Here is a 288,358-nt window from a genome sequence, read left to right on the forward strand (position 1 = left end):
GAATATGTGTTAAAGCATTACGTAAAAAATATTGTTGGTCTTTTTTTGTTTTTCTAGTGCAAAAAATAAAAACCGCAGAAATCTATATTTGTGGGGAAAAAAGGACCTCCATTTTATTTGTGTACAGCATCACACGACCGCGCAATAGTCAGTTAAAGTAACGCAGTGAACTCTATTGGCTGTAATGTCATTGCACATATTACCTGAATATATTACCAAAAGTAATCATTAGGAAAAAATGTAAGAAAAGCCTTTTTCTTAATTGTTTCTCTTTCAGCAGCTTAGTAGATGCCCCTTACTTATGCCTATGCGGTCTAGTGTTTGCAGATATTTCTTCTCATTTTCTGTTTCCTGGGACACAAAGTTAAGGGAAACCTCTCCAATGTAACACAGTAAAGAAAATGTCAACCATTTCAGATATACTTTGTTGACCACTTTCCCATATATATCTCAATAAATGTAAGGAGACTAGAGTTCACTTAGAAGTGCTCCATCAATAGCAGATTGATAAAGGTTAGTAATTACATTGAGGACAAGGCAGTTTTAGAAGAACTTGAAGCAGACGTTAAACTAATTAGAGAACAAATAGCCATCTCATTTTACAGTACGTGTCACCCAAATGGCTTTAATGGCACAAATGGTGTTTGTTTTCTTGGAGCCTTTAGCAGGTTTAAGTATCTAACAAGCTACTGTGAAAATGAATAAACAAGACTAGGTACTATACTAAGGTATGTGCTCGAAGGTGGATTTCCATTAGGGATGGCGGCTGTTCTGTAGCAATAAATCTGCCTAGCCTTCAAATGGGAAATCCATGGCACTGCACCACAGTATCTGTATTTGAAAGGCTCTGTGTTTAAGGCCGGATAATAGCCCAGAGGACTGCTTTGTGGCCTCTGACCTGAGCTCGAACTGTGCTGCAGACCCGATCAGCCATAACATTATGACCAGGCACACACATACACACCTAAGAAACACACCAGTAGAAAAGGCCCTGGTGTCAATAGGATTTAACATTGCACCATTATTGGTATTAGGCCCCTTTCACACACTCCGTCCATCGGACGGACTCCGTTTTTCTCAGCAGGGGATCAATCCGCCGATCCCCTGCGGAGCAGGAGGATGACAGCTTTGTCTCTGCGCTGTGTGCGGAGACAGAGCTGTCAGTTCCCCATGCATCTCTATGGGGAAAATCGGATGGGAACGGACCGTCGGTCCGTTCTCATTTGATCCGATCCGCAGGACGGATGGAAAATAGGGTTTCCATCCGTCCAGATTTGACAGATCGGATCGGATGTCAGCGGACATGTCTCCGCTGACATCCGATACCCCATAGGGATGCATGGGGGGACTGTTCAGATCCGCCAAAAAACACAAGCAGATTTGAACGGTCCGCCTGTGTGAAAGAGCCCTAAGTGGGAGGAATATTGCCCCATTGTTGGTTTTAGAGCAAGAAATAGTGCTCCATCATTAGTGTCAGGGGAAGGAATAGTGCTCCATCATTGGTGTCAGGGTAAGGAATAGTGCTCCATCATTGGTGTCAGGGTAAGGAATAGTGCCCCATCATAGGTATCAGGGGAAGGAATAGTGCTCCATCATTGGTGTCAGGGTAAGTAATAGTGCCCCATCATTGGTGTCAGGGGAAGGAATAGTGCTCGATCATTGGTGTCAGGGGAAGGAATAGTGCTCGATCATTGGTGTCAGGGGAAGGAATAGTGCTCCATCATTGGTGTCAGGGGAAGGAATAGTGCCCCATCATTGGTGTCAGTTTGAGAAATAGTGCTCCATCATTGGTGTCAGGGGAAGGAATAGTGCTCCATCATTGGTGTCAGGGTAAGGAATAGTGCCCCATCATAGGTATCAGGGAAAGGAATAGTGCTCCATCATTGGTGTCAGGGTAAGTAATAGTGCCCCATCATTGGTGTCAGGGGAAGGAATAGTGCTCGATCATTGGTGTCAGGGGAAGGAATAGTGCTTGATCATTGGTGTCAGGGGAAGGAATAGTGCTCCATCATTGGTGTCAGGGGAAGGAATAGTGCCCCATCATTGGTGTCAGTTTGAGAAATGGTGCTCGATCATTGGTGTCAGGGGAAGGAATAGTGCTCGATCATTGGTGTCAGGGGAAGGAATAGTGCTCCATCATTGGTGTCAGGGGAAGGAATAGTGCCCCATCATTGGTGTCAGTTTGAGAAATAGTGCTCGATCATTGGTGTCAGGGGAAGGAATAGTGCTCGATCATTGGTGTCAGGGGAAGGAATAGTGCTCGATCATTGGTGTCAGGGGAAGGAATAGTGCTCCATCATTGGTGTCAGGGTAAGGAATAGTGCCCCATCATTGGTGTCAGGGGAAGGAATAGTGCTCGATCATTGGTGTCAGGGGAAGGAATAGTGCTCCATCATTGGTGTCAGGGGAAGGAATAGTGCCCCATCATTGGTGTCAGTTTGAGAAATAGTGCTCGATCATTGGTGTCAGGGGAAGGAATAGTGCCCCGTCTTTGGTGTCAGGGGAAGGAATAGTGCCCCAACATTGGTGTCAGGGGAAGGAATAGTGCCCCAACATTGGTGTCAGGGGAAGGAATAGTGCCCCAACATTGGTGTCAGTGGGAAGAATAGTGCCCCGTGGTTTGGGACAGCGGTAGGAATAGTACCCTATTGGTATTAATGACAGGAATTATGCCCCATTGTTGGTGTCAGTTGGAGGAATAGTGCTCCAAGGGCTGAATAAATGCAAGCAAAGGGCCCCATCTGGCCCCCAAGCCACAGTTTGGAGATCACTGGTATAGTTTAGTACTTTCTGGTTCATTTTAGCCATCCTTACCATAACCTGCTGGTTTTAATTTCTTCAGAATTAAAATAAAGGACCCCTTTAACTAAGGTTGTGATTTGGGCATTGCTTCTCAGTTTTGGGTATCCACTGGTACAATTATATCTCTCGGTATATTTAGTTCCTTTCAGAAGACCAATGGCAAGTTTGTTCCTGAAGATTCTTTCTAGGCACAGCCATTGCCTTGTCTGCCCGCAATCCCTTAGGTATGCCAGGCACAATCTTGTTATTTTGCCAAAACCAAAAGACGTGCTGCTGTGCCTGATGGATATTTACTGGATTCTAACTGGAGTGTAGTCCTTCCAAGGGTGTCCCCTTCTAACTATTTAGCAGCTCAGCCAACTCTCCAATAATTAATGCTTAAACCTAACACAAGATACCTCCATTTGGATGGTGGCCTAAATGGACCCTCTTCTCCTTTTGAGGTGGCTCTTCTATAGCACTGGAACACATTATATACTTCTGTTGTTTGATCATACTGATATTATTTCATCTACATGGCTCTATGGTATTAGATTGAAACTATAGTGCAAAATGGAAAAGGATAGGAAGAGGGGCAGGCAATATAAATAGAGAGACAGCTGCGAGGCATGGTGTGGTCATAATCACTGTCATGTAGCTTGGACTCACCCTCTGTAGGAAGGAAGTTAAGAATCACAGGGACTATGGCAGACTGAAAGGAAATGATAAAGCAGGAAGCACAAGGTGAGCACAGAACATCCCCCCAGCCTCCCTGCAATCTGTTTCTATTTTTTACCAACTTACTGAGTACATCGCAAACTGAGTAATTCATTTCTAAATCATTTTCCCTTGCTGCGTTCAAAGCTTTGTAGCTGCTAATCATCTAATGTGAGTGCAGATGTTATCCTGGATGCTAGCAACACCTGCAACAACATAAACAGAAGAACAATGCCCGTCACACTCACAATACATGGAACATAATAGATGGAGGTTTGACATGATCTGATCGCTAAATGATTAGCTTTAATTTGGTAAGATGTTATCTGTTTTTTTTTTTTTTTTTAAGCTTTTAAGGCTTGTACACAAGCTTCTGCAGGAGTGCTTAGTACATCACTACTATGCCCCATGTGTACAAAAAGAGTGTTGAACCCTGTAGAGGCCTTTTTTTTTTTGCCAAAATGTGGACTGTAGTGTTGACCAGTGATAGCATTGTATTATTATTATTCAGGCACAAGGATCTATACATATATTCAATAGCACATGTTAACAAAAATTAGACTGAAAATGGTTACTATTTCAAAGTATTCAATATCATGTGTTCATTGTTTTATTTATTTATTTTTTTATTGTTTTCTAAGTGAGCCTCGATTGTCACATTATTTGTACCTATCTTATTTAAAAAATTGGCAATGAAGAAATCCATTGTTCTATAAGTTGCTAGTTTGCAGCTGTCATTGGCTTGGAACACCCATGTAGGGATTGCCTTTATCTGCTGAATGTTTGCTCTAGCTGCCAAAACTTATGGCAGAGTTACTTTACATGATCACATTGTCAGGTTGAAAAAAAAAAAGACACCTGCACATCAAATTAAACGAATAGACCAAAAAAAAAAAAAAAGATTTAAAACCTGCATCATCAGAACCGTAGACCCACAGTGTTGATCCAGAGGAAGGCAAGAACTCTTATAAAGCATGGCCCGGTTAGCTACAAGAGGTAATATATATTTATTTCCCATATTTGAATGACTTTAAAACACATTTGTGTCTGTAAATATATATATATATATATATATATATATATATATATATATATATATATATATATATAACCTTGATTTGAGAGCGTTTTGCAAGACGAGCAACATTTTTACAAAATGGTTGACTTGATAAACAAGCGATGTCTTGATATACAAGTAGCGTCATGTCACAACTGAGTATAAAAGAGAAGAGAAACGCCTCTAAGTGTAGCAATATGGTTACATTTAATGAAGGTACAATATTAAGCAGCTCACATGGTTGATGATTAAAGCAAGCACGACTAAGTATGCTGGCATCCGGGTTAAAGCTGTTTATATAGACCGCCCTCCGCACCGCCATCGACGTTATCGCTTTATTGCAGGGTAGTCTTCCCGGTCATGATTGCAGACTGCTAGCAGTGAGAACCAGGGGTGCGGAGGATGGTCTATGTGGACAGCTTTACCCCGGGTGCCTTCATACTTAGATGTGCCTGGATTAATCATCAACCATGTAAGTTTCTAAATGTTGTACCTTCATTAAATGTAACCATATTGCTACACTTATGCTGGCAATACACTATCCAAAAAATCATTCGAAAATCTGTCATTTAGTTCGTTCGTTCGTTTTTCGTCCAGTTAATGGGTCACAAATTGAAAATCAGTTTTAACTTTTCAGAGCTGAAAAATTGAAGGAACAGTTTGGAAAATTCTCCCGAATGATAAATTGAAAGGTTAATGTGTTTCTCGCCTGAACTGTTTGCACTAGGCATATGTGACAAAATAAACAAAAAACTGATTCATTTATGTCTATTGGACGATTTATCGATTAAAATTTGGTCATTACTTGAGGACACGATTGTCTGCTCTCACGGCCGAGTGTTCATTTTTTGAAAATGAGTTTGAACGATTGTTCGTATAGTGTATGGCCAGCATTAGAGGGGCCTCTCTTCTCTTTTATACTCTGTAGCTCCTGCTGGATTTTGCTTCTAATCCCCTTGTAGAGGCTTCCATTTGTGAATTGACATTCTATAGTTACACAACCCCACATTGCTATAATCTATTTAAATGGACTATAAACTGAAAGACTTCTGAATAAATGGTTGTGGAACAAATCATCTGAGTTTCCATTATTCTACTCTGATAAGAGCAAGGACTGTATATACCTACGCACATGCATACATACAAATATTCACATATACCCATCTGTATCAATTAGGGCAGATTATTAGAGCATAAATCATGAATTATGAAATGACTGCTGTTCCAGTAAAGGTCTCTTTCTTGCAGAGGTAATGATTTTCCCAGAGGGCATTATGGAATGTGGCCATCAGGGAGACACCATATGGTCAATGTAGGCATCCCCACAATGTCACTTGGCATTACACTCCAGATGGTTTGGAATGTTAAAGGACAGGTGAATGAAGTGCATATTGAAAAACCGCTCAATCCATAAAAAAAATAAGCAATACATCTGGACAAAAATCTAATTCAAATCTTAATATTGTTTGATTTTGTTACTGAAGGTTCCTAAAAAATGAAAATTACTGTTCCATCTCCAAAACTCTTACTGATGCTGGCTTTGTACCAACTTCATTTCCATAATGGTTCTTCAAAATAATCAATTTATTTTGCCCCATAACAGCCAGCACTAAAAATGATGGCAGTAAAGTTATAGGCTGAGATGTTGCTACCAGTGGCCATGATAACATGTAAGGTAAATGTAGATGAAATAGCCAGGAGGTTCCCCCATGACTTAAACACATGGACTGCTATTGCTGACATTGTTTTGAAAATGCTAGTTCCCTATCTGTCGTACTGACTCTCTCTATTAGCCCCCGTTCACACTGGGGCGACCTGTCAGGCGACCTGGTCGCCTGACAGGTCGCCGTAGGTCGCCTGGCATAGAGAAGCTGTGGACCCGTTCTAATAGGAGCGACACAAGTCGCTCCGACTTAGAAAAAGGGTCCGGAGCTTCTTTGGGGCGACCTGGAGCGACCTGCATTGACTTCAATGTTATGAAGTCCGTGCCGGCCGCTCCGAGGTCGCGGTGAGAGCAGCGCTCCGTGACCTGTGAGGTCGCCCAGGGAAGTCGGATCGCCCCAGTGTGAACGGAGCCTTAGACTTTCCCAGTCTGTGACGTTTGATGGTTTGAAAGATAGAGACAGCAAAGAAGTTACCTTTTTTTTTTTTTAGCAGGAATTTCTCCCATGACAGGTTTCAGTTAAAGGAGTTTTCCACTTTAAAGAAGAAAGCGTAAATCCTTTGCACATATCACCTCCTGCTGCTTAGCAGAGGTTGATTTCTTGGAGTCTCCGGTTCCCAGTGCAGATCTGAGGCTACCAGTTAAAAAACTGCTCGTCCTTCCTTAGCACCACGCAGCCCACTCTTACAGTGTGGTGCATTAAAACCTAACTAAGAGTTGTAAAGGCAGAAGGTTTTTTTATCTTTATGCATTCTATACATTAAGATAAGCCTTCTGTGTGCAGCAGCCTCCCCAGCACCTCTAATACTTACCTTTGCCCCCTCTCTGTCCAGAGATGTCCGCAAGTCCCTCAGCTGTCCAGGACTCTCCCTCCTGATTAGCCGAGAGACAACCGCGGCGCAGTTGGCTCACACGGCTGTCAATCAAAGTCAGTTAGCCAATCAGGAGAGAGAGGGGCAGAGCTGAACGACAGCTCTGTGTCTGAATGGACACATGGAGCTGCAGCTCGGCTCAGGTGCCCTCATAGCAAGCTGCTTGCTGTGGGGGAACTCGATAGAAGGGAGGTGACAGGAGCAGCAATGAGGGACCTGAGAAGAGGAGGATCCTGGCTGCTCTGTGCAAAACCAACTGCACAGAGGAGGGAAGTATAACATGTTTTTTTTTTTTGAACGTGACTTTACAATCACTTTAAAGTCGATTTAACTTTTGTTCATAATTCAGCCAATAATTTAATGTAGACTTTCAGAAATCTCTGAACAACAGGCTTGTGTTCATGCAGAACTGCTTTTCTCCCTATACATGTATATGGAAATACAAAATCCGTTTGAGGCAGGTCTAATACAGATCCGAAGGAGGTCAACTGCACCTGTCAGATTCTGAAAAGTCCTAAACTGATGTCAAGATCAAGCCCGTCATTACAGGCCCTAAAGTTGGCAGATCAACACAATTTACCAACAACTATGTGGCACAAAGTCAATTTAAAGCTGGCCATACACATCTCGATTTTCAGCCAATTTCTGTGAATCGGCTGAATTCCAAGCCATGTGTGGCCTCGCCGACACCATTTAGCTCAACAAACTTAAATTGAAAATCTGAAGGAGCCAGGAAAAAAGTACAATAGCAAGCAGCAGTAGAGTAATTTGTCCATGCTTTTGAGCGTGGCTGGGGGAGTCTTTGGATTCTTCATGTTGAGCCCAGAGAAATATTTATCCATATGGGTAACAGTAGTCTGAATTTTATTAGGCTGACCAATGTCTTTTTACTTTAGTAAAACCTGTCCCTTTTTTTTCAAAACCAGCTTTCATAAAGTGCAACCTGCCATGGGTTTACCCATCACAAGTAACTCCAGTAAATTGTAATTTCTTTTCTAAGCAGATTCCCGCACCCCCCCATGAAGCACCCAGAGTTACTCCCTGGGACATAAGAGGAACAGCCTTAAGCCCATATGTATAGCAGCTGATCCATTCGGTTGGCTTCTGACAGAAGTGCATGCAGGAAAACCAGCAGCCGACCGGCTCCTGATCAGCGCTCTCTGTCAATGGCTGAGAGCTCTGATAGGAGTGTTCTGGCTGAAGGGGGGGGGCGCGGCCCCCCTGTCAGAACCCAACAGCACAGCTGGGGCGATTGCTGTATTGTACTAACTTCGGATTGTTAGTACATCAGCTCCGACCGGAGCTGTCAGGTTTTTTTTTTAAATTTATTTCAACCTGCTAGTGTTTACTAGGCTTTACACTGCACAGTAGTTCATACATTTTATTGAACTAACAGATGAACCTCTGACTGTTACACCATTTCAGACATCTGCATTCACATGGAGGGACCTGAGGAATGTACTGTACTGGGCTTCTCTTTTGACACCACTGCATACAAAGCCTAAATGTACTGACGTCTGCAATGAACACTTGGATGGACATTGACAGGATCCTGTTTGAAAGGATCATATAGTACTTGGCGTAGTACTGCTGGCATACTCTATGAAAAACATTTAAAAGGAAAGAATGACTTAGCTGCAGATAGCACGTTAAAAGATTCCAGCTATCGTTTTCCTGGTTACGATGTGTAGGACAGTCACTTTTGCATTTTGGAATTTTAAATACATGTTGCCAAGTACTTATGGGTATTATAGAGATCAGTGCCCTCTGTGCATTGTGTACTGTAGGTATATGATATAAGGCCCCTTCCACACGGAGTGGACTCCGCCAGCTCAGCTGAGCAGGCGGATGGCTGTTTCATGTCCAATCTGCGTGCTCTCCTCTATGAGCAGACAAATGTAAACATTGCCGCCTCTCTGTTTTAGAGCCCATTCACACTAGCACGACTTGTGAGGTGACTTGTGTAGCCCCAGGTCACTTGACATAACAAAAGCAATGTAAATCAATCAGTGCCGTCTTAATTGGCACTACTGAAGTCACTCCGACTTCAGAAAAGGGTCCTGTACTACTTTGAGGCGACCTGTGATCCGACTGTCCCATAGACTTCAATGGGAGTCGCCTCCTTATCTTAATTGAAGCGACTTGTTATCAGACTTTCCAGGAAGAAGAAAGAGATTAGCCAGGCATTCCCCACAGACAAAGTCGCCTGTCTCTTCAAAGTAGTGCACAAGCCTCTTCCAAGTCTCTTCCAAGTCTCTTCCAAGTCTCTTCCAAGTCTCTAAAAGTCACGGGGCGACTTTCTGGTCGTGGTAGTGTGAACCGGCTCTTACACCCGAATGCCAGGATGTCGGCAGGTGTAAAGGACACATACTCCAAAAAAGATAAGTGCTGGACAGCACCCCCTTTCCTGCGCTCGGAACCTGGTCCTCAGGCTGTTTCAATCCTGGAACTCGTACTGGTATTAGGCATCCATGATGGCTAGGCTTTGCTGCCCCTTACGACCAGGGTGGTCGACCAGACACTGAAAATACAAAGCAAAAGAAGGGCGCACCAGCCTAGCGCATTATCCTCAGCAAGTTTATTTGGATAAAATTGTTTAAAATCAAATACTCACAAACAAACAAGAAGTTTCAGGCACATCAATTCCATACACCTGCCTCCTACCAGAGGATCAACGTCTTTACTGGAAGCAGAGGGCTGACGCGTTTCGAGGCTGTGCCTCTTCCTCAGAGCCTGGAGGCCATGGTCAAGTCCATAGTTTAAATATAATATGTAGGGCCAGGCCTCCACATGACCCCTGGGGGATGTGGGAGGAGATATCGCCCAAATGGGCGTAGCTACACAGCCAATTACCCAAAAGCTGTTGCAAGTCACAAATGTAGTTACATTTTAATTGGCGAGTCCCACGCGACCATTTATTCCATTGGTGAGCTATCCAAAAAACTTCCCAGCTCATCGTGGACTCCATTTCACAAAAAATAATAATAATAAGATTAAAACTGATATGGTAAACTGACCTGTACATGTCGTGGTCCTAAACCAAATAGGGCATCAAGCTGAGACCATCGTGTTGGTCGATAATCCACTATCTCATACTGGGCATATTGGGCATATTCGGCATATTCCCTGGTGGTCCAATGGTGTTCGCTGTAAAGACGGCTACCCGGATATTAAGGATGGTATACTGTAACAGCAGGGCGGCGGTGGAACGCACGCCGCTCATCCCGGAACTAGCGTGCGCACCACCGCATAGCGTCACTTCCGCCCATCCAGGTCGTGACGGCTTCCGGTTTCCGTATACATGGGCGGCGGGACAGCGGTGGAACGCACGCCGCTCGTCCCGGAACTGGCGTGCGCATCACCGCGTAACGTCACTTCCGCCCATCCAGGCAATGACAACTTCCGTCCCCGGCAAGCTGTTCCTATAGAAACCGCAAAAGGGAGGACACAAGTATGCCCCGCTGGTGTATCATATACACCGTACCATATGGACCAAATCCAGGGGAACTAAATTTAGATGCACCATACAGAATCGACTCTGGTGGGAGTTGATTGGAGAGCCCACCAAGATTGGAGAAAGGTGGTCGCACATATTTAAAATAGCAGTGAAGATATTATACATCAGATAAAACAACCTGAACCAATAAAGTTAAAATTAACATTAACATTAATAATATTAGATGATGGGTACCTGTGTACTAATAATGTAACTTGCTAAGCCTGAATAAGAATCACATGTATAAAAGAGTGGATCAATAGATAAAAAATTATTCAATATCCAATTAAATTATATAACTGTGAATAAAAAATATATATACATATATATAATAATTATACATACCATACACACATATGTAAATATGCATGTATATACAGATACAAACACCTATGTATACATGCTGAACCATAATGATTCATTATATAAAATCCATATTAAAACCATCTAAATATATGTGTGCATATAGTGTGACTCGTTAGATATGGCATGTAGAGCTTCAGACTCCAATTTACGCGTGCCATACCTCCTCTATAAACAAACCTTGGAGAGCTTGAAAAACTAAACTCGGTAAGCCAAATATAAAACTTTAGGTGTGGAACCTATACTAAGGAACTATACGCTTCAAAATAAATTGAGGGGAAAGGAAAAGGAAAAAGGAAAGGGAGGATGATGTAACGAGCAGTGTGTGTATATGTGCGTGCATTGGCTACGCACATACATATCCACACAATTGAGGAGACGGGGAGGGGGGAGGGGCACACACATGCACATACGTCAGCCTGAACATATACACCAGCGTATGCATGTAGACCCCAAAAAGGAAATAGAGAGTGGTGTGGTACTAGGATGGAACCATAGAAGGAACAATGATAACTGCAGCGGATGTCGGGGGGACAGAAACGCATAGGGGGGAAAAAACAGGAATGCACTGCGAGAAACTACAGTACACTCTGGATTTCGAGATCTTCATTCAAACCCCCAGGGGACATAGACCCTAGGGTGAAGATCCAATAAGACTCCCTTCTGCACAGCCTCTGAAATCTAGCCCCCTCATCAGGGTCCTTAGCTATTAGCTCAATGCCAAAGACCCGTAGGCCCGTTGGATCCCCATCATGATGCTGCTCAAAGTGGCGAGGTATGGAGTAGCTGTTGCGGTCCTTTGTTCCAGCCTTCGTTTTCCTGTTCAATATGCTGCACTTATGTTCACCAAACCTTACTCTAAGGGGCCGTATAGTGCGGCCTACATAGAGTAGGTTACACGGGCAGACTATACCGTAAACTACATAGTTGGTACCGCAATTGATAAACTGTTTGATACTCCTACTGCGGCCATCCAGCCCGAGGACCTCACTCTTTCTATGCCACATATATGAACAGGTTCCACAATTCCTCACTCCACACCTAAAGCTGCCCTTTTGATCAAACACAGTAAACCACGGGTTATTCGGGATGATACCACCGCACTCCTTAATTTTCCTAACTTTACTGGGGGCAATCTGACTCCTAAGGTCCCTAGGTTTTCTAAAGACCACCTCTGGGGCCGGGGGGAGGAGAGAGCCCAGGACTGGATCTTGTTTCAAGATGTTCCAATTACGTTTCAAAGTACGCTGTATGTTAAAGGCTTTGTTGTTATAAATAGTGCTAAACCTGGTGATCCTTGTTCCTGATGACTTAGCACACGGCTTCTTGGGCCTGGCCACCCGACATGTGTTCGTGGCTTGGATACCGCCGACATTGGTACCCTCTCCCTCATAGTGTTGTAAGTATTTGTTGAAGGCCTCGTCAATAAGACAAGCCTGATAACCCTTTTCCAAAAATCTATTTTTCAGTACCTGGCCCTGCTCTTCATAATCCGTGACCAAAGTACAAGTTCTTTGTAGTCTGCAGAATTGACCGAAAGGGACATTTCTAATCCACCTTGGGTGATGATTGCTCTCCGCGTGGAGGTAGGAGTTCCCTCCACTCGGTTTGAAGTGTGTTTTAGAAATTATGCCCCCTTCCTGAGTAGCTCGCAGTTCAAGGTCCAGGAACACCAGATGGTTATCACTTACAACGTGGGTGAAGGATATCTCAAAAGGATTGCTGCTGCAATGTGAGATAAACCCATCCAACTCCTCACTAGTACCGTCCCAGATAATCAATATGTCATCAATATATCTGGAATACAAGGCCAGATGGACTCTGTAGGGGTTATTATTCCAGATATACTGATCCTCCCAGTACCCCATAAACAAATTGGCATAGCTTGGGGCAAATCGAGCTCCCATGGCTGTGCCTCTGGTTTGTCTATAATATTCATCCAAATATACGAAGTAATTGTGATTCAATGTGTATTCTATACAGTCAACCAAAAACTTCGCTTGGGAGGGGTGAAGATTACTGGTTTTTAAATAATGTTCAACTGCTGCGAGGCCAAAGTCATGTCTAATAGACGTGTACAAGGATGATACATCTAGTGATACCCATTTATAATGTCTCAGCCATTGTATAGGTGCCAGGATATCAAGCATGTGTCCTGAATCTCTGACGTATGACGGTAATGCCATCACTAGATCTTGTAGGAAGGAGTCGATGTAGCTACCCAAGTTACTTGTCAAGCTGTCAATGCCAGCTATGATCGGTCTACCTGGGGGGTTGATCTCATTTTTATGTATCTTGGGAATATGGTAAAAGTGTGGGGTTCTGGGATGCGGGACATACAGGAAGTGATATTCACTCTTCGAGATGATGCTTTTGGACAGTGCATCGTCGAGAAGGACCTTGAGCGACCTTTTATAGTCGCACAAAGGGTCCTTTCGAAGCTTTTCATACGTTAATTCATCGCCTAATAGCCTGAAGGCTTCTGCTAAGTAAGCCGACCTATCCTGTATTACCAGGCTCCCCCCCTTATCAGCCTGCCTAATAATGACATCATCCCTGCCCTTCAATTCTTTGATCACATCCCCCACAGTAAGGCCTTCCTGGGTCAGGATATTGAGCCTGGAATTGGACTTGGTGTAGTCCTTTCTAGTACATAATTGTCTAAGTTCCCCAAGGACTACCTCATAAAAGACGGGAATGAAATTACCCTTAGCCCAGTGGGGAAAAAACGTTGACTTGGGCCTAAAATTGGTATGGATGATGTCCCCACCACTCTCAGATGTGGGAAGGTCTATCATAAAATCCTCGCACCCCCCTTCCTGAAATAGGTCCTCTAGAATAATGAGAGCTTCATCATCTGTCATGCAATTCTTAGGGGACTGGGTTGGTGCTCTAGCCATTTCATTGCTACAGGGTTCCACCGTATCCTTTTTCATAGCGTAATATCTTTGGACTGTTAGTCCACGAATAAACCTATTCAGGTCTACAAAGAGGTTGAAGAGGTTAGGCTGGCTGTCTGGCGCAAAATTCAGCCCCTTTCGTAACAGGTCTAGTTCAGTCTCCGAAAAAACCGAAGCAGACAGGTTATAGATCTTAATGGTTGACCTGCCAGCCATCACCTTCTTCCTCCCCTGGGCCTTCTTTCCTCCCCTCGTACCTCTCTTTCTCTTTCCCTTTGTTCCATCTTTCTCTGGGACTGTCTTAAAGGGAGCGAATTTTGATATTTCGCTGCTGTGGGCGTGAATCCCCCCACAGCTCCTCTCCCTAAAAAACAGGAATCTGGCTGCTGATCCCCAACTGGTAAGTGGCCAGACTGGCATACAGGACCGGGTCTATCACTGGTGTCTACCCAATTGACCTCCGAACCACCAAGGGGAGGCTCTGTGATCGTGCGATCAGAGACACCTCTATCTTCACAAGGGGCTGGGTCTGATGTATTCTCCATAGTACTCCTTTGGGGGGCCTGTTTACTGGACCTGTCACTGCCAACTTCTCTAATATCATTAGGGTAGCCATATCCCCTATTATAGACATTAATATGCTGTTGGTAGTGGCGTTTGTTCTTTTTCTTTTTCCTCTGGGATCTATTGGGCCTAAAGTGATTCACATTTTCACCTTCTCTGAGATCGTTAACAGGGGCCTTACTAGTAAATGAATCCCTTCTCCAGTTCAACTCTCTCCCCTCCTGATAGTCAAGTCTATCCCTCTCGAATTTTCCTGATTTGCGACTAATTAAGTCTGTTTCGAAATTGACAATCTGGTCATTTACCTTGCCATCCCAACTACTAAAGGATGGTAAATCTACGAAGGAGGCCAGTTCTTCTTGTGTGTTTTTCAGATCCTCACGGATATTATCCAGATTCCTCTTCCTTTGTGTCACAATAGATTCGAGGAGGATTTTATTGCACTCCCTCAACTTATTGAGCCAGTTGGTTTGTAGGTCCTCATCTAACCAGAAGCAAGTCTTAGTAAGTCTGAGGCCTCTAGGAATCCTATTAACCTCAAGGTACTTTTCTAATAGTAAGATGTCCCACCACTGCGTCATTTCCTTCTCCAAGGAATGTTTGAGTTTATAAAACAAGGACACCATAGTGTCTTCTCTGTCCACAACCGCTGGAGCTTCTTTATTCACCGTACTAGGTGCATGCTGCTTTTCGTAGGAATCGATGCTACTACTGAAACCTCTAGCTAGGGATTGCCTCCTGAGTTCCCTTTCTTCCATAGAAAGGACCATCTTGTAGAGTCCTTTTTTACAACACAGCCGATCCAATGAATCACTAGAGGGCCTAATCCTCAGCTGCAGGAATCCCACTTGTATATATTCCAAAAAAGATAAGTGCTGGACAGCACCCCCTTTCCTGCGCTCGGAACCTGGTCCTCAGGCTGTTTCAATCCTGGAACTCGTACTGGTATTAGGCATCCATGATGGCTAGGCTTTGCTGCCCCTTACGACCAGGGTGGTCAACCAGACACTGAAAATACAAAGCAAAAGAAGGGCGCACCAGCCTAGCGCATTATCCTCAGCAAGTTTATTTGGATAAAATTGTTTAAAATCAAATACTCACAAACAAACAAGAAGTTTCAGGCACATCAATTCCATACACCTGCCTCCTACCAGAGGATCAACGTCTTTACTGGAAGCAGAGGGCTGACGCGTTTCGAGGCTGTGCCTCTTCCTCAGAGCCTGGAGGCCATGGTCAAGTCCATAGTTTAAATATAATATGTAGGGCCAGGCCTCCACATGACCCCTGGGGGATGTGGGAGGAGATATCGCCCAAATGGGCGTAGCTACACAGCCAATTACCCAAAAGCTGTTGCAAGTCACAAATGTAGTTACATTTTAATTGGCGAGTCCCACGCGACCATTTATTCCATTGGTGAGCTATCCAAAAAACTTCCCAGCTCATCGTGGACTCCATTTCACAAAAAATAATAATAATAAGATTAAAACTGATATGGTAAACTGACCTGTACATGTCGTGGTCCTAAACCAAATAGGGCATCGAGCTGAGACCATCGTGTTGGTCGATAATCCACTATCTCATACTGGGCATATTGGGCATATTCGGCATATTCCCTGGTGGTCCAATGGTGTTCGCTGTAAAGACGGCTACCCGGATATTAAGGATGGTATACTGTAACAGCAGGGCGGCGGTGGAACGCACGCCGCTCATCCCGGAACTAGCGTGCGCACCACCGCATAGCGTCACTTCCGCCCATCCAGGTCGTGACGGCTTCCGGTTTCCGTATACATGGGCGGCGGGACAGCGGTGGAACGCACGCCGCTCGTCCCGGAACTGGCGTGCGCATCACCGCGTAACGTCACTTCCGCCCATCCAGGCAATGACAACTTCCGTCCCCGGCAAGCTGTTCCTATAGAAACCGCAAAAGGGAGGACACAAGTATGCCCCGCTGGTGTATCATATACACCGTACCATATGGACCAAATCCAGGGGAACTAAATTTAGATGCACCATACAGAATCGACTCTGGTGGGAGTTGATTGGAGAGCCCACCAAGATTGGAGAAAGGTGGTCGCACATATTTAAAATAGCAGTGAAGATATTATACATCAGATAAAACAACCTGAACCAATAAAGTTAAAATTAACATTAACATTAATAATATTAGATGATGGGTACCTGTGTACTAATAATGTAACTTGCTAAGCCTGAATAAGAATCACATGTATAAAAGAGTGGATCAATAGATAAAAAATTATTCAATATCCAATTAAATTATATAACTGTGAATAAAAAATATATATACATATATATAATAATTATACATACCATACACACCTATGTAAATATGCATGTATATACAGATACAAACACCTATGTATACATGCTGAACCATAATGATTCATTATATAAAATCCATATTAAAACCATCTAAATATATGTGTGCATATAGTGTGACTCGTTAGATATGGCATGTAGAGCTTCAGACTCCAATTTACGCGTGCCATACCTCCTCTATAAACAAACCTTGGAGAGCTTGAAAAACTAAACTCGGTAAGCCAAATATAAAACTTTTAGGTGTGGAACCTGGTGTAAAGGACACATACATTTATATCCACTTTTCAATAGAGGATAATGGCGGGTCCGATCAGTCCGCCTGTGTGAAAGGGGCCTAAGACACACACACACACACAATCAAGCCAATAGTGATGTAATGTAGGCAGTATGCGTAGGGTCTTGTGTATAAAATCAGGCAACAAAAGACAGTGATGGAAGGTAAAATTCCTTTTTTGGACTGTATTTGACTTATCCGATATGTAGTATTCATGCCCTGTTGGAATTAGTTTCACCTTGCAAAATTCATATGCGCCTGTCCGCTCTCATCCGATCCCATCTGATCCCCTGGACAGATGGAAAATAGGGTTTCCATCCTTCCAGATTTCACGGACAGGATCCGATGGGGGTGTAAGCGGACAGGTTTCCGCTGACATCCACTGCCTCCTAGTGATGCATGGAGGATCCGATCAGATCCGCCTAAAAAACTGACAGGCGGATCTGATAGGATCGCCCGTGTGAAAGGACCCTTATTCAACAAGCTGAAGTTAGAAGCTGATTGATAATAATGCACAGGTGCGCCAGATTCTGTGTGCACCAGTTTTAGTAAATCTCCGCCAGAGTGTTCAAATCAAGTTACAATTGAGAATGTAGATCTGCCTGCATAGCACAGAGAGCGTTAAATAGTGTTAAATACAGCTGCCCCCCCCCTCATTAAAAAAGAAAACTTTGTGGGCATTTCCTCCGAAGGGCCCAAAGTAGAGCGTCTGAAGGCGAGTTGCAAATTGTAATTTATTTTTAAGTTATGCTATGCGAATGGGGACAACCTAACAAATATAAAGTAGGTGGTAACCCAATTTGGCTGCAAAAGTGGAAATACACTTTAAATTATCCCAATCCTGTAAATTTCTGTTTTGGGGTTACCTACAAATATACACAAGCAAACAAACAAGGAAGCTGTGAAAAGATGTAAATATATTGTTTATGCTGAGCCTCTAATGCTGTTCCATCGTACTTTGCAGCACTAGGATAAACACCCATACAAATTCGTGGAACCTGAAGGGGCCCAGCTAACCACCATGCTGGAATACTGCTCAACAGATCCAGACACCTTAAGCTGGTCATACCAGTAGAATTGTGTTTTGAAAATTTTCATTTTCGGAACCAAAGATTAGGTTAGTAGGGTCACTCAGTCAGTCGGTTATTTTTGGCTGTAGTAAGGAAGAAATTCAATGGATCGGGATGGAAAAGTTTCTCAAAAGAATGAAAACTGTGAATGTAGTTTTCATGTTGTATAGGCACAAATAACCGGTTTAATATGGCTGGAATTCCATTTAGGAATAAAATTAGTTGACTTTACGATGGCAAGATCAAATACTCTGACAGACCTTTTTTTTAGAACAATGCATGAACAAACTTCTACTTATGTATGGCTAGCTTTACACTGTTTGTATGTGTTTCTAATGGATTGTTTTGCAGTACATTTGTCATAATTATATAATCGTTTGTAATTCATTGTTTTAAGAATTACTACCAAAACGGAGGCAGACAGACATTCCAAGTCTGGGTTTATTGTTATAAAAGACTTCTCTCACTTGCTTGTTTTGCCTGGGGTCCATCTTGTGATATTTGACCTTGCCGTAGAGGTGTAAGCAGAGAAGAATAATGCCTCTTGCCCTTGGTGCACACGGCAGGTGTTTGTTATCTGGGGTGTAGTGTTAAAGTAAGGCTGTGTGTAGCTCTCAGCTCGCTGTCATTGGCAGCACAGGTTTTCATTAGCACAAAGCAAGGCCCAGTGTCTAGTGTTTCCAAAAATGTGAGCTAGTCACGCAACGGCCTCTTGAACTCCTGGCAACAGGCAGAAGCAGAGTAACAAATAGCAGGGGTAAAGAAATCCCTAGTCAAAGCAGAAGTGAGGTCAGAAGAAGCTAGAAATCTGCAGACTTGAAAGGCGAGCAGGCAATGGGGGATTAGTGCCGGAGTGAGATGTACACGTTGGACTTGCAGAAAGCAGAATGTTTGGAGAAGGTTAAGAGCTGAAGAGATGATTCATCCTTTTAGAAGTGATAGAATGTGACTGAACTACTGTACAAGTTTAGTCTTTTGGAGGCAGGATTTAAAGTGTTAGCCAGATGGTGTATGTTACCGATACACATTTCTTCTTATTCATGGGATACAAATCCCAACTCTTTTTAGAAGTTACGGTGGTTTTTATGGTACCATACGACACGTGCTTGACCTGTCCTGGCAAGGTTTTGGCAAAATGTATGCAAGCAAATAACAAACCATAACAGGCCTAAACTTAGAAAGTAATCCCTAATCTCTCAACACAAACCCACTACTGCTTATACAAACTATGCCTTCTCAATCGTTTTATTTCATTTCTACTCTTGCTTGCCAAAATGGTACTAGCTGGATTCTGGATGGAACCCATGGCACATTTTAATCATCTGGCTAAAAAAAGTAATAGAATTCTGATACAATAAAAACAGTTTCTAATGGTCTTGGGATTCTGAGAAAGTGAACATATATATGGGAACCCATCTGTTATGTATGTGTTTGACACTGAAGCAATTCAGAAAGTATTTATTCTTTTATATTCTATATAAATGGGTGATAATGAGTGGCATAATATTATTGCATAATATTTCTAATGCAATAAACTGATAATTTAACCCTTTATCCCTTTATAGTTATGTGTGTTGCTATCTTTCTTTCTTTGGTAAGAAGGTAATCACAGATCAATGGGCCTAGTTTGAAAGTAAATATACATTTGAAGATACATATGATACCTTTTTTAGGTAAAGGATAACAATACACTCCCCAACATACGCAAAAGAGTGAGTAGATTTCAGCATCACTAGAGATATCCATGCCATGTAAGAGTTAATTGCAGGGAGATAAAAAGCATTTTCCATCATTACTAGTGCACATTATTCCATTCAAAGGTATCGCACAGAAGCATCTTGCACGCAATTTACAACTGCCACTCTTTTTCAGAAGTCTTGTCGCATGAAATTTTCCCAACAATTTGAGCAATCTTAGTGTGTGACAAATCACTTTAAATGTGTTTAGTGTTTGTTAAATCCTTTGGGATTGTTCTTAATGTCCTGGTCCTTAAACATGCTTTTTTTGGTGGCTGTTGTATCATATTGGGACTGGCAGAGTTATGGTCACAATTAACCTCTTTATTCTATATGAACACCTATATTTGTATAAATACTCACAAAGTAAGGCTAAATCTGTTGAAAACACTGGTCCGAACTTTTAGATTTAGACGCGTGTCAGATTTGCCTAATATGAAAGGGGGTTCTAAATTTGTATAAATTTTGGGTCTGAAAACAAACCTGTCTTATCAAGTAACACTAAAAGGGCATTTTCGGCCCGTGGCCTAAAAGGAGTTACTTATTAGCATGGTTGGATATTGAAGGTCATCTTTGACTATTTCTGACATGCCATCTATTTTTGATACATGGTTTTTGTACATGGGCCCTTTATTTCTTTTTTCTGTAGTCTAATACTGCTCAAGTGTTTGTGCACTATTGCTATCAGAGAGCTAAATCTCCTCTAAACACCCTCTGGTGCACATCTGAAAGCTGTAATTCTCACTAAATTAAAATAACTGTACCTAGACAATAATCAAGATTCTTCAATATCCTTCTTCCACTCCTCAGCCATGTGATCATTGTTAGAAATTCCATTATCCTCTCTGCCCTGGTTCTAATTAAGTCTATAGTGGAAAAAATATCTTCGCCATTGAATGGTAGAAGATGCAATTATATTGGTTTAGTCTGGAATACTAATGCAGCATTAACTAGCCAATTTATTGATTTTAGAGGTTGGAAATTATTTCTAATGAACCTGAAAATATATAATTCAATTAAGATCAATAGGAAAAACTGTGAAGAAGACTCCACCTCATAGCTTTTAGCAGCACTGGGGACCTTGTCCCTGGGTTTTGTACAGCCTTTTAGTTATCCTTTATTTTATTCTAATATTTTATTTTGGAGTATTCTAATTCACAAGAGTGTTAGGGTAATTTGTAGCATGCAGAGATTAGCTGAACATGGCTTTAGCATAGGCTGTTTTGGAAATTCTTAGGGGGATGTGCATGATTAATACTGAACAATGAGAAGTCTTTGGAGCAGGACTGTGCAAGGACCTCTTCTTTCAGTCCATCTCAAAGTAGTTAGGTGAAGCACTAGATCAGCACCTCAACTAGTAAAGGATAGAAGTGAGAAGGATGAGTTGATTGGAGCAAACTAATGCCCCGTACACACGTTCCGATAATCGTACGACAAAACTCGCTTTCGACCTGATCTCACGATAATCTGATCGTTAGTACACAGCTTTCGACAGCTGATCACGACAGTTGGTCCAACAAAATCTGAAGGGACAAACAGGAAAACTTCTGTCGTACGACATCTTCTCGAACCATAATCGTTTCGTCAGTACAGTATGCGTACGCTAAAAGTCGATCAACAAATACCACGCATGAATGGAAACTAAGGGTTCAGTTGGGAATTTAATTTGAATAATTTAAAATTCTCTTTTTTTGGGGGCCCTGAGACCCAGAAACATTGGTATTTTTGTTCATATTTATGGTACTTCTGAATGAAATTTAAAGTATATATAATGTCAAAATATTTTTAGAGGACATTTTTTCAAAGTAAAGGAAAATTTCCCCCTTAGCTGTCAACAGAGAAAGTGTTCCATTACGATATTTCCCCTATATTCCGGTTGCAGTGACAACTCAAAATTTTGGATTTATCCCCAGTTTCAGTTTTGGAGATGATGATCATCATCGTGGAAAATAAGCCTTCAGTAAAAAAACTGACAGGCTATAACCCTCCCCTACTCTAATCAAAACTAAAAGCGAAGTTTTGTATTTAGATACCCTTTAAGGGATGTGTCTATTCCAGAAGGCTTTACTGTACTATGCACTGATTTGGTTTGAAGTAGTTTTGATTGGTTTAGTCCCTTCTAACTATATCGTAAATAAAGATAATTGTTTTTTATGTGTAATACATATTTTGTTGAGATAATGCAAATTTGCCCTCTACTGTATCTCTTACTCTGCAACACTCAATAAATCTTTCTAGTCCAGATAGGTTTCTGTTCCGTTGTTTCCATTTATTTTGGCACAGCTGAGTAGTCCTATAATAATGATATATTTCTGGAAAACCGATTTTTCCTGTTTGGTTAAAAGATTTACTGGGATGGCAGGCTGCAGTTAAGATTCCTGTGAAATTATTGGTAACTTTTCAGAAACATTACTTGTAAGACTATTTTCTGAGCGATTAATGAAAAACTTGGCATTTACATTTTTTAAGAACCATAAAGCTGTTTAAAGGAGATCCCTATACTAGACTTGTTACAAATGACTCTCTTGAATGAACTAATTGCTCTTTAAAGCTGAAGTTCAGCTAAATTAAAACAAAAAAATGCCTTAGTCTTATCACTTACCAGTAATGAAGTATAGCCCATGTCATGCAGGCAAATGGATAATGAAGAAATCTTCATTGCAGGGATGCCTGTCCTCTTCCTGCCTGCACTGCAACCATTAACACTTATGGGTCTTCAGACAGAACTGCAGATGGACCGATGGAGACACACCTGCTCCTTCCTCCTTTATTGAGAAGTTATTTCTGGGAATGGGATAAAGAATCCTGTGATTGATCAGACTTTTCCTTATTCCCAGATCATGTCACAGGCAGTGTAATCAGTGAAAGAACTTTTCAGATATGTGATTGATAGAACTGGTTTCTGACAGCAGAGCCCTGATGTGGAGACCAGTGCTACCACTCACAACAGATCACATAGGTTGCAACGCTGTATGTCTATCTGAGGCTGCTTGTAAATACACAATGCTAGCAGATGGAGCACATAGCACTGCAGTACTGAGTGATTTTTAACAATCCTGAAAGAACAGTTTGGATTGTGTAATGCGTGGTGACGGCCCATACAGTGCTGAAAGTACATCCATTAAAAAAGGCCAGCAATGAGCAGCTATGTGATCTTCCTGCCGGAGCTGTGTATGTTTACAAGCAGCTGCAGATAACTTACACAACCCTGCAGTGCTAAATTATGTTTTACTATTATGAATGAGCAATCAGCGCTGCCTGTTCATTCACTATAGTAAAAGATCATTCAGCCTCCCTAGGGCTGTGTGAGCGAACTGCAGCTACTTATAAACAAAAACAACCCCAGCAGATAGAATACACAGCCTCGTGGTGCTAAGTGATCTTTTACTGTTATAAATAAATAAGCAGTGCTGAATGTTAAGAGTAAAAAGAACATTCAGAGGAGGCAGGGGCTCAGTGCTGGTTGTACCTTCCCTACAGGAATGGCCATAAAGTGGCCTTCAGGTTGGGGTGGAGCTACAGCCAGCAAAAATAAATGTTTGAATTCCGCAACGGGGCCACTAATGACATCTAGACCATGTGCTATATGCATTTGGTTCCCTGAACCAGGCCACTAATCCCATAGAGACCATGTGCATGATGCCCTTGGCTCTGTGGGGAACAAATAAAAGTTATACACATTTTTGTGAAATTTCTTCCTTCTGGGCACTCTGTAGGGAAGTTACAGCCAGCACTGACTTCCTCAGCTGACCTTTACTCTTATGAAAGAACAACGTACTACACCCCAACATATCACAATGTACATTTGTGAACAATTTGTGTTATACTGTGTTTAAAATAAAAGAAAAAGAAAGGTACAGGTGAATGAACCAAATTTGTAATGATGCGTTTGCTGCCTTACCACAACCCACAGTAATACACAACATAATGCACATTAACATGCAAAGGCCTGAATACATTCTTATGGTAGGCCATTGCATACTTCATTAGGCCTGAGGTAAAGATAGTCAGTGTCCTGGCCTCTATTACTGTAAGGATACATTCACACTGACGATTTAGGCCAGTGCAAATTGTAGCAGGAATCTTCTGATTCCTGATGGGGCTCTGAGTGGTTCGGCCGTCAGCCCTGTTCGCTATAATGACAGGTTAATGGCGGCTGCAGCCAATCGATGCTCTCTGCACAGCCATCGATTACCTGCGGTGATCACTGCTGGACACACTGTGTGTTATAGGGAACAAGGCCACACCTAGCCACTCAGAATCGCAGAATCAGAAGACTCCTGCTACTATAATTTGCACCAGCCTAAATTGCCGATGTGAATGTAGCCTAAGAGCAGATAGTAACCAATGGTCAAGTTGTAAGAATGTTAGACATGACAGATGCTAAAAGGCTTTGACTTTATCACGCTTTGCTAGATATAAATTTAGCAGCTAACATTAACTTTGGCATTTTCACATCCCTATTCACAAAAATATTTTCCCTAGAAACTTTATCACGGAAACTTTCTTCCAGATAAAATTCCATCAAATGTTTATCTTTTGATAAATTGTAGTTGCTCTCCCTCCAATAAAAGTAACTGGAACAAGGCCTATTATACCGCCATCCTGCCCAAATATATGTTGATTTGCGATTTTAAAAGTATTGAGAACATCTTAGTTTCAGTACTTTGATCTGTGACCTGGAAAATAAAAGGAAAATTCTGAACTCAGAAATCCACTGCGGAGAAGCAATGTCCAACCATATGAAACCATGGGGCATGGTATTAATAGAGACCTTTCTCTTTTAATCGGGTGTCATTTATGATTTTACAAAGTTATCCATGTACAAGTCCAGCTTATGTTCGCTGCAGATTTATATTGTGCTTGCTTTTTCTTTACTAGCTATACAAAGAACTCAAGCAGAGTTGTCAGTCCTGTCTGAGTTCTCCCATACTGGACTACAGAACTCATCCTTCTCTCATCTATGTAAAATAAAGGAGTGAATCCAGTCAGGGGTGACAACGCTGTTTAGGATTTCTGTGCAGCAGAGGCAGTGTTGTCAACTCACTACACATAGGAGCTTACTGCATTTCTATCAGGATCAGTTGTGTAGTTTCAGCATGGGGGATGCACATATTGCAGAGATGTACTGCATTTTTTTTTTTTAACCTTGATACACACAATGCTAGTTTTTTAACTAATTTTGTTTCTATTAAAACATGCCAGTTGTTCTTGTTGCTGTTAATATATGCATGTTTAGTTTAATGTTAAGTAGCACAGCTAAATGGATGCATTCATCACCACCTAATCCTGTCAATGCTTTGCTCAGACAAAAAGGTTTTTTTGAAACTTGTGGGCAAAACCCTTAAAAGCCTGTCTACAATGCAGTAAACTTACTGGATGAATTGTCATGTCTAATCTCCTCACAGTTGTCATTCAGCGAGGAGGTTGATTCCTTTGTCATTGACTGGTGCAACTCCCTGTGGCTTTGAATCATTGAAATAATGTTAGAAAAAATATAAAGCTAGTAATTAAATTTCCTTTTATTAAATGTAACCATTTTTTTTTTGTTTTTTTTTTTTGTTTTTTTTTTTTTTTTGTTTTTTTTTTTGTTTTTTTGTTTTTCCCTTTAGGTTGCTTATGTAGAGCTAAAACCTTCTATAAATTACAAGATGGCTGCAGTGCAGGCTCTTCCCCTGTCCATTGATCAGAACTCAGAGGTCATCATCCAGCAAAGCCCGCCTATCTCCAGGTCACCGCTGTCCGATAGCACCATGGGAAGTGTGAGCAGTCTTATCTCGGGAAGACCTTACCATGACAAACAGTGCAAGGCCTCCGAATTTAGCAGCAAGTGCCGCAAACCTTCCAGCATGCCAAACTTTTTTAAGCAGCAAGAAGGACTCCTAAAAAATAATTCTAACTCCCAGGATCCATTGTTTACTGGGCTTCCTACAAAGAAACCTTGTGCTTCTACTTCTGGCGGTAATGGAAACTATGCCTATGTCAATGATGTCTTAAAAGAGGAGTGGCTGGAAGCCAGAGCACCCAACAGCCCATGCAGTGATTTGGATGACATACGGGAAGAAAGGACTTTCAGTGGAAATATAAGGGGTCCTCCACCCAAACTCATCCCTGTTTCTGGAAAACTAGAAAAGGTAGGGGTATCATTTTTGTGATTTAAAATATGTATACTTTACACTAAATATAAAAAGTAACAAGACCCTACAATGTGAAGATAGCACTAGTCAGTTTTGAAATAACCCATGATTCACAGCTTTGATACATACAGTGCTACTACATAAGCATTTGGACCAGTTTCTATGGGACACTGTTACTTGGGTGATTATGTATACATTTGCCTCCTATGCGAATTTCAAGCACACACAGAAAATATACCCCAAATCTTTGCTTATGTAGTAGCTACTCAACTGGATAAATTGTAACACACATTCATAGTATTAAAGTGTAGTTAATTATCCCTAGAAATCTGGTGGGTAAATTCTAGTACCAATTCATGGAAATCAAGGGGGCCAATTATAAAGCTAATTCCTGGTATTCTTCAGGAGAAAGAGGGGGCGGCCTGGGCCAGGTCGGGGCTCCATCTGCGAATGGACATAGTGAGCTGTGACTCTGCTCAGGTGCCCCCATAGCAAGCTGCTTGCTGAGAGGGCACTGAACAGGATGGAGTTGGCAAGGATCACAGAAGAGGGATCCGAGAAGTGGAGGATCTGAGCTGCCCTGTGCAAAAACAACTGCACAGAGCAGGTTAGTATGACATGTTTGTTATTTTTATAGGAAACAAAACAAGACTTTACAATCCCTTTAAGTCCTGGGTTCCTTTGGCCTCAAATACAACATTGAATGTACAGAAAGCTGTCATTAAACAACCTCTTGTTCCCAGGTACCCTGAAGTAGCTTTACTAGAGAAGCTTATGAGCCCCTAAAACTGTCACAGAATACAGCAGGGACTATTTGCTTTTAGACTCCCTCTCTCTAATTGAAGGTCTGTACAGAGTTGTAGAGTACAGGTATAGCAGATGAGTCATTCTTCCTTCAGCTGTGTGTTGTGTTTGAATTTGGGGGATTGAGTTCTGTAAATATAAATTTTTCAGCAAAGGAGTTAAGTTTTAGTCAGATAATAATGAAAAAAAGTGTATTTTTTCTAACCTTTATTGAGTGACACAGCTGGATTCAGGAATCAGCGGTTTTATCCTAGCATCCTCCTCCTGAAAAAATATCTGGTTTCTAAATGCAGCTGTGTCCCTTTGAAACAAGAGAAGTGTAAAATGAGTAAAAAATGATATTTCCTCTATCATTCATTGATGCACACATCAGTGATTCTCCATTTCCACAGGGATCATCCAGGTATGGCATATACTCTACATACCTACATTATTCCAAGCTGGAAAAAAATACCAGGAATTCAGTTCTCCCCAGAATTACCTACAGTGTTCAACAAAAGGAGATTTCGCTTTAAGCCTTCCCCCCTTCCCCCTTCCCCTGCCACATTTGGCATTTCATTTGTTTTTGGTGGGGGAGCTGGTAATTCGTTTTGAAAGGTACCCACTCCCACTTCCGCTGGGATCGCCTACCAGGGGTGTCAAACTGGCGGCCCTCCAAGTGTTGCAGAACTACATCTCCCATCGTGCCTCTGCCTATGAGAGTCATACTTGTAACTGCAAAGCATCATGGGACTTGTAGTTCTGCAACAGCTGGAGGGCAGCCAGTGTGACACCTGTGGCCTAGGCAATCCGAGCAGAAGTTCTCCTCCCCCCCCTCCCTCCATGCAGTATTTTAGGACACATCACAGGTCCCAGAAGACTGCAGGGCCATTCAGCAGGCGCAGTGCACACCCGGCTATGAGAATGCAAGAAGGGGGGGAGAGGAAGACAAGTGACTGTTCAGGTGAGCCTAGCCTGGATCCTAGGACAGGTGAGTGCAAGGTTATTATAAGTCAGTACCTACACTTTTTGCAGCTGCTGACTTTTAATAAGCACAAAAACGACTGGAGCTCCTCTTTAAGGTCCACAGGTAAAAAAGGACAGATTGTGACCAAAAACACAATTCTTACATTTATTAGAGATAAAATTGAGGCTCATGTTCAAAAGCAGAATGCAGCTATTAACCTTGTACCGATTGTCATCAATAATTCTGAACTCTCTTACTCAACAACATTTAGGGATACCTTTCAGTTCTTGAGTTGGGAGTCCCAGCATGCCTTACCTAGCAAGGAACTCTTAGACTTTTTGCTCCTCTCTGAATATAGGGATGCTCTGTAGTCATGTTCCTCTTTCCATCCAATAATGATAGTGATATTGTAACCAAAAAACAGTTTTGCCTTTGTAGTGCAACAGTGTAACAAACATATGTATGAAGGTCTACATGGCCTATCGTAGAAACCGATATGGGTTTAAACTATACTTCTTCAAAAATTGACACACATTTGCTTTCTAAAGGCAGAGGTTTTTTTACCTTAATGCAATCTATGTATTATGGTACAAAAAAAAAAAACCTGGATTCAGCTCCCCCCAGCCACCCCTTGTACTAGAGCCCCATCTCAATCCAGCCATGTGTAGGAGAGCAGTTGCTCTCCCAAGTTTCTCCTTCCTCATTGTTTAACACAGCAGCAGGTTCCATTGGCTTGCACTGCTGTCAATTACAGCCAGTGAGCGAATGAGGAGAGAGCAGGGGGCAGGGCAGGGCAGGGCCAAGCCACGCTCTGTGTGTGAATGGACAATTTCCATTCACAGGAGAAAGGGTGCTTGAGTGCCCCCACAGCAAGAGGCTTGCTATTGGGAAACACTCAGCGGGGGGAGGAGCCAGGACCACCAGTTGGGGACCCAAAAAGAAGAGGTTTAGGGATGCTGTGAGCATAACCATTATATAGAGCATGTAAGTATAACATTTTTTTTTTTTTTAACCTTTTAGAATCACTTTATTTTGGCAGCTGTTTTCCCCTTTAGTGGTCATTATTGTGATATCTTGTCCCTGTTCTGGTCTCAAGATATTACTAGTACCCTGCTAGTTCTAATAGAATCAGCTGATGCTTAGATTACAGTCATTGCAATGTATCAGACCTGTTGGACTTTCCCTGCAAATTAATGTTTAGCTCCCTCAAGCTAGGTCTTTTCCAAGGTTGTCTGCCAATGCATGCATGCTTGTATGATAGATATGAACAAAACCGTAAAACTTTTAAGACTACTAACATTACATTACCTATACCAGGTCTGGTTTGTCCTATCAGTTGAATACTCACCCAGTGCTGAGCTACTGTCAGTAACAAGCAGTGATTGGGTTAGACTCTTTACACCAGAAACAATCACAGGTAAAATAAATAAAAGGATGTCACATCGTTTGATGGAAATAAAAATTATCAACCTACAGAGGGCTGAATTCAAAGACACCCCCAAAATCAAATAAAAAAAAAAAAAAAAAGATGCAGCAGGTTAGTCCATTTTGCTGAAATTTCATTGCAGCAACTCAAAATGGTACTCAGTAGTTTGTATGGCCCCCCACGTGCTTATATGCATGCCTGACAATGTCAGGGCTTACTCCTAATGAGATGACGGATGGTGTCCTGGGGTATTTCTGGCCAGATCTGTACCAGGGTATCACTGAGCTCCTGAACAGACTGGAGTGCAATCTGGCGGCGTCGGATGGACAGACACATAATATCCCAGAGGTGTTATATTGGATTTAGGTCAGGTGAGCATGGGGGCAATTCAATGGTATCCATTCCTTTATCCTCCAGTAACTGGCTGCATATTCTCACCACAAGAGGCCGGGCATTGTCGTGCACCAGGAGGAACCCAGGACCCACTGCACCAGCATAGGTTCGGACAATGTGTCCGAGGATTTCATCCGGATACCCAATGGCAGGGTGCCATTGTCTAGCCTGTAGAGGTCTGTGCACCCCTCCATGGAAATGCCCCCCCCCCCCCAGGCCTTATGCTACCAGTATTGACACTGACCCTAGCCAAATGCAAAACAAGAGAAAAACTGAAAAGATGAGTAGGGGGATAAAAAGTCAGTGGCCTCCACCTGTAAAACCATTCCTATTTTGGAGGTTGTCTCATTGTGGCCCATCTAGTGCACCTGTTAATTTCATTAACACCTAAGCAGCTGAAACTGATTAACAACCCCCTCTGCTAATTATCTGACCAGATCAACATCGCAGAAGTTTAATTGATTCTATACTCTGATTAAAAAGTGTGCCTTTAATTTTTTGAGCAGTGTATATATATATATACATATTTATTTATTTATTTTTTAGGATTTCCTTGCAGTATAAAGTTGAATGAACAGTACTATTGGAAAAAAAATTATTTAAATATAGATCCCTTCACTGAGGCTCTATAAATACTGGGATTGATACATTTTCTCTAATGGCTGCGTTTGCTTTCTGATAAATATATTCCTCACTTAGTGAAACTAACAGCAACTAACGACTTGCTAAAATTGACGCCAGCTGCATTGGTATATTGATTAGGAAAGTCTAGACAAGCGAGTAATTTTATATTTCTCTTTTTTTTTTTTCCCTGGCAGTTTTTCCAGCATCGCTCATTTAACGTAATTACTTCACAACAATTACCATGACACTGACTCATGCATTTTAAAGCATCTGGTAGAGGGCCTCTCAGTCTCATAGTGGACTCCTGTCACACTACGGCAAATGTATTAATTTGTGTCGGCCTGGGAAGTGGGGTCTGCAAGGGTTCAGTGATAAATGAACATCTGCTTTTCACTCCTACGGGTGACACATGCACTTAAAAGGAAAAGCTACTATAACTTTCAATGGGGACACTTTGTATAAATACTTAGGGTAACTTTCAATGGGGACACTTTGTATAAATACTTAGGGAAATCTTTCTAAAGCAGTTAATGTGACATTCACAAAAGATTCACTGCAGGTGTAATTCACAGTATTTTAAAACGTACACCAGGAAGATACACATGCGGTCAGTGCCGGGTCATCCAGCCCCCAGGGAGAAGATGCTGAACTGCGTCCCCATCTTCTGTTGCTAACGCATGAGTTATGTGGGCGTACCACCCTACGTTCTTTGGTGTGCCGGCTGTCCACCCTCCTGTGCCCTGGCTGTCCTTAGTAGGTTGCATGGCCATTTGATTAGTCTGTAACAGCTGGGGGTGGGTGGTTACATGCATATGGGGTTTTTGTTTGGGTGGATTGTAGGAACATGGTTTGACAGCAGTAGCTGTAGGAGCAGACAGAAAACCACGACCTAGTAGAAGGGAGGCCAAGGTTCACTATTTGCCCACCACTGATCTGGAGCATGCATTTACATTGGTCCCTAACGCATTAAAGACCTCAGTCCCTACTAAATACATGCACACGCTCAGGGCTGGCGACCTTAGCAGTTTTGTATTTTATTTTTATTTTTTTCTTGTATGTATTCTTTATGTTCATGGCATGAACTAAAAATCTATGTTTAAAAAAAATAAAATAAAAAATGTCAATGTTTTTTTATCCAGTTACTGGGAAATAATGCTGTTTGCCTTCTGCAGATGGAGCTTCATGTAAGAGTACTAGCTTTCTGAAAGCTTGGACAACAGCTGCTGTTGTAAAATAGACCTAAATAGCAGGGAGATCAGATTACACACACTGCTAAATAACTACACCTCCTCCTGTGTCATAGGAGTTGCATCTGGTGAACCCATTTTACTGATTCAGCTGGACACAGGCTGCTTCCATGCATGCAGGCCTTTCTAGGCTTGTTTATTAGAAAGCCCAGCATAGTTCCTGAATTGGTTATCAATCAATTTTGTTTTTTTTGCTAAATAGTGATTTCATATACTGTAAATTAAACAGTGATACAGTGCATCTCGAAAGTTTTCACAGCACTTCACTTTTTCCACATTTTGTTATTATTATTATACAGGATTTATATAGCGCCAACAGTTTGCGCAGTGCTTTACAATGTGAGGGAAGACAATACAGTTACAATACAATTCAAAACAGGAGGAACTAGATGACCCTGCTCGATGGGGCTTACAATCTAGAATAGAGGGTCAAGTGAAACAAAAGGCAGTAACCGTGGGGGATGGGTTGATGGAGAAAATGGAGGTAGAGTTGTTAGGTGTGGGTAGGATAGGCTTCTCTGAAGAGGAGGGTTTTCAGAGATCGCCTAAAAGCTAATAGAGTAGGAGATAATCGGACAGATAAGGGTAAGGAGTTCCATAGGATTGGAGAGGCTCTTGAAAAGTCCTGGAGGCGAGCATGGGAGGAGGTGACGAGGGAGCTAGAGAGCAGGAGGTTTTGAGGGGAACGATTAGGTTGGTATTTTGAGACTAGGCTAGTGATGTAGCTATGTTATGTTACAGCCTTATTTCTAAATAGATTAAATTCAATATTTTCCTCAAAATTCTACAAACAATAACCCATAATGACCATGTGAAAAAGGTTTATTTTTAAATGGAAAGCGTCATGTCTGGAGGAAACCAGGCACTGCTCATCGCCTGGCCAACACCATCCCTACAGTGAAGCATGGTGGTGGCAGCATCATGCTCTGGGGATGTTTTTTCAGCGGCTGGAACTGGGAGACTAGTCAGGATTGAGGGAAAGATGAGTGCAGCAATGTACAGAGACATCCTTGATGGAAACCTGCTCCAGAGCGCTCTGGACCTCAGACTGGAGTGAAGGGTCATCTTCCAACAGTAAGCACCTGTTGACCCTAAGCACACAGGCAAGATAACAAAGGATTAGCTATGGTCCTTGAGTGGCCCAGACTTAAACCCAATTGAACATCTCTAGAGAGATATGAAAATGGCTGTGCACCGACACTCCCCACCCAACTTGATGGAGCTTGAGTGGTCCTGCAAAAAAGAATGGGAGAAACTGCCCAAAAATAGGTGTGACAAGCTTGTAGCATCACATTCAAAAAGACTTGAGGCTGTAATTGGTGCCAAGGGTGCTTCAACAAAGTATTAAGCAAAGCCTGTGTATACTTATGCTCATTGATTTATTTCATTTTTTTATTTTTAATAAATTTGCGAAGATTTCAAACAAACTTCTTTCACACTGTCATTATGGGGTATTGTTTGTAGAATTTTAAAGAAAATAATGAATTGAATCCACTTTGGAATAAGGCTGTAACATAACAAAATGTGGAAAAATGTAAGTACTGTGAATACTTTCCGGATGCACTGTATAAAACTACAGTTTATGGACATGTAATCTTAAAAAAAAAATATCAAGAAACATGACAAAAAAGAATTGATTTGTGTCCTAAAGTCGAGACCTAAAATAGACCCAAATAGTAGTAAACTCAGATTACAAACCTTTCTAAATAAAAGCGCTCACACTCCTGTCCCCTCTTGTGTCCAAACAGAGTTTATTTCTCTAGCGCTCATCGACAGACGTAGTCCTCGGTGATACACCACCTTCGGGTTATGTTACCTCCGCAGGAGCAGGACTAGACAGGAAATTAAAAAGCTCTGGCCACACCCTAGGGGCAGTCCCAGAGGGTATATCCTCTCTCTCTCTGCCTCAGCAAATCAGTTATTTTCTGTCTAGTGAGGAGTAAGGACCTAGATACCTTGCTGGGATCTTAGGTCCTGGCAAGAAATTTTTTTCTAAAAGGATTTTTGGACAGCTTTTTTTCTCCAGTGTTCCTGTGAGATCTTCAAGCAAGAAAGCTGAACTGGGCGACGGGCTGGATGTTGAGATCCGGTGGTCACCCCAGTTCAGCCTACGAGCGCGTGCAGGCCATAGCTCCACGCTGAGTCGGCCGCGACAAAGTCCCATTAAAGGACTGAACCCGCGAGTTAAACGTCTCGCTGAAACGCCAAAGACCATGAGTCACGGCGTCTGTATCGGTCGACAGCCCTCCCGCCCCGGTGGAGAGGGGTACTGTCAGGAGTTGGTGCCCGCCTGGTTCCGGTATGGTGAGTAGTATGTTCCCCCTGTTTTCCCTGACGGGTTTTTGTGGTGAACGCGGGCCCCTCTCTGTATGGTAAGAAAGAGTTTCTTTCTATCCTATAACATGTCACAAATCCTCCTACTTTGAGTGTGATTTTATGTGTGCAAAAGCCAGGAGGCTTGGTTTGGGAGCTAACAATCTATTGTATACATGTTTTAAAGATGTAATCTGTGGCATTCTGGGAATCTTATGGGTTAAGTATAAGCTACCTACCAGTCAGAAGCCATGGACATGTAGACTGCCTTCCAAGTCAGATCTCCAGCTAATAGCAGGCCTCCCGAACGGCCATGCGGTCCGCCAGGGCCGGTACCGCCAAACACGCCATATCCCCATGCAGAGAGAGTGTTGTGTGCCTGCAGCACACCGCTAGTCAGCACAGGCCGCCGCCATTTTTTTTGCTGGATCGCACGAGCCGCCATTTTGGCGTAGCCTCGTGTCTCCAGCATGGGGGCGGCCATGTTTTAGGTGATTCTACACCTCGTGGAGCTTGGGGGAGGCGCCGGAAGGCGTACAGAGGGGCGGAGCCGCCTCCTTTCTTCCTGGGCAGCCAGCCAAAAGACTTCCTGTTTGTCTAAGACAGCGCTGTAAGCTGTTGCAGTTCAACTCTGAACATCAAGTGGTGAGCCTGGGGGTCTATCTCTCTCTCTCTCGATCGATAGGGATCCCTAGCAGGTAACACTAAGGGGTTTTTGTGGCGCTGAGGGTCAAAAAAAAAAAAAAAAAAAAAGAGAAAAAGTTTTTTTCTTTACTTTGAATTATATCATCCAGGAAGTAACTGGAGTTATTATGGACCCTGCCACACAGATTCCCCCACCTGTTTCCCTCGAGGGGGCCTCGGGACCCGCCGGTGTACAGAGTATAGAGTCATTTACAGCAATTTTGGAGTCTATGGTGGCTCGGGTGGAGGCGGCCTGTCAGGGACGGGGGTCAAGGAAGCGACCCCCGCCTACCCCTATACTATCTGACACCTCTGACTCTGATTCAGAGATGGTCACTGCAGTTGCAGGTTCCTCTGCAAGGGCTGCTATCCCAGGTAAAGCCCCCTCAGACAGTGAGGAGGACGCTTCTTCTCCTGCTATAATTCAGGAAGAAGCATTGGTGGACGCACTAGTTGTGGCAGTGCAAGAAACCTTAAAACTTGAGGCTTTACCGGCAGAGGCAACTGAAACAGAGAGGCCTTTTGGGACTAATAAGCCCATCAAGACGGCGAAGGCTTTTCCTGTACCTAAATGTTTTGGAAATCAGATTAAAGGAGAATGGGAACATTCTAAACGTACCTTTACTATTTCCAAGCGTATTGCTAGACGCTATCCGTTTGAGGAATCCATCATTAAGAAATGGACGGTACCACCAGTCGTGGATCCGCCTATTTCCAGGCTGAATAAAGCCACGGTTATTCCAGTGGAGGACACTTCGTCCTTTAAGGATCCGGTGGATCGAAAGATAGAAGCGGAGTCCCGCACTATCTTTTCTCTGATAGGGTCAGCATTTAGACCAGTAATTGTTATTGGTCTAGTTTCCCAGACACTTACAGAATGGGCGAAGATGGTACGCCAAGATCTTAGGGGAAAAGATATTCCCCAGGAGACATCTGATTTGATAGAACAGATCATACAAGGGCTACGGTTTATCTGTGACGCAGCCTTGGACACTACTCCCTTGTTAGGGCATGCATCTAAGTTAGCAGTGATCCTCAGACGTGTGCTGTGGTTAAAATGCTGGTCAGCTGACCTAGGTTCCAAAAAGACTTTGACCAATCTCCCTTTCCAGGGGAATCGTCTATTTGGAGCCAACCTAGATGAAATCATTAAGGATGCCACCGGGGGCAAGAGTACTTTTTTGCCACAGGCTGCAAAAGCTAAGGAACCTCGCAACAAGCGAGGACCTTTCTTTACCGCCCATAAAGGTCGCCCGGCTGGTACTTCCGGGAAAGGCAAGACTCCTCCAGGAGGGTTCAAGAAGGGCTGGTCGGACAAGCAGAGGACCAACCCAGCCAAACCCGAAGTAAAGGAGTACACAGCCTGAAGGTGCGCCCCCACCCAATTTCAGGGTGGGGGGACGTTTTCACCGGTATTCAGGACATTAGATCGAGCATCAACCACTACTACCGGTGCGATTCTTCCCTTCCAACATTTAAGTACAGGAAGCGGTAGTTACCGTTCCCTGTATAGATCTTTTCCTTTACCTTTTCCCAAGATTAGTCCCGATACCTCACAGGAATCGGATCTGATTGACCAGATAGGCCAAGTAGCCTCTAGTCGGGTGACTTCGGTCCCTGAGGTTCAACCAGAAAAGATCACCTTGCCTGATAACTATCAGGTATCTGATAAATGTGTGGGAACAGAAAACGACCAGACTTTCTCGGATGGTCGGGGCCAGATACCTCTAGGGACGCCTGGTTCAGATCCAATCAGCGCCAGTGGTCCTAGAAATTCTAGGCTGGCCTCTTCAAGCCGGCCTGGCCGACTTGGACAGGTTAGTCGCAGACGTTCCGTGGGAACTTCGTCTCAGGGAGTGTCTGTAGTCTCAAGGACCTATTTACCATCGTGCTTTACAGTCGCTGGTTTTAATGGCCTGGCCATTGAGACCCAAGTACTGAAGGACAGAGGTTTGTCTACTTCTGTCATTCCTACCCTTATTAAAGCAAGGAAAGCGACTTCCAGCAAAGTCTATTATCACACATGGAAGACTTATATTGCGTGGTGCGAATCTTTAGGATTTCCTCCACGTACCTATTCGGTGTCTCGAATATTGGCCTTTTTGCAACAAGGGGTTGAGCAGAAGCTAGCCTTGAGCACCATCAAGGGTCAAGTTTCAGCATTAGCAATCTTCTTTCAGAAACCTTTAGCTACCAAATCCTTGGTGCGGAATTTCATCCAGGGGGTGCGGCACCTGGCTCCTCCAGTCCGCGCGCCCTTACCGCCCTGGGATCTTAATTTGGTTTTGTCGGTTCTACAGAAACCTCCCTTTGAAAACATCAGGGAGATTCCCTTGCTTACTTTATCCCAGAAGGTGGTCTTCTTGGTGGCTATTACTTCTGCTCGCAGGGTGTCAGAACTGGCTGCATTATCATGCCAGTCCCCATACCTAGTGATTCATAGGGATAAGGTAGTACTTCATCCTAAGCCATCTTTTCTTCCTAAGGTGGTTTCAGATTTTCATCTGAATGAAGATATTGTACTACCTTCCTTGTGTCCTCAGCCCAAGCATCATCGGGAACATGCGTTGCATTCCTTGGATGTGGTTCGGGCAATCAGGGTATACCTGAAAGCTACGGAATCATTCCGTAAGACGGATTCACTTTTTGTGATCACGGATGGCCCCAGAAAGGGTTTGCCTGCATCTGCCGCGACCATTGCCAAATGGATTAGACAAACGGTGGTACAGGCTTATTCTATTAAGGGTCAGAGTCCTCCGTTCCCTGTTAGGGCGCACTCCACTCGAGCGCTCAGTACTTCCTGGGCCTTTCGCCATCAGGCGTCAGTGGTCCAGGTATGTAAGGCGGCCACTTGGTCGTCGGTACATACCTTTACTAAATTCTATAAAATTGATGTGACGGCATCGGCGGATGCCTCATTTGGCCGCAAGGTTTTGCAGGCCGCAATTTGAGGAGACCGGTGGTCTACCTCGAGGGTTTTTTTCTGTTTGAAAATTTTTTTGTTGAGTCTCATCATTAAGGATGAGCATTGTAAACTTCTAGTTGGCACCGGTTGGGCCTTCTAGATTGGGATTTGATTTCCATTTTCCCACCCCTCAGTCGGGATACTGCTCTGGGACGTCCCGAAGGTGGTGTATCACCGAGGACTACGTCTGTCGATGAGCGCTAGAGAAAAATGGATTTTTGTAAAATCTTACCGTAAAATCCTTTTCTCTTAGCTCATCGACAGACGTAGTCCCCGCCCCTCTGTTTTGGAGTTGGGTTGGGTTAAATTCTCTAAGCACTGCTTTTTCACATAACTGATTTGCTGAGGCAGAGAGAGAGAGGATATACCCTCTGGGACTGCCCCTAGGGTGTGGCCAGAGCTTTTTAATTTCCTGTCTAGTCCTGCTCCTGCGGAGGTAACATAACCCGAAGGTGGTGTATCACCGAGGACTACGTCTGTCGATGAGCTAAGAGAAAAGGATTTTACGGTAAGATTTTACAAAAATCCATTTTTAGTGGGCCCCTCTTACCAATATAGATGCACATACTGTAAATTGCTTACATCCATGCAGGTAGTGCCAGGCTTTCTTTTTGGAAAGCCCAGCATGCTTTGTGAATTATTATTGATATCGTGTTTAAAATTTTATTTGTTAAAAAAAAAATTATGTAAATTAAGCAACCATAAGCTGCAGTTTATGGGACATGTAATCTTTAAAATAACATTATAATAAACATGACCAAAAGGCATTATCCTGTGTCCTGAAGTAGAGGTTTGTTTTAATTGTACAAATGAGGGTTCTGCTTTCTGTTTCCTTAAATTCTGTTTTCTCGTTTTCAGAACATTGAAAAGACATTAATAAAACCTACAGCTTTTAAGCCAGTGGTGCCGAAAAAGCGCAACTCCTCCCTGCAGTTTCTTGTCCAGAGAAATGGAGCAGCCAACTTATCGGACAGTCAGGGAAGCCTAAATCTCCTTTTCAATGGGACCTCAGGAGGGACGAGTGAGAAGCACAGCTCATTCAGCTGCAGGAATAGTTCTGTCTCTGGGACCATGTCTGATTCTGGCAGGAATTCTCTTTCCAGTCTTCCCACCTACAGTACAAACTGCAGCCATCAAATGGAGCCAGTCAGTATGTCTATGAGTCACATCAACCTGGATAATCACACGAATATTAATGCATATTCTGAGCGGACCTCCAGGGCCAGGACTCGTCCATCGAACTCTGATAGCGGCCGCTCATCCTCTAGTAAAAGTACAGGGTCGTTAAGCAGAGGGGGCAACCAGTCATCAGATAGTGGCTCTTGTGACCGGTCTCCGATTAATGAGGAGATTCTAATCAGAGAACTGGAGGAGAAACTAAAGGACCGGGAACTGGAACTGCAGCATCTGAAGGAGAACCTGGATGAAAACGAAGCTGCAATTTGTCAGGCAAGAATACAAAATCCTTACTATTTTGGGGAATTTTGTCCAATGTTGATGTAAACTTTGGTTTGCTGAATTTTGGTCTAAAATGTATTCTCCTGTATAGGTAGAACTTCTGTATGTAGACCACAAGAAAGTTGTTGAAGCGGACCTTTAGTCAAGACAGTTTTTTGTTTCAATAGTCAGCCAACATTATTAAAGTTCTCAAAAGAAAAGTATATCCAAAGTCTCTTTAATAGAGTAGGCAATGGTTAAAAACTTGTCATTTTTTTCCTGTCTGTGCCCTATTGAGAATTATATTTGCACCCTGTCCCAAAGACCAACAAGAAGTAATGAAATCTCTCCAGAATAAGGAAATTTCCTTCTTGAACAGTTGTTAATGGAAAAAAAATTTCCCTTTTATTTCTTTTCTGGTGACTCTTTAAAATTTTAGATTTTTTCCTTCATTTTCAGTAACCTTACATATAATTAGATCTTTTGCTTCATGCAATGGAGAAAGTGTGTTACAACATTCAAGAAATTGCTGCCAGTACAAAGCCAGAAATTAATTACATTATATAAAAACTAGCTGCAGACAAGCAAAATCATTCTGTAGAGAAAAAAATGCCCTCATTTTAGAGATGCTGTCATATTGCCCAATCAGGGCGGTGACAATATCTTCTGACGACAATCACCCACTCCAAGTTTTCTTGCCACCTCCTCACTCAATGGAAGCCCTCAATCCATTGCTGAAGCAGGTCATCTGGAGTGGAAGGAATGTGACCACCTCCATGTGACAGTACTCAGTCCTCAGTTGCCAGGAGGTATGAACTTTGCCATTTTTTGTGGGCAGGGACGTCATCCACCCAGGTAAACTCCCAACACCGGATGTTTCCCAGGGTCAATGGGTAGACCCTGGGATTTTTGCTATCAGCAGACACTGTACAGCTTGCCATACAGTAGTAAAATTTCATTTGAAATTTATTGTTTTAAAAATGTTTGTTCAATTTTCCAATCATTGGGGTCAAATTGACGTTCATTTTCTACCACAGTGACAAGAACATTCGAAGGAGCAAGATAGAACATTATTTTTCAAACAACTTAATTTCTAGAAGTGAATGTGGCTTTTGTTCGGGAAAATCAATTTATCCCAAAAAAGCAAACAAAATTTTGAAGTACTTTCAAAAATGACATTCAAAGTTCCATATAATCTACTAGTATATGGCCAGTTCTAAGCCGGCCATACGTCAAGAAAAGGCCTCAATTTTCCCACACATTTGAGGTGATTGGGGGAATCCTCCCCACTGAGCTTTTGCACACAAGACGTTTATTAGATCAGCTTGTTTCTCCCATGGGATTTTATTGCAGCAATTAAAATTCAAACCAATTATGTATAAAAGTAGAAAAAGTTTATTTGTACAATAAAATAAAAATGATTGTATTCTGGTCTAAACAATCAAATTTCTAGTCTGATGTACACAAGAGTCTCTCACAATAAGCAGAGAAAACATGTACTTTTTTTATTGTGTAACCACCAATAATTCCAAGCGTGTTTCGACTAAAGCCTTCTTCAGGGGACAATAAGGTGGAAACAGACCTAGGTGACCTGATACAGAACCAAGACAAATTGCTATAGTGTGTCTCAAGGGTCTCAGTGTGGAGGTCCACTCCATGACTCACAGAGGATCAAATGTAGTCGAATGGAGGCAATCACAACAAGTTCCACCATGTATATAACCAGTTGTTAGTAGATAAACGTATGCAAAGATATGCTAGTCCACGGTGGGTAAGCATGTAGAGATGAATATATTGTATTTTAAAAATAAATACACCCCATAAGGTCCTCCAGGGAGACCATCCTGACAAATGACCCTGACACCTTCGACTACCTTTGATTCTCTGTGAGTCTGAGTCGACCTCCACACTGGAACCCTTGAGACGCACAACAGCCATTCTTCTTATTTCTGTATCAGGTCATTTATGAGGGTTCCCACTTTATTTTGTACCTGAGGAAGACTATATGTAGTCTAAAAGCATTTGAAAATTATTGGTGGTTACACAATAGATTAAGTACATGTTTTCTCTGCTTATTGTATGAGACGTTATTGTACATGAGACTAGAAATTGGACTGTATAGACCAGAATACTATTTTTTTTTTTATCTTATTGTACAAATAAACTTTTTCTACTTTTCTTACAAAAAACATAATTGCTTTGAATCTTAATTGCTGCAACAAAATCCCATAGGAGATACTCTTTTTTGTTCTCATTTGTTAAGGGATGGAGTAGCTACGTTACCCGGTGTTACACTCACTGCCTTTTTCTTGAAAAGTTCAACTTGTGTACAACCAGCCTGCCCATACATGGATTGAAATTTGGACAGTCCCTGCTGAACCTGCCAAGTTCCTTGTCTGGCCAACTTTACTGTGCCCTGATTAAGAAAAATGACAGTATCTATTTGTGTGAATCTGCTAGGAGGGAAAAATTAACTATGCTATTATTTGTTTTATAAGGGGCAGACTTGGCTGTCATGTTTCTTCTTCCGTCACTACTTTAGCAACTTACTAACATGGAATATGCAGGCTCTTTTTAAGAACCCCAACACTTTACTACATGCTGGATCTAGTTTAGAGACTCACCCAGTAGGAAGAAGAAAGATGACAGCCTCAACTTCAAAAACAAGTCCGCAACAGCAGGACCCTTATTTTTAGTCTTGACTCTTGACAGGTCCCTTTTTATTAGATTTTTTATGTAACTGTTGCTTTTTGGACTGAACTGAGCTTTCAGGAGTCCTCTGGGATGGGATGCTCCTGGTGGCCATTCTCCTGGTGGCCATTTTTGCTTGTGTTACCTTTCTCTGATCCTCCATCACTATCTCCTTATAGCATTGCTTGGAGGAAAAATAACATCTTTCTGAGCTTGCATAATTAGAATGGACAGTCTTGGCATGTGTATAATTATAATGTGTGCAGAGAGAGGTGGAGTTGGCTCTGCTTGACCTGCAGAATTATAGACACTGGGTTACTTGTTCTCAGGACAGGAGTCCCTGACAACAGCAGTACAGCCTGGTGTATCCAAGCAATGGCAGAAATAAAATACAAAAATCACAAGCAAGTATGCAGTCTCCCCTGCTAAATTGGCGTGACGAAGTGACCCTTTAAATGACTAAAGAATTTCTCATGACATATAAGGTCCTAGTGAACCATGACAACATCTTTAAGTTGCATTGCCTTGACAGTAATAACATTATCTGTAGCAGTAGATACATTTAAGACCTGGCTAGAAACCGGTTGATGTATATGGTTTCCCTCTGCAGGTCTATGAGGAAAAACAGAAGCGTTTTGAGCAGGAGATGGAGGACCTGCGTCAGAGCTGTGCCCTTAAAATGAAGCAGGCTTCCCAGAAGGCACAGAGGATGCAACAGGTTCTACAACTGCAAATCTTTCAGCTGCAGCAGGAGAAGAAGAAACTGCAGGAGGACTTTTCCCAACTTCTGCAGGAGAGGGAGCTCCTGGAGAAACGCTGTGCCTCGTTTGAGAGGGAACATACGGAACTCGGTCCACGACTGGAGGAAACAAAGTGGGAGGTACGTTAAAAAGATAATCCGTTTAAGGAATAGATAAAGCTGCTTGAGTTTTATTATTTAAGAGTCAATCGATAAGCTGCGCTATATACAAGCAGGGCATTGATATTTGTGAACTGATCCATTCACATCTAGTGCGCCTTTGATAAAGCATGTGGTAACACTGACTTTACCCCGTTGCACTACAACGCAATGTGTACAGTACTACAGCACACCGCAGCGCACCCCAAAACAGAATGTAGGTTGGGGTGCACTGTGGTGAAAAAAACATGGGATCTGTAAGTCACAGCTAAATCTGTGAGATATTTACATGTATTCCCAGAGAATTTGTATGATTTATGAGCTTCAATAAAGAATATGAATAGTCCGGTATTTACCTATAAAGTGCTAAGGAATATGCTGACTTGATATAAATACATAATTTAATGCTATTTTATCTGGCATGAGCAAACATAAACACTAAAGTGAATTGGTAGCCCAAGTGGAAACCAAGAATTGTTCCTTCTGTTACTTAAGGTGTCACTAAGCCCATATCATAAAAAACCTATCAATTACATGCTGTTCATACTCACACTCAGTCACTATGAAATTCGTTTTCTGTATTCTGCAAAAAAACGGGTTGATCCTGCTGCTCTCTATCTCCCCTTCTGTCCTTGTCCCCAATTTAGCTAAGGCTTTTGCAGCTGTGGTGACAACTCTGCACATGCTCAGTTTTCAGTGAGTTTCTATGCTGAGCATTTCCTCCCTATCACAGTTGAGCAGCCGATGTGACTATAGAGTCACAAATGTGGGCATATACACAGTGGTAAATGACAGCCTGCTCCCTCCCTCCTCCTTCATGCCAGTTAAACACAATGAAGGTGGGATATTACATGTAGATTAACCACTTTACCACCGGAGGATTTTGCTGTCTTCCGTCCAGGCCACTTTTTGCGATTCGGCGCTGTGCGACTTTAACTGACAATTGCGCGGTCGTGCAACGCCGTACCCAAACAAAATTTACGTCCTTTTTTCCCCACAAACAGAGCTTTCTTTTGGTGGTATTTGATCACCTGTGCGATTTTTACTTTTTGCGCTATAAACAAAAAAAAAGCGTTTATTTTGAAAAAATAACAATATTTTTCAAATTTTTTTATATGAAATTCCCCCCCAAAAAAATGTAAAAATCTAATTTTTTTTAAATTTTTGGCCAATTTGTTTTCTGCTACCTATGTTTAGTAAAAAAAATCGCAATAAGCGTATTTTGATTGGTTTGCGGAAAAGTTATTGCGTTTACTAACTAAGGGAAAGATTTCTGTAATTTTTGGTGTTTTTTTTTAACGCGTAATGGCGGTGATCTGCGATTTTTTTTTTTGCGGGACTGCGACATTGCGGCGGACAGATCGGACCCTTGACTGACATTTTTGACACTTTTGGGGGTACCAGTGACATTTCTACAGTAATCAGTGCTATATATATGCACTGTTACTGTAAAAATGACACTGGCAGGGAAGGGGTTAATTTTATTGGAGAGGGAGGGGTTAATGTATGCCTGGTGCTTACTGACGTGTGGGGGGGGAGGTGACTGTGTGACAGAAGGACAGATCGGATGTCCAGCTATGCTGAACACTCCGATCTGTCAGTTCCTGTCACTATGGAGATCCGCCCGCTGTGTTTACACACAGCGGGCGGATCTCCAGACTCGATCCCCGACGATCGGGGCAGAGCAGCGGCAATCGCCGCTGCTCCTCCCCTGGCCCGACTCCCGCTGTGAATGAACAAGGGGCGGAGTCCAGCGACGTAGGTCTACGTTGCTGGACGGGATCGCGGCACTTTGCCGCAGTAGCCTCCATGTGAGCGGAGGTAAAGTGGTTAATGGAGGCTTCACCTCCCTCTTGATCTAAGACAAAGGCTGGAGGGGCGTAACACAGCCTGTGACTGACAGAAATCCGCCCTCACCATGTTATTGCCTTATTATAAGCTTTCCTATAGGTAAAAATTAGAGATGAATGTTTACTTTAAACAGTGTGTGTTTAGTATCACTTAATGAGAGCTCTAAAAGAGAAACCCAAAACAGGGTATCGGGGTATTTGTATTGCGTCAACTTAAAGCCCAACTCCAGCCAAATCTTTTTATTTAGTTTTGTATAGAACAGGGAAGGATCAAAGCCTTTGGTAGGATTGTATTGACATCTGTATCCCTATTGTCAGAATTGGAAGGGATGGGAAATCTCTTCAACATGAACACAAGCAAAAAATTATTTTTTGTACAGGAAAGCTGGGTACACACTATGAGGTTCAACCAGCGGGCTGAATGAAAAAATCCTCATAGATTCCTGCATCCACACAAGCGATGTGGATTCATGGATCTGCCCTGCTGTAGTATTCTGACAACGGGGACTGCTCCTCTGTCAGAATATACTAATCAACGCTGCAGCAGCTGATCCAATGTTAATTTTCCATTAGCAATGTTCGACAGAAGCCACTCTTTTGTTGAACAGAGAAGGTTACACGTAGCTCAAAATTCAGCCAGTTTATTAGGATACGTGTATACCCACCTTAGGGTGTGGTAAAGTTAGAGCTTCTGGCATTGTTTTTATTGCGACCTATGCCTTGCACAGTGGTATGACAATGCTACCTAATGGGTTGAACTGAAAGAGGCAGATGTTGGCAAAGTCAACTAAAAGAATAAAAACATTTTTAAAAGAATATGTAAAATAAGTAGATGAAAAATATATTTTTTGAGTTTACAAACACATTAACTCGAAGTATGGAGTTTTTTTTTTTTTTTTTTTTTGTAAGAATCATTCTTGCCTAGCTGGATGCAGCATTGGTCCCCTGACTCTGGAAACTCAGCGATAAAACACCACCAACCGCTTGGTTCCCAGGGCTCCCTGAAAAGAGAGCCGGTGACTGTCAGGCATCAGCGGCTGGCTCTTAGTGGCTCACTGAGAGGCTGAGCTAGGGGCTGGGCATGTTGGCTGATCCTGGCTTCATTGTCACAGTCTTGCCCGAGCCTGGACTGGCTCTCAGATGTCAGGCAACAGTGGGCTCCAGCCCGCTGTCTGCTGAAAACGGGTCACAGGAGTGCAAAACACTCTTGTGACATACAAGAGAAGTACAGCCAAACCTGCTTTGGCTGTACTTCTCCCTTAAGTAAACCACACAACCCTGGCAGCATTATTGATCTCTAGCATGTTTCTTTAGAATGTTTCCCTTAGAATGTTTTTGTAGTTTGTCTAATGAATAGCAGAAATCATTTTTGCTTTATGATTTTCCTCATAGGTTTGTCAGAAATCTGGTGAAATATCTCTTCTTAAACAACAGCTGAAGGATTCCCAGGCTGAACTAAGTCAGAAATCCAATGAGATATTACTGCTTCGTTCCCAGCTGAGAGAGACTCGATCTGACCTCCAGGTCAGTGAGGAACAAGTGCAAGAGCTGCAGGACACGGTGCATACAAAGACACTGGAGCTAGAGGTGTGCGAGAACGAACTACAACGCAAAAAAAACGAAGCTGAACTTCTTCGGGAGAAGGCCAGTAAGTTGGACCAAGAGGTAACAAGCCTTAGAGAGGCGGCTATAGCCAACCTTCGACATGGGCTTTGCCATTGCCAGGAGAAAGAAGACCCATTCTTAGTTTATGAAAGCGATGAGGCCAAAGCGCAACGGCAAAACGAAGAAAACCTGCAGGGCTTAAAACAGTACATGGAGCGGCTCAGAGAGGCGTTGGTGAGCGAACGCAGGAGAAACCAAGAACAAATAGAAAGCTTTGAGGAAGAGCGGCGCATATGGCATGAGGAAAAGGAGAAGGTGATCCGATATCAAAAGCAGTTACAACACAACTACATTCAGATGTACCAACAGAACCGGGAGCTGGAGAGGGACATTAAACAGTTGACACTAGAACTCGAGGCAAGGGAGCTCGATGAATTTGACTTACATGGTGCAGAGATTCAGTTTGAGGAAATCACAGCCACAGAAATTTAATGCCAATAACACACCGCAAATGCCTTTTCTACGGATCTCTGGTTGGTGTTGCCAAAAAAGCAACTTATCCTTGGGAGTTGTTGAAATTATTGTGTAAATTGAACTTGCTTTTATATTCACAGGAAAATAGAAACCCTTAATAGAAATGGCATTGTGTTACTAGCTGTGTATAGGCAGATGTGAGATAAACCCTAATATCAGTCTAAGAAGCCATACACATACACTCAAGTACACGCGCACGTTTTTCTAGGCATGGCTAAAGGACCAAAGCAATGTCATTGGACAATGCATACAGAAAATGCACCTTTCTGTGTTGCAATATCCCTTCCGTTCTCAGGACAGCCATATTGTCTCCTAAACTTCATATCTCACAACAGGAGAGGATTCTGGGTAGTGACATAAAATGTGCTTCCATAGGACAAAAAGCTCATAGTTTTTTGCTTTGAGAACACCATAGACCTGTTCTATTGCTCTCTTTATTTTTTTGCTATTAATGATAGCCTAGCCATATTTTGAATGTTATCTGTCACATGTAATTGCCACCATTTTGTCTATGGTCACACATAATTAATGCAGAGACTTCTTTTATGTATGTGTTGTCTTGTAAATAATGTAAAATAAGAGTTTTTGTTTCCCAAAGCAAAATAACTGGTTTTGTACGAACAATGACTAGCACCTTCTCTCTCTGTTTGACAAGCATAGTCGCTTTCAATCTCAGGTAGGCAACTTGCTAGAGCACAATCATAACGTAAATGTCAAATAACACAATATGCAATAAAAAAGACTGTCTGTTTTCTTCGTTATAAGTGAGATGACAAGTTCATGGCGAGCCTCCCTGAAAACCAAGAGAATTGAATATGTTATACAGGCTTTTGGGGTCCCACTCATACTCTAATAACCTCATGTAATTGCAATTGTATTTTATGTATGCTGAATAAATGAATTCTGCAATACAAACTCTAGGTACACTATATGGTCAAGAGTTTGTGGACAATTTGATCACGCTTGATGAACATGCTATTCCAAAACAAAGGGCATTACCCAGAAGTTACTCTCCACCTTTGCAGCTACAGCAACCTCCACTCTCATTGGAAAGGATTTCCACATGATTTTGGAGGGTGTCTTTGGGAATTTCCGGCCTTTTGCCAACAGAGCATTTAGGAATTTAGCTACTGAAATTAAATAAAATGAACTGACTTGCAATTGGTGTTCTAATTCACCCCAGTGCTATTCAATAGGGTCGAGATCGGTCTATGCTGGTCACTAAAGTTCCTTCCTACCAAACCATATCCTTATGAAGCTGACTTTTTGCAATGCAAAACAGTTCTGCTGAAACAAAAAAAAGGCCTCCCCCCCCCCCCCCCCCCCATAATGTTCCCATAAGGATGCAAGCACACAGTTTTCTAAAATGTATTTGTATGCTGTAATGTTAATAGCACTCTTCATTGGAGACACCGGAACTCAAAAATTTAGAGGATTGTCCACACGCTTTGAGTCATAAAGTGTAGTTGTGATGGTCCGGTTTCCACAAACTTTTGGCCATATAGTATATTTGGTCAGTATTCTTTACAGTTTCTTAACTGATATGAATTGGTGAAATTACATTTTAAAAGTCAGCCAAGTGTTTTTGAATACACAGTTGAAGGAAAACTGGACTGCACAGCTCAAAAGCAGGTACTAGTATTGGTATAGGAAGACTGGTTTGAGAAGTTAGCATCATAGGGGCAATGCTGTTGCACTCTTTCACTAACACAGCTGCATTTGTGCTCTTCACACTACATTCTTTTTAAAAAAATGAAGGGGGATAAAGCAGACATTGTGACTTTCCCCGAACATTCTCTGTTGAATAATGAATCACTGTCCTTTAAAATGTGGACCAGGAAGATTCCTACCAAGTAAAGTTTAGTGAAAGTCACATTCGTTGCTGTATAAATAGACTCTTAATGGTATTTGCACTCGGACAGTTGTACTATGCTTGCATTGCATTGTGCCTGGGCACATACAGTATTTTGTGGTTCATTTTAGAGACGTCTATTATAGGTTGGGACGTACCGTAAAATACACACTACTGCAACATTTCCCAGCTTTAGTCCTCAAGGACCACTAACAGGTTAGTGTTACCCAGACTTCCAGCAATTTTCGAAGCTGTGTGGAGCAGTGATAGAGCCTTTCACACCAGGAGGCACACGCATTATGGGTCCTTTTTTTTTTATACATTTCAAATCAAGTCTATGCACAATGATGTGTTTGACACAGTGCCCAGTGCGTTGTGCTGTGTAACAAAGTGCAGCTGTTTTTACAGGATTTTCCCCCAGCAAACATGTAAGATGTGAACAGGGCACATAATACAAAACAACACGTTTTCTATGTGCCTTTGCATTGATCCTGTGTTGTTCAGTGCTGATCAACACAGTTCAATGAACTTGATATAAATGAGCCCTAGGAAAAGTACAGTGATGATTTGATTAATTTGTATTAAAAGACATAGTTTTGTGTATGTTAACCCAAAATTTGATATGGGTTTGGGAATTTTTTTTTTTTTTGTGCATTTGGCATCTTGTGTCATTCTAATTTTTTTTTTTTTTATGGATCTGTTGTAAAGCTTCTTACCTGAAGATCCTGCAAGTAAAAGCATGTTGCAGGCTGAGAGCAAAAGCACTGCCTTGCTGCAGCATTGTAGGCTTTCTGTTGAAGCTCCTTCAGTTGGCTGCTGTACTGTCTATCTGACGATATTTTTGGAATGCCCATTACAGATGGAGTGCAGGCAGTCTAGTTGTCATGTACATATCCTGAGGCTAGGTTCACACTGATGCGAGTTTGATGTGCATCCATTCCGGATGACAGGAGACTGACTCTCAATAGAGCCGGTTCACACATCTCCGGGGCAGCCGCGAAGTTCATTGCACAAGGGTCCTGTGCGTCTTTGGCTCCATTTCAGATCTGAACTCAGGCATAAATTTGGGCCTGATTCGTCACTGAGGAAGAGGGAACAGGGAAGAGGGATGCACTGGACCCCTGCTGTGAGCCGTGTCCGCACACAGTGTGAATCTAGCCTGAAACAGTAACTCCAGCCAAAGGGATGGGAATTAGATTGGGTTTTATTGTTCACTGTGGCCTTTTTGGGGGATCTATCCCCTCACTTCCAGTTCTGATGATAAAATTGTCATTATTACAAGAAGTAAAGAGAAATCTTCATTGGAGACCCAAACCGCAAAAAATGGCTAAATAAGTCATTCACTACTATCTTAAAGAGCAGAAAAGGCTGTTTTGTCCCTGTTGGTTCCTTCCCACTTTCTACACTGGTAACAACATCACTGGGGCATAAAGCTAGGAAAATCTCCCCCCTCCCTTCAACAGGACCACAGGTGGCCGTACAAATTTGAAAAGAGTTCTAACCCTTCCCCCCGCTTTTTTTTTTTTTTTTACAAAGCTAAAAAAAAAAAAAAAAACACTTTAAGCTACACTACTGACATTAACAGGAAGACTGCCTGCCGGGAAAATTGTGATTTACTATAAGTGTTTCATTAACTTTTCATTAACGTATTTGCGGATGATGCTAAACTAAGCATGCCAATATCTTCTATGCAAGATGTTAAAACCTTACAAGCGGACCTGAACAAAATAATGGGGTGGGCAACTACATGGCAGATGAGGTTTAATGTTGAAAACATGTAAAGTAATGCACTTGGGTGCCAGAAACCAAGCTACTCACTGGGGGTGGGGGGGGGGGCCTCTGGGGGAGTCTAGGATGGAAAAGGACCTGGGGGTAGACAACAGGCTTGGCAGTGGCATGCAATGCCAAGCCGCTGCAAGCAAAGCCAACAGAATACTGGGTTGTATAAAAAAGGGATTCACTCCAGAAATAAAGAGATTATTCTCCCTCTCTACAAGACTCTGGTTCGGCCACATCTGGAGTATACTGTCCAGTTCTGGGCACCGGTCCTCAGGAAGGATGTGCTGGAACTGGAGAAAGTCCAGAGAAGGGCAACAAAAATAATTAGGGGAATGGAGGGCATCAGCTATGAGGAAAGACTACAAGCACTGAACCTATTCTCTCTGGAGAAGAGACGATTGAGGGGGGATATGATATCAATGTACAAATACTGTACTGGCAACCCTAGCATATGGAAAAACCTATTCAGAGAAAGGGAATACAATAAGGCACGTGGCCGCTCGCTAAAACTAGAGGAAAGGCGGTTTAACCTTAAAATACGCAGGGGGTTCTTCACTGTAAGAGCAGTAAGGATGTGGAATTCTCTTCCGCAAACAGTCGTATCAGCAGGGAGCATTGATAGTTTCAAAAAACTATTAGATGCGCACCTTAAAGACCACAACATACAGGGGTACACAATGTACGGTTAACAGCAAACACACACACACATCATAGGTTGAACTGGATGGACTGATGTCTTTTTTCAACCTCACTAACTATGTAACTTGAATCAGCCGAACTTCCAAATATATTCTTTGGAAAGGGGAAAGATGGAACTGGGATTTGGACCTGGGGGGGCAGGTTTGTGATTGCTCCCTCAAAGAGGGATGTGCTGGTAGTCTATTGGACCACCCACAAATATGAGATAATTTCCAATTATGGTCAATAACAGCTGGATCCGTTTTCTGGTTCATGGGTACACCAACAGATTTGTATAATAAAGCAGTGCAAATTCTACATAGAGAATGGGCTAACCTATAATATCAGTCGGTCAGATTTCAGTTTGTTGTAGTCACATCATTTGAGATGATTTATACTTACTGCAACTTACTGCATATGATGCATAATTTATTGCATATTGCTGTTATTGTAGGGTAAGGCTTGTCATGCTAAATAAGCTGCTTAAATCCAAAGATCATATTTTATTGTGTATGTTTCTGTGAATTAAATACTTTTCTACAGCTACTGATGAGATGAACTTTCACGATTACAAGGTATGCTAATGCAGACAGCACAAAATGCTGTTGCAATCACATGCTAGAGGTTACCAACTGGGGAGAGTGGGTATTGTCCCTAAAAGGTATAATTCTCTTGTAAAGCCAATAAGTGTGACTTATCCCCATACACGCTATGGGTTATTAGCGAGTCTAATAAAAACCTGGTCCAACCCAGGACTGTATCAAACTTTGTCTGGTATGTTTATTATGTTTACTTTTATTTCCATCTCTAGAAAGATGAGCTGTTGATCAAAATTACCAGTCAATTTTTAGTCCACATTTTGTCCACAGCAGGATAGAAAAAGGAAGCTACAGTATCTCATAAAAGTGAGTACACCCCTCAAATTTTTGTAAATATTTTATTATATATTTTCATGTGACAACACTGAAGAAATTGCACTTTGCTACAATGTAAAGTAGTGAGTGTACAGCTTGTATAACAGTGTAAATTTGCTGTCCCCTCAAAATAACTCAACACACAGCCATTAATGTCTAAACCACTGGCAACAAAAGTGAGTACACCCCTAAGTCAAAATGTCCAAATTGGGCCCAAAGTGTCAATATTTTGTGTGGCCACCATTAGTTTTCAGCACTGCCTTAACCCTCTTGGGCATGGAGTTCACCAGAGCTTCACAGGTTGTCACTGGAGTCCTCTTCCACTCCTCCATGAGGACATCACAGAGCTGATGGATGTGAGAGACCTTGCGCTCCTCCACCTTTAATTTGAGTATGCCCCACAGATGCTTAATAGAGTTTAGGTCTGGAGACATGCTTGACCAGTCCATCACCTTTACCCTCAGCTTATTTAGCAAGGCAGTGGTCGTCTTGGAGGTGTGTTTGGGGTCATTATTATGTTGGAATATTGCCCTGCGGCCCAGTCTCTGAAGGGAGGGAATTGTGCTCTGCTTCAGTAAGTCAAAGTAAATGTTGGCATTCACGGTCCCTCAATGAACTGTAGCTCCCCAGTGCCAGCAGCACTCATGCAGCCCCAGACCATGACACTCCCACCACCATGCTTGACTGTAGGCAATACACACTTGTCTTTGTACTCATCACCTGGTTGCCGCCACACACACTTGACACCACCTGAACCAAATATGTTTATCTTGGTCTCATCAGACCACAGGACATGGTTCCAGTAATCCATGTCCTTAGTCTGCTTGTCTTCAGCAAACTGATTGCTGGCTTTCTTGTGCATCATCTTTAGAAGAGAAGAGGTTCCTTCTGGGATGACAGCCATGCAGACTAATGTGATACAGTGTGTAATGTATGGTCTGAGCACTGATAGGCTGACCCCCCACCCCTCAACCTCTGCAGCAATGCTGGCATGTGCCCTAGGCCATCTTCATGTAGAGCAACAATTTTTTTTTTCAGATCTTCAGAGAGTTCTTTGCCATGAGGTGCCATGTTGAACTTCCAGTGACCAGAATGAGAGAGTGAGAGCGATAACACCAAATTTAAAACACCTGCTCCCCATTCCCACCTGAGACCTTGTAACAATAATGAGTCAAATTACACCAGGGAGGGAAAATGGCTAATTGGGCCCTTTTGGGACATTGTTACTTGGGGTGTAATCACTTTTGTTGCCAGCGGGACAGCAAATTTGCACTGTTATACAAGCTGTACACTCACTACTTTACATTGAAGCAAAGTATACATTCTTCAGTGTTGCCGCATGAAAAGATATAATAAAATATTTACAAAAATGTAACTCACTTTTGTGAGATACTGTAAATCCCTTGTTGGTAGCATTGCCAACAACCATTTAAATTGTTTTTAATTATGAATGAAGCCTAGACTATTTGTGTGATATTAGTGTTTTTCCTCTCCTCATACTATATGGTACGTTATATTGGTAATCGACAATTACTGGGATCCTTGCAGTCCTAAATCCCATCTTAAAGGGGTTGTTCGCCTTTATAATAACATTTTTAGTGCAGTGAAGGGGCCCCAGTAGGTTAGAAATAATTGTGAATTCTACAGAAATGCAGCTTCCCTTAACCACTTAAGGACTAGAAGGTTTTTCCCCTTAATGACTAGGCCATTTTTGGCAATACGGCACTGCCTTATTTTAACTGACAATTGCGTGGTCGTGCAACGTTGTACCCAATAATAATATCAATGAACTGTTTTAAATTGACATGCAAATATATATTTGAATTAAAATATTTATTATTTTGAAGAAATAACAGGCTGTGTCACGCCTCTTCAGCCTGTGTCTTAGAATAAGTGAAGCCACCATTAATCTACATGTAATATCCCCCCGCCCCCATTATAATTAGCTGGTTAGTGGTCATGGAGGAGGAGGGAGGGAGTGGGCTGTCATTTACCACTGTGTATGCGCCACGTGTATGTTTGTCACATGAGTTGCTCAGATGTGATGGGGAGGAAATGCTCTGCATAGAAACCCACTGAAAACTAAGCATCTGCAGAGTTGCCACTGCAGTTGCAAAATCTCTAGCTGAATTGAGGACATGGACAGAAGGTGGAGATAGGAAGCAGCAGGATCAACCACTTTTTTTCTCTTTCGTTCATTGACGGACACAACTCCTGATATTCACAACCATTGGGTTATACTGCCCCCTAGAGGAGTAGGACACTCGGCAGATAAGAAATCTGGCTACACCCCTGGGCTGTCCCAGGGGGTATACTTCCTCTCTCTGCTATAGCCACTCAGTTTTTTTCTGCCTAGTCAGAAGTAAGGACCTTGCTGGGATCTCTGGTCCTTGCAGTTTTTTCTTTTTGGATAGAGTTTTTATTCTCCTAGATTTTTACTGTGAGATCTACAATCAACTGCCGGACTGGGTGATGGGCTGGATAATCTAGATACAGTGGTCATCCCAGTCTGGCCAGCGAGCGACATAGCCCCACTGGACGGGGGCTAAATTATGAGTTAAACGCCTCGAGAGGTCGCATATGACCGGGCTTCGGCCCGAGTCGCAGCGTTCCTCCTGGCCGACAGCTCCCCCATCTCAGTGGAGAGGGACTCTGTCTGGAGGGGTGCCCACCTGGTTCTTGGTAAGGTGAGTAGCTGTCCCCTCTCTCCCCCTGGGGTGGACGTGGGCCCCCTCCTTGGAACAGCCTGACCCCCGGGTTCCCCGCCTTCCCACAGGCACCCCCCCTTTCTGAGTCCTTCATCCTGCCCCCCTCCCTCCATGCCGGGGCTGTTTGGGTGGTCTGGCCACTTTCCTGGGATGGGGCAGGGTGCTAACTGGTGATGGGGGCCGGGGGGTGCACCACCGGTGAGCAGACGATCAATTGTGCAGGGGGGTGGGGGTTTGTACCTGGTCGGGCTCCTGCCAGGGCCTCCCATTCTGCCTGGATCTGTCCTTGAGGCCTGGTCTCCCTGTAAGCCTTGTGGTGCCGCGCTGGGCCCCCATTTTGTTGTAGCCTGTGTGTTTCTATACATGGCGGCCATGTTTGTATTGTCCGGTGGCCATTTTGTTTTGATTTGCCATTGGAAATAGTGGCGGCCATGACAGTGAAGCCCTGTGGGTGGAGATTTCGATGGTGGGAGCACCTCCTCATCCTCTGTTGCTGACTTCTGGATCATTTTACTTCCTGATCGCCGCACGTGTAGTGCAGATTCCCCTGGTGGCTGCAGGTGCCTGTTTCTGTGGGTGGTGAGTCTGGTGGGGTCCTCTCCCTCTCTGCTGAGGATCACTTGGTGCTTTGTGCCTGGGGACCGGGTGGTGCTGCCAGGGCTGTGGGGATTGTCCCTTAGCAGTGTTTTACACTTGTGGCACTGCCCCCTTGAGGTCTGCTGAATTCTTTACCTTTTTGGGTCCCTCTGGGTTACCATTAGCAACTGCATGCACAAACTTAACACTTTTCTTTCCGGCTCAGTCAATGATCAGTCTAGGGCTTGTGGTTGTTTTTGTGGTTTTATTTTAAATGGGGATGGGAGAAGGGAAAGAGTGGGATACTCCAGAATTGAACAATTCACAGTTGATGAGGAATCCTATGTGAAGATGCAGCCAAGCTGCAGATTCACCCTGCCACTAGATTAATTTAAGGTAAAGTCTCTGTAATGAAGACTTGATTGAGCAACTATCTTCAGGGTACTCGCTTAGCACCCCCTTTCATTCTACCAGCTGACAACCGTCCTCTGACTACTCTACTCTGGGGTGGCCCCCTCACAATTAAGGCCCCAAACACAATGCCCGGTACTCATGATACTGTTTTTCCAGGTTCTCCAGTGTCTCAGCCCCTCTAGTCAGCTCGCCTGGACCTGTGGGTTCAGCTCCTTCCTTCTCGTTCACCAGGCCAACTGCCTGTGACCACATGCCACCAATGCAAAGGAGGAGACAGCCATCACCCCCCTTGGGACTCTGCTCATCCAGCCAAAGACCCAGAGAACATGTGCTCCTGGCTTTTATATCACACCCCAGAATGCACCGAGACAACCAGTCTGTGCCAATCATTGAGGCTGTATCAAAGCCTGTGTACCAATTGGCCTAGTTTTCTCCACTATCCAATATGCCTCCCTATTGGACCAGTGTGGACAGTCTCTAGACCAGATGAATCACACACTGAGCACAATGAGCAGACCTAACTCACAGATCCTGCTCCCTGTTAAGCAGAAAGCAATATAGAATTTACCTGCTGCTCTTCTGATAGGCAGACAGAGCCATAACTATACTCACTCTCTAGCACCTACCTAGGAGGTTGCTACACACTTTTTGTGGGGTCCCCTGGTGACTTATGGAGTCTTTGGAGCATGTTTCCCCACTTGATCCCCTCTCTGAGGCTGCAGGGCCCTCCAGGTCCCAACCATCCATTCATGCACTGATGGCAGTCCTGGTGTCACGGGTGAAGGTGGCTTGCGGGCGACGGGCTAGCAAAAAGTGCCCCCCCCCCCGCCTTCCCCTGCCTCATCTGTCCCATCAAATCCTGAATCTGATTTGGCCGCCATGGACGTGGGTCACCCTGCTGGGTCTGCAACCCTGCGCCTGGAATCCTCTAATAGTGAGGATGACTCCTCCATGTCAGCGACTGCGCAGGAAAAGGTGCTGGTGGAGGCACTGATTGTATCTGTGCGTAAGACCCTGAAGATGGGGGACGCAGCTAAAGCTGCGATAAAGGCGCAGGTGCCCTTTGGCACTCACAAGCCATCCAAAACGACAAAGGTGTTTCCTTTCCCTGCCTATTTTGACAAAATTGTCGCTAAAGAGTGGGGACAACCAAAGCGTCCCCATGGGGTCCTTAAGCGCTTTACTAGGCATTACCCCTATGAGGAGTCCCTTATTAAGAAGTGGACTGTGCCACTGGTGGTGGACCCTCCGGTTTCCAGATTAAGCAAGGCAACCATGATTCTGGTTGAAGAGTCCCCAACCTTAAAGGATCTAACTGACCGGAAAGCGGAGGCTGTGGCTCGCACTATGTACAGTCTGGCTGGTTGAGCGAACAGCTCCCCCCTGCCTTTGCCAAGCTGGGGGACCAGCTGGTCCAGGCGCTGCAGTTTATCTGTGATGCCTCTTAGGATGCGGCTCGCCTCTCTGTTTTGTCAGTGGTCCTTCGGCGTGTCTTTTGGCTCAAGTACTGGCCTGCGGATCAGGTTTCAAAAAAGGCCTTGACTGATCTTCCTTTTCAAGGAGATTGCCTGTTTGAAGCTACCCTGGATGACATCATTAAAGGTCTCACGGGGGGGGGGGGGGGAGTGTACTTTTCTTCCACAGGCTACTAAGGGCAAGGAACCTCATCATAGACGTGGGCCTTCCTTCTCAGCTCATACATTTTTTTTTCATCCCTCAGGGTCGACTGATAAGGGCTCAAAGCCTTTCAGGGGCTCTCTTGGAGGATCCAAACGAACCTGGTCTGGTAAGCCAAGATCAGGCTTCTCCAGAACCGTGGACAAGGCTCCTTCTGCATGAAGGTGCGCCCTCACCCGTTTTGGAGGCAGAAGGAATTCCGGTCATCTCAGTGGCTCCGGACTGGCCTCGTCATGCTTGGTACGCTGATCTGGTGCGGCTGGTCACTGTCGTTCCTTGGCAGCTTCCTCTCAGGGAGGATCTGCTGTCCCAAGGACCAATCTTCCATCCTGCTTTACAGTCGCTGACTTTGACAGCTTGACTGTTGAACGCCAGGTGCTGAAGGATAGGGGTTTATCTCGCTCCTTCTCGGTGGCTCAGATCTTGACCTTCCTTCAACAGGGGGTTGAACAGAAGTTGGCCTTGAGTACCATCAAGGGCCAGGTGTCGGCTTTGGCGGTCTTCTTCCAATAACCTTTGGCCACACACTCCCTGGTGCGTACCTGTCTTCAGGGTGTCCGACATTTGGTTCCTCCGGTGCGGGGACCGTTGCCGCCTTAGGATCTTAATTTGGTGCTTTCAGCTCTACAGAAGCCTCCCTTTGAAAATATTCAGGAGAGTCCCCTGCTTACGCTGTCCCAGAAGGTGGCCTTTTCGGTGGCTGCCACCACTGTGTGCAGGGTGTCTGAACTGGTGGTGTTATCCTGTCGTTCACCTTACTTGGTGTTTCACAGGGATAAAGTTATTTGCCCCTGTCCGCCGTTAATTCCAAAAGTTGTCTCTGATTTTCATTTGAATGAAGACATTGTGTTGCCTTCCCTGTGTCCCAGGTCTAAACATCCAAAGGAAATTGCCCTGCATGCCTTGGATGTGGTCCGGGCAATTAGGGTGTACCTGGCAGCTACGCAGTCTTTCAGGAAGTCAGACACTCTTTGGATGGACCTCGAAAAGCATTGTCTTCTTCCTCTGCGACCATTTCCTGATGGATCAGTCAGACGGTGGTTCAGGCCATCAGGGGTCAGGTTCCACCATTCCCTGTAAAGGCGCTTCCTATTAGGGCACTTCGTGCCTCCTGGACTTTCCGTCATCAGGCGTCAGTGACACAGATTTGCAAGGTGGCCACCTGGTCGTTGGTGCACACTTTTATAAAGTTTTATAAAGTGGATGTGTTGGCATCTGCGGATGCTTCTTTTGGCCGCAAGGTTTTTCAGGCTGTTGTTTAAGAGAACCTGATCCTCTTTGAGGGTGTGTTGTTTCTTTCAGGTTTGCTCCAGTAATTTTTGTAATGTGGGTTTAGTGACACTTTAAGTTATATCAAAGCTGCAGTGGCCTATCAAGTCCTTAGGTGTGTTGACTTTATTTGTTTTTATTTTTTCTAGCTAAGAACATTTTCTGTAAAGGTAATACCTGTTGGTCCTGCCAGAAATACAGTGTCCTTGTAACTTCCTGTGAACTGAAATGAATCTCAAACAATTACATCAGCTTTCCTAGTTCTTCCATCTATTTCATGGAGATGAGGAAGGGAGGGAGTTGTTCTGAAGCCCTCGCAAAGCTGATCCTCTATAGATACAGTGCAGTTAACGAATGTTGTCACCTTTAGGACAAAAGGTGTATTTCAGGCAAGATCATCAGGTAAAATAAAGCCTGAAAAAGGTAAAACTAATGCAACCACCACATCCGTGAACACTTAACCAACCCTTACACTTAACTGTAAACTAAGCCCATGTTGTGTATATTCATCTTGTCCAGTGCTGAAAGTTTGTGCCCCCAACTCCTCAAAGCTCAGTTGCCAATTGAAGGTTCAGGAAAAAGAAGAAAATTAACTTTTTTTTACCTCTGAGTATTACAGCATTTTCTACGACGCAGATGTGCTGGACGAAGCTACTGTGGGTGCATTGAAGATTGAATGACGTAACGCCCCTTATCAGTGATTTATGTCTTCTGCAGCGTCTGTCTCACATCAAAGCCTTGATTATCCCCTAGGGATTCTTTAGTTACTGGGGTAAGCTTTTTTCACATTATGGAATTATTGATCTAAAGTTGCGCACACACACGCTGGCAGAGAATAAATGTGATGAGGTAATTGCAGTGAAGTTACCTGTCAGGAATCTTTGGTAAACATTGCAGGGAAGTGTCAGCCTTGCAGATTTGAGGATTACTATTACAGAGAGGAGCTGAAAGAAAATTCACCTTTCAGATACAGATCAACATTCACAAAACAGTTGGTGGGGGATATTAGGCAAGGTACTGAAAAAGTCAGGTACTCCTCATTTATGAATATATTTGCAATAGTTTTGTGTTTTTTCTGTGACCCCTGTGCCTGTAATTCTGGACAACTTTAGAATGTTAAAACATATCTATTGTCACGTACCTGTATGAGGAGCCCAAGATGACGAGAATGGTCTCTTGCACAATTCCCATCTGAGCACTCTTTGAGACATGAAAGGGTGATAGGACGACATACAGTGGGTATAGAAAATAATCTTGTTTTATCTAGCTGTATTTAGGAATTGATAAAGCCTTTGAAATGTTTTTGTATCCATCTCCTGACTTGTGCCTGTCCTCTGCTTTATTCTGGCGATCTTTTGACAGTGCCTTGCAACCCATAGTGGATTGTTTGCTCCAGTTGCACAACCAGGGACTGAAATGCTCCAGGAAACCATGCTGAGCTAATCAAAATGATCACAGTTCAAACTCAAGTGGCTTTCTGTACCATGGAGAAGATAAATAGCTACACCTGATTGAGTTTACAAGTCATTTTTAGGAGGGGGGGGGGGGGTGATCCTTTTTTCCAACTCAGTGATTCTTCTGTTTTTGATTTTTTTTTTTCACGTGGTTGTTGTAGGTTGCACTGATTAGATACAGCTGGATAAAACAAAATAGGTGTGTCTTCATCTCAGGCTGCAAAGTAACAAAATGTGATATTTTTAAAGAGGGGTGATTCTTCTCTATACCCACTGTAAGTGCCTAGGTGCAGGAATTGGCGATAGGAACTGAAGATGGATGGTATCGGATAAGCAGGAGAACAGCCAGCAGAACATTGTGGATCCATAGATCTCCAGTATGGGTAGAGTTGGATCACAGGCCAGGGCGGGTAATAGATAACTAAATCAGTGTTTCTCAACCTTTTTTCCCATCAAGGCTTTAAACCTTTAAAATTATGCAAATCTCGAGGCACCCCATTCTAAAATGTAAAACAAACTATTTTACATAATGTATCGATACACCTAAAACACCTAACATTAGAGATGGTTCATTTTATACACCTTTGCATACTGGCACTGACTAGTATCCCAGTGTTACATCTCTCCCTCATTCAGCTAATGTGACCCAAGTGCAGACAGAGAAGGGAAAACGACGACATCCTCAGGTGCTCAATGTCTTTCTTATTAGATTATGACATTTATTAGAATCCCAGCAGCGCTTCTCGGCCTTTTGGCTAAGATCAAGTGTAGTATCTGTTCTTATCAGTTGGTATGGACCCTGATGGTTAGTATCTGCAGGGGCTGAAATGAACCGGGGCGCTCCAGACGTCACTGGGGGACCGGGAAGTAGGCACTGTCAGAGAAAGCCGGATGGGTCCGCTGCCTTCTGATTTGAATGGGTCCGCCCCTACCAGTTTGAAGGGAGCGAGAAAACTGGATCTGCGGCCAGTTAGTACTGCTCCTGGATGTGATTGGTAAGGAACGGCGGTGGCGGTGGGGGAGCCTTTCCTCCTGGGTTGAATCTGGCCTTGCAAAAGGCTTGTCCCCAGTCGAAGGTAGGTTCTCCCTAAGCTGTCCAAAGTTCTGATGCCTCCTGGTAGGATAGGGCTACGCTTGGTCTGGCCTTTGGGCCGGGGTAGAAAAAGCCCGTAGTGTATGTGCCCCTGGGGTGGCAGCCCAGGGGTGCCTTAATTCTCACTGGTGAGGGGCAGCTCGCCTTGAGTTTTTCGGCACCATGGTCACTGCACCTACGCACACTTTTTTAAGCACCTGCCTCTTGGGCAAGGCCTTTTGGCTTCGACCAGAGGAATTTTTATTCCGGCCGGAAGGCCTGCCTTTGTATTTTCACAAGGGCACTAATTCACCTCTCCACTTCCCTTCCCCCACTTTTTTGTTTGTGTGTTTTTTTTTTCTTTGTGGTTTGTCACTTTTCTATCACCTTTTTTCACTTTGCACGACTTGTAGGGTGTGGGTCCTCGGGCCCTACCTTGAGTCTTGGGAGGGGGTGGATATGGCCTTTTGGCTTGGTCCGCCCTCTCTCATGGGGTCTCCCTTCGGGGGAGCCCCACTTAGTACTCGGTGGGGGCTGTTTCGGCAGTCCCCCTGAAGAACGGGGTCAGTCTGGTTCCGGCCAGACAGACCATGAGTACCTCAAATCCCTGTCAGGAGTCTTGCGCCCCGGGGGATCGAGGTTCGGGTCCTACCTCTTCGGAGGGAAGACCACTTTGTTCGCACACCCTGTGCACTTTTTGTGTTCCTCACGTTTGTGTGTGTGCACTTTTTTATGCACCGGGTGAAGTCTTTTGAGTGTGTTTCACACGCTACGGGCTTTAAAAAAAAAAAAAAAAAAAAAAAAAAAAAAAATTAGAATCCCAGCAGCTTGGGCGTCCAGAATTTCAGAGTCCTACTGCGTGAATTTTCAAAATGTTGATGGGGAGACTACTCTCTACCCAAGACCATTTCCCCTGGACAGTGGCTTCCTCCAGAACCGCTCCCCAGCCAGAGAGACTGGCATCTGTAATCACTACCTTCCAGGTAACTGGAAGAAAGGATTTCCCCCTTCTCCAGATTTCTGGTCAACAACCACCAATTCAGACTCTGTCGTACCCTTGGTAGCAGAGATATGGAGCAGTCCAAGGACTGAATTTTTAAGTTCCACGCAGACAGAATGTTGTTCAGCAAGGGTCTGGCATGGAATTGCGCATAGGGAATTGCCTCGAAAGTAGACACCATCTTCCCCAGTAACATCACGCAAAGACGTATAGACGGATATCTCAGCCTTACTATAGACCGAACCTGACCCTTCAGGTCTGAGACCCTTTTTGCTGGCAAGAATATTTTTGCCTGCACCATGTCAACAAGAAGCCCCAGGTATTCCAGACGCTGGACTGACTGTAATGCTGACTTTGCTAGGTTCAGTATCCAACCCAGACGTTCCAAAAAATATATTGTCTGAAGGATATTTTGTCTTAGAGCTGACTCTGATCGATCTATTAATAATAGATTGTTCAGATATCCTATTACAGAAATCCCTTGGGACCTTAGAACAGCCAATACTGGAGCTAGGATCTTTGTGAACACTCTTGGAGCTGTGGCCAACCCGAAGGGCAGGGCCACAAACTGGGAATGATGGTTTCCAATCACAAAACAAAGGAACCTTTGATGGGCCTGAAATATAGGCACGTGAAGATATGCATCCTTGGATGTCGTCTATGGATTCTAGAAATTCCCGTCCCTGCAGGGAGGCTATGACTGAATGAATTGATTCCATGCTGAAAGAACAAATGGTCAGAAACTGATTCAGCGCCTTGAGATCCAAAATAGGTCTCACACCCCCGTTTTGGTTTGGGAATTATGAATAGGTTTGAGTAAAAACTCTTTAACCTTCAATTTTCTGGAACCTCGGCTATCACCCTCTGAGCTCTCAGCTGGTCCAATGCCTGAAAGAGAGATCTTTCTTTTAGGGAATCTGTTGGTAAACTTGACCTCACAAACTGAGGATTCAGGAATACCCGAAATTTCAGCATGTATCCCTGTGAAATGGTGGAGACGACCCAGTTGTCCTGAATCGACTCTACCCATACCAGAACTGCATGAGCCTTTCTCCCACCCAGGCGCCCATTCACTAAGAGGGCTCCCGCAGGGGTGTCAAACTGGCGGCCCTCCAGCTGTTGCAGAACTACAAATCCCATCATGCCTCTGCCTATGGGTGTCTTACTTGTAACTGCAAAGCCTCATAGGATTTGTAGTTCCGCAACAGCTGGAGGGCCACTAGTTTGACACCTGTGGGCCTTAGAGGAAGACTTGGCTGATCTCTGGGCCCAGGGTTTTTTCTGACTTTGCCCCGAAGGCTTGGGTCTGGTTGCAGACGGTTGAGGCTGTCGCCACTGTCTGGAATTGGAAGCACTGGTATTATGAGTGCTGGGGATCTTAAAGGACGCCTGCTTTTCCTCTTTACAGGTAGCTGGCGGGGTTATCCTGTCATTCACCTTATGGTGCTTCACAAGGATAAGTTGGTGCTTTGTCTCTGTCCTTCATTCCTTCATAAGGTGGTCTCTGACTGTCACAAAGGGTTGTCCACTTCTTCTGTGACCATTTCTAGATGGATCAGACAGAAGGTGGTTCAGGACTATTGCATCAGGAGTCAGGTTCCATCTTTCCCTGTTTAGGTGCACTCTACTAGGGTGCTTAGCTTCTCCTGGGCTTTCTGTCTTCAAGCGTCAGTGAAGCAAGATTTGCAAGGTGGCCACCTGGTCGTGGGTGAATACTTATGCAAAGTTTTTTGTAAAGTGGTTATGTTGGCATCTGCGTATGCTTCTTATGGTGGCAAGGTTTTGCTGGCTACTGTTTAGAGGAACTGGTCCTATTTGAGGGTGTATTGTTTTTCAGGTGAGCTCCAGTTGTTTATGGTTGAGCTCTGTTACCTGGTTGGCTATGGTTAGCCTTGGGAATTTTTTTCTGATGTTTTCCCACCCCTCATGTTTACCACTGCTTTGAGACGTCCCAATAATTAAGAAGAATCAGGAGCTGTGTACGTCAATGAACGATAAGAGAAAATGGGATTTTTTACTTACCCATAGGAGTTGTCAAACTTTTTCCTACCTAGTGTCCTACTCCTGTAGAGGGCAGTAATAAGAAAAATCAGGAGTTGTGTCCGTCAATGAACATCAGAGAAATGGATTTTTGCTTCAGTAGTATTCCCCACCACCCCACATGAAAGTCCTGCGTGCTGCATATTGAAAACGATCTTCTCTGATGTTCAAATCTATTTACGTGAAAAAACAATGCAACATGCTTCAAAACATGGCATAGCCTTAATATTTAATTTTTTATCAGAGTGCGAGCCATCAATCACAAGTCTGTGGTCAACTGTTTCTTGAATTACATATTAGTACATTACTGTTTAGTTATAAGTAAACTAAAAGCATCACACATCGCAAACTCGGGTTTACAAACACCATATTGAGGTAATCTGAATTGAATCTCAGTCCTTTCTGTTCCTCCTGCTCATCTCCATAGAAAGTCCTTCATATCCTCATTACTGGAAAGCAAGCCAATTATACTCAGGGCCGTCTTACTGCATAGGCACGCTGGGCAGTTGCACGGGGGCCCCACCTGCCCAGCCCCAGCCAAGCATTAGTCCCGACTCCTGTGTGCATCCTGCCACCCAACTTAGCAGGTGGCAACAGACATCGCGCAAGTGGCATGCGATATCCCGGCTGTCTGTGTCAGCTGTCAGAACGGAGCCGATCTATCCTGTATAGTTTTGCCTTTGTCCTTTCACAGGCGGAGTGATATCAAATACACTCTGCCTGTGAGGAGATCGAGAGATACAGGAGGCATTGGCTCTGCATGCTTCCTCCAGCGCCGTTCCTCACACTCTCCACCAGCATTTCCTGCCAGCAGTACCCACCAGCAGTACTCGCCAGCAGTACCAGCCAGCTGTACCCATCATCCATACGTGCCAGCAGTACCAGCCAGCAGTACTCACCAGCAGTACCAGTCAGCAGCACTCGCTAGCAGTCCCAGCCATCAGTACCCACCATCAGTACCAGCCAGCAGTACCCATCAGCAGTACCAGCCAGCAGTAAGTAACATGTGCTAGGGGTGCAACTAGCCCCCAGCATATAATTGTAAATATTTCAACATGTGCAGTGCTTCTGACTCCTACCACCATGACCACTTCAAATCATGTCAAGTGGTTATGGTAGTTAGAGTGTTCCTTTATTATCTCTCAGAAGAAGTAAACCTCTGTACACTGATTGAATTTCATTTGATCATCCTCTAGTTGTGTTAAGTTGGTGGGGGGAGGGGGGTGTGCGGATTGCCACCTCCCTGAAATGAGTTTTTGCTGGTTGGGATGTCTGTGGCAAATGCCTGTTGGCCCTGCGCTACTGTCAGGCCACTTGGGCCATGGAAAGGGAAAACCCACAACTGTAGGAATGCCTGTCCGCCTCCGTGGAAACAGGCACACACAGGGCAGTCAAGTCTGATTCCTGTCCGTGTGTGTGTTCATGGAACCCAGCTGCCGAATTTGGAAGCTGTCATTAGCCTGGCACTGCTGTCAGGCTAATCAGGCCTTGGAGAGGTGCCCACAGCAGCAGGAGTGCCTGCCTGCTTCCAAGGTCCGCCGGGAGACAGGAACACAGCAGGACAGCCGCAGCGCAAGCCGCAAGGGCAGGGACACTGCTGTAGAAGCCCTAAAGGAAAGGAAAGAAAGACAGAAAGGGTAAGTACTAACTTTTTGTTATGTGCACAAATTAATATGGTCTTTGTATGTTCAGAAAGCCAAAACACCTCCATGTCACTTTCATTTTGCATACAATTGATGCCCAAATTAAAAGGGATATCAGTGCATTTTATTTTTTTGCTTTTTTAAAAATATTTATTTTTTTAGTCTTCTTTTTTTTAATTATTATTTTAATGTTTAAATTTTATTGCCTTATCGATAATTAGCATTTTTATTCTTGTGGGTGATTGTGTAGGCAGGGCCCCAGTGCACTGCATTGCCCAGGGGCCTATAATGCTCTTGGCACTGGTTGTACTACAGTTTTCAAAGCAACATAGGCCAGCTGATTGCTGAATCAAGCTGCATTACTGTCCCAGTATGAGTCCACCCCAGGACAACAGACTAATGATCCACTCCTACCAGAGTGCATTGTTCTTGCTTACCAGCTGCAAGATTAAACCGAGAGATGAACACAACTTCTCCGCCATGCCAAATTATCTACTGATATTTACAGTCGCTCATATAAGCCATGTGTTCTAGTACATAAAGGCCTTGTTTTTATCTGGCATGTGTCCTTTCATCTTGTTTTGTGGATGCTTTTATCTTGTTTTAGTCAGTGAATTATTCTTCAGTTATCTTACACATGCAGATATTGGCAATCCTTAGAAGTGTGAAGGATCTGGCTGCAGTTTTTGCACCAAATGCGAAAACCTATGTTCCCAAAAACAACATAGTTACAGGGGAGATTAAATATACAGTATCTCACAAAAGTAAGTACATCGCTCACATTTTTGTAAATATTTTATTATATCTTTTCGTGCAACAACACTGAAGAAATTACACTTTGCTACAATGTAAGGTAGTGAGTGTATAGCTTGTATAACAGTGTAAATGTACTGTCCCCTCAAAATAACGCAACACACAGCCATTAATGTCTAAACCACTGCCAACAAAAGTGAGTACACCCCTAAGATAAAATGTCCAAATTGAGCCCAAAGTGTCAATATTTTGTTTGGCCAGCATTATTTTCCAGCACTGGCTTAACCCTCTTGGGCATGGAGTTTACTAGAGCTTCACAGGTTGCCACTGGAGTTCTCTTCCACTCCTCCATGACGACATCACGGAGCTGGTGGATATGAGAGACCTTGCACTCCTCCACCTTCCGTTTGAGGATGCCTCAGAGATGCTCAATAGGGTTTGGATCTGGAGACATGCTTGGCCAGTCCATCACCTTTACCCTCAGCTTCTTTAGCAAGGCAGTGGTTGTCGTGGAGGTGTGTTTCGGGTCATTCTCCTGTTGGAATCCTGCCCTGCGGCCCAGTCTCCGAAGAGAGGGGATCATGCTCTGCTTCAGTATGTCACAGTACATGGTGGCATTCATGGTTCCCTCAATGAACTGTAGCTCCCCAGTGCTGGCAGAACTCATGCAGCCCCAGACCATGACACTCCCACCACTATGCTTGACTGTAGGCAAGACACACTTGTCTTTGTACTCCTCATCTGGTTGCCGCCCCACACGCTTGACACCAAATAAGTTTATCTGACCACAGGACATGGTTCCAGAAATCGATGTCCTTAGGGTCCTTTCACACGGGCAGTCCGTATGTCCGTTTTTCATCCCATTTTTTTGCAGATGAAAAACGGACATAATGCATGTCAATGGGATTGCGGATGTCAGCGGATGACTATCCGTTGACATCCGATTTCCGTTCTTTCCTATCAGTACCGTTTTTTGGAACGGAAGAGAACCCTATTTTTCTTCCGTTTTAAAAAAACAGAACCGACGCAAAAACGGATGTCAGCGGTGTCATCCGCTGACATCCTCAATCCCATTGACATATATTATGTCTGTTTATCATCCGCAAACGGATGGGATGATAAACGGACATACAGACTGGATAACAGTGTCATCTGTGTCTATAAAAAAAAAAAAAAAGTGCAGGAGCGGATCAAAAAACAGTCCGCCCTGTGTGAAAGGACCCTTAAGGCCCGTACACACGTACCGATTGTCGGCCGAAAATATTCGGCCGCCGAACGATCGGCCGATTTTCGGCTTGTTAGTATGATGCTTCCGACAGCGCACTTTCGGCCGAAAAGAATCTGTCGTGCAAGCATTACAATTTTTGTTGGCCAACACCAGAACGGCCGATTGTTCGTCAGTCAGTACAGAATTCGGCCGACAGACAGCAGATTTGCAAGACTGGGCATGCTCAGAAAAGAAAAAAGACCAGGAAAGTTAACCATCACATGACATCACTTCTGCAGTCGGCTGTTGTTGGCCGACAAAATTCGTGTGCAGTCTTTTGCAGTTTTCAACAGACATGACAGCCCTCGGACAAAAGACGGCCGATCGTTCGGCCGACGATCGGTACGTGTGTACGGGGTTTTAGTCTGCTTGTCCAGCCCGCAAACTGTTTGCGGGCTTTCTTATGTATCATCTTTAGAAGAGCTTCCTTCTGGGACGACAGCCATGCAGACCAATCTGATGTAGTGTGCGGCATATGGTCTGAGCACTGACAGGCTGACCCCCCCCAACCCCTTTAACCTCTGCAGCAATGCTGACAGCACTCATATGTCTGTTTCCCAAAGCCAACCTCTGGATATGACGCTAAGCGTGTGCTCTCAACTTCTTTGGTCGACCATGGCGAGGCCTGTTCTGAGGGGAACCTGTCCTGTTAAACAGCTGTATAGTCTTTGCCACCATGCTGCAGCTCAGTTTCAGGGTCTTGGCAATCTTCTTATAGCCTAGACCATCTTTATTTAGAGCAACAATTCTTTTTTCCAGATACTCGGAGAGTTCTTTGCCATGAGGTGCCATGCTGAACTTCCAGTGACCAGTATGAGACAGTGAGAGCGATAACACCAAATTTAACACACCTGCTTCCCATTCACACCTGAGACCTTGTAACACTAACGAGTCACATGACATCGGAGAGTGAAAACGGCTAATTGAACCCAATTTGGATATTTTAACATAGGGGTGTACTCACTTTTGTTGCCAGCGGTTTAGACATCAATGGCTATGTGTTGCGTTATTTTGAGGGGACAGCAAATTTACACTGTTATACAAGCTGTACACTCACTCCTTTACATTGTAGCAAAGTGTAATTTCTTCAGTGTTGTCACATTAAAAGATATAATAAAATATTTACGAAAATGTGAGGGGTGTACTCACTTTTGTGAGATACTGTACATACATTAACATATTTTTCCACAGTTAGCCTGTTTTTGGTTGTTGAGGAGTGACATTGATATGTTACTTGCAACCCATAACTGTGGCTGTTTTTTTTGCCCTGAATGGTGTTGTATCAGGTGTAGTTCTTGGGTTTTGTTTGTTATTTGATCTGATAGTAATTGTCAGGGAAACTCATACACTCATCGGCCACTTTATTAGGTACACCTTGCTAGTACCGGGTTGGACCCCCTTTTGCCTTCAGAAACGTTGGAAACATTCCTCAGAGATTTTGGTCCATATTGACATGATAGCATCACCCAACTGCTGCAGATTTGTCCATGATGCGAATCTCCTGTTCCACCCAATCCCAAGGGTGATCTACTGGAATGAGAGCTGGCGACTGTGGAGGCTATTGGAGTACAGTGAACTCATTGTCATGTTCAAGAACCCAGTTTGAGATGATTTGAGCTTTGTGACATGGTGCAGTATCCTGCTGGAAGGAGCCATCAGAAGATGGGTACCACTGTAGTCCTAAAGGCAGAGGTGTAACTAGAACCTTCAGGGCCCTGTTGCAAGAAACCATGATGGGCCCCCCGGACCCCTGGCCAGGGCCCTTCCCTTTAAGCCTGGGGCTCTTCCCACTGATCCTGTGGCCCTTTACTCTTGTTACGGGACCCTTTCAAGTTCTGCAGTGGGCCCCCTTCCTGCCATCTTGGGGCCTCCCCACAGTGGTGGAATGCCAGGGCCTGGTTGCAAGTGTGACCTTTTGCGATCCTGAAAGTTCACCCACTGGTGTCAGTATTTTTTTTTTTTTTTTGGTATTTTATTTGTATTTTTGTTATCATTTTATTAAATTTTTTTACAATGTCACTGACTATGGCTCTGTCCATTCAGAAAAGGAAGGCGCTGGTAAATTACATATTTTCTGACCCCTTCCTGGTTCTCTATTGTGACACATCCCCTGTAGCAGCCGACGGGAGAGGGAAGGGAGCACAGTGGGGGGAGGGGGGGGGACCAGGGGAGCACACAGGGACCCAGAGACAGCAGAACACAAGTGAACTGGATAGGAGGAGTGGTGGGGGCAGCATACAGAGGAACCAATCTCCTCCATTTTCCTCCTGCAGCTTAAGGATAGCGATTTCTCTACATGCTGCCCCTCCTATCCAGGTGTACAGGGGAGCCGCACAGGCCCCCTGGAGCATGGGGCCCAGTTGCAATTGCAACTCCTGCAACCCCTGTAGTTACGCCCCTGCATAAAGGGATGGGCATGGTCAACAACAATACTCAGGTGGGCCTGTGGCATTTAAACGATGCTCAATTGATATGAAGGGGCCTAAAGTGTGCCAAGAAAATATCCCCCACACCATTACACTACCAACACCAGCCTGAAACATTGATACAAGGCAGGATGGATCCATGCTTTCATGTTGTTTATGCCAAATTCTGACCCTACCATCTGAATGTCACAGCTGAAATCGAGACTCCTCAAACCACGCAACATTTTTCCAATCTTCTATTGTCCAATTTTGGTCAGCCTGTGCGAATTAAATCCTCCGTTTCCTGTTCTTAGCTGACAGGAGTGGCACCTGGTGTGGTCTTCTGCTGTTGTAGCGCATCTGCTTCAAGGTTTGATGTGTTGTGGGTTCAGAGATGGTATTCTGCATGCCTTGGTAGTAACAAGTGGTTATTTGAGTTACTGTTGCCTTTCTGTCATCTCGTCTGCACATTCTCCTCTGACATCAACAAGACACTTTTGTCCACACAACTTCCACTGCCTGGATATTTTTTATTTTTGGGACCATTCCCTGTAAACTCTAGAGATGGTTTTGCGTGAAAATCCCAGTAGATCAGCAGTTTTTAAAAAAGCCGATTGGCACCAACGACCATGCCGTGTTCAAAGTCACTTAAAGTGGAGTTCCACCCTAAATTTATACTTCCCTCCATCTTCTCGCTCCGGGTCACCTGAAAAACAAATGGATAATCGCAATTTTATTTTACTTACCTCGTAGAGAAAATATACTTACCTTACTTCCTTCTTCCTCCCCTCGGCGGCCACGGCGATTCGTCACTTCCTGGCTTTTGCAATGATTCCTGGGAGCTGAACGTCATCGCTCCCAGGAATCAATGCGCCTGCACCGGCCCCGACGTCAGTTCCGATGCGCGCGCGTCATTCCCTTCTAAACAGCTTCTGGGCATTCCCAGAAGCTGTGGAGGGATGACGCGCGCACCGGAAGTGACGGCGGGGCCGGTGCAGTGCATCGTGGGACCGAAGAAGACGGAAGAGGACGCAGAAGAGGATTGCGCTGGCTTCAAGCTGCCCACACCTGAAATGGCAGCTCTGGACAATACTTTTTCAAGGTAAGTATTTGTCCTAAAAGGTAAGTGCAACCCAGGACAGATCAGAGGCTAGCCCTGACTGTCCCGGGGGTATTTTTATTAAAAAAAATGTCCCAAAAAAAAATGTCCCAGGGTGGAACTCCGCTTTAAATCTCCTTCCCCATTGTGAGGCTCAGTTTGAACTTCAGCAAGTCGTCTTCACCATGTCCAAATTGCTAAATGCATTGAGTTGCTGCCATGTGATTGACTGATTAGCAGTTTATCTTACCAAAACAACTGAACAGGTGTACCTAATAAAGTGGCCAGTCAGTGTACTATATGTAAATAAATAACGGGCCAGGTATGAACAGATGACGTTTGCTGATGTGAACTGTTAAGAAACAAAAGTTGGGATAAAGCCGCCCCCAGACTCCAGGGCAGCCATTTTCAACCATGGTTCCTACAGAAGTTACTAGGGGTTCTTTGAACTGTGGATGGTACACCTCATTTTTTGGGGGTTTGCATAGTCCCAGGGGCCAATGACACTTGGCAAAGCCAGTTGCATGACACCAATAATCTTTGGGGGCATTCTTTCCTGATCAGCAAGAAAACTATGGGGTAAGGAGGCAGGGGAAGTTAAGAGGAGTTAGAAGACTCACTACTGTTGAAGAAACACAAAACCCTCTCTTCGTTCACTTGTTTGGTGGTCTGTACAAATAAAAGTTAGTTCTGCATACAACAAAAAGCTGCCTCCAATCACTCATTCTAGTAGTGCCTTTGCTGAAATATTAATTTTGGTGTGCCTGGGGCAGCATTTGATCGAAAATTGTTTATGAAATGTGCCTGTGTTGGTAACTTTTCACACAGGACAGTTTTTATTCAGTAGTGCACCCAGTGGTGTATTTAGGTTTTGGGCTGCCCTAGGCCTGACTAAACTTGTGCACCCCCTAATTTAAATATGATGCACCCCTTCCTGTAAAGGCCACACCTCTTCCTGTTTATGACCCGCCCTGTCATCTGTAAACCACAGACCACAACCAAAGTCTATCAGTGCCCATCAGTGTAGCTTCATCAGTTCCCATAAGGTCAGTCATCAGTGCCCATCATCATACCATACCATATCATACCAGGAGGTAACAGTGTGACCACTTTATGGGGATGCCAGACTGATTTGCCTCCCGGACCCTGCCCTCCAGTCCAATTCGCCCTGTAAGACTGGCACTATACTAAAAGTGTAGCGCAAGCCGGCAGGGACCCTTTTAAGTGCGGGAGGCGGAAGGAGGCTGGTTTTTTTTCTTGTGCGTGGTGCAGCTTTTTTGCTGCCCCCCTGCAAAGTGCTGCCCTAGGCCTGGGCCTTGTTGGCCTAGGCCAAGATACAGTGCTGAGTGCACCCCCTGAATACAGATTTGCACTGATCCCTGACTCCCTATTACTTCAAAGTTAAGAAAGTTATATTCTTCCCGACATTATCTCTAAAAATATACAGCTTTAAAGAAAGCAAGCAAATTGTATTGATTGCTTCAATGCATCCTTAGTCTGTATTTAAATATCAGCTGGTGTGTAAAACCACAATCCATGTCCTGTTGCTGTATAATTTGACCCTGGAACCGTTGAGTAAGTGTATTTTCCAGAAGTAGCTTGTCTCCTGTGACTGGAGCTCCTCACCAAAGATTTATCCAAGCTGCTCCGTCTCTGGGCTGATGGAACCTTCAATGGAAACTCTCTAGGACGTATGCTTATTGGAATGTATGTGTGTCCCGTGGAAAGTTCCTTTATTCATTTTGCTACGGTAGCGAATGCAAAGGAAATATAGCCCTGCACACAGTGATGGAAGCTGAGTAAGTAAACCCATTTAAGTAAATTACGTAAATTTTTACAGACGCCTATGAACTCTTCAGTGCTTTTAATAGAGCTGGTGGTGCGGTTATATAAACGTTCTCACTCTGCTTATTTTTCAGAGAGACACTGAGTCTGCATTCTGCACTGAGAGCTGATCGCTGTACAAATGATCAAACGATGCCCAGTGAAAGAATGCTTCATCTCTCATTCTGTAGAACTGCATTTTCTAGGTTTAAGTGGGTATAGAGGTGTGAAGACCATGGATAGTGTGAGTTTGTTATACATTTTCCTTTCTTTCTTATATTGAAGGGTCCGGCACAGACCACCTTTTGTTTTTTTTGGTAGATCTTACCGAGTTTGGTCACACCCAGGATATAAACCAGGTGAGGATGGCTTTGGATTTGAGTTTCCTGTTGAACCTACATCCGGCAGCTAATATGAGGATGCCTCTATTTAACTGCTGGAAAAGTGAAACCCACAGCATACAGGGTGGAACTAGAAGCCCCAGCAGGACATTCTTACCTCTAGAGTCCCTAGAGTAGTGTTAAACCCTTACTCTATTTTAGCTTAACATATTGGACGAACTGGTCAAATCTTATCATTTCGTTTGTCCTCCTGCAAACTGTGAACAGCTCGGGTTTGCGTCAAATGATTGGTTGACATGAACCTTAAAGCTTATCTCTACTTTCCGCCATCTCCTTCCTTAGGCGAGCACTAATGCAGAATGCACATACAGCTAAAGAGGCTGCACATTAACCTAGCTTTACACCTTTAGATATGAGTCCATCCACGCTGGTATTCATGGCTGCTAAATACCCAAACAGTGACTGCATTGCGGGGTCGCATACAACCGAGTCTCGGCCCGAATCGCAGCGTTCCTCCTGACCGACAGCCTCCCCATTTTGATAGAGAAGAGGAGGTTCTGTCTGGAGTGGTGCCCACCTGATTCCTGGTATGGTGAGTAGCTGCCCCCCCTCTCCCTCTGCAGAGTAGGCCCCTCCTTGGAATGGTCAGACCCCCGGGTTACCCTTCTTTCCGTCAGGCACCCCCCTCATCTGGCCCCTGGGGCTGTGTGGGTGGTCTGGTCCACCTACTGGGGAGGGGGCAGGGCGCTATGCTGCCGATGGGGGCCAGGGGGTGCGCCGCTGGCGACCGGATTATCGGCTGTGCCGGGAGGATGTACCTGGTGGGGGCTCCTGCCAGGGCCCCCCGTCCTGCCTGGGCCTGTCCTTAAGGCATAGGGATCCCTCCTAGGTCCCTGGGAGCCTCATGGTGCCACCATTTTGCAGTAGCCTATGTGTTTCTATGCACTGCGGTCTTGTTTGTGTAGTCCAGCGGCCATTTTGCAGTGGTTTGCCATTGAAAATAGCGGAGCCCTGTGGGCGGCGATTTCAGCGGTGGGAGCCCCTCCTCAACCCCTGGTGCAGAGTCCTGGATCTTTTCACTTCCTGATCACCGCACCTGGAGTGCAGATTATCCTGGAGGCTGCAGGTGCCTGTTTCTGCTGGGTGATGAGTCTGGTGGGGTTCTCTCCCTCTCTGGCCTTGGGCATTGCCTGTTTGGGGCTACCCAGGATGACATTAAAAGTCTCACAGGGGGAAAGAGTACTTTTCTTTCACAGGCTACTAGGGGCAAGGACCCTCATCGTAGACGTGGGCCCTCCATCTCGGCTCATACAATGTTTTTTTTTGTCCCTCAGGGTCAACTGACAAGGGCTCGAAGCCTTTCAGGGCCTCCTCTGGAGGATCCAAATGAACCTGGTCTGGCAAGACGAGAGCGGGCTTCTCCAGACCCGTATACAAGGCTCCTTCAACATGAAGGTGCGCCCTCACCCTTATCGGGGGTGAGGGGATGTCTTCGCTGGTTTCCGAACCCGTGGAATTCCCTAGTAAGAGACAAGTGGGTCCACGAAGTCATTCGGTCCGGCTACAAGATCAAGTTTCGCTCTTGTTCCCGGTAAGGTTCTTTCCTTCCAACTTGCGTCTGTCCCCGGACCGCTTACAGGGTCTGTTTGGGGCAGTACAAGACCTGTTGCTATAAGGGGTGATTGTCCCAGTTCCGCCTTCGGAACGTTTTTAGGGTTTTTACTCAAACCTGTTTACAATTCCGAGGAAGGAAGGCAAGGTGCGTCCAATCCTTGACCTCAAGGCGCTGAACTGCTTTGTGCGGGTGCAGAAGTTCAGGATGGAGTCCATTCGCATGATTGTCGTATCCCTGTTTCGTGGGGATTTTCTTGCCTCTATCAACATCAGGAAGCATACCTTCACATTCCAATATGTGCCGGTTACTGGCCCTTCCTCCACTTTGCCATGGGAGAGGAGCATTATCAGTTTGTGGAGTTACCCTTTGGTCTCACCTCTGCTCCTCAGGTCTTCACAAAAGTGTTAGCTCCGGTGTTAGCATTGTTACGCCAACGGGGATCTCGGTACTGAGCTACTTGGATGACCTCCTTCTGCGAGTGGAGATTCCTACTGCTCTGGTGGAAAACCTGGAAATCACCATATGAACTCTGAGGGAGTTTGGCTGGATTCTGAATTTTCTGAAGTCTGCTCTGGTTCCATCCATAAATCTGGACTATCTGGGCCTGACTCTGGACTCTTAGCCAGAGTGCTCCTTCCTCTGGACAAACTCCAGAAACTGCAGGCTGCAAATCGTCTCCTGCCGTCTAGCAGATGGTCATCCCTCTGGACTTGCATGCGTGTGCTGGGCCTGACGGTGTCTACCTCCGAGGCGGTTCCGTTTGCACAGTTCCAAGCGAGGTCCCTGCAAAGGGAGATTCTGACCAAATGGGACAAGTCTCCGCAGTCTCTGGAAAATTAGATCCGGCTGAGCCTGGGAACGAAGGAGTCCCTGACATGGTGGCTTCGCTCTCTCGCGCTTTGGCTGGGCAAATCCTTCCTCCCCTTGTAGTGGACAGTGGTCACCATGAATGCCAGCCTGTTTGGCATGGGAGGCATCCTCTGCAAAATTCCTGCTCAGGGAATCTGGACACTGGAAGAGTCCAGACTACGGAACAATGTCTTGGAACTCCGAGCGATCAGACTGTGCCTGGACCATTGGATGGATCGTCTTCAGGGATGTCCAGTGCGCATTCCATCGGACAATACCACTTATGTCAATCACCAAGGGGGCACAAAAAGTGTTCTGGTGGCTCTGGAGGTAGCCGGCATTCTAAGGTGGGGAGAAAAGTTGGTTCCAGCCCTCTCCACCGTACACATTCCCGGGTTGGAAAACTGGTAGGCGGATTACCTCAGTCTGCAGGCGTTGGACCAAGGGGAGTGGTCCCTTCATCCGCAGGAGTTTCATCAGTTGTGTTTCCAGTGGGGCATCTCTGAGGTGAAGCTGTTGGCATCTCGGCTCAACAGAAAGGTGCAGAGCTTTGTGGCTCAGTCACGGGAACCTCTGGCTGATGCCGCAGATGCGCTTGGTGGCCCTGTGGGGTCTGATTTACGCCTTCCCTCCTCTCAAGCTTCTGCCATGATTTCTATGCAGGATCAAGGCAGAAGGGATTCCGGTCATCTTACTGGCTCCAGACAGGCCTCGCCAGACTTGGTTAGCCTGTTTGGGTGCGGCTGGTCGCCGAAGTTCCCTGGAAGCCTCCTCTCAGGGAGGATCTGCTGTCCCAAGGACTAATCTTCCATCCTGCTTTACAGTCGCTGGCATTGACACCTTGGCTTTTAAACGCCAGGTGCTGATGAATATAGGTTTATCTAAGTCGGTGATTCCAATACTGTTAAAAGCTATGAAATCTACTTCTAGGAAGATCTACCATCGTACGTGGAAGACGTACATTGCGTGGTGTGAGTCTCTTGAGGTTCATCCTCACTCTTTCTTGGTGGTTTGGAGCTTGACCTTCCTTCAATGGGGAGGGGGGGTTTGAACAAAAATCGGCCTTGAGTACCATCAAGGGCCAGGTGTCGGCTTTGGCAGTCTTCTTCCAACAACCCTTGGCCACACACTCCCTGGAGCGTACCTTTCTTCAGGGGGTCCGACATCTGGTTCCTCCAGTGCAGGCTCAGTTGCCACCTTAGGACCTCAATTTGGTGCTTTCAGTCCTCCAGAAGCCTCCCTTTGAGAAACTTTGGGACATCCCTTGCTTATGCCCTCTCAGAAGGTGACTATCACCTCTGCTCGCAGGGTGTCGGAACTGGCGGCGTTATCCTGTCGTTCTCCTTACTTGGTGATTCACAGAGATAAGGTGGTTCTTCGCCCCTGTCCATCGTTCCTCCTAAAGGTTGTCTCTGATTTTCATTTTAATGAAGACATTGTGTTGCCTTCCCTGTGTCCCAGGCCAAAACATTCAAAGGAAATTGCCTTGCATGCCTTGAATGTGGTCTGGGCAATTAGGGTGTACCTGGCAGCTACGGAGTCTTTTAGGAAGTCAGACTTACTATTTATGCTCACGGATGGGCCTCGGAAAGGGTTGTCCGCTTCCTCAGTGACGATTTCCAGATGGATCAGACAGATGGTAATGCAGGCCTATTCCATCAGGGATCAGGTTCCTATTTTCCCTGTCAAGGCGCACTCTACTCGGGCACTTAGTGCCTCCTGCGCCTTCCGTCATCAGGCGTCAGTGACACAAGAAGTTTTAAGGTGCAAAGCACCAGTTCCCTGCGCTCAGAGAGGTGTAGCTTCTAGTCCACCTCATTAAGGTCTTTCCACTGTTTCTGGAGCTGTGGATGCGACAACCCAGGAAAAAATGCTGCGGCCTTGCTGCCCTTTACACGACCAGGGAAGTCTGGAAATACTGTAAACAACAAACAAACACAGGGGCGCACAGGCCTAGTGCATTATCCTTTGGTTGGTTTATTTAAAAGTAAGAAGATTAAAAATACTCACAAACGAGTTTCTTGGTTAAAAGCATATCATGTAAGGAACGCAGTCATTAGTAGTATGATCCGAGGATAAGTTATCCCTTGAGTTAGTAGTGGCTAATGCATTTCGAGGCTTAGCCTCTTCCTCAGAGCCTAAAAAAAGCATGTCTAAGCCCTTGCTTAAATACTTTACAATGACATTTGAAACAAAGACACAGATTGGGGTCAGACCCTCCTCCTGTGGGGCGTGTGCAAAAGGCGCCCGCCCACCTCATCAATGGACAATGTGGAAGTCATGTGCATTGTGGGGGGTGCCTACCCCTAGAGACATTTTAGGTCAGAACAGAAAGAAAAAAAAAAAAAAGGTCTATAGACTTAGATTTTGGATGCAGACAGTTGCAGTCGTGGGAGAAAGTGTGTGGTCATGGGGGTTCACTCTCTAAGGTTCATTGATGCAAACAGATGCAGTCTGAGACATATACAGCCACAGAGGTCTTACATTCTTACATTCTAGATGCAAATGCAGGAACGCCTTTATGAGCAACAGGCAGGCTCTGTTCCCACATTCGGCACTTGACTGTGGCCACGCCCCTCCCGGGCGGACAGATCGCTTAATCCCTCTGGCCTGAAGTACTGCTGGAACGCAGGAGATGCGTTCCACGCCTCTGTGTGGGTCTCCACACACACAGACAGCCAGCGAGCACCAGCCCCGCCCATATGGGCGGGCTTGATGAGGAAAGACACTCGACGATAGGCCACAAGGAGTTAGAGGTGGAACGCACACATGCTTCCGAGGTGTATAGCGTGCGTTCCACCCTGTAGCAACCCGCAGCAAGCAGACATTGGGACGATCTACCCTTAAGTGTGGCCCCCACCCAGAGACCTACAATCCACCTGAGACGCAAACAAGGTACTGGACCTATTATATGTATACACACTAGGAGTTGGATTCCCCACCCCCTCTACACCCAGAAGACTAGCTTCAATAGGTGGGGATCTAAAAATCTTCTCAAGATTTGCTTAGCACACATACACTGCCGGATCCACATATCCTATGGCCAGCATGCTGCAGACATTGTGTTCTGCACACTATGCCCACGGTTCCCCCCCCCCCTTTTTAACAGTAAACACTCAGTGCACTGGCAAGCTAATTTTGCTTACTGTTTTCTGGCCACTGTCCTGAGTGTGGCAACTCTGATGCACTGTTCAGAGAAACAATATCAAAAAATCCCCCCTGCAGGGTACATCCCCTCTCCATCCTTGACTGTATGCATCTATTTGCATCTAGAATGTAAGAATGTAAGAACTCTGTGGCTGTATATGTCTCCGACTGCATCTGTTTGCATCAATGAACCTTAGAGAGTGAACCCCCATGACCACACACTTTCTCCCACGACTGCAACTGTCTGCATCCAAAATCTAAGTCTATAGACCTTTTTTTTTTATTTTTTTTTTTTTTTTTCTGTTCTGACCTAAAATGTCTCTAGGGGTAGGCACCCCCCACAATGCACATGACTTCCACATTGTCCATTGATGAGGTGGGCGGGCGCCTTTTGCACACGCCCCACAGGAGGAGGGTCTGACCCCAATCTGTGTCTTTGTTTCAAATGTCATTGTATAGTATTTAAGCAAGGGCTTAGACATGCTTTTTTTAGGCTCTGAGGAAGAGGCTAAGCCTCGAAACGCGTTAGCCACTACTAACTCAAGGGATAACTTATCCTCGGATCATACTACTGAGGACTGCGTTCCTTACATGATATGCTTTTAACCAAGAAACTCGTTTGTGAGTATTTTTAATCTTCTTACTTTTAAATAAACCAACCAAAGGATAATGCACTAGGCCTGTGCGCCCCTGTGTTTGTTTGTTGTTTACAATATTGTTGTCAGTGACACAAGGCCGCCACCTGGTCATCGGTGCACACTTTCACAAAGTTTTATAAAGTGGATGTGCAACCCACAGTTTGCTTTTTGGCCGAGGAGCACTGTATGGCCAGGTTTACTGTGCTCACTGCTTATCAGCTTATGTACAGTATAGGAAGCTTATTAAAAATTAGACCGCAGCCTTTTTGTTCAAAAGAACGAGAACCCATTGAGAAACAGGAGTGTCAAAAGATTAGAAGTCATGCTCCTTCTAGATTGTAAGCTTTAACTATCAGGGCCCTCTAATTCCTCCTGTATTGAATTGTTTTGTAACTGTATTGTCTTACCTCACATTGTAAAGCGCTGCGCAAACTGTTGGCGCTATATAAATCCTGTATAATAATAATAATTCTGGGTTACCAGAATGCAAGGAAAACACTTATTCGAAAACCATGGGGCGCCTACCTTTATACAACATATTACAATTTGTATATATGTGACCTGTAGTCTATTCACCAAACTGGGACCACAGAGTGTAGTGGATAATGTCACAGAACCAAACCTCTTCCTGAAACCTAGAATCAGGGGTTGAACTGGCATTTTAAGGGCCCATCATAGCAACAAAATGCTTTTGTTTTTATCTACAAATAGTAATAGGAGTAAGGTGTGCAGTCCTACATGATTCAGTATGACGTGAATTTATGAGAAAAGCTGGTCAAGCCTTAAGAATTTTCTAAATGATTCACTACAAAAAAATATGATTTTTATCTAAGCCATGTTGAGAAACAACACACCAAACTTTTACATTGTCAGTGCTTTGTTGCACAAATAGTTTAAACAGTAAGGCTTTTGATGTTAAAAATGATTTAACTAGTGCTTTTCTTCCATATGCATCAATGTGTACATTTACCAAAGCTTTACCTTTTGTTCCATCTATCCATAGTGCTGTGGAAGATTTATGTGGACCTCAGAAAAGTTGAAATGAACATTTTTTCGACCAATAATTTTCTTCATATCTATATATAATACTACTCTTGTTTTACTCAGAAGTAAAAGTGCAAAAGAGATCCTAAACAACACCCACTAGTGATGAGAGGTAACAAGGCACCACATTTCTGCCATTTACAAACAGCCTCAATTTAGACCAGTGTATTCAACCACTGTTCCTCCAGAGGTTGTTAGAGGTTCCTTAAACTGTGGTTGACTGACTTCCCATCTGATGGTGCCTGCATAATTTTCATTGCCAATGCAACTTGACAAAGCCAGCAGCATGATGCCATCTTATTTTAGCTGTCTGTGACGGTGGCACATTCCTTCTACTGGCAACCAATGTATGGGGCATTTTTCCTACTGACCACCAAAAAAAATGGTTCCTCCAGACCTGAAAATTATTTCAGGGGTTCCTCTGTGGTGAAAAGATTGAGAAAGGCTGCTTTAGACAGATGAAGACTAGTGCTTTGAAAATCCTTTGGGTCCCTTTCCAGTGTCCTATGCTGTGGATACTATTATCTTCTGGTCCCCTACAATCTCTTGATCAGACTATAGTGCATATCAATTCAGAATGCTTTCTATGTAGAAATCCAGAAAAAGGGTTCACAATTTTCTCCCCACAAATGTATTGTGTAAATGTGAGCCAGAATCAGTACATTGTAAAGAAACAACTTTATCCGTGCATATTTGCAGCATGTACAGAATATATCAGGCTTTTTTCAGAAAGTTCGCGAAAGTTTAATTTTTCTGTGTCGCAGGGGATAATGAAAGTCGAAGAAAAAAAATGTTCTATATATGTGTATATATATATATATAAGGACCAGTCTCCTCCATAATGCTCCTATATAGTAACCCCCCCCCCCCCAAAAAAAAAAAAATTAGGAGGATTGACTGTTTGTTTAGAGATCTTATCTGGAAAGGTAGGCGGCCTAGGATTAAATTTGAGGTGCTACAACTCCCCAAGGATGGTGGAGAGTTGGCGGTTCCTAACTCCAATTTTGTCCTCTTAGGCTCAGTATTTTACCATATGGGGAGAGTTGGCATTGCAAGACCCTGTACAAAGGGTATTGCTATCTCCAATACCTCAAGACCCGCTGGTCTCTTATTGGAGGCCAGACATTTACTCTACAGCAATTTCCCACCTTTTTGCTGACCCACAAGACTTGGAAAACTATTCAAACAGTATATTCCTATGCGGGACAATCCTGGATATCCTGAATTGGCAACATTAGAATACTTTAGCTGTTGGAAGCAGGCAGGTGTAAAATATCTGTCAGTTATTTGGCAAAAATACGCTGTCATGCTATACTAATGCTATACTATAATACTAACCCCACTGGTGTATATCCCTTCCGCCATCCTGGGTATGTGGCAAGAGCTTGTAAATACTTCTGCTCTTTGACTGCTGTTGGTCTCATTCCAGCATCCCGGTTTAGGCTTTGATGCATCCCTGTCTGTCCACCTGCAAGGTGATTAATGTGGCCAGTCTCTGGGTAAAGACCAAATCTGATTTAAGCCAGCCAACCCCACAGTCTCATGCTTGTGATAGCATGTGTAATACGTGTTCCAAGTTCCCTGTTTGTCTGCCTTGCTCTGCTAGATTGGATTCCCTCATTTACAACCTTGGATCAGATATCAACTATTCTTTGAACTTTGCCTGCCTTTTGATTAAGGATTGACCTGACTTTTCTGAACCTTGCCTGCCTTGTACCTGGACTGTCATTGAACCAATCTGCCATCCGCAAGTACCCGTTTGCTTTGCTGAGTTTGCGCATGCCCAGGCTTGATGGCCAGGCACTATAGCATTGTGTATAAGACCTGGGGGCAACCGAGTATTGGTAAGCCTGCTTGCCTAATAGGAAAGGGGGCTGCTATAGGTGAAGAACACAGAAGCTAGCTATAGTGTCTAACCACCTGCGTTACGGGAAAGCGTGACAGTATGGTAGTTTTTCCAAATGTTGCCGAAACAGGCCTAATCAGAGATACATTTTTCATTCTTATTTTGGCTGCTTCTTCTTAGGTGCATCTGCATTGTGGAGAGAGATGGAGGCAAGACATAGATACATTGGGTACTGCTTCTAGTGCCACTGTCCATTGATCATCATCAAATTCTCCTATCTCCTCATCCCAGAAATTGACTCAACTTTTATGTCATAAAGAGTCTCTTCTACCCCCCAAAAATTACATTCATTAGGTAGAATTGATTCACCTTGCTATCTGAGATGCTCCAGCCCTTACAGCTCTTTAAAACAGATAGTTTAGGACAGTGTTTCTCAACCTTTTTCCAGTTGAGGTACCCTTGAAAAGTATTTTCAGTCTTGAGGTACCCCTGTCCAAGGCTTGGTTCACGTTACTGTGTGTCACGTAACACGTGCAAAATCACGCTCGTTCCTGAAACACAGACAAATGCTCTGCTCCTTAGGGGTGCCATTAACTCTTAATGGTACCCCACAGATTGGCAAACATGGGGTGCGTTTGCAGGGCCGTAGATAAGGGGGGGTTTGGGGGTGCTCAAACCCCCCCTCCCCGGAGCATCCTGCCAAAACTGAAAAGCGTCTCTGCCCTGCTGCCACTCACGGTGCCAGCGCCCCTACAACAGGCAGCACAGCAGTCGGTATGGTGAGCGGAGTGGATGCAGCAGGTCGGGACCGGTGTAAAATGAAAAGCGGCTCTGCCCTGCTGCCTCTCATGGCGCCAGTGCCACTACAACAGGCAGCATAGTAGTCGGTATGGTGAGTGGAGTGGATGCAGCAGGTCGGGACCGGTGTAAAATGAAAAGCGGCTCTGCCCTGCTGCCTCTCATGGCACCAGCGCCACTACAACAGGCAGCACAGCAGTCAGAATGGCTAGTGGAGTGGATGCAGCAGGCCGGGACCGATGTAAGGCACACTGGCACAGGCACTCATGTCACTATGTTATGGCCAGGCTGTGCTGGGTTCCTGGCTGAAAGATCATAGGCACAGTAAGAGCAGGCGGCGCCTGTAGTCCCACCCACCGTGACCGACTGCCTCTACACTTTGTAATTCCCGCCTTGGACTTGTCTTCAGAGGAGCATGGAGCGGAGAACACGCAAGGTAGCAGTGCTGCTGCTGAGAAACTGAGCCTCCGTTTCCCTTGCAGCTTGCCTGAAAAACTGACATCACATACCACTTACCGCTGCTGTGCTGCCATAGGACAACTGGCAAAGTTTTTTTTACTAAACACTGGGATAGTGGGTTACCATTTACCACTGCTAGTTTGGTACTGACAGTTTAGCCTGGCTCTGTCAGCCATGTTGTGGTGCTGACTGCAGAGCTAGAGGCCTGAGGGTTTACTAGGCACAACATGGCTGCCAGAGCCAGGCTGGACTATTTGCTAGCCTCAGTGCCCTGGCCATTTTTTGATTGTGTTATAAAGGCATTAATATCCCTCGGTTCACACTAGGATGTAATGCAGAAAACCTGCAACGTGTGTCCTGCACAAGGCTGCCTTTAACGCAGGGCAAAAGGGATAGCTGTCCTGGACTCGGCCCCAGTCCTTGTTGTGAGGATCGAAGCACTTGCCCTTTGAGCCTGCACTGCTTGTAAAAAAGATGACAGCCAAATGCTAATGGGGCAGAGTTGGACTTGAGCTGTCTGGGGGCAGGGCAGGCCTGGGAGGATGCGTGTCTGGCTCTCTCTAACCTCATCTTAAATCTCCCGGCTTGGTGCTCCGTCATCTCTCCTAAGTCCCAACCAACCACTGACATGTCCTCCTTATCCGCCTAACAAAGGCTCACTGCGCCCCCTAACAACCAGAACTGTGATCAGTGGGGAGAAGAGGGAGGGACCGCTCCTCCCTCTTCTGTACAGCCCATGCTGAAAGTCTGGGACCTGTCTTCATTGTCCGTGTCACACATTAAGTAAATGATGTGTGGTGTGGGGGCACTGACAGCACCTTTTATGGTGATCAGGAAGGATCATTGTGAGTGTTCAGGTGATAATGTACAGGGATAGGAGATCAGACAGTACATGGAGCAGTGCAGTCTCTGACCATCTCCTGTAGTATGTCTGCAGTCTTTGACCATCTCCTGTACTATGCCTGCAGTCTCTGACCATCTCCTGTACTATGTCTGCAGTCTCTGACCAACTCCTGCAGTCCGTCTGCAGTCTCTGACCCTCTCTCACAGTATGTCTGCAGTCTCTGACCATCTCCTGTAGTACGCCTGCAGTCTCTGACCATCTCCTGTAGTATGTCTGCAGTCTCTGACCATCTCCTGCAGTATGTCTGCAGTCTCTGACCATCTGCAGTCTCTGACCATCTCTTGTACTATGTCTTCAGTCTTTGACCATCTCCTGTACTATGTCTGCAGTCTCTGACCATCTCCTGTTGTAGTACGTCTGCAGTCTCTGACCATCTCCTGTAGTATGTCTGCAGTCTCTGACCATCTCCTGTAGTACATCTGCAGTCTCTGACCATCTCTTGTACTATGTCTTCAGTCTTTGACCATCTCCTGTAGTATGTCTGCAGTCTCTGACCTTTTTTCAGTCAAGGCACCCTTTAAAAATTATGGACAGTCTTGAGGCACCCCATTCTAAAAATGTAAAAACTATTCTAATTATTTTACATAAGGTAGCAACATCCACACATAGGACACCTACATTAGAGGTATTTTATTCTTTAAAAGCAAATACACTTTTGCAAACTGGTACTGACTAGTATTCCAGTGTTTCTCTTCTCCTTCAGTTTTTCTCCATCACACAGCTAATGTGACCCCCTATGCCGATGGAGAGGGGCACGGGAGGGCCAAACAAGGATGCTATGCAGGCAACGGACATCCTCCTTATGATGCCAATGGTCGTTAGGACGCCGGCAGCTAGAAGGTTGTAAGGTTGCACAGTGAAAACTTGTGGCTTTGTGTAGCTAAAAGGAAGGCTTTACCCATATGCCGGCTCCCCCCCCCCTTTTCACCACTTGGTACCTGATGCTGAACCCCCCCCCAGGACAAAAAATGATCTACAGCCCTGTGCTTTTGGTGTGGCGCAATTTGAAAAATTGTCGGGGACTCCTTTCCCTGCATTTCTACGGGTAGGGAAGCCCATTGAAATGAATGGGCTGCCCTACACACAGCATGCAGTCACATAGATGTGAACCAAGGGCTTGTTCACATGTCACATGCAGAGGCAGCAGTTGAGGTGGGTACACATGCTGTGGTTTTAGCTAGAGGTATATCCAGGGGAAAAGGGGCTACACTGCAATCACCCCACAACTGTGCATTGCACGGTTGTGGTGTGGTAATGCTGCATTTATGGGCTTAAAACAGGTGGTGAGGAGGCAACATATTGCCTACACCTGTTAAACGCCTCTGATAAGCTGATAATGGATTGCTTTTCAGAGGAGCAGCAGTCCTTGGTGCTTTCACAAACAAGTCCTACAAAAGCAGTTCTGATGGCACACACACACATACAGACACCAACCAACTCATGCACACACACAAACACATGCAAACACACATACACAGACACGCACACAAACACATGTATAAAGCTCTTTAAAACATTGTAGCACAGTACCTTTCCTTTTTTATCCAGATACTGCACTGTAGGGGGAAGCAGAGAGCACAGCATACTCCTCTTCTCTTTACTTTTACTTTTGAGGCTGATAGAGCTGACTCACAGTGCCGATGTACAATTTCGGCAGGGGATCAGGAGATCGGGCTCATCTGAAAGCCCTTCTCTCCCATAATCCCGCGGCATACTGGTTGAGAAAGGCTGGTTTAGGAGATATGTACTGTACCTACAGGTAAGCCTTATCATAGGCTTATCTGTAGGTACAAGTAAACAAGTTGGGCTTTACTACCACTTGAATTCTAAAGCCTTTGGGGATTCCAGCAGCAAGAATATGCTGCCGTATTTCTAGACTCTCTGTTCACCCTCCTTCGTGTTTTGGGTGCTGTTTCCTATCTGGAATAAGAACAGTTTTGGGACTTTAAATGAGGCACAAGCCGGGTAAGGCTCAGCGTCTCCATCCCTGTATATGGTTAATGAGGAGAAAGGTTTGGGACTTAAAATGAGGTGCGTGAGCACAACCGGCCGTTAATAAAATATACTCACCGACCAGTCTGCTTACAAACCTAATTCACCTGTTTAACAATATATGTTAAAAACAGGGGTTTAGTTAACACACATTTGCAAATGCATGTGTAAGCTGCAAGGCTCCTTCACAGCACCCTGTATTACTGGAGGTAGTCCAAAGCTCCCCTAAGTGGCCCCTGCCCCCATCTATAACTGGCCTTCAATGTATATTGCAACATCACCTGTAATAATCTAATAGCTATGTAATAGCCATAGGGTCAAAACTAAAATGACCAGCTGAGGAGCACGCACCTCCATCCCTAATTATATGTGGAATAAGAGCATTTTTTGGGACTTTAAATGAGGCACAAGCTGGGTAAGGCTCAGCGTCTCCATCCCCGTATATGGTTAATGAGGAAAAAGGTTTGGGACTTTAAATGAGGTGCGTGAGAACAACGGGCCCTTAATAAAATATACTCATTGACCAGTCTGCTTACAAACCAAAATTCACCTGTCTAACAATATACGGGATAAACAGGGATTTAGTTAACACACATTTGCAAACATTACAAGATATGATTATGTCTTTTGGATTATGTTGAGTAATTTCAACCATTCCCGGACTTCCGGTCCTTTGGTCACCGACTCTATGGTGGAGTTGTTTACCTCTATCCGGATATCCGGTTGATCGGACTATAAGAGATGGCGTCAGCACGCCGTCCGTACCTTTGATAACGTCTCCTCGGACGAAACGCCGTTAGGTCACGGCGTGCTGACGTCATCTCCGGAAGCTTATCGAGGGAACGGATGCGCCTTGCCGTCCGGCCGGCGGCTCTACATCCTTCGCTAATTTTCTTCTATGTTTGTAAGTACACTACCTATGTAAATAAATCTGTTGGAAGTTTTTTACACTATTGGCGCCTTCTCTTTCCTTTATCGGCTGGTCTGGCGTTGCAACCCTGAGAAACACAGTGGCTCAGCTTGTGGCATAGGGGGTCTGAGAGGCCGCCTAGGCACATTAAGCGGTACATCGTGGTACTTATCAGTGATTTGCCCGGATTGTCATTGGGACCTTGAAGTTACCTCTCCATTGGGAAAATATACCAAGTGTTATCGAGCATTTTTCTTGTGGTCTGGTAAGAGGCTTTATGCGCTCTTGGGTGGCTTGCTGATATTGGTGCATGTGGATTCAATGTTCTGCTGGCTTTTCATTTCCATCTGGTAAGAGGCCTTATGTCTGGTGGTGGTTCACCTTTTCTATACTTGGATAGAACACATCTATAAAGATCTATCTGGTAAGAGGCTCTACGTCTGGTGGCGGTCCTTTCTTTTGATTTGATTACATGCCTTTTCACTAGTCATTTGGTAAGCGGCTGCACAATTGGTGAAGGATTCACAGTATTTGTAGTCCTACACAGTTATATTATTGACAATTCTTTACGGTATCACGCTATGGATTATTATTTTTCCTTCACATGATACACGACCACAATATTGGGAGTTCCTTGCGCTAGAATTCCATTGGATCACCTGGGCTCGTGAACTCATCTCATCACATGAATTCTGCAATTTAAAATTGCCGTTCTGGTAAGCACAATTCCTACGGGATCTTTTGGAAGCAGCACAAGATTTCATACATCACCAGTCACTTTATGTTATTTGGGACTGTAAACAGTTGGACATTCATTTGTTTATTTTTCAATTTAGCGCGACTTATACAATACATTATATAATTTTTAAGGGTGTGGTCACACTTGAAGTCGCAGCTCACTATTTGTTGCCTTTAGCGCGGTTATAACCTTCTTTCTATTTACACATTTGCAAACGCATGTGTAAGCTGCAAGGCCCCTTCACGGCACCCTGTGTCCCAAACCTTTCACCTGTCTCCTATCTGTGGATGTTCCCACTCTTTATGTTATATTTGCAATAACTTAAAAATGAATAAACCTAAAAGAGGGTATAAAAATGGCCATAGCTGGGAAATCAAGTCTAACTTAACTAGTCTAATTGCTAGAACTCTAAATAAGAATCTGCTTTAACTTTTCAACATCTGCAAACAAAGGAAATATTTATTAGTTTTGGGTGTACTAATGTGTTAATTATGAGACTCTGTCAGAATCTGGACATGGAATCTAGCATAACTGTGATCATTAATCTCTACAGTGTTCAGCGCTGTCAGTATTTATTAACCCCATTCCAAAGGCTGAATTCACCTGAGACACTACCCTGATGTGATTGTACAGTTCAGAGATGTCTAAATTTGTCTGTGTTTCTCTGTGCTATATTTGTACTCTAGTAGAATGTGTGGGTTTGCTATTCTAAAAAGAAAAAAATGCAAATGTTTGCTGTGCCAAATAGCAAGTTCTATTTATACAAGTTTTTCCTGACATGGTCATTTATTTGTGGGAAGAAAGAAGCCTAAAATCTAATGAAGCAATGCAGTCAGACAAGCTGCCCTCCAGCTGCCAAGGCGCTACATATGTGTGAAACTGTGGGGGTGTTATAATATTTTTTAGTCCTGGACATGTTAAAGAATATTACAATTTTCATATGAAGCAAGTGCTGGTGTTATTTCATCAAGTTTATGTCTATTTTTTCTGCTTTTCTGAAAGAAGCCTTTTTGTTAAAATTTACAGACAAAAAGGAAAGAGTCAGAGCAGTGACTCCTCCCCACACTACTCCTGTTTCCAGTTTGCTCATTCAAGTGGAGTTCCAGCCTATTTTGCAACTTTAGTGATCCCTGGAGTGCTCGCTATGCTGATCAACAATTGGGCATTGTCAATTTTTTTCGGGGATCCCTCACCTTATTTTCAGGGCATTTTTGATTGTACTTCCTCCTTCTCCCCCCTCTGTGGCCACGGCCACCGACATCACTTCCGCCTTTGCATTGCATCCTGGGAGCTGTTTGTCATCACTCCCAGGAGGCTGGAATCAGGAAGAACTCCCAGAACACTCCCTGGAATCAGGAATAAGGACACAGCAGATTACACTGCGGCTTCAGATGCCCACATCCAAGATGGCCGCGCCCAGACAGCGTTTTTAAAAGTAAGATTTTGACTAAAATCCAATACTGTACACCTTGTAAGTATGAGAATAGCGGTTCTGTAAAGGGCGATTGATTAGTATTATAGGGGTATTTTTAGTTAAAAAAGGTATTTGAGGCCGGAACTCCGCTTTCAGGAGGTTTCAATTAGAGAAAGGGAGATAAACATTATCTGCGCTTGCTCTCTTTGGAAAACCAATAGTGGTCTTTAATACTTGTGTCTTCTAAATAAAGAGTTAAAGCAGGGAATACATCTATTATACACATAGTAAAAATAAGATTTAAAATATCAATTTAAAAACATATAACTGACCCAAAACCAACATAGTTTCCCTTCAAAGTACAGTATATATATATATATATATATATATATATATAGTACTCATAAAAAGCGCACGGTACTGTGTGGTTTGACAAAATGATGGGGACAGAAACATCTGTACATGAAATACGGTAATAAATCTATGATCGATAATAAGGGTGATATGAATTGCTTGGACATTTTAATTTTTCCTTCAGTGCAAAGTGATGGGGGCCTTTGAAAAGTCCACTCACTCATTTTCACTTTACCAGCATTCCCCCACTGTTCCTGTGTCCATCACAGCCAGTGTCAACACCCAATGCTTTTGAGCATGTGACTTCTTTCCCAGTTACAGTACTTAACATTAGCAGTCATTGGCTATGTTTGAGCGTTGTCACATGATCAAGGGAGTGAAATCATCGCTCTCCTTAGCTTCTAACAACAGACAGCACTGTACCTGCCATAATACTGCCAACTGTGATGGAGGCAGGAGCAGCATGGGAGCACTGGCAAGGTAAGTATTAGGGGATCAGGTTGGGGTCTTTATAAAGACACTGTCACCAGGACAAAGGTGTAGTGTCCCCATAAGGCTGCAGTAGTAACTCAAAATTGATACCCAGAAAATGCATAATTATTTAAGATAAGCTATATTCTTACTTTCAACATCTCATTTTGAGTTGTTATGCTCAAAGTTTGTTTGAGAGGAAGTCACATAATTGCATTTTAGTGCAATAAAAACTTTATTGTTACAGTCTAAAAAAGAACATTACATTATATACATAGGTAACAAAAATAAAAGAATGGACTTTTTTTATATACATGTGATCAAGCGTAGCTTAGTTCAGACTGCCAGGAAGCACAAGGAAGACGGAGAGAGTTTTATTAGGCACTTGCAGTGATAAAATACAGCACTGATATCAGGAGTGGACCGAATAATTGGTAAGTCTTCATTCTTACATTCATGGAGTGCAAGTGGCAGAGCAGTATGACAAATACAACGTTATTGTTTCTTGCTTTTCTTTGGAATTTTAACAACAAGCTCCATTGGCTCCTTCTGTTTGTTGCTGTAGGACTGACGAATGACGTCCACTGCCCGCTGGTGTGTTACGCTTTGCACGGTTTCCCCATCCACAGAGACCAGCTCATAGCCTGCCTATATATATATATGTATAAATATAAAAAAAAAAACTGGTGTTAATCCTTTTTTTTTTTTTTTTCAAAGGTAAAGTTTATTGAATTTGAAATACAAAAGGTAGGTTTAGCACTTACACTATACAGGTAAGTGTATACTATTTCCATGTTTGCAGTGCATACACAAATCCAGGAAAAAAAGAAAAGTGCAGTGACAATGAATCTATTTGGATAACTACATACAATGTACAAGAGCACACAGTTCAGCTATACATTTTGTTTGACCATATACAGTATATAGACAATGACCATATACAGTATATAGACAATGGCATAAATACTTTATAATTACAGTATGTCTAAAGTTTATAATCAATACCTCAAAAAGGATAGGAGAGAAAAGAACAGCAGAGAGGAGGAGTAGAGGAGGATAATGGAAGGGGGGAATGTCGGAAGCAAGGGGATGAGAATAGATAGACACTTGGACCATTCAAAGATGCTTTTGGAGGGGTTGCATCTATAGCCTTAAAGGTGGGATGTAACTTGATCACAAGTGTTAATACTTTAATGTAACCCCTTAGATTGGTGGTAAAATGCCTTGGTATATTTAATATAATTTTTCTGCTACCTATTACATTGTCAATTTTTAATTACTCAACTATTGGTTGCTGTGCTGCTCATTTTGACAGTAACGTCTATGGAGGCATTATATTTCCAAGGCAGACATGCACACTTAAAACCACCTTTCACCTCCATGTTATTTAGAATACAACATAATACAGTATACCATATATTATGCCCTTAGCATCATGGCAGCAGATTTTGGTCATTTTTCAACCAATTTTTACTTGCATTTAGTGCAAATGAATGTTTGTCAACACTGGTAGATCTTGCAAGCAGGACCCTAAGGGTCCATTCACACTAGCGCGACTTGTCAGGCGACTTGGTCGCCTGACAAGTCGCGGTAGGTCGCTCGCCATTGATTAGCACAGGACCCGTTCTAATAGGAGCGACATAAATCGCTCCGACTTAGAAAAAGGGTCCTGTACTACTTTGGGGCGACCTGGAGGCGACTTGCATTGACTTCAATTATATGAAGTCCGTGCATGTCGCGCCGAGGTCGCGGTGCACGCTGTACACCACGACTTCACAGGTCGCCCAAGCAAGTCGTGTCGCCCCTGTCTGAATGGGCTCATCATCTTGCATTGAACTGTATTCTAACTGTACTGCTGAACAAACTGTTGGCACTATATTAAACCTAATAATAATGAACAGAGATAGTTATGTGACATTTATGTACTATCAGATCAGCATTATATAAAAGACATCTTTCAACTTGGAAGACCAAATAGCCTTGGTGGTAGGCATCTAGGAAGCAAGGTATAACACGGCACAAGAAACACAGATAGCACTATTTTTTTAACAGAAGACTGTCAACTGCAAATGTCTGTGCTGGCACTAAACAGTCACCATGGCCTTGTAAATTGATGTGCAGATTGGTGGTAACTGCAGAGTATCCTACCAACCACCAATATAACAGGGCACTTTAAAGCAAGCTGATGTCAATGGTTACTAGATGACCACTGGACCCATGCCACTATCTCTGGCAGTGATGGCCATGCTGGAACTAAGCACTTATTTCCAAGCATCTGCAGAACTATATATTCACCAATGGCACATTATGACTGCTTCGTTCTGGTGTAAAGATCACTGCCAGAGCCTTGGGTGCGGGACAAGCTGTACTTAGTCAATGGAAAATCAATGCTGGTTGCATAATATAGCAAGTAATGTTCTGCAATAAAAGGTTATATCTGTTTGGGTGCAATGTTGTTCACTTTTTTTAAGGGTAAAGTCAAAAATAATACCTGGAGTTCACCGCTGAGAAAGGCTGCTCCTCCGGGAAAGATCTTTTCAATTTTCACCATTGGTTGTATTTTGGATTCAATTCCTCCAGATATGCTGATTCCTGAAATAAATTGTATCATGTGGAAAATAATTTCATAGGTCAATGAATGCTTTATCGCTAACTTGCCAGATGAGTACCTAATTGCTGCATTTGTGTTAGTTGATGGCATGCACTAACAAATAATTCCTGACCTGATTCTAGTTCAGTTGCTATGAGTTTCCTTGCACCACTGACTATTGTGCTGTTGGTAAATGACAATAAATGTTTAACGTAACAAATACTGATAGTTTATTTTAATTTCTCTAGCGCTCATCGACAGACGTAGTCCTCGGTGATACACCACCTTCGGGTTATGTTACCTCCGCAGGAGCAGGACTAGACAGGAAATTAAAAAGCTCTGGCCACACCCTAGGGGCAGTCCCAGAGGGTATATCCTCTCTCTCTCTGCCTCAGCAAATCAGTTATTTTCTGTCTAGTTAGGAGTAAGGACCTAGATACCTTGCTGGGATCTTAGGTCCTGGCAAGAAATTTTTTTCTAAAAGGATTTTTGGACAGCTTTTTTTCTCCAGTGTTCCTGTGAGATCTTCAAGCAAGAAAGCTGAACTGGGCGACGGGCTGGATGTTGAGATCCGGTGGTCACCCCAGTTCAGCCTACGAGCGCGTGCAGGCCATAGCTCCGCGCTGAGTCGGCCGCGACAAAGTCCCATTAAAGGACTGAACCCGCGAGTTAAACGTCTCGCTGAAACGCCAAAGACCATGAGTCACGGCGTCTGTATCGGTCGACAGCCCTCCCGCCCCGGTGGAGAGGGGTACTGTCAGGAGTTGGTGCCCGCCTGGTTCCGGTATGGTGAGTAGTATGTTCCCCCTGTTTTCCCTGACGGGTTTTTGTGGTGAACGCGGGCCCCTCTCTGTATGGTAAGAAAGAGTTTCTTTCTATCCTATAACATGTCACAAATCCTCCTACTTTGAGTGTGATTTTATGTGTGCAAAAGCCAGGAGGCTTGGTTTGGGAGCTAACAATCTATTGTATACATGTTTTAAAGATGTAATCTGTGGCATTCTGGGAATCTTATGGGTTAAGTATAAGCTACCTACCAGTCAGAAGCCATGGACATGTAGACTGCCTTCCAAGTCAGATCTCCAGCTAATAGCAGGCCTCCCGAACGGCCATGCGGTCCGCCAGGGCCGGTACCGCCAAACACGCCATATCCCCATGCAGAGAGAGTGTTGTGTGCCTGCAGCACACCGCTAGTCAGCACAGGCCGCCGCCATTTTTTTTGCTGGATCGCACGAGCCGCCATTTTGGCGTAGCCTCGTGTCTCCAGCATGGGGGCGGCCATGTTTTAGGTGATTCTACACCTCGTGGAGCTTGGGGGAGGCGCCGGAAGGCGTACAGAGGGGCGGAGCCGCCTCCTTTCTTCCTGGGCAGCCAGCCAAAAGACTTCCTGTTTGTCTAAGACAGCGCTGTAAGCTGTTGCAGTTCAACTCTGAACATCAAGTGGTGAGCCTGGGGGTCTATCTCTCTCTCTCTCGATCGATAGGGATCCCTAGCAGGTAACACTAAGGGGTTTTTTGTGGCGCTGAGGGTCAAAAAAAAAAAAGTTTTTTCTTTACTTTGAATTATATCATCCAGGAAGTAACTGGAGTTATTATGGACCCTGCCACACAGATTCCCCCACCTGTTTCCCTCGAGGGGGCCTCGGGACCCGCCGGTGTACAGAGTATAGAGTCATTTACAGCAATTTTGGAGTCTATGGTGGCTCGGGTGGAGGCGGCCTGTCAGGGACGGGGGTCAAGGAAGCGACCCCCGCCTACCCCTATACTATCTGACACCTCTGACTCTGATTCAGAGATGGTCACTGCAGTTGCAGGTTCCTCTGCAAGGGTTGCTATCCCAGGTAAAGCCCCCTCAGACAGTGAGGAGGACGCTTCTTCTCCTGCTATAATTCAGGAAGAAGCATTGGTGGACGCACTAGTTGTGGCAGTGCAAGAAACCTTAAAACTTGAGGCTTTACCGGCAGAGGCAACTGAAACAGAGAGGCCTTTTGGGACTAATAAGCCCATCAAGACGGCGAAGGCTTTTCCTGTACCTAAATGTTTTGGAAATCAGATTAAAGGAGAATGGGAACATTCTAAACGTACCTTTACTATTTCCAAGCGTATTGCTAGACGCTATCCGTTTGAGGAATCCATCATTAAGAAATGGACGGTACCACCAGTCGTGGATCCGCCTATTTCCAGGCTGAATAAAGCCACGGTTATTCCAGTGGAGGACACTTCGTCCTTTAAGGATCCGGTGGATCGAAAGATAGAAGCGGAGTCCCGCACTATCTTTTCTCTGATAGGGTCAGCATTTAGACCAGTAATTGTTATTGGTCTAGTTTCCCAGACACTTACAGTATGGGCGAAGATGGTACGCCAAGATCTTAGGGGAAAAGATATTCCCCAGGAGACATCTGATTTGATAGAACAGATCATACAAGGGCTACGGTTTATCTGTGACGCAGCCTTGGACACTACTCCCTTGTTAGGGCATGCATCTAAGTTAGCAGTGATCCTCAGACGTGTGCTGTGGTTAAAATGCTGGTCAGCTGACCTAGGTTCCAAAAAGACTTTGACCAATCTCCCTTTCCAGGGGAATCGTCTATTTGGAGCCAACCTAGATGAAATCATTAAGGATGCCACCGGGGGCAAGAGTACTTTTTTGCCACAGGCTGCAAAAGCTAAGGAACCTCGCAATAAGCGAGGACCTTTCTTTACCGCCCATAAAGGACGCCCGGCTGGTACTTCCGGGAAAGGCAAGACTCCTCCAGGAGGGTTCAAGAAGGGCTGGTCGGACAAGCAGAGGACCAACCCAGCCAAACCCGAAGTAAAGGAGTACACAGCCTGAAGGTGCGCCCCCACCCAATTTCAGGGTGGGGGGACGTTTTCACCGGTATTCAGGACATTAGATCGAGCATCAACCACTACTACCGGTGCGATTCTTCCCTTCCAACATTTAAGTACAGAAAGCGGTAGTTACCGTTCCCTGTATAGATCTTTTCCTTTACCTTTTCCTAAGATTAGTCCCGATACCTCACAGGAATCGGATCTGATTGACCAGATAGGCCAAGTAGCCTCTAGTCGGGTGACTTCGGTCCCTGAGGTTCAACCAGAAAAGATCACCTTGCCTGATAACTATCAGGTATCTGATAAATGTGTGGGAACAGAAAACGACCAGACTTTCTCGGATGGTCGGGGCCAGATACCTCTAGGGACGCCTGGTTCAGATCCTATCAGCGCCAGTGGTCCTAGAAATTCTAGGCTGGCCTCTTCAAGCCGGCCTGGCCGACTTGGACAGGTTAGTCGCAGACGTTCCGTGGGAACTTCGTCTCAGGGAGTGTCTGTAGTCTCAAGGACCTATTTACCTTCGTGCTTTACAGTCGCTGGTTTTAATGGCCTGGCCATTGAGACCCAAGTACTGAAGGACAGAGGTTTGTCTACTTCTGTCATTCCTACCCTTATTAAAGCAAGGAAAGCGACTTCCAGCAAAGTCTATTATCACACATGGAAGACTTATATTGCGTGGTACGAATCTTTAGGATTTCCTCCACGTACCTATTCGGTGTCTCGAATATTGGCCTTTTTGCAACAAGGGGTTGAGCAGAAGCTAGCCTTGAGCACCATCAAGGGTCAAGTTTCAGCATTAGCAATCTTCTTTCAGAAACCTTTAGCTACCAAATCCTTGGTGCGGAATTTCATCCAGGGGGTGCGGCACCTGGCTCCTCCAGTCCGCGCGCCCTTACCGCCCTGGGATCTTAATTTGGTTTTGTCGGTTCTACAGAAACCTCCCTTTGAAAACATCAGGGAGATTCCCTTGCTTACTTTATCCCAGAAGGTGGTCTTCTTGGTGGCTATTACTTCTGCTCGCAGGGTGTCAGAACTGGCTGCATTATCATGCCAGTCCCCATACCTAGTGATTCATAGGGATAAGGTAGTACTTCATCCTAAGCCATCTTTTCTTCCTAAGGTGGTTTCAGATTTTCATCTGAATGAAGATATTGTACTACCTTCCTTGTGTCCTCAGCCCAAGCATCATCGGGAACATGCGTTGCATTCCTTGGATGTGGTTCGGGCAATCAGGGTATACCTGAAAGCTACGGAATCATTCCGTAAGACGGATTCACTTTTTGTGATCACGGATGGCCCCAGAAAGGGTTTGCCTGCATCTGCCGCGACCATTGCCAAATGGATTAGACAAACGGTGGTACAGGCTTATTCTATTAAGGGTCAGAGTCCTCCGTTCCCTGTTAGGGCGCACTCCACTCGAGCGCTCAGTACTTCCTGGGCCTTTCGCCATCAGGCGTCAGTGGTCAGGGTATGTAAGGCGGCCACTTGGTCGTCGGTACATACCTTTACTAAATTCTATAAAATTGATGTGACGGCATCGGCGGATGCCTCATTTGGCCGCAAGGTTTTGCAGGCCGCAATTTGAGGAGACCGGTGGTCTACCTCGAGGGTTTTTTTCTGTTTGAAAAAATTTTTTTGTTGAGTCTCATCATTTAGGATGAGCATTGTAAACTTCTAGTTGGCACCGGTTGGGCCTTCTAGATTGGGATTTGATTTCCATTTTCCCACCCCTCAGTTGTGATACTGCTCTGGGACGTCCCGAAGGTGGTGTATCACCGAGGACTACGTCTGTCGATGAGCGCTAGAGAAAAATGGATTTTTGTAAAATCTTACCGTAAAATCCTTTTCTCTTAGCTCATCGACAGACGTAGTCCCCGCCCCTCTGTTTTGGAGTTGGGTTGGGTTAAATTCTCTAAGCACTGCTTTTTCACATAACTGATTTGCTGAGGCAGAGAGAGAGAGGATATACCCTCTGGGACTGCCCCTAGGGTGTGGCCAGAGCTTTTTAATTTCCTGTCTAGTCCTGCTCCTGCGGAGGTAACATAACCCGAAGGTGGTGTATCACCGAGGACTACGTCTGTCGATGAGCTAAGAGAAAAGGATTTTACGGTAAGATTTTACAAAAATCCATTTTTTTGTTACTGTCACTTCTGCCAAACAGCTTGCACTGCATGTACAGTTTGTTGAAAAAAAAGCCATAAAAAATGTGAAAATAAAAAAAAAAAAAAAAATGAAGCAGCACTCGACTCCAAATCTTTTATTTTAGATAGCATAAAAAAAGGGTTAGAACTCCTTTCTGTGATCTCAGTGTACTCAAAAGCAAATTTCACTTTCTGTCAATCACCTGGACATCTCCCACACGCGTCGAAAATTGGCAGGGAATTTTCGGCCAACGTCCGATCTGCCGATTTTCGGCTTGTTAGTATAATGCTTCCGACAACCAACTGCGACTTTTCGGCCGAAAAAAATCTGGTGTGCAGACTATAAAATTTTTTGTTGGCCGTCAACACAACGTCCGATTTTCGTGCAGTCAGTACAGATTTCGACAGGGAAAAATCTGATGAGCAAGACTGGGCATGCTCAGAGAAGAAAGAACACAAAGAAAGCAAACCAACACATGACATAACTTCTGAAGTAGAATTTTGTTGGCACATTCAAACCAACAAAACACAACTTGAACAAAAGTCGGACGATCGGTCGGCCGATAATCGTTGCGTGTGTACGAGGCTTAACAGAGGATCTACACCTTGCTCATTCTACTAGTAAATGTATTTGATTGTTGTCCATGTCTTCTCTCACTTCCTGCTTTGTACGGAATCCCTTAAAAATAGGAAGTAGGGAGATTTTAGCTCACTTCCTGCTTTGTTTGACACTCTTTAAATAGGAAGAGGAAGAATCTTCTAACAGGGACACAAAAAAAAAATAACATATGTACAGTGAGGAAAAAAAAGTATTTGATTACCTGCTGATTATGTATGTTTGCCCACTGACAAAAAAATGGTCTGTCTATATTTTTAACCACTTACCCACCAGGCCTATTTTTGACACTAAAATCATTTTTTTTTTTGCTATAAAACTTCTTAGAACCCCCAAACATTATATATATATATATATATATATATATATATATATTTTTTTTTTTTTTTTTTTTTTTTTCAGAGACCCTAAAGAATAAAATGGAGATTGTTGCAATATTTTTATCACACCGTATTTGTGCAGCGGTCTTCCAAACGCAATTTTTTTGGGAAAAACTGAATTTTTGTAAAATCTTACCGTAAAATTCCTTTCTCTGAGTCCTCCGACAGTCGCCGCCCCTTCCCAATTCGTCACCAATGGGTATTGACCTTTGCTCCGTAGGAGTAGCTAGGCAACAAGAATTGTTAATACAAAGCTTTTAGTAGCATAGCAGTAAGAGTACACAAAAACCCCAAAAGAGGGGCGGGGGGCGGCGACTGTCAGAGGACTCAGAGAAAGGAATTTTACGGTAAGATTTTACAAAAATTCAGTTTTCTCTTACGTCCTCCGACAGTCGCCGCCCCTTCCCAATTTGTCACCAATGGGACGTCCCAAAGCAGTGTAGACATGAGGGGTGGGAGACGCAACCTCAGAAAAGGCAACGCAGTACCCACATCAGAGAAAGGAACCTTACCATAGTGAGAGAACCAACCGGGCAACAGGAAAACGTGCTCAACAGGAGAAACAACCCAGGAAAAACAAGCAACCCAGGGGTAAAACACCCCAACAACCAAGGGCCCATGAAAACAAGGGTCCCTAAGAGACTGCCGCACTGAGAACTTTACGGCCAAAGGAGGCATCAGCCGATGCCTGAACATCCACCTTATAGAATTTTGAGAAGGTGTGAACGGACGACCAAGTCGCCGCCTTACACACGTGGGCCACAGAAGCTCGATGCCGGAAAGCCCAAGACGTACTCAAAGACCTGGTAGAGTGCGCCTTCACAGGGAAGGGAGGAACCTTCCCCTTCAAGGCATAAGCTTGTTCAATGATCTGTCTGATCCATTTGGCGATAGTCGCAGCCGACGCCGCCATGCCCTTCCGAGGTCCCTCAGGAAGGACAAAGAGAGAATCTGACTTGGGAAAAGATTTAGTGGACGACAGGTAAACTCTGATCGCCCGGACAACATCCAAGGAATGTAAGGCAACCTCCTTCGGATGCTTAGGCTTCGCGCAAAGCGAAGGCAAGACAATGTCCTCATTCAGGTGAAAGTCCGATATCCTTTTCGGAAGGAAAGATGGGTTAGGCCGCAGGACCACCTTATCCTTGTGGACCACCAGGTAGGGAGAATTGCAGGACAAAGCTGCCAGCTCCGACACCCTGCGAGCCGAAGTGATCGCCACCAAAAAGGCAACCTTCTTGAACAACAGAGACAACGACATCTCCTGATCTTTTCAAAGGGAGCCTGTTGCAACACGGACAGAACCAAGTTCAAGTCCCATGGAGGTATAGGGTCCCTCCTAGGAGGGGCCAAGTGTCGCACCCCCTGAACAAAGGTGCTAACCAATGAATTAGACGCCACAGGGCGTTGAAAGAGAACGGCCAGCGCAGAAATCTGACCCTTAATTGTGGCCAGCGCCAAACGCTGGTCCACTCCAGTTTGGAGGAAAGCCAACACTCTCGACACCGAGTATGAGCGAGGGCAATACCCCCTGGACTCACACCAGGCAAAGTATGCTTTCCAAGTACGGTAGTAAATTTTACCCGAAGAGGCTTTTCTGGCCTTGATCAAAGTGGGAATGACCTCAGGGGAGAGACCCCTATCCTTCAGGACCAGGCTTTCAACAGCCAGGCCGTTAAAGCCAGCGACTGTAAAGCAGGATGGAATATCGGCCCTTGAGACAGGAGATCTTCCCGAAGTGGCAGATGCCACGGAGCGTCGACTGCCAGATTTACGAGATCTGCGTACCAGGACCGGCGAGGCCAGTCCGGTGCTACCAAAATCACCGTGTGCGGTTCCGAGGCTAACCTGCGAAGAAGCCTGGACAGCAGCTGAATCGGTGGAAAGGCATACATCAGACGATACTGATGCCAGGGCGCCACTAACGCGTCTGAGGCGTCTGCCCGAGGATCGCGCGTCCTTCCAACAAACCTTCCCACCTTGTTGTTCAGACGAGACGCGAACAGGTCCACATCTGGGGAACCCCACTTCGCGCACAACAGATAATCCGCCTGCCAGTTCTCCACCCCCGGTATGTGAACTGCCGTTATCGCCGGGACGTGTGTCTCGGCCCAAGACAGAATGTCGGCTACTTCCCGAGCCGCTCGGGCACTCCCGGTGCCCCCTTGGTGGTTGATGTAAGCCACTGCGGTGGCATTGTCCGTCTGAACCCGAACTGGACGGCCCCGAAGCCGGCCCGTCCATCGCAGAAGGCAAAGCTTTATTGCTCTTAATTCCAGAATGTTGATCGGGAGGGAGGACTCCTCCTCCGACCAAGTTCCCTGGGCGGACAGAACGCCCAGAACACCACCCAAGCCCGACAGGCTGGCATCCGTGGTGAGCACCGTCCATGACAATGGACGAAAAGACTTGCCCCCCGACACCGCCGGGGACAGGAGCCACCACAGAAGACCCCTTCTGGTGGCTTGGCTCAACGAGATCCGCAGATCCAGGGATCGCGGCCGCCTGTCCCACTCGGTCAGAATCTCCGCCTGGAGACCCCGCATGTGAAACTGGGCAAAAGGGATCGCCTCGAAAGACGAAACCATTAGACCTAGACATCTCATGCATGTCCGGAGAGACGAGTTCCGGTTGTCCCTGAGGGACCTGACCTCGTCCTGAAGAGTCCAAAGCTTGTCCTCCGGCAGGAAGACCTTCACTTGGACAGAGTCCAGAATCATTCCCAGGTAGGGAAGGCGAACCGAAGGACACAGAGTCGACTTCGGAATGTTTATGGTCCAACCGAACTCCTGCAGAGTCCGCATCGTGGTGGACAGGTCGGCCACCAGGCTCTGACTGGTGTTTGACCGTATCAGGATATCGTCCAGATACCCCAAGACAGCAATGCCCTGTGCTCGCAACAGGGCCAGAACCGGCGCCAGCACTTTGGTAAAAACCCGCGGAGCCGAAGCGAGACCGAAAGGTAACGCCACGAATTGGTAATGATCCTCCGCAATGGCGAATCGAAGGTACCTCTGGTGACCCTCGAAAATGGGGATGTGTAGGTACGCATCCTTCAGATCGATGGAGGCCATGAATTCCCCCGGACTCAGGGCAGCCACCACTGAGCGCAGGGATTCCATGCGAAACTTGCGAACCCGCATAAAGCGGTTCAGAGCTTTCAAGTCCAGAATCGGACGCACTTTGCCCTCCTTTCTGGGCACAGTGAACAGATTGGAGTAAAACCCCTGAAATCTGTCCCGATGAGGCACCGGGACCACCACCCCCTGGGCCCGCAGGTCCCGCACCGCCAGGTGCAAATCCTGCAAGCGCTCCGGAGACAGCTGAAGATTTGAGGGGAAAAATCTGCCCGCCGGCCGAGAGAGAAATTCGATCTTGTAACCAGATCGAACGATTTCCTGAACCCACCTGTCCCGAACACGGGCCAGCCAAGGTTGTAGGAAACCGCGCAGACGTCCCCCCCACCCCAGAAACGGGTGAGGGCGCCCCTTCAGGCGGAAGTGGTATGGGAAGTCGAACCGGACTGGCCGGACTTCTGCTTCCCTGCCCACGGCTTCTTCTGGGAGCCTTGGCCTTTGAAGGGCTTGCCCTTGGACTGCGACCGAAAGGCACGAAAGGACCCCTGAGAGGGCCTAGACGAGGAATTCCGCTTACCACGGAAAGACTTATGCCTGTAAGACTGGGGCAGGAGAGTACTCTTGCCCCCCGTAACCCCTTTTATCAGGGTATCCAAAGCCTCGCCAAAAAGGCGAGACCCCGCGTAGGGAAAATCCGCCAGCGTCTTGCGAGATGATTGGTCGACCGACCAATTCTTCAGCCAAATCAGACGACGGTTCAGTACCGCCACGCTGGACAGGCGTGCAGCCAAGGGAGCTAAATTCAAGTTCACACAAGTACATGACACCCTGATGGAACTGGTCCACCATAGCCAACGTGGTAGGCGGAGCGGAATCAGCCGCCAAGGTGCGCCTGAGCATCTTGGTCCAATCAGCAACAGCCTGCGCCGCCATAATGGAAGCAAAAATAGGCTTCAGCATAGAACCAGCCACCACATAGGCATGACGGGCAAGAGACTCTATTCTCCTGTCCGTAGGGTCCCGGAAAACCGGGGTATCCTCGGAGGGCACCGCAGTAGCTTTGTTCAAAACGGCTACCGCATGATCCACCGGAGGCGCCACACACCAACGCTCGTCGGTGGCAGGTGCAAACGGATAAAGTAATTTAAACTTATTTGGCACAGTAAAAGGCTTCTTTAAATTGCGCCACTGTTCATTAACCGTATGGTGAAATTCAGCAGGGCAGGGAAAAACCTGCGCTGATTTGCGAGCCCTCTGCGTTCCGAAAGCAGACATCCTAGCAGGAGGAGTAGGCTCATCCTCCAAGTGCAAGGTGTCCTTTATGGAGGCAATCAGCTCATTCATGAGTGCAAGCTCTTCAGGCGAGCCAGGAGGAGAAACATCAACCCCCTGCACCTCAGGCTCTCCCTCAGACCCCGCAAGGTCCAAAGATGAGCGTGACCCTGAGAAGGGCACGCCAGCCCCAGCAGCCATATCGCCCTCTAAATCAGAGGAAATGGATAACCTGGCCCTTTTTGCGGATCGTTCAGCCAGCAGCATCTGCACCTGAGACACCAAGGAAGCCACTACAGTGGTCAGATCAGCCCCCTCGGGGGGTGCAGCAGCCCCCTGATCCCCCACCAGGGCGGGGGGAAACTTGCTATCCTGAGAATCCATGCCCCAGTACAGAAAAGCAATAAAGGTACTGGCCCTTTAAAACCACGGCGAGCGCAGCCCACCGCACACTGCTGTATGCACTGACCCTGCAGGGATAGACAAACACTGAGCAAGGAATGACAGGACAGACAGGTAAAAACCTGGAGAGAGCACACCAGACTGCTGCCACCGATCGCTGTTCCCGGGGAAAGAGGAAGTGATGCAATGCTGACTGATAGATATAGCCTATGGAAGGCTCCAGCAAAATGGCTGCTCGGCAGAGGGAAAAAGGCTACAATAAAATGGCGCCGCCATGTGCATGGACAGTATCGCCCGCCAAAATGGCGGTGAATGGCGCCAAAACACGGTGCTGCATAGAGACAGGGCCAGTCACAGTATACAGTCAAATAAAATCACCACACACACACATGTCTGCACTCAAACTGCACCCAGAGCATAATAAAACAGCAGAGCAGGATGGCCCCCCCCTCGCAGCCCACAGGCATGCAGCCACACAGGGATCTGACAGGGAGCCCGCAGTTACACAGACATGGAGGGTATACACAGCCACAGACTGACACCCATACAGAAGGTCCCCACACAGAAGGTGCTTACCGTACCAGATGGCGTGGGGAGCCGTCTCCAGCGACAAACAGCTATCAGGGTAGACAGGGAGTGCCGCAGCCAGGACGCTTGTGGACCGCAGTCATGGCGTCCAGTGAGGTAGCCACCTCACAGGCAGCATCCCTGCAGCGAACAGGGATGGGTCGTTCAATGTGCCAGGGCAAAATCTAAGCTGAACGCTCGATGGCAGGCTGGGGATCCATCCGGCTATCAGCCATGGGATGCAGGGCGGCCAGTCCGAGACCCAGCTCCGCATGATGATTCTTCATCAGAAGATCCCTAAACTAAGGCTGACAAGATAACAGCTAGCAAGGAAAATAGAAAAATACTCGAAATAAAATCAAAGAAAGGGTAGAAGGCTGAGACTGAGCCCCAGCACAGGATAGCCAGCTACTCCTAAGCTAGGCAAAGACAAACTGAGTTGGGAATGCTGGTGCAGGGAGGTATTGACTGAGGGGACAGCCCCTAGGGGTGTGTCTATGTTAAAAGCTTTGTATTAACAATTCTTGTTGCCTAGCTACTCCTACGGAGCAAAGGTCAATACCCATTGGTGACGAATTGGGAAGGGGCTGCGACTGTCGGAGGACGTAAGAGAAAAATAATTTTTTTAATTAAAAAATAAGAAAACAGTAAATTTAGGCCAATTTTTTTTCCATAACATGAAAGATAATGTTACGCCGAGTAAATAGATACCCAACATGTCATGCTTCAAAATTGCGCCCGCTCGCGGAATGTTGACAAACTTTGGTACTTAAAAATCCCATAGGCGACACTTTAAAAATTTCTATAGGTTACCAGCTTAGAGTTACAAAGGAGGTCTAGGGCTCAAATTAACGATCGCGGTGATACCTCATATGTGTGGTTTGAACAATGTTTACATATGTGAGCGGGACTTGCGTATGCGTTCGCTTCTGCGTATGCGTTCGCTTCTGCGTGCGAGCTAACGGGGACAGGGCGCTTTAATTTTTTTTCCCCCTATTTTATTTATTATTTTAGATTTTTACGCAGTTTTTTTTTTTCTTTTAAATTTGATCATTTTTATTCCTATTACAAGGAATGTAAACATTCCTTGTAATAGAAATAGCCATGACAGGACCTCTTTATTGTGAGATCTGGGGTCAAAAAGTCCTCAGATCTCACAAGGACACTAAAAAAAAAAAAAAAAAAAAGGGTTTAAAGAAAATTGGCTCTTTAAGGCGGTTGCTAGGCAACGACGTTTGACGTCGCTCCAGTCCTCCAGGACCATAGAGTCGAGTGAGGGCCATCTTGCCCTCACTCGACTTCCTGTCTGTGTGGAGAGAGGACAGAATCGTTTTCCCCGCTGCTGGCCGGTCCGGTAAGCGGGGAAAACGACCGGGACCCGGCGGGAGGGGGGGTGGGACCTCTTCCGCCGCACCGTAAGGGTGATCCCGCGGTGAATCCGCCACTGGGACTACCCTTACCTGAAAGCCGATCGCCCGCCGTTTTAAAAAATACAGGGGTTATGGCAGCTATTTGCTGCCATAACCCCGGTATTTAGCGTCAAAATACCGATGTACAACTGCGGTGGGCGGGCGGTAAGTGGTTAATGGTAGAGACAGAATACCAACAAAGAAATCCAGAAAAACTCATTTAAAAAAAGTTATAAATTGATTTGCATTTTAATGGGTGAAATTAGTATTTGACTGCTTCGCAAAACATGACTTAGTACTGGGTGGCTAAACCCTTGTTGGCAATCACAGAGGTCAGATGTTTCCTGTAGTTGGCCATCAGGTTTGCACACATCTCAGGAGGGATTTTGTCCCACTCCTCTTTGCAGATCCTCTCCAAGTCATTAAGGTTTCATTTGACATATGAGGCTGACATTTGGTAACATGAAAATCTTCAGCTCCCCCCACATATTTTCTATGGAATTAAGACTGGCTAGGCCACTCTAGAACCCTAATTTGCTTCTTCTTGAGCCACTCCTTTGTTGCCTTGGCCATGTTTTTTGGGTCATTGTCATGCTGGAATACCCATCCACGACCCATTTTCAATGCCCTGGCTGAGGGAAGGACGTTCTCACCCAAGAATTGACAGTACATGGCCCGTTCATTGTCCCTTATATGTGGTGAAGTTGTCCTGTCCCCTTAGCAGAAAACACCTCCAAAGCATATTGTTTGACGGTGGGAATGGTGTTCTTGGGGTCATAGGCAGCATTCCTCCTCCTCTAAACAGGAAGAATTGAGTTGATGCCAAAGAGCTCATCTGACCACAACACTTTCACACAGTTCTCCTCTGAATTATTCAGATGTTTATTAGCAACCTTCAGACGGGCCTGTACATGTGCTGTCTTGAGCAGGGGGACCTTGCAGACGCTGCAGGATTTCAGTCCTTCACAGCGTAGCGTGTTACCAATTGTTTTCTTGGTGACTATGGTCCCATCTGCCTTAAGATCATTGACAGGATTCTCTTGTGTAGTTCTGGGCTGATTCCTCACTGTTCTCATGATCATTGAAACTCCACGAGGTGAGATATTGCATGGAGCCCCAGTCTGAGGGAGATTGACAGTTATTTTGTGTTTCTTCTATTTGCCAATAATTTCACCAACTGTTGTCACCCTCTCACCAAGCTGCTTGATGGTGGTCTTGTAGCCAATTCCAGCCTTGTATAGGTCTACCATTTTGTCCCTGACATCCTTGGACAGCTCTTTGGTCTTGGCCATGGTGAAGAGATTGGAATCTGATTGATTGCTTCTGTGGACAGGTGTCTTTTATGCAGGTAACAAGCTGAGATTAGGAGCATTCCCTTTAAGAGAGTGCCCCTAATCTCAGCTCGTTACCTTTTTAGAAGACACCTGAGCCAGAAATCTTTCTGATAGAGGATCAAATACTTATTTCACTCATTAAAATGCAAATCAATTTATAACTTTTTTGAAATGTGTTTTTCTTGATTTTTGTTGTTGTTATTCTGTCTCTCACTGTTAAAATAAACCTACCATTAAAATTATAGACGGATCATTTCTTTGTCAGTGGGCAAATGTACAAAATCAGCAGGGGATCAAATACTTTTTTCCCTAACTGTAAGCCCGTTTGTTTAAAAAACAAAGTACTGTACATACTTCAACCACATACAGCAATTAGAAGACAATATTGTTTGCAATAGTTGTTCTTCAGCTCACCCAAAGACTGTTTTGTTTTTGTGATGGTCACAGTCACCAGCTCATATTCCTCCTCTTTGTCCTCACTAAAGCCATTCTGTGAAACCTGCTCGGGTTCTTGGTGATTGCTTTCTAATCGTATAGGCCTTAGCTTGATATCAGTGTTGGATGGATTCAGAGAGACCCCTCCGAAGATCTGAGACAAGATTGGCCTGGATTTCTTAGCCTTGCTTATGACTGAATATGCCTCATCCTTTTTTTCTTTTGATTTACTGCGAGTAGTTCTAGGCACTCGAGAATCCTCACTCGTATGTTTTGGGTCCTTTCTACTTCTTGTAGGCAAAGATTTGTTGTCACTGGTTACCAATGTGGAGCCATCATTGAGCACGGAGGACAAATCAGACGACCTCTTGATGGGTTCAGTAAGGAGCCAGTTTGGCCGTTGTGGCCTAGAGGAAGACTTCTTCACAGTAGTATTTTGGGCATCAAAGGAATCGACTGGCACATCTTCAAGTGGGGTAAAGTTTTTAGGATATGTTCGTTTGACATCATTTGGATCTAAAACTTGTAGCCTCTCCATTTCCCCAGGAAGCGACTTGCTGCCGTTAACATCATCTACTGGTTTAAGCTGGAAAGTTCCTCTATGATCTAATAAAAAAAATAAAAAAAAAAAACAATGAACAGGCAATGTCAAATCTTACTTTAACTCTTCCTGCACAGTACACCTTGGGGACAGGAAGGATTGGAAGTCATGCGACCACTGTAATTGGCCGTCACAGTGGTCACATGATGGGGGGGGGGGGGGGTCCCACTAACTCCTGAACATTCGTATTGTCCAAGAGCTGTCTTTGGCAGCTAGGTCACTGAGCTGGGAGCGTCCATTGAGTGCGCCCTCAGCTCAGAAGGTATGCCGTCCATAGACACATATGTGCGCCATGTGGGCGTTAAAGCCCACCTTCTTTGCCGCTACGCATATGCATTACATGGGCAGTAAGAGGTTACACTGTACTGATCAACAGATCCAATTTCAATCTTTGTCCAATCTCTGTTCACTCTATCCAATCCATACAAAAAAGTTTTGGCTGGACATAAACTTTAGGAATCCCCCCCCCACCCCATCAAGTACCACAAATACAAATTTTGGTTCAAAATGTTCAAACACCGCCTCAGTGGCAGAATGAATGCATCCAAAACGTAAACGTTAAGCTTTTCTTTTACTACTCACCTCTGTTATTTCAGGGTAAATTCTTTACATACAGTGCCTTGCGAAAGTATTCGGCCCCCTTGAACTTTTCGACCTTTTGCCACATTTCAGGCTTCAAACATAAAGATATAAAACTGTAATTTTTTGTGAAGAATCAAAAACAAGTGGGACACAATCATGAAGTGGAACAAAATTTATTGGATATTTCAAACTTTTTGAACAAATAAAAAAACTGAAAAATTGGGCGTGCAAAATTATTCAGCCCCCTTAAGTTAATACTTTGTAGAGCCACCTTTTGCTGCGATTACAGCTGTAAGTCGCTTGAGGTATGTCTCTATCAGTTTTGCACAGTGAGAGACTGAAAATTTTGCCCATTCCTCCTTGCAAAACAGCTCAAACTCAGTGAGGTTGGATGGAGAGCTTTGTGAACAGCAGTTTTCAGTTCTTTCCACAGATTCTCGTTTGGATTCAGGTCTGGACTTTGACTTGGCCATTCTAACACCTGGATATGTTTATTTGTGAACCATTCCATTGTAGATTTTGCTTTATGTTTTGGATCATTGTCTTGTTGGAAGACAAATCTCCGTCCCAGTCTCAATGGTCCTGTATTTGGCTCCATCCATCTTCCCATCAATTTTAACCATCTTCCCTGTCCCTGCTGAAGAAAAGCAGGCCCAAACCATGATGCTGCCACCATGTTTGACAGTGGGGATGGTGTGTCCAGGGTGATGAGCTGTGTTGCTTTTACGCCAAACATAACGTTTTGCATTGTTGCCAAAAAGTTTGATTTTGGTTTCATCTGAGCAGAGCACCTTCTTCCACATGTTTGGTGTGTCTCCCAGGTGGCTTGTGGCAAACTTTAAACGGCACTTTTTATGGATATGTTTAAGAAATGGCTTTCTTCTTGCCACTCTTCCATAAAGGCCAGATTTGTGCAGTATGCGACTGATTGTTGTCCTATGGACAGAGTCTCCCATCTCAGCTGTAGATCTCTGCAGTTCATCCAGAGTGATCATGGGACTCTTGGCTGCATCTCTGATCAGTCTTCTCCTTGTATGAGATGAAAGTTTAGAGGGACGGCCAGGTCTTCGTAGATTTGCAGTGGTCTGATACTCCTTCTATTTCAATATTATCGCTTGCACAGTGCTCCTTGGGATGTTTAAAGCTTGGGAATTCTTTTTGTATCCAAATCCGGCTTTAAACTTCTCCACAACAGTATCTCGGACCTGCCTGGTGTGATCCTTGTTCTTCATGATGCTTTCTGCGCTTTAAACGGACCTCTGAGACTATCACAGCGCAGGTGCATTTATACGGAGACTTGATTGCACACAGGTGGATTCTATTTATCATCATCATTAGTCTTTTAGGTCAACATTGGATCATTCAGAGATCCTCACTGAACTTCTGGAGAGAGTTTGCTGCACTGAAAGTAAAGGGGCTGAATAATTTTGCACGCCCAATTTTTCAGTTTTCTATTTGTTAACAAAGTTTGAAATATCCAATAAATTTCGTTCCACTTCATGATCGTGTCCCACTTGTTGTTGATAATTCACAAAAAATTACAGTTTTATATCTTTATGTTTGAAGCCTGAAATGTGGCAAAAGGTCGAAAAATTCAAGGGGGCTGAATACTTTAGCAAGGCACTGTATTAGGCTGCTAATATGTCATCAACACTCTGCTTCATATAATCAATTGTGACCTCTGCTGGCCATTCTTGGTACAGCTCTACACTAAGACTACACCATTGTTGAATATCCTTGCAGCTAAAATGGCATTTTCTTGTGCATTAGCTAAAAAGAAAAAGGAATAGATTGGTTAAACCATTACTGACCTGGAACCGGAGTAACAAGATGCTTCCTTGGAAGTGTGTCATATCTGGCAGGTCTAAGTGCAGGAGATGCCACTGTAATACAAAAACACAATGATGGCAATATTAGATCATATGGAATGAGATGGGATTAAAGCTGAAATTCATCGAACTAATTTTTTTGCTACATTTACCCTGAGAGAAGGTTTCTACAACAACCATTAGCCTGCAGGACATGGGACAAACATCATTATAGGCTAGTTATGTGACTTGTGTGCACAGCGTGGGCACAGATTCACTTTAATAACAAACGCAGATTAGGGCGTCTTTACTTCAGCCTCTGCTGACAGCTTCCCTCACCTACCTTCATTACTAGAATTGGCATAAAAAAAAAAAATTGTGACATTTGTCCTTGGTGGTAGAGTAGCTAGATATGAACATTTTCCAGAATAGTTAGTATTGCCATTATGGCAAACATTGTGGGTGTTGTGTGTTCCTCTTTATGCATGCTTTGGCCATGTCCAACTAGGTATGAATTGGAAAGAATGCAGTAAGAACTTTTTTTTTTATTGCACACAGTGCATGTATGACCCAACTAAATTAGATAAAAGCTGAAAAAGATTCATGGAAGCCTAGGGATGGAATGTTATATGCTTCCAATACACAAGCATGAGAGCACCAGGTGAAAAACAACAGTTATATTGTATATATGGTTGCATGCAAACATTCAAACCTCCAGGTTAAACTGGTTCTAAAGGCAGAAGGGTTTTTTTTTTTTTGTTTACCTTAAAGTATAACTAAAGGCAAAACTTTTTTTTTGGAAAAAGAGAGGGGGGGAATCTGCGCTTGTTTCACTAGATAATGATCCAGAAATAAGTTCCTAGAACTACGTATGTCACAAAATCCTGGTTGCAATGTAATACACGCTCCAATAGGTAAATGTGATGAAACTAAATAATGGAGTGGATACAAATCGAAATATGGGACTTCAGTGAAAAGTTTCTGTGACTTTGGTGAAAAAATTCATAGGTGCATATACAATAAAAGATAAATAAATGCAATATAATGATGACAAAATATCAACAATAAAAATGATAATCAATAAATATATAGTTGAAAAAATATTAATTAAAATTGTGAGGTGATAAACATGAATAGCAGTCCATGTGCAAAAAAAGTGCAGCTAATGCTTGAAAAGAAGGGTGAATTTCGTGACTCTTCACAGCAATTAAGTGACTTTCATGGAACTCCTGAAAGACGTGTCACTAGAAGTGAGCTATATCCTTTAATAGGTGTAATGGCCGCTCACCTCCAAAAACACCTCCGGAGAAGCCGGGTGACGTCACTTCCAGTCTACGAACTTCACAATGAAGCAAAGGTCTAGATTCAAACCAGGATCAGAATCCACACCTCTATAGCGGTAACAGCCCATAATCTGAGTGTCTAACCTCTATGCCAATCCTGTGGACAAATTTTACCTCTATGTTGACCTATATGGTTTAATATGGACACGCTCTACATTTCACACAGCAAGAGACCTATGTTGCCAGAGCATGCAATGTCTGAAGAGCCAGCTTAGTGGTTAAGTAGCTTGTCTTCAACCAAGAATTTCTAGCCTGCTAGAAGTTCATATCCCAGTCTTATTTGGTTGACTGTGCTGAACAGTTTTTTAAGGTGTGAATATCGAGCTTACCATAACACAAACTCAAATTTCTACATTATTGTCTCACTTGTGACAGTTATGCTACTGTCATTGTAGTAAAATTGAAACTGTAATGGCCTCATTTAAATTTGAACTTGCAACCAAAGACACATTGAAAGGCTATATACATAACCCCTAAACCACCAGCTCAGCTCCAGCATAGCTTGATTCACTCACTATAACTTAGTATGAAAGTCAACCATTCATCAGCCAAACAAAATTTGGCCATCAATGGTGAAGCAGCAATAGCTCACAGGTTAAAGCGGAGTTCCACCCTAGTTATACATTTTTTTATAAAAATACCCCCGGGACAGTCAGGGCTAGCACATTCCACAATGGATAGCCTCTGATCTGTCCCGGGTTGCACTTACCTTTCAGGAGAAATACTTACCTTGAAATTGTCTTCTCCAGCGCTGCCATCTCGGGTGTGGGCAGCTTGAAGCCAGCGCGATCCTCTTCCGCGTCCTCTTCGGTCCTCTTCCTCCTTCTTCGGTCCCACGATGCACTGCAGCGGCCCCGACGTCACTTCCGGGTCGCGCGCGTCATCCCTCCACAGCTTCTGGGCATGCCCAGAAGCTGTTTAGAAAGGAATGACGCGCGCGCCCCGGAACTGACGTCGGGGCCGGTGCAGGCGCAATGATTCCTGGGAGCGATGACGTTCAGCTCCCAGGAATCATTGCAAAAGCCAGGAAGTGACGAATCGCCGTGGCCGCCGAGGGGAGGAAGAAGGAAGTAAGGTGAGTATATTTTCTCTAAAAGGTAAGTGAAAAAAAAAAAAAAAATTGCGATTATCCATTTGTTTTTCAGGTGACCGGGAGCGAGAAGATGGAGGTAAGTATAAATTTCGGGTGGAACTCCGCTTTAAGTACTCGCACAGCAATGGGAGACTTCCTAATAGGCATGGGTTCAAATCCACATGTTGGCCTTCATCAGTGAAGGAGCCACTCCATGCAGGTTAAGTACTCTGACAGCCAGCGTAGCCGTGGGAGACTTCCTGAAGACATAGGATCTTATCCTGATGTTGGCTCCGTGTGACCTTGGACAAGTCACTTTATCACACTGGGTCCCAGCTTTCAATCCTTAGATTCGAGGGTTCACAAAATGTATGTGTTGAAGCTATAAGTCTTCATCTATATATAATGAAGCTGCTCTGAGTAAGAGCAGCTGTTATTAAAACATTCTTATAATGCATCCTTCGATGTCTTGCAATATATTTATTTCTATTGTAGGAGATGAATTTCACAATGGAGCAGCTGTCAAGGTTCGAACCAGGATCAGCATCCAAGCTTCAATAGAGGCATTGGCCCATAAGCTGAGTAGCTAACCTCTACACCAATCCTGCAGACAAGCTTTTTTTCTCTATGTTGACTTATATGGTTTAATATGGACATGCTCTACATTTCACACAGCAAGAGACCTATGTTGCCATAACATAGTATGAAAGTCAACCATTCATAAGCCAAACAAAATTTGGCCATCACTGCTGAAGCAGCCATAGCTCACAGGTTAAGTGGCTTGCACAGCCTTGGGAGACTTCCTGACCGGCATGGGTTCAAATCCACATGTTGGCCTTCACCAGTGAAGGAGCCACTCCACGCAGGTTAAGTACTCTGACGGCCAGCGTAGCCATGGGAGACTTCCTGAAGACATAGGATCTTATCCTGATGTTGGCTCCGTGTGACCTTGGACAAGTCACTTTATCACACTGGGTCCCAGCTTTCAATCCTTAGATTCGAGGGTTCATAAAACTTATGTGTTGAAGCTATAAGTCTTCATCTATATATAATGAAGCTGCTCTGAGTAAGAGCAGCTGTTATTAAAACATTCTTATAATGCATCCTTCGATGTCTTGCAATATATTTATTTCTATTGTAGGAGATGAATTTCACAATGGAGCAGCTGTCAAGGTTCGAACCAGGATCAGCATCCAAGCTTCAATAGAGGCATTGGCCCATAAGCTGAGTAGCTAACCTCTACACCAATCCTGCAGACAAGCTTTTTTTCTCTATGTTGACTTATATGGTTTAATATGGACATGCTCTACATTTCACACAGCAAGAGACCTATGTTGCCATAACATAGTATGAAAGTCAACCATTCATAAGCCAAACAAAATTTGGCCATCACTGCTGAAGCAGCCATAGCTCACAGGTTAAGTGGCTTGCACAGCCTTGGGAGACTTCCTGACCGGCATGGGTTCAAATCCACATGTTGGCCTTCACCAGTGAAGGAGCCACTCCACGCAGGTTAAGTACTCTGACGGCCAGCGTAGCCATGGGAGACTTCCTGAAGACATAGGATCTTATCCTGATGTTGGCTCCGTGTGACCTTGGACAAGTCACTTTATCACACTGGGTCCCAGCTTTCAATCCTTAGATTCGAGGGTTCATAAAACTTATGTGTTGAAGCTATAAGTCTTCATCTATATATAATGAAGCTGCTCTGAGTAAGAGCAGCTGTTATTAAAACATTCTTATAATGCATCCTTCGATGTCTTGCAATATATTTATTTCTATTGTAGGAGATGAATTTCACAATGGAGCAGCTGTCAAGGTTCGAACCAGGATCAGCATCCAAGCTTCAATAGAGGCATTGGCCCATAAGCTGAGTAGCTAACCTCTACACCAATCCTGCAGACAAGCTTTTTTTCTCTATGTTGACTTATATGGTTTAATATGGACATGCTCTACATTTCACACAGCAAGAGACCTATGTTGCCATAACATAGTATGAAAGTCAACCATTCATAAGCCAAACAAAATTTGGCCATCACTGCTGAAGCAGCCATAGCTCACAGGTTAAGTGGCTTGCACAGCCTTGGGAGACTTCCTGACCGGCATGGGTTCAAATCCACATGTTGGCCTTCACCAGTGAAGGAGCCACTCCACGCAGGTTAAGTACTCTGACGGCCAGCGTAGCCATGGGAGACTTCCTGAAGACATAGGATCTTATCCTGATGTTGGCTCCGTGTGACCTTGGACAAGTCACTTTATCACACTGGGTCCCAGCTTTCAATCCTTAGATTCGAGGGTTCATAAAACTTATGTGTTGAAGCTATAAGTCTTCATCTATATATAATGAAGCTGCTCTGAGTAAGAGCAGCTGTTATTAAAACATTCTTATAATGCATCCTTCGATGTCTTGCAATATATGTATTTCTATTGTTGCATTTATTGTAGGAGATGAATTTCACAATGGAGCAGCTGTCAAGATTCGAACCAGGATCAGCATCCTAGCCTCAATAGAGGCATTGGCCCATAAGCTGAGTAGCTAACCTCTACGCCAATCCTGCAGATAAGCTTTTTTCTCTATGTTGACTTATATGGTTTAATATGGACATGCTCTACATTTCACACAGCAAGAGACCTATGTTGCCATAACATAGTGTGAAAGTCAACCATTCATAAGCCAAACAAAATTTGGCCATCACTGGTGAAGCAGCCATAGCTCACAGGTTAAGTGGCTTGCACAGCCTTGGGAGACTTCCTGACCGGCATGGGTTCAAATCCACATGTTGGCCTTCACCAGTGAAGGAGCCACTCCACGCAGGTTAAGTACTCTGACGGCCAGCGTAGCCATGGGAGACTTCCTGAAGACATAGGATCTTATCCTGATGTTGGCTCCGTGTGACCTTGGACAAGTCACTTTATCACACTGGGTCCCAGTTTTCAATCCTTAGATTCGAGGGTTCATAAAACGTATGTGTTGAAGCTATAAGTCTTCATCTATATATAATGAAGCTGCTCTGAGTAAGAGCAGCTGTTATTAAAACATTCTTATAATGCATCCTTCGATGTCTTGCAATATATGTATTTCTATTGTTGCATTTATTGTAGGAGATGAATTTCACAATGGAGCAGCTGTCAAGATTCGAACCAGGATCAGCATCCAAGCCTCAATAGAGGCATTGGCCCATAAGCTGAGTAGCTAACCTCTACGCCAATCCTGCAGACAAGCTTTTTTCTCTATGTTGACTTATATGGTTTAATATGGACATGCTCTACATTTCACACAGCAAGAGACCTATGTTGCCATAACATAGTATGAAAGTCAACCATTCATAAGCCAAACAAAATTTGGCCATCACTGGTGAAGCAGCCATAGCTCACAGGTTAAGTGGCTTGCACAGCCTTGGGAGCACTTCCTGACCAGCATGGGTTCAAATCCACATGTTGGCCTTCACCAGTGAAGGAGCCACTCCACGCAGGTTAAGTACTCTGACGGCCAGCGTAGCCATGGGAGACTTCCTGAAGACATAGGATCTTATCCTGATGTTGGCTCCGTGTGACCTTGGACAAGTCACTTTATCACACTGGGTCCCAGCTTTCAATCCTTAGATTCGAGGGTTCATAAAACGTATGTGTTGAAGCTATAAGTCTTCATCTATATATAATGAAGCTGCTCTGAGTAAGAGCAGCTGTTATTAAAACATTCTTATAATGCATCCTTCGATGTCTTGCAATATATGTATTTCTATTGTTGCATTTATTGTAGGAGATGAATTTCACAATGGAGCAGCTGTCAAGATTCGAACCAGGATCAGCATCCAAGCCTCAATAGAGGCATTGGCCCATAAGCTGAGTAGCTAACCTCTACGCCAATCCTGCAGACAAGCTTTTTTCTCTATGTTGACTTATATGGTTTAATATGGACATGCTCTACATTTCACACAGCAAGAGACCTATGTTGCCATAACATAGTATGAAAGTCAACCATTCATAAGCCAAACAAAATTTGGCCATCACTGGTGAAGCAGCCATAGCTCACAGGTTAAGTGGCTTGCACAGCCTTGGGAGCACTTCCTGACCAGCATGGGTTCAAATCCACATGTTGGCCTTCACCAGTGAAGGAGCCACTCCACGCAGGTTAAGTACTCTGACGGCCAGCGTAGCCATGGGAGACTTCCTGAAGACATAGGATCTTATCCTGATGTTGGCTCCGTGTGACCTTGGACAAGTCACTTTATCACACTGGGTCCCAGCTTTCAATCCTTAGATTCGAGGGTTCATAAAACTTATGTGTTGAAGCTATAAGTCTTCATCTATATATAATGAAGCTGCTCTGAGTAAGAGCAGCTGTTATTAAAACATTCTTATAATGCATCCTTCGATGTCTTGCAATATATGTATTTCTATTGTTGCATTTATTGTAGGAGATGAATTTCACAATGGAGCAGCTGTCAAGAGTCGAACCAGGATCAGCATCCAAGCCTTGATAGAGGCAATGGCCCATAAGCTGAGTAGCTAACCTCTACGCCAATCCTGCAGACAAGCTTTTTTTCTCTATGTTGACTTATATGGTTTAATATGTTGCAATATTATGTAACATCTGAAGAGCCAGCTTAGAGGTTAGTTAGCTTGTCTTCAATGAAGAATTTATATCCTGCCAGAAGTTCACATCCCAGCCTTATTTGGTTGACTGTGCTGAACAGTTTTTTATGGTGTGAATACCGTAACACAAACTCAAATTTCTACATTATTGTCTCACTTGTGACAGTTATGCTACTGTCATTGTAGTAACATTGAAAATGTATGGTTCACAAAACGTATGTGTTGAAGTTATGGTTCACAAAACGTATGTGTTGAAGTTATAAGTCTTCATCTATATATAATGAAGCTGCTCTGAGTAAGAGCAGCTGTTATTAAAACATTCTTATAATGCACCCACGACGTCTTGCAATATATTTATCTCTATTTTGCATTTATTGTAGCAGATGAATTTCACAATGGAGCAGCTGTCAAGATTCGAACCAGGATCAGCATCCGAGCCTTGATAGAGGTATTGACCCATAAGCTTCACAATGGAGCAGGTGTCAAGATATGAACCATGATTAGCATGCAAGCCTCTAAAGAGGTATTGGCCCATCATCTCTGAGTGCTTAACCTCTAGGCCAGTCCTATGGACATATTTTACCACTATATTCACTTATATGGTTTAATATAGACACGCTCTACATTTGACACAGCAAGAGACCTATGTTGCCATAACATGCAAATCTAAAAAGCCAGCGTAGACTTTAGGTAGCTTGTCTTCAAACAAGCATCCCTATACTGCCAGAAGTTCAAATCCCAACCTTTGCTTATAACCTAAAGTGAATCAGTGTGTGCACTGCAATTTTCCAAGGTGTGATTGTTGAGCATAGAATTTAAACAAAACCATGTAGCTTACATGAGCTATTAGTATTTGATCATATATATTGTTTTAGTTCTATAGCATAGTTAGTGTAGTCCTGGTTCTGTAGGTCTCATCCATGTCAACTTGCCCCACCCATATTTGCACTGTATAAGCTTGAGCATGCTGTTTACCATTAGGTATTTGCTGACCAACTCAAACTGATCAGTCCCTGGTCAGTCTTTGCAAAATGGCAAATACCTAATGGTAAAGACTGACCAGGGACTGATCAGTTTGAGTTGGTCAGCATTAAAATAAACGCAAACCAAAAACCTTGTTTTTATGCAAAAGATTGATAGATGTAAGGGTGGATAGAAATGTGTAGATAGTTAATTGTGAATCTTAAGCATTGTTGCTCATTAGGCCAAAAAGCAATACCTAAACTTTAACATAAGCTTCTTACTTTAGAGAGAAATACTTTAAAGAGAACAACTAAAACTACTATTCTCACCACAGTTACATTTTTAAGTGAATGGTTTATATAAATTTGCACTTGTATCCAAAGACACATGACTCTTAAGTCTGTATGGTGTGTGTATATATTGTACAAAAACATACCTAAAACATTGGTTTATAAAGATAAAACACAAACTCATAATCGTTTCATATTCTTTATACTGTATAGTGATGAATAATGTCTTTGCAATGCAAAAATTCATTTTGCACCCCGATGTGCAGATGAACTGGTAAATGACAGCTGTGAATTTAAAGTGGTTGTTAAGCCACTTTGTTGCCTCCTTCCATTCTTTGTGTTTAATAATGTAAGGTGCCCCAGTGTGTGTGCTTTTTTTAAAAAAATGCCTTCTATACCTTATTTAAGAGTGCCACTCGGCGCTCTCCCCTCTCTCGGTTTGACAGCTACAGCGGGAGGAGGCAGGAATCCCCTGCTGATGTCAGTCGGGAAGGCAGAGGTGGCCAATCATGTGAGCGACGAGCAGTGCTCTGAAATAAGGTATAGAAGGCACTTTTTTTTAGAAGGCATTCTTTTTATAAAGCACAGACACCGGGGCACCTAACATTAGGAAACAGAGAGGATTGTATGAAAATGTAAATGTAATTTCAGCATCAGTAGGGGAGGGGGCAGGCACTATCACTAGCTGACAGCCAGGGAGGGAGAGGGGAGAGGAGGACAGAGGAGAGCTGCAGACGACGGAGGCACATAAACTGACCACGGTGTCAGGGCTCAGTAGCCATGATAAACTCTGGTCAGTGTACAGGGGGGAAGGCTGAACCAGGCAGGAGCAGCCAGGTATTTCAGGTGATAGAAGGGGCCAAAATTACACGGCACAAGTACTGTGCTGCATAACATGCTTTAAAGGAACAGGGAACAGGATCAATTTTTTTTTTTTTTTTTAGGGTAACAAACGCTTTACTTTATGTTTTTAAAATGTCAATATGTCAGACGTGTTTTTTCCACTTTCTTCATATTTAAAATCAAACTGCCAGTGTTTGAGGCACTGCATATAAGACCATGTTAATGTGTTGTAATTAAAATAATAATGTTAAAATTAGTAAAAGGATTATTTAGCAAAAAAATCAACTGAAAAGAGAAAAAAGCTAATGTATGCCCACCTAACACCCCAGTAAAAATCCATGCCAATCTCTTGGTTATCCACAGCACTCAGTGGTCCCTTTGGCTGACTTCTATTCTTTATAGACTACTGTACAGTTGTGGAGGACACAGGGAGGAATCAGTGCACAATGTCAGGGACACAGGAGATCAACTCTCCCAGAAGCGGCAGAAGAAACTTCTACTGGGTGTTACTTGCCTCTCCTGCTGTTGAATACATTTCCAATGCTGAGTATTCCATTGCAGGTACAGAGCTATTTAAAAAAGTTTTCTTGCAAGCTAAGGGCCTCTTATGGGCCTCTTATGGGCATGCATGCAATGGTGTGTTGTGCTGTTATTGCTTTTTGAATTGTACCCCCAACGCACCTCCAGAACTCTCCTGCACTGAAACACAGCACACAAAATGTGTTGCGATGCATTGCACTACAAAAAGTGCAGCATACCCAAAATGTTATTGCGTTGAAGTGTATAACTAGCCATTCACTTGGAATGGGCTACCTAATCCAGTGTGCTGCATGAGCTACCTAATCCAGTGTGCTGCAATGCATAATACAACAAGAGGGTGCTGATGAGGTCACAGGGCTGCTTCTCAGAATCTTGTGTGGTGGGCCCCTGCATGCACTATGCACTCTCCATACTACAGTGGAGCAAAAACTCTTTATAGGATTAAAAAGATTCTAAAGACAAGCTTTTTGTTTTTAAAAAATAAGATTCTAAAGGCAAGCTTTTTGTTTTTAAAAAATAACAAATATGTTATACTTACCTGCTATGTGCACAGAGCAGCCCCAATCCTCTGCTCCTGACTCCTCACCCCTGCTGAGTGCTCCCATAGCAAGCTGCTTACTATGGGGGCACTCTTGCGTTGTTGCTCCTGAGCAGGCTCTGTGTGTCCATTGGTCCGCCCCGCCCCCACAATCTCTCCTCACTGTGATTGAGACCAGTGGGAGCCATTTCCTCACTGTGATTGAGACCAGCAGGAGCCAATGGCTCCCACTACTGTCTCTGAGCCAATAAGGAGGGATAAGCTTTAATATAACTGTGAGCCAATAAGGAGGGATAAGCTTTAATATAACTGTAACTGCTTAGCCAATAAGGAGGGATAAGCTTAAATATAACTGTAACTGCACCAAAAGAGTAACACCTGCTCATAACGGTTTCAACAAATGGATAGGAATTCCATGTGTAGTTCTCTCCACCAGATTGCTTGAGCATCGAGGGATATAGGAAGCCATCCAAAATTAACATGTCTGCTTTGCGTCCACTGACAATTTTAGTGTCCCACCTGATCTGTTCTTGAGGGCATCGTATGCTTCCATCTCCAGGGAAATAACCATACTATCAAACCTCCCGAGATCTGTGAGTGCAATCAACCCTCTGCAAAATAAATACAATACACATACTATAAGTAACACACAGATATTGGGTACAGTTCAATAATATACTTCTTTACAGCTCTTAATGGGAGCGCACAATATGTAAATATATGTCATCTCTTCTGTGACCAAAGGCTACTGTGACCATCTCTTCTGTGACCAAAGGCTACTGTGACCAAAGGTGTAAGTAGAACCTTCAGGGCCCCCGGTGTAAGGAAATTTGAAGGGCCCCCCTAGCCCCTGACCGGGGCCCTTCCCACTGATCCTAGGGCTCTTTACTCCCATCACAAGTGTGACTTTTGCAACCATGGTAGTTCCACCACTGGTGTCAGGAGCTTTTTATTTTTGTCTTTTTTTTTTTTTACCATTTTATTTTATTTGTTTACAATTTTATTTTTTACTACTTTTTACATCATTTTAGGGCCCGTGGTGGGGGCTTTGGTGAAATATCAGGGGTTTAAACAGACCCCTGATGTCTCACTTTTGAGGCAGGGAAAGGGACTGAGGACAGATTCATCAGTCCATTCATTCTATGCAGCTGAGGCTGCAGAGAAATGAACAGGAATAGCTCTGTACAGATCTTCCCGTTCATTTATAAAAGGAGGCAACACAGTTTACTATGCCCTGGCTATAAAATGAATTAAGAAAAAAAAACACAGTCAGTGATGTGTACTGTATCATTTTTCAAAACATTCTTTTTGAAATTCACTAAAAGAAAACTCTGCTAAAATTCCACATGTGCTATTTCTTGAAGTGATGCTGTGTTTTAGCAGTGAAAACTTGTTGTATTTAAAAGCTGGTAGCCAAAGGTGTCTTTGATAACCAGGGAATAGCTGGCTGTTAAGGAGCCAGCACCCGCTGCGCCTTTAACAACTATGACTCAACTGTTGTCAGTGGAATTCCCCGCTGACAACAGAATACAAAACAGTGTGCGGGGACCCCCAATCCATACCAGGCCCTTTGAGTCTGGTAAAAAAGTTTGAGGGGGACCACATGCCAAAATTAAAAAAAAAAAAAGCATTGGGTTCCCCCTAAAATTCATATTAGAACTTTATCCGAGCATGCAGCCCAACAGGCTAGGAAAGGGGGAGATGAGCGAGTGACTACCCCCCAAGCACCTTGTCCCCATGTTGATGAGGACAAGGCCCTCTTCCCCACAACCCTGGCCTGGTGGTTGTAGTGGTGTGGGGGGGGGGGGGGGTGACTTATCCGAATCTGGAAGCCCCTTTTAACAAGGGGGCCCTTGAGTCCCAGCTCCTCCCCAAGTGAATAAATATTGGGTACATAGAACCTCTACTCATTCACCAAAAAAATGGGCAAAGTAAGTAAAAACTGTTGCAGAGTGCGATTACTGGGTGCAGTGGAGTCGATCCAGATCAGACATTGTGGAGTAACAGGAACTGGCTTCTTTATTGGAACATAACCACTAAATAGCAAAGATGTCACCTCACATGGTAAGAAAACCACAGACAGGAAAAATAAAACCAACAAGTACAGTACAATGTACAGGAAATACAACACATCATAGAAAATGCATAGCATATCACTGAGCATTAGCGACATCTAGTGTCCTGTTTGTTAACTGCAGTCAATAGGCTAAGCTGAAAGTTGTTGTATCTCCAACAAAAACAAAAAGACAATTTTTGGCAATCCTTTATTAAAAAGAGCCCCGCCCCCCTAAAAATAAATAAATGTCCCCTGAAGTATATCCAGTGTCAATCAGAATGAACGCCAGTTGCCGTCCCGCACGAAAAAAAAATAATAATGTTTGGCTCCCGCTGAAGGACAGCTCTGCTGCCTACCTAAACTAAGAAGTGGATTATAACCAGTGACTTTACCAGATGACCACGTCCCTTTGTGACATCATCGACCCACCATGCCCTGCTGACAACAGATAAGTCACAGTTGTTAAGGACGTGGCGGGTGCTGGCTCTACACATGCTTTACACTGGTTATCAAGAACGCAAGCGGCTACCGCCTTTAATGTTTTCACTGCTAAAATACTGCATCATTTTGAAATAGCACATGCAGTATTTAAGTAGCATTTATAAGTCAATTTAAAAAAAATGTTTTTCAAAACGCTATGAGGTATTTCACTGCTGATCTTAAAGCTGTAGACACCTCTTCATGAATGGGGCCCATTATCTTTCAATTTTGTACCTAAGTGCCTTTATTAAAAGGATAACTGCAAAGCAGGATCTTACCTAATATCTCGTAAAAGGAGAAGCTTCTCAGGGCGGTCCAGAATGGCGAGCAATGGTCTTACCAAATCTTCAATTCCTCCTTCTTGGATATACTGTACAAGAAAAAAATGTAGTTTACTCTTACTAATTATAAATGGCAGACACTTGTCTATAGAGAAGGACCAAATAATAAATGGAAGATGTACTGTATTATGACAGAATCTGTCCTTGTCTGTGACTGTTATGTGACTTGTTTTTTATACTTAAAGAAGTATAGTCAAAGCTATTTTGGCTGTACTTCTCCTGGGCATTAGAGATGTATAGAACTGTTCGCCGGCGAACAGTTCCCGGCGAACTTAGCATGTTCGCGTTCGCCGCTGCCGGCGAACATATGCGATGTTCGGTCCGCCCCCCATAAGACATCATTGAGGCAAACTTTGACCCTGAACTTTACAGTCAGCAGACACATTTCCAGCCAATCAGCGTACCTCCCTCCCACACCCTCCCACCTCCTATAAATAAGCAAAGGCAGCATCCATCTTAGATCATTCTGAAGCAGTGTGTGTAGTGAGAGTAGGGAGAGCTGCTGCTGCTGCTGCTGCTGTTAAGCTAGGGACAGTTAGTCAGTGTTCCTGGTCTTGCAGTGTTCTTGGTCCACTACTGCTGTAATATCAGCACCCCAAAAAGCCCTTCTAAGGGCTGGTATTTGTGTTTTTTTTATATATATATATATATATATATATATATATATATATATATATACCTAGCGTCCCCAAAAGCCCTTTTAAGGGATGGTAATTGAGTTGTTTCTTCATATATATATATATATATATATATATCTATATCTATCTAGTGTCCCCAAAAGCCCTTTTAAGGGCTGGTAATTGAGGATTTTTTTATTTATATATATACATATATATATATATATATATAGTGTCCCCAAAAGCCCTTTTAAGGGCTGGTAAGGTAATAGATTTTTTTCTTTTTATATATATATATATATATATATATATATATATATATATCTATTGTACACTGCAGTTGCCTGCCCGCTGTGTGTGAGAGGCCACAGACCTACCACAGACTGTACTGTGTGCACACCACACTCATTTCGGGTGGCACAGGCACAGTACCTGGCATTTTAAAAAATATTTTTTTTTCCTCTGTCATAATTGCAGTGAGTGCTGTGTCAGGTCCACAGAGTGCACTGTACCCACTGCAGTGCACTGCCCACCACTGATATATATACGTTGGCACAGCATCTTGTTGCAATAAATTGAAAAAAAAAATATTTTTTATTATTGCAGTTGCCTGGGCTGCCAGTGACTGTCAGGTCCACAGAGTGTACTGTGCCCACTGCAGTGCCACTGTGTGCCCACCCACCACTGATATATAAGGTGGCACAGCAGCTTGCAAAGTAAAAAAAATATATATTTTTTTTTAAATTGCAGTTGCCTGGGTGCCAGTGACTGCTGTCAGGTCCACAGAGAGTGTACTGTGCCACTGCCCACCCACCACTGATATATAAGGTGGCACAGCAGCTTGCAAAGTAAAATAAAATATATTTTTTTAAATTGCAGTTGCCTGGGTGCCAGTGACTGCTGTCAGGTCCACAGAGAGTGTACTGTGCCACTGCCCACCCACCACTGATATATAAGGTGGCACAGCAGCTTGCAAAGTAAAATAAAATATATATTTTTTTAAATTGCAGTTGCCTGGGTGCCAGTGACTGCTGTCAGGTCCACAGAGAGTGTACTGTGCCACTGCCCACCCACCACTGATATATAAAGTGGCACAGCAGCTTGCAAAGTAAAAAAATATATATATATTTTTTAAATTGCAGTTGCCTGGGTGCCAGTGACTGCTGTCAGGTCCACAGAGAGTGTACTGTGCCACTGCCCACCCACCACTGATATATAAAGTGGCACAGCAGCTTGCAAAGTAAAAAAAAAATATATATATTTTTTAAATTGCAGTTGCCTGGGTGCCAGTGACTGCTGCCAGGTCCACAGAGAGTGTACTGTGCCACTGCCCACCCACCACTGATATATATGCCTGCAAGAGAAAAAGCCAGCCGCAGAGAAGCCGTATTCCTGAAAATATAAGAAAAATGCTTTTTTTTAGGGGTTCTGGACATGCTACAGAGCTGAAACTTGACAGGTACACTTTTTAGACCCCCCAGACACTAAATACAAAAAATGACATGCCTGCCTAAAAAAATGCCCGATAAATGCCTGCAAGAGAAAAAGACAGCCGCAGAGAAGCCGTATTCCTGAAAATATAAGAAAAATGCTGTTTTTTAGGGGTTCTGGACATGCTACAGAGCTGAAACTTGACAGGTACACTTTTTAGACCCCCCAGACACTAAATACAAAAAATGACATGCCTGCCTAAAAAATGCCCGATAAATGCCTGCAAGAGAAAAAGACAGCCGCAGAGAAGCCGTATTCCTGAAAATATAAGAAAAATGCTGTTTTTTTAGGGGTTCTGGACATGCTACAGAGCTGAAACTTGACAGGTACACTTTTTAGACCCCCCAGACACTAAATACAAAAAATGACATGCCTGCCTAAAAAAATGCCCGATAAATGCCTGCAAGAGAAAAAGACAGCCGCAGAGAAGCCGTATTCCTGAAAATATAAGAAAAATGCTGTTTTTTAGGGGTTCTGGACATGCTACAGAGCTGAAACTTGACAGGTACACTTTTTAGACCCCCCAGACACTAAATACAAAAAATGACATGCCTGCCTAAAAAAATGCCCGATAAATGCCTGCAAGAGAAAAAGACAGCCGCAGAGAAGCCGTATTCCTGAAAATATAAGAAAAATGCTGTTTTTTAGGGGTTCTGGACATGCTACAGAGCTGAAACTTGACAGGTACACTTTTTAGACCCCCCAGACACTAAATACAAAAAATGACATGCCTGCCTAAAAAAATGCCCGATAAATGCCTGCAAGAGAAAAAGACAGCCGCAGAGAAGCCGTATTACTGAAAATATAAGAAAAATGCTGTTTTTTAGGGGTTCTGGACATGCTACAGAGCTGAAACTTGACAGGTACACTTTTGAGACCCCCCAGACACTAAATACAAAAAATGACATGCCTGCCTAAAAAAATGCCCGCTAAATGCCTGCAAGAGAAAAAGCCAGCCGCAGAGAAGCCATATTCCTGAAAATATAAGAAAAATGCTGTTTTTTAGGGGTTCTGGACATGCTACAGAGCTGAAAATTGACAGTTACACTTTTTAGACCCCCCAGACACTAAATACAAAAAATGACATGCCTGCCTAAAAAAATGCCCGCTAAATGCCTGCAAGAGAAAAAGCCAGCCGCAGAGAAGCCATATTCCTGAAAATATAAGAAAAATGCTGTTTTTTAGGGGTTCTGGACATGCTACAGAGCTGAAAATTGACAGGTACACTTTTTAGACCCCCCAGACACTAAATACAAAAAATGACATGCCTGCCTAAAAAAATGCCCGATAAATGCCTGCAAGAGAAAAAGACAGCCGCAGAGAAGCCGTATTACTGAAAATATAAGAAAAATGCTGTTTTTTAGGGGTTCTGGACATGCTACAGAGCTGAAACTTGACAGGTACACTTTTTAGACCCCCCAGACACTAAATACAAAAAATGACATGCCTGCCTAAAAAAATGCCCGCTAAATGCCTGCAAGAGAAAAAGCCAGCCGCAGAGAAGCCATATTCCTGAAAATATAAGAAAAATGCTGTTTTTTAGGGGTTCTGGACATGCTACAGAGCTGAAAATTGACAGGTACACTTTTTAGACCCCCCAGACACTAAATTCAAAAAATGACATGCCTGCCTAAAAAAATGCCCGATAAATGCCTGCAAGAGAAAAAGACAGCCGCAGAGAAGCCGTATTACTGAAAATATAAGAAAAATGCTGTTTTTTAGGGGTTCTGGACATGCTACAGAGCTGAAACTTGACAGGTACACTTTTTAGACCCCCCAGACACTAAATACAAAAAATGACATGCCTGCCTAAAAAAATGCCCGCTAAATGCCTGCAAGAGAAAAAGCCAGCCGCAGAGAAGCCATATTCCTGAAAATATAAGAAAAATGCTGTTTTTTAGGGGTTCTGGACATGCTACAGAGCTGAAAATTGACAGGTACACTTTTTAGACCCCCCAGACACTAAATACAAAAAATGACATGCCTGCCTAAAAAAATGCCCGATAAATGCCTGCAAGAGAAAAAGACAGCCGCAGAGAAGCCGTATTACTGAAAATATAAGAAAAATGCTGTTTTTTAGGGGTTCTGGACATGCTACAGAGCTGAAACTTGACAGGTACACTTTTTAGACCCCCCAGACACTAAATACAAAAAATGACATGCCTGCCTAAAAAAATGCCCGCTAAATGCCTGCAAGAGAAAAAGCCAGCCGCAGAGAAGCCATATTCCTGAAAATATAAGAAAAATGCTGTTTTTTAGGGGTTCTGGACATGCTACAGAGCTGAAAATTGACAGGTACACTTTTTAGACCCCCCAGACACTAAATACAAAAAATGACATGCCTGCCTAAAAAAATGCCCGATAAATGCCTGCAAGAGAAAAAGCCAGCCGCAGAGAAGCCATATTCCTGAAAATATAAGAAAAATGCTGTTTTTTTTAGGGGTTCTGGACATGCTACAGAGCTGAAACTTCACAGGTACACTTTTTAGACCCCCCAGATGCTAAATCCAAAGAAATTTTTTATTTTTATTTTTTTTTAATTTTTCCAATAATTGGCTCTCTATCAAAAAATTTTAATTTTTAAGAACTTTTTTTTGCGTGATCCCTCTCCGGCATGCCACAGTCCAGGTGTTAGTCCCCTTGAAACAACTTTTCCATCACTATTGTGGCCAGAAAGAGTCCCTGTGTGTTTTAAAATTCGCCTGCCTATTGAAGTCTATGGCGGTTCGCCCGGTTCGCGAACATTTGCCGATGTTCGCGTTCGCCGTTCGCGAACGGCGAATTTTAGGTTCGCGACATCACTACTGGGCATCACAGGAGTGCAGTTCGTTCTGCACTCCTGTGACCTGTTTTCAGATGACAGCGGGCTAAAGCTTGCTATTGGCTGACATCGCTCAGCTGGTCCAGGCACTGGAATAATTCTGACTTGAATGTCATGATCCACCCAGATGCCTGGATCAGCAGCTTGCTCAGCCACTGAGAGCAGCGGCCAACCCCTCCTGCCCCCTCCACAGCCCAGAGCTCCAGTGATCACCGGAGGTGCAAAGCACAGAGGGGGTGACTGAAAACTGAGAAATCAGTGGTCTTTGATCGGTCAGTTCCCAGTCTTAGATGGATGCAGCATCAATCCGATCTTCTAAGTTAGTATAAATGTTATTTTTTTTTAACCCCAAAATTCTCTTTTAAAGTATCAGACAGTATAATGGCTCTACATTATCATAAAACATTTTTGGCAGTAGGCTACAAACATCATTTTGTTTTGTCAAACAAACTATTTAAAGTTATTTCAGTAGTCACATAATTGTGGTATGCATGTAATGTAGTTATGTATCTTAAAAACTTGGCACTGAGTAAATGTCATTTATGGGCCATAAGAAAAGTCATGCCGAGATTATATGCTGCTGTCCAAATGGCCATGATAAATTAATACTGGGCACGCACAAGCATCTTTTACATTTGTGAAGTCCATTCAGTACCATAGCACACAGCTTAACCTCTGGAGCAGCCATAGTGTTATACTGGCACTTCTGGTGTTTCTGAAGCCAGTTTTTTTCAAAATTGTTGGTCTTTTTTTGTTTATAGCGCAAAAAATAAAAAAATGCAGTGGTGATCAAATACCAACAAAAAGAAGCTCTATTTGTAGGAAAAAAAATATATAAATTTTATTTGGGTACAGCGTTGCATGACCGCACAATTGTCAGTTAAAGTAACGCAGTGCTGTAACACAAAAAATAACCTGGTCATGAAGAGGGGGAAATATTCCAGAGGTCAAATGGTTAAAAAGAAAATGACCATGCATATAGTCAAATAGCTTTGGTGGTATTTTGGCACCACCTACTGGCAAAAATCAAATAGGCCATAGGAAACAAAATATAAATTGTCATGCAGATCTACATATACTGTAATATAAATGAACCAAAGTTTCCCTTGTAATTGCATCATAGCAAATTGGAATCTGCCATTTCCTGCATGTATTGCTTTACAAATACATTCAGACAAGTAAAAATGACATATTTACAACTGCAAAATTAATTCCACATTAACAGAGATTTATAATAAATCCTAAAACAGGGGTGTCCAACATTTTGACCTTCTTGGGCCACATTGAAAAAAGAGGAATTGTCCTGGTCCACAGATAAAATAAAGAAATAAAACTGTATTTTTTGTAATAACTTTTATTTTAAAAGTAAAAGAAGGCAACATAAAAATAGTGTGATATTTGACATTGTTTTGGATAAACGAATTCATCAATATCTGGATCGAGGGATGTAGTAGCAATTCTTAATGAATTCTCAGGGTGCTCATCAGATATTTTGGTTCTAATTTTGCCCTTTGCGTGCTTCATGCTTGAACATAGTTTCTCACAAATATAGCTGCTGCTGAAAACTGATGACATGAATAAGTCTTGATTGTAGAGTGGGATATTTTTCTTTAGGAACATAAAACTTATTTCAGTAAAGAGACACTATCAATTTTTTCTTCGACTGCATCTGTTCGCTAAATGTAAACGTATTTTTAAGTAAAAAAATAAATATATAAATCAAAATATTTTAGTAAATTTACAATTTTGTATTGGGCCGCATTCATAGCCATCTTGGGCCACATGCAGCCCGTGGGCTGCAGGATGGACACCCCTGTCCTAAAACAGCATATACGTTTCTGTTATTCTAATTTACATTATACATTTACCCTTACTGTATAGGGTACATGCATATTTATTTTTACCTTATTCCTAAAAAGTAACCTACCCAAAACCCTCCACCACATGCCATTATGTCCTCAGTAAAGCTGAACTCCAGGCACATAGAAAAGACACATAAATGCAGCTCATTTATAAATGTATCAACTATTTTTTATAAATGCAACTAGTGTAAGTACCTGAATTTGACTTGATTTCAGTCCGTGTATTTAGATGTTTGCCTGGAGTTCATCTTTAAAGTCATCTTTCAGTAAAATTCCTTCAACCATGGAAAACACTACATTCTATTTATCTTGGTTGGCTATAGGAAGCAAAATTCCTTTCATTGTCAAACCTCTCCTGGAAGAATGAAAGATGGCTTGGTTGGTTGTTTAAGCCAAAACACATTTTTTGATAAAGGCCCACTTACACATCTCTAAATCACTTACAGAGAACCAGTCCCCTCAAAAGTGGTTATATATGTTGGTGGACTGAATCCTCCACTGGCAATCATTTTTTTCTTAGAGGCTTCAGACTTCACTGGGTCTAAACCCCCCATGCCATGAATTCCCATTCCTCAGCAATCTTTCAATTGCATTTTCCATCATGTAAAATAGAGTGAGACTCCTTTTGTGATAACAAAAGAACGTGGGTGGATCTGGAATCTGAAGTTCAAAGTTATATATAAGTTCTGAAGTACCTGGGAAATACAGCTTACTCAGCCCACCCGCATTCATGTACTATTATCATTATCAGGTGGACTGACTTCTTAAGGATATTTCTTGTCCCATAGGAAAAGTAGCATATTGCAAACATACCCTTCTACAGTGACGCAAGATGGCTGCTACTTCATCCTCATTGAGCAGTTTTTTAGCCATGTCCTCGGTTTCTGCCAGCTTATCCTCTATGGACAGGTCTCCATTATAGATTGCTTTCAGCTCCCTTTGAGCCCCAAAGAAGAATGGCCGTGTACGTTCTTTGCCTACAGAATGTCAGATCATCAGTGTTGGGCAGGTACACATACTGTACAAAAGTGCACAATGTTAATTCACTGCAAACACAATCACTAGAAGTTACCTGACCACCATGACCACAATGGGCATAGCTGCTCTCATACTCTAAGAGTTGGATGAAGCCTGTGTGCTAAATCTCTATGTACAATGGCCCACTGGCCTCCAAACATTCTTTATGTCTTGGTGGAGGTTTTTATTATTCTTTGTAGCATCAGAATTCACCAGAACCTTAACATGTACAAGAGTGATGAATGGACATTTTCTGGGGTCCACTTAAGTCAAGAGTGAATGGAGCTTTTAAATATTGCTTTCAAAGTAAGAATGGTGGAATTGATCATACAGGAGCTATATTGGGACCTTTACATGCACTTCTAAGATGTCAAGTTTATAACCAATTGCACTCCTAAAAGGTAGAGTTTAGTTTAGAATACACTGAACTAAAATAATAAAGTCAATGCTGCACAAGCACATATAAAGATGCATCAATAGCAGAAATCAATTAAATTGCTGAGACAGCTGCAGTATTTATATATTATTAACATGCAATAAGTTAAAACAGAAGAGTATCTAAAAGAACAATAATAACATATACCATTCCTGCTACTAAATCCAATATTCTCTTGCAGAGCTACACTGGCCATCAAAATTTTCAGCTTCTGACAGTTCCGTATGTATCCGATATCTGCATTCTTCTGCATGATGGTATTATTGTTGTTCTTTTACAGACTTAAAGCAAGCTCTCAATGTCTTTTGTAGCTGCAAGCACAGTGGAGAAATTGATCCTTAAAGTTCAAAGCAAAAGCACAAAAGTTGTTCAAATCATTTGTAGCTCAGCTCACCCTGTTTCCTATCTTCCAGCAGTGACATATCAACATTCTCAGGAGCTCTGGGAGGGGAAGCAGGGTGAGCTGAGCTGTTGAGAGAAGAATACAAATGACTTTGATTAATATGTCTCAACTAGTATCTCTGATGTGAACTTTGAGGATGAACTACACTATAGTACTTGCAGCTATAGGACATGTTACAAAGTTCATTTAGTGCATGTTAAGAGTTTGTAAATACTTGAATGTCCATAGCTTGGCCACAGATTTACGTAAAAATACTTTTATATGTTTTTATCACTGGTTGATTTGGTTCTTTGAATTTTTTGAAGGAAAAAAAGCTCTTAATCCTTGTTGGCCTGGGCACTGACCTCCCTCAAGGACTGTCTGAAATATGTAATTTTTTTTCCAGGCTGGCCCTCGTAAGCTGATTTACTGGTGAGTCCACCATACTCCAATCTGAAACTGCACTCAGTTAGGACAATCTCTTTTCATCCAATTTGTCTTAGCAGTGCTATGCATCTTTATATGTGTTCTGTATCTGAACCAAAGACATCTCCACACACTGTGTTAATATATTACCCTTTTTTAGGCTTCTGATCATAAATTTCTGAACAATGTTAACTAGAAAAAATAGAAACAACATTACAGCATGGATTAAAAAAAGCATTGAGAGTACATCTGCAAAAAAGAGAGAAAAAAAAAGAAAAAAACAACCTTCAGGGAATCCCAATAGAGACCCAGGAACTACCACTGCTGATTTCCTAATGAAAATTCTATTCTCACAGTAGTGCTGATCCTCTCACTTTAAACCTTTCTGAGCCACTGACCTGGAACAAGCATACAGTAAATACCCTAAGATCTGTATGCTTGGTTAAAGTCAGTGACAGAAAGAATGGCTGTCATGCTGATCCTAAGGGCTTCCTGTCAACTAGCCATTTCAGATGGTGAAATCAGCAAGTTTCTCTAAGAAAAGCTTTCCTTTAGGTTTTCATTATATATATACACATTATTTATATTGTATAAAAGGTTATGTGTAATCAGAAATGTAATGTTATGCAGTTGCAGACATGTCCTGAATGGTATAAAACTGGTATCACCATGAAGAACAGCTATAGCTTTAGCTATGTGGGATGTAGCTAAATCAATAAAATGTGGTAATAGAGTGCTAGTAATAGATCTTTTACCGACGTTCCATGACCTCCTTCAATTGATCCATGATGTAAATCCCCATTTGAAGCTCTTTTATTATGTGAGCAGCCTACTGACTGTCTCTTATTTCATTATCAACAAAACCTGATCTATCCCCACCATACTCACCTCTCCACTACCCAGCATGTAATGTAGACAAAAGAATAGGCAACAGGGCCCTGTTTAAAAGACTGAGCAGGAATTCCCTTCATATATTAGACAATAATCATTGTTTAATTTGTTTAAACCTTTGGCTGCTAATTAAAAAAAAAGAGGTGTACAGTAATATGTGTAGCTGATAAAGTAACGGACAAATAAATGGTAGGAAAGCTGAACATAGTATTATCCTGTAAAAAAAAAACAACCTCATGGGAACTGGGAAGCATATAGAAGAACAGTTATTCAGTTGTACTGTTTGCTATCCCTGTAATCATGCCTATAGCATCAGAATGTATTTTCTTCCATGTGATAAAGACTCTTCTCATTGCAAGCCAGGAGCAGCAGTTGAGCTCTCTTCGCACCAACACTGGTCTAATGGGAAGAGCACAAAGGTCAATGTTCCACTAGTCTAACTATAGTTATCAACTTTACTTTTAGATGATGGTGGCCACTGGCCAAGCTCTATAATCTACTGTCCTCCAATTGGATTTATCCTACAATGGTTTTTACAACTCTTTTGAGCAGAACATTAGCTCGCTAAAAGTACACCTAAAGGGATTTGGAGGTAAATTAAATACAGGATCAGGATGGGAGAGAAGGTAAATTGGATTGTGCTCTAAATCCTTCTTACTAGTGACAAGCTTAGCATAGTGCAAAGTGTCATTGTCCAGTAATGTGGGCCAGTTCAAAACTTCTGAAATGCTGCAGAAAAGTAAGAATTAAGCATAACATAGGCATTTCTTTTTTTCTTAGGATTCCTCTAATTATCTATAAGAATTCTAACACAAAAAATGTACTATATACACATGATATTTTTCCAGTCAAATGTATAATGCACAAAATGTAACTTTCTGTTCTTAATTTTGTGTATGGTGTATGGTTTGTGCTCTCTCTGGCTGGATTCTGCTTTAGGGCCTTTTACACCATGTCTATTGAACTGCGTTTTTTTTAGCTCACAACCGCAAAATTGTTTTTTAAGTGCTCTGTTCACAACATACATGAGTGGTGGTGTGCAAAAAGATGCAGCTTGTCCACCTCATAGAGTGCTTTAGAGAAGAGAGTAGGCCTACTTTGGAATAGGCAGTAAGATTCTAACATCAAGTCTAGACTAAAGCCCCGTACACACGCACCGATTGTTGGCCGTAAATTTTCGGCCAACGTCCGATCGGCCGATTGTCGGCTTGTTAGTATGATGCTTCCGACAACCGACTGCGACTTTTCGGCCGAACAAAATCTGGTGTGCATGCTATAAAATTTTTGTTGGCCGTCAGCAGAACGGCCGATTGTTCCTCAGTCAGTACAGATTTCGTCCGACAAAAAGGTGATGATCAAGACTGGGCATGCTCAGAGAAGAAAAAACACACGGAAAGTAAACCAGAACATGACATCACTTCTGCACTTGGTTGTTGTTGGCCGACAAAATTTGTGTGCAGTCTAGAGCACATTTCAACCAACACAACAACACTGGACAAAAGACGGCCGATCGGTCGGCCAACAATCGGTGCATGTGTACGAGGCTTTAGAGCAGAGTTTCCTACTGGCTGGCTACAGAATGCAAGTAAATAAGGAAATGAACACTTGTTACACCCTAACTATTTGGAGGCAACTTCTCTTCTTTATTAAGACATTCGATAGCTTCATTTAAAACCTTAGAATGTATTTTTATTGAGGTTCTTGAGGAAGTGTCTTGCTTTTCTTGAAACCAGTCAAGTGTTTGTTCGATTTCAATGTGTGATTTATATGAACTACAATGCACTCTGAATCTTAAGTAAGTAGCCCAATTTCTGAGAAGTCATATCTCTGAAACAAGGGTTGCTTTTGAACAGTGTGGTTTAACAAGTAGGGGTTACTTTATGGACTTCAAATACTGGATTTGGCTCCATTGCCACATGCCATTGGTAGAAAATTCAGGATATAAGACTATGGCTTACACCTTTTAAAGGTGATGGTTGCATTTTTTGAATCACTGGCTGATAGAACCCATAAACAGATTCCTTAGCATCATGGCCTCCATATGGCCAAGGTGGAGTCCTGAAAGTCAACAAAGAGCATACACTATAGTAGTGAAAACTGCTGGGAACTCAACCTGCTCCTCTCAAATGATCAGATTTGTCCTGATACCCCCCCTGCACAGCTATCCATTCGAAAGCTCAGTGTGTTGCTGTTTCTCCTTCCCCCAGCTCTTACGCAGCTGAAAACAGAGGGTATGTGATCACTTAAAAAAGGAAAAAGGGTATTTTTTAATATCTATATAGAAATCCTTTGTCTTTCATTTTTATTTTAAACTGAACTGTCTGGTTAGGAAACCTATTGAAATGCATAGCAGCCATGTTGGAACGCATAGCGCATGCACAATAAGCAATTTTGTTCGCAACATCCCTTCCATTGCATTTTCTGATGGGTAGTGGAGTTTAGCATTAAAGTGATATTAAAGTCTCATTTTTTTGGGTTTAAAAATAACTTACCTCCTCTGTGCAGTTGGTTTTGCACAGAGCAGCCCAGATCCTCCTCTTTTCGGGTCCCTCTTCGACTCTCCTGACCCCTCCTTCCTGCCGAGTGCCCCTACAGCAAGCAGCTTGTGATGGGGGCACCCGAGCCACTGCTCTGCCCCGCCTTCTTTCTCTCTTCATTGGCTCACTGACTTTGATTGACAGCAGCTGGAGCCAGTGTCGCCCCCTTTGTCTCAGTCAATCAGGAGAGTCAAGGCTCTCATGCAACATCGCTGGATCTAGATGGGGCTCAGGTAAGTATTAGGGGGGCTGCTGCACACATTAAGTTAAAAATCTTCTGCCTTTAGGGTCAGTTCACACCATAGGAATGCAGTCCGGATGCCTTCTGGATACTTTTCTGCATCCGTGTTTTTGACATGTTTTCAATGCGTTGATGATGCGTTGTAGTGCACCCCCCCACCCACACTTTTTTCTTCACCTTAAATAAGGACATGTGTGTTCAATTGCCTGTTTGGTGCGTTTAGGTGTGTTCCTGTGTGTTTTTGATGCGTTTTATTGTGTTCCAGTACAGTCCAGTAGGTAGGTACATGATTTTCTATGGTATAGTTCCCACCAGTGCCTGCAGTTCTGGTGCGTTCCAGTTCCAGCAAAAAAAGGTGCATTTTTCCTGCACAGAACTGTACTGGAATGTAGTAAAACATTTCAAGTACAGTGAAAAAAATCCCAGGAAAACAAAAAGAAAAAAAGGCATCTGGAATGCATTCGGAAACGCATCAAAAACGTGCATGCAGAAACGTATCCAGAACGGATCTGGAGGACGTTTTTGTGGTGTGAACTTGCCCTGAGAAGCACTTTAACCACTTCTGGACCGGAAGGATTTACCCTCTTAATGACCAGGCCATTTGTTGCGATACGGCACTGCATTACTTTAACTGACAATTGCGCGGTCGTGCAACACTGTACCCAAATAAAATTGATGTCCTTTTTTCCCACAAATAGAGCTTTCTTTTGGTGGTATTTGATCACCGCTGTGATTTTATTTTTTGCTCTACGAAAAGAGAGCGAAAAGTCTGAAAAAAAAAACAATATTTTTCACTTTCTGCTATATAACATTCCCAATAAAAAAAAATGTAAAAATCAAATTTTTTCATCATTTTAAGCCAATTTGTATTCTGCCACATATTTTTGGTGAAAAAAATCCCAATAAGTGTATATTGATTAGTTTGCACAAAAGTTACCACGTCTAAAAACAAGGGGAAAGATTAATGTCCTTTTTATTTTCTATTTTTACTGGTAATGTTGGCGATCTGCGATTTTTTAGCTGGACTGCGACATTGCGGCGGACAGATCGAACCGCTAACTGACATTTTTGACACTTTTAGGGGGACCAGTGACATTACTACAGTAATCAGTGCTAAAAATATGCACTGTTACTGTACTAATGACACTGGCAGGGAAGGGGTTAACATCAGGGGCAATCAAAGGGTTAAATGTGTCCCTAGGGGGGTGCTTTCTAACTGGAGGGGGGTTGTACTCACTGGATGAACACAGAGAGTGCTTTATAACTGTGTGGTCCCCTGGTCCCCCCCCCCCTCCCACTGCTGTGCTGCCCCCCCCCCTCCATGCTCCCTTCCCTCTCCTGCCGGCTGCTGCAAGGGATGGGTCACAATCAGTGGCGGCCCGTGCATAGGGGGTGCCAGGGCGCCGCCCCCCTACCCCTAAAAAAAAAAAAAGGAAAAACAAAAGAAAAAAAAAATTACAAAACGAACAAATAAAGTTTTGAAAAAAAAAAAATTACAAAACGAACAAACAAAGTTTTGAAAAAAAAAATTGTGTTCGCCGCTACACCGGCCTATGTGGTGGCTATGGGGGGTGGGGTTTACGACCCAGAAGAGGCGCCGATTGGCTGCCTTCTGGGGGCGTAACCTGGGCACAAGTCATTGCGCTTGGACACCCCCACTTTCCTGATATCCTGGCTGTGATTGGTCCAGTCTACAGCCTGGACCAATCATCATCCAGGACATTCCATGGCCCCCATGCTGACCCCGCTGACGTCGCGTGCGTCAGTCACGCTGCCGCACCGACTGGAGTGGACACTGGACGCGGTGCACCGGCATTGCAGAGAGCGGAGCGGAGAGGAGACCGGAGAAGAGGAGAGGGAAAAGCCGCCATGACTCACAGGGCTCCAGCCTCCAGGTAAGTGCACTGCTCTGTCGGGCACGCACGCATAGCTCTGCATTGGGGGACGTATACTGGTGGTCACTGGCTGCACTGGAGGCACGCACGCATAGCTCTGCATTGGGGGACGTATACTGGTGGTCACTGGCTGCACTGGAGGCACGCACGCATAGCTCTGCATTGGGGGACGTATACTGGTGGTCACTGGCTGCACTGGAGGCACGCACGCATAGCTCTGCATTGGGGGACATATACTGGTGGTCACTGGCTGCATTGGAGGCACGCACGCATAGCTCTGCATTGGGGGACGTATACTGGTGGTCACTGGCTGCACTGGAGGCACACACGCATAGCTCTGCATTGGGGGACGTATACTGGTGGTCACTGGCTGCACTGGAGGCACGCACGCATAGCTCTGCATTGGGGGACGTATACTGGTGGTCACTGGCTGCACTGGAGGCACGCACGCATAGCTCTGCATTGGGGGACGTATACTGGTGGTCACTGGCTGCACTGGAGGCACGCACGCATAGCTCTGCATTGGGGGACATATACTGGTGGTCACTGGCTGCACTGGAGGCACGCACGCATAGCTCTGCATTGGGGGACGTATACTGGTGGTCACTGGCTGCATTGGAGGCACGCACGCATAGCTCTGCATTGGGGGACATGTATACTGGTGGTCACTGGCTGCACTGGAGGCACGCACGCATAGCTCTGCATTGGGGGACATGTATACTGGTGGTCACTGGCTGCACTGGAGGCATGCACACATAGCTCTGCATTGGGGACATGTACGCTGGGGGTCACTGCATTGGAGGCACGCACGCATAGCTGCATTGGGGACATGTATACTGGTCACTGCATTGGGGACATGTATGCTGGTCACTACATTGAAAGGGGGCATTTATACTGGTCACTATATTGAAGGGGGCATGTACTGCGGGGTTTGTGCTAGGGGCCCATACTGTGGGGTTTATGCTAGAGGGCCTGTACTGTGGGGTTTGTGCTTGAGTTGTTTGTGCGGGGTTTGTGCCTGAGGGGTTTGTGCTGGGGGGGTCTGTACTGTGGGGTTTGTGCCACTCTCAGTCCATGTATCCCATAATAGGATGTCTCTCACAGTATATCCCATAATAGGGCCCCTGTTCCCTATTATGGGATATACTAGTACTGATGGACCCCTTAATATGTGATATATTGGGAGAATTGGTTCACACAAGCAAAATACAGGGGACAAAATGGGTGGAGTCTATAAGGGGTGGGGCTTCTGAGAAACGGGAGGGGTCAAAATGGAAGGGCGGGGTCTTGCGCCCCCCCATCTTAAAACTTCACCTGCCGCCACTGGTGAAAATACAGTAGCTCTGGCAGGGCTAACAAGTTTACAATGCAGCCCTGTTGTCTCAATAATATACACTGCCTGGCCAAAAAAAAAAGTCGTCAACCAAAAAAAAAGGTCACACATTCTAATATTTCATTGGGTTTGATTACGGCACACATTCACTGTGGCATTGTTTCAATAAGCTTCTGCAACATCACAAGATTTATTTCTGTCCAGTGTTGTATTCATTTTTTACTAAGATCTTGTATTGATGATAGGAGAGTCGGACCACTGCGCAAAGCCTTCTCCAGCACATCCCAAAGATTTTTAATGGGGTTAAGTTCTGGACTCTTTGGTGGCCAATCCATGTGTGAAAATGATGTCTCACGCTCCTTGAACCACTCTTTCACAATCTGAGCTCAATGAATCCTAGCATTGTCATCTTGGAATATGCCCGTGCCATCAGAGAAGAAAAAATGCATTGATGGAATTACCTGGTCATTCAGTATATTCAGGTAGTCAGCTGACCTTATTCTTTGGGCACATGCAATAACTATCCAATAGGATAGTTACTGCATGCTTAGTTTAGTTAGTTGCTTAGTTAATTCCAGGTGGAGACTCTCTTTTTGGCCAGGCAGTAGGTCAAATAGGCACTATTAGTTAAAACAGTCAACCAATCAGCCCACCAAAAAGTTATATTTTAGTTAGGGTACAGAATGGAGAGCTGAGTTGGCCCCAGGGCTTCCTATATGTCTTATACTCTACAGCGAGATTTTCCTGCCATAATTTCTGACTGTTTCTGTCTATCATGTAATTTTGGGGCTTTTTTGCCTACCATTTGGTGTTCCAGCACCTCCTGTTACATTGTCCATAGTATAAAACAGGGGTGTCTAACCTGTGTCCATAGAGAGTTTAGTATGTGCAAGCACAACAGCCACAGCCACTGACACAGACAAGCCATGCCAATGCACGTCTGTAGAGATGCCATAGATGCTGTGCAAACATAGCATCCACGGCTAGACATGTGCAGAACGGAAACATTTTTTTTTGTTTCAGAAACATTCATTATGCTAATTTCATTTTGTTGATGTGTTTTGGAATTAGTTTAGTTTTAAATTAATAATTTTCTAACGAATTCCAAATTTTTGGGGCAAATCAAATTCAGATCAGTGGAAAAAATGATCAACCCATTTAAATTTTGTGTAAAGAATAGCTGGTTATTAAGGAGCGGGACAGGAAGTTGGCTGCCACGTCCTTAACAACCGATGACCCATCAGCTGTCAGTGGGCTTCCTTGCTGACAGCTGAATGTTAACAGATTTGCCAGCAAATAAAAATTCAGGAAAAAAAAAACCAGTGTGGGGTCCCCCTCCCAATCCATACCAGGCCCTTTGGGTCTGTTTTTACATTTTGACATGGTGTTCTCCTTAAAATTCATACCAAACCTAAGGGTCTGGTATGGATTTTGGAGGGGGATCCCATGCTGTTTTTTTCCACATTTTTAATGGTATTCTGAATATACAATGCTAAAAATACAAAACAAATTCCAAAATTCTGAAAACGAATTTGTCCATTGGCACAATATTGGACCAAATCGTTTTTTAGAATTGCTTTTGGATCTTTGGCATTCCTTTTGTATATTCAGAAATCAGAATAGCTGGTTGTTAAGGAGTGGGTAACAACCATCACTCATCTGCTGTCAGCAGTATTCCTTGCTGACAACAGAATGTAAACAAAACAAGTGCCGGTTTAAAAAAAATAAAAACACAGTGTGGAGTTCCCCCCTCTAATTCATACCAGGCCCTTTGGATCTGGTATGGATTTCTAAGGGAACCCCATGCCAAAATAAAACAATTGCGTGCCTCCCCCCCCCCCAAAATCCATACAGGACCCCTAGGTCTAGTATGAATTTTAAGGGAAACCCCTCGCCAATTTTTTTTTAAATACGTGGGGTCCCCCCCAAAATCCATACCAGACCCTTATCCAAGCATCCAGCCCGGCAGGCTAGGAAAGGGGGGACGAGTAAGTGCTTTGGGGTTGAAGCACCTTGTCCCCATGTTGATGAGGACAACGGCCTCTTCCCCACAACCCTGGCCAGGTGGTTGTGGAGGTTGCGGGATAATTTATCAGATGCTGGTCTGGTAAATCCTCAGATTAGGATCTGGTATGGATTTTGGGGAGGACCCCCACACCTTTTTTTTTTTTTACATTTTGGCTTAACCTTAAAATCCAGAGAGAAGAGACTGGTATGGATTGGGGGGGGGGGGGGGGGGGACACGTTGTTTGTTTTTCAGAATATTTTTTTTTTTTTTTTTGCGGAAATCCTGTTTATATTCAGCTGTCAGTGGGAAAGCTCATTGAATGTTAAGGACCCAGTGGCTGGATTCCTGGCCCGCTACTTAACAACCAGCTAAACTTCACAGAATTCGAAATGGTCAAACTTTTGACTAGTCCGAAATCGAATAGTTCTGAATATTTGGAATTCGTTGTAAAACAAATATACAAAACGAAACGAAACATATTTCAACAAAATTCGTTCATTTCATTCTGAGATTTGGATACATCCAAATCTCCGATAAACCAAAAATGAGTCCACATTATATTCAGACCAAAAGGAATTGCACATGTTTAGCTGCGGCAGCCCACATTGACAAGCCAGGCAAATGCAGCTCATAGCGGGTAGGTGCAGCTGTGGGTCCTGGCACTTTTTCTGCATCCAGCAGCAATCACTACAGGTAATCGCTGGCTGTGTGGAGAGCTGCAAACCTGCTGCGCCCACACCTTCCCACTGAGAGCCGCAGGAGAAACTGCTCATTAGCTATCCTTAGTGTTAGTGTATTTTATGTGTAGCGCAAGGCTATTTCTCTCCTTCCCATGTGGCCCAGGAAGGTCAAAAGGTTGGACACCCCTGGTATAAAGCAAATAAAAAACAGGCAAAGCGGGAATCCCTTATAATGTCCACAGGAGGTGTGTAGATCTGACAACTCAAGACATAGATCTCAATCATATAGTTCACAAGAAAGAAAAAAAATTGTCAGGTGATGTAACTTTCCAGCATCTACCAAAACTAAAATATCAGTTTTAGCTATAACTCTTTTAAGGGAACATCAAACAATTCTACTGAAAGTTTCATGGCAAATCTGGAGTAACTACTAGGGGTACCAAGGATGCAACAAGGCCCAGTAGGTCAGTGGGCACTTGCATGGCCATTGTACCCTTCCAATTGTGTGCTTACATTACATTCTTTTAAGAAGTCTTTCTTTTTTTCATCATCCCCCCCCCCCCCCCCATTGTTCTTTGGTTTGAGCCTTGAATTGGGTTATTATGCAAACCCAGGTACATAAAGGAATAATGTATGTGAGGATTTAGATTTAAATTTCGATTTTGTAATATGTGTCTTATTTCCATACTAGCACATGGATATGAATTTATTTTGTGTATTTGTGCTTAGCTTACAAGAAGGCATATAAACAAGAACTGAATATTGTGATGAAGCACATGATTAAAGAAACTTGTTGACTGGAACATAGCACAGTACTAAAATGGTTTGACCACACTGCAAGCTGACACAGTAGAAGCAGCTCATGGCAAAGTTTATTTACCTTTTTCTGATTCACCTGGTGACGGCGACCTTGCTCTTCTTTTTGAATCAGGTGTGGAGGACTCCTTGCTGCCCTCTCCATTTTCTTTTGAGCGCCCGCCTTTAAAAAACAGGTTTAGGAAGGTTTTTGAACGCTGTAGGCCAATACTATCAGGGGAAATCTTCTTCTCCTTTTTCTTCTTCTTTCGGGCTTCTGCAGAAGAGAATTTTAACTAAAATAAAACTTTTGTCCTTATTAAAAGGCAAGGTTGTGTCTTTGGTCATTGGTCATAGTGGAAATATGGCCTCCCATTAAACAAAATATGTGCTGCTGCCCCTAATTATAAGTGCATCTAAACCTACCGTTTTCTTTTAGTCCAACTGCAAAGGCCCATAAATACCTGTAGATTCCACCACTGAAGTCCACCCAATGCCACTCCTTGTGATAATGAGGTGATGATGCTGCACTCCTACTAAATTCAGAGCAGAGTTGCCACTCTGCTGTGCCTGCGAGAACTAAAGTGAGATGAAAAAAATTTGCAGGGGACAAGGCTATAATCATTGTCATTGCTGATTCACAAGCTTGTGCTGGTCATTCAGTCCCTGCCAACATCCAATCCTGCCAAATGCTTTTTGGATTGACAGAACTGCCTGTTTTGCTGAGGCCCTCTGACTGCGAGCTGCAGTATTGAGCCGCACTGTCTGGGAGGGGGAGTGCTTGAGATACAAATGAGGATTTGGCTCAGTTATGGAAGGTAAAGAAAGTATTTTGTTTGTTTTTTTAACTGGATTTGGTACTTGTTTAGACTGTCATACAAGAACCTTTGGATGGAAGAACTTCATTAGGCCCTATTAGCATCTAAACCAGTCACATAAAATTACCCCGCTGGCATTGTCACATAAAATGACCCTGCAAGGACAATCTTTCCTTGAAACAAAATATTGTTTGAGATACCGCCACAACTCTAATAGCCAGAAACTGTACAAAGCAAAATCTTAGCTGCTATTACTGTCTACTTCTATTCTTCAACATACAGATGAGTGAATCTGAACCAGGGATAATCTCGTCTGACAGGTAACATATATGGTAAGAACTGTAATTATTTATGAGATTAAAGTTAATTTAAAAACGTATCAGTTTTTCGACCAGATATCATTCACGCTCCTCTGTCAACAGCTTAAATATTATGTGCATCCTATGCAGTAAACCACAAAAAAAGAGGAAAAACTCACCCCAAAGAGAAATGTAGCTCTGAGATCTTTTGATGGGTTTCCGAGGTTTGCTAAGTGCCAACAACAATGCAGTTTTTGGAGATTCAGAATCAGGAAAATCCCCTCCAATTTGTTTCTTCTGTCTCCTCTTCAGCGGGGACTCTAACATGCTCTCAGAACGTATGGCAGTATCTTTGAGAAGGACAGGTGGGTGGACAGTTCTTTGCATTTTACTTTTCACCACCCCCAGTTTCTGAGCTTCATCAGAATCAGAGAATACGGATGAAGACGAATATAGATCTGTCTGGATGGCAGTCTCCGACCTGCCCAACAATTGTGGGTCAAGTGATATTTCTGTAGAAATGCCAACATCAACCATTCCTGGTTCAAACATGGCAGAGCCAGATATAAGTGCTTGATGATAACCATTAACAACTCCTTGAGGAACACCAGAGGAATAGGAAGAAATAGAAGAGCTGGTTTCAGAAGCTTGAGAGAGCTGCTGCAATTGGCCATTGGTTACTGGCAAATAATGATAGAAAAAAAAGTCAGTTTATTGAAACTTTCTGTATTAAATGTGAGATTTAAAAAACATTGCAACACCCCTCTGTAACCCTCCTGTGCCAAAGTATCACAAAGGAAATTTAAAGCAGGACTCCTTGAGCTGGCCTAAGAAATCTGATCTTTTGAATTATTCAAAACACAGTAAGAAATTTTGCAAACATAACCTTTCAACTTTTATTTTCCATTTCTTGAAGGGATCATCATAAGGCCAGGCTAGCATAAACAAAGCTTTGTTAACATTCAGCCTGTCCTGATCAATGCAGAGGGACATACATACTCATACCAGGACTGACAACACATGGATGAACCATGAGCTTAGCTAAAGCTGGCTATACACAGTTAGATTTTTATTTGAATGTTTTTAAAGAAATTCTGAAAAATCAACTAATTTTCATCTAGACCTGCGATTTGAATGGAATCCCAAACACGTCAAACAGGGTTAATTACAATATATATGATTTTTCCTTACAAAAACCACGTTCACAGTTAGAATTTGGTTAATTCGAGAAAATTTCTTAGGCCGGCTCCTTTTAGTTACATAGTTACATAGTTAGTGAGGTTGAAAAAAGACATCCGTCCATCCAGTTCAACCTATGATGTGTGTGTGTGTTTGCTGTTAACCGTACATTGTATACCCCTGTATGTTGTGGTCTTTAAGGTGTCCATCTAATATTTTTTTGAAACTATCAATGCTCCCTGTTGATACGACTGCTTGTGGAAGAGAATTCCACATCCTTACCGCTCTTACAGTGAAGAACCCCTTACGCACTTTAAGGTTAAACCGCTTTTCCTCTAGTTTTAGTGAGTGGCCATGTGTCTTGTTGTATCTCCTTTCTCTGAATAGTTTGTTCCTTATGCTAGGGTCGCCAGTACAGTATTTGTACATTGATATCATATCCCCCCTCAATCGTCTCTTCTCCAGAGAGAATAAGTTCAGTGCTTCTAGTCTTTCCTCATAGGTGATTTCCTCCATTCCCCTAATTATTTTTGTTGCCCTTCTCTGGACTCTTTCCAGTTCCAGCACATCCTTCCTGAGGACCGGTGCCCAGAACTGGACAGCATACTCCAGATGTGGCCGGACCAGAGTCTTGTAGAGCGGGAGAATAATCTCTTTATTTCTGGAGTGAATCCCCTTTTTTATACATCCCAGTATTCTGTTGGCTTTGCTTGCAGCGGCTTGGCATTGCATGCCACCAGTGTTGCTCATCTTACTTTAAAAAAGTAATTAGTTACAGTTACAAATTACTTCTCCCAAAAAGTAATTGAGTTACTGACTCAGTTACCACATTGAAAAAGTAATTAGTTACTCAGCAAAGTAACTGTGACTTTTTTTACTATTCTATAATGCAATTACGTTCTATAAGATCTTTAATAGTGGTGGCGGTGTGGCACACTGTGGGGGTCTGAGTCCTGAGTCCTCCTAACTGTGAGTAACTGTATTTTGTTTTGTTTTTTGGTACCTGCTGCCTGAAATGGTGGTGGCAGTGTGGTGGCGGTGTGGAACACTGGTACTGGGACAGTAGAGCAGGGTCCCCATAGATCCCACTTTAGAGCAGGCCAGGGTCATCATCAATACCCCTTTAGAGCAGGGTCCCCATAAATCCCCCTTTAGACCAGGGTCCCCCAAAGATCCCCTTTAGAGCAGGCCATGCTCCCCATAGATCCCCCTTTAGGGAGGGGTCCCCATAAATCCCTGTTTAGAGCAGGGTCCCCATAGATCTATGGGGACCCTGCTCTAAAGGGGGATTTATGAGGACCCTTTTCTAAGGGTGGATCTATGGGAACCCTTCTCTAAAGGGGGATCTATGGGGACCCTGCTCTAAAGGGGGATTTATGAGGACCCTGCTCTCAAGGGGGATATATGAGGAACCCTTTATAAGGGGGATCTATGGGAACCCTTCTCTAAAGGGGGATCTATGGGGACCCTTCTCTAAAGGAGGATTTATGAGGACCCTTCTCTAAAGTGGGATATATGGGGGACCCTGCTCCAAAGGGGGATCTATAGGGCCCCAGGGCCTGTTCTAAAGGGGATCTAGGGGGACCAAGTTCTAAAGGGGATCTATAAGGGACCCAGCTCTAAAGGGGGATCTATGGCACATATCCCTCTTTAGAACAGGGTTGCCATAGATCCATCTTTAGAGCAGGCCAGCGTCCCCAAAGCTCCCCCATAGATTCCCCTTTAGAGCAGGCCAGGCAGGGTCCCCCATATATCCCACTTTAGAGCAGGCCAGGCAGGGTCCCCCATATATCCCACTTTAGAGCAGGCCAGGCAGAGTCCCCCATATATCCCACTTTAGAGCAGGCCAGGCAGGGTCCCCCATATATCCCACTTTAGAGCAGGCCAGGCAGGGTCCCCCATATATCACACTTTAGAGCAGGCCAGGCAGGGTCCCCCATATATCCCACTTTAGAGCAGGCAAGGCAGGGTCCCCCATATATCTCACTTTAGAGCAGGCAAGGCAGGGTCCCCCATATATCTCACTTTAGAGCAGGTAAGGCAGGGTCCCCCAAAGATCTCCTTTAATGAACGTTTTTAAAGTTCTGGTTTTGCTGTTATAGGAGGACACACACGTCACAGTGCAGAACGAATAAAGAGTTGACTTACATCTCTCATGACTCAGCTGGGACCCGGGCGGGCTGGACACACTGTGCAATGCTGACACCGGCGGCGGGCATGGCAGGCACGGGCAGCAGGTTAGAGGAAGAACTTGGAAGTTGCTTCCGTTCTTCCTTCAGAGCGGAGGACTCAGAGCCTGGGGGGCAGGGCAACCTGAGCAGCACTGCACCTGATTGGCTAGGATAACGGCGGCGGCACGGTCCTACCAACCGACCTTGTCTGCGTCTCCTCCTCTTCTCTTTCCTGTACCGCAGACAGCGGTCATAGAGGAGAGGGGGAATTACAATTACATCTACTGCCATCTAGTGGCGGTAGATGTAATTGCGGTAACGCAGCCGAAAGTAACGGCAGCGGCGTTACAAGGAGGCAACGAGTACTCAGTTAGATTACTCGTTACCCTCAAAAGTAACTGCGTTAAGTAACGCTGTTTACTTAAACGCAGTTACTACCATCACTGCATGCCACTGCCAAGCCTGTTGTCTACCAGTACCCCCAGGTCCTTTTCCATCCTAGACTCACCCAGAGGTTCCCCCCTAGTGAGTAGCTTGCTTTCTGGTTTCTGGCCTCCAAGTGCATTACTTTACATTTTTCAACATTAAACCTCATCTGCCATGTAGTTGCCCACCCCATTATTTTGTTCAGGTCCGCTTGTAAGGTTTCCACATCCTGCATAGAAGATATTGGCATGCCTAGTTTAGTATCATCTGCAAATACTGAGATTGTACTAGATATCCCCTCCTCTAGATCATTTATGAATAAATTAAACAGGATTGGTCCCAGGACAGAACCCTGGGGGACCCCACTTTCCACACCTGCCCAATCCGAGTACTCCCCATTTATCACCACCCTCTGGACTCTCCCCTGGAGCCAGTTCTCTATCCAGGTACTCACACTATGGTCCATACCTACCTTCCTTAGTTTGTACAGTAAGCATTTGTGGGGAACGGTGTCAAAGGCCTTTGCGAAGTCCAGGTAAACCACATCCACAGGCTTACCCTTATCTAGGTGGCAGCTCACTTCATCATAGAAGGTTAATAGATTGGTTTGGCAAGAACGATTTTTCATGAATCCATGCTGATTACTACTAATAATACCATTTTCATTACTAAAGTCTTGTATGTGATCCCTTAACATCCCCTCCAAAATCTTGCAAACTACTGATGTTAGGCTGACCGGCCTATAGTTACCCGGGATATATCTCGGCCCCTTTATAAATATTGGTACCACGTTGCCTTTTTTCCAATCAGCTGGCACCATACCCGTCTGTAAACTATCCTTAAAGATCAAGAATAATGGTCTGGCAATCACCTGGCTGAGCTCTTTAAGAACCCTCGGGTGCAAGCCATCCGGTCCCGGTGATTTATTTATGTTAAGTTTCTCTAGTTTAGTTCTAAGTCTATCTTCTGTTAGCCATGGCGGCACTTCCTGAGGTGTGTTGTTTAGTCTGCCCTTACAAGCTGGGTTCGTGTAGCCCCCCCCGATTCTTTTGTGAAGACTGAAGAGAAGAAATTATTTAACACTTCCGCCTTTTCTCTGTCCTCAGTGGCCATATTTCCTTTGTCATCTTTTATGGGGCCAATGTGTTCTGGCCTCGCTTTCTTACTGTTTATATACTTAAAGAATTTCTTGGGGTTCTTTTTACTCTCCTCCGCTATATGTCTCTCGTGTTCTATTTTAGCCGCCCTGATTTCGTCTTTACATTTCTTATTGCACTCTTTGTAATGCTTAAATGCTGCCAATGACCCCTCAGTCTTGTATTTTTTGAAGGCCCTTTCTTTAGCATTAATATGCATTTTTATGTTGGAGTTTAGCCACCCAGGGTTTAGTTTTGCTCTTTTAAATTTATTTCCCTTTGGAATGCACTGGCCAATCCCCTTGTTAAGTATGCTCTTGAAGCACTCCCATTTTTCCTCCGTGTTCTTTGTTCCCAGGGTTCTATCCAATTTGATATTTTCTAGCAGCGAGCGCAGTTTTGGGAAATTGGCTCTTTTGAAATTCAGTGTCCTTATATTACCCTTGTGCTTCCTATTACTGTAATTAATACTGAAACTTATTGACCTATAGTCACTGTTTCCTAAGTTGCCCCGTATTTCTATATCCGTGAGCAGGTCTGTATTGTTGGTAATCAGTAGGTCAAGTACCGCATTGTTTCTTGTCGGTGCATTCACCATCTGACCCATGAAATTGTCCTGCAAAACATTTAGGAACTGCCGAGCCTTGGCTGAGTGTGTGGTTCCTTCTGCCCAGTCTATATCTGGATAATTAAAGTCCCCCATTATAATGACATTTCCAATCCTTACTGCCAATCCTATCTGTAAAATGAGGTCCGCCTCCCCCTCCTCCCTCTAGTTGGGGGGCCTATAGCATACGCCCAATATTACCTTCCCCACCGTGCCTTCCCTTTGAAGTTCTACCCATAGGGATTCTACCTCGTCCTTAGCTCCATTATTAATATCATCCCTCATATTTATTTGTATACTGTTCTTAATATACAGACATACCCCTCCTTTATATTTTATTGTAACTGTGGTCAAACACAAGCAGCAATTGACCCCAGTAACTATTAGCAATGTTTTTATTTTTGAAAAGATCTCTCGATTTTCTAAGGAAATTCTACTGGTATATGGCCAACGGGGCTACATTCCGCTTCCATTTTTGTGATAATTTTCTCCACTATGGTTCCTTAAACTGATTCCCTGACTCAAACAGGCATGTAGAGCAGATACCTTCAAAGCTTTAACACAAGGATAATGATTTTTATTTTCAACCATGTAGCTGTAATGTTCATATCTATTGGTTTCTAACTAAAAATAACTGTAATAGAAAAAAAAAAAAAAATGTAAGAAAAAAAAAAAAAAGGATTCTTATCCTGGAGTATTCGTTTTGTGATTTGAGTGGATTTTGTTTAAAGTACAGTTATCCTTTAATGGATCTAGCCAACATGTTATTTGGTCAGACACCACCCAAAGTGCACTGTGCATAACTATTATTACCTATGCACAACTATAGTCCATATATCCAGTCTATTCTATTTTCATAGAGAAATGATTGTCCTAGGAACCCTTAACAACGTCACACTCCAGCTCTGCCATCCGGTACTTACATCGATTAAACCAACAATACTCTGCAATCATCTCTTTGTACGCAGGGTACATTCCCATCTCCTGAAAAAATACAGCCATGAATTAGAAATAAACACACACATAGCTGCAAACACAAGATGGATGCAGAAAGTAAAACGTGATAGGTCTATGTGATGAATAATACATTCCTCTTCACAGATGAAACTGAATACACAGAGCCTTAAGTAAATGACCCAGCAATGCCTTGAGACGCAGCCTGGGTGATGTTCAATTATTCCCTTTCCTTCAGTGTGGAGGTAATTAGTGGTAAGTCATTTACATGGAAACATACTCTGCGTTTCACTAGTTACGCAGTTCAACCCTTTTTTTATGCTTAAAAATGGTTTGTTAAATCTGTAGTTTAACATATCGTTTTATTGTTTAATGTACCATAAATGATGGAGGATGTAGTACCTGTAAACCCAAGAAATCGGTGGAGTGAAAAGTGTGTCCCCACTCCCTATAACATTGTAATATGCATCCTTTTTTAACATGTAGTATTAGGTACCAGTCAGCAGAATGAACTTTTCATGCTGTAATTCACCCTATATACAGTGTAGCAGTGGGACCCCGTGCTACTGGGAAGACAGCTGGTTACGCCAGATTCTTGGAGAAACAGGCATGCTGATTGTCCAGGTGTGGGCTGGCTTCATAATAGACCCAAAGCTAGAGCTCCGGGCCCCCCCCAAAAGACAGGAGGTCTGTCAGAGAGGCTGCGTGGGGTAGCCAGAGCGTGCATGTCTGCAGGACACACATTTAGTCTAACAGAGCAGCAAGGAGCTGATCGTAAGTAAGCTATGAGAGAGCTTGACTCTAAGGAAGTCTGTGTATTGGTCTGAGGAGCAGACCCAAGGCCTAGGCTGGAGGCCTGAAGCAGCCGTGTGTCAAGAGAGTAAGCCAGGAGTCTGAAGTATTCTGATTGTGCAAGTAACAGTAATGATGGAACCCCCTGCATGGGCAACTGATGTCTTTTGTGAACTTTTCCGTTCCTTAAAAAAAAAAGTGGGCTACAATGCCCTTAAGTGCCGGTTCACATTTGTGCGATGTGGGAACGCTGGGAATATACAGCGTGTTCCCACATCGCATCCGCACCCCTGGCAGTTCACACTGCCATATGAAATATGCTGGGGGTGTCAATTAAAAGTTAATGACACCCCCAGATCAGATCGCATATCGCATAGAAACATAGAATGTGTCGGCAGATAAGAACCATTTGGCCCATCTAGTCTGCCCAATATATCTGAATCGTATGAATAGTCCCTGGCCCTATCTTATATGAAGGATAGCCTTATGCCTATCCCATGCATGCTTAAACTCCTTCACTGTATTTGCAGCTACCACTTCTGCAGGAAGGTTATTCCATGCATCCACTACTCTCTCAGTAAAGTAATACTTCCTCATATTACTTTTAAACCTTTGCCCCTCTAATTTAAAACTGTGTCCTCTTGTGGTAGTTTTTCTTCTTTTAAATATGCTCTCCTCCTTTACCGAGTTGATTCCCTTTATGTATTTAAAAGTTTCTATCATATCCCCTCTGTCTCTTCTTTCTTGCAAGCTATACATGTTAAGGTCCTTTAACCTTTCCTGGTAAGTTTTTTCCTGCAATCCATGTACTAGTTTAGTAGCTCTTCTCTGAACTCTCTCTAGAGTATCTATATCCTTCTGGAGATATGGCCTCCAGTACTGCGCACAATACTCCAAGTGAGGTCTCACCAGTGATCTGTACAGCGGCATAAGCACTTCTCTCTTTCTACTGCTTATACCTCTCCCTATACATCCAAGCATTCTGCTGGCATTTCGTGCTGCTCTATTACATTGTCTTCCCCCCTTTAAGTCTTCCGAAATAATTACTCCTAAATCCCTTTCCTCAGATACTGAGGTCAGGACTGTGTCAAATATTCTATATTCTGCCCTTGGGTTTTTATGCCCCAGGTACATTATCTTGCACTTATCCACATTAAATTTCAGTTGCCAGAGTTCTGACCATTCTTCTAGTTTTCCTAAATCCTTTTCCATTTGGCGTTTCCCTCCAGGAACATCAACCCTGTTACATATCTTTATGTCATCAGCAAAAAGACAAACCTTACCATCGAGGCCTTTTGCAATATCACTTATGAAGATATTAAACAAAATTGGTCCCAGTACAGATCCCTGAGGTACCCCACTGGTAACATGACCTTGTTCTGAATGTTCTCCATTGACTACAACCCTCTGTTGTCTGTCACTCAGCCACTGCCTAATCCACTCAACAATATGGGAGTCCATGCTCAATGACTGCAGTGCGATCTGAAAGTTCGCACAGAATCGGATCGCACTAGTGTGAACCACCATGCGATCCGATTCTGCTGCGGACCAAAAAAAGGGTCCTGTGCGTGTTTTAGTGCGATTGCGGTGCAAATTCAGCCATACAAACTGTATGGCTGAATTTGCACCGCACAGAGATCGCATGTAATTTTAGGAACAGTGCGCTCCGAATTACATGCGATCTCTGTGATCGCACAAATGTGAACCAGGACTTAAACAACAGTTTTGGACTGGAGCATCTCATTGAAAATGCACCTACCGCTTGAGTGTAATCACCCTAATCTTACACCAGTATGTCCTCTTCTTGTGTCTGTATGCTGGTATGTATGAAAACATTTGCCAGCACACCAATGATCACATGCCTGATGAAGGGATCCTGCACTCTTCCGATGTGATGCCATCACTTTGAATAAAACCTTTGGAGGTTATTTGGAGATCCTTGGTGTGCTGGCAAATATGTTTATTAATCTGTCTAGTTTTCAGTCTCCAGCTGGTTGCTGCTGCAGCACCCACTATCCTTAAAGTTATTTTTTTTGTTTTTTTTAAAAAACAAGACTTTACAAACATGTTATACTTACTTACCCTGTGAAATTGGTTTTGCACAGGGCAGCCCGGATTCTCCTCTTCTCTGGCCCCTTGTTGCTGTTCCTGGCCCCTCCCTCCTATCGAGTGCCCCCACAGCACCACCACTTCCTTACCTGGTGAAAATGTTCACCAAAACAAATCAAAAGAGAGAGTCTCAAATGAGATAAATGAATGATGATTATAAGTACCTTGATTGTGAGCATGATGTGAGTTAACCCCTTTAGCACTTCGACTGCCTTGCTATGGCTTATATCTTCAAAGTTGATTCCATTGGCTGCAAGAACTTGATCACCAACTTTAATGCCCCTTTCTTCTGCTAATCCACCCGGGTCAACCCTGTAAAAAAAAGCCAGAATCAATGCTATGTAACTACATATATTGTTATGGATTGGGGACCCTAGAGTGACACTTCAACAAAACAGTAGACTTTAAAAGCAGTCACACCTAAAATCCTTACATCAAGTCAAGTTGGAGACATCAACACTGTTTGGGAAAACAAAAGCAGGTGTGGCATATAAAGTACACCAGTAATAAAGAAAAGAAAGGTTTTTGCACTTGCCCTTCAATATAAAGCTGAAAAGTTAAATCCACTCACAAATTTTTGTATTTCTGTCCATCCAGTTTTGAAATTTATACAACTCTACCATACAGCACAGTTCTGCCTGGCAGGGGAGGGGGCTGGATAATTCTCTGCTGTAATTTCTCATTTAGTTACAGGTCTCCCTGCTGCCCTCCTTCTGACTGGACAGTGAAAGGCAGAGCACACCACCAATGTCCTCATACCTCTGTCACTCTGCTCTCTTCTCCTATCAGCATGTTCCTTGGACTGTGACACAAATGACTGGCCCATTGTGCTACTTTTCCTTCTCCCTCTGAGCTTTGCTGTTAAGGGTCCCCAAGAGGTTTATACCAAGTCATATTCACAAATTTACACTGAATGCAATAAAAAATACAAGTAAGAATGTATTCATGATAACAGAGCTCCACTGTCTTTTATATCTTCCTCGAATTAAGCTCAAGGTTCCAGTGCAGAATTGTTTTTAAGGCCACACTGAATACGCCCTTTATTATTTATACAAGAATGATCATGACATCAGACATATAGAAGCCATTCTGACAAATGTCATATTTGGGAATTTACCAGTCCAGGCCTCTGCTGTTTATTTCCCTTCCCTCTCCTTCCAACAGGTAAGTAGTGCAAGAATATTACTGAACTGTCATCTGAGATTCCTGTCAGCAGCAGAAGAATATTCTGTATCTGAAGCACATGAGAAGATTTTGACTGATTTTACACTGCAGCGCTTAAAAAAATGTATAGCGCATTTTAATTGTGTGGCATGCAGTGCACAAAGCCGCGAATAGCTGGTTAAGGACGCCATCAAGGCCAGCTCCTTAACAACCAGCTATTCCTTGGTTGGTAAGGACACCGTCGGGTGCTTGTAAGGGTCCTTTCACACGGGGAGGACCGTATTTTCCTCCGCTCAGGCACTTTTTTTTTTTTACACAGACGACACTCTGGAGCAGGGGTCTTCAAACTACGGCCCTCCAGTTGTTTAGGAACTACAATTCCCATCATGCCTAGTCATGTCTGTGAATGTCAGAGTTTTACAATGCCTCATGGGATGTGTAGTTCTCTGGAGTGTCCGTTCCATTTGGGCTCTTTCACATGGACGTTCCGTATGTCCGTATATCACCCCATCCGTTTGCGGGTGATATACGGACATAATGCTTGTCAATTTGTGTCCTTTCAGTTCTGTTCCGTTTTTTGGAACGGAACAGAACCTTAAGGGCTCTTTCACATGGGCGTTCCGCATGTCCGTATTTCATCCTATTTTTTTGCGGATGAAATATGGACATAATGTATGTCAATGGCATTGCGGATGTCAGCGGATGACCATCCGCTGACATCCGATTTTCGTCCTTTCAGTTCTGTTCCGTTTTTTTTGGAACAGAACCCTTTTTTCCTTCCGTTTAAAAAACGGAACGGATGCAAAATCGTATGTCAGCGGTGTCATCCGCTGACATCCGCAATCCCCATAGACATGCATTATGTCCGTATATCATCCGCAAACGGATGGGATGATATGCGGACATACGGAGCGGATGACACAAGTGTCATCCGTGTCCATGAGAAAAAAAAAAAAAGTCCAGCAGCGGTATCAAAAATCGGAGCGGCCGTGTGAAAGAGCCCTATTTTTCCACCGTTAAAAAAATGGAACTGAAGCAAAATTAGATGTCAGCGGTGTCATCCGCTGACATCTGCAATCCCCATAGACTTACATTATGTCCGTATATCATCCGCAAACGGATGGGATGATATGCGGACATACGGACCGGATGACACAAGTGTCATCCGTGTCCGTAAAAAAAAAAAAAAAAAAAAGTGCCGCAGCAGACAAAAAAAACGTAGCGGCCGTGTGAAAGAGGCCTTTGTCCGTTTATCATCCCATCCGTTTGCGGATGATAAATGGAGATAATGTATGTCAATGGGATTGCGGATATCAGCGGATGACACCGCTGACATCCGTTTATGCGTCCGTCCTGTTTTTTTTAAACGGAAGAAAAATAGGGTTCTCTTCCATTTCAAAAAATGGAACTGATAGGAAAGGACGCAAATCGGATGTCAGCGGATGGTCACATCAGTTTGAAAGGGGTCTTCTATGCTGACAAGCTTAATTATCTTAAGCATGTAAACACACGGAGCCCCAACACTTAAAAACTCCATACACACATCATTGTGTAGCTCCCATGGCTCATGCCCATTACAGGTTTGGCAGTAAAAAGAGCAGGGGAGTCACAATAGTTTGTACATTCTGGCTTGGACAATAGAGTTTTTCTAGTGATACTTCTGAAAAGTCAGTGAATTATTGGAGTACAGGATATGAATATTTGGCGGGGCTGATCAAAAGAGTACCCCAAAAATATTCGATATTGAACAATCCAATCTTTTTTTTTTTTGTTAGGGTTATCAATTGGCATAGCAGGGTATAATAACATAGCAGTAAAGGTTAATAATGGTCAACATACTATACATATTTTTGCGCACTGCATAAGAAGAAATGCTTTACATAAAGTCACTGAAGACAGCACAAGTGCAGTACCATATACTAATAAACTAAACCTGATCTTCAGGAACTGGAGAACCTGTTTAATAGGAGATCAGCCATAACTTTATGACCACCTACCTAATATTGAGTAGGTCCCTCATTTGCCTTTGATGCATTGACACCACTAGAGCTCTGAACATATGTTGGGTATCTGGCACCAAGCCGTTGGTAGCAGATCCTTCAGGGCAGGGGTCCCCAACCTCTGGGCTACACATCAGGAGATGAGTGATGTTCATGGTTTCTAACAGTCCTGTCTGGACCATGGGGGGTGCCACTTAGCAGTCTGTGTGTCCTCTCCCGGGTCTCCAGCCCAGCCAACAATGTCATCCTATCAGCAGAGCAGCAGGTGGGAGGAGCTAAAGATCTGGACAGAGAGCAGGAGTCTTCTCATATTAACAAACGGTAATCACCCTCTTGTCATATAAAAAATTGGACAGCTCCCGCCTTCCATCCATTCCTACAGCTCCTCCCGCCCCCTGCCCTGCCGATAGGATGATATTGCTGGCAGAGCGGGAGAGCTGGGAGAGGACACACAGGTTGATAAATGCCTCTAACCCACTGAAGGTGGGGTATACTGTACTTTCTCAGTAACAGTGTGTAGGTAGGTGGTACATGTCAAGTAACATCCACCTGAATGACAGGACCCAACATCGCCAAGCAGAACATTGCCTAAAGCATCACACTGCTTCTGCCGGCTTGCCTTCTTCCCATACTGAATCTTGGTGCCATCTCTTCCCAGGTAAGCAACACACATGCACCCAGCCATCCACCTGATGTAAAAAGAAAACGGGATTCATCAGATCAGGCTGCTTCTTTCATTGCTCCACGGTCCAGTTCTGATGCTCATGTGCCCATTATTGGGGCTTTTGGCTGTGGACTCAGATCAGTATAGGCACCCTGACCAGTTTGCGGCTACACAACCCTATACACAAAAAACTGCAATGCCATTTTATCTCAACACATCAGGGACAACATGTTTACTTTCTTCCTAATATATCGCACCAAACTTCAGATGTCATTGTAACGAGATAATCAGTGTTATTCACTTATCTTTGTTAGTGGTCATCAAGTTATGGTTGATCAGTGTATACTGTAGTATATAGGTATAGAGTATATTTTAGTTCTGCTTATAATGACACTAACATTAAGGTGTAACTAAAGAAAAACTTTCTTTTTGTTTTGGATAGAGTGGAGAGAGAGTGCCTGTGCCTCCATTAGGGAGACTCACTCTCTCTATTTGTCCTGTTTATCGTTATCCCAGAAAATTAAAGTAAAAGAATATACCAAATTTTGGGTAGACATCTGAACACTAATAGAGGGGAAATCTTCCAATAGGGATACTAGTTTTGGTGACAAAACGGAATTCCCTCACTTTGCAAGGATTTCCTCTCACTTTTTAAAAATAAAAAAAACTGATGGGGGTTTTAACCCTCCCTTGCTGTATCCGAAATAAAATAAAGAATGTAGCCTTACACTTTAATGGCATAAATCAATATAAAATATTTTACAAATCAAAGATTTTTGCCAATGATGTGCATTTTTTAATGTGATACTAAAGAAATGAACCAACAAAATGAGTAAAACCAAAAAATATAAATGTTAAAGGGTATGTCAAGTGAGAAAATTCCAGTTTGTGGATACAGTAAGGAAGGAATAGAACTCTTTTGGATTTTTACTGTCTCCATTAAAGAGATTTGCCCTTACTTCCTGTCCTGCTGGCTACAGTTTCACAAGACAGGAAGTTATGAAAAATCTGAAATTGAGACACAGACAGAAATAAAAAATTTAAATCTAACAGGGGTTCTAATAAAGAAAATCATTTTTCATTCTGTCTTTGTTGCTGTTGAACAATTCCCCTCATTATCTGTCTGGAAAAATGTAGATTGCACAACAGAAAAATAGAAAAAAATAGCTAAGGGCAGAAGGAGGTGGGGCTGATCAGAGGTAACTAGGCATCCCTTTACAAAAGAAAAAAAAAACTTCCCCTACTAGCAAGGTTGCTTTAATGGCATTGTACACTTCCAAACATCTCTTCCAGCATAGTAAGCTTTGTTAACTGCTGTCATCGCACTAAACTGCTGCATAGCACTAAACTGAGAGACCCAGGGATTGTGGGATATATAGTTTCTTCACAGGAAGTGTCCGTTCTTAGATTACAGACAGAAGTCATGCATTAACTGGTGCACTTCCATGTGGCATGCCTCATGTTTCAAACAGAAATTTCTAACAAAGGAATGTGAAGATCTAACGTACTATAGGCTGTGCATACAAGCCAACAAATGGCACCATAAAACTACATGATACATGCTATGCAGGTGAAAAACATAAGGTGCAGGTAGGAAGGTTTTAATGCCTTTAACTGACATATTAAACATCAATACACAGGAGATTTTCAACCCTTTTGGAAATGTTCTTTGATAGCATTGTATTTTTTTCTTTCAAAGAAGAAATGAAGAAACTGGCATTAGAACCTGCACACATGCTGTTCAGGGTATATTACTGGCCATCACTCAGTTGGTATGGTTGGTGGTTCCTTGGGACTCAGTGTTGGTGGTTAATAGCAAAAATAAGCATTACAAAACACATACTTGGAAACAAAGATCCCCAGGCCATATTCCTTCCCTCCTCGGATGTTAAATCCCCAACAAGTGTCATCCGATGATGTATAGAGGTGAACGATCCTTCTCATTCCATCTTCGGAGCTGCTGTCTGATGGTGTCGAGCTGCCTTTCTCTACTATTAGCCTCTTACGAAGCACATCCACCCTGGAGTAAAGCAGGGGAAGAATGTTACAAGACATATTGCCATCTAACAGACTGCAGTAGAGATTGCCAAACAGTAACTTGGAAGCGACATGGGTCTCTCAGTATCTTATAATGTTGTTCATGACAGCCTTAAATGGTATAATGGAGCCTTTTTATAGTTTGACTAAAGTAAATATAATTATTATTTTAATTCGAGATCTAAAAAAACAAACAATCTGCATTACTTAAAATATAGCTATAGGTAAAGCTTTTTTTTTTTTTTTCTTTCTGATAGTGTGGCGGGGGGATCATACCACCTGTCAGATTTTTATTGCTGTCTGTGCAGGGAGAATCACCCTCTTTATTTTTCCAGTTTACTGGTATCACCAAGATTTGGGACAGGAAGTGAAGGGAAATCTCCCCAGTGAAACACAGATGGCAAAAAAAAGGACTGATCCTCTCTTAGGCTGGGCACACATGGGCCGAAAATTGGCCAAAAATGGTTGGTGTGGCAGGAACTGGCCAACCTTTGGCCCTAGTGTTCAGTTTAACCTCCCTAGCAGTAATCACGAGTGTGGCTCGGGGTTCATTTTCAGTACCAAAAGCGGTAACCCCGAGCCACACTCGGGATTACTCTGTAATGAAACTTACCTTGTCCCTATGATCCCCTGTTGTCCTCCGGCCGATGCCGGTGTTCTATTTGAATACCGCTACATATCAGATTCTGCAACTGGAAGTGACGGCCGAGAAAACTTACTGCGCATGTGCCATGCGTTCCAACATGGGCAATATTATTTCCAATATCTTTCTTAATGTGGCAGAACACGAAGCAGCAGCAGATCTGTTCTTACAATCAAGCAACTCTTGAATTCCAGACTTATTTTTGCAGTAAACTTACATTTTATACTGAAATTTTATACTATTATACATATTATACATTTTATACTATTTCACCGCGACTGAGACTGTCGCTGAGCAGTGTGGGGTGTACCAAGATGAACGTTGCCACCTTTTACCCACAGGTTACTTGCTATATTTACTATATTACAATAATAATAGAAATTATAATAATTATAGAAGATGTGCACAGCTGCTTTGTGTTCTGTCACATTAGGAAACCTATTGAAACTCATAGCGCATGCGCAGTAAGTTTTTCTTCCCGAACGTCCCTTCCGGTTGCAGAATCTGATAGGTAGCGGTATTCTGATAGAACGTGGGTATCCGTCTTCCGGGATCCCTTCCCTGCGAGCGTCATGACGCAGGAAGGCAGAAGCGGGTGGAAAATTTAAAAAAAGCACACAAAACATGACATGATACATTATAATCTGTTAGGATTACAATAATGTATTAAAGCATTTCACCTCAGTAAAAGTGCCGGTAGGGCACTGGACGAAACTGTTTTATTCCTTTTATTTTTATTAATCATTTTTTATTAATTAATTAATTTTTTAAATAATTTTTATTCACTTTTACTGTTTTATTCCTAAGAATTACAGGCCTACAATATAAAACAACAGATTTCTATGCAAAACAATGTTCCACTTTGACATTCAGAAATACTGACATAATCAGACCGCCAGGGAGATTATTGTCTGACAGAAGCCAGTCTCATGACCGGCTTCTGTCAAATGAGCATGCTGGAAAACCAGGATCCGATCAGCGCTCACAGCCATTGAATACAATAGCTCAGTGGGGAAGATCGCAGGACTAGCATCGTCTGTGTTAGTACAGCAATCTGTGTGGTTATGTTTTGTTATTTAGCCCACTGGGATGATAAAAAAAAACAATTTATAGATTGTACCCCACATTACAGAATTCAAAATAAAAAAAAGGTTTTGCCTTTAGTCACACTTTAATCGCATAATCTATTACAAAGCAATTAGCTAATGAAATATATATATATCAATATCTCCCCAATGCGACACAAAAGCCAAAAAAAAAAAAATACAGACTCCGTCTATCAAAAAGGTTTGCTTTTAGTTCCACTTTAATATTTGGACAACTGGGGGAGATTTTAACACTTTAAGCACTTATTTCTAACCTGCCACTGATTTACCAATATTTAAAGCGTTTGTTTTGCCTAAAAAAGGAAAGGGAACTCTCCCATCGACAATAACATTTAAAAAAATAAACAGATAAGGGCTAACCAGTCCCTTTTCCACTAGGGAGATTCTCTAGCACTTCTTGCTTTGTCTTAAACACATTAAAAATAAAGAAAGAGACCAAACCATGACTTTAAAGTTGGCTACACATTATAAAATTTTCCTTTAGAATTACCAAAATTATATAATATGAGGTCAAACCTAAACATTTTCAAATTGTATGCAATCAGGCCAGCCCTTGCACTACATAATTGAGGGTAAAGCTAAAGGAAATTGAAAAAAAAAAAAAATGGTATAATGTGTAGTCAGCTTTAGAGTCTCCCAGAATTAAACCAGCATGCAAAATATATATATAGAATGCCATCTCAATGACTGAAGCACAAATAGATCTTCTTGTACTTCTCTCTTTTTGTATTCTATGTATTTTGTTTTATGTTGTTTTTGAAGGAAATATACACCGAACAGCCACACCTTTATGACCACCCACCGTATATTGAGTAGGCCCCCCTTTTGCCACCAAAATAGCCCTGACCCATCACAGCACGGACACCACTAGACCTCTGAAGGTATGCTGTGGTATCAGGCACCAAGCTGTTAGTAGCAGATCCTTTAAGCCCTCCATGGATTGGAATTGTTTTTCCAGCACATCCCAGAGATGCTTGAATGGATTCAGATCTGGAGAATTTGCAGACCAAGTCAGCACCTCAAACTCTTTGTTGAGTTGCTAAAGCCATTCTTGAGCCATTTTTGCAGTGTGGCAGGGCGCATAAGCCTGCTGAAAGAAGCCACCGCTATCACAGAATACCATGAAGGGATTTACTTGGTCAGCAGCAATGTTTAGGTAGGTGGTACATGCCAGGTAACATCCACATGAAGGACAGGATCCATGGTTTGCCAGTAGAACATTGCCCAAAGCATCACGCTGCCTCCGCAGGCTCGCCTTCTTCCTATAGTGCATCCTGGTGCCAACTGTGCCCCATATAAACGACGCCCATGCACTTGGCCATCCTTATGATGTAAAAAAAAAAAAAAAGTGTATCACCAGACCAGACCACCTTCTTCTGTCGTTCCATGGTCCAGATCAGATGCTCACGTGTTTATTATTGGAACTTTTGTCTGTAGACACGGGTCAGCATGGGCACCTTGATTGGTGTGAGACTACACAGCCTCATACACAAGAACCCGCAATGCCAATTTTTTTCTTCTTTAAACACATCAACTTCAGGGACCGCATCTTTAATTGTTGCCTAATAAATCCCACGACTTTCAGATGCCATTGTAATGAGATAATCAACGTTATTTGCTTAACTTGTCAGTGGACAAGGGTTTGGATAGGAGCCCTGAAAACATTTTGTGCTGGGTTTTACTTAATGCCAGTGCACCACCATAAGCAATGATTAAATAAACAACACAGGCTGTAACACTAGTACCATCAGCCTCTCTGGGTTTTTTGTGTAGGCTTCTGAATGTTTGGAACCTAAGGGAGATTATGAGGTTTTCAGGATTGTGCTTTGTGCTTACTTCTCTCAAGCCTTGTCATTGGTGTATTATGCATGTGGTTTAACATTTTTGTATTGAAAAATGTTTCATTAAAATTATTTGTAAAAAAAAAAAAAAGAATAAAAAAAAATATATCACATGCATTTTTTAAAATTAATTAATGGGTCAGAATGTGTGAAGTGATTAATTAATCCATCAATGCGCCACTACATTATATGTGTCGTTGAATGGAACACAGCTGAACCAGACAAAGGTGGACTAATGCAAAGTAACTATTTACTAACCAAAAGTTCATAGCCATGAAATGTATTCTTAGTATATGAAATGTTGACGAAAACATTCCTAATGTTTTGTTAATGTGGCTGCTTTTAGCATTTACAACTAAAGTCATCATGTAAAAAAAAATTATGTATACAAGAACCACAAGTATTTTTGCTGCCCACTGTAACATATGTTGGTATATTTGTTTTTCCTTTTTCAAAAGTGAATAGATTGAAGCTTTCCATTGGTCGAATGTGGATGGTATGCGTGACAATTATTTTTAGGTAATTCGTTTCCAGGGCATAAATAATATTCTGGATAGAGATGGTTGAGCTTGTCCTGGGACTATGCTTTCAGGCAGTATACCTAAGATACCTATCTTGGAATCAATTATTAGGAAGATGGAGAACATAATAGCCTGAAATATAGCTTCTCAGTTGCTAAAATATTTTGGGCAGCTCTACATACTGAAAAAGGGTTCCCATGTCCCTGTCACATCTTGTACATTTTGAAGAGGGTATGCTTCTCCATTTAAATCCCTTAATTTGACTAAGGTATATTCTTTGAACAAGAGTCAGATTTGAGATAGGGATAAAGAGGTTGAAATGATGGTCTCCAAAGTATCTTTCCGGTCAACCACTGAGTGTCTATGGTTGCTTACACATGCATCAAATTTGGCTGGTTCAGCACTGGCTGAATCTGTGTGTGGCCCTACCTGTTTGGTAGAACGACTTCTGTCAAACAGGTCTCTTGGAAAACATTCAGGCTCCGTTGTCAGAATACGCTAGCACAGTGAAGAGGATTGGGGAATCCATTTGCTTTTTTGAATGAAAACAAACTAAGCATGTGTACCCAGCTTACAGTAAGTCCTCTCACCAGTGGTGGTAAGGCTAGATTGGTCGAACTGCTAGTAAGGTTTCATATACCTTGACCATTAGGCCTTTTCTGGCTGCCCACTTGAGCTTTCATTGTAATTAGCTGGGAATAATTGTAGAAGAAATGGGTAATATGCATGTGGGCTTGTAGTGCTTGCAACATCTGTAAATATAGAAATAAGGATTGTCTCGGCAGGGAGTATTTAGAAAGACTTGGCATTGGATCCCCGAAAGGCTTTTACATTTTTAACCTGAACTGAAAAAAATAATAGCTTGAGTCCTGAGGTTTCCATGGTTTATGGAGACACACCAATGTAAATTGTGTATGTGTTTCAATTTTTTGTTTTATTTTTCACAATTTAAAATTGCTATCAAACATAAGCTTAAAAATGGGGTAAAATAGGTTCCTCTTAATTCTTGGTCAAATTATGGTGTTGGTGCGATCAATGTAAATCTGTGCCATGCGTAACCTAATTCCATTTTGCTAAATAATAATTGTGTATAGAGGGAAGATCCAGGTGACGCAGCAAAGTGTATAAGAGCTGCATGTCATCTGGTCAGAGTTCACTCAGACACGAGCTCTTGTGGTGAAACCCAATCTTGTGATCCTCTAATGAACCTGACACGCTCTCTTTGGTCCATAGAGGTGATACATTGTGATTTTTGGTTACCTAGAAGAGCTGACAATAGCAGGGAGAATGTGAATGAAGAGGGCAGCTCTGCTTACCATGTGGTCTTTTCTCTGGAGAACTTAATCCCTGGCACTTTTCCCATCCGTCTCACCATCATACGTAGACGGTTGTTCCCAGTGAGTACTTTGACTGCACTTCCCATAGTTATACTCTCTAAACTGACACTGTTCACCTCGGCGATCTTATCTCCAACACACAGACCTGCAAGATCTGCAAAGAGATCAGATGGGTGTTACAGCCCGTAAGCAGCAGGACATACCACAGCATTATGCATTACTCTGGAAATAATTACATTTAATATAGGACTCAAGGCATTTGCTACTGTACTATAATACAAGGATTCCCTGAAGTTTTCAGCAACCATATCAAGTCAGATAGAGCCCGCGCTTATCTAATACCTCTTTGTAGCCTTACTGTATCTGGCCTATCCGTTTTATTTATTGGATTCCAGTTCATGTTTACACTGTTGACAATTACCGTACATAAATTCAACTGACATGGACATACAGTGGGTATAGAAAAGAATCAAGACAAGAAATGGAACAAGTGGCGCAAGCTGTTAGCACTACATAAAAACGATAGTCCATATAGTAGCACATCAAGGCTATGATAAAGTCTTAAGGTGAGATGAGGAAATAGTCTGGATGCTCAGGGCCAGCCTGTTGGGGAGCAGAAGCAATCTCCAAACATGCAACAAACAAAAGAGAAAACAGGCGCCTCTAGTTAAGACTGCGATTTAATATGGCAAACAAGTAATAAAAACTTACATCAAGGTAAGTATAAGCAGACATGATGGGTCCTTTCGGTGTCCATGTGGAGGCTGGGGCTTGGAGTCATCACTGTGGGTCTGTAATCCTCTCCTCTCTTCCTCTTCCTGTCCAGCAGGAAGTGGAGGGTGTCACAGCAGTGAGATGGAGGCTTGGACAGCAGGGTGAAACCGCAGTGAGATGGAGGCTTGGGCCGCACGGTGGCCGTGATGCTTGTCCACAGGATCTTCCGGCGTAATGACTGACGCGTTTCCGAGCATGCGCACTGTGGGGGGAAAACAGCGCGCGCTCCTTTTTCAAAGTCGGATGTAAAAGGGAAAGAGAAGGACCAATTTATGTGTTCCGGGACAATGCCCTCTGGTGGTAAAGTTATAAAATTACTATCAAAGTAAACATGACTCTACGTTATAGCTGTATGAGGAACAATGCCCTCTGGTGGTGAAGTTATTAAATTACTATCAAAGTAAACATGACTCGACGTTATGGCTGTATGAGGAACAAGGGTCCCTCTAGAGGTCAAACCAGTAAGAAATAAAAATAAACAATAATATACATGTGATATGATGCATGAAGAGAATAATGCCATAGAAAATGAGAGGAAAATTTGAGAAAAAAAAAAAAAAACATGGGATGAAATGAGAAAGAAATGATAAATGTGAAAATAAAATTAAATATGAATAAAAATAAAATATAAAAAGTAAATTAAAATAAAAATAAAAATCAAAAATGGGAAAATGAAAATGAAAAATAAAAATAAATGTAAACAAAATAAAGAATTGTATATGATGTATGCATATCATTAACTGAGACTAAATATACAATAAAAAAAATATATATATATATATATATTTGTATGTGATAATGTAAAATTCTTATGGTATATATTGATACATGTATGTATAAAATCAGGAAATGGATACTAATGCAATGAGATGGATGGAATGGGAAAAATGATGAATATCAACCTGAAAGAGGTATGAATATGGAGGGAGTTGGGAAAAAAAAAAAAATTGGCACTGTATGGATTACCTAAAGTGAACCCTAGAGGGGACTAATTAAAGAATGGTGGATACATCCAATTCTTCGTTCATCCCATTGGGCGAAAGTGTATTGAGGGAATAGATCCAAAACGTTTCACGTTCGCACAGTTTGTGAAATCTTTCGGCTTCGGGAAGGTCTTTTGATATTTGCTCAATGATCCATACCTCAAGATTTGAGGTAGATTTGTCATGGTGTCTGAGAAAGTGGCGGGGGACGCTATGTTTGTCTTTTCCTTCCTCTATTTTTCTCCTGTGTTCCCCAAATCTTGTCAAGGGGACGGATCGTGCGTCCTACATAGAGGAGGTTGCAAGGACAACTGAGGCAATAAATTACAAAATCAGATGAACAATTGTAAAAATCAGCGAGGTTGTATGTTTTATTATGTGTATGAAATGATTTTTTACCATGTTTTACATATGCACAGGTTTTGCACAAAGACTTGTTGCACCTATACATGCCTGTTAAAGGAATCAGGCACACCCTAGGGGTGGCGTCTTTAATGGTTTTAAGTTTGCTGGGTGTAATTTTGTTTTTAAGGTTGGGTGCTTTACTTACTCCTGAACCCCAAGAATTTGACTTTGAGACAGACATTATCGAGACATTGGAACAGCTATATAACAATGACACTCTCACTGACTTAGATTTGTTTACACAGCATTTAGCAACCTCCCCCCTGGTCCAACATTCAACATTGAAACCCAAATCAGTATTTAACCCTTACCAGCATAAAGGCCCACATGGAATTATTTGGCCTCAACTTCTCCAAAGAAGAATGGGCAAATATTGCAAAGTATAGATTTGCAAAGAGTAGAGACATATTATCCCAACAGACTAAAGGCTGTAATTAAAGCAACATGTGGTCCAACAAAATACTGACATAAGGGGGGTGTTCTTTTTCTGACATGTTGGTGTCATACTTTTCACTTGGATGTTATAAGTTGCTCTAGTAAATATAACTGGATAAAAAAACTGTGTCTGTTTTAATTTCAGGCTGCAAAGCAACAAAACGCAATTACTTTAAAGGGGGGGGGGGGATGATTATTTTTATACCCACTGTATACAGGTGTTGAACAATGTACAGAAGTAGCACTAGTGTACCAACAATAACAAGCTGTGCAGTCTAGAATATGTTAGGTCTTTTAAAGTCAACAGTATGAAATTAAAGAGATGCGTAGGAAACTGGAAACCAAGGTCACGGTAGTCTTCCAGATATAGCTGAGGGGCACAGGTATGGATTTCAGTTCTTTCAACATGGAGGCTCAAGATCACATGAGGGCATTACCTAGCTTGGTCTGCATGTAGATGCAGCCTGCCATGGAACTCACACTCCTCCAGACTTACATACACCCATCAAAGAATTTTGATATTTGTATAACTCCTCGGAACAGCCAGCCTGCTTCCTGTATCAGGTCCGAGAGCTTTTAAATTAAGTACTGAGGCAGGGTGCTGTGATATTTTCAGAAAGCTATGTACTGAACCTAGCTAGCTCCTCTCACCAGCCAGGATTTGCTAACAATGGATAGAGAAGCACAAAGACTCAGTGATGACATTACTAGGTATAAAAAAAAAAGTAAAAAAATTGTATTTTGTATTTAAAATGTTATTAGCATATTGATGAGTGGGGGAATGAGAAACCATAGAAAGAAAAATATAAGCAAAGTAACCTTCATTGTTAAATAAAATTTAATCTGCTCTTATTTTGCCATCCATAGCTCCTCTTTTAGGTGTTATAATTCAAGGACAGATATTAATTACTGACTTCAATTATGTAAAAGCGAAAATACTTTACTTTGTTTTTTTTAATTTGTGGGTCTTTGGATAATCTTTACAAAGTGAATGTTCATCGTGATCACTAAACTAAATAAACAATCCCTTGCAAAGTGAAAATTCACTCTACTTCTTTAGTAAATTAACTCCATGGCCTCTTGTGTGCTGGCATAGACGCTTGCATTTATCTTTATTAAATAGGTTTGCTTGTATTGTTCATGGGCTCACTGAACACCAGACAACCAAAGCCACATAGGGCAAGCTGAGTGATCTTGTTTGGAGGATGCTAAAGGTACTGTAATACACAATTTTTTGAAAGCAGCCTTTATTTACCATGGTGCATGTCTCTACTTCCTAGGTGGCCCATTGGAAAAAAAGAAAGGAACTTAGTGACTGGACTTTTCTGAAGGCTGGTTATTACCTTCTCTTCAGCACCCTCCAGGCATCACTTAAGGAAGCCAAAATCAAACAGAAGTAAACTGAACAGGCAATAGACACATCAAAGAAAACTTTAAACCATAACTGTATCTACTTTGAATGACTACTTACGGACACATCACTCATTACCATATTATGTTTATCTTACCTGCACTGCTTCCTTCTTCCACGTTACTGACAAAGATCCCAAGGCCATGCTCTGAACCCCCTCGGACGCTGAACCCCAATTTACCATCTGGAGTTTTGTCAACTGTGATGGCAAGGATTGAATCACTCTCATCACTGTTGGCTGAAAAGCAAAAAAAATATATATCATTCCACGTTAAATGAAAGCTGCTTCATTACCATTCCTTAACAAAAATAGAAATGTAACAAGTCTGGCCAAAAGTAGGCAGATCTATCATCAAGATAAGCACATCATTGGACTATCATGACTTTTCTTGATTCTGTTGATGGTTGATCTCTGGTGTGCACTGCACACACTGAATAAAGTATTCTATGTTTTGTGGACAGAGGGGCTTAAATTTACCAAATTGAACTGGACTGGTTATAAAAAACCCTTCTGCCAGATGACAAGAGATAATCTTTGATTATACAACAGAGTTAATCCTACTGTGCTTCAAAGTAAAACTGGTTTACAACTAAAAAAACAGCAGGGATTGTCACTAATGCTAAAGTGTATGGATGTGTATAACAGGTGAACCAATCCAACTGCTCAACAGGTAGTATGTACAGTTCACCTAATCCTGCAATGTTTTGAAGGGGGAGGTCATCTTGGCTGGTGGTCAGATACGTGAACTAAAGAGTAGAGTCAGCTAGAGGCTAATATCAGATCCATTAGTTTGCATCCACTGCCAAATCACTGGATTGCCAATAGCCACCACAATAGCTAATGCCAATAACCGCCAGAAGTAAACCTTCCTTTTTCTGATTCTGAGATCTCTAAAATTTCCTGCCTGTCTTTGCATATAGCACACTCAGAACATAAGAAATCTGGGTATGAGTTCAGGCAGTTATTGTGACAGTCCAGCCAATATCAGAAGTATTCTGACAGGTTTCTCTTTATTTGTTGAATTAGAATTGCCCAGATTAAATTTAAAATTGCATAAGCAAAGTCAGAGATGGATTTACCATTAGGCACATGCCTATAGGCAGCAGCCAAACTGCTTTTTCAACATAATTATTGGACACACATTTTCTTTATTATTAGTCATCTAATAAAAGGGTATGTAAACATGACAAACCCAAAATATTTCCATGTACAACCATAATAGCATACTGTATATTAACGAGTCACTATAAGAGAGATTTTTCATGCATATAAGAAAATTAGGCATAAAACTCCAGATGCGCTTGGCACATCCAAAATTTTGGCACATCCAGCGCAATTCTAGGAAGAAAGTTCATGTACTGAATAGCTCATGTTCAATACATGCTTTGGTGAATTACGCATTAGTTGAAGCCCCTTTCCTCTTTTTTTTTTCTATTCTTTGAGCCCATATTAATAAAACATTTTGTAATAAAGTAAAAACTCATCATACTCTAATATTTGATGATTATTTTGGTTTATTTGCACACCAAAATATCACCCTTTATTTTCCTGAATTTGTATTTATCTTCAGTTTAGAGGATGCGATGTGTGCGATGAGATAATATTCCCTTGGATCTCTTGTTCCTGGAATTTTATAATAATGTGTACATAACATAAAAAAGAGAAGGAAAAAAATGTCCAGCTTAAAAAAGGTGATCTTAACACAAGGTGATACAAAGGGTGCAAAACATTGTGTGGCTACAAGTTCCAGTGATGAAAACTCAGCCCAACGCAGAGATCAAAACCATTCCAACTCCAGTTTTAGCTGTAAATGTGTCCATCACATTAACAAACACGTGGGGTGATTTGGGAGATGGGGGTAAGAGGGGAGAAAGTGGGGTGAGGGGTGAAGCTTGACTTTTACAAAAACATTAAAGATTTCTATTCTAAAAATATTCTGCCTATAGTTCTCCTAATTGGTTTTATGTGTGGTTTTCACTGTAGGTAACCTCTGCTTATATCTTTTTTTGTCATATGCTCAATTCTAATTGCTAAGATTAGTGAGTGATGGGTTTACTTAAAGATACTGTAACCTCCTACCCCAAAAAATAAATCATGCTCCTGTCCCTGTATAGCACAAGCTTTAGCATAGTGCTTTTGCATTGTCAATTGTTCCTTTCTATCTTCTACAGTACCTGGATGATCCTGCCTGGTCCTGACTTCCCCTCTGTGAGCTGACTATGCTTACACCCATCTATGTCCTGTAAGTATGTTTTTGGCTTGCGAAGCAAATAAATAGTTTAAACATACTTCACGATGTATGGCCTTTCTATCTTTTAATGGTTGAAACGGAGACGGATCCCTACCTACCCTTATCCAAGGCTATACGAAAAATATCTTTGAGATCCTGGCAAAGAAGGGCTTATGTGCAATATTATCTCAAGGCTCAAAAATTCTGGCAATTTGGTGAGTGGGGAACCGAGAGGGGTCACCTATCACTTGAAGCACTTTTGTATAAACTTCAGCACCTGAGCACTTTACTTGGATCACCAATAAGGACTTTTTATTGATTATATTGGAAATTTTTATGCACAATAATTTTGCACTGATGAATTGATTATATTTATTTCACATATATTTTCTTATTAATGCTATCGCTGCTTAAATTTGGTTTTTAATATTTCTCCTAAGATTTGCTTAGTGTTGCAGCTGCTGCATACCACTTATGCACTTTATGTATATATAGTAAATTTTATAATTTATTTATATTTATTGATTCACATATTCAGGTGATCTACCAGCGCGGGTTTTAATTTAGTTTTTTTCACAGTACAATTAAATTTGTAAGCGGGTTGAAATAGTTAGAGGTTCTGTCCCAGCTGGGAGGGTAGAAGTTAATGCCTTTCCCAGTTCTTTGGGTTTTTTTTGCCGGGTTATTCTCTGAGTCCAGCCTGTAATATATACTGTACACTGTCATGAGGACCCAAGAGTTGACTGGAAAACAGTTATGGTGCAAGTGTACATGGTGACGGTTCATCTCTAAGAGTAGAGGTTTGCCTTAAGTATTCCCCCATGGCAGCCTCAGCCTTGTTCCAGGGCATTGATGAAGACGGCATAAAGTAAAGTTACCCCATGTGCGTAGTAAAGTGACCCTGTACAAGGTGCCTAACGTAGCCCAGAAAAGCCCACCCCAGGGTTGGCCTCTCATGTGACCATTGCTTGGCACAAATGAGGAGGTGGACATGGAGGATGTGACAAACAACCAACAACACCCTTCAATTAAATAAAATTACCCCAAAGGTTAATGATTCGAATAACAAGATTAGATACATCTAGTAAAATGGGGTTTCATCACAAGCTTATCAAGCTTCCACCATAAAAGTAGGTAATTAGGACACTTTTCTGTCTGTATGGCCCCTTTAACATGGCCTTTGCCAAAATCATGAAAGCTGTGTGCCAATTTTTAGTACCAGTCCTGCCAGATTCAGGTAGTTCTTGCTACTGCCAATTTGCCCGTGGCAGACTCCAAAACAATTGCCACTAGTTTGCAGATATGATGGTAACAACATTGTCCAAACATGGCAAAGTATGTCAATGGCAAAATATGTCCTTATTTGTCCACATTTGGATAATGATGTCACCAGCCTCTCTGCCCCTCTGTTTACTTTCAGCTGGCAATTCTGCCGGCCAGTGGCCTAATGGGGATAAACCATCTGTTGCTGTGATGCTGTTGGCCGCACAGCCTACAGTGTTCCAGCTAACAAGGGGCTGACCACGCACTGTGGTACAGACATATTCCAGCCTCTTCTTGGAAAAGAAAAGAAAATACATATTCCAGCATAGTACCGTCCCCATGTTAGAGGCTCAAGTACCTGTTTGTAGGTAGGCTGCCTACATGGGGATTGTATTCTGTTAGCAAGTGAGATAGGCTGTATAGGCTGGGAAGGGGTAAAACCTGTGTCTGCGGTTCCCAGGCTTTTTGAGCTCTGCCCTCTACCCTGTGCTGTAAATAAAAGGGGGAAGGGCTGTGCACACAGAGAGCAGTCTGCATGGGAAGAAGACACAGACAAGCTACAGCATGTAATCTTCAGCTACTTCATAGAAAGTCCTTTTGGTTGGATCTGTTCCTATGCGTGATTGGAGCTACTGGGACAGCTGTGCCTTGCAGTCCGCTAAAGGCACTGGGACTTTAAAAGACAGCAAAGCCATGGAGAACGCCAAGATGGACTATCAACTGTAGAGGTAAGCCTGGGCAACCAATTAGTTGTAAATTGGGTGAGGATATGAACATTGTACATGTTGGACTGTGCTAAGAAGTGCTTCAGTAAAGCTGCATTAACTGCCTGAGCCTGGTCTAAGGTTACTTAAAAGGGGTGCATGAGGGTTAATGTCAATTAAAAGAATCATGGCCAGTAAAGCACATGTGGGGTATGAAGCTTAGCTTCTACAACAAGAAGTCCATTTGGCAAGTCAAGCAAAGAAGCAGTGTAGTTGCTATGAGCAACACATCACTAGTTCAAGACATCAAGCAACTAGTCACTAGGCATGGTATCTGATAAGGTGAAAGGCCCTCTGGTAGAGAGGGAGTCAATATTCTGGCTCCCTCCCTAGTGGTTGGTATCCAATAGCAACCGGATCCGAATCTGCGTTACTGAGATCTATGGCCTGGTCACATGTTACAGCAAGGACAGAGTTAACAAGTACACACATGAGGTTCACGCTATGTGCATGGCGGGACCCTATTCTGTTACTGGGAGTGTGGTAACAGAGGTACGCTGAACTGGTGGAGTGGGCGCTGGATCAGCACCTCCCTCCTAATGCAACATTTAGTAAGTTACAATGTGTGGTGACATGGAACAAGACACTTCACAGAGGAACTCTGGACACAGAAAGGGCTCATCTCTAAGTCGGGGCACAGCCTTAATGTTAGACTTTTCACATGACCGCTGTCTCCATGCATGCTCTGCGCGAAAGGTACTCCCTGCATGTAGGGCTAGTAACCTCATTCATCACCTGGTGTAGCACCAGAACCCCTGGGGACATACAACTTAGCATACTCAGCAAGCATTTACCGCCCGGTACCGCTAACCACACAAGTTGAATTGTACCCATCACACTACTTACAGGTCTGCTCAAAGTTTATGTAAGGTGTTGTAGTGAACTGGTGGATGCTGCCTGTGATGCCTGTAGCTTTATGTGAATAGACATGCTCATGCAATTCCTTTTGGCCTGAATCTAAACTCGGATGAATTTTTGGTAATTCAGAGATTCTAATTTACAAATAACAATAGTAACATATTTTGTTGAAATTTCTTTGGTTTTGTTTATTAATTTTCTAATGAATTTCCAAATTTTCAGAAGGATTTGAATTTGAAATGATCGAAAATTTATCGACCGAGCCAAATTCTGTGTGAAGAATAGATGGTTGTTAAGGAACGGACAGGGAAGTGGGCCTCCGCATCCTTAACAACCAATGACTCATCAGCTGTCAGCGGGTTTCCCCGCTGACAGCTGAATGTAAACAATAGAATGCTGGCACTGAAAAATAAAGAAAAAAAAACCAGCCTCGGCCCAGCCCACTATCCATACCAGGCCCTTATCCAAGTATGTAACCCAGCAGGTCAGGAAATGGGCGAAGATGAGCAAACTCCCCCCCTCCTGAACTATACCATGCCATACCACATGCCTTCAACATGGGGGGGTGCTTGGTAACCACTTGCCGACCAGCCGCCGTACTTATACAGCGGCAGGTTGGCCGATGTAAACACGGCAGAACGCTGTTCTGTCAGTGATGAACACACTGATCCTGTGTTCCTCCAATTTAGGAACATAGGTCTATGTGTTCATCCAGCAAGGCCATCCCCACACAGTTAGAAAGCACCCCCTATGGAGACCTTTAATCCTTTGATCGCCCCTGGTGGTAATCCCTTCCATGCCAGTGTCATTAGTACAGTAACAGTGCATATTTTTAGCACTGATTACTGTAGTAATGCCACTGGTCCCCCCAAAAGTGTCAGTTAGGTGTCTGATCTGTCCGCCGCAATGTCGCAGTCCCACTAAAAATGGCTGATCGCCGCCATTACTAGTAGAAAAAAAAATAACATAAATCTTTCCCCTAGTTTGTAGATAACTTTTGCACAAACTAATAAATATACACTTATTGAGATTTTTTTTTTTACCAAAAATATGAAGCAGAATACATATTGGCCTAAAATGATGAAAAAATTTGATTTTTAATTTTTTTTTTTTATTGGGAATGTTTTATAGCAGAACGTTTTTTTTTTTTTTTTCAGAATTGTCGCTTTTTTTGTTTATAGCACAAAGAATAAAAATTGCACAGGTGATCAAATGCCACCAAAAGAAAGCTCTATTTGTGGGGAAAAAAACCTAAATTTTATTTGGGTACAGCGTCACACGATTGTCAGTTAAAGTAACGCAGTGCAGTATCGCAAAAAATGGCCTGGTCATTAAGTGAGTAAAACCTTCCGGACCAGAAGTGGTTAATGAGGACAAGGACCTCTTTTCCACAACCATGGTCGGTGGTTATGGGGGTCAGCGGAACTAGAGCTTATCGGAATCTGGAAGTCCCCTTAACAAGGGGCCCCCAGATCCTGCCCCCCCATGTGAATGAGTATGGGGTACATTGTACGCTGAATCATTCACCAAAAAAAGTGTAAAATACATAAAAAACAGAGACAGTCTTTGACAATTCCTTTGACATTACAAAAAAAAAATAAAAAACAATGTCCCCTGAATTAAATCCAGCATCATTTATGATGAATGCCGCTGACGTTTTTTAAGAACTATTAGACAGCAGGACCCTTTTTTTTTTTTTTTTTTTTTTTAGGTCGGTGGTAGTGGTTGTTCACCGTAATTGACACTGGATTTACTTCAGGGGACATTGATTTATTTTTTTTTAATAAAGGAAATGTCAAAACTGTCTCTGTGTTTTTATTTATTTTTCACTTTTTTTTGGTGAAAGAGTAGAGGTAAAATGTACCCCATACTCATTTACATGGGGGGGGCCGGATCTAGAGGCCTCCTTGTTAAAGGTGGCTTTTAGATTCTGATAAGCCCCCCTCCCACAGACCCCCACAACCGCTGGCCAGGGTTGTGAGGAAGGGGCCCTTGTCCCCATCAAAATGAGGACAAGGTGGTTTGGGGAGGTTTGGGGGAGAGAGCCCCCCATACCATAAAGCACCTCCACATGTTGAGGGCATGGGGCCTGGTATTGAGGAGGGTCAGGCGCTCGCTCTTCTAACCTCTTTCCTGACCTGCCAGGCTGCATGCACGAATAATGGTCTGCAATGGATTTTGGGCAGGACCCCACGCTGTGTTTTTTTTTTCTAATTTTGGCCTGGGGTACCCCTTAAAATCCATACTAGACCGGGCATTCTTTTGTGTACATTTAGCTGTCAGTGTGGAAACCCGCTGACAGCTGATGAGTAAGTGGTTGTTAAGGATGTGGTGGCCAGCTTCCCGGCCCATTCATTAACAACCAGCTATACTTTGCACAAACGTTGGATCAGTCAATACATTTTCCACCAATTTGAATTAGAATCATTCAGAAATATTGAAATTCATTAATAAATGAATAAACAAAACAAAACTAAACAAAACAAAACTAAATTAATTCCGAAACGAATCCACAAAACGAAATTAGTAACATAATGACTGAGTTTATCCAAAACAAAACAAATGTTTTCCATTCTGCACTCGTCTATATGTGAATAAAGGACAAAATGATCACTATATCAAGGTGTGCCAGTGAAGATTTTCCTATAGGTACATGAATCTGTGGGATGAACTGACATTTTTTCTGAGATGGACCAAGGTCTCCATGACACTCCCTATGAATGGGATGGCAGACAGGACTTAACTCTAAATTTAGCTTATTCTAAATAAATGATGACACCACACACCAATCGGGAATTTAAAAGGCCGCGGCCGTTTAATGCTTGTTTAAACACTTCAAAAAACACCAGTATACATAAAATTGACCCGATCACTACAATCCAGGTCAAACCAAATCATAATAACATCCAATAAATATCCGTAATAATAACATCTTATAAATTGAACAATATCACCAACATCGTCACCCTTTGCACTACGCAAAGGTGACCCTACAAGCAAAAACTGACCACGACAATAAAAGGGGTGGGGGGGAGGGAGACAGAAAGCTGGTAACTTGACACGAAGTTCTTTCTTCAGGTGAGTGGCGGCTTATGAGAATGAGCCCCCTTTTATAACCCACAGGCAGGCTCTGGAAGGCGGTTAGAACTGGTTGATAGCCTAAACTCCCTAGCTACATTGAGATCCCACTCCGATTGGGGCTTATTCTAACCAAACATAACCTCGTATGACTAATCTACCCTAGCAACAGCTATGCTTATCTAAAACCCTTTTAAGATGGCTTCTCTAAAGTTTGAAATAGCCTGTTACCATCCCATCTAGAAAAAGGGGCTTATTCAAACCCCTTTTTCTTTACATGGGATGGCAGACAGGACTTAACTCTAAATTTAGCTTATTCTAAATAAATGATGACACCACACACCAATCTGGAATTTAAAAGGCCGCGGCCCTTTAATGCTTGTTTAAACACTTCAAAAAACATCAGTATACATAAAATTGACCCGATCACTACAATCCAGGTCAAACCAAATCATAATAACATCCAATAAATATCCAACAGACAGGAGGCTCATGCCCTCCTGTCACCACCCCACAACGCGGCCTTTTCTATACAGGTGACCAGATTGGCATTGAAGATATCGAGTCCCAGATCGGATAAGTGAACGTCATCATGCCTATAAAAGTCGGGAATTCCACCTTCCAGCTCGCAATGTCTGAAAGAAAAGATGCCGACCCCGCCTAACAATTTGGCCAAAGCTTTGTTTATTCGTTTTCTAACCTTTTCAAGCGGTTTAAGATGACTATGCTTGAACCACACTGATCTGGGGATAATTTCAGAAAAAATAAACTTGGTTCCAGGATAGGCGGACCTGAGATAATTGAAGTCATCCCAAATTTTGAAAATAAGGTCAAGCGTTCTGAATTTCCCAATGTCGTTCCCCCTAGATGAATTAACATAACATCAGGTGGGGGAAGAACTTGTAGCAATTTGCAAATCTCAGGTAAGAATTCAGCCCAATGCATGCCCCGCTTGCTAAACCACTGTACACGAAAATTTAGCGGGTCAAGACCAATGTTCTCGGAATAGCAGCGTCTCCTAGCTCTTGCTCGGGCCCAGTGTACAAAAGAGTGGCCAACGATCCAAATCGACAAGCATTGGGGCCCTGGAATATCAATGACAAGAGTTAGGTCGAATGTAAGTACGATAGGCGTCCGTCTTCCATCTACCTATATTCTTCAATACCTGAGCGAGCATTAACCCCTAACCTAGCAGCTTCTGTGGCAGCCCCAATTCTAAAGGAGTGAGATGATAAACGATAGTGATCCATTTGCAGAAACTTCAAACATTTTCTCAAAACCGCATCGAACTGATATTTAGTTAAACTTTTACCGTTCTGATGAACAAACAAAGATCCATCCTCGATCGACCTGATCGACAAAAAACGTTTTAATAATAAAACTGGGCATATCTCTGAATTCACATACTGGTGTAAATGAACCCACTTACCAACACCAAGTTGATCCGTCTTGGAAGAGCGCAACAAAAGACTGATTGATGAAATATGGGTCTTAACATCGGAAAATTTCAGGCCGGAATTGCCATACCTGTCATCATGAATGAGCTCGGATATCCTCAGTGCCGCAAAGAACATAAGCGAAAAAACTGCCCTGAACATATCCGACTCGTAATTGGAAAAACATACATGCTTGGTGGCATAACACAGCTTTCCTAAAATGTAAGGGGTAATAGCCTCCCTGCGATCAGGGCGCCAATTCGTCTTGCGATAGCCTTTTAAAGCCTGTCGCACTGAAAAAAAGGAAGAACAAGGTGGATGATTCTCCAATTTAACGAAAAAGGAAACACCCGCCAATAATTTGTTAATGTGGGACCATGAGTACCGTTTGCGGAATAAAGAATTCAAAAAGGATAAAACCAAACCCTCAGAAAAACGACCATGCGGTTCGCCAATCGAAGATAAGTGAAATTTCCAAAGATCCCAGGCCGATTGATATCCGGCCAGCGTGGACGGAGCGAGCGAAACCGCGATATTGTGAGCTACCAAATCTAAACTATGCCCCAAAGCCGATCTGGATAATGACAACCCGACCGGTCCGTGTCCGGAAACAGCAGAAAAAACCGCTCCATCTGCAGACGAGATAAAGAGTCTGCCACACAGTTGTCCTTACCAGGCACAAAAGTAGCCTTAATCCATATGTTCAATCGCAAACATTTGGATACAAGGTACCGTAATAATTTAATGACAGGTGGGGATCTGGAAGAAAGACAATTAATCGCAAACATCACCCCTTTATTGTCCGTTCTAACCAAAATACGTTTATTTCTAAAATGGGGACCCCAAATTTCAAGTGCAACCACAATTGGGAAAAGCTCCAACAATACACTGTTGCGAGTGTAACCCAACTGTTGCCATCTGTCAGGCCAAGAATCAGCGCACCAGTGAGTGCGCAAAATGGCGGCGAAACCCACCGAGCCCGCCGAGTCCGTGAACAGACAGAAATCCTGGTCAGTGATAAATTCCTCCTGCCAAATTGCTTTACCGTTGAAATAAAGTAAAAACTGTAACCATACCAGCATGTCCTCCTTAATTTCAGAGGACAATCGAATGTGTGAAGAGGGAGATTTTAAACCAGAGATTATTGCATATAACTTCCGTGAAAACAACTTACCTAAAGGTATAATCCGGGAGGCAAACGCTAACGGGCCTAACAAAGACTGCATTTCTTTCAACGTCGTCTTTTTCCTGCGAATCATCATAATCAAGCAGTTCTGCAACTTTTCAACTTTCTCCTGTGGTAATCTAAATTCCATTAAAATTGTATCAATAGTGATACCCAGAAATTGTACACTGGTTGAAGGCCACTCCGTTTTTTCATGTGCCAAAGGAATCCCAAACTGTTCACACACACCAAAGAATGTTTCAAGCAGATGCAAACAGTCAGTGGAATCCGCCCGACCCATGAACAAAAAATCGTCCAAATAATGGACGATACAAGATAAACCAGCCTTGGAGGATACTACCCACTCTAAAAAAGTAGAAAAGCATTCAAAATAAAAGCATGATAGGTAACAACCCATAGGAAGACATTTATCGAAAAAATAATGATTCAAAAAGAAAAAACCAAGGGAATTAAAAGAATCGGGGTGAACCGGCAGTAAACGAAACGCAGATTTGATATCAGTTTTCGCTAGAAGCGCACCTTTTCCCAATTTCCTCAAGATCACCAAAGCATCCTCAAAAGAGGAATATTGAACAGAAGCATCATCCTCGCTAATCTCATCATTCAACGACCCCCCAGAGGGGAACGATAAATGATGGATAAGGCGATAAGTATTGGGTTCCTTCTTCTGAATTATGCCCAGTGTTGATATCCTGAAATTAGGAAACGGGGGGGAATTCAAAAGGACCCGCAAACCTACCTGCAGACAATTCCTTCTTTATTTTCTCGACTACTATGTCCTCAAGGTGACCAACAGATTTAAGATTATTTACAACCGTACAACCAAAACCAGTAAAAGAAGGTAAATAAAACCCATCAGTAAACCCCTCAGCTACTAGGGTGGCCTTCACTCTGTCGGGGAATTGTTGAAACCACGGCAACATTTTGTGTACTTTCACCGGTGTTATGGCTTTTTGAAAAATTTCCTGTCTGTTGCGCACTGTGCATTTTCTTGAAACACTTTGCAATTGGGTGGGACCCTGCACAGAAAGCACATTCATGCTTGTATTTGCATGTCCCCGGCCACTTGCACTGTGAATCGTTGTAAGAAAAACAGACTCCTTTACGAAAGGAAGGAGCAGGGGGCTGCTGCTGTGACCCTGAAAAAGCTTGTCTACTAAAATTGGACCTTTGTGGCAGAAAAAGATCCAGCCAAAGGCTGACATCCTTAACTCCCCACTTTAGGTTTTGCTGAACTGCCAACTTCTGACGGAAAGCTACGTCATATGAAAACCAAGCTGTACCGCCAAAGTTTTTGTAAGCTTCTAGAATAATGTCTAAATGTTGAAACAACCCAATACTTCTGGAAGGGTGTTTCTCGCACATCACAGCAGCATAGATAAAAAAATGCCTGCAACCAATTATTAAAATTTTTTGTTACTGGACGTCTCCTGTCTTCCTCCTCCTTTCTATCACCTTTAGACACAAACTCTTTCACGGACGAAAGCAGAGAAAGCAAGTCTATAAATTTACCACTCCATATTTTTTCTTTTATGGAATCTGACAGATGGTAACCTAAAGGTGACAATTCACATGTAAGTGCTTCCCTAAGACATGTCTCGGGAAGATTCTGCGTCTTAGCCAAGGTGACAGAAGCAGGAGGAACAGGAGGAGAACCAATGCTAGGGATAGGATTACTAACTGGCGATTGCATGTTAATAGCTAAAAGGCCACTAGATGGCGCCCATACATCCAGAGGAGATGAATCATGCACAACATTGGAAGTAGATACAGGCATAGTAACCATAGGGGTGGTAGATACAGGTACAGCAGATACAGGCATAGTAACCATAGGGGTAGTAGATACAGGTTTTTTTTTTTTTTTTAAAGCCCGTAGCGTGTGAAACACACTCAAAAGACTTCACCCGGTGCATAAAAAGTGCACACACGCAAACGTGAGAAACACAAAAACTGCACAGGGTGTGCGAAAAGGTCTGGCCTCCGAAGAGGTTGGACCTATACCTTGATCCCCCGGGGCGCAAGACTCCTGACAGGGACTGAGGTACTTCCTATGGTTTGCCTGGCCGAGACCTGGCAAACCCCGTTCTCCAGGGGGACTGCCGAAATAGCCCACCCCAAGTACTGGGTGGGGCTCCCCCGAAGAGAGACCCCATGGGAGAGGGTGAACTAAGCCAGAAGGCCATGTCCACCCCCTCCCAAGACTTTCAAGGTAGGCCCAGAGACCCACACCGTACTCATCGTGCAGGAAAAAAAGGTGATAGTGAAGTGACAAACACTACAAAGAAAAAGCACACACAAACAAAAATGGTGGGAAAGGGGAAGTGGAGAGGTGAATTAGTGCCCTTGTGTAGAATACAAAGGCAGGCCTTCCGGCCGGAATAAAAATTCCTCTGGTCGAAGCCAAAAGGCCTTGCCCAAGAGGCAGGTGCTGAAAAAGTGTGTAGGTGCAGTGACCATGGTGCCGAAAAACTCAAGGCGAGCTGCCCCTCACCAGTGAGAATTAAGGCACCCCTGGGCTGCCATCCCAGGGGCACATACACTACGGGCTTTTTCTATCTCGGCCCAAAGGCCAGACCCAGTGTAGCCCTATCCTACCAGGAGGCATCAAAACTTTAGACAGCTTAGGGTGAACCTACCTTCAACTGGGGACAAGCCTTTTGTAAGGCCAGATTCAACCCAGGAGGAAAGGCTCTCCCACCGCCATCCGCCGTTCCTTACCAATCACATCCAGGAGCAGTACTAACCGGCGTGACTGCCTACACCAGTTTTCCCGCTCCCTTCAAACTGATAGGGGCGGACCCATTCAAATCAGAAGGCAATGGACTCCTCCGGCTTTCTCTGGTGTGGCTTACTTCCCAGTCCCCCGGTAGTTCCGGAGCGCCCTGGTTCATTTCGCGCCCCCACCGATACTAACCATCAGGTTCCATAATAACTGATAAGAACAGATACTACACTTGATCTTAGCCAAAAGGCCAAGAAGCGATACAGGTACAGCAGATACAGGCATAGTAACCATAGGGGTGGTAGATACAGGTACAGCAGGTGAAGGAGCGTTAGAATGTAAAATAGCCTGAAAGTTAGTGAGAAAACCCTGAAATAAATCGGTTAAGGCACCGGCTGTCTGTGCAGAAGAATCTAACTCCCTGGAAGCACTGCCCGCCATACGTGAGCATTGAGGATCTAAACGGGCGGGACAGCGTGACCCCATCAGAGTAGCCTGTAATGAAGAAGCCCTGTGAATCTCACCTTGCCCCCGGATGGGCGGATGATCTGGATCCCGCAGAACCCGATCCGCGTCCGCTGCCGCTGCTACCGGACCTCCGGCGGTGTGAGAGGCAGGTCTGCCTCTCTCTGCTCCCCGCAACGGCAGACGTGCCGTCTGTCCTCGCTCCGGTCCGTCGTCGTTGGATGGCGACAACCGGCGGCGAGGAGCCTGCCTCCTCTTCGCCGGGACGGCACCCTCCCTGGAACGTCCTCGCGAACCGCGCCTGCGCAGGTCATCTGCTCGATCATCTTCTTCCGGTACCGGTGACGGCGATGACCTCCGACCTTCGCCGCTGACGACTTCCGCTCCGCGACTTGACCCGGCGACCGGCTCCGTCACAGGTGAGGGACGAACAGCATCTTCCGGCGGCGCATCTTGACTCGCGGCGGACGGCATGGCTAGACATCGCTTGATCCACTCTTCGGCCCCTTCTTCACCGGCCCGCTCGATGAGACGACGGAGAAGACTCATTCCGACGAAGGCGACAGAAGACCGGTATAGTTGACACGAAGGTCCCTCTTGTGTTGGGTGAAAACAGCAAGCGGTAAAGTCCACGAAGCGCAAACTCTGCTTTGACGTGACAGAAAGCTGGTAACTTGACACAAAGTTATTTCTTGAGGTGAGTGACGGCTTATGAGAATGAGCCCCCTTTTATAACCCACAGGCAGGCTCTGGAAGGCGGGAAGAAGACAGGTTAGAACTGGTTGATAGCCTAAACTCCCTAGCTACATTAAGATCCCACTCCGATTGGGGCTTATTCTAACCAAACATAACCTCGTATGACTAATCTACCCTAGCAACAGCTATGCTTATCTAAAACCCTTTTAAGATGGCTTCTCTAAAGTTTGAAATAGCCTGTCACCATCCCATCTAGAAAAAGGGGCTTATTCAAACCCCTTTTTCTTTACATTCCTTAGAGAGTGCCTGAGAACAGAGACTTTCCTCGTTTGCATTTAAAAGGGGCCAACTTAGTTGTTTTGTTCATCTTATATAAAAACAAAAGTGGTAGTTGTTCCAGAGCATTCTACTAATATAAATACAAGGAGGCAAACCCACAGAGATTATAAGGCTAGGTTCTTACTGTTGCAATCTGATTTTGATCCGATTTTCATTGCGATTATGTAGTGCAACTTGGATGCAACTTTGGTGTAGTTTGCATAGTCTACGGGGCCAAATTTGTGATGGAATTGCACCAAAGTAGTAAAGGAACATTTTCCAAAATCGTGCTGTGCTAAGTCACATTGATGTGAACAGGCACCATGGAAAACAATGTAATTTCCATTGTCATCGCAATAGTGTGAACGGAGCATAAAGGTTATGTTTTTTAATTTAAATAATAAACCTGCTCTGAACCTCTTCTTCTGGGATCCCCCACTGGCGCTCTCAGCTCCTCCAATTCTGTGTATGCCCCAAAGCAAGCTGCTTGCTAAAGGGGCACAACTGGGGGATAGCTCCTGAGCTGTGCTGTATGCGTCCATGGACACACACACAGCATGGCTCGGTCCCATTCCCTGCACCCTCCTCACAGGATTTGATTCCAGTTATGTTGGCTTCCAGTTCTGCCTCTGTAAAGAAATGTTGAAGGGTAAAGAAAGTTTACCCTTCAACATGATATGACCCAAAGCACACAGCAAAAATGACCACACAATGGTTGAAGGAAAAAAAGGTAAACCTCCTTGCAACAGGGACTGGAGCACTTGTCAGGATAGCAGAGAAATGGATGGGGCAAAATACCATCAAATTTTTAAGAAAAAGATGCTGCCCTCTGCCAGAAAGTTGTCAATGGGATGAAGGTCTACCTTCCGACACGACAATGACCCAAAGCACACAGTAACAAATAACCACACAGTGGTTGAGGGAGAAAAAGGTGAATGTTCTTGCATGGCCTAGTCAGAGCCCAGATTTAAATCCCATTGAAAATCTGTGGAATGACTTGAAGACTGCCGTCCACAAACGGTCACTGTCAAATTTAGCTGAACCTGATCAGCTGTAGAATAGGTAAGTACAGTGATTTTTGCTTTTCAGGGTTAGATAGATCAGGGTTAGAATGTGACACAGAGCAGGTTTAGCGTTAGTTAGGTTTTGCCTGGACTTCTCCTTTTAACCGCTTGCCGACCGCCCCTCGAGATTTACTGTGGCAGGGCGGCTCGGCTGCGCATAATTGAGTAGATCTACGTGATTATGTGCACGTGGTCATGGGGGCCATGCTGACGCTGTGATTAGACACAGCGGGAGTCAGGCAGCGGGAGGAGCGGGCTCGATCACCGCCAGCCTCCTGCGATTGTCACAGAAACTGACAGAAGGCCCGCCTTGTTTATGTAAACAAAGCAGGTGAGTCTTCTTTCACACAGGCACAGAGATATCTGTGATATAGCTAAGCTGAGACCTCAATCTCTCTGTTCCTTCCCCCCCACAGTCAGTAAGCACAAACAGGCATGCATTTAACCCTTTGATCACCCCCAGTGTTAACCCCTTCCCTACCAGTGTAATTTATACAGTAACAGTGCATATTATGTAGCACTGATTACTGTATTAATGTCACTGGTCCCCAAAAAGTGTCAAAAATGTTAGTTAGGGGTCCTCAGACCCGCTAAAAATTGCTGATCACCGCCATTACTAATAAAAACAAAAACAAAACAAAGTCCACAAATCTATCCCATAGTTTGTAAACACTATAACTTTTGCGCAAACCAAATAAAATACGCTTTTTGGGATTTTTCTTTTACCTAAAATATGTAGCAGAATACAAATTGGCCTAAACTGATAAAAAAATTAGATTTTTGAATTTTTTTTATTTGGAATGTTTTATAGCAGAAAGTAAAAAATATTGTGTTTTTTCAAAATTGTTGCTCTTTTTTTGTTTATAGCGCAAAATCTAAAAACCGCAGAGGTGATCAAATACCACCAAAAGAAAGCTCCTTTTGTGGGAAAAAAGGACATCAATTGTTTCTTGTGTACAGCGTCGCACAACCACGCAATTTTTCATTAAAGTAATGCAGTGCCGAATCGCAGAAAATGGCGTGGTCATGAAGGGGGTAAAACCTTCCGGAGCTGAAGTGGTTAAAGAGTAGCTCCACTTTTGTTAAGAAAAAGGACACAGGACCCCACCCATCTATGGTATGGACAAGAAGCCGGAGGGTGTGCTTATGCACAATGGACGCTTTGGCCATCTCTCCTAGACGACAATGATGGATGCTCGTATATGAGTGTAGGCACGTTAAGGTGAGTAATGCGCTTGGGTGTTCGTTCATTTTGTTAGCCAGAATAATATTAAGGTGCATTTAGATGCATTGACACGCTTTAAGCAATTTTCTGCCAAAATGCCGCTGCTCCTGGATGCCTCTAAAATCCTCTAAAAGCCTATGTGTATATGGACACATAAGCTAGTGAGCAAGGGTGTTTAGGGCCATAAAATAAAAATGGCAGACGCCCCAAACAACAAACAGTATTAAAAATGTCCAACGTGAAAGAGGCGTTTTTATGTCATCCTTATACAGTAGAGTGAGCGTTGTCACCCCCTAAGCCCGTTGTCGGCTGAAAATGTGGTCTTAAATGAGCATTAGTAATATAATTTAAATCTCCACTCCTGAATTGTTTTAGCAGCACAGTAATATCTCTCAAGGATTGATGTTTACCTAGTCTCAGCAGAAGTTACCTCTTAAGCTGGATACACACTATAAAATTTTCTTTAGATTTTTTTCTTTAGATTTACCAAAGCCATATAATATGAGGTCAAACTCATAGGTGTGCGCAGCCTATTACATTCGGGTGTGCACCCCAAAGCTCAAACACACATGCCTTTCTCTGCAGCTTCAGCTGCACTGGACGTTGAATGAATGGAAAGTGCTCTGTGCTGATTGGCTTCCTGTTCATTCACAAACTGAAGCATAGTAAGCACAGTTTACTATGCTTCAGTCATACATGAACACAGTGAGTGTTCACTGTGTTCATTTAGAAAAGAAAGGTACCTGGTAAATTACATATTTATTAGCCTCCATCCTGATACATTCGCCGAAGCAGCTAGGGGGAGAGGAAGCCCAGGCAGTAGGGGGAATCTGCGCCGCACCTAGTGATTAGGGTGTGCCCAGGCACACCCCCTGCACACGCCTATGGTCAAACCTAAACACTTTCAATTTGTAAGCAATCAGGCAGGCCCTGAACTACATAGTTTTAGGTAAATCTAAAGGAAATCTAACAACAAAAATTGTATAGTGTGTATCCAGCTTTAGTGTCAGACTGATTGTTATCGGTTGTTATCGGTTCAGACACAGGCAAAATAAAATTCATCCTAAACCCAACTGAACCTTCAGTTTAAATTAGCTAAATGCATTAAAGTGCATCTATACAAAAGGTGTACAGTCTTACAGCTGGTTTTGTTTAAAAAGCAGCCATAGTCTGAGAAGAAAAGCCCGTCCCCTGCCAGCATGCTGCAGAATGACATCCTTGCTTTTTGTTGGGAAACAGTTGTCTCTCTGAAGAGGTCCGGCACACTCCATAGTTCTACGATCAGAGAAGCTCATGGTTTCTACTGATTGGAAAGCTCTGGCACAGGGTGTGTTAGACCTCTGCAAAGGGATTATTGCTTTCAGCTTCTTAACCAAATGCACTTTGTATCTCCAACTTCATTACACTGCTGAGGAGGAACTCTCATCTACAGAACTATCTGACAACCCTTAAGAGGGACTTTTAATGTGTTACCAAACCGGGGACCCTGCATTCACTATATCTGGTCTCCCACAGTACACAGAACATGGAAATGCAATTTTTTTAGTAAATTTAAACTGCTAAATACTTTTTCTTGTTAGCAGTATATAGCAGTCTCGTAACTTCTATCAGTGTCCAGACGAGCACTGGTTAGAGCCTGTGGGAGGAGATTTCATTCTTCTCTGACTGTCCTATGAGGCTGATCCTCTGTCTGGACAGTGCTGATTGGCCCTGTGCTGATCACATGACACATGTCATGTCACATGTGCTGATTTCCCCCCCCCCCCCCAAAAAAAAAAAAAAAAAAAACTGTCTAGCAATACACACCAAATTGAGCATGTGCAGTGTGCCCCCAAGGCTCTGTATTATCAGTAGATGGATTTGGGACAGTACAGTAAAAGAAGGGGAGGATCAGAGAAGCAAGGATCATACAGCATTTTTACACAATACAGAGAATTAACCCCTTAGGTTCCACAGTGAGTATAACAAGTGTGCTTTATTGCATATAAGACTGATTTTACTATTGTGAGTTTAGTAACACTTTAAAACAATTATGTACACTGATGTCTACATTGTGCCACTAATTAAAAAACCCAACAGCAATGGTAAAGGCTCAAATTAAGAAGGCATCTTGAAAATTAGAAGTGGGATCCATGGATGAGCAGAAATGGGATGGGACTCTGGCAGAGTTTAAAATAAACCTCCTTAAAATGATCAGACAAATTTACAAACCTTTACATCCTTACAAACTTGACCTTACATACTTGACCTCCATTCATTCATCTAAGATGAGACTTTCTTACAGCCTCTTGTGCACTAAATGTTTAGGAGCTTTTTATCACTTAATTTGGTCTTGCTTGGCAATACAAGACTATTGGTGTGACTTTATTACATTTTTCTATGACAATATGGGCTGTACAATAACTTTAAACCCCCTAGGCATATTCAGCATTTCACCTACACATGTATATTTTTACAGGAATCCTTGTTAATGTTTAGGAAACAAATTGTAAAACTTTGGATTCAAGCTTTGACACCAACCTTTATGCAATCCTGTCATACAAACAACCTCTCTATAAACACTGGGGATGTCCCTCCAAATACAGGGGCAAACCAAAGGGTTGGCTAGACCGCCACCCGCCAGGGGTGCAGGCCGGGGGGGGGGGCGCAAAAAATTGGCAGCATTAGTAGTGATTTTTGTGCCCTCCACTAAGCCTGCACCCCCGGCGCCCCCAGGCAGCGTGCGGCTCCAATCCTGGAGCTCTGTGTCCACTCCAATCTCCGTCTCTGCCCACACATACGGCCGGTCAGCGGTCACATGACTGTGACATCATCAGTCGGCTCCAGCTATGCGGCAGGCTGGGGATGGTGGCTGCACTGGGGATGTCAGAGGAGCCTGTACGGTCGCTCAGCATGGCAAGATTCCTTCAACCTCTCCACTCAAAGACCTGAAGGACAGGCTGACCGTGGACCCCCCTCTCTCTCTCTCTGTCACCCCCTCTTTCTCCATCACCCCCTCTCTCTCGCTCTGTCACCCCCCTCTCTCTCTCTCTCAGTCACCCCCCCTCTCTGATACCCCTCTCTCCCTCTGTCACCACCCTCTCTCTCTGTCACCCCTCTCTCTCTGTCACCCCTCTCTTTCTCTGTCACCCCCCTCTCTCGGTTACTCCCCTCTCCCTCTGTTACCCCCCTCTCTCTGTCACCCCCTCTCTTTGTGTCACCCCCCTCTCTCTGTGTCACCCCCTCTCTCTTTCTTTGTCACCTTCCTCTCTCCCTCTTTCTCTCTCCCTCCCCCGCTCTCTCTCTCCCCCTCTATATCTCTCTCCCCCTCTCTCTCTCCCCCCTCTCCCCCCGTCAAACTCCCCCTTCTCTCCCCCCTGTCTCTCCCCTCTCTCTCTTTCCCCCCTCTCTCTCTCGCACTCTTCCCCTCTCCCCCTCTGTCAAACCCCCTCTCTCCCCCCTCCCCCTCTCTCTCCCCCTCTCTCCCCTCCTCCCTCTCCCCCCTCTCTCTCCCCATCCCCCTCTCCCCCCTCTCTCTCCCCTTCCCCTTCCCCCTCTCTCTCCCCTCTCTTGTTGTTCACACCTGATACAATATTTGCCCACTAGAGAGCTCTACACTGGGCCAACAAGGGACAACTGAGAAACTTTCAATTCCCATATATATATATATATATATATATATATATATATATAAATATATATATATTTTTTTTTATGGGACAGGGAGGATTAGGAAGCAAAATATAATGCTACATATGTTTCTTTAGTTTCCCTTTACATGGTGGATAACTTATATAGGAACATCACCTTTAACTGGTTGCCGACCGCCGCAAGTAGATTTACTGCGGCGGTCAGCCCCTACCAGGCAGAGTGAGGTTAATTAACGTCACTAGCCTGGGAGGGTCTGGGGAGCGAGCGCGCGCCCGCGGAGGCGCGCTCCCGTGCGGTCACGCATCCCCCCGCGCGTGTGACCAGCGGACCCGATGTCCGCCGGCCACTCGGCGATCGTCGGGGGAAGAGGGAGAATGTCAGGCAGCTTGTGTAAACAAGCTGCCTGTCATTCTCCTCGCTGTAAAGACACTGATTACACGGATCTAGTATGTAGATCCGTTGATCAGTGTCCTTACAGCTAGAGCCACAGCCAATCACAGTAAGAATCACGCCCCTAGGGACACACACAGCCCCTCCCTCCCAAATAAAGTTAACCCCTTCACTGCCAGTGTATTTTTACAGTAACAGTGCATATGTATAGCACTGATTACTGTAGAAATGTCACTGGTAACCCCAAAAGTGTCAAAAATGTCAGTCAAGGGTCCGATCTGTCCGCCGCAATGTCGCAGTACCGCAAAAAAAATCGCAGATCGCCGCCATTACGCGTTAAAAAAAAAAACAACAAAAATGACAAAAATCTTTCCCTTTGTTAGTAAACGCGATAACTTTTGCGCAAACCAATCAAAATACGCTTTTTGCGATTTTTTTTTACCAAACATAGGTAGGATAAAACAAATTGGCTAAAAATGTTAAAAAATTTTGATTTTTACATTTTTTTTGGGGGGAATTTCATATAAAAATATGTGAAAAATATTGTTATTTTTGCAAAATTGTCGCTCTTTTTTTGTTTATAGCGCGTGATCAAAAAATCGCACAGGTGATCAAATACCACCAAAAGAAAGCTCTGTTTGTGGGAAAAAAAGGACGTCAAATTCGTTTAGGTACAGCGTCGCACGACCGCGCAATTGTCCGTTAAATTCGCGCAGTGCCGAATCGCAAAATACCCCCTGGTCTTTTAGCAGGTAAATCCTCCGGGGCTTAAGTGGTTAAAAATGTAGAAAATCAATTAAATTGATCTAAACAAGAGAAAGAAAATACAGCTCATAGGCAAGGGTGCTGGAAACCCTAGGTATGCCTCTGTCACAATATAACAAATTTGGGGATAGAATGTAACCCTATAGCCCAAAATGAACCTCTGCTGCATTGCAGACCATCCCTGCACTGTATCATCTCTCTAGAAGGAGAAAAGTGACACACAAACACACCTAAGCACTTTTCATTGAACACCTCCTTATGGCCCATTGATGTGTCCACACAAACCACACTCTGGTTCATTTTTTTGCTCAATTTGTTCTTATTGACATCATCTTTACATACACAGCCATTTATGCGATAGATTTTGTATAATGTATAGTGCCATTCTTCTACTAGGCTGCAGCTCTTTTACTGGATGGCCTCATTGGCTGAACCTAGAATCTGCACTTCTGTCTCTGTGTCTGTCTGTCTGTCTTACCACCTGACTAACAATGCAACTATGTTTCTACCACTTACTTTATTACATTTGTATCCTGTCTACCTTTACTGTGTATGTAAGACCTTTCATAAAAGCACAGTTTGGAATGAAAAAACAAAAAAACAAAAAACAAAAGTTAAATTTGGGCTTTAACAAAAGTCATACCAAAAGTAAATGAAAGAAACATATGAGGTTTGTTAACCGACAGATTTACCTACTTTAATAACCTAGAGCAGGGATCCTCAAACTACGGCCCTCCAGCTGTTGGGGAACTACACATCCCATGAAGCATTGTAAAACTCTGACATTCACAGACATGAATAGGCATGATGGGAATTGTAGTTCCCAAACATCTGGAGGGCCATAGTTTGAAGACCCCTGACCTAGGGTGATGGTTTACCCTGAGAGTGATGGTTTACCTTGAAAGAAGACAGCCTCTGTTGGGCAACACTGAGAATACACTACACTGCGAAAGAACGAATGCATCTTAATAAAGCTAGCTAAAGCTTTCCTTGGGAGGTTAGGTTGCTGGAATAATGAAAAATGTTAAAGCACTACAAGTATACATTCCTGAGTGTTTATCTTTATTTGATTTAAATGTCTTGATGCAGTAGTGTTGTCAAGTATAACAGGTTACAGGTTATTCTGTAATTTTTAAAACCGATCCTACAATAGCTGACTACAAATAAAAAGAAGTTTACCTTCTAATGGTGAGTTTATTAAGATGACCCTTCCCATTGGAGAAGTAGCTCTCAGCCCTTTGGGGTGTCCATTCCCGGGTCTGTTCAGCCTACGGAATAGATGTCTTGCCCTAAGTGAAGAGTCTCTCCTGGAGCTCCCAGGATAATCACCTTGGGTCATCTCATTGTCATCCACTTCAATAGCATGAGCCATGACGGCGGTATGTGGCAGCAAGTCATAGGGATCCTAGAGCCTGATAAGTGATCTTGATGGAGAAATGAACATCAGCGTTGTCAAATCCTCTTCATGTCATCTCCCACCAAAAGAGGTAAATAAGGAGCATACTGAATGAAAGCATGTCTTCAGAACATTTCCAGAAATTCAGAGGATTCCATTTTGCTTGATGGAACTCAAAAGTCAACTCTTCCTAAACTACAAAAAAATACAGTATAGAATTTTAGAATTTCCACATTCATGTATTTTGTTTTCACTTACTTTGCTTTAATTTATTATTTTCATATTGTAGGTTTAAATTCAGTACAGCATACGTATACCTGGGCCTACATATTTGGGTATTAAAGGATTATTACACAACATTGATGAGTACACTTAAGTGGACTTTTCGCATGCACGTTTAAACGCTATCAATGTTAATGAAGTAATGACATCAAAAGGAAGCCTCTCTCCCCCACCACCCAGCAATCGACAAACTACTGGTTCTAGCTATGGATTCGTGAATGTTATAAACCTATTCTATTCTATGAAGCATAAGTCAGTTTATTAATGTCTGTATCCCCATTAGGTAGATTCCCCTCACAACCTGTCCCGTTGACCATCCATGGCATCACAGGCAGCAATAAAAACTTGCTAACATTTCCACCACTCTATTTAAAACAAAACGGTTCTTAAACACAAACCCCAAACATGTTTTAGAAGTTTAATAAAATATTAAAACTGTAAGCACCCTGTAAAATACATAGAATTTACAGTATATTTACCTTTCAGGTAGGTTGAACACAGAAGTGACTGGGGGAACCATGGGTGCCTAGTTGGGGGACACATTGTGTATCATAAAAACTGCATTTTAACCTCTTCCTGCCACTCTAATGCATATATGCAGTGGTAGGGAGTCTGGGCCTTAACAAACAGCTGTCACACTGTCAATGGGGTCCAAAGTTGTGTGTTAAGAGATCAATTACCATGCACACTGACTGAGTTGGCAACGGCAGCTCTCAGTCTTTGTTTGTGATAGGGAATCAGCAGGATGAGCTCTTGATCATGTGACCACTGTGAGAGCTATCATGTGATCAGGACACTACCACTTGGGCATTAGGAGTCAGGTAAAGGGTTGCCAGGAGGCGGTAGGAAGGGGTTAAACAAAGTATTGCTTTCTTCTTTTGTTTCATCTCACTTCCTGACTACATACATGTACTCCAGCAGTAGCTGCATGGCATTGTTTAGTTTGGAATTCCTGACAAAAAAGTACCATGCCTACATGATGCTTGTTGAAATGCCCACTTGCGATCTCCATCAGAAGCTTGGATGGCAATGCAGGTACTGAAGGTTGTCACCCTATGCAGGAAGTACTTTAAAGAGGAAGTAAACTGGCTGAAAAAAAATGTGAAAAAAAAAACCTGTAAAGACAAAGGCATAATGAGCTAGTATGCATCGCATACTGAAGTACTAAAAACAAAGCCCCCCCAGTGCCGACAGGACGGCTGACATGTTCTGATTGGCATCATCTGATTGGCCGGAGGCGCGATTACATCACTCCCGCGCATGCGTGTGGGAGCCGCTGTTCACGGCACTGGGCTCTGAAGGAATGGCACGGCAGGCGATGGACAAGATTCCTCCGTATCTCAGCCCGGGGCTTCCCGTGTGGGTTGCCCACACACTATTCGGGAAGCGGCGCCGCTCCGGAACTTCCTATTGCTGCATGCATTTCAAGCTGTGCTCAGAGCGATAACGCCATTTTTCGTGACGAAATGCATCAAGTTGATACGCACGTTGCTCGCTCTGTGAATCTTGTCCATCGTTATTGTGCTGTCATTGCAACTATTAACCTGCTCCCATCCACGCTACAGCCTATATACGGCTGCAGCGCGGACTTGAATTTTCGGGAGGCCGTTTTTAAACGGCCTCCCAGTGACATGCCCCCCGCGCGCTCCCACGAGCGCGCATCGGGGAGAATCTGTGTCGGCCGTGTCCCTTGGACATGGCCGATCACAGATCGTGGTGAATGGCCAATCACAGCGGCCATTCACCACGTGATCAAGCCGTCCAATGAGAGATGATCTCATATGTAAACATATGAGATCATCTCTCATCGCCGGCGCTCCTTCCTCACACGGAGCCTGCAGTGTGAGGAAGGAGGGGGAGCCGTCAGCCGCCGGGGACACACAGCGATGTAATAAGGGCACTGATCACCAGTGCCCTGATTACTAAAGGTAAAAAAACACACACAGTGCCCGCCATCAGTGCCCACAGTGCCCGCCATCAGTGCCCCCCATCAATGCCCACAATCAGTGCCCATAGTGCTGCTAGTCAGTGCCCATCAGTGCCTGCTCATCTAGGCACTGATGAGCACTGACTGGCAGCACTATGGGCACTGAGTGTGGGCACTGATGGTGCTGCCCATCAGTGCGCATCAGTGCCACCCATCAGTGCTCATCAGTGCCACCCGTCAGTGTCCATCAGTGCCATCCGCCAGTGCCCATCAGTGCCGCCTATCAGTGCCGCCCGTCAGTGCCGCCTCTCAGTGCCCAGCAGTGCCACCTCTCAGTGCCACCTCTGTGCCCAGCAGTGCCGCCTATCAGTGCTCATCAGTGCCGCCTATCAGTGCCGCCTATCAATGCCGCCTATCAGTGCCGCCTATCAGTGCTCATCAGTGCGGCATATTAGTACCTCCTCATCAGTGCCCATAAGTGCCACCTCATCAGTGCCCATAAGTGCCACCTCATCAGTGCCCATCAGTGCCGCCTCATCAGCGCACATCAGTGAAGGAGAAAAATTTATTTTCAAAATTTACTCGCAGAAAATAAGAAAAACTTTTTTTCAAAATTTTCTGTCTTTATTCTTTTTTTTTGTAAAAAATAAAAAACCCAGAGAGGATTAAATACCACCAAAAGAAAGCTCTATTTGTGTGAAAAAAATGATAAAAATTTCATATGGGTACAGTGTAGCATGACCGCGCAATTGTCAGTCAAAGTGTGACAGCACTGAAAGCTAAAAATTGGCCTGGATGGGAAGGGTTTCAAGTGCAGAGTAGGCAAGTGGTTAAATAAAAACAAAGATTTTAAAGGATACTACCCTATGAGGAGTCAGTCTCTTGTGTTTTCTAAAACCCACATATAGGATCATCCTCCCTAAAACACGCATGGGCTGGTGGACTAGAGATAATGGGGATCTCCTAAGCACCAATTGATCTTTTTTTGCCATAAGGTAAAAGAGATCAACAACATCCGGTGAGTTTGAAATCTTTCTAATCTCCTAGCACACGGATGGTGTCACCATCACAACTGGATCTGGTGGATAGCACTTGGCACTTTTAAGAAGAATAAATATGCTTTTTTGAATTCAAAGGAATAAATATTTGTTGAGGTTGAGCTCCATTTGTTTGGACAATAGATGCACTTTTTATACACTTGGCCTACTTTTGCACTTTATCTAGGATTTTACATATCTTTGGAAGAACTTTGTACTATTTTTTCCTGTTTTTTTCTTTTTATCCATTATGATGTATTTATAGGCTTTTATTGCAATTGAGCACTTTTTTTCATGATATGAATTCTTATCACATTAGATTTTACAGGCTATGTCTATTTAATTGAGGAATTTGTGCTGCTAATAGTTGTCTGACTATTTTCTAACCTTAAAGTTAAACCCTAAACCCTAAAACACATTCTGCTGTGCCTCTTGCGTATGGAGATTTCACATGTGTGAGACTTTTTCACAGCCTAAATGCAAAGAGGGGCCTAAAATCCAAGAAGCACCTTTGGGCTTTCAAAGAGCAGGTATTCTTTAAGAGGCATGGTGAGTCTTTTGATGACTTCATCTTTTTGCTACAGGTTTTTGTGGAAAGGAAATTAGGATGAACTTTGTTATACAAAGTTGTCAATTTATTAGGATATGTCTCACACAGAGCATGGACGTACTTGGAATTTCATCCCAAAAAAAATCATTCTGCTACTCCTCCTGAGTATAAAGATACCACATGTGTGAGACTTTTGCAATGTTTGGATTGATTATGTAAGGGACACTGCATATTGTGTATCACACAAACCAACCAACACTGTATAGAAAACAATGCACTGTAATGGTCGCCTCTGTACAAGTGGTCAGGGAATACAGCTTAGCTTAGAATAACCTATAGAAGTCCCCGTTCTTATAAGCAAGGCATTCCTAGCCTACTGGTAGGTGACTGCCCCCTGGAATGCCATGTTTACTGGTCAGGAAGTAGAGAAGGCTGAAGAAAGGAAGAACAAAGAGTTCCTGTGGTTCCAGGACTGCAGTTGTCCATGGCTGGGACTGGCAGGAACGTAGTCAGTCGGAAGTGCAGAAGGATCAGTTCAGGTGGCAGGCAATGACAAGGTCAGCAAGCAGGCAAAGGATTGGTGCAGGCAGCAGGCAAAAAAGGGGTCAATAAATGGACTAGGGTCAGTACAGGCAGCAGACAGAAAATGGCTTGTTCACAAGTAAGGTTGAGGAGCAGTAAAACCTTGCAGCTGAGAGGTGGTTTTACTGCCAACAAACACTACCCCCTTTAGCTGCAGAAGCAGCGGCCGGGGGTGTACACATGCTGCAACTGTGATGCTTTGTTTTACTGCTGTGGCAGGAACTATAACTCCTGTATGCCTGCTGAACATGACCCATTTAGGTGAAGGTGCACAGATGTAACACTGGGAACAGCAGTTGTGTCAGTGCAGCCACTGCATCCCAACTGACTTGAAAGGGACTATCTACTTAGGGATGCACAGTACACCTTTGCATCCCCATGCGGGTATATACAGCCATCACAACATGGGGAACAGATGTAAATGAAGCCTTATGGCAACACTGAGACTGGTGTGGCGGTGATCAGGGACACTGTGACTGGTGCAGTGGTAATTTAGGACACAGGTCTTGTGACCTTCCTGACTGCACTGGTCTTGTGACATGGTACTGCTGTGGTGGGGATCACAGACAAAAACTGGTGGTCCCTGATATACAGTGATATCAGAACCACTGTACATGATCACCGCCACAGCCGTACAATGTCACCATAGTGACACTGCACTGGTGACGGTATGTAAAAAAAAAAAAAAAATATATATATATATATATATATATATATATATATATATATATATATATATATATATATATATATATATTATTCCAGTGAAACATAGCAGGACATCCTCTGCCCAGTATACCGTGGTTGGTGGACAGCATAAAACGTAGTAAATCCAAATATATAGCATAAAATAGTAGTCCAATCTACAGCAGGTGCTACCATTTTTTTTTTTTTTTCAAATTATATCTTTATTTCTTTAAGTTCAGTTACATACATTTATAATCATTATCTTTTACATTTTAATTTCCAAAATCATGATATATACAACATCTATTTCCCTTGTACGGGACTAATTTCTTCCTGTTACTCTGTAACCAAACCCAAATCTCCCATTTTTCATTTTCTTTTCCCTCCTTCCCCTTCTCCCCATTCCCCCGGGGTCCAAACAATCAAAAAAAAAAAAAAAAAAAAAAAAATTTTTTCTTTTCTTTTCTCACTCCTTCTTTCACTGGAAAAAGAAAGTATGTTATTTAAAGCGCTCACAGGGGGTGCTGCTCTCTATTATGGCTGCTAGTAGAGGCAAATGGTCAGGCGGGGTTCAGGCAGGACACTGGTGCTTAGACTAGTTGTCAGCTGGAGCAGCCTTGGGGGGGGAGTAGGGCTCAGATGCCTGGAGGCTGAGAGTGTTGGGCTGACCCCGGGTGTAAGGGGGGAGGGGGGAGGGGGAGTCTGGGTGTGGACGATCCACTGTTCAGTGGGTGGATGAGGATGGGTTGCACTCCGGGCTGCTCTCCGGGTGAGCGAAGCAGCTCAATGTTAATCATAAAGGAAAGGGGGAAAAAAGCGCCAATGGAGTGCAGTTTTTTAAAAAAGGAAGTTTATTAAAAAAAGGAACAGGTGACTCGATAATGGACTCACTTCAGTGCAGTCACTGTGGTGCCCTCCCTGGTGTTGGTCAGTTAGCTCGGTGCCTGCTCTGGGTCCTGATGCGGTCCAATCTTCCGGGAGAAGTCCGGGGTCTCTCAGGCGACTTCCGGGTCGGATCAGCATAGGAGATGTGGAGCGTTGTGGAGGCTTCTTCCGGCTGCGTCTGACGTCACGGGGTGTCTGGGCTTTGGTGGGCGTATCCGGGCGTCACAACATGTTTCGGAGCATGCGCAACATGCCGCTGGCGGGCATGCGCACTCCTTTGTCAAGTGTCCGGATGGGAGGACGTGCAGGAAATTATATAGGAGACTGGGGGCGTCATTAAGGAATAAAAGCAACGGCCAAAGAGAATCTTAAAGCGGCAATGTTCATAGGAGGCACAGGGGAAAAGAATCGTATATACGATAACACACAAATATGTGTAATGTCCGAAATGTCTTTTTGGCAAAGCTGACCAAGCGGTCCGGGGGCATATTCAAGGCACAGGATAAAAACATTTGATACTTGTACAAAAAGGAAACACTGAGAGGCATATCTGAATATACAGGGACTAGACAATGATTATGAAAACAATAATAATAATAATAAGGTTATGATTATAGCAGCTTGAGGTAAATAGCAGTTAAGGGAAGGCTAGTGTCTAACGGGGCTGACCCCATGAAAAGTGGGTCAGGGGATCATCTTCCTGTTTGGGTAGAAAGAGATCAGGGGGGGGGGGGAAAGAAGAGGTGGAGCTGGGTGGGGTATTGGGGAAGGGGGTGGGGGGTTTTTTTTGTTAGAGGTAAGGGGAGGAAGGGTGAGGGAGGGGAGGGGGGAGGGGGGGGGATGATGGGGGGTAAGGCAGAGGAGGGAGGGAGGGAATTCATACCTCCACTATGACAGCTGCCACCACCCATTGTGGGTCAACAACATACCCAAAAGTCAGTTTTGCTGTCTACGACAAAACTGCACTAAAGATACCGACTACCATACTCACAGCCAACATCTAAAAAAGAAATTTCAAGATAAAGGTTACCCAGAACACATAATCGATACATCTTACACCACATACCTGCCTGGCAAACCCCCCAAAAAAGAGAACGCCCAATCAGACACCGCAGTCCGCTTCATCACCCAATTCCACGGAAAACATAAAAAAATGGAGAGCATACTCTCCCGACATTGGGGTATCCTCAAACAGGACCCACACCTCTCCACCCATATTATGGACAAACCCCGCATTACCTACCGCAAGGCTCCATCACTTAAAGCTAAAATAGCACCCAGCAAGCTAAAAACTCCCAAACCCAATCCCCTCTGCCTCATACCACTAAAAGGGATCTTTCAATGCAAAAAGGCCCTATGCAAAACGTGTGCCTTTATCCAACATGGCCAAAAATCATTTATACATAAAGGCATCACCTATACCTTCAAAGACTTCTATAACTGTTCCACTGACTATGTAATATACTGTCTATCTTGCCCATGCCCTCGGTTATATGTGGGCCGCACCACCTGCCCCCTCAGACAACGGTTTGGAAAACATAGACGCTATATAGAGACAGGGAGCGACCATCACAGTGTCCCACGACACTTTCTGGAATTCCACCACCAATCCACTGCCGGTCTAAAAATCTGGGTCCTCGAATCCATCCCAAACACCATACCTCCAGCAGAACTTTGGACAGCCTCAGTCCCTCCGGACTCAACGAGGAACTTGATGTGAACACTATCCTTTAGCCCTCTTAATAATCCAAAATCTAATGCTTTCTGTTGTCCTCATTTCAGGTCACATATACCCTACATAATTCATGCCCATCAAGAACACCACCCGTAAGTATGCACCCAAAACCCTCCTACCCAAACCCCCCCCCCCCATTTCCCTCCCCTTCCCCCCCCCTACCTCCCAAATAAACAAACCCCCCCTTCCTCCTCTCCCCCTCCTCCTTTTCCCCCCCCCTTCCCCTTTTCTTCCCCTTTCTCCCCTCTTTCCCCCCCCTCCTCTGCCTTACCCCCCATCATCCCCCCCCTCCCCCCTCCCCTCCCTCACCCTTCCTCCCCTTACCTCTAACAAAAAAAAACCCCCACCCCCTTCCCCAATACCCCACCCAGCTCCACCTCTTCTTCCCCCCCCCCTGATCTCTTTCTACCCAAACAGGAAGATGATCCCCTGACCCACTTTTCATGGGGTCAGCCCCGTTAGACACTAGCCTTCCCTTAACTGCTATTTACCTCAAGCTGCTATAATCATAACCTTATTATTATTATTATTGTTTTCATAATCATTGTCTAGTCCCTGTATATTCAGATATGCCTCTCAGTGTTTCCTTTTTGTACAAGTATCAAATGTTTTTATCCTGTGCCTTGAATATGCCCCCGGACCGCTTGGTCAGCTTTGCCAAAAAGACATTTCGGACATTACACATATTTGTGTGTTATCGTATATACGATTCTTTTCCCCTGTGCCTCCTATGAACATTGCCGCTTTAAGATTCTCTTTGGCCGTTGCCGCTTTTATTCCTTAATGACGCCCCCAGTCTCCTATATAATTTCCTGCACGTCCTCCCATCCGGACACTTGACAAAGGAGTGCGCATGCCCGCCAGCGGCATGTTGCGCATGCTCCGAAACATGTTGTGACGCCCGGATACGCCCACCAAAGCCCAGACACCCCGTGACGTCAGACGCAGCCGGAAGAAGCCTCCACAACGCTCCACATCTCCTATGCTGATCCGACCCGGAAGTCGCCTGAGAGACCCCGGACTTCTCCCGGAAGATTGGACCGCACCAGGACCCAGAGCAGGCACCGAGCTAACTGACCAACACCAGGGAGGGCACCACAGTGACTGCACTGAAGTGAGTCCATTATCGAGTCACCTGTTCCTTTTTTTAATAAACTTCCTTTTTTTTAAAAACTGCACTCCATTGGCGCTTTTTTCCCCCTTTCCTTTACTCCTTCTTTCACTGTCCTCTCTCCCTCCTCTCCCCTTCTTCCTTCTCTTCCCCAGTCCATACTCTGTTGTTTTTTGTTTATCTATTTTCTACATCCTACTGAACTGATTCTTGTTCTATGAATACGGATTGGCCTTCTTCGGAGTTGATATAATTTTTCCACTGTTTCCATTTCTCCTCATATTTATCTCCTTGTTGACGAGAATATAATACTAATTTCTCCAAATTGCTTATCTCTTCCACTTTTCTCACCCACATGTTTATGTTAGGTGGCTCGGTATCTCTCCATCTAAGGGTTATACATAACTTTGCGGCATTTACTAGGTGGGGCATAATCGAGTTTCTGTAGTTTTGCACCAATTTACTAGGGGCGAGGAGCAGAAAGAGAGATGGCTCCTTGGGGAAATTATCTTTCATAATCTTCTGTGTTATCCTCCAAATCTGTTCCCAAAACCCCTCAAGTTTCGGACATGTCCAGAACATGTGGAACATTGTCCCCCTCTCTGTCCCACACCTCCAGCAACGGTCCGTATTTAATACTGAGATTTTGTTTAATTTAGCTGGGGTATAATACCATCTAGTAAAGATCTTATAGTTTAATTCTTGGATTTTAACACACATTGAGGTTGAGAATACTGACCGTATTATTTGATTTTCTTGTTCTATTGAAAATATAATGTCCATTTCCCTCTCCTATTCCCTTAGAAACAGTAATTTACGCCTTTCTGTTGATAGAATTATCAAAGAGTATATTTTAGATATTGTATGTTTCAGAATCCCATTCTGGATACATATTTTTTCAAATGGTAAGAGAGTTTTATCCTCTTGGGATGGTATCTGCAATGTCCCTAAAAAATGGCGTAATTGGAACGCTCTCCAAAAATCTAAACGGAAATGGCCATAGGCATCTGTTAATTCCTCCATAGTTATCCATCCTGTCTCTGAGACAAAATCTGATATCTGGAATTTTCCTTTCTCTACTAATGTTTTGAATTTCTTATCCTGACATCCTATCTCAAAGTGGGGGTTCCCCAAGACTGGATACAAAGTAGAATTTTCTCGTATAAGTTTTTCTTGTTCAAATATTTTCGCGCACGTTTTTATCGTGTTTCCTATGGTAGGATGGTTCTTAATTGCTGCTGGTAAGATCTTATAGCACCATGGAGCTCTTTTCAGTAAAATCTCGCATTGTGCCTGCTCTAAGTTTGGCCATAACTTATGTTCCCCATGGCGACACCAATCTATCACCCTTCCTAGTTGAATAGCTTGATAATATTTTCTCATGTTCGGAACTGCCAAGCCCCCTTCTGTCTTGGATTTGAAAAGATATTTTTTCCCTATTCTTGGGCGTTTTGATTTCCAAATAAAATTCATTATATTAGTTTCAATCTGAGATAAAAAGCAAAGTGGAATATGGATAGGAAGTGCCTGGGCCATGTAAAGAAATTTTGGTAGGATACTCATTTTGATTATATTACACCTACCTATCCATGAGTGCATTCCCCCTTTCCATTTTTGCAATAATATATTTATTGATTGTAATAGGGGGTTAAAATTTGCACTAAATAGTTGTGATATTTTTGGTGTAATCCGTGTCCCTAGATATTTTAGGGCCTTCTGTGTCCAATTCAACTTAAAGTTTTCACATAGTTGTTGTTGAAGTGCCTCCGATAATTCTAATCCCATTGTTTCGGACTTAATAAAGTTTATCCTCATATTTGATTGAGTACTGTAATTCTCCAATTCACGTAGCAGACTGGGGAGTGATATAATTGGGTTTGTAATCGTGAATAGAACATCATCTGCGTACGCTGATATTTTATATTGGACCTTCCCCACTTTGATCCCTGTGATGTCCGGATTTGTACGTATCTTGCAGAGAAAGGGCTCCAATGACAATACAAACAAAATTGGTGACAGTGGGCACCCCTGTCTTGTTCCATTTGCTATTGAGAATTCTGAAGAAAGAACTCCATTTGCCTTTACTCTAGCTGATGGGATTGAGTAGCTCTGTCTTATCCACCTTTGCATTTTCTCTCCTAATCTTATGTGACGCAGGACAGCAAACATATATTCCCACCTAACCCTATCAAACGCTTTCTCTGCGTCGGTATTAAGCAGGATCGTTGGTATCTTATTTTGATGCGTTATATGTATTAAATTCAGTAGCTTGGTCGTATTGTCCCTTGCCTCTCGGTTTGGGACAAAACCGACCTGGTCTAGATGGATCAGTTTTGTTAGGTATTTCTGTAATCTTGCTGCTATAATCTTTGTAAAAATTTTGAAATCAGTGTTCAGTAATGAGATTGGTCTGTAACTTTTGCACGAAGAAGGGTCTTTCCCTTCTTTGGGGATCACCGTTATATGTGCATGTATGGTTTCTTTGGGGATACTATTCCCTGCTCCCCATGCGTTGAACATGTCCCTGATAAATTCTTTCAAGTATGGCATTAATTTCCTATAGTAATGTATAGTGAATCCATCGGGACCAGGTGCCTTCCCTATTTTAATATTTTTTATAATTTCCATTATCTCCACTACTGTAATTGGAGATTCAAGAATCTTACTCTCCTCTTCTGTCAGTTGGGGTATTTGTGAGGATTGAACATAGTCCTCCATCTGCGTCTGTGAGATTATCAGGGTTTTTAAGTTATATAAGGTTTCATAGTACTTTTTAAATTCTTGGGTTATCTGTTTGGGGTATATCACTTTCTGTCCTGCGTCATTTACTATATGTGGTATGTATGACGACGAGTTTTGATCTCTAAGTGATCTTGCCAATAACCTTCCGCATTTATCACCTGATACATAGATATTCTTTTTAGTTTTCTGAATTGCTGCTTTAGCCTTATAGGTTAAAAGTTCGTTAATATCTTTTCTTATTCTTTGGAGTTCCACCTTACCCTCTGTTGTCGGCGCATGTTTATGTTTTGCCTCTGTTATATATAGGGATTGGAGTAAATAATTTAATTGTTTACTTCGTTGTTTTTTGATCCTGGACCCATGTTTGATTAATATCCCTCGTATAACTGCTTTATGAGTTTCCCATATTATACCTGGGTCTAAGTCTTCTGTAATGTTAGTCTTAAAAAAAAAATTAGATCTCTGATTCAACCTCTGTCATAGTCTCTTGGTCCTGTAAAAGACTTTCATTCAGTCTCCAGGTTGTTTCTCTCCTCTCTTTTTTATTTGGTAGCTCATAAGTTGTTGTGATTGGGGCGTGGTCAGACCAAGTCGCTACTCCCATCTTTATATCTTTAATAGCATATAATTGGCTATGGGGAATCAGAAAATAATCTATACGGGAATATTGTTGATGTAGGGGGGAGTAAAATGAATAATCTCTTTCTCCTGGGTGTTTGAGACGCCATGCGTATATTAATTGACCTTCTTTTAATATTTTGGAGAACTTTTTTTGTACCCTTACAGGGATTGAAGATGTTCCCCGTGATGTATCCTCTGCTGGGATCAGAGGTATATTCAAATCTCCTCCTATTATTAGTTGTCCTTCTCTAAACTCATTTAATATGTTCATCCCTCTACCAAGGAATCCGTCCTGTTTTATATTTGGTACATACATATTAGCTAATGTAACTACGGTCTCCCGTATCGTCCCTTTTATAAATAAGTAACGACCATTTGGGTCGTTCAGTATTTGCTTACATTTCCAGGGTAGGTTCCTTGATATCAGGATGGACACCCCTTTTGACTTTGCCTCCGAGTTAGTTGCATGGTAAACTATAGGAAAAGAATTGTTACCTAGTCTTGGGCATTTATCCTCTCTAAAATGTGTCTCCTGTACCATTGCAATATCAACCTTTGATCTTTTCAAATCGTCTAACAAGATTTTCCTTTTTTCGGGCACATTAAGGCCCTTTGCGTTAATAGATAGAATTTGTATATTTTCCATTTTAAAAGGAGAGGGGAACACACAAAAAAAAAAAAAAAAAAAAAAAAAAGTAAACCCCCCTGGGGGTTTAGGGGGAAAAAAGGGGAAGGTACCTACTTGGCCCCTTAATTATAAGAGGTCCCTAATGTAGCTTTGCGCTAATTTGCTCTTCCAATTCTTTATTGGCTCTTTGAGCAATTTCCTAGATGGGGTTGTAGATGGATCAGGCCAGAGAATATCAAGAAGAATAAATGACAAAAAAAAACTAAAAACTAAAAGAGGAACTCTCCCCACATACTCCCGGATCCCGACCCGGTATTTTCCATGGTCTAATGACATTTCCTTCATATGCCTTCACTTCTTCTTCCCTTAGTCCCCCCCTCTCCCTCTCATGTCCCTCATTTCAAACATCCCCGTAAACATAGAAGGATAAAAAGAAGAGAGGGAGGGAAGAACAGAGAAAAAGAAAAAAGGAAAACATACGTGACCCCTACATCTCTTACTATTTCCCCCCTCCCTTCTTAATACCCTGGTCTATCACCAAAAGGAGGGTTAATAAAAAAAAAAAAAAAAAAAAAAAAGAAAATCACCATGTTCTATCATCCTCTTAAGGGCCTCTTACTTCGGTCCTGTTAAGCAATTTGGTGTTTTGATCTAAAAAAAAAAAAAAAGGAGGAAAGAACCCCAAACCGTACCTTCTCCTCCCTCTCCCCCTCCCCTCTCTCTCCTTTTCTCCCTCTCATTCCAGGGGAAGTTATAATTCCCCTTGGGCATTATTGTGAAAGAAAAATAAAAAATAGCAGAGCCCTGCCAGAAAGTGACAAAAAAAAAAAAAAAGAAAAAGGTGAAAAAACCCCGGCTCAACCACCTCTATCCCTGTGTTCTATCACCCTCTTAGGGACCTCTTATTTCAGTCCTATTAAACAAATAAGTGTTTGATCTGAGTAATATTGTATCATATATAAAAAATAATAATAGTAAATTAAAATACACATTAGTTTCATATTACATTGTTAATTGTGACTTGTGAATTGTGAGCACCTCATTCCCCTTTCTTACCCACCTATTTACCAGTCATTTGCTAAGCAGATATCCACACATTTATATTATCATTACCCCAAGAAAAAAAAAAAAAAAAAAAAAAAAAAAAAAGAAAAACCCCTAAATCAAACCTAGAAAAATCACCAACCACACGAGAAAAAAAAAAAAAAAAACCACTCCAAGAAAAAAAAAAAACCCATCAAATTAAACATCATCTTACAAATTCTGAGGGAAAAAAAAAAAAAAAAAAGGGAGAGAGGCCACACAAAAAAAAAAGAAAACATCCCTCCTTCAGCTTGTATAGTCAACTAAATGTCCACCATCTATTCCAGGAAGTCAAAAGTTTTTCCAAAAAAAAAAAAAAGGTAGCAAGATGGGGTTGAAGATGGGGTTGACGATGGCGTATATCTACACCAATTAGGGGACAAACCTCGTCATACTATCCTCCTCAAAAAAAAAAAAAAGAGATGGGGGAGGGGGGAAGTTCACATAAAGAAGAATTACCAGGAGATCCAAAAATCAGTATATCTATCTATATATATATGTATCTGTTTAACTTCCCTCTCCCCTGACAAAGAAAAAAAAGATATAGGGGCCCCCTAAAAAAAAAAAAATAAATAAAAAATAAAAGTCCATCCTTTTCCTTATTTTATCCTGGTTTCTTAGGCATGAGCTATCTTATTTCCATTCAGTCTCCTGTCCCAGGTTCCCCCACTTGGATAACCCCTTGTTCTTAAGGGGGTCACAAGCCAGTCCTGTACTTCCACCGGTTCCGTACCAAGAAAGTCAAATAAGTTACATAAATCTTCTGGGGTGCGCAAGATAAAGAAATTACACTCCTTAAAAAAAGTCACTGCTAAGGGGTACCCCCATCTGTACCTAAAACCTAGCTGTTTTGCTCTTTCAAGCACTGGCCTTAATAAGGCTCTACGATGTAAAGTGGCTTTAGATAGGTCCGGGAGTATCTTTATTTTGGCCCCTGCAGATTCAACAGTACTTATTTCCCAGGCTTTACAGAGGATTTCCTCCTTTTGTGTATAATAATGTAATTTACATACAATGTCCCGGGGTCTATTGGGATCCGTACTTCTATACCCCGCAGTTCTGTGGACCCTGTCTATTTCCATGGGGGACGTTGAGTGAGAGGTGGTGGAGAGTAAAAGTTTCTGAAAGATATCTCTCACCTTCTCATGTAAGTTTTCTCCTTCCTCCTCGGGAACACCTCTCAATTTCAAATTCCCCCTGCGGCTCCGATCTTCTAGGTCTTCCATCTGTAATTGCATATTTATGGAGGTTTCATACAGCGCTTTTGTGGTTTTCCTTAGATCGTCCACCTGTTCTTTAACTTCAGTAGTCTTCGCTTCATTTGTGACAACTCTATTTGATATATGTGTCATGTCTTTGCGAAGTTCTTGCATATCCGCCCGATGTGTTTCTTCAATCCGTATGATCAGCGCCTCAATTTCAGCTTTTGTGGGAAGCGCTTTCAATATCTCTTTAATATCAGGGTCCACCATGTTTTGTTGTTTGATGGGGTCTAATCCAGCTTCCTTCGCTATATTCACCTCCAAACATATAGTCTCTTCCGGCAGTTTTCCCCCTCTCTCTAGATGCTGAGTGCCTTGTATGCTCGGTTTAGTTTGTATACCTGCACATGGCGCCGCCATCTTGGCTTCGGAAGTATCAGGCTGTTGGTGATGAAAGTACTGCTGGATGTCTCCTGATCTCCTCTGCGGATGGCGCCTCTCCGCTACCGAGCGTTCGCTGACTGAGCGGGTCACCGGGCGGAACTTGGCCGATTTACTTGCTTGCATGCCTCAAACAACATTACCGAGCCGGTCCGGGAGCGTGGTAAGCGGGAGCTTCACTCAGACATGCTCATCTCGCGCCTTCTCCAAGCCACTCCCCCCAGGTGCTACCATTTTTGTTCTCTCTTTATTTCTCTAAAAAAATTTTTACATACTATCACCAAAGCACTGTAGAATCACCATAGTGACATGACGACAGCTGTAAGCAATAAAATTCTCCAACACTCTTTAACCACTTGCCTACTGTGCACTTAAACACCCTTCCCATCCAGGCCAATTTTCAGCTTTCAGCGCTCTCACACTTTGAATGACAATTGCGCGGTCATGCTACACTGTACCCATATGAAATTTTTATCATTTTTTTCACACAAACAGAGCTTTCTTTTGGTGGTATTTAATCATCTCTGGGTTTTTTATTTTTTACAAAAAAAAAGAAAAAAGACAGAAAATTTTGAAAAAAAAAAAAAAGTTTTTCTTATTTTCTGTGAGTAAATTTTGAAAATAAATTTTTCTCCCTCACTGATGTGCGCTGATGAGGCGGCACTGATGGGCACTGATAGGCTGCACTGATGGGCACTGATGAGGTGGCACTTATGGGCACTGATGAGGTGGTACTTATGGGCACTGATGAGGAGGTACTAATATGCCGCACTGATGAGCACTGATAGGCGGCACTGATAGGCGGCACTGATAGGCGGCACTGCTGGGCACTGAGAGGTGGCACTGCTGGGCACTGAGAGGTGGCACTGCTGGGCACTGAGAGATGGCACTGCTGGGCACTGAGAGGTGGCACTGCTGGGCACTGAGAGGTGGCACTGCTGGGCACTGAGAGGCGGCACTGACGGGCGGCACTGATAGGCGGCACTGATGGGCACTGGCGGATGGCACTGATGGACACTGACGGGTGACAGTGATGAGCACTGACGGGCGGCACTGATGAGCACTGATGGGCAGCACCATCAGTGCCCACACTCAGTGCCCATAGTGCTGCCAGTCAGTGCTCATCAGTGCCTAGATGAGCAGGCACTGATGGGCACTGACTGGCAGCACTATGGGCACTGATTGTGGGCATTGATGGGGGCACTGATGGCGGGCACTGATGGTGGGGGCAGTGTGTGTGTTTTTTTACCTTCAGTAATCAGGGCACTGGTGATCAGTGCCCTGATTACATTTGTCTGTGTCCCCAGCGGCTGTCGGCTCCCCCTCCTTCCTCACACTGCAGTGTCTGTGTGAGGAAGGAGCGCCGGCGATGAGAGATGATCTCATATGTTTACATATGAGATCATCTCTCATTGGACGGCTTGATCACGTGGTGAATGGCCGCTGTGATTGGCCATTCACCACGATCTGTGATCGGCCGTGTCCAAGGGACACGGCCGACACAGATTCCCCCCGATGCGCGCTCGCAGGAGCGCGCGGGGGGGCGTGTCACTGGAGGCCGTTTAAAAACGGCCTCCCGAAAATTCGAGTCCGCGCTGCAGCCGTATATAGGCTGTAGCGCGGATGGGAAGGGGTTAAAGACTGCATTCATGCAATCTTTGTTTATTACTGTGATTCGCTATGATTGATCATAGTGATCACATGGTACATGTGACAATTTCATCGGCTCTGTACCGTGTGATCGCATTGACTAATCACAATAATCACAGTAGATGTACAAAGACTGCATGAATGCAGTCTATATTTACTACTACTACTGTGATAGCAGAGAGTGGTCACAGCGATTACATGATACAGGGCCAATGAAACTGGCCTATACACCAATATGTGATCCGCAGTGTCCAAGGCACACAGCGGTCACAGGTCTTGTCACTGCCTGCTCTAGAGAACATGCACTAGTGGCCAATGCGGGAGGTACATCTATTCGTATCGGCTCTGCTCCCGTCCAGCTGTTTATGTGCACGAGCCGGATGGAAAGCGGTTAATGAAAATTGTAATTTTAGAGTTATTGAAATGTAATTTTGAAAATATGTTAACATAATAAAGCTTATATGAGATTTCAGTGATTGGGTACACATATACAGTATATAGCATGAGAATTGTCTTTTATATGTTTCCATTCAATCTCTGACTATAACATATACACTGCAAATTATCTTAGTGTGCAACTCTGCAAGAATAGCCTGGTCACATGTAGGAGAGGTGCTTCTGGAAGATATACCTGACTGCATAGATTATTAATGAGACACTGTGCCTTGCTGTACCTGGGCTGTAAGCAGAGCCGATCAACAGCTGTGTTTTTGGTTCTAAAATGTGCATTACAACCCACACTCTTAGATATCAGCTTGACCCCGACTTCCAGCCTAACCAGGTACATGGATAGCACAGAAAATCATTTTAATTAAATTTAGTGAAATAAACTCTGCAAAATCCGCAAAAACTTTTGCCATCTGTGTCCCATTGGGGAGATTTCCCTTAACTTCCTGTCTCATAGGCAACAGAGGAAGTCAGATAATCCCTCCAAAGTGAGAGAATTCCTGGTTGCCACAGGGTGACTAGAACTAGTATTCCAATTAAAAGATTCCTCCTCCATTCCTGTCCCAGAAACACACAAAAATTAGGAATTTTCTCTCACTTTCGGTGATAATGGTAAACTGGATAAATAGAGAGGGTGAAACTCCCGAAGAGGACACAGACAGCAATAAAAAAAAAAAAACAGTTCTAATTTCATTTCATCTAAAATGAAAAAAACCCAAACTTTTTTTGCCTTTGTAGCGCTACCCCCACTAGGGCCGTTTGGAGATATTTGACTCCAATGGTTGCCCTGACCTCACAAGTCTCCCGACACCTCTGTCACTCTGGGTTCTGACATTTGGGAGTGCAATTTTGACAGATAGACACCAAGATATGACACAGTGATCAAGTAATTCTGCAAGCAAACACGTAAACAAAGAAAAGCATAGGCAAATATGAAGTTTTTAACTCTTGAAACAAATAGACAGAATCATTATTACCATAGAATTTCAATGGGGAAATAGAGCAGCAAACAGTAACCTGAATAAAGCCTATGACCACAGGTAAGAGAAAAAGGGAAGGAGAATTACCAGTTTTATGTCAGACTACTTGCCCCCTGATGCCACAGCCCAATACTCACAACAGGTTTTAACCAACTATACACAAAATATAAATAGAAATGTCGCGAACCTAAAATTTGCCGTTCGCGGATGGCGAACGCGAACCTCCGCGAATGTTCGCGAACGGGCGAACCGCCATAGACTTCAATAGGCAGGCGAATTTTAAAACCCACAGGGACTCTTTCTGGCCACAATAGTGATGGAAAAGTTGTTTCAAGGGGACGAACACCTGGACTGTGGCATGCCGGAGGGGGATCCATGGCAAAACTCCCATGGAAAATGACGTAGTTGACGCAGAGTCAGGTTTTAATCCATAAAGGGCATAAATCACCTAACATTCCTAAATTGTTTGGAATAACGTGCTTTAAAACATCCAGTGTGTGTATACGATCAGGTATGATGTTTTATCAATCAGGTAGTGTAAGGGTTATGCCCGCTTCACAGTGACAGACCAAACTCTGACAGACCAAACTGACACTCACTGGCAGGCCAGGCAACTGCAATTATAAAAAATATATATTTTTTTTAATTTGCAAGCTGCTGTGCCACCGTATATATCAGTGGTGGGCACTGCAGTGGGCACAGTACACTCTGTGGACCTGACACTCCCTGGCAGCCGGCAGGCAACTGCAATTATGACAGAGGAAAAAATTTTTTTTTTTTAAACTGCAAGGTACTGTGCCACCCGATATGAGTGTGGTGTGCACACAGTACAGTCTGTGGTGGGTCTGTGGCCTCTCACACACAGCGGGCAGGCAACTGCACAATAGATATATATATATATATATATATATATGTAGCACCACCCCCGCAGGAGCTGCTGATTAGATTATTGGGTCTACGTCCTGCCTTCCAACCCCTGAAATTGGCTCGAACCCTCCCTAGGCACAACTGACACGAAATGGGACTATAATACCAAATGGCTACAGGAGAACACAGTTCAGGATATATCACCCCAATAAGTAATAATAACTTGTTACCTTTCTCCAGCCGCAGTCCCTCTGGGTGACACAAGGTGCAACACACAGACTTTTGCTTAACCAAAGTAGCTTTACTGAGAGTTAAAGTACAAGTTGACTCCAAAAGACATCACAAGAGTCAACTAAGAAAGATAAAGTTATTGACACAATAATAAACAATATGATTAAGATAGCTATTTTTGTATACTTATGCAACTAAAAGATAACTCATAGGCTTTCTTTTACCCAATGCAGGCTATACTTTACACACGTCTAGTCTCTTGTATCAGGTAGGCAGAACCTATTTGAATCCCATACACAGTTCCTTCCTTTTGGTTTGGAATCTTCGCTAGCAATCGTTGGTGCACAAGCTATTTGTAATCCAAAAGTAAGGATATATAGTCAAAAGGGGTGAGAAAAAAAAGGTTACAATCACCCGCAATGTTACTGCGTAATTGGGCGTATTAATCTTCTTAGTGGTGCATATATAGGCCCCTGACACCTTATGTACTTGTGTTTAAATGCTTAGTCTCCTGGAAGGTGCACTAGGCCGCTGAGTGTACTGCGTACTATCTGAAGTGTAGTTAGCACCGGCTAAAGTTACTTTCTTCCAAGCGAGAAACAGATTTGGGCATGTGCCCTGCTCACCAAACGGCCTCTTTCTTCCCGAGCTCTCCACCTCCGATTTCTGTCACCAGCCGCGCTTGTGGTTAGATGTGGGCAACACCAGTCTCTGCAGAGCATCAATGGGTTCTCTGGGAAGGCTCCTTTACTGCAGATGAAATGCTTCCACTCCGTCACTTCAGGCTCAGGCTTCAGGCCTAGTCCGCAGCATCAGCCCACAGCACTTGCTTCCTTCTAGCTGTTGTGTCAGGAGACAAGAGAGAGAGCCTGGCTCCTCCCTTCCTTTATAAAGCTTCCCCCAAAAGGCTGTGCGGTGAAGCAATGCACCCTGGTGTTCCCACTGAATTGTGGGTATCGTAGTATCTGATGAACATCACCAAGCTGCAGTGTGGCAGTTTGGCCACTAGAAACTTCTGATGAAAACCACCAAGCTGCAGTGTGGCAGTTTGGCCACTAGATGGAGCCGAGTTCCTTCAAAATGTTATACAGTCTACTAATGAACAATTGTAAATGGGAGGATGCCCGCTACACACTCCCCCCACTTTAGAAACTTTGGTCCCCAAAGATAACGACAGCATGTATCCTGTCACATACGTTGGAAAAAAAACAATTAACTCATGCACAACGGTAAACCATGTCCCTTATCAGAAGCAGAGTTCAAACCCAACAACTGCACATTAAAACACAGGGCCGACAGCGGAACCTCCCACCAATTGTTGGGGGAGAGAAGGTGGTTCTGTTCACAAACCCCCGACACTTGAGTGGCTTGTACAGATGTGCCTGGGGGTGAGCTAGGGTTGTCCTCCACTAAATCTGCAGTGGAAGAACTAGGCTGATCAAGAGTTCTCTTAGAAGTAAGGACAGCTTCTTCCGAGCATTTCCCCAATTGGTCGTAAGTTAGTCTTTTGGGTGGGTGAATGACTCTTCTTTCCCTCTGTTCTTTGGGAGTCACAATCTTAGAAGTGCTGGAACCAGCCGCTCTTGGGGATTCTTCAAGAGCTTCCTCCTCTAGTCCCAACGCATTGGACTCTGGGGTTTCAGAAGCAGTTAATTCTTCTACAGAGAAAGGTGCAACCTCCTCCTCAGGATCTTCACCATCAGCTACTTCTTCTGTAAGCATGTGGAAAGGCACAAATTCAGGAGCTTCTGCCCGAAGGGTTCCTCTTTCAACCAGTTCGGATGAAGACAGGTACTCAGTCGTGGGTTCTGGTAACTGAGATGACCACATCCAATCAGGTACCTCCTCTTCATCTTCCAGATCTTCAATTGGAGAATCTCCATCCCTCACATCTGGAAATGCTGTTTGAGATCTGGTAACTGGCCTGTGCCCTTGAGACGTTGAAGGGACTTCATGTGAGACTGGGTCAGGAGGTAGGCGAACTGCTTCTGAGAGAGGTAATAGGTGGTTCCTATGCCAAGTCTTCAGTGGGCCCACTCTCCCTTCCGGCCTAATCTGATACACAGGAAGGTTTGGCAGCTGCTTACAGATGACATAGGGCTGGGATTTCCAACGGTCAGCCAACTTGTGTTTCCCAGGGATACCCAAGTTCCTCAACAACACTTTATCCCCTGGCTGCAAATCCTGGATCCTAACTTTCAGGTCAAAGTTTCTTTTATTTCTCAGCCCCCGTTGATCAGATGAGACTTGGGCTTTTTCGTAGGCCGTTTTTAGGCTCTTCCTCAACCGGTCCACATACCCCTTGTGAGATGCTGCTGAGGTGTGATCAGGTGATATGCCGAAAGCCAAGTCCACTGGCAGCCGAGCCTCCCGCCCGAACATTAATCGGTATGGGGAGTATCCTGTAACATCACTGACAGTACTATTGTAGGCATGTACGATGGCAGCTACATGTTTACTCCAGTGCTGTTTCTTTTCTGAGCTCAGGGTCCCCAACATGTTCAAAAGAGTCCGGTTAAACCGTTCAGGCTGAGCATCCCCTTGTGGGTGGTAGGGAGTAGTCCTAGTCTTTTGGATGCCTAACAAGTCTAGCAACTTCTTAATCAGCCGGCTTTCAAAGTCTCTTCCCTGATCTGAATGGAGGCGTTGCGGTAAACCATAGTGCACAAAGAACTTTTCCACTAATACTTTGGCCACTGTTGTGGCTTTCTGGTCTTTTGTTGGAAACGCCTGGGCGTATCTGGTGAAATGATCTGTTACCACAAGGACATTCCCTTGACCACTCAAGTCAGGCTCCAGGCAAAGGAAATCAATGCACACCAGTTCCATAGGCCCCTGACTTTGCAGATGGCCCATTGGGGCTGCTTGACGTGGCAAAGTTTTCCTCTGGATGCAGCGAGCACAAGAACGACAGTATCCTTCAACTTCACCCCGCATACAGGGCCAGTAAAACCTGTCTCTCACAAGTTGGAAAGTCCTTTCAGGCCCCAGATGACCATGATTGTCATGGAGAGCAGCCAAGACTCCTTCCCTGAATTTAGCTGGTAGGTAAGTGGATTATTATCCGTTTTGACTATGAATTCTGCTCCATATAAGTAATCTTTCAGTTTGTCTACTACAGCCCACTTCAAGGCCAGGAATTCCAGCTTGTGTGTGGGGTAATTCCTCTCGGAAGGTATCAGACTTCTGCTCACATAAGCAACGGGCCGCAGGTGACCGTCATGCTCCTGGTACAACACCCCACCTAGCCCATCTCTGCTGGCATCGACATGTAGTTCGTAGGGTTTTGAGGGGTCTGCGTAGGCCAACACAGGGGCAGTGGTCAGGCTCTTCTTCAACTGAATGAAGGCTTCCTCACATTTCGAGGTCCACTGATCCTGAATAGATTCCTTGGGCTTTCTAGGCCCCATGGCGGGTTTCACTGGTTTGACTAGTTCTGGAACATCATCTTCCCCTTCGGTTCTGAGTAATTCATTGAGGGGTCGGGCAATTTTGGCAAACCCTTCCACAAATCTCCTGTAATAGGAGCAGAAACCCAGGAATGATCGGAGCTCAGTCACATTTGTGGGCCTCGGCCAGGAAGTAACAGCATCCAGCTTCTCTGGGTCGGTGGACACTCCTTCTGCAGACACAATGTGACCCAGGTAATGGACAGAGGACTGGTAAAACTGGCACTTCTCCGGAGAAAGTTTCAGGCCTTCTTCATATAACCTCTTTAGGACCTTTTCCAACCTCTCTTCATGCTCTTCTAGGGTTCTGCCGAACACAATAATATCATCCAAGTATACCAGTACCTCTATCAGGTTCATATCTCCAACAGTTCTCTCCATCAGTCTTTGGAAGGTGGCTGGGGCTCCTGACAACCCTTGAGGCATGCGGTTAAACTCAAAGAACCCCACGGGGGTGATGAAGGCTGTCTTCTCCCTATCCTCAGGGTTCATGGGGATCTGGTAGTATCCGCTCTTCAAGTCCATCACACTGAACCACTTGGCCCCTGACAAACTTTGTAAAGCGTCTTCAATCCGGGGGGTGGTATACTGGTCTGGAATAGTCCTTCTGTTCAGTGTTCGGTAGTCGATACAGAGCCTCAGGGACCCAGTTTTCTTCCGGACTACCACTATTGGAGAAGCGTACGGGCTCCTGGATTCTCGAATAATCCCTGTTCTCTTGAGTTCCCCCAACTGCTCCCGTAGATCTTCTAAGTCACCCAAGGGAACCCGTCGGACTCTCTCCCGAAAGGGTTTATCTTCATGTAGACGGATATTATGGGTGGCACTCTTTGCACACCCCACATCGAATTCATCTCTAGAGAATATTTCTTTCCATCGAATCAGTTGGGCCCTGGCTCTCTTCTTCCATTCCGGTGGGAGGGCCGTATTTCCAGAGCAGAGCTCCTCTATGGTGATTTCGCCCCCGTCTTCCCTCTTCAAATCTGATGGGGCAACTGGGGTGGCCGGGTTCACCTGGCCCAACAGCACCCTGGCCGGCACCTTCACCGGAGTAGTAGCAGTATTTCTGACACTCACCAAAACCTTCCCATGACTTTTCTGTAATGCCTTCAATGGGATCACTTCGGGGATCACTTCTATCCCTTTCTGTGCCTCCGATGGGCCTGATTCAAGAACCATGAAAGGGCCTGGCTGCTTCCAAGTGAGCTTGACAGAAGCCCTCAAGCAGGTCACCTCTCCCGGCTGCAACACCTTCTCTGTTTTATCCAGCTTCCAGATCTTTCCAACTCCTTCGGCAGGGGCCTTCTGTTCCAGACCTAGACGTTGATAGGCCTGCCTTAACATGGGATGAACTTTCAGAGTTGGGGCATCCTGTCCCTGGACTAGTTGTGTCAGCAATCGCCTGACTAGGTCAGTGTTGGTCCCTATAATGAGGGAACTCTTATTGGCCCCTGGTGGGCGAGGGCATACCACTGCTAAAGTATCGAAGGTTTCAGCTTTGCCGGCCAAGGAGGGGTCAAAAGTTAATTTGATTGGCAAATACCCGTCATAGGGAAAACTTTGTGTTCCAATACCCCATATCTCCAGGTCTTCCAGCCTCTGCAGGGGCAGATGTTTGAGGTGTCTATCGTAGAAATCCCTATACAGGAGAGTCACCTGGGCTCCTGTGTCCAGTAAAGCCTTTGTATAAATTCCTTCCACTTGGATTGAGACTACAGGGGAAGGCCCCACTAGCTTGACAGGAAATTCTTTTGGAGTAGCCCTTCTGCCGGGCTCAGCTACCTGCACCCGTACTCCTTTCCTTTTTGAGTTTCTACCGGGCCTCATCTCCTCCTGGGCCTGGTGTGCATTGATTTCCCGCCTCTTATCGGCCCAAGTCGTGGAATGAGAGGCATTTAAAGAGGGCCTTACTCCCTGACTGTGGCTCTTAAATTTAAGGGATCTCTTGGAGTCCATTAAAACTGTTGGGCGCCCGGTTGACTCCTTCACCGGAGCCCTCTGAAGTTTTCCGCCGGCTTGCGGTGTTTGAAGGCAGTCTCCTCTGGACTGGGACATACTCCTCTGACATGCCCTACCCCTCCACAATTGAAACAGGTTATCGGCCTCCTAGGTTTCTGTTCTGGTTCAACACTGGAACTAGGGTGTTTAGCAGGCTTCTCTTCTGTGTTTCTATTAGATAGAGCAGATGCCTGACTGTTCAGGATGGATACCATTTCTATTAGCTGTGACACCTGAGTCTTTAAGAGCTCAACTTGTGAGTCGCCTTCTTCCGCACTTATCACTCTAACTCGGGCGGTTGTTTCCCGTTCTTGGCTCTCCCTTTTGTTATCCAACATGACCTCTTCTTCCCGGACCATCCTGATCAGATCAGGGTACTCCAGGATGCCACCGTCCTGGCGAGTTCGCAACAGTATAGCAATAGGGTCTAGAGGTTGAGCTCCCCTCAGCACCTGTTGTGCTCGAGTCTCATCCACCTTCCGGGGATCCAACCCTTTTTTTAACAGAATCTGATGTATGATCCTATCCAGACGCCCGATGAATTCAGACAGTTTTTCTCCTTCCTTCTGGTAACAGTGCTCCAGTTGGTAAAGAAGTTCAGTAACCTTTTCTGTCCGGCCAAACACATCTTGTAGAATATCCAGATAGTCTTGTGCAGTACAATCCTTCTTGCTTAGCTTGAGGTTGCGTACGGCCTCCAATGCAGGCCCCTTCAAACTCTCTGTGATTCGCTGCTTCTTATGCTGTTCTGGTATCTCCCACTCCTCCAAGGCCTGAGTAGCGTTATCTAGCCACTCCTCGAATCCATCTTCCACTGAGGGTACAGGTTGCTTCCCAGAAAAAGTCCTGAGTTTCCTGTATCCAGCCATCAGATAGTTTGGAGGATCCTTGTTACATTTGGCTACTATTTCCCCCAGGACAGCGCATAGTTCTGAGCTAAGGGTAGTCAAAGGTGGTGCACTGAATCCCTCCTTTTTGGCACTTTCTTCTGTGCTCAGTCCCCCTGTAGTAGTGGGTATAGGGTCTTCCTCTTCACCTTCTGGATGTATCAGGAATAACTCTACTTGATCTATAGTTTTTATGCTGGTGCCCTTGAAGTGATCTGGGACCCCCTTCTTCCATTCACACAATGCGTAGGTGTGTTGATTGGTGGTATCTGTCCTCATGTCCATCACCCAAAGTTTCCTGTCCTTGGAATATGTTCTCAGAACTGAGAGTAGTTGTTCCTCTGTCCAGTTCTCTCCCTTGATTCCAATCACCAGACCATGGCCGATAAGGACATTTTCTTCTCTGCACCACCGGGCTGCAGCGGCAGGGTCCATTTCTGTGCGAACAGCGATTTTGTCACTGAGAGGGAACTGTTGCAGGACCGTAGATATCCCGGACGAGCCCCCACGTGTAGCACCACCCCCGCAGGAGCTGCTGATTAGATTATTGGGTCTACGTCCTGCCTTCCAACCCCTGAAATTGGCTCGAACCCTCCCTAGGCACAACTGACACGAAATGGGACTATAATACCAAATGGCTACAGGAGAACACAGTTCAGGATATATCACCCCAATAAGTAATAATAACTTGTTACCTTTCTCCAGCCGCAGTCCCTCTGGGTGACACAAGGTGCAACACACAGACTTTTGCTTAACCAAAGTAGCTTTACTGAGAGTTAAAGTACAAGTTGACTCCAAAAGACATCACAAGAGTCAACTAAGAAAGATAAAGTTATTGACACAATAATAAACAATATGATTAAGATAGCTATTTTTGTATACTTATGCAACTAAAAGATAACTCATAGGCTTTCTTTTACCCAATGCAGGCTATACTTTACACACGTCTAGTCTCTTGTATCAGGTAGGCAGAACCTATTTGAATCCCATACACAGTTCCTTCCTTTTGGTTTGGAATCTTCGCTAGCAATCGTTGGTGCACAAGCTATTTGTAATCCAAAAGTAAGGATATATAGTCAAAAGGGGTGAAAAAAAAAAGGTTACAATCACCCGCAATGTTACTGCGTAATTGGGCGTATTAATCTTCTTAGTGGTGCATATATAGGCCCCTGACACCTTATGTACTTGTGTTTAAATGCTTAGTCTCCTGGAAGGTGCACTAGGCCGCTGAGTGTACTGCGTACTATCTGAAGTGTAGTTAGCACCGGCTAAAGTTACTTTCTTCCAAGCGAGAAACAGATTTGGGCATGTGCCCTGCTCACCAAACGGCCTCTTTCTTCCCGAGCTCTCCACCTCCGATTTCTGTCACCAGCCGCGCTTGTGGTTAGATGTGGGCAACACCAGTCTCTGCAGAGCATCAATGGGTTCTCTGGGAAGGCTCCTTTACTGCAGATGAAATGCTTCCACTCCGTCACTTCAGGCTCAGGCTTCAGGCCTAGTCCGCAGCATCAGCCCACAGCACTTGCTTCCTTCTAGCTGTTGTGTCAGGAGACAAGAGAGAGAGCCTGGCTCCTCCCTTCCTTTATAAAGCTTCCCCCAAAAGGCTGTGCGGTGAAGCAATGCACCCTGGTGTTCCCACTGAATTGTGGGTATCGTAGTATCTGATGAACATCACCAAGCTGCAGTGTGGCAGTTTGGCCACTAGAAACTTCTGATGAAAACCACCAAGCTGCAGTGTGGCAGTTTGGCCACTAGATGGAGCCGAGTTCCTTCAAAATGTTATACAGTCTACTAATGAACAATTGTAAATGGGAGGATGCCCGCTACACATATATATATATATAAAAATTACTGAAATACCAGCCCTTAAAAGGGCTTTTTGGGGTGCTGTCAGGATGCTGTCCTTACAGCAGGAGTGGACCGAGAACACTATCTAACAACTGTCCCTATTAACAGCAGCAGAAGCAGCAACACTCTCCCTGCTCTCACTAACACACTGCTTCAGAATGATCTAAGATGGATGCTGCCCTTGCTTTTTTATAGGAGGTGGGAGGGTGTGGGAGGGAGGGTATGCTGATTGGCTGGAATGTGTCTGCTGACTGTGAGGTACAGGGTCAAAGTTTGCCTCAATGATGAAGTATAGGGGGCGGACCGAACATCGCATATGTTCGCCTGCAGCGGCGGACGCGAACAAGTGATGTTCGCCGGGAACTGTCCGCCGGCGAACAGTTTGGGACATCTCTAAATATAAACCCTGGTCTCTTAAAAGAGTCCCTTAGTGATATAAACAGGTATAGTACCCAAATGTCGACAAAGGAGTCTTTTTCTGTTGCAGGTGGTCTTCAGCTAGCTTAGACAAGGGCCCATTATAGTTCCTGGATAAGAGGGGAAACATCTAGAGTTGCAACAGCAAATGTAATGTGCCTCCTTAATTGAGCATTAGTTAGAGAAGGAGAGTAAAGGTGTCTCCATGCAGTGTCTCTTTGGATGCAAAGAGGGTGGGCTTCCACCCGCTCACCAATCCAGACGATACCAGGCTCAAAGAAGTGACAAACAAAGAACAAAGGGCACACCGGCCTAGCGCATTATCCTCAATATCGGCTTTATTAATTAAGAAAGTGTCTACTCACAAACAATTGTTGTAAAACAACATATCCAATCCAAACATCAGGAACAATCGGTGTCTGTACCCACTGTCCTTAACGGATGATGGCTTCAACTATGTAGCGTAAGGGCCTGCCAGATTGCATACAAATTGAAAGTGTTTAGGTTTGACCTCATATTATATGGTTTTGGTAAATCTAAAGGAAAAAATCGAAAGACAATTGTACTGTATAATGTGTATCCTGCTATACATTATATATTTCATTTCTTGCAGGGGAGAAAGATACACTGAACAAAATTATAAATGCAACACTTTTGCTTTTGCCTCCATTTTTCATGAGCTGAACTCAAAGATCTAAAGCTGGATACACACTATACAACTTTTGTTGTTAGATTTCCTTTAGATTTACCTTCAACTGTGTAGTGCAAGGGGCCTGCCTGATTGCATATAAATTGAAAGTGTTTAGGTTTGACCTCATATTATATGGTTTTGGTAAATCTAAAGGAAAAAATCTAAAGGAAATTGTATAGTGTGTATGGGCCATAAGACTTTTTCAAAAGGCCTATGACGTGACCTAGCCCCATGAGTCACACCCATACACCTGCATAGAAGAGGCAGCGGGGGCGGCATATAGAGGAACTGATCCCCTACATTTTCTTCCTGCAGAATTGGTTCCTGTATATGCAATGTAAACCCAAAAGTGTAAAGATCTATCAGCACAATAAATGTACAATATCAAAAATAAATCTGTGATAAAGCTGCAAACACTAAATTGTGATCCCACTACACAAAAAAGCAAATCCAAGGTAAATGTGTTGCGCTAAATCATAAATAAATACATGTGATAATATGGTTCAACAATATAAAAAAAATTTAAAAAAGTCCAAAAATTCCAAACAAGTGATAATAGTGCTAGATAAGCCCCTTAGGGTAAATATTATAAAGTCCACATGTAAAAACAAACAATAGTGCTGTGATCAAAATTCATTCCAAAAGACACCTTCGTGATTATAAGGATCCGCCACCAGATATATAAGCCTCTCACCTCAGTATCTGACCCAGGAACCACCCAGGGTCAGAAAAAGCAGTCCCCTGCAGGGGTGATATAAAGCCAGCAAAACAATATTTCAGGCGAGTCCAGGATCATGAAGCCCATAAATCCATAAAACCGGATTAATATGAGGACAGAAAACAAACACAATCTAGTGCTCTCTGTCTATAAACACTTGCCGACCGTCCACAGTATATTTACTGCGGCAGTCAGCCCCTCCTGGGCAAAGTGACGTAGTATTACGTCGCTCGCCCAGGAGCCTGCAGAGGGCGAGCGCGTACCGCCCCCTCGTTCCCCTGCATCCCCGCGCGTGTGACCAGTGGACCCAATGTCCGCCGGTCATCCGCGCCTCTCCCGGTGGAGAGGGAGAAAGGCAGGCGGCTGATTTAAACAAAGCCGCCTGTCATTCTCCCTGGTGTAACAGCAGAGATCATACGATCCTGCTATGTAGGATCGTATGTCTCTGTGGTTACATCAAAAGCCACACCCCCTTACATTTAGAAACACGCCCCTAGGGACACACTTAACCCCTTGATCACTAATAAAATTAACCCCTTCCCTGCCAGTGTCATTATTACAGTAACAGTGCATATGTATAGCACTGGTTACTGTAGTAATGTCACTGGTACCGCCAAAAGTGTCAAAAATGTCAGTCAGGGGTCCGATCTGTCCGCCGCAATGTCGCAGTCCCGCAAAAAAAAAAAACGCAGATCGCCGCCATTACTCGTTAAAAAAAAAATAAAAATGACATAAATCTTTCCCTTAGTTAGTAAACGTAATAATGTAATAACCAATCAAAATATGCTTATTGCGATTTTTCTTACCAAAAATATGTAGCAGAAAAGAAATTGGCCTAAAATGTTAAAAAATTTTGATTTCTACATTTTTTGGGGGGGAATTTCGTATAAAAAAATGTGAAAAATATTGTTATTTTTTCAAAATTTTTGGTCTGTTTTTGTTTATAACGCAAAAAGTAAAAATCGCACAGGTGTTCAAATAGCACCAAAAGAAAGATCTGTTTGTGGGGAAAAAAGGACGTCAATTTCTTTTGGGTACAGCATTGCACGACTGCGCAATTGTACGGTAAAGTCAGTCACGCAGTGCCAAATTGCAAAATAGGCTCTGGTCTTTGAGCAGCCAAATCCTCCGGGGCTTAAGTGGATAAATCAATCAGAAAACGTTTGTTTGAAGAAAGGGGTACTCACAATACACTCAATGGAGTCAGGCAAGGCAAACAAACAAGTCTCCAAGTGAGAGAGGAAAGGGAGTGATGTCGGGCAGCACGGCTCCCCCCCCCTGTACGCGTTACGTCGGCGCTAAGGGCTGTGACCCCTTGCTGAAGAAGTTCCCGGCCACTGCACGTCCAGACGCCTGTAACGGGTAATACACCAAACTCTCCTCTCTAAAGGGCTTTCCTATCTGTGCTGTTTGAGTGTGCGGTCCTAGTACCGGAGGGAGGCAACGCACAGCACTGACAATGGGGTCCTGATCACACCATACAGGTGCAGAGGAAGGAACCAAGCTTGGCAAGCTGCACATGCTTTCTGTAGGCCTGGGGCTTCATGCACATTAAGGAAAAGTGTGTGTTGTGGGAGGGTGTGCAAACATGCACCCCCTTTACTATTGCGCAGAAGTGTAAGTGGAACTAAAGGGGTTCATACTCCCCTTAGATCTTCACCCTCTAAAGCACAGGTGTCAAACAACTGGTGACCCCCAGCTGTTGTGGAACTACAAGTCCTATGAGGCATTGCAAGGTCAACAGTTACAAGCATGACTCAGGCAGAGGCATAATGGAACTTGTAGTTCTACAACAGCTGGAGGGCTGTTAAACCATGATCCTTTCTTTTCACCCCTCTGCATGGATTATGTTTTTTTTTTTTCTTACAAAATTGTCCTGCCCCACCACCCTTGCACAATATTTGCTTATGGGGAATGACGTGCACTGTCCTCCCTTAGCCTCCTGGAATATGCAAGTCACAGAGGGGTGATTCTGGCCCCGTGCACAGGGGGCACGGCAAGTTAAACAGAGGGCGGGGCGCCGAAACCATTGGCGTATCAATAGGGGGGCAGTCTGCCCCGGGTACCACACATTGGGAGGGTGTCAGGCCGGTGTTGCACGCTGTGACAGCTTTGATTTGAATCACCGAGCTCCCGCAGACAGTCACACAAAGTTCAACCTGCTGGATGGGCTCCTTTGATAGACAGCACACTGGTCCAATGCCAGACTTGTGACGCCTATCATAGGAGCCAATCCAGGAGGTGGGAATTTGTGCGACTGCGAGCGAGCGGGAACACTGGGAAATTCATATCAAAGCTGTCACAGCGGGCAATCCCTGCTCTTTGTGATGATCCGGCTGGCTCTCCTCTCTCTGATTCCCTGCACTGGTCAGGCTGCGCTGATGGGCACTGGTGAGGTGAGGCTGCATTGATAAGCACTCTTGAGGCTGCATTATTGGGCACTGGTGAGGCTGCATTAATGGGCACTGGTGAGGCTGCACTGATGGGCACTAGTGAGGCTGCATTAATGGGCACTGGTGAGGCTGCATTGATGGGCACTGGTGAGGCTGCATTGATGGGCACTGATCAGGCTTCGCTGATGGGCACTGATCAGGCTTCGCTGATGGGCACTGGTGAGGCTGCATTGATGGGCACCGATCAGGCTGCGCTGATGGGCACTGAAGAGACTGCAGTAATGGGCACTGGTGAGGCTGCATTGATGGGCACTTATGGGCTGCGCTGATGGGCATTGGTAAGTATAATACACTCTTCAAATGTGCTTTAAAATGCATGGTTTTCCCTTTTATGAACATGAAATTAATGATGTTATGCTTTTGGGCTGGTATAATAATTCTATGGGGCTGGTATGAAATTTTTTCCAGGGCTGTTTTTTTACTCCCAGTCTGGTCTCATTTGGGATTATGACATTTATTTGGTCATCACAGGTCCAAATTGTACAACTTTTTAGGAACGTTTTTCCTATATGTGATGCGTAAAACAAATGAATACAACCCTTGCACATCTATATATGAGTTATATAAGAAAAAAAGAGGGGAAGGAATTAAGCACTGAACTACCAATAGATGAGCTTTCCCTAATACTTCAAAATACAGATACAATATATTACCAAAAGTATTGGGACACCTGCCTTTACACGCACATGAACTTTATTGGCATCTTTGTCGGAATAGTTTGGGGATGGCCCCTTCCTGATTCAACATGACACAAAGCAAGGTCCATAAAGACATGGATGTACAAGTTTGGGGGGAGATGAGGAACTTGACAGGCCTGCACAGAGTTCTGACCTCAACCCAATAGAACACCTTTTGGATAAATTAGAATGGAGACTGCCTGTCAGGCCTCATTCAACATCAGTGCCTGACCTCACAAACGCGTTTCTTAAAGAATGGTCAAACATTCCTATACACACACTCCTAAACTTTGTGGACAGCCTTCCCAGAAGAGTTGAAGCTGTTATAGTTGCAAAGGGTGGGCCAACTCAATATTGAACCCTACGGACTAAGACTGAGATGCTATTAAAGTTCATGTGCGTGTAAAGGTAGGCATCCCAGTACTTTTAGTAAAATAGTGTAAATAAAAAGACCCAGCTTCTAACTGTCCCTGATTTTGAAGGACTGTGCCTGTATTTATCTTTCAAAAAGTGTTCCCCAGTGCTAAGCATTCATCAACTTTCTAAATTTCTGCACTGGTAAATTTCTAAAGCCAATATAAAAGAATAGTAGTGATTAAAAAAAAAAAAAAGCACTTGTGAGTTTAACTAATAATTTTCCTTTAATGGGCGTGGCAGGGGATATGTCCCATGCCTACATACTTTTGCTAATAGGTGTCCCTCGTTCCCATTGCAAAAGGTTGGGAGGTATTTAAAAGCAAGGAGGACTCTACTGTCCTGCATCCCAAAACATTGCACTTTCTTACCCCTTGCTGTTATTTAGGGTAAGGCCCCGTTCATAACAGAATGTGGTGCGTGAAACTTTGCACATTGCATTTAAAACACACTGCAGTTGGGATCTGCAGCGGGTGTCGATGTTAATTCAACGTGATTGTAAAGTCTAGTTTTTTTTTTTCTCAAATAACAAACATGTTACACTTACCTTCTCTGTGCAGTTGGTTTTGCACAGGGCAGCCCGGATCCTCCTCTTCTCAGGTCCCTCATTCCTGCTCCTGGCCCCTCCCTCCTATCGAGTGCCCCCATAGCAAGCAGCTTGCTATGGTGGCACACGAGCCAAGCTGCAGCTCCGTGTGTTCATTCAGACACGGAGCTGCCACTCAGTCTCGCCCCCCTCTCCCTCCTGATTGGCTGTATCTCAGCCAATCTGGAGGGAGAGTCCCAGACTGCCGAGGGAAACGTGGACATCCCTGGACAGAGAGGGGCACAGGTAAGTGTTAGGGGGTGCTGGAGAGTGTAATGTTCTGGTACCTTTGGGTACCCTAATTACTCTTTCATAAGTGTATGCGCCCCACCATTCTCTTTTGGTAAGGTGCGCATACACCTTTAACACTGATGCTGTCATCACTGAGCGCCGGACTGGATGGCTATTTAGATCGCCGGCTCTCACTCACATGTGTTCGTTCAAACTGCTTTGTGCCTTGATGCTAACCTGTCTTGAAGCTCTCATGCTTGCAAGCATACCTCGCTGTCGGAACCACGCTGCGCTGATCCCTGTATCCCGCTACCGGATCATCCGCTCTTGCCGAACCTCTCCTCTGCTACATTGCTATTAGTGATAAGTACCCCACAGGGGAAACATCTATAACCTTCATACTAAAGCTTACACTATCTAGCTCTGCATACTAAGGACTATTACTACATCTGCATTATCTAAGATTGCTAGCTCTTGAGCCTACTACCACCTGTTCTTGCACTGGGTTGATCTCTCTTGTATGTCCACCTGCTACTCTGTCATCTGCTACCATACATGATTGCTAAACCTATCTGCATCCCATCTGCTACTATCTTACTTTCAAGAACATTTCCTTTCAAGTGTCTGTCATCTACCATCTCTACCCAACCTGTCTCTTCAGCCTATCATCACTGTGTTACTATATACATAAGTCACTCTAGGAAACATCTTATTGAGTGTGTGTATTTACTTGCTGAATTGAGATCATCCACACATGATGAGTCATTGGGAGTTGGGATTGGTGTCTCAGCGTTTCTCTACATGACTACTGAAGTGGAATATTTCTGCAGCTGAAAATCCACATCATACATAAAACGCAGGAGAGGCTGCTACACACAGGAGGCTTTTTATCTTAATGCATAGAATGCATTAAGATGAAAAACCTTCTGACTTTACAACTCTTTTAGGGACACCTCAAAGGCAAGCTGCAAAAGCAGTTTGCTTATGATTAAGCAAATTTGATTTTGTGAAACGTGTCAACTATACTTTGTCTCCTGTCTCTGATTGGATTCTTCAATAAATTTCTGCAATTTTCAAGTCGGAGTGCAGTCCTCTACTTCCAAAGATTGCAAACGCAGTGTGTTTTCCTTCACCTGATTGCATGGTACAGAAGTACCATATGATCTGGTTGCAGTGAGTTTACAAAAGCAGTGCATGCACTACTTTTGGTGGAGTGCGTTGAAGTGCGATTTAAGCCAATGAAAATGAATGTACTGTATACCACATATATTATATATATATATATATATATATATATATATATATATATATATAATATACACACACACATACACACACACTGATCAGCCATAACTTTATGAACACTCACATAATATTGAGTAGATCCGCCTACTGAGTATGTGTGTTTGTTTAAACCTCACACTTCTCCTTTAGTGCCGGTTCACACCAGTGCAATGCCAGACATTGCATGTGATTCGCACCGCATTGCTGATCAGATCACATGCAATGTCTGTGCCGTGAGATTTTTGCATGGAATTCGCACCAAAATGGTGCAGGAGCCTTTCTTTGGTTCTCATTGGAATTGGACAGCATGGGTGTTCACACCTAAGTAATCCAATTCCTGCACAATTTCACAGTTCGCACTGCAATCTGCTAACCAATCTGAGGGTGTCATAAACTTTACATTGACACCCCCAGCGATTCGCAGATCTCAGAGTGAACCACTGTGCGATTCTGGTGCGATGTGGGAACCAGCACTGATCCGCAGGGTTTCCCGCATCGCACCAGTGTAAGGTGCCAATTTACATCAGATGTAGCCATCCTTGTTTGTTCACTACAGATAATGCTACCCACATACAACTTCTGAAAAAGATAAGAGCAGCGATCATATAAGAAACACATTTGTGTGTCGATTGGGCCTCTCCTAACAACACCCTGACCAGGGGCTGACTGGGGGCAAGTACAAACCAGAGGCCCATGGTGCAGCGACTCGGCCCTGCTTCCACTCTCCCTCTTCCTGGCCTTCTCCTGACCCCCGTTCCAGGCTGAAGCTCCACTCCAGGTACTCTCTACTTACTGGCCTAACTCAGGGATGGCCAGGGGAGGAGAGTCTCCAGTGGGGCATGGAACCGACTTCTGCTCAGACAAAGTTTACACCATCCATGCTGGGGGGGAGGCCGTGCTCTGTCCTTGTCTTCATCCCGCACTCAGTGGGGAATTTTTACTTCTCTTCACCAGGAATTCTTTAAGCATGTCTGTGGCCTTTTTATGGAGCATCAGAGCAGCCCGGGGGGCAATTGCCACCCCTGCCCCCTGGCCCAGTCCTCCCCTGACCCTGACCCTTCCAGCTATTTGATATCCATGAGAATACCTGTCAAGTACAGAAGTTTACCCACACACAGCCTGATTGCTGGCAATAATCTTAACCTGTTTGATATTTTCTAAGTATCTGAGCACCTTCAAACCAAAAGATCATTTTTTAGCAGTACTACACCTAGACAGCAGGATACACTCAGACAGAGAAGCTTCCAGCACTGCAGACGGACATCTCTCCGGGATGACAAGTCAGGATCATATGACAGGTTGCTGTTACACTTCATAGCACTCTATAACAAACATCAAACATGGTGGCAAATTAACTATGACATTGCAAACCTGAAAACAAACTAACCTGCTGTCTGGTTTTCATGCACATTGTGCAGACATAAGAGTAGTAAAGGGTTAACAACGGGGTACAGGAAGGCACCCAATTGTTTTTTCATGTTTCGAAAGCACTAATATATTACCCAGACTTTTCCAGAGTACATAGGACCGTTCATACCTGTTCCTGTCTCATAGAAGCATACAGTCTGTTGTTCCTACTACACTTACTGTATACAGTGGTGATCAAAAGTTTGGGCACCCCAGGTAAAAATTTGTATTAATGTGCATAAAGAAGCCAAGAAAAGATGGAAAAATCTCCATAAGGCATCCAATTACAGATTAGACATTCTTATAATATGTCAACAAAATTTAGATTTTATTTCCATCATTTACACTTTCAAAATTACAGAAAACAAAAAAATGGCGTCTGCAAAAGTTTGGGCACCCTGCAGAGTTAATATCTTGTACTGCCCCCTTTGGCAAGTATCACAGCTTGTAAACGCTTTTTGTAGCCAGCCAAGGGTCTTTCAATTCTTGTTTAAGGTATCTTTGCCCATTCTTCCTTACAAAAGTCTTCCAGTTCTTTGAGATTTTTGGGCTGTCTGTCACGCACTGCTCTTTTAAGGTCTATCCATAGATTTTCAATTATGTTGAGGTCAGGAGATTGTGAAGGCCATGGCAAAACCTTCAGTTTACGCCTCTTGATGTAATCCCCCGTGGATTTCCAGGTGTGTTTAGGATCATTATCCATTTGTAGAAGACATCCTCTCTTTAAGCTTTTTCACAGATGGTGTCAAGTTACTATCCAAAATTTGCTGAAATTTTATTGAATCCATTTTTCCTTCTACTCGTGAGATGTTCCCTGTGCCACTGGCTGCAATACAACCCCAAAGCATGATTGATCCACCTCCATGCTTAACAGTTGGACAGAGGTTCTTTTCATTAAATTCTGTGCCCCTTCTTATTCCGGCCAAAAAGTTTGATTTTAACCTCATTGGTCCACAGAACTTGTTTCCAAAATGCATCAGTCTTGTCTATATGTTCATTTGCAAAGTTCAAACGCTGATTTTTGTGGTGAGGACGTAGAAGAGGTTTTCTTCTGATGACTCTGCCATGAAGACCATATTTGTACAAGTATCTCTTTATAGTGGAATAGTGTACCACAACTCCAGTGTCTGCCAGATCTTTCTGGAGGGATCGTGCAGTCAAACGTGGGTTTTGAATTGTTTTTCTCACAATCCTGCGAGCTGTTCTGTCTGATATTTTTCTTGGTCTTCCAGATCTTGCTTTAACTTCCACTGTTCCTGATGACTGCCATTTCTTAATTACATTCCGAACAGAGGATATTGACATCTGAAAACGCTTTGCTATCTTCTTATAGCCTTCTCCAGCTTTGTGAGCATCAACTATTTTCAGTTTCAGTTTTCTAGACAACTGCTTAGAAGATCCCATGGTGCTGATTGTTGGGGCAAGGTCAGATGAGTCTGGGCATTTAAAATCTTTGAGATTGACATCACCTGGTCTTCCCAGTCGATGATTGAGAACAATCCATGACACTGGCAGGTCTCAGCCTTGCAAAGGGGGCAGTGCATGCTATAAATTCTGCAGGGTGCCCAAACTTTTGCAGACGCCATTTATTTGTTTTCTGTAATTTTGAAAGTGTCAATGATGGAAATAAAATCAAACTTTTGTTGACATATTATAAGAATGTCTAATCTGTAATTTGATGCCTTTTGGAGATTTTTCCATCTTTCCTTGGCTTCTTTATGCACATTAATACCATTTTTTACCTGGGGTGCCCAAACTTTCGATCACCACTGTACAAACCCACCAGGACCAGTTTGGTCAGATGCCAATTACTGAACTAGTAGGTTTTTGGCTTGTGTCAATAAACCAGAAGGCCTGGGGAAAACATGCAAACTATTTGTAGATATTGTCCCTGGTGGGAAATGTATCCAACTTCACAGCATTTCAGGGCAACAATGCTAACCATTTAGCCATAGACATCAGTGCATCAGGTATACTGTCTGTATTGCTCCAAATAACCCAATTGAGTTGGATTTATATTGTCACGATCTACTTCAGTTCTGAATATAGTTGATTGCTCCAGATCAGAGGTCGACTACCCCGACACACATAACAGGGGTGGAACCTGACGCTTTTTCTGCTGGCATGCAATGCTCCTGGACCACCTACCTCCCTGAAATGGAGCCAATCCAGGCCGTGGTTTATGAAGCATCTCCCATTGGCTTTTATGTCATGAGCCAGTTCCCCCTTCCCCTGATGTAGGGGTATGGCCGCAGATAGGGATGTAGAGCCAGTACAGCGGGGGGACCAGGCCAGCACACACACAGCAGATGCACAGCACTGTGGTTGAGAGGGGAGAAAGGCAGAGTGGAGAGAAAGCTAGGGGGAGCCAGCAAATGGCCTTCCCCATCATCACTTTTATTAGCTCACAGTTATAGGGAGAGGTCTGTCAGCAATCTGGCACACTGTGGCAGAGATCCTTCTTCTAGTCTTATTGTGAAATACTAGGGGGTGACATAGGGGAACCCCCACATTGGCATTTCTCTAAAATGTCACCTCTCAGCTGGGTTCCTGGGGGGGGGGGGGATGAGAGTTTGAAATTTGAAAAAAAGTAAAATTTCTGCTGATGTTTATGTGTGCCTGTAAGACTCTCATTTGTGTCGCATATATGTGTCTTGTGTACACAAGTGGACTCTGATTATTTTGAATTTATGCCTGATGTTTAGCAAAACCACACCCCCACCATTCGCCATAACATGCTACAAGCACCTCGGGAACTAATCTCCCTCCTATGTTTTAAAGATGGGAGGTATGTTGGCTGTCTGGGAGGTTTTGTTAAGACACTTAGGCCTGGTTCACACTAATGCAGTTTGCATGTGATCCATTTCTGCAGTGCTTTTTGTGGTGCATTTTTTCACACATGTTTTTTTGCACTTTATGTGTTTTGTGTTTTTTATGCTTTTTTTTTTGGCCAGTTTGTTGTTGGGCAGATTGCAAAAGGCAAATCTCGGCAAAACCACACTACATGCTTTTCTGCAGCTTCTCCATTGAAGTCTATTGAACCAAAAACATACCGTTGAACGATTAAAAAAAGTCCCTGACCCTTTCCAAAAACACAGCAGCTGAAAAAAAGCAAAGATGTGAACGTGTCCAATAGGAAACCATGGTAAATGGGCTGCAGTGCGTTTCTGCAAAAAGCACTGAAAAACGCATAGGTATGAACCAGGCCTTAGGGGGCACATGGGCCCTGTCAGATAGGCTATATGGGGTTCCATGATTTCTAATGCATGGACCTGTCTGTCACTTTCAATTTCTTACAAACATTTAATGGCATGCTAGGTTCAAAAAGTTGCCTACCCCTGCTCCAGTTCTATATAAAAACATTTTTTTGGAATTTGGGACAATTATTCTTTTAACCATTAATTGCATATTACAAAACGGTTTAAGCACTTCTTTGCAACGGTCTGATCTGTAATTGATATATTAAAAATAAAGCAAGCGTCACAAAGGTGTTATAAATTACTGTAATCCCAGCCTAATGCCTACAGGCCACAATAAGGGTCTCTCGTTGTAAGATTATTATCAAAACATCAAACAACGAATCCATTTGATTATTATTTGATTGTTTAATTTTCTGATAATTCGTTATTTCTTAGCCATAACGATTCGTAATTCAGAAAGTAGTTTGTTTATTAAATCCATTAACACACACACACACACACACACACACACACACACACACACACACACACCTCTTCTGTTGCTCTTTAAAACTCATCTCCTCTGCTTAAATACAATACAACACCCTTCTCACTCAGTTCTCAGAAATGCACTTTGCTAGTATTAGTAATCCAACCTGCAGCACAAATCAAATCAGCTGATTGGGCTGTAAGATTTACTCCGAGTCAACATGGTGTTTCATTAGATCTTTACCAAATCAACGAATCATGCAGAATTAATTCGTTAATTTCCTTATAATTTCTTTCATATTTGTTGAAAGTTGCTATATTTTTCTTCAGACATTCGGATGCATCCGAATGTCTGGAAGATACAAAATTCCACTGAATTTCGATTCGTTACTAAATGCATTGCACATGACTATGAACCATTAGAATGTGTCTTCTAGAAGGCTACTGTTACTAATGAATAGACCTGTACTCATAGCCTGACCTGTAAGTGATCCCTGAGGACTCAGATGGAGAAGGACTGAAATAATAGAAGGGGATGGATATCCTTTTCTAAACATACATACAGTAAAATGGTAAAAATAACATACTGTAGAAAAGACATGCAAAGCACCTAAATGGTCTATGTTTTAGGACATCTCTAGTTTTATAATGAATTATTGTTTACAGAAAAAAAAAAAAAAATCGTACTTAAAAAGTAACTAAAATCTCACAAAAAAAGACTAAAATTAAAATAATACAATAAAAAAAAAAAAAAGAAAAAACAGCGAGGTATACATAGTGTATACAGTATTTCTAAAAACACTCCAATCTTGTGGAACCTTTGCTGTCCCACTAAACTAAATCATTTGGCACTAAAATTAGTAAAAATCATTTGACACTTATATATATATATATATATATATATATATATATATATATAAAATATATATATATATATATAAAAAACCTGATTCCAAAAAAGTTGGGACAAGTTGTGAATAAAAACAGAATGCAATGATGTGGAAGTTTCAAATTTCAATATTTTATTCAGAATAAAACATAGATGACATATCAAATGTTTAAACTGAGAAAATGTATCATTTTAAGGGAAAAATACATTTATATTAAATTTTATGGCATCAACACATCTCAAAATAGTTGGGACAAGGCCATGTTTACCACTGTGTGGCATCCCCTCTTCTTTTTATAAAAGTCTGCAAACGTCTGGGGACTAAGGAGACAAGTTGCTCAAGTTTAGGAATAGGAATGTTGTCCCATTCTTGTCGAATACAGGCTTCTAGTTGCTCAACTGTCTTAGGTCTTCTTTGTTGCATCTTCCTCTTTATGATGTGCCAAATGTTTTCTATGGGTGAAAGATCTGGACTGCAGGATGGCCATTTCAGTAACCGGATCCTTCTACACAGCCATGATGTTGTAATTGATGCAGTATGTGGTCTGGCATTGTCATGTTGGAAAATGCAAGGTCTTCCCTGAAAGAGACGACGTCTGGATGGGAGCATATGTTGTTCTAGAACTTGGATATACCTTTCAGCATTGATGGTGCCTTTCCAGATGTGTAAGCTGCCCATGCCACACGCACTCATATAACCCCATACCATCAGAGGTGCAGGCTTCTGAACTGACCGCTGATAACAACTTGGGTTATCCTTGTCCTCTTTAGTCCGGATGACATGGCGTCCCAGTTTTCCAAAAAGAACTTCAAATTTTGATTAGTCTGACCACAGAACAGTTTTCCACTTTGCCACAGTCCATTTTAAATGAGCCTTGGCCCAGAGAAAACGCCTGTGCTTCTGGATCATGTTTAGATTTGGCTTCTTTTTTGGCCTATAGAGTTTTAGCTGGCAACGGCGAATGGCACGGTGGATTGTGTTCACTGACAATGTTTTCTGGAAGTATTCCTGAGCCCATGTTGTGATTTCCATTACAGTAGCATTCCTGTATGTGATGCAGTGCCGTCTAAGGGCCGGAAGATCACGGGCATTCAATATGGTTTTTCCGCCTTGACCCTTACGCACAGAGATTGTTCCAGATTCTCTGAATCTTTGGATGATATTATGCACTGTAGATGATGATAACTTCAACCTCTTTGCAATTTCTCTCTGAGAAACTCCTTTCTGATATTGTTCCACTATTTTTCGCCGCAGCATTGGGGGAATTGGGGATCCTCTGCCCATCTTGACTTCTGAGAGACACTGCCACTCTGGGAAGTTCTTTTTATACCCAATCATGTTACCAATTGACCGAATAAGTTGCAAATTGGTCCTCCAGCCGTTCCTTATATGTACATTTAACTTTTCCGGCCACTTATTGCTACCTTTCCCAACTTTTTTGGAATGTGTAGCTCTCATGAAATCCAAAATGAGCCAATATTTGGCATGACATTTCAAAATGTCTCACTTTCAACATTTGATATGTTATCTATATTATATTGTGAATAAAATATAAGTTTATGAGATTTGTAAATTAGTCCATTCCCTTTTTACTCACAATTTGTACAGTGTCCCAAATTTTTTGGATTTGGGTTTGTATATATATATATATATATATATATATATATATATATACAGTGGGTACGGAAAGTATTCAGACCCCCTTAAATTTTTCACTCTTTGTTATATTGCAGCCATTTGCTAAAATCATTTAGGTTCATTCTTCTTCCTCATGAATGTACACATAGCACCCCATACTGACAGAAAAACACAGAATTGTTGACATTGTTGCAGATTTATTAAAAAAGAAAAACTGAAATATCACATGGTCCTAAGTATTCAGACCCTTTGCTGTGACACTCATATATTTAACTCAGGTGCTTTCCATTTCTTCTGATCATCCTTGAGATGGTTCTACACCTTCATTTGAGTCCAGCTGTGTTTGATTATACTGATTGGACTTGATTAGGAAAGCCACACACCTGTCTATATAAGACCTTCCAGATCACAATGCATGTTAGAGCAAATGAGAATCATGAGGTCAAAAGGAACTGCCTGAAGAGCTCAGAGACAGAATTGTGGCAAGGCACAGATCTGGCCAAGGTTACAAAAAGATTTCTGCTGCACTTAAGGTTCCAAAGAGCACAGTGGCCTCCATAATCCTCAAATGGAAGACGTTTGGGATGACCAGAACCCTTCCTAGAGCTGGCCGTCCGGCTAAACTGAGCTATCGGGGGGGAGAAGAGCCTTGGTGAGAGAGCTCCAGAGATGCAGTCAGGAGATGGGAGAAAGTTGTAGAAAGTCAACCATCACTGCAGCCCTCCACCAGTCGGGGCTTTATGGCAGAGTGGCCCGACGGAAGCCTCTTCTCAGTGTAAGATACATGAAAGCCCGCATGGAGTTTGCTAAAAAACACCTGAAGGACTCCAAGATGGTGAGAAATAAGATTCTCTGGTCTGATGAGACCAAAATAGAACTTTTTGGCCTTAATTCTAAGCGGTATGTGTGGAGAAAACCAGGCACTGCTCATCACCTGTCCAATACAGTCCCAACAGTGAAGCATGGTGGTGGCAGCATCATGCTGTGGGGGTGTTTTTCAGCTGCAGGGACAGGGCGACGGGGTGCAATCGAGGGAAAGATTAATGCGGCCAAGTACAGGGATATCCTGGACAAAAACCTTCTCCAGAGTGCTCTGGACCTCAGACTGGGCCGAAGGTTTACCTTCCAACAAGACAATGACCCTAAGCACACAGCTAAAATAACGAAGGAGTGGCTTCACAACAACTCTGTGACTGTTCTTGAATGGCCCAGCCAGAGCCCTGACTTAAACCCAATTGAGCATCTCTGGAGAGACCTAAAAATGGCTGTCCACCAACATTTACCATCCAACCTGACAGAACTGGAGAGGATCTGCAAGGAGGAATGGCAGAGGATCCCCAAATCCAGGTGTGAAAGACTTGTTGCATCTTTCCCAAAAAGACTCCTGGCTGTATTAGATCAAAAGGGGGCTTCTACTAAATACTGAGCAAAGGGTCTGAATACTTAGGACCATGTGATATTTCAGTTTTTCTTTTTTAATAAATCTGCAACAATGTCAACAATTCTGTGTTTTTCTGTCAGTATGGGGTGCTATGTGTACATTCATGAGGAAGAAGAATGAACTTAAATGATTTTAGCAAATGGCTGCAATATAACAAAGAGTGAAAAATTTAAGGGGGTCTGAATACTTTCCGTACCCACTGTATGTATATATATATATATATATATATATATATATATATATATATATATATATATATCATGTCTCAGGAAAATGCTCAGAGTCAAGACAAGTTGCCACTATGATGAGTCTTGTCACGAGGAAAGTGGAGGGGGGGGGGGGGTGCAAGTCAGACTTAGAAAGCAACTAACATTTACATATACTTCGTACCATGGGAGCAAAACAGTGTAAAAACAATTTTAATGATAGCTTGCTTCAACATAAATGGCTGCGAGGGTGAAAGAGTTGCACTGCTCACCCACCCTTTCTGCCCACCTCCTCCATTCACAGAATTCATAGTATTCTTTCGCAATATGCAAAGTGTTCTGTGATTGAAGGAGGAGGATCCAGGCACTCATCTACTTGTCACCCATTCACAAAATGCTTTGCATTCTGGGAAAAAATATTCCATGAATGATGGAGGCATGAAGAAGGGGCAGGTGAGCAGTGCAACTTTTCAAACTCTCTGATGGTAACCCCAGCAGAGCCAGAGGATCAGCGCTGTGGAGAAGGCCCAGCAACAGTGGGGAGAAGATTTCTACACTAAAGCTTGCCATAAACTAGTAGAATATAATTAAAATTTTTTTCTTTTCAGAATATTCATTTGATTTTCTAAATGTTTTGACCGCATTAATGATAAAACTCTAAGGAACAGGAAGGTAAATTCTTCTTTATCAAGTGAACTTCTTACAGTAAAGCCCCGTACACACGTACCGAATGTCGGCCGAACAATCGGCCGTCTTTTGTCCAGTGCTGTCCTATCGGTTGAAAAGTGCTAAAGACTGCACACGAATTTTGTCGGCCAACAACAGCCGACTGCAGAAGTGATGTCATGTGATGGTTAACTTTCCGTGTGTTTTTTCTTCTCTGAGCATGCCCAGTTTTGCTCATCTGCTGTTTGTCGGCCGAATTCTGTACTGACTGGCGAACAATCGGCCGTTCTGGTGTTGGCCAACAAAAATTTTAATGCCTGCACACCAGATTCTGTTCGGCCGAAAAGTCGCAGTCAGTTGTCGGAAGCATCATACTAACAAGCCGACAATCGGCCGATCGGTCGGTGGCCGAATATTTACGGCCGACAATCGCTACGTGTGTACGGGCCTTAAGGATTCTTTTTGTTTGGGAATGCCCATTATTTCCAAGATAAAATGTTAAAAACAAATGGAATTTTGAAGTTCTTTTGAACGAAATTTGTCAAGTCACTGAATTCTATGTTCACAGAACCTTTGTTCAAAAATCTGCTAGTGTATGGCCAGCTTAAGCAGCAGCCAGTTGGACATGAAACACACAGGTAAGATACAGTATGTCCCCGATGTTGCTTAAAAAAAAAAAAAATTGACCTAAACTTCAACTATAAATTGCAATAAAAGCAAGTCGAACACAGCACTTGCTGAATTTTGCGTTCAAAGGCATGCATGTGAGCATCACTGCCTTCAAAAGCAAATGGTAGCAATGACACCAGTCTACACAAGCTCCTATTTTCTACTTCTTCTTTGCCCAGATCAGCCAGATGGACCCAGAACCTTCTACTCCTCTCTGGAATGGCCAGCAATTGTACTTTGTATCTGAGCGGTCCTTGTGTACAATAGAGATGGTGGAGCAGCTACACATCTGACTAGGGAAAAAGTTTTCTTCCAGTCTCTAACCATTGTTCAGTTCCTGAGTATCAGTTCTTCTACATAGCTCCGGCTGGATCAGGTACTACAATAATTGACTAACTGTTCCCACGACCCTGTTATAACAATGTAATACCAAAGGATATAAAACCACCAGTGTTGTAAAAATTTCATGTGAAATTTTTCCTTGTTTTTTGTTATATTTTAGCAATTGGATATAGGGGCATGTGTTAAGAAGTGTGGTTGTGTTGAAAATGCTTTTTAATATTTTTGGTGTAAAGTGTATCTTGGTACATTAATTGTATAAATACAATAGCAACAAAGTATTTTCTTATTTTATAACAAATACCAAACAAGCCCCAAAAAAATAAAACAGTTTATCACAACTTCTAAATTCGAATTTTACATATAAAACGATATGCTGTACGTTTCTAACGGTGGCGTTTTACATTCTAATGAGCCCTTTAAATCACATTTTTCTGATATGCACGCGAGAAAAAAATTATGTGACTTTTATGATGATCTAAGCGAACAATATTACATTATAATTGTTTAATGGTATTCTACTATGTAACTTACAGTTGTTAGAGGGAGACAGCAAGCAGCAAAGCCTAAAACACTTAAATCCAGTATTTGCACTAATAAAAGTCTAATGCTACAGAATCATACATCTAGAAATAAAACAATGCAGAAGGAATGACATGCAGGTGGAAGTCACACTTACAGTACGTAGATGTTCGTCCTTGCAGGAGGATAATCTATTGATCCTTGTTTCCACTGAATGCAATTACATCACTAAACAGGAGGTGCCAGCTCACAGTCAGTGCCCTCTAGTGGCCATTTTTGGTCAAGGCTTGATGTACTGTAAACAGAACTAAGGATTTTTTTTGTACTTTGGATAGAGTAAAGCAGGGGGTAGGCAACCTTCTGGAGATGGAGATCTGCTTGAATAACACTGACGAAGTCAAAGATCATCGGGCACAGTGTCATGTTGTTCGGATCGGTTCACACCGGAACCCAATTCCAGAACGGCATGTTCCATGTGTGTTTCCTGTACCGTGTTCAAAACACACTGGCTTTGTGATCTAGTGCGGACGATAATACATTGTTAATCCCAAACATAGATCACAAACGCAGTGTGTTTGTGGACACAAGAACGCATGGTACTGCAGTTTTATGAAATTTGGCACAGTGCAATTTTGAAAATAGTGCATGCCCTACTTTTTGTGCAGTCTGATGCGATTTGCAGACAGGGCCCGATTTAAATCTCAGGAGCCTATAGGCAGGAAATTCTGAAGCCCCCCTCCCACAAAAAAAGACAAAACAAAACAAAACGACAGTAAGACCTTTTTTTCTTGATAAAATAATTTTACTTAGAACAAAAATAAAATAAGTATTACAAGAGAGTGCAGGGTTTAGGAATGCGTTATACAGAGAATGCAGAGTTAAGGAGTGCATTATACTCATAATTCAGGGGGGCAGAAGTGCGTTGCGCTAAGAATGCATTGATCAGAAGTATGCTACTTTCAGAATGCAGAGTTTAGGCATGCATTATTTTCAGAATGCAGGGTTAAGGTGTGCATTATGTTCAGAATGCAGCATAAAGGAGTGCATTGCACTCAGAATGCAGGATAAAGGAGTGCATTGGGCTCAGACTGCAGGGTAAAGGAGTGCGTAGTGCTCAGAATGCAGGATAAAGGAGTGCATTGGGCTCAGACTGCAGGGTAAAGGAGTGCGTAGTGCTCAGAACGCAGGGTAAAGGAGTGCATTGGGCTCAGACTGCAGGGTAAAGGAGTGCGTAGTGCTCAGAACGCAGGGATCAGGAGTGCGTTGCGCTCAGAATGCAGGGATCAGGATTGCTTGTGCTCAGAATGCAGGGCATAGAAGTGCGTTGTGCTCAGAATGCAGGGTAAAGAAGTGCGTTGTGCTCAGAATGCAGGGATCAGGATTAGTTGTGCTCAGCATGCAGGGTTCAGGAGTGCATTGCGTTGAGAACGCAGGGTTCAGTAGTGCGTTGTGCTCAGAATGCAGGGTTAAGGAGTGCTTTAGGCTAAGAATGCAGGGTTAAGGAGTATTTTAAGCTTAGAATTTAGGGTTAAAGAAGGCATTACACTCAGAATACAGGGTTCAGGGAGTGTGGGGGGGTGATGTGAAGGGTGGTAGAGAACACTGCTATGGGGGTGACCCTGCCCATAACACAATGTACTCTCCCCCCCCCCCCCCACACACACACACGCGCACACACACAGTGGTGTCCTCTGCCCCTTTTTTCCCTTATAGCAGTAACCTCTGGCCCCCCTTCACTCCCATAGTGTATACAGCGGAGACTGGGAGGCAGCTCAGTTCTGGATAAAGGGTGGAAGCAGGAGCCCTCAATCCTGGGCTGTGCTACCTCCCGGTCTCCGATGTTCACTGATGACAATGGCTGGGGGGGGGGGGGGGGGGGGAGAACCAGGACATAGAAGGCATGGCAGAGAAGGCTGGATGGAGAGAGAAGGACCAGCACCTAGAAGGCGGGGGTTGGCAGTGCAGGAACCTGTTTGCGGTCTACCTGTCACCTGTCCGTAGCCAACAGGTAGACTGTGATCGATGGGTTGTTGCCTCCCAGAATAAAGGAAGGGTTATAACCACTGGCAATATTTTCTTTTTTATTTTTTTGCTACCTGTGTCACATTGGGGAGATCTCCCTTCACTTCCTGTCCTCTAACCAAAACCGGAAGTAAGAAGAAATCCTTCCAAAGTGAAGAAATGACACCAGAACTAGTATCCTCATTGAAAGATTTCCCTTCTATTCCTGTTCTGGGTGAGATGGTGAATCTCCCTAACAGGGCAACAGACAGCATAAAAAACCTTTTGGAGTGTGTCTGTCTAAGGGAATGTTTGACTATTCTTCCAGAAGCGCATTTGTGAGGTCAGGCGCGGATGTTGGATGAGAAGGCCTGGCTCGCAGTCTCCTCTCGAATTCATCCCAAAGGTGTTCCATCGGGTTGAGGTCAGGTGCTGTGCAGGTCAGTCAAGTTCCTCCACCCCAAACTCGCTCATCCATGTCTTTATGGACCTTGCTTTGTGCACTAGACCAAATCATTTGGTAGAGGGGGAATTATGGTGTGGAGTTTTTTTTTTTTCAGGGGTTGGGCTTGTCCCCTTAGTTCCAATGAAGGGAACTCTTAAGGTCTCAGCATACCAAGACATTATGACAATTTCATGCTCCCAACTTTGTGGGAAAAGTTTGAGGCTGGCCCCTTCCTGTTCCAACATAACTGAGCACCAGTGCAAAAAGCAAGGTCCATAAAGACATGGATGAGCGAGTTTTTGGGTGCAGGAACTTGACTAGCCTGCACAGAGTCCTTACCTCAACCCGATAGAACACCTTTGGGATGAATTTGAGAGGAGACTGCTAGCCAGGCCTTCTCATCCAACATCAGCGCCTGACCTCAAAAGTGCGCTTCTGGAAGAATAGTCAAACATTCCCTTAGACAGACACACTGATGTCATTACCCAAATATGGCCATATTTGGACAATTATGCCATCCAACCAATATCAACATTTTATTGCCACCTGTATCCTAATTTGGGAGATTTCACTTCCCACTTATTTGATGTACTGTATGTCAGAAAACAAAGTTGTAAAAAAATTGCCCTTCTTTTGATTTGGCAGGTGTCAGCAAGAACAGGAAGTGAGAGTAAATCCCCCAAAGATGCAGGTCAAAACAATTCTCTAGTAGAGGGAAGTGGGTTTGGAGACTGGCCAGGAGCTACTGACAGGAGTCAGACAGCCGAACAGGGTTTTGAATGGGCACTTGGCTAGCGCTTGACCTATGGTTGCATGGCAACCGTATTCACTTGAATAGGCTGTACTGGCTGTCGAACATTGACATAGGTTATAATTTGGGCCACAGTATGCTTACCACCTAATCCTACTACTGTTGCAGCCTAAGGGGGGGGGGGGGTTGTCAAACTGCTAACTACTTTGCCCTGCACACAAGGGTACCTCATCAATGCCCGGTACCAGGCAGAGACTGTGGTTATGTGAAAAGTCTAACATTAAGTCAGTTCCCCCGACTTAGAGATGAGCCTATACACTGTGTACAGTAAAAATACATAGGGGGAGATTTATTAAAACCGGAGCACTCAGAATCTGGTGCAGCTGTGAATTATAGCCAATCATCTTCCAACTTCAGCTTGTTCAATAAAGCTTTGACAATAAAACCTGGAAGCTGATTGGTTTCTTTGCAGAGCAGCACCAGATTTGGCACCATGCAGTTTTAGTAAATAACCGCCATAGTTTCTCTGAAAAGTGGTGTCCCATGTCACTCTACACTGCACCTTGTAATCTGCATTAGAAGGCACGTACTGAGCCTGCACCCATTCTACCAGTCCAGCGTACTTCTGTTACCTCACTCCCAGTAACAGAATGAGGTCCTCCCGAGCACATAGCGCAGACCTCATGCGTCCTTTTTTCCCATACCTCATGACCAGGCCATAGATCACCATAACATGGCTTCGGATGTGGTTTCTATTAGATACCGACCACTAGGAAGAGAGCCAGACAATGAACCCCTTGCTACTTGAGGATCTGTCACCTTTACCAGGTACCGCACTTAACAACTGGTTGCTTCTATGTCTTGAAGTAGTGCTGGGTTACTCTTAGCAACTACACTCCTTCTCCTTGTCTTGCCGAGTTAACCCCTTTTGCAATAGCGTTGTTTCACACCACTTTGTGCCTTACAGACCCTGGTTCTGCAGATACGTCAGAATCCACATGCAGTTCTTTAAATAACTTCAGACCAGGCTTGGAACAGTTAATGTAACTTTTACTGAAAAGACTTCAGAAATACAGTCCAATGTGAACAAGTTCATTCACTAAACCTAACTACAGCTGTGTGGCTGCCCAGGCATACCTCTATGAGGTGGTTTTCCATTCTGGTATTCTCCATGCCTTGAATGTCCTCTACCTTCAGCGGACTGCAAGGCACAGCAGTCCCAGAACCGAGAGTCGAACCAAACTCTCTCTCTGTTAAGTAGCTAAAGATTACATCATTGGACTTGTCTTCCTCCCATGCAGACTGCACAGAACTCTTCCCCTTTTTATTTATGGCACAGAGGAGGGGGCAGAGCCAAGAAAAGACCAGGAAATTGGAGAAACATGCTTAATCCCTTCCCAGCCTGTCTCACTTGCTAACAAAAAACATTTCGCCTGTAGCCAACCTGCCTACATGTGGGCAATACTTAGAGAGGTCTGCAAGCAAATACAGTTCACCTAGGAATGCCAATTGCTCTAGACTGACATCCACCCAGCAAGGCCTTTTGATATTTGTATAACTTCTCCCATGAGCCAACCCACTGCTTCCTTCAGGTCTGAGAGCTATTGAGAGGAGTAATAAGGCAGGGTACTGTGATGTTTTCGGGAAGCTATCTACAGCACTCTGCTTGCCCCGCCCACCAGCCATGATTTACCTGCATTGCATAGAGATGCATTAAGACCCAGTGATGATGTCACTGGATCTAAAATAAGGTATGTAATGAAAACAGAATTTTTTTTTTTTAAATGTCATTAGCATGTTAAAATTGAACAGTCCCAGGTATGGGAATTCAAGTAAAAAAGCACCACGTCCCAAATATTGCATAGAAAAAGGGGGGTTTTTGGAAAGGGCGTCTGTTGGGGACTTTTCTATTTGGGTGCCATACTAAGACAATGAATGTTTAGAAACATATAATAAAAGAATCTGATTTTTATTGAAAAACACACAATTAAAATTATATCCACTGTATTTCATCAAAGGAATCAGTGTCACAACAAAGCTTGGTTTGGAAGCCACAAATGTTAAGAGAAAAATACACAGTTATAATATGTTGCATTCTACACAGGGGTCATTTTCCAGAGGAATTGTAGACCCTTTTACCAGCCAGAGGGTTATCCTGGTTTAGCGTTTGTGTAGAGATGATTGTTGCCCAGAACTATAGCCCGACATGTTTCGCGGCGTGGGCCGCTTCCTCAGGGGCAGTTGAGGGTTTTACAAGGACATCATATAATAACTAAGAGAGAAGAACACATAATACATAAGTAACATATAGATTACAGTCATATACATATCATATTTCTCGGAGAAACATACATTAAACAGTGTACTATGGATTCATTGGTCGTGAGTAAGAAAGCCTGGATATACCACACCTGAGACAGAGGAGATCATCCACATGGCAAGCCTGGAAGTAGGACCGCAAGGTAAGTATGTCCCCCCCGGGGCGAGCACGGGAGCCAGCCAAGGAAAACGGCGGTTATATAGGTAAGTCTGGATTAGGAGGAAGTATGAATAATATTAACAAGCTAGTATGGTTGCCAATGTTGGATTATGGGTAAATTAGCCATTGTGTAGCTTTGTAAATAAAAACAAAAAAGAGTCATACCCAGGCCGCGTAAGATAATATCCTGAGGGCAGGGACGGGGTGATAAGGACCAAGTCCCTCAACACGGAAGCAGTGCGCGGTCCACAACAAAGCCAATGGGAAAGGTGCTAATATGGCATCCTCCGTGGCTATAAATCAATAAAGTAATAGCATTCATAGCAATGGAAAAGAATGGCCACTCATTATCATAACATTCAATTGAAAAGGATAACAGGAAAAGAGAAGAGAGACTTGAGGAGACTATATAAAAGTATGTGAACCACCATATATATCGTGGTCACACATATACATATATATCGTTGTATATAGGATATATCCATACAATAGAGAGATTTGCCGTGAGACTATAAGTAAAATAATAAACTTGGTTCACCAAAGGAAGGAAATATCCTATCATCAAGAATGGAGAAAGGCCTGAGCGAAGAATCATACCAAGTCGGTTCAATTACATACCTAGTACTTATCGGAACAGCGTCTCCCGTCCCTGCTGCTGCAGTGGGAGACACTGAGTCCCGCCGTTATATTGGGGAAGCTCCACCTCGGGAGCGCCATGACGTCATGACGCCACTCGAGGCTGGCGCCGTGAGTGCGTGCACAAAGGCCGCGCATGCGCACTGTCCATATGGGTCAAACCAATCCGAAGGAAGGCTACACCATCTTGGACACACCAACCCGCCCCACAGAGGGGAGGGGCTGGGACACGGCGTCACATACTCGCCCCGGGGGAGAAAAACCCAAAGCAGTCCAAAACATCAGCCGAGGCCGATGACCAACCATGATTGCCAAGCAGAGTACCGCCGTTCAGGTCGGCCAGACCTTGTTAAATCACATGACCAATGATGTACAAAATGTCCAGCATAGAGGTCTTTCAGAACATATTGATTAATACATTAAACATTAGTTGTTTAGAACATGACATATATAGATACGTATTAGTAATACAGTTATAGGTGACAACATTATATCAACAAACAATTGTTCCCAACACGAAGCACTGGTAACCTAAAGGGGCACTCCAATGCCTCCTGTATTTAAGATTACTTAATATAATGGATATGGGAAGTGGACAGATAACAATTGAGATGGAGAAACAAAAATTGGGGGTATGAGGGATGGGGAAAGGAAAATAAAATAAGGAAAGGGAATGGAAAGGGAGGTGGGGGTGGAAAATTGTTAGAAAATGAATAAGGGGGAAGGGAGAAAAGGAGGGGGAAGAGAAATTGATTAGAATATTTCCAGTGGACATAACCCATCATAGGAAGGGTTTATAAGAATGAGCCTCATTCAAGCCTGGTGAAACAAGAGCATTGAGTTTTTCTATCCATATGGCCTCTCGCTGTAAGATTCGACGATCCCAGTCACCCCCCCTGGGGTCCGGGGGAACAATCTCCAGGACCCTAAAGGAGATGCATGAGTTGTCGAATCTGTGGTGTAGACCTATATGGCGCGTTACAGGGGTGAGGATCTTACCTCCACCTGAGCAATAGATGTGGTCCCCTATTCTTTGACCGAACTGTCTGATAGTTTTTCCGACATAAAAAGCCGAGCATAAGCAATTCATTAAATAAATGACTCCGCGCGTGGTGCAATCAGCCCGCGCATGGAGCCTGTGCATTTCGCCACTAGGCAGATGTGTGACTGGACCTTCTTTCACCCAAGGACAACGAGAACAGCTACCACATTGGTATGTCCCCGGTGTGTTGGGGGAAGGCAGGCACTCATCTGTGTAGTGGCTTTTTATCAACAAATCCTTTAGGGAGGTAGCTCTCCTAAAGACCATTTCAGGACGTGGCTTTATATATTTTGATAATGTTTGTTCTTCAGCTAAAAGGTGCCAATGTTTTTGGACAATGGAACGTAATTGATGAGTATTGTCAGAAAATTGAGTAATTAGCCTGACCGTTTGTGTAGAGGGATTGTCTTTCTTTTTGTGTAATAAATCTTTTCTTTGTAATATTTTCACTCTATTAAAGGCCTTTCTGAGAACAGTACTAGAGTATCCTCGGGCCAGTAGTCTCTGTTGTAGTTTCTTGGCCTCAATGAAAAAAACCTTATCCAAAGAGCAATTTCTCCTTACGCGCAAATATTGCGCGTATGGTATGCTCTGCTTGAGAGGAATGGGGTGTGAGCTGGAAGCATGCAGAAGCATGTTTCCTGCCGTAGGTTTCCTATAGAGACTGGTGGTAATGTATCCTTCAATATCTTTGTTGATCACAACATCCAGGAACACGATGTGTTCCGAATGGATGCTGTGTGTAAACTTAAGGTTGAAAGGGTTATCATCCAAAGAGATAAGCATGTTGTCCAGTTCCTCTCTTGGACCAGTCCATATGAGGAACAGATCATCTATATAGCGGAACCAACACATAATGTGTTCAAGCCAGGGGGCATATGTCTCATTTGAAAAAATATACCTCTCCCAGTCGCCAAGGAACATGTTTGCATATGATGGTGCACAACATGTTCCCATGGCGACTCCTAGGGGTTGTAAATACATAGAGTCCATGAAAGTAAAGAAATTACGTGTATAAAAATTATTATTAGCATGTTGATGAGGAAGGGGGAGGGAAGAAGCCAGGGAAGGCATAATATAAGCAGATTATGGCTCAGCTTAAATAAGAATAAGTTTTACTGGCAGAGTTCCAGACAGAACATACAATATAAAGTATCTGTAGTACTTATGTACATCCAACATCATCTGGCAATTTCCTTCCCAGCCTTAGGGGAGGAAACACATTGGCGGCAGCCTATGCTGCCTCTCTGAAAAGTGGTTGGCAGTGGATTGCTTTTCAGAGAGCCATACAGGAGCAGCTGGCAGGCATTAAGGAGGCGGTGCCTTTTTTTTTTTTTTTCTTGGCAGTCGAACAGGGATTTTGAATGGGAATAACATGTGCGTTTGGCTCACATTTGCAGCACAGCCCCATTCACTTAACGGGGTCATGTTCAGTAGCAGTACTACCTGTGACGGTGGTGGGTATCAGACCCCTGGCCTTCTCATCCAACTCGTGACCAAAGACCAAGCAATCTCACACCCTGCCGTCACTTACGTAACAATGCCACTCTCATCTGCACCCGGCACACAGATTGTCCAGCTTGCGGGACCACAATCTAGATGTCAGCAGACTGAGAGCGATTGTCACCGGGCTAATTAAACAATTAACCCTTTCTCTGCCACCACCTCTACGCTATAATGAGCCCAGAGGACGCTCGTAATTTTAGACATACCAATTATGACTTTAGAATAACCATCTGTAACACACACTGTCAGTTCAGATAGGTTAGCCTAAGCAGTAGCGCTCTCAGGAGGTTCTTTTGGGTCAGTTTGCGTTTAAGAGCTTAGAGACAAAGTTAACACTTTTGAAAATAAGGTTTAATTATAAGAAAGGTGAAGATTGGTGCAAATAAAAATATTTACAGAAAAATGGGTTACAAAGATATAGAGACACAATACAGCAATTTAGAAATATGAAGATAAAGAGTGAATATACTTGCATTTAAAAAGTCCTGGTGTTATCTTAGGTTCAGAAGCTGAACATGCGATCGGTCCTTCTCTTAAGCGATGTTATGGCTTGGATGGTAGAATGAAGACTGACTGCTCTATCAGTTCCTGTCTTTTTCTCTGAGTTCAAAAGGGGTGGTGAGGGACACCCCTGACCAATTACAATCAGAGTGGCAAAAGGGCTGTCCTGTGGTTTATGACTATTTCAAATGTACTTTGTGGACAGAGTCATACCACTCTTAATATCTTGACATATGTAAGGGTTACATTCTTGAAACTGATATTTTATAACTAAGCATGTAATTTGCTTTCAAACAATATCAAACATGAATATATTTTAACACAGAGGGGATATCTTATCGATCGTTTCAATTTCCTGTACTACAGGGTGACCATGTTGTACATGTGTAGTTCATGTGGAGTGGTCCCTTGCGTGCCACATCCCGGATATAGAATCAAAAAACCAGTTGGTTCCCCTGTGGGTGGGACTTTTAAGGCACTAGTGTTTGAAAAATTGCACATAGGTAAGAATACAAATATCACTTTATTGAAATTGTTTATACAAAAGATAAAAAATAAAAGCAGAGGCAAGCAAAATCATACATCACATTACAGGGTTGAACATCCACCATAAAACCCCCGTATGAACACCTGACGCGTTTCGGAGAAACACTCCTTCTTCAGGGGTGCCTTGGGAGGGTGGTCTGCAAATAATCAGTGTAAATATACAAATTATACATATTCCAAATTCAATCTGACAAGAAAGAATTAAAATCAAAGGAATGCACTTACATGGTTCACTGTAATGGTTAGAGGAAGAGTGCCTGCCTGCGAGGCTAAAAACAGAACATCAACAATGCCGATGTGGGTCTATGGTATGCCGTTTTGAATTGATGGAATTAGCTTCATACAGAAGGAGAATTTTTAATTTGTAGAGTTGGAGTTCAATCAAGGTTGCTTGCTACCAGACATCTGTATGAGTCTGGGTGGGGACAGCTGAAATCCCAGAAGAGGCAATCCTGCTGGGCAAGGAGCCAAAATAGGAAAAGGTTCATAATAAATGATGTGTCATATGAACAAAGTCAAAGGACAAAAAGGACACAGAGGGGTTAATCTCACCAGAGGGCTTCCAACCATATATAAATGGTAGGCTCTCTGGGATGAAGAGATAATCCCAGTGGCTCAAATGCTCATCAAAACGTAGCCAATGAAATAAATGATGAAAAGTTTAATTAAAAAAAGTTTTTTTTCCTCTAAGTAAAAATTGCAACTGTTTGAGAGCAGAGGAGCCAACAAGGATAAAAAAAAAAAAAAAAACCCCAAAACGAAAATGTCTAAAGTGTAAAAATACCTTTTCGAGTCCAATCTTGACAATATGAATCCAATGGCAGGGTAGATGTTACTCCACGCTCGGCAAAGGAGCATATGAGTCCGATGCCGAGCGTGGAGTATATAAGAGGAATTCCTAATCAGCTGAGAACAATCTCAGCTGGACGGCTGTTAAGTCCAGCTGACTGCCAAAAGGATTTCCTGGGTCACATGGGCCAGCACCGCCCCCAGCCGGAAGGAGTGATGACAAGTCACCATCGCCGGAAGTGATCCGGCGGAGGTGACGTCGGCCCGTGTGTCCCACCGACACGGCATAGACTTCTGCCAACGTTGTAGTCGTCAGGCGGGGTCTATTGGGCATGTGCGATGGGATCGACCCATGAGCCAGATGTAAAAGGCTGCTGCCACCATTTGCGAACGCCACAAGGTGGCGTTCGCTTTGCCGTGCCGGGCTGTTCCCATAGCAATAGCAGAAAATAATTGATTCTCTGCAAAACAAACTCGGCAAAAATGAGAAATCATATATAAAAAAAAAAATTACGTGTTATCTATATATCAGAAACAACACATTGGTTCAAGACACATCTCTGTATTTGGATTTTTACAGGGTGACCATGTGTGGTCTCGTCACGATCAGCGTGCTATGCGGCATTCAAATATCAACTTTTTGTTAATATGTTATATTCAGGTAAACAGTTATGACTTGGATATAGATTGTGAAATTTAAGTGCTACTTTTAATTAACAACTAGGCTGGGGGAATTTACCAGACAGCTTCCCTGGCCATCTGCTCAGATTATGACATAGCTTCTGCCCAGGAAGAGACAGAGTGGCTAGCATGTCCGTGTGCTTGTTTATGATAAAGGTGTTAAAAGTGTCAGCTGCGCAGGAACCCAGCATTCCTACACTAATTGAGGTGGGGTGGGGGTGAAGGAGTGCCTTTTGGTTCCACTGTCCAGCTCTGAAATACAAAATGGTGGCTTTCGTATCCCAGCATAGGATATTCAGGGTCCCCGTTACACTACCCACTGAATGTAGCAGGGGGTATAATTTTTGCCGCAGCATATGTACAACCTCGCCCAGCTGCCGTTACAACTGCAACCACCCTGCAATCTTGGGCAATGCGGTTGTGGCGCTTCCTCGCTGCCTGTCAAATACCTCTGAAAGCTGATCAACCACGCATCACTTTTTGGAGAGTCAGAAATGGCTCCTGTGCATCCAAACATAGCCTTAAATTTAGTAGGTTAGCCCGTTGTATAGTGTTGTCAGGAGGTATTATAAAGCATCTGTAGCACTTGTGTACATGGTCACCTTTTGGTGAGGCCAGCATTTATGTGTTGTCACCATATCCAATGTTGACCCACCAAGTAGATGTAAAAATATTTTTAGCGCAAGGAGCAACATTATGCAATAAACCATAGCAGCCAACAGATCTCACTCTTTTTATGGTAAGAGCAGTCAGAAGACTGAGAAATGCCTTGTGTACACTTTGGTATCTTTACCAGGTTACCAGCCAAGGCCTCAGGAGGAGATCAGAAAAGAGGGCACCTCTCACTCTCCATATTGATGACAAACTTAATAGTTTCCTATTCAAGTAAGTTTGGGGGGGGGATGTTAAAATGGGTGGATTTCGCTAGGAGGTAATGTAACCAGAGTGTCGGTAACTTTTCCTATCCATTAGTTGAATTACTGCTTCTTGGATGAGTGACTCAGGGGTAATGAATTAATCATCATACTCCCACTAAGATCTCAAGTGCAATGCATTCTCAGACGCACAAATACACAGCGCACAACACAAACAGCCCTTCCAGTCTTGTCAAATCAGTGATACATGGCATAGGCCGTCACAATGCATTCATTCAGTGGAAGCAATATATTTAAATTCCAAAATTTGATTAATTATACAGCATCAGTATTTCTTAATTGACATATTGTTTTCATGTATCCAGTAAAAGTAATGTAATCAATAATATTAACCTATTCACTGCATGTGAAAGCTAAAAACCATGTATTCTTGTTGACATGTGTTCTATTCTTCATATTCAAATTATACAGCTCTTTACAAGATACAAAGAACCATCCACTTTAGTTTCTGTCTCACAAAGACACTCATAGCCCAATATCTATACTACACTCATGCAGATACTGGGCTTGTTTGGGAGGAAGCTAAATCCCCCCCCCCCCCAAAAAAAAAAAGAAATCAATGTATGATAGCTTACCTTTCATTAGATGTTGTTAGTGGGTTGTGTTTTACCTGGTGATTGTGCCAGTAGGAGACTTCACAGAAATTCCCTGTCCTAGGATGTTAACACTTATTGAGTGTCTGTCTATGTATATCAGGTGCTGTAAAAATGAATTGCCCCCACCCCCCTTTGCTAAATCATGAATGAACTGTGATTAACCCCATATTTTGGAAAGTTAAATTTCACTTGCCACACCTAGGCCTGATTACTGCCAGACCTGTTGAATGAAGAAATCTGTCTGACAAAGTGAAGCACGCTAAAAAATTAAAAAAAGCATCAAATCATGCCGCAATGTAAACAAATTCAAGAACAGATGAGAAACAAAGTAGCTGACATGTATTTGTCTGGAAAGGGTTACAAAGCCATTTCTAAGCCTTTGGGACTCCAGAGAACCACTGTGAGATCCATTACCCACAAATGGAGAAAACTTGGAACAGTGGTGAACTTTCCCAGAAGTGGTCACCCTACCAAAATTACTCCAAGAGCACAACAACAACTCATCCAGGAGGTCATAAAAGAACCCAGAACAACATCTAAAAAGCTCCAGGTCTCACTTGCCTCAGTTAAGGTCAGTGTTCATGATTCAACAATAAGAAAGAGACTGGGCAAAATGGCATCAGTGGGAGAGTTCCAAGGTGAAAGCCCCTGCTGACCAAGAAGAACACATAGCGTCTCACATTATCCAAGAAACATCATGATTATCCCCATATTTGTGGGCAAATATTCTGTGGACTGATGAGACAAAAGTTTAACTTTTTGGAAGGTGTGTGTCCTGTTACCAAACATGGTGGTGGTAGTGTGATGGTCTGGGGCTGATTTGCAGCTTCAGGACCTGGACTACTTGCCATAACTGATCGAACCATGAATACTGCACTCTACCAGAAAATTCTGAAGGAGAATGTCCGGCCATCAATTTGTGATTTCAAGCTCAAGTGCACTTGGCTTATGCAGCAGGACAATGATCCGAAACACACCAGCAAGTTCACCTCTGAATGGCTCGAAAAAAAAAAAAGAATGTACGTTTTGGATTGGCCCAGTCAAAGTCCAGACTTATATCCAATTGAGATGCTGTGGCATGACCTTCAACAGGCCATTCATGGTTGAAAACCCTCCAATGTGGCTAAAATATAAAAAATTCTGCAAAGAAGAGTGGGACAAAGTTCCTCCACAGCGATGTGAAAGGCTCATTGCTAGTTATCACAAACACTTGATTTTTGCAGCCAAGGGTGGTACAACCAGTTATTAGGTTTAGAGGGGAATTACTTTTTCACATAGGGCCAGGCAGGTTTGGACAGATGTTTTCCCTTATAAAATTAAATCATCATTTAAAAACTGCATTTTGTATTTACTCTGGTTATCTATACCTAAAATGTAAGTGTCACAAATATGCAAAAGAAAATCATGTACATATCCCTGTACATTGTGTTTGGTAAGAAATCTGAATTTCCAACTGTGAAAAGAAGTTTCACATCCTTACCGCTCCAATGATAAAGAACCTCTTATGCAGTTGAGGATTGAACTGCTTCTTGTCCATCTTGGCCACATGTCTTCTTTAACCACTTGCCTACAGTGCACTTTCACCCCCTTCCTGCCCAGACCGATTTTCAGCTTTCAGCGCTCTCACACTTTGACTGAGAATTACTCAGTCATGCAACACTGTACCCATACAAAAATTGTGTCCTTTTTTTCACACAAATAGAGCTTTCTTTTGATGGTATTTGATCAATACTGGGTTTTTTATTTTTTGTGCTATAAATAAAAAAAGACTGAAAATATCGTGAAAAAACGCATTTTTCTTTGTTTCTGTCATAAAATTTTACAAATTAGTCATTTTTCTTCACAAATTTTGGCCAAAATGTATACTGCTACTTATCTTTGGTAAAAAAAACCCAAATAAGTGTATATTATTTGGTCTTTGTGAAAGTTATAGAGTCCACAAGCTATGGTGCGAATCATTGAAAATTGATCACACTTGATTACACCTGATGTACTGAAGGCCTATCTCATTTCTTGAGACACTAAAAGGTCAGGAAAGTACAAATACCCCCCAAATGACCCCTTTTTGGAAAGTAGACATTCCAAGGTATTTAATAAGGGGCATGATGAGTTTTTTGAAGTTGTAATTTTTCCCACAATGCTTTGCAAAATGAAGATTTATTTTTTTTTATTTTTTTTTTTTTACAAATTGCCGTATTAACAGGTTATTTCTCTCACACAGCACATGTATACTTGCAACTACACCCCAAAACACATTCTACTACTCCTCCTGAGTATGGCGATACCACATGTGTGAGACTTTTTCACAGCCTGGCCACATACAGAGGCCTAACATTCAAGTAGCCCCGTCCGGCATTCTAGGAGCACAAATTACACATATAATTTCCTGACAACCTATCGCACTTTTGAAGGCCCTGGAGCACCAGGACAATGGAAACCCCCATAAAATGACCCCATTTTGGAAAGCAAACAGCCCAACGTATAATTTTTGAGGCATAATGAGTCTTTTGAATATGTCATTTTTTTCCACAAGTTTTTGGAAAATGTGGAAAGAAAATGAAAACACATTTTTTTTACACAAAGCTGTCCATTTATGCAATATTTCTAACACATCGCATGTACATAGCAAAACTTGCACCCCAAAATACATTCTGCTATTCCTCCTGAGTATGGCGATACCACATGTGTAACACTTTTTCACAGTCTGGCCACATACATAGGCCTCACATCCAAGTAGCGCTTTACACAAAGTTGTCCATTTATCCACTTTAAGACTGGGCCTATTTTTGACACTTGGTGTTTACAAGCTAAAATCATTTTTTTTGCTAGAAAACTACTTTGAACCCCCAAACATTATATATTTTTTTTTAGCAGAGACCCTAGAGAATAAAATGGAGATCGTTACAATATTTTTTATCACACCATATTTGCGCAGCAGTCTTCCAAATGCGATTTTTTTGAAAAAAATTCACTTTTTTGAACTAAAAAATAAGAAAACAGTAAATTTAGCCCAATTTTTTTCCATAATGTGAAAGATAATGTTACGCCGAGTAATTTGATACCCAACATGTCATGCTTCAAAATTGCGCATGCTCACAGAATGGCGCCAAACATTGGTACTTAAAAATCCCCATAGGCAACATTTTAAAAATTTCTGCAGGTTACTAGCTTAGAGTTACAGAGGAGGTCTAGGGCTCAAATTATTGCACTCGCTCTAACGATCGCGGCGATACCTCACATGTATGGTTTGAACACTGTTTACATATGTGGGCGGGACTTGCGTATGCGTTTGCTTCTGCGCGCGAGCTAACGGGGACAGGGCGCTTTAATTTTTTTTTTTTTTTCCTATTTATTTTATTTATTATTTTTTTATTTTTACACAGTTTAAAAAAAAAAAATGTTTTGATCATTTTTATTCCTATTACAAGGAATATAAACATCCCTTGTAATAGAAATAGGCATGACAGGTCCTCTTTATTGTGAGATCTGGGGTCAAAAAGACCTCACACCTCACAACTACACTAAAAAAGCAAAAAAAAAAAAAATTGTTGAAAGAGGAAAAAAAAAAAAAAGCAAAAAAAAAAAGCGGCCCTTTAAACCGGTTGCTAGGCAACGTCTTTTGACGTAGCTCCGGTCTTCCAAGACCATAGAGTTGAATGAGGGCCATCTTGCCCTCACTCGACTTCCTGTCTCTGAGGATCCGGGATCGGATAGTTTTCCCCGCTGCCGGCTAGTCCGGTAAGCTGGGAAAACATCTGGGACGTGGCAGGAGGGGGGGGGCACCTCTTCCCCTGCACCGTAAGGGTAATTCCGCGGCGAATCCGCCACTGGGACCACCCTTATCTGAAAGCCGACCGCCCGCCGTTTCAAAAAATACCGGGGTTATGGGGGCTATCTGCTGCCATAACCCCAGTATTTAGCTTTTAATGGCCGACGCATATAGTCGTTAGGCGGTCAGTAAGTGATTGCATGTATATGGCAAACAGGTGACGATGACTGACGGGGTGACAGGTGACGATGACTGATGGGGTGACAGGTGACGATGACTGATGGGGTGACAGGTGACGATGACTGACGGGGTGACAGGTGACGATGACTGATGGGGTGACAGGTGACGATGACTGATGGGGTGACAGGTGATGATGATTGATGAGGTGACAGGTGACGATCACTGATGGGGTGTCAAGTGACGATGACTGATGGGGTGACAGGTGACGATGACTGATGGGGTGACAGTGATTGATGGGGTGACAGGTGACGGGCGATGGTCACTGATGGGTGACAGGTGACGGGCGATGGTGCACGGCGGTACTGATGGCAGTCTCCGGTGACCGGTGAACTTTAGGCTATGTTCACATGTGAGCGTAGCGATCGCAGGCAGAATCACTGCAATTCTGCCCGTGATCCAGAAATCATTGCAAATTGCGGGGCGCCTGTGCGTTGCCCGTGATTTGCAATAGCACCCCAAACGCTGTGCGATGTTGCCGCCATTTCCGCCTGCCGAATCACGGTAACATCGCGCAAACAACGCATGACGCTCCAAAGAAGCTCTTGTACCTTTTTTGGGGCGTCATGCGATGTTTGCGCGATGTTACCGCGATTCGGCAGGCGGAAATGGCGGCAACATCGCACAGCGTTTGGGGTGCTATTGCAAATCAGGGGCAGCGCACAGGCGTCCCGCGATTTGCAATGATTTCCGGATCGCGGGCAGAATCGCAGTGATTCTGCCTGCGATCGCTACGCTCACATGTGAACGTTATGGGTGTCAATTTCTGGGCACTGATGAGGTGACTGTTGGGTGACAGGTGACATTGGGGGGGGCTGAGGACTGTGTGGGGACCTTTATTACTGTGATTTTTACTTTTTACATGTGTACAGAGCAGTAACTCACTATTTCTAGCTCTTCTCCCCTCATACTGGAAACTGTATGAGGAGAGAAGAGCTAGTAACACTGAGTTACTGCTCTTTGTTTACATTTTCTGATCGGCTGTGAATGGATTCACAGCCGATCACATAGTAAACAGTCACTGTCAGTGACTGTTTACTACCGCCGGTGACAGCTGTGTTCCTACGGAACACAGTGCCACCGACATGACCGCGCTGCGCGCTCCCGATCGCGCATGCGCGGTCATCTTGTGGGCGCCTTCATTGTGATCGGCTGTGTCATTGGAACACAGCCGATCACGTGGGAAACAGCCACGCCCATTGGCTGTTTCCCCCCTGCCGGTGACGGGGGGTGTCCCGGGGACACCCCGACACCGGCAGTGCACGGCGGCGCGCACGCGATCGCGCGCCTGCCCTGCTTAAAGTGCCGCCGTCATATGACGGCGGCCCAGGATAATGGTCGCACCGCTCCGCCGTCATATGACGGCGGGCGGGCGGCAAGCGGTTAAAGACCTAAATGGTTAAATAGTTTCCTAAATAGTTTTGCTAGAGTCACCAAGATATTGCAATCATATTCCCTCTTAAGCATCTCTTCCTGGGAGAATAATTTTAATGTTTGTAGTTATTCCTCTTAGCTGAGGTCTGCCAACCCCCTTATTAGCTTTGTCGCCCTTCTCTAGGCTCTGCCAATTCAAGGACATCCTTCCTGAGGACTGGTGACCAGAACTGGATGGCATATTGAAGAGGATTCCAAACCAGTTTTGTAAAAGGGTAGAATTATAGTTTTCTCTTGATAAAAACACCCTTTTTAATGCATTGTAATAGTCTGCTGGCCTTGATGCTGCAGCTTGGCATTGCATGCTATTGTTAAGTCTGTCATCTACCAGGACCCCCAGATCCTTTGCCATCCTTGATTCCTGCAGCAATTCCCCCCTAGTTTCTAACTTGCATTGATATTTTTAGCTCTCAAGTACATTATATTTCTACATTAAACCTCATCTGCCATTTACCTGCCCCCCCCCCCCCCCCTATATTTTGTCAAGGTCTTTTTGTATAAATCAGCAAACACCAAGATTGAAATATTTATACCAAGTTTTATATCATATATGAACCAACTAAACAGAACTAGTCCCAGGACAGAGCCCTAGGGAACCCTGCTCACAACTCCAGACCATTCAGAAAATATGCTATCATTTACTAACCTCTGGACACGGCTTCTGCAACCATTTTTCCATTCAGGTACAAATGATCTCGTCATCAATGCCAAAAGTCCTTAGTTTTAGAATAATCTTTAATGGGTACTGTATCAAATGCCTTTGCAAAATGTAAATACCTTACATCCACAGGCCTACTTCTATCCAAATTACAACTCACCTCCTCATAGAATGGGAAAACGTTGGTCTGGCAAGAACAGTTTTTCATAAATCCATGTTGGTTACTACTAATGATACTATTTTCAACAGCGCATTCTTGGAAATAGACCCTTATCATTTCTTCCAATAGTTTACATACTATTCATGTCAGGGTGACTTGTAATTCCCTGGTATATATCTTTTATGAACATTGGTACCACGTTTGTTTTTTTGCCAATCAGCTGGTACTATTCTATTCAGTAAGCTTTCCACAAAAATTAGAAATAGCAGTCTAGCTATAATATGGCTAAGTTCTTTGAGAACTCTGGGGTGTAAGCCATCATGGTGATTTATCCAAACTACGTTTTTCTAGTCTTTTTTGAACACTGGCCTCTGTCAGCAACAAGGGTACATTCAATATAATGTTAAAAGTATTACTGTCTTTTTTTATTATACCCCTGTGTTTCCTTTGTTTAAACTGAGAAGAAGAATATATTTAACTACTTCCTGTCCGCGCTATAGCCGAATTACGGCTACAGCGCGGACTCGAATTTCCCGGAGGCCGTCTTTAAACGGCCTCCCAGAAACAGGCTCCCCGCACGCTCCCGCGAGCACACATCGGGGAAAATCTGTGTTGGCCGTGTCCCTTGGACACAGCCAATCACAGATCGAGGTAAATGGCCAATCACAGCGGCCATTTACCACGTGATCGGGCCGTGCAATGAGAGATGATCTCATATGTAAACATATGAGATCATCTCTCATCGCCAGCTCTCTTCCTCACACGGAGACTGCAGTGTGAGGAAGAGGAGAGCCCGAACAGCGGTAAGGGAACACACAGGAATGTAATCAGGGCACTGATCACCAGTGCCCTGATTACAGAAGAGGGGAAAAAATGCCACAACTGCCCACAGTGCCCGCCATCAGTGCCCCCCATCAGTGCCCACAGTCAGTGCCCATAGTGCTGCCAGTCAGTGCCCATCAGTGCCTGCTCATCTAGGCACTATGGGCACTGAGTGTGGGCACTGAAGGTGCTGCCCATCAGTGCTGATCAGTGCCACCCATCAGTATCCATCAGTGCCACCCATCAGTGCCGCCTCTCAGTGCCCATCAGTGCCGTCTCTCAGTGCCCATCAGTGCCGCCTCTCAGTGTCCATCACTGCCGCCCGTCAGTGCTGCCTCTCAGTGCCCAGCAGTGCCACCTCTCAGTGCCCAGCAGTGCCATCTCTCAGTGCCCAGCAGTGCCACCTATCAGTGCTCATCAGTGCCGCCTATCAGTGCGCATCAGTGCTGCCTATCAGTGCTCATCAGTGCGGCATATTAGTACCTCCTCATCAGTGCCACCTCATCAGTGCCCATAAGTGCCACCTCATCAGTGCCCATAAGTGCCACCTCATCAGTGCCCATCAGTGCAGCCTATCAGTGCCCATCAGTGCCGCCTCATCAGCGCACATCAGTGAAGGAGAAAAATGTATTTATTTTTAAAATTTACTCACAGAAAATAAGAACAACTTTTTTTTTTCAAAATTTGTCTTTTTTCTTTTTTTTTGTAAGAAATAAAAAAGCCAGAGGTGATTAAATACCACCAAAAGAAAGCTCTATTTGTGTGAAAAAAATGATAAAAATTTCATATGTACAGTGTAGCTTAACCCGGCAATTTTCAGTCAATGCCTGAGAGCGCTGAAAGCTGAAAATTGGCCTGGATAGGAAGGTAGTATAAGTGCCCAGTAGGCAAGTGGTTAATACTGTTGCCTTCTCCCTGTCATTTGTAACCAACTTCCCCTGATCATCTTTTATGGAGCCAATATGTCTCAAACTAGCCTTTGAAATATATTAATAGTAAAAACATTTTTTTTCCTATTATCCTCAGCAATATGTCTCTCCTTATCTATTTTAGCTACCCTGATCGCATTTTTACTTTTCCTATTACATTCCTTGTAGTTTTTGGAATGCCGATAGTAACCCTTCGGTCTTACATTTTTTAAAAAGACAGATTTTCTCATTAATATGTATTTTTACATAATTTCGCCACCCAGGTCTGACTTATGTTCTGTTGCACTGACAAATGCCATTGTCTTTTATGTCCATAAGCACTCCTACTTTTCTTCGGTGTTCTTTGTTTGAAGATGAAAACTCTTATGCTCTGATTGGATGAGATGGAAAGGTGGGGCGGTGACACCATGTTCTCAACCTCCACCTATTAGAAAATGCTTTGCAATTTATTGAGAAAATGCAAAGCATTTTCTGAAACGTGCCCATGCCCAGTGGCCACCCTCCTGTGTTTAGAATGCAGCAGGGCAGTCGCTTGAGGTGAGACCTGGAAGCTAGTGTTGATCACTGGAGTAGCAGGGCCTACTACAGTGATTTCCAACTTCCAGGGGGTTCCCATAGGTATAATGTATAAATACTGTAGTTGCTTTGGTCAAAAATTGTAACTATGTAAAAATATCCATATCTGGAATTCTTCTTTAAATTGATTTGAAATATTAAAGCTATTTTCACCTCTGCAATTTTCATGTGGTACATTTTAGGTACAATTTGAACACCATTCATCCTAATAGTGTGTTTTTCTTTGATGTTTCCTCTGACGAATATAAAGGACAAGTTTAGGTTTAGATCACCAGCTCCCACCCCCACCCCTCAACCTACTCTAAGCAAAAATCCGAGTGGTCTCTCTGCACAAAATTCAGGTCAAAAAGGTGCCATAGTTATGGGAGAGTGATGACCTGTATACATCATGAAAGGACCCAGTGTCCAGTATCAAAGAGCTTTTCCTTGGAAGTGAGACTAAAATCAGTCATCTTGTAAATGTGATGGATGTCATTCTGCTTAATTGGAAGTGCTCAGTGGCAGTAATGAGAAGGTTGGAGAAACAAAGATTGTTCAGTAGGTAGCTGAGTCACATATGTTACAATATGCTTCGAATAAACTGGCCACGGAATGCATGCGATAGAAGATCCCCAGAGGAAGAGAGATCTTTACTACGATCACCCAGAGAGTGAAACCATAGAAGGATTGTTCAATCTGGCTGACCAAGTGTGGACGAGTACCATAAGCATAGAGGATCCAGACCTGCAGGAGATACAGAACAATAAGTTATGGCTTTGGGTCACATAGCTACTTTCATAGGTACAAAAGTCTATTAGAGTTTAAAGGTGCAAATCAAAGCATTTGAAGACATTTGACAAGCTACTACTCATATTCAGTAAACACTGACATTTTGCTAAAATCAGAAAATTCACTCACATTACTGTGACAAAAGTTTTGTGCAATTAGGATCAGTAGGAGGGTAGTAGTAGTGTAGTTCCTGAAACCTTGCTGTCTGTGTTCTCTTTTCAGCTCCCTCCACCACAAATCACATTTGGACTTCTAAGGCAAGTTTGAATCTAGCTGGGGCTTATGAACTTCCTACTTTTGGAATTTGTTTTTGTGTGAGACAGCAACGAATATGTTCCTACATCACCCAAAGGTATGTTCCAGGATAATAGAAAAATGAGAATGGGGTAGAAGCATATAGCAACATCTGGATGGAAAACTGGATGGAAAAGTTGAGTGGTTTCTCCTAAACTGATAAACCCTTAAACTTTTCCATTGATAACATTTTGAAGAAATGGAAACTCTCAGTTTTGCTGCATAGGTAAAATCTGCTTTCCAAAAATATATATTTTTTCATTATAAAGAGAGTATGGATTTATTTTGGGGGAGTGGGGGAGCATTCACACTAGCAAGTGGTTATTTTGTGACTCAATAACAGGTCTAGAATGGCTAAAATGGCTTCCATCACCCTCAGAAGGCATTAAAAGTCCCTAAAAATTGACAAAAACTGCATTCTGGACCTTTGTCCCTGAACAAACATGGGTACCACCCAGTAAAATGTTTAGTACCAACCAGCCACAGCCTGACATAGACTTTGACAGGCCTTCTGCAGTGGGGCTAGATGCTGCACCTGTCCCTCCTGGGTGCAATAAAATGATGGCGGGGGAAGGGGGAGGGGCTCACTGCCCCTAGTCGTTCCTATCTGTAATGGAGTTAGCTGCAGGGTTGTATATTCCACTCCTTGTGCCTGTACAAGCTCTGTGGCCAAACCAGAGAGATGTCCCCCTAATTTGCAGGCAATGAGTCTCAATGTGGGGGTAGCTATCTTGATAGAGGCAAGGCTTTGCTTCCTGATGTCTAGCCTCCAGCAAGGATGATAGTGAGCAGCACAGTAGTGACATCAAATCTCACTCCATATCTCACAAGACAAGCAGTCAAAGACAGGAGTGCTTTGGACGATCTTAAAGTGGTATTAAACCCAAAACCATAAATGTAGTATATTGCCGCTTTGGATACCTTTGGAGTATTGTTAATCTGGGGGGAGGGGTGTGTGAGATGCCCTAACAAATTGAAGCTGAACTCCAAGTGAAACTTTATAAGCAGTTACAGAAACAAGTTTTTTTTTCCTTTTGGGACAAAGGTTTTGGATAAATAAATAAAAGCTGATCATTGTAAACACCAGTAATAGTTTATTTCATCCCTGTAACTGCTACATCTGCGAAAAAGCTTGATTTGTTGAAAAACAACAGACTTACTAGCTAGATCAACAAGTGAAAATAAAGGAAAACAGCTTAAAAAAAAAGAATACAATTGCAGCCATCGCATCTAATAATTAGAAAGCTGCAATATGTTAAATGTTTGCTTTTGGGTTTAGTGCCACATTAAAAACTGCAAATATACATCTAGAGAGAACAGGAGTGCCCGGGCACTGTTATTTTTTTAAGGAAGATTTCAAGACAAAAGTTTTTTCCAGAGTACTGCATAGACACAGTTACAATTTCTAGATATATAACATAGCATGTCTTCACTTTTTGAGTTCTGGTCAATTTTAGGTTTTTGGTAAAAAAAAAAAAAATGCAGGCCAGTGAAGTTAGTGTTGTAAATCAACCCAATGATCCACTACTGCCTCCTCCTGTTCCAATAGGATATTGCAGTATTATGTTCTATTTATATTCTTTTATTTTATTAAAACTTTAACATGTCACACAGAATTAGCCAGGTACCTAGTGCACCTAGCCAGTCTGCTTTATATTTGCAAATAAATAATAACAATTGCAAATAAATAAATAGGTACATTAGTAGCACCATCCTAGTCTAGGTGCTAGAAGTGAGGCAAATAGCATTTTGCCTCTGCTGTTAGAAGTAGAGACTTGCCTGTCTCCCCCTGTCTTTCCAGAACTTTCTGGTAATATAGTGAGCAGGAGAGGGCAGAGTCTAAGGGCTCTTTCACACGGGCGCTCCGCTTGTCCGCAAATCATCCTATTTTTTTGTGGATGATTTGCGGACATAATGTAAGTCTATGGCATTGCGGATGTCAGTGGAATACCATCCGCTGACATCCGATTTTCCTCCTTTCAGTTCTGTTCCGTTTTTTGGAATGGAACAGAACCCTATTTTTCCTCCATTCAAAAAACGGAAAGGAAGGAAAATCGGATGTCAGCGGTGTCATCCGCTGACATCCGCAATCCCCATAGACTTACATTATGTCGGCATATCATCCGCAAACGGATGGGATGATATGCGGGCATACGGAGCGGATGACACAAATGTCATCCGCTCCGTGAAAAAAAAAAAAAAAAAGTCCCGCAGCGGAGCTTTCACACGGAGCGACCGTGTGAAAGAGCCCTAAGACTACATTCACACCTGAGCGTAGCGTTTCCGTGCGATTTTTACCGCGATTTACAGGCGTTTTTTGTGCAGGCATTTTTTGATTGAATAGAGACCAATGGAAAACGCCTGTAATCTGCCCAAAAAGAAGCTCATGTACTTTTTTGAGCGTTGGGCGTTTTGCTTACAGCGTCAAAACGCTCAGATGTGAACAGGGGCCATTGAAATGAATAGGATTTGTCTTGTTGGGCGTTTTGAGAGCTGATCCTAGAGCAGAAGAACTCCCCAAAAACGCCCCAAAACGCCTACATGTGAACGGAGCCTAAGCTGGCCCTGTATACAGACTCAGCCAATCCCTTATCCAGAAGAGTGACCAGCAAGGGGCTGAGAGTAGTATATAAGGGTGAGAGCAAGGAATAGCAGGGTTAGAGTTGCCACCTTTTCTTCAAGCCATACTCGAACACTTTAGCTGTGCACAGCAATTTTTTTGTAATGCACACCATAGGATTGTAAAAGACCTAGGACACCTTTAGGTGACTCAAGGAGAGTAGTAATGAGGGGTGCATATCGTGCTGCGGTGTACAGTGGCTGTGGCCATATTGCTTTAACAGTGGGGGGATTTAAAGGGGCATGGTTAAAAAACAAAAAAACAAAAGCATTCTTGTACCCCTAAAATATGACTAGATTAATAAATTAAATGTCGCCGTTAAAATATAAACCTAGCCTACCTTAAAAGTGGACACTGTCAGTCAGTAGAGCAGTGGACGGTGTCAGCAAAGCAGTGGACGTTGTCAGTAGAGCAGTGGACACTGCCAGCAGAGAAGTGGATGGTGCCAGTAGAGAAGTGGACGGTGTCAGTAGGGCAGTTTATGGTGTCAGTAGGGCGGAGGATGGTGTCAGTAGGACAGTGGACCATGTCGGTAGGGCAGAGGACAGTGTCAGTAGGGCAGTGGATGGTGTCTGTAGGGCAGTGGATGGTGTCAGCAGAGCAGTGGACAGTGTCAGTAGGGCAGTGGATGGTGTCTGTAGGGCAGTGGATGGTATCAGCAGAGCAGTGGACAGTGTCAGTAGGGCAGTGGATGGTGTCAGTAGGGCAGAGGATGGGACTGCAGGGGGAACTAAACTGAGGTCAGCAGCCATGTCCCTGGAAAGACCAGCATGAGAAGTCCCGCACTGGAGAGCCTGTGAGTGTCCAACTCCAGGAAAGTACAGAGATATGAGGAGGAAAGGAAGGGCCCTCGGCTCTGCACATACCCAGCGGTTAGTGTCTCAGTTTCAGGCTCTGTGCCCAAGCTCTGTGCTGCCTGCAGTCCGGACAGGTACATGCTCGGCTTGCAGGCAGAAGAGCCTGGGGCTGGATGTCTGCACCAGGGCCGCTGATAGGGGGGACCACCAGCCCTCTTGTAGGGGGCCGAGAGCACACAGGGGGGGCCCACACAGAGAGGGGGATTAGTGATGGAAAACAAATATAGAAATCTTCCTCCAGCACCTGAATCTGATCTGTCCCTCTCCCTGCTATCAGCTTTTATCTGTTGAGAAAGAGACAGTTGTCCCTCACTAATCCCCCTCCCTTGTGTGGGTCCCCCTCCCAGCACTTATCTCTGCTCAGGAGTTTATTTGTAAATTGTAACTTTGTTTCTCTCTCTCTGTCTCTCTGATCACTGAGCTCCAACTGCCCAGCCTGTATATTTTTCTCATCTTCTTTTTTATTTAACATCGTTTTTTTTTTTAGATTTAGCAGGAAATATGCGAGTTATGTTAGATTTGTGTCTGATAATAGTGATTTTGTTGTAATTTTAGCTAAATATATCTTTAATATTTTCTTGGGGGGGCCCTGCCAGGTAGTCTGTACGGGGCCCCGCAATTTCTAACAGCAGCCCTGGTCTGCACTGAGCAGGTACTGGCATGCTTCTCCCTCCTTACAGCACACAGCCACTCTGCATCTTGAATTACACAGCTACGGGGACTCAGGGAGAGTGCCAGGCAGTGCAGGCAGGGGAGGGGGAGCCCCCGTCACAGAGTTCCCCATGATATGGGACTCTTCAGCTGGGTCTTAATGATGTGTATGGGGTTCAGGCGGGCTGAAAGCCGGACACATGATTCAAAACCCGTACTGTCCGGGTGAATCTTGGACAGGTGACAGCCCTAAGCAGGGTCCTTTTGCCTGCTGAGAGTGACCCAGCTTGAAAGTGCTGTTAAACCATCCAAGGCTTAGGAGGAGCCTTAAGAAGTTCTGGATGATTCTAGCTCACCAAGGAGTTGAAGTATCACCCCTAAAGTCGCAAAAACACCCAAGGCAACATCCAGAAGGGATCTTAATCTAATGAGATTTTATGCATCAAGCTGAAAATACCCCGTGCCTGGCTGCTTGCTCCATTAAGGGATCAGAACCTGGGATAAAACTGCCAGACCAATCCGGTCTGTGCGCTACATTATTAACATCTGATATACCACAAAGTTTTTATGCATAAAATGCAACTTACTGATATATTGTAACAGATTAAAAGAATTGAGATGTTTTGGAGAATCACTCTTCTTGTTCTGAAAAAGGACTCCTTCCCCTTCTTTTCTATTTGTCTGGTATGAAAAGTGTCTGTCACAATGTTTCTAGGTTGTAAATTCTTGGGTGCGTCTGAGTGCACCAGAGTTTTAGAGCTTCTTGGGCTTGCATCATTCTCTGAAAAAGACCACTTGCTGCCACACACTGTGGACACGCTGCTTATTCCATTTTGTGTGTTTTCAGTGTCTGTATGCTGGGACATAGATAAGACCATATCATCATTTGACATTGTGGGTTTAGTTTGTGCTGGCTCAGAGTAAAGTGCCTCTGTAATAAAGAGATTCTGACCAAGAACCTGGATAGTTTTACATAGAGAAAAGCAGAGGTCCAGAATGTAGAGGTTCCCTTCTATGTGTAGGAAGAAGATTGCCACCAAGGAGAACACAGATACCAGTAAGGGACCACATGAGCTTCCCATAAGAAGAGTAATGTCGAGACTTCTTACCACACTCTTGGATTTATCATCAAATAGAAACCCTCTCTGAAGTCTACAAGTGACTATCCCAATCACAGAAGCCATGAACATTGCAGACAAGAGTACAGAGTTAAATAGATAATAGATACGTAGTGCTTCCGGAACTGTTGTGGGGGACTTGGCGAGAACGCCAAAAGAAATCATGACTCCAAACGTTGCTGAAATGGCGAAGGCTCCCAAGATCAACCCTACAAAAGCTCCATTGATGTGAAGCGTGCCCTTGGAATGAGCCGAAACTGCTGGAATACAGGCTGTCTTTCCTGTGTTCCTCCAAATAACGTACAGCATTGTAGAGGAGAAGAGACTGAACTCAATATTGAATGGGTGCAGGTAAGCTGCTCCTTCAGAGAAGATATGGCAGAGGTCTGTGATGCAGACACAGCTGTTTGTGTGCCATCCAGGAGCTGAAAAACCAACAAATGTGAATTAAACATATTGTAACCAACACTAGTCTAAGACCTTGCTTATATTTGGTTTACTTGGACCTCACCACTGAAAGAGACTTCTGTAGGGATGTGTGAAATTCCCATCAGACTATGGACATCTCTAAGGTTGGCCATAGACGGTGCAAATTTCTTTCCTGCAACCCGTGAAATCAATAAGGTTCCCCTATCAACACAGACAATGCTGACAGGGGAATCCCTCCTGCTGAGCAATTGTCTGCTGTGGGCGAGGGCAGGCAGTACCCAGCCTAGAGAAGACAGGGATTAATGCTAGTGGATATAGTAGCTACTAGTGATAATGGCAAGTGAATCCAGCAGGCTGGTTGTACCCAAGTTGATCAATCAATCAATCAACTTGGTACATTCAGACTGCCCACACATGGTTCAAATCTTGTAAGGGGGTTGGTGAAATTCTCGCGCTGTCACTCTTTTATACCTAATTGTCTCCTTTAATGCTGCAGGTACTATTATTGGTAACCTACACAATACAGATACTTTTAGTTGGGGGGAGTACCGCGCTTTAAAGGTGCATGATGCAAAGTTATTTAAAACATATTAGCTATACTGTGAAAAAGTGCCTTAGTGCTTCTCAATATAATATTCACTCATATCCATATGTGCATCACAGCATAATAAATCAAATAAACTTATATCAAATATAAATTATCCAATACACAAATAATTCTTACAGGTGGTTTCAAATGCTGAATAAATATAGTGCTTAATAAAATCAATAATACATATATAATCACGTGATAAGATTAAAGTGCCAAAATATTAATACTATCTAAATAAGTGAACATCTAATAAATTAAGAGTAAAAATAATAGTGCTCTTGAATCTAAAATAGCTGGTTGGGTGATATAAATTATAAAGTGCTGAAGTGTCCTTCAAATAAATAAATAAATAAATGGTGATCAGACAAATCTTCTTTTCCAAAAAACGCATGCAGGTGCTCTTCTGTGCAGTGACCACTAGGTGTCCTAAGCGCTCACCTCAATTCTCTTTTAAATAGACCTTGTGTTATATGCCTCAGAGTAATGCTCTTTCCTCCTTTATGGCGTGTAGGTACCACTATTAGTATTCGATTTCCTCCCTTTTTATACAACGATATACCAGGAGATATCTGTGGACCTTTATGTCTCCAAAAATAAATGGGCCAATATAGTGAAGTATAGCCAGTACTTTATTAAATTAAAATAAGAATAACACTCACATTGCTTCCATCTTTCTCATAGCATAACAAACAAATAGTTGCCGATACGTCACTTCCGGTTGGCTATCCTACGCGTTACGCTGCTTCTTCCTGGGATCCCTGGCCTCTTACTCCACTCATACAATACCTATCCCACTAAGCCTCACAAAACAGGATGTATTTAGTAAGGCTTTGTGTAATAAAAAATAAAACAAAATGGTGAAGAAGACTAGAATGATATCAGTGTGTTTTTGTACATTAAAAGCGGAGCTCCACCCAAAAGGGAAAGGAAGTTCAATGTTAAGGCCTCCTCCCCTCTCCTCTTTACCAAATGGCACTTTTTTTTGGGGGACGAGCACCTGGTTTTGACAGGTACCTGCTCCCACTTTTGCTCGGACCGCCTAGGCTAGGTAAACCTAGTGGAAGTTCCCCTCTCCCCCTCCCTTCCAGCAGTCTTCTAGGACAAGTCACAGGTCCTGGAAGACTATGGGACCATTCACAGTACGCAGTAGGCACCTGGCTGTGAAGGCGCCCATAGTTGAGATGCTGGCACCGAGGACAGACAATCGAGGGAAGGAACAGCTCAGATAAACCCATCGCTTGATCCTGGGACAGGTGAGTGTCTGTTTATTAAAAGTCAGCAGCTACAGTGCTTATAGCTGCTGACTTTTAATAAACACAAAAATTACTGGAGCTCCTCTTTAGGTACTATCATTTGGTCAACCGTATACCCTTATGCCATATTTTATTCATGATTTTTGTAATATTTATTCATTAGAGGGTACAGCTGATGTTCTTCATTCTAATGTTTATAAAGCACTGGATTCCAAAATTCACCCACCGGTAAAATAACTCATAAGGAGCCAGGAAATACTGCCAGTGCAGCAAGGACAGACAACTCTGCATTCTATAAAAATCACATCACAAAGTTTTCACAACCTTTGCTACCATACTCTTCCTCCATCTTACTTTCAATGAGACTCATTTTCTTTTTTTGAATGTCGTAAATTTCTTCCAGCTGTTTCATGGACTCATCAAGGACAACGCTCATCCACATTAATATATTTGTGGCAAGTGTATGCATCAGACCGAACCTGTAATCAAGACAAAACATAGGGCATTTACTTAAAACTGAATAGTAAACTTAAAATCCACACATATGTGATGTCACATTTGCAGGCAACAAATGAAGTGAAAGTGAAACAAATCAGTATAATACCGTATTTTTCCGTGTATAAGATGCTACTTTTTGCTCAATTTTTTATGCTGAAAATCGAGGGGCGTCTTATACACGGTCAATAAGCAGTGTGCGGGTGCGTAGCTGGCCATATTGTCAGAGGCTTCCTCCAATTGCAAGCTGTGGACGTCAGATAATGCTGTATAGGCGGAGACTGCAGATGCGATACCATTGGAGGTTGGAGTGCGCAGATGCGAGAGAGAGAGAAGCGAGAACGGAGCCCAGATGTCAGAGAATAAAAAAATGAGTACTGGTAAGGGATTGTCTTACACTGCTAAATTCAAACTACGGTAAATGTAATTCGCTATGCAAAAGGCAATGGCAATAGGACTGCAGAGAGACAGTTTGGACCTCCGCCCACTGAGTGCATGATCAGACAGTGGAGAAAACAGGAAGAACAACTCCTTATGTTTAAAATATTGATTTCTGAAGTTTGGGTTGAAAAAATGGGGGGCGTCTTATACATGGGGGCGTCTTATACACGGAAAAATACGGTAATATTAATATCCAGCAAAAACAGCAACTATGCTAAAGTCAGAAAGATTGATTTGTTTATGGTATTCTGAGTACTGTACTAATTCATTACAACCAGATTCCAGAGAGCCCGTCAAAGGATCACTGGAAGGACACTTTCTCAAGGTGGTGCTTTAAAATAACATCGCCCTCTTTTTCCTGCTGTCTGTATGGGAGAAACAACAAGGACTCTTCTATAGGTGTATTCAGGAATAGCTCACCTTCATCACATGCAGGGGTTCTAGGATAAGGAGAGGGGTAGATTGTAAAACTACAACTATACTATATCTGCATGTAAAACGAAAGTGTTGGCTGCACTGTACCTTTATAATGCATGCATTCTTAAAGTGGTTGTAACCCTCAGATATGAAATATGAACAAAGCATATGTACTTGTCTCAATCTAGAGCACTGGGTGTTATTTCTGTCTGCTGCTTTAATCCTCTGCTATCAGCATGAATCAATTCTGACAAGTTTTCCTGACACCAAGAGACAAAATGGTGACAGGGGAGGGATCTCCAGCTTATTGACAGCCTCAGCTCTGTTCCTGTGAGCTGTGTGAAAGGGGGGGGGGGGGGCAGAAGCAGAGTCTTCCAATCAGCTTTCAGAGCTCTCCTGACTGAGCTCTGCAGAGTGTAACTTCTCCACCCCCTTTTTTCTGATCTTTCACGCAAGCTTTACACATTCTGGACTTTGAATGGATGTAGAGAAGAGAAGACTGCATATAAGCAGGTACAACTTACGTAGGAGGATTTGTTTCATCACTGTGTATCAGGGGGAGTAATTTCACTGGGTATATGTAAGGGTTTACAATCGCTTTAACTTTGAGCATTACATTTTAAGCAAGCAATCTGTATACCATTCTTATCCACATATCTCCCATGTGTTCTCAGGGACATCACTGCTATTTGGAATCCGCTATTATTTGTAGCCTGGGAATATAAGCATTCTGGGAAAAATACAAATTAAATACAGAGTTATTTGAACATTGTTATAATGTAGAAAATAAGCAAGGGCTCTTTTATGTTGAGCCAGCTGAGCAGGATGGATGCCAGTTTTTTTACATTGGTACTTGTTCTGTTTGTGTCTCGGGCGGACCCGTGATAGTATCTGTTCACATCAGCCTATCTCTGATCTGTTACACTAAGGTCTAGAAAAACAGAAAAGGACACATTTTCCATTTTTTTCCCCAGACCTGGATGTACTCGACTACTCGGGTAAGCAGGTGTAAATGGACACAAGTCTGTTTACATTCGCCTGTCCAGAAATTAAGCACACTGAGCTTTAAAAATACAACTTATACAGGTGTTTGCAATTTCTTTTCAGTTTGCAAAAGTACCTCTATGTTAGCCTATGTGCCCATGCACACATTTTTCAGGCGTATTAGAAAAGGAGCATTTATAGGGTGAAAAAAAAAAATAAAAACATCAAAACCTGCATTCAGGAGAGGAGCTTTTAAAATGAAATAAAAGCTTGACACACCTAAACGCATGTCAAAATGGTGAGGTTGCATGTAAATGCATTCCAATGGCCAGAATAAATTAGTGTAAAGCCATTAAGAATACATTTTATTTAAAAAATACAGAACTACAAAAATTTGCAGAAAACAGCAGTTTTGGTATGAAATGACCTTGGCGGAAGCTGGATCCTGATGCGTTTCGTCAAACATGACATCCTCATAGGGCTAAAGCCATGTCATGTTTCCATACCAAAAGCGCTGTTTTCTGCAATTTTTTGTAAGTGTTCTGTATTATTTAAATAAAATGTATTCTTAATGGTTTTACACTATGTGCAACTACTTGGCTTGTTTCCGCATATTTGCTTGAACCTGGAGATATGGTCCATCTAAGTAGAGGTCTATTCTTACCAGAATTTGAGTGATATATTGTTTTTATCCACACTGAAGACTCTGAGTCCTGAGTGATTGGGGCTTCCTTAGCTGATGTTAATCATCTCTACTTGAGTGACTTAATTTGCTGTATCATACTTGGATCCACAGCTTCTGGTAAGCGCAATATCACTATCCGTGGTGGTGGGATTGTCACGCTGGTGGCTATTGGCATCTGTGTTTCTTCATTCCAAGCACTCTTGCGAATTTGGATTTTATATGTACACTTTTCTGTTGGCATTATGTGGACTGCCTCTTCTATGAACTTTATAGTTCTCACCTATTTAATATGATGGTTTTGTGTGATATATGTTCATATATATGTCACTTTATGTATTTTTTAGCTCTGTACTTATGTATTTTTGGTTTTATGCAATTTTTGTCACTTGTGGTGTTAGCAGCCTTCTTTTCCTTTCATATTAGCTCAGTAAATTTTCTTTCTATGGTCTCCTATTGGTTGGAAGGAAAGGCACAGCTCCACCTTCGGGTCGGCAGATATACCGCAGCCCACCACCTGCCCACAAGCAGATAAGTAGTTTTTTTTACAATTTCCAGCAAATGTGTACTTACCTACAAAAAACATGCAGGAGCTAGGGTTTTCACACATACAGTACCAACATGTTCTGGGATATTTACTCTATATACAGTATATGTAGCCAGTCTCATCCACACCTATACTTAAAACGACTGTGGATTCTTTTAACCACTTCCATACCGAGTCATAGTAATATGACGTCGGCATGGTGGTTGTACGGATCCGGGCGGGCGTCATATGACGTCCGCCCGCTCTAGCTGCTACTGCGCGCCCCCGGGGGCGCGCAGCGCGGCGATCGGGGGTGAGGCTCGTCCCTCGGACATAGCCCATCCCTGATCAAGGTAAACAGCCAATAGAAATTGGCTGTTTACCACGTGATCGGCTGTGTCAATCACAGCCGATCACATGAGCGGCTCCAGCACGAGCCGCTCGTTCTCTCTGCAATGCGCGCCCCCGGGGGCGCGCAGAGCAGCGATCGGGGACGAGGCTCGTCCCTCGGACAGAGTCGATCCCCGATCTAGGTAAAGAGCCAATTAAATTGGCTCTTTACCACGTGACCGACTGTGTCCAATCACAGCCGGTCACAAATGTCAACAGAGAACACGGTAACTAGCTGTCACCGTGTTCTCCTCCTCACATACTGATCCTGTGTGAGGAAGAGAGTGTGGTAACAGCTAGTTACCAAATACAGTGCACCCTAAACACACTGATTGCCCCCCCCCCCCCCCAATAAAGAGCACCTGTCACTAGCCCATCAAAGTACCCGAGTACCTGTCACCAGCCCATCAGGTACTCTGATGACAGGTACTCGGGTACTCTGATGACAGGTACTCGGGTACTCTGATGACGGGTACTCGGGTACTCTGATGACGGGTACTCGTGTACTCTGATGACGGGTACTCGGGTACTCTGATGACGGGTACTCGGGTATTCTGATGACAGGTACTTGGGTACTCTGATGACAGGTACTCGGGTACTCTGATGACAGGTACTCGGGTACTCTGATGACGGGTACTCGGGTATTCTGATGACAGGTACTTGGGTACTCTGATGACAGGTACTCGGGTACTCTGATGACAGGTACTCGGGTACTCTGATGACGGGTACTCGGGTACTCTGATGACGGGTACTCGGGTACTCTGATGACGGGTACTCGGGTACTCTGATGACAGGTACTCGGGTACTCTGATGACGGATACTCGGGTACTTTGAGTACCTGTCAACGGAGTACCCGTCATCAGAGTACCTGAGTACCTGTCACCTACCCATCAGAGTACCCGAGTACCTTCCACCTGCTCATCAGAGTACCTGACGCCTGAAGTACCCGAGTACTTGCCGCCTGCTCATCAGTACCCATCACTACTCATCAGTACTCATCAGTACCTATCACGTATCAGTATCACCTATCAGTATCAGTACTACTCATCAGTACCTATCACCTGCCTGTCACCTGCCCATCAGAGTACCCGAGTACCTGTCACCTGCCTATCGGAGTACCCGAGTACCTGCCACCTGCTCATCAGTACCAGAGTACCTGTCACCTGCCCAGCAAAGTACCCGAGTACCTGTCGCCCTTCATACAGCCACCATGTCTAAGTCCAAAAAGGTTTATATACGTCCTCCGTTTAAACCTAAATACCGGTGTTATGGCAGCAGATAGCTGCCATAACCCTGGTATTTTTTTAAACGGTGGACGGTTGGCTTTCCGATAAGGGTGGTCCCAGCGGCGGATTCGCCCTGGGATCACCCTTCTGGGATGGCGGAAGAGGTGCCCCCCCCCCCCCTCCCGCCGCGTCCGGTCCTTTTCCCCGCTTACCGGACCCGCCGGCAGCGGGGAAAACGATCCGGTCCCGGATCCTCACAGACAGGATGTCGAGTGAGGGCAAGCTTGCCCTCACTTGACTCTATGGTCTTGGAGGACCGGGGCTACGGAAAATGTTGTTGCCTAGCAACCGGTTTAAAGGTCCTTTTTTTTTTTTTCATTTTATATAATAATTTTTTTTTTTTTTTTTTTTTTTCTTTCTATCTTTTAGTGTACTTGTGAGATCTGAGGACTTTTTGACCCCAGATCTCACAAAAAAGAGGTCCTGTCGTGCCTTTTTCTATTACAAGTAATGTTTACATTTCTTGTAATAGAAATAAAAATGATCCTTTTTTTTTTTTTTGTTAAACGGTGTAAAAATAAAAAATAATAAATAAAATAAATAGTAAAAAAAAAAAAAAAAAAAAATTAAAGCACCCTGTCCCCGTTAGCTCGCGCGCAGAAGCGACGCATACGGAAACCCCGCCCACATATGTAAACGGTGTTCAAACCACACATGTGAGGTATCACCGTGATCGTTAGAGCAAGGGAAATAATTTGAGCCCTAGACCTCCTCTGTAACTCAAGGATGGCAACCTGTAGAAATTTTTAAATTGTCGCCTATGGGGATTTTTAAGTACCAAAGTTTGTCGCCATTCCGTGAGCGTGCGCAATTTTGAAACATGACATGTTGGGTATCTATTTACTCGGCGTAACATTATCTTTCACATTATGGAAAAAAATTGGGCTAACTTTACTGGTTTCTTATTTTTTAATTAAAAAAAGTGAATTTTTTCCAAAAAAATTGCGTTTGGAAGACCGCTGCGCAAATACGGTGTGATAAAAAATATTGCAATAATCTCCATTTTAATCTCTAGGGTCACTGCTAAAAAAAAATATATAATGTTTGGGGGTTCTAAGCAGTTTTCTAGCAAAACAACTGATTTTAGCTTGTAAATACCAAATGTCAAAAATAGGCCTAGGCAAGTGGCTAGGATGCATGATGATGCTCCTTGGATGTTAGGCCCCTCTATATGGCTAGGCTGTGAAAAAGTCTCACACATGTGGTATTGCCATACTCAGGAGAAGTGGCAGAATGAATTTTGGGGTGTCATTTTTGCTGTGTACATGCTATGTGTTAGGAATATCCTATAAATTGACAACTTTGTGTAAAAAAAAAAAGTTTTCATTTTTTTCCCACATTTTCCAAAAACCTGTGGAAAAAAATGACACGTTCAAAGGACCCATAATGCCTCATAGAATATACGTTGGAGTGTTTTCTTTCCAAAATGGGGTCATTTTGTGGACTTTTCCATTGTATTGGTGCTCTAGGGCCTTGAAAAGTGTGATAGGTAGTAAGAAAGTTTTATGTGTATTTATGCTCCTAGAACGCCTGAAGGTGCTTCTTGGACGTGGAGTATCTTTTTGTGATCAGGCTGTGTAAAAGTCTCACACATGTGGTATCGCCATACTCGGAAGGAGTAGCAGAATGTATTTTTGGGTGTAATTTTTGCTGTGTACATGCTATGTGTTAGAAATAGCTTATAAATTGACAACTTTGTGGGAAAAAAAAGAAAAAAATTTTTTTTTCTTCATTTTCCCAAGAATTGTGGGAAAAAATTACAACTTCAAAATACCCACCATGCCTCTTACTAAATACCTTGGACTGTCTACTTTACAAAAAGGGGCCATTTGGGCGGTATTTGTACTGTCCTGACATTTCAGGGCCTCAAGAAAGGAGATAGGCAGTCAGTACTTCTGGTGTGATCAATTTTCAGTAATTGGTACCATAGCTTCTAGACTCAATAACTTTCACACAGACTAAATAATATACACTAATTTGGGTTAATTTTACCAGAGACATGTAGCAGTATACATTTTGCCCCCAATGTATGAAGAAAAATTAATTTTTTGCAAAATTTTATAATTGAAACTAAAAAAAAGTGTTTTTTTTTCAAAATTTTTGCTCTTTTTTTGCATATATCACGAAAAAAAAAAACCCCAGTTGTGATCAAATACCACCAAAAGAAAGCTCTATTTGTGTGAAAAAAATGATAAAAAATTTGTTTGGTTATAGTGTAGCATGACTGAGCAATTGTCATTCAAAGTGTGAGAGTGCTGAAAGCTGAAAATTGGTCTGGGCAGGAAGGGTGTCAAACTGCTCTGTATGGAAGTGGTTAAAGTAGAATTAAAGCCGAAAATCTTTTTTTTTTTTTTTCCTGGGTTAAGGGAGGGTTTTAACCCCTGCAATGTTTTTTTGCCATATAGGGAGATTTTCCTTTGCTTCCTGTTCCATAGCCATAACAAGAAGTGAGAAAATCCCTTTTTATCACCATGGTCACCAAAATTAGTGTCTTATTGCAAGATTTCTATTCTTGTTCTGATGACAACTTAAAATGTGGGATTTTCTTTTACTTTAATTTCCAATATTAATGGTATACAGGACAAATAGAGAGGGTGACTCTCCCTAAGGGGGCACAGACAGCAATAAAAACTGGACAGGTGTTCTAATCCCTATCCACTCTATACTTAAAAAAAACGTTTGGGCTGCAGTTGCACTTTAAAGTCGCCATAGACTGCGCACACACATGAACTGAGGAGAAGTATATTTGGCTCCAACCTTTACCTGTTCAGTGATTGTTTTTCCTGAATACATACTTTGGCATAAAATGAAAGCAGAGAGACCTGAAAGAGAAAAAAAAAAACCTGATGAAAACAGTGTACACTTTTCAGGATATAATATATTGTACATATTGTATTTTAGACTGAAGTTAAACTCTATTTTAGATTGTAAGCTCTAACAAGCAGCACCCTCTGATTCCTCCTGTATTGAATTGTATTGTAACTGTACTGTCTGCCATTATTTTGTAAAGCACTGCACAAACTGTTGTCGCTGTATAAATCCTGTATAATAATAATTTGCTAGTATGATTATAAAGTATAAGCAAGAAATACATTGCTTTGCTCAGTTTACCCACCTGTATGACTGTGAATATGGCCTGAACAATGGGAAATGAAGTCACCACTATGGATGTGCACTGATGCAGCTCATGGTAATATCCAAGTGTTAAACAGTCCAACACCAGTGTGGCCAAAGCAAAGAGGCACAGTCCACCTGCAGCATGGAAAACAGACTCAGTCACTGACTACAGCAAGAAGTAGACTTGCTCAAATACTATTGCTATATATCAGTGATGGCTAACCTTGGCACCCCAGATGTTTTGGAACTACAGTTCCCATGATGCTAAACTACACTGCAGAGTGCATGAGCATCATGGGATATATAGTTCCAAAACATCTGGAGTGCCAAGGTTCGCCATCACTGCTATATATAATAGAAAGAAGGCAACAATGAAATGTTTGTAGAGTCCTTCCATGAATAGGCCAATCAGACAACGACTGCCAGATTTTAAAGGCATCATCAAATGCTGCTAGTACCAGCACTGTTCTTAGATGGAACAGCTTTTTAAAAATGTATTCTAGAAAACATATAGTTTTTATTGCGGTCTGTGTTCCCAGGTGACTACTGTCACTGAAACCAAAAATAATGGGAAATTCAAAAGCTGATGGTTAGCACCAAAGCAAGAGTAGTGGCACCTGTTACAAAGACAATTTAGAGGGAATTTCCCCTTACTTACCTTTGAAATTTTCTGTTACCTTTGACCATAAACAATCCTCCTCACTTTTCTCAAAATCTCCTGCTCTCTAGCACCCTTGTCATCTCTTCTCAGGACTTCTACAGAGGCTGTCGTCTTTTTCTCCGGAACTCTCTACTCTACTAATCTGTTTGGCTCTCTTCTCCTCTGTCCACCTTTAAGCAATCAAAAGAAGAGACCAATCTCCTGCGCTCAAGAAAAGTGTACTGGCAAAAGGTCAATCAAGAGTATTTAGCTAATCCAATCTTAGCACCGGCTGTGCTGCCCCCAAACGGACTGGGGAAACCCAGAAGAGATACTGTAAAAACAAAAAACAGAGGGAGCTGAGCTGGTGTGCTCCCTGTTCTTTGTTTTTGCAGCACATTTAGGAAGTCACTGAAAAAACTGATTCCTTCTGAGAAGCCTATTCTGTCTTTACCTAACAACTGGAGTCTTCCATTCTCCATCTGCTCATCCATCACATGTATTATCTTTTGTATCATTCATCCTTCTCTTTTAAATTGTAAGCTTTGAGAAGCAGAGTCTAAAGCCTCGTACACACGCGTCGAAAATCGGCAGGGAATTTTCGTCCGACGACCTATCTGCCGATTTCTGGCTTGTTAGTATGATGCTTCCAACAACCGACTCCGACTTCTCGGCCGAAAAAAATCTGGTGTGCAGGCTATAAAATTTTTGTCTGCCGTCAAAACACGGCCGATTTTCGTGCAGTCAGTACAGATTTCGACAGGGAAAAATCTAATGAGCAAGACTGGGCATGCTCAGAGAAGAAAGAACACAAAGAAAGCAAACCAACACATGACATCACTTCTGAAGTAGAATTTTGTCGGGCGAGAAAATTAGTATGCAGTCTAGGCACATGCCAACCAACAAAATACCACTCTGGACAAAAGACGGACGATCGGTCGGCCGATAATCGTTGCGTGTGTACTAGGCTTTACTTACCCTCGTCGTGAAATTTAAGGTAACTACGCTATCTCCCTTTAGTTTGTAAAGCATTGCACAAACTGCTGGTGCTAAATGGATTTTGTATAATAATAATAATAATAATAATAATAATAATAAACTACAAAACAGACTCAAGTGACTTTTAGAGCCAGCTCACACTGGGGCGACTCAAAGTCGCCCCGACTTTGAAGCCGCCCCCTGCAGCATTACTTCATCGCGGCTTGCAAATTACTTCTCTCTAAAGCCGCCCCCAAGTAGTATTATAGTATTTTTTCACCCATAAAAAGCATGCAAGGGAACACATACCCTTTAACCAGTTGGCTCCAGCCTGTTGATCTTGGTACATCTTTATTTTTTTATTTTTAGCAGATGTCCAACCGAACCAAAGCATCCAAGTTGAAGAGGTTAGCATCAGTATGGTGAGAAAGCCATGCACATTGTGGGTTTGTTGGCTGTGGCGATGCATCTCTGCCAACAGAACTGCACTGCCGAAGAAAGTTAGGAGTGCCAAGTAGAGCAACGAGAGTAGAATGGTGGTTCTAGGATTGTTAGAGCTGGGCCAGGTCTTCTTCTCATTCTCTATGCTGCTGTTACTAAGACTGAAATCAGAACAATTCAAAGAGCAGTTACCACTCCTAGTGGAGATATCAGGAACTTGGAAAGTTTTGCCTTCGTGGGAATTCATTGGAGCATCAAATGTTATCCTACAGGGGAAAAAAATATGAAATGCATGTCCTGGTATTGGTTTAAAGAATTACTTTGTGAAGATACATTTTTAATATAATATGTTGCTTCGCAATCTAAATTTAACAGATGCAATTTTGGTTTAGCATAGAAGAATAATTGGTAAAAACAGAGCTGACCATACAGGAATCTAGAATTAGGTTCCCACACAAGACACAATAAGTTCCCTGGCTTTTAGCATGCAGGATTGATTCAGTGCAAAAAAAGGAATAATGATGGTAAACTATATTTAAAGCCAAAACTTTTTTGTTTTTACATTTTGGAAAGAGTAGGGAATGGCTATATACATCAAGTATGTGTTGCCTTCCGTATGCCATTGGATACGCTATTGGGTAGATTTCCTTTCACCTCCTGTCCTCACCATCATGTACATACAACATGAAGCAAGATGAAAACTTTCCAAATTGAGGAAAAGCCCTGTTAGATAAGTGTCATGGAACAATCGTCCCCCTGGGAAGATTTCCCTTGTATTCCTGTTCCAGTAATTTTAGTAATAAAAACCCAGGGTTGTTCTAACACCCTAACCACTCTATCCAACAAAAAGAGGTTTGGCTTTAGCTGGACTTTAAAAGGCATTAAAATGTGAATACAAGTTGGTTAATTGAAAAATTGTTAAAAGTATATGTAGGACCCTCCTAGTCAGGTGCTAGATAGTAGATATAGTTTTGGCATTTCTGCTTAACAGGAAGGCAGCAGGAAAACCATTGTTGCTCTATTTGCTTATCAGGGAGCAGGATTTCTAGTAAAGCATGTTGCATGTGTCCATGTGTGATTCAGCTGGGTGGAGGGAGTGTCCCCACTGTGTCCAATAAGGGGGGGCTTTTGGACAGTGGAGGAAACCTAGCCAGTGACACGCAGGCTTTTGTAGCTGTCTCAGCGGGTTGGTACAGACAGTGGTGCATCCAGGGATGGGCTATAAAAGCCAAGGGCACATGTGGCAGGGGGTCTTTGGGTGGGAAACCAAGTCCTAGAGGGAAGGCAATGGCTGTCTCCTGCTCTGAAGTTGTGGATGGTGGTCACAGGCAGTCGGTCTGGTGAACCGGAGAGTGTGGCTGAACCCAGAGGTCCAGTGGGTGCTGACAAGTGGAGTTTGGAGGCAACGGTGACTCTGGAAAAACAGTATCCTAGAGTACAGAGGAACTTGCCCAGGAGTCTGCCAGAAGCTAGGGTCAGCGGACGGGTGTCAGCACACAGGCATTGATAGAAAAGGGAGTGCCAGTTAAAGAACCCAGAAGAGAATATTTACACAGGAGCATTTAAAGTATCTTCACTTAGCGGCAAAGTGAAGCAGCGGCCTTGCCGCATTGTACAGTAAGCTGTCCCTCAGACTGTGAATAGTTAATAGTTGGAGTATCCCACTCATCCCTTCTCCTATCCAAGTTCTCCTTAAAACCACAAAAACAACATCCCCTGGATTGATTATTGACCGAGCCAAGAAATTTGATTGCTGTTTATCTGCTATCAGTTGCTACGGGTAACCCAGGGGAATCCAGAAAGTGTAATTCTCTGCAGTCCCCTAGGGGGCAGTATAACATTTACATAAATGGATGTAAAAACTCATAACTATATGGATTTGTTAAAAAAAAGAAAAAAGGTTTTCCATCCATACAGAAATGTTACAATAATGTTAACAACTTGATTTTTTGACCATATGTGAGTAGTTCACTTTTATATGTGTAGATTGTGTATGCTTCAAACATGGATGACTTCAAACATCAGGAGCTCCAAAATAAAAAAGTGACTTTCTTTTTCAATTCTATGGTTCCTAATTTTATTGTTAAATTGGCTATTTGTGCACACTTGTCTCTAACCTTATCCAGGTATCTTTTGCTGTGTATCCAAATTACTATAGTGACTGTTCCCTATATGGTGTCTATTCATATTAGCTAATTTTGCTGACTCTTGCTGATTATTGGATCTCATACACTAAACATTATTTTTTGTTCATACAGTTGTTGATTTATGTTTAACCATTTGCCGACCACCCCACACAGATATACTGCGGCAGGGCGGCTCGGCTGCGCAAAATCATGTAGATCTACGTGATTTTGTGCACGCGGTCTCGGCGGCACGCATGTGCCGCCAAAGCTGCGCTCCCCCTGTGTTTAGACACAGCGGGAGGCAGGCCACAGGAGGAGCGGTGGCGATCGTCGCTGACCTCCCGCAATCATCAGTGAAACTGACAGAAGACCCACCTGCTTATGTAAACAAAGCAGGCAAGTCTTCTGTCACACAGGCAGAGAGAGATCAGGAGTTTCAGCTAAGCTAGAACCCCGATCTCTCTGTGCCTGTCACAGAACCCCCCCCCTCCCCAGTGAGTAAGCACAGTTAGGCATACATTAACCCCTTTGATCACCCCCAGCGGTAGCCCCTTCCCTGCCAGTGTCATTTGTACAGTAACAGTGCATATTATTTAGCACTGATTACTGTATTGATGTCACTGGTCCCCAAAAAAGTGTCAAAAATGTCAGTTAGGGGTCCGATCTGTCCGCCACAATGTTGCAGTCCCACTAAAAATTGCTGATCGCCTCCATTACTAATAAAAACAAAAACAAAAAAATAAAAAGTAAAAAAATCTATTCCGTGTGTGTAAACGCTATAACTTTTGCGCAAACCAATCAAAATGCACTTTTTGGGATTTTTTTTTACCAGAAATATGTAGCAGAATACAAATTGGCCTAAACTGATAAAAAAATAGATTTTTAAAATTTTTTTATTGGGAATGTTTTATAGCACAAAGTGAAAAATATTGTGTTTTTTTCAAAATGGTTGCTCTTTTTTTGTTTATAGCGCAAAATCTAAAAACCGCAGAGATGATCAAATACCACCAAAAGAAAGCTCTATTTGTGGGAAAAAAAGGACATCAATTGTATTTGGATATAGCATTGCACAGCCACGCAATTTTCCGTTAAAAAGTAATGCAGTGCGGAATCGCAAAAAATGGACTGGTCATTTAGGGGGTAAAACCTTCCTGAGCTGAAGTGGTTAAATCAGTTTAGACATGAAATACTTAGCTGGTGTACCAATCATGTGATTTAGAAAATATATACAATTTTGTTCAGATAAATTTTGGTTTTTAACTGTTAATTGCATCATCAAATTCATAATTCAGGATTATATAAAAAATATAATTTTACCTTTGGGTTGTACACCGTCAAAGGAGGATGGACTGTAAGATATTCATTCATAAATATACATTTACACAAATCGGTTTTGATTGCTGTCTTACCTTATTGCACTGATTCCTGATCCGTGTACTTTATTCTACCACTCTGAATATGTCCGATGAACTTCTAGGCTTTAGTTTGCACAACTGCAGTGATCTGATTGAGAATCTAGACATATATCTAGGAGGAGGGGTTTTCAGAAAATGATTACCTCCTCCAAGTACTGGTTATAAAACCAATTATATATACACACACACACATACACACACACAGTGTGTGTGTGTGTATAAATATATACAGTATACTGTGTATATATATATATATATATATATATATATATATATATATATAATGTGTAGCTGCTGTGTGTGTGGGTTCCCCTGGGTTACCATTAGCAACAATAGAACAGTCTGACATTTTCCCAAGTGTTTTACCTCAGACAAGATTCAGTCCAGTATCTTTGGTTTTTATGTTTTATTTGGAACTTGGATAGAAGAAGGGATGAGTGAGATACTCCAACTGAATAGAACTATGCACAAAAGACTGGGACAAAAGAAAATGCTGGTTAACGCTGAGTAACGCTGAAATTGAGCTAGTCACGGCTAGGCCGCTGCTTCACTTTGCCCTTGACTGTGAAAAGTTTTCCTGAGGTAAAGTCTATCCTGAGGCAAGCTGTACTCTGAGGTAGACTGTACTACTGAACAACTTCAGGGCCCTTCCTGGCCCCCTTTTTATCTCTATCTTCAGGGTTTAACTACTTGGCGCCCCCTTTACTGTAACACTCTGAGTGAGCTGGCTCCTTGATCCCCTGACTTCTCTAGAGTGGTCCCCTCTCTTAGGCAGACCCTTGGGCAGGTCCCTCAGTACTCACGATAATGTTTTTCCCAAAATCCTCAGCCCAACAGCTCCACTGGTCAGCATACTGGATCCTCTGCAGGCCAGCTCCACTCCTGGTCCCTAGGCCAACTGCCTGGACCACCTTCCTCACTCTGCAGGAGGAGAGACAGCTGTCCTTCTCCTCCTGGGACTTTGCTCCCGCCAAAAGACACCCTGTCACATGTCCCCTTCAGATTTATTCCCAATCCCAGGATGCATTGCAGCAATGCCCGCCTGCTGGGACAGTCATAAACCCTGGTGTGCTATTGGTTAAGTTTCCTCCACTGTCCAACAAGCTCCCTTATTGGATACAGTGGGGGAGACTCCCTAAGACCCAATTAATTACAACTGAGAACATGTGACAGACCAAAATGACAGATCAGGCTCTCCTGATTAGCAGAAAGAGCCACTCTATGCAATTGCCTAGCACCCACCTAGGAGGGTGCTACACATTATATATATACAGTATATATATATATATATAAATATATATATATATATATATATATATATATATATATACACACACACATACCCACACACTCTGTATACATACATAGACACACATACAGACAATATGTCGATTCACTGCATTTTAAATATAAATATATTTCTTGAAGCCTTTAAAAGCAACCTTTAGCTCCAGATTGGTTGTCTTAAACACAGATATTAATGGGAATCCTGTCATTTTTAGAAAGCTTTTAGCAAGGTTTAGAAGCACTCAACAGATTTTGAGTTGTTACTTTGAAACTGGTTGAAATATTAAAGTTTTAGGTCACCTTTACAGAAAAAAAATAGGCTGCTAGGTAAATTTAGTTCAGCTCCTCTGTAAGCAGTGGAGCAGGAATTGATTGCTTAGGGCTGTTCAGTGTTTCACAGGCTGCTGTTCTGCTACTTTCCCCTGTCTTCTAGAGACTTCTAGAAGTATAGTGGGAGGGAGAGCAGGACAGGCAGCCTGAATATTTATGACACTCCAGCCAATCACTGGGGAGGTGTGCCCAGAAGGTAGAGGGAGAGCCCATAAGTAGTATGAGGCCTGGAAGCAGAGAGAAGAGTTCCTGGGTCCAGGATAATTTATCCACATAGAGAGGGTATATGGGTTTCCTTCATCCCTATACTAATGGTACATGAAAAGAAACCCCTCTTTTGTTGTTCTTGGGTCCAGTCCTACAGGAGACAGAGGCAGAGGCAGAGGAGGAGGTGAGGTAAAGACATTGAGGCCACAGATAAGCTTATGAAAGAGAACCTTGTCCAGAGACTGAGTGGAGCCAGATTGGAGTTGGAGGAATGAAGAGTGGTGGGGTTCAGTCTCCTAAGCAGGTGCAGTGCAGCCAAGAGTTGTGCAAAACAGCCAGGAGCATGCAATACTACTATTAGTTTGTCCAGTACAGCCAGAACAGAAGTACAAGACAGCCAAGAGTATACATTGCAGCCAGAGGTTGTGTAATACAGCCTGCATTTTACACAGAGCAGCCAGCAAGCATTCCTCAAGTTGTACAGTTCTACAGTTTCGGGGTATCCCCTGCTCCCCATCCCTATCCAAGTTTCTGTTCCAATAAAAAACAAAAAGAAACCTCAGACTGATCTTTGAGCCAGAGGAAGAGTATCTGGCTGTGTGTGGACTAAAGGGGGGAAATAAGACCAAATTGCCCATGGCTCCTGCGGGGGTAGCGCTACAAATGCAAAGGTGAACTAACATTGTTGAATGTGTTATGTTTATTTCACCTGTATCGAACAAGCAGTGTTCGGTTTAACTTTGTGGCACATTTATGCAGTGTAATTGGCTTTTTCTTTAGTCTGTGCATATGGCAAAGGAAAATCTTTAAAAAAAAAAAAAAAAAAAAAAAAAAAGGTAAACTAGCACCATACACCCTCTGAAGTCCCTGAATTGCTCTGGTGTATGCCGAAAGCACTGCGCAAAGAAGAGGGGGATTTCAAATGCCCGGACCACTGGACCAGCTGTGTTGGCACTGACAGTTTATCACCTACGGAGGTAAATACAGTGGGGATTGGGGTGGGGATTGGGGTGGGGTGCAGTGGCGTACCTAGAGCATTTGGCAACCCCCCCCCCCCCGACTTTAAAATGTAAAAACACCCACAAAAAAATGTAATGTTTTCAAGAATATTTTTTGCACAAATTTCACAGCCCCCCATCACAATGCCCCTTGCAGTCTGCCCTCCGTCTCTCTAATCACAGTTCCCCCTTTTTCACTCTCTGCCTCCCCTGCACAGTCCTACCTTCAGCATAGATAGATAGCTAATATTAGCAATGTGTTTAAGTTTGAGTAAGAAATTGGAGACTTGCTAAAGGAGATATTCAGAGACTACAGACATGATACAGGAGATGGTCAGAGACTACAGACATGATACAGGAGATGGTCAGAGACTGCAGACATGATACAGTAGATGGTCAGAGACTGCAGACATGATACAGTAGATCGTCAGAGACTGCAGACAGGATACAGGAGATGCTCAGAGACTGCAGACATGATACAGTAGATGGTCAGAGACTGATGACATGATACAGTAGATGGTCAGAGACTGCAGACGTGATACAGGAGATGGTCAGAGACAGCAGACGTAATACAGAAGATGGCCAGAGACTGCAGACATGATACAGGAGATGCTCAGAGACTGCAGACATGATACAGGAGATGGTCAGAGATTGCAGACATGATACAGGAGATGGTCAGAGACTGAGGACATGATACAGTAGATGATCAGAGACTGAAGACATGATACAGTAGATGGTCAGAGACTACAGACATGATACAGGAGATGATCAGAGACTGCAGACATGATACAGGAGATGGTCAGAGACTGCGGACATGATACAGTAGATGATCAGAGACTGAAGACATGATACAGTAGATGGTCAGAGACTACAGACATGATACAGGAGATGATCAGAGACTGCAGACATGATACAGGAGATGGTCAGAGACTGCGGACATGATACAGGAGATGGTCAGAGACTGAGGACATGATACAAGAGATGGTCAGAGACTGCAGACATGATACAGGAGATGGTCAGAGACTGCAGACATGATACAGGAGATGGTCAGAGACTGAGGACATTATACAGGAGAGTGTCAGAGACTGAGGACATTATACAGGAGATGGTCAGAGACTGAGGACATGATACAGTAGATGATCAGAGACTGAAGACATGATACAGTAGATGGTCAGAGACTGCAGACATGATACAGGAGATGGTCAGAGACTGCGGACATGATACAGGAGATGGTCAGAGACTGAGGACATGATACAAGAGATGGTCAGAGACTGCAGACATGATACAGGAGATGGTCAGAGACTGAGGACATGATACAGTAGATGGTCAGAGACTACAGACATGATACAGGAGATGCTCAGAGACTGAGGACATGATAGAAGATAGAAGAGCACTAGGGGGGCCGGAGAGCACAGACGAAGCAGAGAGCACTGGAGGTGCTGAAGGGCACGTGGGGGGGGGGGCTGGAGAGAATTAAGAGAGGGTTTGGAAAGCATTGTAGGGGGGTTGGAAGGTGCAGGGGGTGGATTGCACTGGGGGGGACAGGGAGCACTTGGGGGGCGAACAGGGAAAACCAGGGGGGTGGAGAGCAATGGGGGGGACAGGGAGCACTTGGGGGGGGGGGGCAGGGAGCATCAGGGGGGTGGAGAGCACTGGGGGGGACAGGGAGCACTTGAGGGCGGGCAGAGAAAATCAGGGGGGTGGAGAGCACTGGGGGGGGGGACAGGGAGCACTTGGGGGGCGGGCAGGGAAAACCAGGGGGGTGGAGAGCACTGGGGGGGGACAGGGAGCACTAGGGGGGCGGGCAGGGAAAACCAGGGGGGAGCACTGGGGGGACAGGGAGCACTAGGGGGGCGGGCAGGGAAAACCAGGGGGGGAGCACTGGGGGGACAGGGAGCACTTGGGGGGCGGGCAAGGAAAACCAGGGGGTGGAGAGCACTGGGGGGGGACAGGGAGCACTTGGGGGGCGGGCAGGGAAAACCAGGGGGGGTGGAGAGCACTGGGGGGGGGGACAGGGAGCACTAGGGGGACAGGGAGCACTAGGGGGGCGGGCAGGGAAAACCAGGAGGGGAGCACTGGGGGGGGGACAGGGAGCACTTGGGGGGCGGGCAAGGAAAACCAGGGGGTGGAGAGCACTGGGGGGGGACAGGGAGCACTTGGGGGGCGGGCAGGGAAAACCAGGGGGTGGAGAGCACGGGGGGGGGACAGGGAGCACTTGGGAGCGGGCAGGGAAAACCAGGGGGGTGGAGAGCACTGGGGGGGGGGGACAGGGAGCACTAGGGGGACAGGGAGCACTAGGGGGGCGGGCAGGGAAAACCAGGGGGAGCACTGGGGGGACAGGGAGCACTTGGGGGGCGGGCAAGGAAAACCAGGGGGTGGAGAGCACTGGGGGGGGACAGGGAGCACTTGGGGGGCGGGCAGGGAAAACCAGGGGGTGGAGAGCACGGGGGGGGGGGGACAGGGAGCACTTGGGAGCGGGCAGGGAAAACCAGGGGGGTGGAGAGCACTGGGGGGGGGACAGGGAGCACTAGGGGGACAGGGAGCACTAGGGGGGCGGGCAGGGAAAACC

General features: G+C 43.5%; 3 protein-coding genes across 3 annotated transcripts; 1 reads left to right on the forward strand and 2 right to left on the reverse strand.

The window, feature by feature from the left end:
* The first annotated feature begins 25,442 nt into the window (after window positions 1-25,442).
* Window positions 25,443-47,530, forward strand: LZTS2 (leucine zipper tumor suppressor 2). The gene is made up of 4 exons (XM_082268411.1): window positions 25,443-25,964; window positions 38,228-38,818; window positions 42,108-42,377; window positions 45,638-47,530. The coding sequence occupies exons 1-4, from the start codon at window positions 25,482-25,484 to the stop codon at window positions 46,340-46,342; spliced, it is 2,049 nt and encodes a 682-aa protein (XP_082124537.1). The 5' UTR covers window positions 25,443-25,481; the 3' UTR covers window positions 46,343-47,530.
* Window positions 47,531-90,639: 43,109 nt separating this feature from the next.
* On the reverse strand, window positions 90,640-239,175 carry PDZD7 (PDZ domain containing 7). Its single transcript, XM_082268408.1, has 17 exons — window positions 239,112-239,175; window positions 191,951-192,362; window positions 168,778-168,918; window positions 164,652-164,826; window positions 159,031-159,207; window positions 153,524-153,671; window positions 150,428-150,488; window positions 144,165-144,665; window positions 142,954-143,145; window positions 132,639-132,680; window positions 131,041-131,204; window positions 123,374-123,465; window positions 121,079-121,170; window positions 110,378-110,449; window positions 107,363-107,989; window positions 92,821-92,921; window positions 90,640-90,977 (listed from the first exon to the last, which is right to left on the reverse strand). Exons 2-17 carry the CDS (start codon window positions 192,141-192,143, stop codon window positions 90,825-90,827), a joined length of 2,931 nt encoding a protein of 976 aa, XP_082124534.1. The 5' UTR covers window positions 192,144-192,362; window positions 239,112-239,175; the 3' UTR covers window positions 90,640-90,824.
* Window positions 239,176-260,818: 21,643 nt separating this feature from the next.
* LOC309564551 (proton channel OTOP2-like) lies at window positions 260,819-279,690 on the reverse strand. The gene is made up of 6 exons (XM_082269197.1): window positions 279,295-279,690; window positions 277,366-277,502; window positions 277,014-277,072; window positions 269,384-269,508; window positions 266,225-267,180; window positions 260,819-261,170 (listed from the first exon to the last, which is right to left on the reverse strand). The coding sequence occupies exons 1-6, from the start codon at window positions 279,671-279,673 to the stop codon at window positions 260,982-260,984; spliced, it is 1,845 nt and encodes a 614-aa protein (XP_082125323.1). The 5' UTR covers window positions 279,674-279,690; the 3' UTR covers window positions 260,819-260,981.
* Between the last annotated feature and the right edge of the window lie 8,668 nt (window positions 279,691-288,358).

The sequence above is a fragment of the Pelophylax lessonae genome (assembly GCF_965119305.1).
Source record: "Pelophylax lessonae genome assembly, chromosome: 9".
Classification (NCBI taxonomy): domain Eukaryota; kingdom Metazoa; phylum Chordata; class Amphibia; order Anura; family Ranidae; genus Pelophylax; species Pelophylax lessonae.

What these genes read in the sequence shown, in the direction of transcription:
- LZTS2 (XM_082268411.1), top strand. Translation starts at nt 25,482, where the DNA reads ATGGCTGCAGTGCAGGCTCTTCCCCTGTCCATTGATCAGAACTCAGAG. An exon ending in ACGAAGCTGCAATTTGTCAG is followed by an intron (nt 38,819 to 42,107) that starts GCAAGAATACAA and finishes TTCCCTCTGCAG; the next exon opens with GTCTATGAGGAAAAACAGAA. An exon ending in TGGAGGAAACAAAGTGGGAG is followed by an intron (nt 42,378 to 45,637) that starts GTACGTTAAAAA and finishes TTTTCCTCATAG; the next exon opens with GTTTGTCAGAAATCTGGTGA.
- PDZD7 (XM_082268408.1), bottom strand. Translation starts at nt 192,143, where the DNA reads ATGGCTCATGCTATTGAAGTGGATGACAATGAGATGACCCAAGGTGAT. An exon ending in CTGGGGATCTTTGTTTCCAA is followed by an intron (nt 153,672 to 159,030) that starts GTATGTGTTTTG and finishes TTTTTTTTACAG; the next exon opens with GGTTGACCCGGGTGGATTAG. An exon ending in TGCCCTCAAGAACAGATCAG is followed by an intron (nt 110,450 to 121,078) that starts GTGGGACACTAA and finishes TTTGTATTACAG; the next exon opens with TGGCATCTCCTGCACTTAGA.
- LOC309564551 (XM_082269197.1), bottom strand. Translation starts at nt 279,673, where the DNA reads ATGAATTCCCACGAAGGCAAAACTTTCCAAGTTCCTGATATCTCCACT. An exon ending in TGGAGCCAACTGGTTAAAGG is followed by an intron (nt 277,503 to 279,294) that starts GTATGTGTTCCC and finishes TCCATGCTGCAG; the next exon opens with GTGGACTGTGCCTCTTTGCT. An exon ending in GAAAAACAATCACTGAACAG is followed by an intron (nt 269,509 to 277,013) that starts GTAAAGGTTGGA and finishes TCTTGATTACAG; the next exon opens with GTTCGGTCTGATGCATACAC.